The sequence below is a fragment of the Hippopotamus amphibius genome, chromosome 9, assembly GCF_030028045.1.
Source record: "Hippopotamus amphibius kiboko isolate mHipAmp2 chromosome 9, mHipAmp2.hap2, whole genome shotgun sequence".
Classification (NCBI taxonomy): Eukaryota; Metazoa; Chordata; class Mammalia; order Artiodactyla; family Hippopotamidae; genus Hippopotamus; species Hippopotamus amphibius.
The window spans coordinates 78,459,729-78,748,086 of record NC_080194.1 but is presented as its reverse complement, the minus strand read 5'-3'; the positions used below and the strand labels follow the sequence as shown (position 1 = coordinate 78,748,086).

General features: G+C 43.7%; 2 protein-coding genes and 1 long non-coding RNA gene across 20 annotated transcripts; 2 read left to right on the top strand and 1 right to left on the bottom strand.

Annotated features, from left to right (window-relative positions):
- The first annotated feature begins 54,261 nt into the window (after positions 1 to 54,261).
- Positions 54,262 to 55,343, top strand: LOC130829335 (calmodulin-1). The gene has a single exon (XM_057695731.1). It carries the CDS (start codon positions 54,278 to 54,280, stop codon positions 54,725 to 54,727), a length of 450 nt encoding a protein of 149 aa, XP_057551714.1. The 5' UTR covers positions 54,262 to 54,277; the 3' UTR covers positions 54,728 to 55,343.
- A 79,359-nt stretch (positions 55,344 to 134,702) lies between these two features.
- Positions 134,703 to 213,053, top strand: LOC130860643 (uncharacterized). 11 transcript variants are annotated; one of them, XR_009055494.1, is made up of 8 exons: positions 134,703 to 134,942; positions 152,275 to 152,338; positions 152,714 to 152,996; positions 153,189 to 153,389; positions 153,844 to 153,964; positions 158,694 to 159,438; positions 166,542 to 166,708; positions 211,218 to 213,053. It is a non-coding gene; the product is annotated as an uncharacterized LOC130860643 (long non-coding RNA). The 11 variants fall into 11 exon arrangements; XR_009055489.1 differs by having other exon boundaries at positions 149,503 to 152,338; XR_009055488.1 differs by adding an exon at positions 191,236 to 191,300 and having other exon boundaries at positions 149,503 to 152,996.
- An 8,563-nt stretch (positions 213,054 to 221,616) lies between these two features.
- SNX19 (sorting nexin 19) lies at positions 221,617 to 267,855 on the bottom strand. 8 transcript variants are annotated; one of them, XM_057748268.1, is made up of 12 exons: positions 265,687 to 267,855; positions 263,754 to 263,892; positions 262,541 to 262,641; positions 262,317 to 262,436; positions 260,276 to 260,406; positions 258,970 to 259,066; positions 258,306 to 258,486; positions 255,757 to 255,886; positions 232,704 to 232,888; positions 231,824 to 231,911; positions 230,800 to 230,961; positions 221,617 to 221,795 (listed from the first exon to the last, which is right to left on the bottom strand). In XM_057748268.1, exons 1-11 carry the CDS (start codon positions 267,367 to 267,369, stop codon positions 230,829 to 230,831), a joined length of 2,988 nt encoding a protein of 995 aa, XP_057604251.1. In that variant the 5' UTR covers positions 267,370 to 267,855; the 3' UTR covers positions 221,617 to 221,795; positions 230,800 to 230,828. The 8 variants fall into 8 exon arrangements, 6 of the variants coding, with proteins under 6 accessions (XP_057604251.1, XP_057604252.1, XP_057604250.1 ...); XM_057748269.1 differs by lacking the exon at positions 221,617 to 221,795 and adding an exon at positions 224,125 to 228,948; XM_057748267.1 differs by lacking the exon at positions 221,617 to 221,795 and having other exon boundaries at positions 224,125 to 230,961.
- Positions 267,856 to 288,358: the final 20,503 nt, after the last annotated feature.

Genomic DNA, 288,358 nt, shown 5'->3' with positions numbered 1-288,358 from the left:
CCAAGCTCTGCATCTGTGCTATCAGATGGGAACCTGGGAAAATCACTGGGCAGGTAAGGAAGATCACAACAGAAGACGGAAGGAATATAAAGCCCCCATAGTCAGGAACTGTTAGAATTCCTAGGAAGAATTCAAATTCTTTTCACTTGGGCTGCTCTGAATACACAATGGGAGAATCAGAGCCAGTCAAGTAATGATGCTGCCTCTGGCTCACTGCAGTTCATTTTTAATAAATGTTACAGCTGGATACAATGAGCAGATGAATTTTAAGGTCCTCCCAATGCTGAGATTCCATGGTTGGTTGAATATTACAGTTGTAATATTTTAAAATCCTGTGTTGTCTACAATCAAGGGTGCTGTAATTGTCTATTCTAATTGTGGCTAAAGGCCACCCTTTTATGCCCTAGCTACAACGACCAGCCATGTTCTAAGCTCTTGCAAAGTCGTTGGACAGGCATTGCTTTCCTCTCCTCTTGTCACTGCTGCAGGCAGAGCCAGGGAACTCTAGCACACCCAGAACTTTTAGAGAGGCCAGAGATGCTGCTTTCCAATTCCTCCCACAGTTTGGGGTGGAGATGAGATATCAGTGCTCTCATTCCAGTGTTGCTGTGGCTTCAAAACACCATGAAGCAAACCAAGAATGCCTCTAGCCAGGACTTCAGCCCCAGTCTCGGTATCCTCCCTGTCTTGCAGAAGCCTTGTTAGAACCCTCCAGCTTCTCAGCCAGAGTAGGTGGTATGGGCATGGACATTAGGGCCCCCTCAAGGAGGATCCTCTAGTCCTTGGAGGACATCCTTCCTACGACCTTCCAGCAGAATCTGAGCTGCTACTGGGTAGGGGAACGTACCTTGGCTTGACTGGCATCTGACCAGATGTGATGGGAAGTTTTATGTGTCACCTTGGCCAGCCCACAGTACCCAGGTATTTGGTCAAACACCAGCATAGTCATTGCTGTGATAATCTCGTTTTTTTAAAAGATGAGATTATCATTTAAATCAGTTGACTCTGAGTAAAGCTGATTACCCTCCATAACAGAAGTGGGCCTCATGCAATCAGTTGAAGGCTTAAGAGGAAAGAGACTGAGGTCCCCCAAGGAAGAAGGAATTCTGCCTCTAAATGGTCTTTAGACTTGAAATTGTAACATGACTTTTCTCTGGGTTTCCAGGCTGCTGATTTTGGACTTGCCAGTCTCCACAATCATGGGAGCCAATTCCTTAAAATAAATCTCTTTCTCTCTCTCTCTCTCTGTACAGTTGACCCTTGAACAACATGGGTTTGAACTATGCAGGTTCACTTACATGCAGATTTTTTTCAATAGATATTAATACATACTTCAGTACTGCAGGCTCTGCAGTTGGCTGCATCTGTGGATGTGGAACCACAGATATGGAGACTGACTATAACTGTATAGGCAGATTTCTGACTACACGGGGGGACTGGTGCCTCTAAACTTCGCGTTGCTCAAAGGTCAACTGTATGTATACAAACACATCCCACTGGCTCTGTCTCTCTGGAGAATCCTAACACACCAGGTGAAGACTAATCTGGACAGAGCAGAAGGTACCCTTTATTTCATTGGTTAAAGTATCCCTGCAAGAAGGTCCTTATCGCCACTCATCGGGTGTCCAAGATTAAATTTGAACCTGGATGAGTGACTGTGTTTGTGGCTATGAGGGGTCCCCACTTCAGGGTGACCAACCATCTTGGTTTGCCTAGGACTGAGGGGTTTCCTGGGATGTGGAATGTTTAGGGCTAAAACTGGGAAACCTAGGAATAAATTGGTCAACCCACCCGACTTTCACAATTTGGGCTGCTGATTGTTTTCTATTCAAGCATCCAAACTTTTGGAGACCTTTATAGAGGGCACCTCTGGTGGACATATTGAGGAACTGTTGTGCTTAATGTTCCCCTGGACGTTGGTGATTGATACAGCAAGCACACAGCCCTATCATAAACATGTCATTTCAAGGCCCTGGGGTTGCATCCAGGAGCCAGTCAGAGCCTTACATAAACATGCTCTCCTAATGTCCTTAAAGCACTTTAATTATGAGTGTGCCTCCTGCCAGCAAGTGCATTTACACCCTGGCCGTAGAACAGTCCTGAGATTCTCAGCACTGGTTGCCACAAGTCACAGCAGCCCCTGCCCAGGTCCAGTTCTGTGGGCATGGTGCTTGGGGAAGCCACAGCTGTGTATGCGTGAGGCCAGGGCCTGAACCCTGCCTTATGGAATGCTGATGTTTTGTGACTTCCAATTTTCTGGCAAATTCCTCTGTGACTGTCTCAAGCTCTCCCAGTGCCCCTGTGCTAAGGCTTTCATGCCACAGCCCCTTCTTCTGACTGGCTCCTGAGTGGAATGTCTGCCCCCCAACAGAATCTGTACAGGATCAAGGCCCTCCCTCTGCCAAACTCCTTTCCTTTGGCATGGCTCCTTGCCCCCTGCTCCTCCAGTCTGTGATACTGGATGATGGAAAAGGTTGGGATGTGAGCAGGTTGATATCCCCTTGCCTGGTCACCCTGTTCCCCTCCTTTGGGTGCCTGAGTTACAGCCTCTCAAAGAGACTGAGGTCTGGAGTGCCCCCAAGCCTTCAGGCCCTCACAGGCCAAGCAGTTCTATGTGGCATGTGGTTCTTGATGGGAGAAGCTATCTGTTGGGGATTTATTGTGTTGTTATTTGCCAGATGCTAAACTTCAGTGCTCAGAAAAGCCAAAGCCCCAGCCACTCTACACAGTCATAGACGCTGGCCAAGAAGCGTTCACTGCCGCAGACACAGGTATCTGCAGACAGAAACCAAACCTCTCAAAGGCCTCTGTGGCAGGCACTGTGTGGGCAACCCCCTCTGTGTAGTGGATGTTACAGATGAGGAAATGCTCTCCTAAAGATTAAATGCTGTGTCTGGTGTTGTACCGTAAATGAGCAATGAAGCTAAGCTTTGATTTTATGTTTTCTGAGTCACTCCAGATACCCGTTTCCTTCCTCTGATGCCTCACAGCTTAACAAATCACACATACATGATATACTCCAATCTTGGGTTCATCCTCTGTGAACTCTTTGACATTAGGATGGATGATGGCATAGACGGTAAAAAACGGCCACAATCACGCCTCTCTGTGCACGATAGCTCGTGCACTGTGACTTTGCTCCTCCTCCCATCAGGAAGTGGAAGCTTACTTTTCCCTCCTGGAACCTGGGCTTGGTCAGCCAGCTTGCTCTGGCTGGTGTGCATTAACAAATGTGATGCGAGATGAGGCTGGAAAAGTGCTTGTGCATCGGCACTTGCCTTCCCTGCCCGCTGGAAACCTCCTTCCGCTCTGCTGTGTGCTGAGACATGAGGTGAGCCACCAGGAGGGCCGTGATGCTGTCTCAGACCCTCCAGCTCCCAGCTGACCCCCCCACTGACCGTAGTTGCATGACTTCAGGAGAGACTGCTCAGCCGAAACCTACTTAATTACGTGTAGATTTGTGAGCTAATAAATAATTTGAATGGGTTGTTATACAGCAACAGATAACTGATATGGAAGGCAAAGGAGACACAAATGCACACGCACACACCCTCACACCCACACCCACGTGCACACGGCAGATAATGCCATGCTGAACTGGCTCTGGTGTTACTTTGCGCCACCCCAAGGGGAGGAGGCTCCCTGCTAAGCCCTCAGACAGAGCCCACCTGGATGGCTGGGTCTGCATTCCTCTGTCTCCCTCTTCCTACTACTTTCTAGTATCTTCTTATTTCAGATTCTGTGTTGGGTGGGGTTGGCGGTGGGGGTGGAGCCCTTCCCTGGGACTCTCTCTCCTCTACAGGATAATGAAGTACTAGTTCTTGGGTTCATTCTTCTGCTTTACAAATTCTAACACTGCAGATGTTTCAAGAGTGCACAGTTATTCCTCCTTTCCTTCTTTCTGTGGAGCTCAGAGTTCAGTGTCTCCTGCTTTTGCTGGGGGTGTGTGTGTGTGTGTGTGTGTGTTGGGGGGAGAATGAGAATGGGAGAAAGTGTGCTCTGATCCCTTTATGACTAGAGAGTGGAGTTGATGAGAAAATGTTGAGAAGTTTCCACTCCAGGTTATGGTTGGTTTGTATACGAGCATAAGGATTAATTTCCTTCCAAATACTAATTCTGCCTTCCTCTCATCCAGTGTACATGAGAAATTACAAGAGAAATTTGTATCTCTCTTTGGAACATAACATAGGCCTTATTTCTTATGACCTAAAAACCCTATTTAAACTTTCCATTCAGTGAAAAACAATACCATTTATATGAAGTATAAATGTCCTTTCCCTCCCCAGATTAAGTTTCTCATCGTTATTGTATTATGTTTATCACGGAGTGCATTATAATTTAAAATTAAAGCATAAATGTATCTCAGATTGTCAATCAGTTTTTCATACTTTGTCTTAAAAAAGAAAAGAATGTCAGCAAGATTTGGTTTGATATTTTGGTTGAAACCATCCGGCAACAATCTAGAGCAGGAGATGGCAAACTTTCTGTAAAGGGAAAGGTAGAAAATATTTCAGGCTTCGCTTTCATGTAGTTTTGGTCAGAGCTCCTCGACTCTGCTGTTGTAGCACTGAGGCAACTCTGAGGTGCCGAGACCAGCTCGGCGACTCGAGGTGAGTGACGGGTGCCACAAGCTTGAAGAAAACACAGACACAGAGTGAAGAGAAAGATGGGACCAGGGGACTCAAGACCTCTAGGATCAAGAGCCTTGCTGATTGATTCCACATTGCTTTTATAGAGTTCTCAGCATAGCCTAAGGGTCTAACACTCCCATGTTAATCCCATAAACAATCATAGGCTTCACATGACTGGGGCAATGATCTTTGTTTGCCTCCTGGGTCGGATTTGAGCAGGTGTGGATCTGAGCAGGGTGCGGATTTGAGCTGGGCGTGGAGAGCAAAGCAGCCCTGGGGGCAGGAGACCTCTCTCAGTAGGATTAAGGGTCTGTGCCCCACCCCTGTTGGCCCCTCTGCGGCTGTGCCTGTCTTAGGTTGTTCCTCCCCTGAGGAATCTTACCCGTCTCTGGCTAACCAGCCATCCTCCAGGGCCAACCAGGGTGATGTGAGGCATGCAGTGAGAGAGGGGCTGCAGCCCCAGAGAGGGTTAATTTTCTGCCTATGCCCCCATAGTCTCCACGCCCCGCACCCTCAGCTCCTCCACTGCTCAAGCAGGACATTCTGCTCGGCCTACATACTTTAACATTTTCAAGGTTTCGGAAAGACTCCTGAATGTCTTCCCACACTGAGGCAGCGGTAAATGAATATTCATGGCTGTGTGCCAGTAAAGCTCTGTTTTAAAATGCTGGTGCAGGCTAGGTTTGGCCCAGCTGGTTGTAGTTTGCCAATCTCTGATCTAGGACATGGGCTTTGTGAACTGTAGGCACACAGTCCTTGGGGTTAGACATCAACCCTCCCAAAAGGACTTTGCCCATACACAATGGGATGCTGGTGTTGCAAAGGATCTTTGGTAGCATCTAGTCTCATCCTTTTATTTTACAGGTGAAGCAATAGGGGCTAAAACTGTGAAGCAAGATCACCCAGAATTAGGAAACAGAACCCATACCCCCGACTCTTAGCCAAGAGCACACCAGTTGCTAGGTTTCCTTCTTTGAAAACTTACAGCAAGTTTCCAAGAGCCTTTAACAGTAAGAACAGCTAACATCTGTATGTCATTTTATGATTTACTGTGGTAGGACATAGTATCCTATCTTGTATGTGAACAGATTGATCTCATTGACTTAAGTGACTTGCTCATGATTGCAGGGTCAGTAAGTGATAGATCCAGACACAAGCTCATGCCTTTGGACCCTAAGACTGGTGCTCCTTTTAGCTACATCAAGTATGATTGCCCCATAGACTCAGTTCTGCAGACAATGCTCTTGTATCTATCTGGCAAGATGCAGAACTGGTGAAACAGGGAGAAGGCGGTACCTTCCCATTTAATTGATAGCTTTGGTCCTGAATGTGCTCTTGGATAGAGCAATGGAGGGGATTCTTCTTAGCTTTGGAGATTTGATCCCAGAAGTCTGTGCCTGGCTGGTGTGAGAACTTACAGCGATCTCAACACTTGAAGTTTAGGATCTCCAGAGTTTCCTGGCACTGCCCCATGACATGCAAGAATCTGGAATCCACATCAACTTTTGTTGCATAGATTCTCAGAGATTAGAGAATGCAAGGCACTTGCTGAATAGTGGTCATTAAATACAGAATGGTTTGGGCAGACAAGCTTAGCCCTAGAAATGCTTTCTGCACCCTGTCTTTTTTTTTTTTTTCTTGGGGGGAGGAAGTGGTGAGTTTGTGCATCCTGGCGGCCAGGTACACCTAGGGCAGTACAGGGTGCCCAGAGACAAGGCACTACCTGGTATCCATCAGTCCCTTCTAGCCTCTCTGTGACAACCTGCCAGGGCTGTGGTGCCTGGCAGCCTCCTCCCCTCACATTCCTGAGCACTGCTGAACCCAGCCCACCTAAGCCCAGCCTGTCAAGCAACCCGGCACACAGAGCACGGTGAACTGCTTGGAAAAATGCAGGGGCCAAGGCCAAGGCCTGTTTGGGTTTATTATCATTTATTGTGGTGTATTTATTTAATTATATTTGCAATTTCATCTTTATTTTCCTTCCTTGCTCTTGGATGGCGTATGACCAGACTTTCTGGCATCACATCTAATTATACTATTTTAAAATTCTCCCTTCACTTTCAATCTACTGGCAAATATTTTTCAACATACTTAATGGGATTAAAACTAAATTGGCCAGATGGCTTCTTTGCACCTAATTTTGCACAGTCCAGTGGTGGCAGATTTCCAGGGCACAGGGACCCGTTACCCCCTCACTCACTTCCTTGAGCTGCTCGACTGTGTTCTGCCTTTTCTATTTATCAGATCTGGAAATGGATTTAAGGAAATGCACAGATGTTCCTGAGCTAAGAGGAGCCCTGAGGCTTTAGGGTTTGGCAGAGAAATGCAGCAACGTGCCGGGAGGGGCCCTAAGTGGCATGAAGGGTCATCCTTTCATTGTCCAGTTCTGCTTCCAAGACCCCAGCTAATAAGGAGGGTAAATGCGCTAGAACTGTAAGGCTGGTCCTGGGTTTCATGTTCTGTCCCTGTTATGTTCATTGTCTAAGTTGGTTAGAGGGTATGAGAACTTTCTGGTTAACGCTTAGATTTGTCCATCTATCCAATATTTCCTAAGTTCCTCTCACATGCCAGACACTGATCTAGAAGCTGGGATATCATTGTCAGTATGACAGTTTTGCTCTATCCGAACCTGTAGTTTACTTAGGGGAAAGATATTAAATAAAGGTGGTCCAGGTGTTTGTAGAACCCCTCCTTTTTTTCTTGAAAGGGGAATCTTTCTTAACCCACAAGGAAATTAGGAGTTTGGGACTTATCCGTGTTTCTCCTCCATAGGTGCTAGGTTCTTCCTTGAATCTTCAATCTCAAATAGCATTCACTGGCTGAACACAGGGGTTCACTGACTCTTCATTTCTTAGGCTTCATCCCATAAATGAGATGCAAGTAGATCCAATATTGACCAGCGAAATTTGCTTATCTGCCCGTTCCCTCTTTAACTGTATGTTAGGTAAAGATATTACTCTAAGATGAACATAAGCTTTGAACATCAAGCAGCAAGAGACAGTGATTGTGAAGAAGTAGGAAGCATATGAGGGGAGCCCTACCATTGCCCTAGCTTACTATCTGGAAAATGTTTTCAGGTCATGATACAGATGAGAGGAACCCAGGCAGGGCGGTTTCTTTCCTAAGTTGAGAAGATAGAGCTGGGAGTGCAGGAAAGCCAAGATAGCTAGAATTATCAGGGAAGATCACCAGAGAGGAGAGACCTGCACAGAGAGGGCGTCCCCTTCAAGTGTTTAGCTGAGTACCGATCAGGCCATGCACTTGAGAAAATGATCCAAAGTTGGAGGAAGAATCACCTTTAAAAGATTAGGGAGAGAGAAAAAGATGGCGATGAAGTGGAGGGATGTGGAATGCATCCCTCTCCACAGATGCATTGGGAATGCATCGAAGGACGCAATAATTCCCACAGAGAACCAGCTGAACACCAGCAGACGACCTTGGACACAAGAAAGGACCGCAAGGATCCCAACATAACTGTTAGGGAGGCATCTACGACGGCTCAAAGAGGGTGAAGCGGCGGAGCTGTGGCAGACTGGAGGGAGTGAGAAACACATGGAGGGTCTGCACATCAGCTCAGCGTTCCCGGACGGAGACGTCGATTCACAGCTGAACAGAGGATCCAGGAGGGGGAGCATGGGAACCGGAGAGCTGGTTCAGGGTGAGGAATATTGTTGCCAGTAAGGTGACAGACTGAGAGGACAGGAGGGAAGAGGTCTGCGGCGAGGAGGGCCTGCCCCTGAGAGCTGCCGGGCCATGATGGCGGCTGGATGCTGCAGGCTCACGGGTGGGGGGGGGGGGGAGGAGCCGCGGGCAGAGCCTCTCTCTCTCTTTCAGCACCTCTGCAACAGGCAGTGGAGAGACGCCCTGTGGGCCACCTAAGGCGCTCAGGGATAGCAAGTACCCTCAGGCACTCAGGTGGGGCTGGATTAAAGCCCCTTGGAACACCGGCAGCAGGGAGGCTGCGGGGGGTGGGAACCTGAGAGAGGCCCAACTCTGAGACTTTCTGTTTACACCAGAGCCACCGGCGTCCCTCTGCAACAGGCACCTCCAAGCCCAACTGAAACAACAGTGTACCACTGCTCACTCACTCCCAGGGGAAGGAGCCACTATTGTACCCTCTCCCTCCCCACACACCTTCGCTTACAGACGAACAATAAAGGAAGCTCTGCTGGCCACAGAATAATGCAAAAAAACCCAAGGCGAGTAGAAGGACATGTACAGCTGAGACTCTAAGGAAACAGAAATATTAGTACCAATCCTATTGAACTGGTCCATTCTGGGATCAGTTCTGGATTTTTTTTTTTCCTTTATTAATTACAATCTTAGTCCTAAGGGATCTACAACTTTTATAACATAATTTTTTTAATGCTATTTTTTATTCAATTTTTATTTTTTTGCCTTTTTGTATACTTCTATTTCTAGCTAAGTTTTTGGTAGTATGGACAATATATCTCTCATACTTTCCTTTCATCCCTATCTTTTATACATTTCTATTCCTTTCTTTTTATTTGCATATTTCCAACCACACTATGCTCTTCTGTTCCCCTTTCTTCTATCCATTTTTAGTTTATTTTATCTTAACATACTTATAAGCAACACTATCGATCTGCTCAGACTCCTTGCTCTATTCTCCAGATGACGCACCACCTTGGTATTTAATATTAGGTTTTTGTCTTTATCTCAGTTCTTAGTACAATTGCCTAATTTCATTCTGAGAATCTCCATTCCGTCTGGTGGTTCTCTAGCTCTTTTCTATATTTGATCCTAGCTTACAAAATCTCCCTGGATTAGTGTTTGTATGTGTAAAGTGTTATTTGCTTGTTTGGTTGCTTTTGCTTTTGTCTCTGATTTGTTCTGTTTCAGTTGTCAATTTCTGTTGGGTTTCTCTTTGAATATCTGATAGCATACTGGGGTTCTGTCAGGTCTTTCCAGAGCCTTATGTCCTAAAGGATTCAGTAACTGTGTGTCTTATACATGTATGTGTTTCCTAGACTTAGTATTTGTTTAATCCAACACTTGGACATTAGTCTGAGGCTTGGACAGTTTTCTATAAACACCCCTATTGCCAGGACAAGCAACCCCAAAAGTCTGGACAACCATGAGGAAACAAAGAAACACCATGCAGGCAAAGGAGCAGGAAAAAAACCCACAAGACCAAATAAATGAGGAGGAAATAGGAAAAATGCCTGAAAAAGAATTTAGAGTAATGATAGTAAAAATGATACAAAATCTCGATAACAAAATAGAGAAAGTAAAAGAAACAGTTCATAAGAACTCAGAAAAACAAACAGCAATGGATAACAAAATAACTGAAATTAAAAATACTCTAGATGCTATAGCCAGCAGAATGACTGAGGCAGAAGAATGAATAAGTGAGTTGGAAGATAGAATGGGGGAAATAAATGCTACAGAGCAGGAAAAAGAAAAAAGAATAAAAAGAATAGAAGACAGTCTCAGAGACATCAGTGATAACCTTAAATGTACCAACATTCGAATTATAGGCATCCCAGAAGAAGAAGAAAACAAGAAAGGGTCTGAGAAAATATTTGAAGCGGTTATAGTGTAAAACTTCCCCAACATGGGAAAGGAAATAAATAACCAAGTCCAAGAAGCACAGAGAGTCCCATACAGAATAAACCCAAGGAGAAATACACCAAGACACATATTAATCAAACTAACGACAATTCAACACAAAGAAAAAATATTAAAAGCAGCAAGAGAAAAGCAACAAACAACATATAAGGGAAAACCCATCAGGATAACAGCTGACCTTTCTACAGAAACTCTGCAGGCCAGAAGGGAATGGCAGGATATACTGAAAGTCCTGAAAGAGAGAAACCTACAGCCAAGAATACTCTACCCAGCAAGAATCTCATTCAGATTTGAGGGAGAAATCAAAAGCTTTGCAGACAAGCAAAAGTTAAGAGAATTCAGCACCACCAAACCAGCCTTATAACAAGTGCTAAAGGAACTTCTCTAAGTAGGAAACACAAGAAAAGGCAAACACCTACAAATACAAACCCAAAACAATGAAGAAAATGGTCATTGGAACACACATGTCAATAATCACCTTAAATGTAAATGGACTAAATGCTCCAACCAAAAGACACAGACTGGCTGAATGGATACAAAACCAAGACCCTTCTATATGCTGCCTACAAGAAACCCACTTCAGACCAAGGGATACATATAGACTGAAAGTAAAGGGATGGAAAAAGATATTGCATGCAAATGGAAGTCAAAAGAAAGCTGGAGTAGCAATACTCATATCAGACAAATTAGACTTGAAAGTAAAGACTATTAAAAGAGACAAGGAAGGACACTACCTAATGATCAAGGGATCCATTCAAGAAGAACATATCACACTGGTAAATATGTATGCCCCCAACATAGCAGCACCTCAATACATAAGGCAAATGCTAACAGCTATAAAAGGGGACATCAACAGTAACACAATAATAGTGGGAGACTTGAACACCCCACTTACATCAATGGACAGATCACCCAAACAGAAAATAAATAAAGACACACAAGCTTTAAATGACACATTAGACCATCTCGACTTCATTGATATTTATAGGACATTCCATCCAAAAATGACAGAATACACTTTCTTCTCAAGTGCACACGGAACATTTTCCAGGATAGATCACATCTTGGGTCACAAATCAAACCTTGGCAAATTCAAGAAAATTGAAATCATATCAAGCATCTTCTCAGACCACAACACCATGAGACTAGATATCAATTACAGGAAAAAAACTGCAAAAAATACAAACACATGGAGGCTAAACAATTCACTCTTAAACAACCAAGAAATCACTAAAGAAATCAAAGAGGAAATCAAAAAATATCTGAAACAAACGACAATGAAAACACAGCAATCTAAAATCTATGGGATGCAGCAAAAGCAGTTCTAAGAGGGAAGTTTATAGCAATACAGTCCTACCTTAAGAAACAAGAAAATTATCGAATAAACAACCTAACCTTACACCTAAAACAATTAGAAAAAGAAGAACAAAGAAACCCCAAAGTGAGCAGAAGGAAAGAAATCATAAAGATCAGAGCAGAAATAAATGAAAAAGAAAGGAAGGAAGCAATAGCAAAAATTAATAAAACTAAAAGCTGGTTCTTTGAGAAGATTAACAAAATTGATAAACCATTAGCCAGACTCATCAAGAAAAAAAGGCAGAAGATGCAAATCAACCGAATTAGAAATGAAAAAGAAGTAACAATGGATACCTCAGAAATACAAAAGATCATGAGAGACTATTACAAGCAACTATATGCCAATAAATTGGATAACCTGGAAGAAACGGATACATTCTTAGAAAAATACAATCTTCCAAGACTGAACCAGGAAGAAATAGGAACTATGAACTGGCAAATCACAAGTACGGAAATTGAGGCAGTGATTAAAAATCTCCCAACACACAAAAGCCCAGGACTAGATGGATTCACAGGTGAATTCTATCAAACATTTAGAGAAAAGCTAACACCTCTCCTTCTCAAACTCTTCCAAAATATTGCAGAAGGCGGAAGACTCCCAAACTCATTCTACGAGGCCACCTTCACCCTGATACCAAAACCAGGTAAAGATGTCACGAAAAAAGAAAATTACAGACCAATATCACTGATGAATATAGATGCAAAAATCCTCAACAAAATACTAGCTAACAGACTGCAACAGCACATTAAAAAAATCATACACCATGATCAAGTGGGGTTTATCCCTGGGATGCAAGGATTCTTCAATATACGCAAATCAATCAATGTGATACATCATATCAACAAATTGAAGGATAAAAACCATATGATCATCTCAATAGATGCAGAAAAAGCTTTTGACAAAGTTCAACACCCATTTATGATAAAAGCTCTCCAGAAAATGGGCATAGAAGGAAATTACCTCAACATAATAAAAGCCATATATGAAAAACCAAAAGCCAACATCGTTCTCAATGGGGAAAAACTGAAGGAATTCCCTCTAAGAACAGGAACAAGACAAGGGTGTCCACTCTCACCATTATTATTCAACATAATTTTGGAAGTTTTAGCCACAGCAATCAGAGAAGAAAAAGAAATAAAAAGACTCCAAATTGGAAAAGAAGAAGTAAAATTGTCACTCTTTGCAGATGACATGATATTATATATAGAAAACCCTAAAGACTCTACCAGAAAACTGCTAGCACTCATTGATGAGTTTAGTAAAGTAGCAGGATACAAAATTAATGCACAGAAATCTCTTGCATTCCTATACACTAACAACGGAAGAGCAGAAAGAGAAATTAAGGAAACTCTCCCATTCACCATTGCAACAAAAAGAATAAAATACCTAGGAATAAACCTGCCTAAGGAGGCAAAAGATCTGTATGCAGAAAACTTTAAGACATTGATGAAAGAAATCAAAGACGACACAAACAGATGGAGGGACATACCATGTTCCTGGATTGGAAGAATCAACATAGTGAAAATGTCTGTACTACCCAAAGCAATTTACAGATTCAATGCAATCCCGATCAAATTACCAATGGCATTTTTCACAGAACTAAAACAAATCTTACGATTTGTATGGAAACACAAAAGACCCCGAATAGCCAAAGCAATCTTGAGAAGGAAAATTGGAGTTGGTGGAATCAGGCTTCCTGACTTCAAACTATACTACAAGGCCATAGTGATGAAGACAGTATGGTACTGGCACAAAAATAGAAAGGAAGATCAATGGAATAGAATAGAGAACTCAGAAGTAAGCCCAAACACATATGGGCACCTTATCTTTGACAAAGGAGGCACGAATATACAATGGAAAAAAGACAGCCTCTTCAATAAGTGGTGCTGGGAAAATTGGACAGCAACATGTAAAAGAATGAAATTAGAACACTTCCTAACACCATACACAAAAATAAACTCCAAATGGATTCAAGACCTACATGTAAGGCCAGACGCTATAAAACTCCTAGAGGAAAACATAGGCAGAACACTCTATGACATCCATCAAAGCAAGATCCTTTTTGACCCACCTCCTAGAATCATGGAAATAAAATCAAGAATAAACAAATGGGACCTCATGAAACTTACAAGCTTTTGCACAGTGAAAGAAACCATAAACAAGACTAAAAGGCAACCCTCAGAATGGGAAAAAATACTTGCCTGTGAAACAACAGACAAAGGATTAACCTTCCAAATATATAAGCAGCTCATGCAGCTTAATACCAAAAAAGCAAATAACCCAAACCACAAATGGCTAGAAGACCTAAATAGACATTTCTCCAAAGAAGACATACAGATGGCCAACAAACACATGAAAAGATGCTCAACACCACTAATCATCAGAGAAATGCAAGTCAAAGCCACAATGAGGTATCACCTCACACCAATCAGAATGGCCATCATCACAAAATCTGGAAACCACAAATGTTGGAGAGGGTGTGGAGAAAAGGGAACTCTCCTGCACTGTTGGTGGGAATGTAAGTTGGTAGAGCCACTATGGAAAACAGTTTGGAGGTTCCTTAAAAAACTACAAATAGAACTACCATATGATCCAGTAATCCCACTCCTGGGCATATACCCAAAGAAAACCATAATCCCAAAAGAAACATGTACCATAATGTTTATTGCAGCACTATTTACAATAGCCAGGACATGGAAGCAACTGAAATGCCCATCAACAAATGAATGGATACAGAAGATGTGGCATATATATACAATGGGATATTACTCAGCTATAAAAAGGGATGAGATGGAGCTATATGTCATGAGGTGGATAGACCTAGAGTCTGTCATACAGAGTGAAGTAAGTCAGAAAGAGAAGGACAAATATTGTATGCTAACTCACATATACGGAATCTAAAAATGGTACTGATGAACTCAGTGACAAGAACAAGGACGCAGATGCAGAGAATGGACTGGAGGACTCGAAGTTTGGGGGAGGCGTGGGGAGAAGGGGAAGCTGAGACGAAGCGAGAGAGTAGCACAGACATATATATACTACCAAGTGTAAAATAGATAGCCAGTGGGAAGTTGTTGTATAACAAAGGGAGTTCAACTCGAGGATGTAAGATGCCTTAGAGGACTGGGATGGGGAGGATGGGGGGGACTCGAGGGAGGGTGGGGGGGGAGTCAAGGGAGGGAGGGAATACGGGGATATGTGTATAAAAACAGATGATTGAACTTGGTGTACCCCCCAGAAAATAATAAATAAGCAAATTAAAAAAAAAAAGATTAGGGAAAAACTGTAACTGAAGGTCACGTAGGGTTAGAATATTGCCTGTTTCCCAAATCCACAGTAGAAAATCTCATAATTTAAGGGACATTGGGTAGAGTTTTAAGAAGAGTCTTCCTCACTAGTGGGGAAGATTACTCCTAGACTTAAATGCAGCTCTGGTTTCTACCTAAGAAAGTTTGAAGCAAGTTCTTAAAAGGGGCAAATGTTTTCAAGTAACTTAGCCATATTCTAGAATTCAACTTTGGAATATTTTATAAGGATGCAAAAATATCTAGCATATGACAAGGTAAAAGTCACAATGTCCAGCATCCATTAAAAAGTTGTTAAATGTGCAAAGAAACAGGAAAATGAAACCCATGATGAGGAGAAAAAAATTAATCAAAAGTGACACAGGAATGACACAGATGATAGAATTAATAGGATAGGACATCAGAACAGTAATTGTGACTGTATTTTGCATACTCAGAAAGATGGAGAAAAGATAGAGCACATTAAGTAGAGACAGAAAAAATCTAAAAAGACACAAAATCTTCTAGAAGAGAAGTTTGCAGTGTCTGAGATTTAAAAATATACTAGGAGGGATTAATGACAGATTAAATATCACAGAAGAAAAGATTAGAAACTTAAGGACACAATAATAGAAACTATGTGAAATGAAACACAAAAAAATGCTGAAGAAAAAATAGACCATCAATGAGCTGTGGAGCAACTCAAGTGGCCAAATAGCTGCATAATGGAGTCCTTCAAAAAGAGGGCACATGGTAAAAAAAATGGAATAAATAACAGCAAAATTTTGCTCAAATTTATGGAAATTAATAAATCCACAGGTCCAAGAAGTTAAAGTATAATATGAAGAAAACTACATGAAAACCCATAATCAATTTGCTTAAAACCAGTTATAAAAATAAAACCTTAAAGAAACAAGAGGAAAAAGACACGCGATATATAATGTGGAACAAATGGAGAACAAATAAATTTAAATTCAACCATATAAATGTCAATGGTCCAAACACTTTAATTTAAAAGGCAGAGAATATCAGCTTGCATAAAAAAAAAAATGACATAGCTTTATGCTTCCTAGAAGAAAGCCAAGTTAAGTGTAAGAACACAAACACGTTGCAAGTGAAGCCTGGAAAAAGATATACCATGATAACACAAATCAAAAGAAAGCTGGATTGCTGTATTATTATCAGATTAACGAGGATTTCAGAATAAAGAATATTACTAGGGATACAGTGAGTCATTTCATAATAATAATAAGGTCAGTTCAAGAGGACATGATAAATCTAAATGTTTACACACCTAGTAAGAGAGCTTCAAAATACATGAAGTAAACACTGATAGGTGGGACTGCTAGAAGAAATACACAAATCTAACATTATAATCAGAAATTTCAACATCCTCTGTCAATAACTGACAGAACAAGCAGACAGAATTACTACTTATGAAGAAGACTTGGACAACACTCTCAACCTACTTAACCTTAAAATTTACATTTGTAGAACACTCCATCTAACAAAGCAGAATACATTTCTCTTCAAATGCACATAGAATATTGACCAAGATATACCATGTTCTGGGCCATAAAACAATCTCAATATATTTTAAAGTATTCAATTCATACAAAGTAGTTCTCTGACTCTGAATTAAACTGGAAATCAGTAACAGAAAAATTTCTGGGAAATCCCTAAATACTTGGAGACAAAATAACATACACCTAAGTAAGCAATGGGTCAAAAAGGAAATAAAAATGAAAACTAAAAATTAACTTAAACTGAAAAACCCCCACAAAACATTGAAAATTGTGGGGTGCAGCTAAGGCAATACACTGAGGGGTGTTTATAAAGTGATAAACACCTATATTGGAAAAGAAGAAAGATTTTGAATCATGGGTATTAACTTTCACCCTGAGAAACTAGAAAAAGAAGAACAAATTAAACCCCCGCCCCCAAAAAGTAATAATAAAGATGAGAGTGGAAACGAATGAAATACAAATCAGAAAACTGTAGAAAAAAAAATCCCCAAAGTTCTTTCTTTGAAATGATCAGTAAAATTGATGAAACTCTAGCCAGACTTAATAGTAAATAAAAAAAGAAAGAATATGAAAATGAGAGAGCTGATAGCATGCCACATCCTAAAGTAGTTAGAAGAACAGGGCAATAGTATGAGAAGCTTTATGTCAACAGATTGGACAACTCAGATGAAATGGACAAATTCCTTGAAAAATATAAATTACCAAAACTCATTCAAGAAAAATAACTTGAATTGCCCTATATCTATTTTGAAATTGGATTTGTAATTACAAACCTTCCACAAAGTACACTACAGGTCCAGAAGAATTCTTGGGTGACTTCTACCAAACATTTAAAGAAAAATACCAATTATAGATAAACTACTTTAGAAAATTGAAGTGGAAGGGATACTTCATAACTACTATTATGAGGTCAGTGTTAGTCTCATATCAAAACTGTGTAAAAACATTGCAAGAAAAAATTATGGACCAACATACCTCATGAACTTAGAGGCAAAAATGCTTAATGAAATGTTAGCAAATTCAATCTAACAATATATTAAAAAGAATAGTACCTCGTGACCAAGTTGATTTTTTCCTAGTAATGAAAGGTTGATTTAACATTAGAAAATCCATGTTATTAACCTATTAAAAAAAGGAAAAATATATGTTTTTCCATAAATGCAGAAAAAATTTGACAAAACAACATTCATGATAAAAGCTCTCAACAAAGTGGGATTAGAAGAGAACTTTCTCAATCTGATAAAGGCAATCTACAGAAACCTCTTCCATTAACATTATTCTTAATGTTGAAAGACTCAGTGTTTTTCCCCCAAGATCAGGAAGAAGACAGGATGTCCATTTCAACCACTTCTATTCAACATTATATTACAGGTTCTAGCCAGTACAGTTAGGCAAGAAAAAAAAAAAAGAGAAAGTAACCCAGATTGGAAAGAAAGAAGTAAATTGTCTTTACTTATAGAAGACATGCTTGTCTATGTAGAAAATCCCATGCAATCTACAAAAAAGCTACTAGAACTAATAAGGGAATTTTGTAAGGTTGCAGGGTATAAGATCAGTGTTTAAAAATCAATTATATTTCTCTATGCTAGCAACAAGAAAACACCATTTACAATCAAATCACAAAATAGAAATGCCTCGGAATAAATCTAACAAAAGATGTGCAAGGTATTTACACTGAAATTACAAAGCAAAGCTGAGACAGAATTAAAGAGAAATTACAAAGCAAAGCTGAGACAGAATTAAAGAGGAATTAAAGCTATATTTTGTTTATGGATTGGAAGATCAAGCATTGTTAAAATGTCAATTCTCCCCAAACTGATCGATGAATTCAATGCAATTCCAATCAAAATCCCAGAGGGCTTTTTGTGTAGGAAGTTTCAAATTGCTTTAAAAATTCACTTGGAAAAGATAAGTTTAATTAGGTCCCATTTGAAAAAAAAACACTTGAAGATATAAAGGACCTAGAATAGTAAAAATAAATTTGAAAAAGAATAAATTTGAAATAATCCTTGAACACACTGGGAGGTTTATTATAAAGTTACAATGTAACATTGAACTCAAGGCATGCAAATAGATCATGGAGTGTAATAGAGTCCAGAAATAGATCCACACATATATGACATATTGTCAATTGATTTAAAAATTTATTAACAGACTATTTTTAGAGAAGTTTTAGGTTGATAGAAAGATTAAGCAGAGAATTCTTATATAACTTCATACTACCTGCCCACCCCAGTTTCCCCTATTATTAACATTTTGCATCAGTGTGGTTAATATGTTATAAACGATTATAACACTACTGATTATAATAAATTGATACATTATTATTAACCAAAGTTCATAGTTTACATTAGGGTTTATTCTTTGTGTTGCACATTCTATGGGTTTTGACAAATGCAAAATGTCACATATCCACAGTTACAGTATCATACAGAGAAGTTTAACTGCTCTAAACATCCCTCATGCTCCACCTCTTCATCCCTCCCCATTGGCCTTTTTACCGTATCCATAGTTTTACCTTTTCCAGAATGTCTTATAATTTGAATCGCACAGTATATAGCCTTGCTAAATTGGCTTCTTTCATTTAGAAATTTGCATTTAAGTTCCTCCAGGTCTTTTCCTGGCTTGATAGCTCATTTCTTTTTAGTGCTACTTAATATTGAATTGTGTGACATTCCACGGTTTGTTTATCTATTCACTTGCTGAAGGACACCTGGGTTGCTTCCAGTTTTTGGAAATTATGAATAAAGCTGCTATAAACATTTGTGTGAAGATTTTTGTGGCAATCTATTTCCAGCTCCTTTGGGCAAATACCAAGGAGTGCGCCTGTTGGATTGCATGGTAAGCATGTGTTTAACTTTGTAAGAAATTGCCAAACTAGCTTCCAAAGTGACTACCATTACTGGCATCCCCACCAGCAATGAATGAGAGTTCCTGTTGCTCCAGATCCCTTGCCAGTGTTTGGTGTTGTCAGTGTTTTGGATTTTTGCCATTGTAATAGGTTGTGGTGGTATTTCATTGCTGTTTTAATTTGCATTTCCCTAAGGACACAGGTTGTGGGGTGTCTTTTCATATGCTTATTTGCCATCTGTATATTTTCTTTGGTGAGGTGTCTGTTCAGGTTTTTTGCTCGTTTTTAATTTGATTTATTTTCTTATTGTTGAGTTTTGAAAGTTGAGTTTTAAGAGTTCTTTGTATGTTTTGAATACTAGTCAATTAGCGGTTATGTGTTTTGCAAACCTTTTCTCCCAGTCGGTCTTGTCTTTTCATTTTCTTCAGTCTTTTGCAGAGCCAAGTTTTAAATTTTAATGAAGTCCACAGTGCTTTCAACTGCAGTCCCATTATTATACAGGAGCCTTAATGATATGGTGGTAATGGGTGGGTGAAGGGGGGGAGGGGAAGCATTCCGTAATCCCTGACTATGTCTCAGTCATAATCATGGGACCGTGAGCCCGTACCTCTGGGCAGTGACCTTCACAACGGCTTCTCAGCTTCCCCTGCTCCATCTTAGATGAGACAGGAAGGCTAGAGGAGGCTGGAGTTTGGTTTTCCTGTCACCCACATTGACAGGCAGAGGGGCTGGTGTTGGGTATACTGCTTCCCCCAGGTCAGTGAGGCTTGGGTGGAATAGTTTCCCTTGAGGGAAGGCCTTTATTAAGGAGAGAGAGAGCTCTGGGTGTATTTGAAAACAATTACTCCTCTATTCCTGTTGGAAATTGAGGAGATTTTTCTCTTGTCTTTGCCCTGAGAACTTTGTGGGGCTCCTGGAGGTAAACTCATGAAAGTGTGGGGGCTCCCTTAAGACTGGGCTCCCAGGAGCTTTCAATCTCTCAAGTTAGTCCACAGCTCAGTCTCCAGAAATTAGTTAATTATCCCTGAAGTGTTCCTACTGGGCTCCAGCTGAGGTTTCTGCTCCTGTAAGTTCTGCTTCTCTGTCTCCACCTGTCACTGCGATTTGCCCTTTGACCTCAGTTCTCTGACTGACCTAAGAGGAGCGGTTGGTTTTTAGTTTGTTAGCTTTTTTTTCTTGTTCTGAGAATGGGGTTGAGGACTTCCAAGCCCGTTAACATGTGTGACTGGAAACCAGAAGCTGTCCATTGATTTTTTAAAATTTATTTATTTATTTATTGGTTGTGTTGGGTCTTCGTTGCTGCACACGGGCTTTCTCTAGTTGCTGTGAGCGGGGGCTACTCTTCCTTGTGGTGCACAGGCTTCCTGTTGGGGGCTTCTCTTGTTGCAGAGAACAGGCTCTACACATGCGGACTTCAGTAGTTGCGGCTCGTGGGCTCTAGAGAGCAGGCTCACTAGCTGTGGCGCACAGGCTTAGTTGCTTTGCAACATGTGGGATCTTCCTGGACCAGGGATCAAACCCATGTCTCCTGCATTGGCAGGCGGATTCTTAACCACTGCACCACCAGGGAGGTCCCTGTCCATTGACTTTTGACAACGGTGATATTAACAAATAATAATGGAATAATAGAATATCCATATTTAAAAGAACTCTGATGCATTCTTTGCACTGTATGCAAAAATAACTCAAAATGAATCATAGAACTTGAATGTAAAACTTAAAACTATGAAACATGCAGGTAAAAACTAAGGAGAAAGATCTCCTTAAACTTGGGGGAGGCAAAGATTTCTTAGATACAACACCAAAAGCGTGATCCATGAAAGGAAAACTGTTAAAATAGACTTCACCAAAATTAAGTATTTCTGATTTTCTAAAGGCACCACTAAGACAGGCAAGCCACAAGGGAAAAGTATTTGCAAATCACACGTCTATTAAAGGACTTGTACTCAGAATACAGACAATCTCTTTATTAAGAAAATAAACAATCTAACTTAAAAAATGGGCAAAAGATTTGAACATGTACTTCACCAAAGAAGATATACAGCTGGCAAAAAAGCATGTGAAAAGATGTTCAGAGTTCTTTGTTATTAGCACAATGAAAATACAATTTAAAACAGCAATAAAATACAGCTACAGCCCTATTAGAATGTCTGAAATTTAAGAACTTGACCATATCAAGTGCAGGCAAGGACATGGAGGACGTGTATCTTTCATACACTGCTGGTGGGGATGTAAAACACACATTCCCTATGGGACGTTTGACAGTTTCTTAAAAAGTGACACACACAGGTACCATAGGACCCAGTCACTTTCATCCTAGCATTCAGTTAAGAGAATCAAAAGCATGTGTCTATACCAAGGCTTTTACGGAATGTTCATAGCAACTTTGCTTGTAATAGCCTAAGACTGGGGACAACTCAAATGGCCATTAATGGGTGAATGGATAAATTGTGCTATATTCATACAATGGACTATAGTCATCAATAAGGAGGTAAGGAAGTATTGATACACATGCAACAACATGCCAGAATCCCAAAATAGTTATCCTGAGTGGAAGAAGTCAGACATAAAAGAGTACATAGTGTAGGTTTCCATTTATGTAAAAAAGTCTGGAAAATATAAACTAATTTATAGTGACAGAATGCGGATCAGTGGTGGTCTGAGGAGGGAATGCCATGGTGGGGCTGAGGAAACATTTGGAGTGATTGTATATCCATGTATATTCATAGAATATATAAGCATATGTCCATATAATATATGTTACACATATTTATACACACACACATATATATCATTAACTTGATTATGGTTTGGTTTCATGGGTGTATAAATATGTAGAAATTATCAAATTTTTACATTTTAAATCATGTACTTTATTATGTGTCAATTAGACCCGAATAAAGATTTCAAAAAAAAAAAAAAAGTAACTAAGTGTTGGTGGCAAACTCTTCCCAGATTAGGGAACAGTATTGTGAAGTCCCTGGTGTAGGAAACAAAGAAGACCACTGACTCTTCTAGTGAAAGGGACCAGTGAGGTCATCTCATCCATCCTCCATCTCCGTGAAGATAACAGGGAAAGCTTTCCAAAGAAAGGATTTTGTACTACTTTTAAGATATTTTATTTTAAAAATTACTGCATTTTGGTCATGTTTTTGTCATGCCACATGGTATTCAATTGTATAGAAAAATCCTTCTCCAAAAGAGCTGCCTTTGCAAGGGGACAGACAAGATGATGGAGTTATAAGCAGTATGGGATACAGGATGGCACAGATGGGTGCTGTGAAGCAGAGAGAAGTGGGGGCTAGCCGTCTGCAGAAGGCCTCTCAGGAAAACAGCAAATGCTGTGCAAATTTGTTTCCCATCCCTGGAGGGAGATTGCAGAGCCTCTGGTCACTAGCGTCACCTTCTAAAAACTTTCTGATTGGGAGAAATTCCCCTGTCTAACACGAACCCCTTCATTATAATTAACATTATTTCTTGTTTTCTCCCAGAAGAGACAGACTAGCATATCAGTACGTTATGAAATATCATCTTGCTTATATTGGAGGCATGAAAAATTCATTTGTACATTTAAATTTTTATATACTCTTTGCCCTCAAGTTGAGATAATTGTAGATTCATATGCAGTTTTGAAAAGCGATACAGAAAGATCCCGAGTGCTCTTTGTCTGGTTTCCCCAAAGGTAACATTTTGTAAGGCTAAAGTACGGTATCACGATCAGGATATTGACATTGGTAAAATCCACCAATCTTGTTTAGATTGCCCCAGTTTTACATGTATGTGTGTGTGTGTGTGTGTGTGTGTGTGTGTGTTTCATTCTATGCAATCTTATCACGCATGTCAGTTCTTGTGTCCACCCTCACAGTCCAGATCCATGACATCTCCTCATCACAAGGTTTCTTCGTTTCCCCCTTTAGAGGGAAACACCACTTTCCTCTCACTGCCCCACCCCTGCTGTCTCTAACATATAGTAATCACTAATCTCTTCTCCATCCCTGTAATGTTGTCATTTCAAGAAGGTTCTATGAGTGGAATCATAGCATACGTCATTTGGGGGGATTGGCTTTTTTTAGCTCAACATAATTCTCTTGAGATTCATCCGTGTTTTACTGTATAAAAATAGCTCACTCCTTTTTATTGCTGAGTAGTATTCCTCAGTGTGCACGTACCATCATTTGTTTAACCTTTCAGCCACTGAAGGACTTCTGGACTGTTTCTAGTTGTGGGCTATTACAAGTAAAGCAGCCTTGATCATTCATGTGTAGGTTTTTGTGTTTACATAAGTTTTCATTTTTCTGAGATAAATGCCCAAAGGTACAACTGCTGGCTTGTATGGTATTGCATGTTTAGTTTTATAAGGACCTGCTGAGCTGTCTTCCTGAGTGCCTGAGGCATTTTACATTTCCACCAGCAATGGACAGATAGGTAATTCTGTTTCTCTTCCTCTTCACAAGGATTTGATATTGTCACTGGTTTTTGTTTTGGCCATTCTGATAGGTTCTAGTGATATCTCATTGTGGTTTTAATTTATATTAGTGTGTGATTGTGAAAAAAATTTAACTACAGAAAGGAAAAAAGAGAGGGGTAACAGGTGTCCAATAAGAAATCTTTTGGTAACTCTCTTCACCCAAGTTGAGGAAGGACCTCACAAAGTCCCCCAGGGATAGATTGAAAGAACGTTCTATGGGGTACAGCATAAAGAATGCTGCCTGTCTGGTAGGGTTTAACAGTACACTTGCAATATATACAGAAAGCTTAAAGAGTAAAACCTGCTTTTGAAGGTCTTGAGAATGTATCCAAATCAGCACATTTATGCATTATAATCACTTTCTAAAATAAAGACGACCTGAATCTCCCAACTTGCAGTCTCAGTTCAAAGATAAGCTTCGGACAGCACTGTCCAAAATATATTCTCCGGAAGCCTTCTTCTCACAGATGCTTATAGATGTTATGGGAAATAGGTGAAACCTGGTAAAACTGGTTTTATGAGAAGTTAGAATATGAGTAATCATGTGAAACTCTTGTAGGACCATCTACTATGCAAAGGAATATGTATATTCAAGCCATGAAATCCCTCTCTTTTGAGGAATACACTTTGGTGATGCTGACCTAGAGAAAAGCTTATGCTCTGCAAATGTAATATAAAACCGAGACTGGAAGTCAGTTGGCTGTCAGGGAGCAGTTAAGCAGGGTTCTCTGCTCAGGATAATAACAGTAAAAATGCATACCTTTGTATATTATTTCTCAACTTTATTAAACAGTTCCAAGATCAGGGGTCTGGGCTGTGGTGTGCCAGCAGCCAGGGTTGGACCTGGGAACCCCTCCCTGTGATCTGAGAGGGGGTGTCTTGGGGAGAAGCCAAGTGAGAAAGCGGGGCGGGCTGCTCAGGAGAAGGCTCCGGGCAGAGAGGAAGAAACTGGGTGAGCGCCAGTGGGAGGAAGCTGCATTTTTCAATAACATTTTTTACAGATGCTATCACCTCTCTACTGTTTGACTTCAAAACTACAATTGTTCTGCATTGGTAAGAGCAAAGATGGGAGGGAGAGCCTGGAGGAAATCCCTTAGCCAATGAGTGGGGGGGTCACAACTCTTTATAAGGGTGAGAGCCAGCGACCTAGGCGGGGACAGAGCCATTAAAGGTGGCCCTCTATAAACACATCTCCTGCTCACCTTGGACCTGTTTTCCTGGGTGGAAGAGACTGTGTGTGCTCCTGGGTTGACCCAGACCTAAGGCCCTGATTGTCTCATTTCTCAAGTGGGAAGGAGTCTCAGGACCATTTCTTTGACTTCTACCCTCTTGGTAGACCAGGCGTTATGGAGTGATTGGATGTTGCAGGGATCTGACATTTCTTTCACTGCAGACTCTAATACCCCATCCCGTCATGTCTAGGCGGTCAGATAGATGTGCTGGGGCCCAAGAACTGTACCTCGTGGCTTTTGAGCAGGCAGATTTGGTCCAGAGGGCATGCTGCCATTGCTGCTGCTGCTGCTGCTACTGGTAAGTCCTTCTCAAAGCAGATTTTTTTCCTCTGGTATCCCATGGGGGTTTCAGGATGAGGGCTCTTCAAGCTGCATGCAGTAAGTGTTAGAAGATAGTTGAGGTGTTACACGACCAGATGACTTTCTTGTGTGTTCAAAAATGAGTTGGGCACCTTTAGCAAGCCATTCTCTACTTGCCATTTTTCTAGAGACAAAGTAGTAAGTGCCTCCGAGCACGGACTTCGTAAAGATTCATCCTGCACAGAACTGGTTCCAGAGCTAAGGGATCATAGGGAGAAGAGGTGGTAAGGAATGAGGACTATACTGAGATCTAAATAAGCCTGGAGGAAACAAACTTCTCTCCCACTGTCTTCATTACAAAGAGCATTGGGACTTCTGCGGGGAGGAGGAAGGGCTGATGAAGCCCTATCCCAGTGTGATTTTGATGTATCGGCATAAGCACAGGTCCTGCAGAATAGAGGGATTTCGCAGCCACACCCCCCCATGTGAGGATGTATAGTCCCTCCTCCTCTTCCCCTCCTCCTCTCCCCCTCCCCTTCCGTCTCCTCCCCAACCGCCTCTTATTCTTCATGTAAAAATGTTTTTATAGGCAATATGGTGGCAGACCTCTTATGGGAAAGCAGTGGATGAGGGTTACCATGGAGATGTGAGGTCAAAGCCATCTATGGACCAAGGGGAAGCATAGGTGGCAGGAGCCTCTCCTGGCCCTTCCCTTCAGCTTGAAGCAGACTGTTGCCCCCACACTGGGATTCCAATACCTAGTTTATTTTCTGGAGCTTCCTGGGGCTGGTTGGGTTGTCAGTACTGCTGACTCAGGCCTTGGTCTGTGGCTTCTGTAGTTTTATTATGTTAATATAGAGTCAGAAACCAATGATCCTGACCCCCTCTGGGATGCAGGACATTCTTACAACACAGGCAGGACCCAGCAGTTTCCTGGCAGTTGGATGTAACATCTTTGGAAGAGTGGCCTGCCCTGCTGTGGAACAGGCACAAATACCCAGCCTAGAACCCTTTACTTCTCCAGGCACCAGTGGGTATTGGTGAGGTTGCTACCATGCGAGGTCCCTTTCCTCCCTGGCCTGGAGGTCTGAGGGCCATGCAAATGGTGAGCAGAAGGCTGATGGAGCACATGGTCCAGGGGCTTGGGCCAGCTCATGGTGCAGGGCCTCTGAGAGCCTTCTCAGAGCACTGCATCTGATTTTACCCAAGATCCTGGCTGAGAAGCCAGAGCTGTGGGGCTTAGTGGGCCACCAGCCTGTTCTCTGACACGGCCTATGAGTGGCTTTTCTGGCTACCTTCTTCCTGGCTGCTAGGAGCTCTGGGAGACTTTTTGCAGCAGCCTGCCATTCAGAGGAAAGGAACTGCCCACTTTTCTGCATTCTCCGCCACAAATAGGGAAAAATATGACAGAATTTGAGTTGCTTTTCTCCCCTGTGGGATAGAGTATTTTAGGTCTGATTATTTTCACGCTGCTTCATTCTGCAAAGCACATGAGGTGGCTTACACAAATGCATGTAATATAAAGGAATGAAAATTAATAATCAAATGAGTCGGAGTGATGGGAAAATATAAAGTGAAACCATGCCTATTTTGTCACCCCAAAATGCACACCCATGATCCTGTATGTATCCTACAGTTGGGTCACAAGTTTGTACTTATGGTGAAGGAAGCTAAAGTCCTAAAACACAATTCACTAAAAGCAATTTTAACCAGGGAATAAACCATGCAGTCTTTGAGTCCGGAACAGGACATAGATTGTATATCTAAGAGCAACTGTTTCATTTTTCTTTATTAGTTTTAGTATTTAATTAGTTTCGATTCATACAACAGGATATTCATAACCCCTATGTAAGTGATACATTCCGGTGATATAATGAGTGACCATGAACCTGAACGATACATTCCCTAACTTCTATCTACCCACGCGTTCCCTCCTCCTCCGTTTGTCCTGCTTCTTCTCTCCCTCCAGAGAGAATCACTATCCCAAATTTTCTTTACCATTCTTCAGATTTTTCATTTTGTTTTATCCCCAGTGCATAAATACAGAAATATGTTGTTCAGTTTTGCTCTTTTTAAGTTTTGTTAAAATAATATACCGATTGAAGTCTTCTGGGATTCTTTCTTTCCTTTTTAGTGTTGTTTCCAAAATTTCCTCATTGTGCTGCATGTATGTGCCGTTCATGCTTTTTTACTGCTTTGTAACCATCCTTTTTGTGAATGTGCCACCCTTTATCCTTTCCCTGTTGTCGACCCTATTGGTAGCTTCTCCTATTGTGCTATTATGAACATTTGTGCTAAATCTTTTTGGCAGACATCTCCTGGTGTATGTATTCCAGGCCATGTCTAGGGTCATATGTATGAATAGAATTATTGGGTAGACTTTGTAAGATAATGCCGAAATATTTCCTTAAGCTGTTGTACCGACATATAATCCTGCCGGTAGAGTATGACCTTCCTTGAATCCTTACCCTTTCCAATATTTGACATGGTCAGACTTATTAATTTTTATCAGTATAGTGGCATGATAATAATCTCATGTGGCATTAATTGCATTTTCTTGATTGGTGAGACAGTTGAATTTCATGTATTGTTTTGTTTTATGTTTTCCCTCTTCTGTGAAGTATTTTCTCTTATGCATTTTGCATATTCCTTTATTGGCTCTTTTTCTTGTTGATTCATAAGAATATTTTATGTATCTTCTCTTAAGCCAACTTTTCATTTCCTAACTGGGCGATTTAATCTACTCTTATGACTTCAATTTTTTTTTCTATATGCTGATTACTCACAAGTCTAAGTATTCACCCTGAGACTTTTTTTTGAACGCCACACCCATGAGTCCAACTCAACATCTTTACTTGGATTCCAAGGTTCAACGTGTCCAAAATTGAGCTCAACATCTTCCCACCCTGGCCGAATTCTTTTATTTTGTTTTCTCTCTCAGTGACTCAGGTGTCCAAGCCCCAAACTTAAGTGTGGTTTTTGACACTAGCCTCCCTCCTATGCTATGTTCAATCCATCAGTTAGGATACTAATTTCTAAGCAGCCTTTGAATCCCTTTCTGTCTCTGAAAACTCAACGCTACTCCTTTATGCAGGGATCACAGGAAACCCTAATCCCTTCAGAGCCCTCCTAACCAGACTGTTGGCCTGTCGTTTTGCTTCCCTCCAATCCACGCTCTGCACTGGAGCCAGGTGATACCTTTCCAAAGCGCATTATGTGGTCAGGTAACTCCCTGGTTAAACAGTTTTCATGGCTTTTATTTCTTACAAAGATCCAAACACATTGTAGCCCAAGAGACTCCTCATCAGGCCCCAGTTTACTTCTCATTCATTTGTTGTCATGTCCTCTGCTTGCTCTGTGCTCAGTTGTCTTGTACCCAGATATGGTGGAAGATGTGTTATCTGATAAAATTAACAAAAAATATTGGGTAAAACAGAGAATCATAAAAAACGAGGTATACACGAGTTGCATGTTTTATTTCAAAACACATAAATGTATATTTATTCAGCAATATTTTGAAATAGGGCTCTGACCTCTGCTTGGAGTATGAGTAAGTTGATGGGTGTTGAGAGTCATCTTTCTTGCATAAACCACACCAGTAATGGATTATTTATGATTTCCAGTTACAGTCTTTCAAAAAGTGGATCAGAGACTTGACACTTGTGAAGCAATGTGAATGCATAATTCTTCTACATTTTAAAGTCTTTTTTCCCTCCTCAAGCCATTAAAGTTGTTTTCCCATATCTAATTTGATAGTGTTTTCTTTTTAGGATTCACCTTCATGAAATCTTTTTGAAGCATTCTACTTAGAATAAAAATAGCAACTTCCTTTTTGCAACCATACTTCATGAGTTTACACGATACTTAAGTTGTATAATTAAAATAACATTAAAACTGGCATAAACAGTTTTGGGAATGAACACAACTGACCCTACACAGGCATTTAACTCATCTTGGGGAGCAGAAGTGCACACGCTCGCAACCACGCATGCTCAGTGTGCTGTGGGCGGCAGTCAGTTTGTTTTACAAAAGTGTTGATATGAGGGAAAGATGCTTAAGAGAACATCTACTCTATCTGCAGTTCTTTAAATGCTCATCTCCAGGCTTTTGACTAAGCAGTTTCTTCTGCTTGGGATCCTGCTTTCTGTTTAAGTTCACTCCTAATTCGTTTTCATGTGTCAGTGTACTTGTCACTCATCTGATAAGCTTTCCCTGACTCCCCAGGACTTGGATAGAAACCTCACTATGTGCTACCATACATTTCCATCTCCCTCTCTGAGGTTCCTTGACCTTCGGGGCCAGATTATTCTGTTGGGTTGGGGTCTGTTCTGTGCACTGTAAGATGTTTAGCTTCACACCTGGCCTCTCCGAGATGCCAATGGCACCCTCCTCCAATCTGTGACAATCAAAGATGTCTTCAGATGCTACCCATGTGCCCTGGGGGACAGAATTGCCCTGGTAGAGAATCACTTCTCTAGATTACATGTTTGTTGAATGACTGAATGACTTTATTGCTTGGCCTGATACAAACTCAAATGGCAACAAAGCAGCATGTAAACTCAGGAAAGTACCCAGGTGCTCTTTCAGACAAGATCTCCATCCTGCAAAATATATTTCCGTGCACTTTTTGTTTGGAGCTTTGCTGCCAGCCTAGGAATCTGTTTTCACTGCCTGCAGGAAAATGCGATGATGTTTTGTATATTTTACGTTATTTTTAGCCTGCTAGGAGTCTGTCTCTCCTTCATCCCACTTTGCCATCTGCCCAAGTCTTAGGCCTTCATAGTGGGAGAGACATTCTACCGGCCAGCTGAGATCTACCCGGACATTTCCAGGTAAATTTTGATCTCCATGCTCCTGAAGTGTGTGGAGGAATGAATATATGTAAGGAAGGAGGGGTGGGCTCGTCAGCTTAGCTCCCCACCCTGTTCAACAGTCTCTCTGTACCCCATGCAGACCAGCTCACCAGACCTCTAGGTGCACATCATTTCCGTATTTCCTCGACACAGTCCCGTCTATCTACAGGAACTTTACTCATTTGTTTGACAAATATTTTTGAGCACCTAATATTTTGAGCCAGACACTGGATTAAATGCGGACCATCATACGCATTTATCTAAAAATACGTTTAGGCTACAGGGACGTGAGTCCATCATTGGATTAAATGCTGGTCAGAATCCTCAGTGTTATCTAGTTTATGATGATCTCAATTTAAGGGAATGTTGGGACGTGATTAAGACAAAGAAATGGTTAAAAGGCTGACTGTCTTGCTTGAGGAATTGCTGTGAACACTGAGGTTCTCTTCTGTGGGAGCTTCAGCACTGAGGTGACATGTCTCATCTAGAAAAGGGTCCCTCACAGACACATGGGTCCAGGCAGCATGGACATCATGGATGCCTTCCTGACCTGTGTGCTATTGGCCCCTCCGGTGACAGTGGTTCCATCCACTGTCCTTGAGACCCTCCCCTCTGCCCCGCCGTGTTTGTGCTGTACCTGGGCCTTCAGGACCAACCTGTGGGACTCTCACTAGGAAATCCCTACCTGCCAAACTCTGCTTGGGGAAGATGGGTCTACCTGAACACTCCCAGGTATAACTGTTGTGCTCTGTGACTTTTTCCCTCCTTGAACTATTGGAAATGGCAGGTTAGATGACAAAACTCAGAAGGGCATATTAGTTTTCTGTTAGCTGATCGTCTGCAGAGGATTAGAGGGAAATTCCTGCAGGGCTCCCTGCTCTGGTCCACCCTGGCTTCATTTTCCATCTCTGATGCTTCCAGCCGTGCAAACATACACAGCGTCACCATGGTGACTCCAGGACAGATACATACATGTGAGAAGCACATGAAGCAAATCTCTCCTCTGATGCTTTGTTAGGAGGGGAGGAAGCCTTTAAATACTCTCAAAGCCACCCTGTTTCACCCCCTGCTTTTCACACAAGGGCAGCTACCTCACTTGTCAGCATAATATCCTCTCCCTTGTATTTTGCTTTGCTTGTGGAAGTGAGCTCAAGCTTGGGGAGATGTCACTCCAGGATGAACAGAGCCTCTGACCCCTAGACCCACCTTATGTGGTTTGTCAGCTGTTGGGTGGGGCCATGGCCTCCACACTGGATTTAAAGCTCCCTGTTCTCTGCCAAGACCTCTCACCTCCGTGAGTGTCTGACGTTGACCCTCCCGTCTCTATTCCCACCCTGCCCAGGCTGCCACCTTCTCACATCAAGGTCATTGCTCCCATTGTGTCTGATGCCTCTGTTTGCCTTCTCCCCAGCCCCCTGCTGTCCTGTGTACTGAAGTTGGATAATCTTCCCAGGGCCGTTCCTAAGGGACCTGGTTATGGCCATGTCACACTGGGTTCTGGTTCATGTCTGACACTTTTTCCAGGTGAAATCAGGCTTAAGTGAATACTAAGCAGTGACAGAGAAAAAAACTGCGGCCTGAAGAATATGCAGCAGCAGAGAAATGGGGGCAAAAATGGAGGGGGGGGCGCTCAGCAGGAGGCACCGGAAGCAGAGGCGGGGTGGGGGAGAAAAGGACAGGGCTTATCTGTTAGCCCCACTGCACGGGGTGTGTCCACAAGGCCAACTCTGATCACTTGCTAATACGTTTTGGATGCTGTGCTGCAGAGGAACGCTGCCCTCTGCTCCTGCACTAAAGGGTGATTGATGGTGGTCACTGGCCGATGCTTGTGGTTGGTACAGCTGGAGAGGTTTTCTTCTGCTGTAATAAATGAGTGTATCTTCCCTAACGGTGGGAATGAAGAACATCAATGACCAGGGGTGTCTTTGGAAAAGGAACAGCAGATCAGAATAGATCAACTTTCATCGTCACCCCTCGGTTTTAGAAGGAGAGTCTACCCACGTTGTCATCAACCCCCAGGTTTTCTGTCTGGCTTCCAGGATTTGCCTCCACCTGGCTCAGACCAACTTTAACTCCACTTCTCAGCACACCCGACCTGCTGCACCTTTTTAATCCTCGAAAGCAGCATCCTATTGCCTGCTGCCATGCCTGGTCCTTCCTCTGCTTCCTGAAATTACTTGCGGTGAAGGCCGAGTTCAGGACCACTGCCTCCTCCAGTGTGCGGACAGCTCTACCCCTGGGCGGGCAGTGGGAGGAGTGGGGTGGGGTGTCTTTCTACTGCCCTGTGCAGCCCTGGCCCCTGCAGTCTGCACCCAACTCTTCCCCCACAGCTTCCTGTGTGTAAGGCCTGTCCTGTGGTAGACAGAACTCCAGGCTGGAGAAGGTGTTCTGCCTATTAAGCTCCAGGGAAGGGTCAGACTTGTGGGGAGTGCTTTGTTACCACCTGCCAAGATTCCTTCCGTTGTCTTCAGGAGTTTGCATTGGTGATATGGCATGATCTTGGTTGCCTCCCCGATGTGCATTTCTTTCTTCTGCCTTGGTCACAAAACCCCGTGTTGTTCCAGTAGCCTTATGTCCAGCTGAAAGGCGACCTTTCCCAGGCTACTACCCAGCTAAGGATTAAAACGGAAAGCAAGCAAACATTCTGGGGCAGGACTTCCAGGCAAGTTTCTTAAGAAGAGGACAGAGTTAAGTGTTCTGCAAATATTTTTTTTCCAGTTTACAGCTTGTCTTTTTATTTTCTTAACAATATCTTCCAAAGAGTAAAATCTTTTAGTTTTGGTGAAGTCCAGGTGGTCACTTTTTTCTTCTTATGCTTCATGCTTTTTGGGTCATAGCTAAGAAGTCTGCCTCACCTCTGGCCACAGAGATTTTCTCCTGTATTTTCTTCTAGTACAGTTCTAGTTTGAACACTTACTTTTAAGCCTCAGGTCTACTTGAGTTAATATTTATACAAGGTATGAGGTGAGGGTCAAGGTTAATTTTTCCCTTTTTCCATAGGGATGCCCCATTGTTCTGAGTGCCATTGGTTGAAATGAGCCAGGTTTTAATCTGGCATTAGGGGCCTCTGCGGCTGGGCTTCAGGGGGCCCTAGAACCATTTGCACTTGCATGGGACGTGTTGTAAGTATGTGCACATATGATTTAGGAATGGGAGAATGGAAGTGAAGCTTTCACCATGTTTTGGAAGGGACCCGTGACCCCTCAAAGGGTGCAGGTCCCCACTCTCACGTAACCCAGTTTTCTTCACCTCACTGAACAAGGGCAGCCACAGAACAGAAGAAAGGGGTGTCAGAGACTGCATGTGAGCCACTTTGGACTTTCTGGGAAGAAAACAATAGGATCTGTTGGGAGAAAGCCTGTACAAACATACACAAATTGCTCCTAATAACAGTATGAAAGCCGAGGCAGTAGAACCTTATAAAGTTGGATGCTAGGCATCTTTAACATAACACATAACTCACAGCGGCTGCGTGGTTGTTTCAAAGTTCACTCTTCTGGGCCACTGTGTTTTACATGGAGGAACGTCACTGAGCAAGCATTTAAAATGAAACTGTAATTAGGGTTTTTTTTTTTGTGAATGTGCCTGAAATTAATATTGAGAATTCAGAGTCTTGTAATCCCTAAACATCAACCAGCTCTCATCACTGGAAATCATCGCTCTTAGGATGACCGTGAGTCTGTGAAATAGGAATGGTCGTGAGGCTTTGATAACAGTGGGTGCTGAACCTCCAGAGCTGCAGGACATCAGCTGCCCTGGGTCTGAGCACCAGCGGCCGCTCCCCTGAGGGTGAGGATGGGACACACCTATGTGATGGGAAAGAGAGCTGGACGCCCATAGGCCTTGCATTCCCTGAGGCAGCTTCTTGCCCACATTTTCCAGGATTTTGGTCAGGCCACCCATCAGATGACCTTTCCAGGTCTCTGTTTCCTGGGGAGTGTACACTGTGACTCAGACCACATCCCCGGGGCCCCCCTGAGCTGCGGCAGCCACAGCCCCTAGTGCTGGAGGGAATCTTGGCTGTTGGTTGCTCTGGCCCTATAATTTGCTGGAGAATATTGGAGCCCAGCAAAGTGAGGTTGCTTGCCTAAGGTCACACCCGTAGAGGTAGAACTGGAAGTAGAAGCTGGTGTCCTGATGGCCAGGCCAGCATGCTTTCCACTCTACATGGAGGAGAAAAATGGAAAAGCAAACAGGCCACGGAGTCAGCCGGAGCTGGGTTTGGGTTCTGACTTTTTCCTGGTAACTATGTAACTTTGAGAAGTCACTTAACCTTTCTAGTTTGCAGTGTCCTCATTTGAAAACAGAGATAAATATTCAGCAAATATTGATTAAGCACCTTTTCTGGACCGGAGCATACTGCTTTTGGTTCTGGGTACACAGAGAGGGAGACAGGCCAAGTCCCGTGGCCCAAGACATGGTGCTTGCATCCTAGAGGGCATGAAGGATAGAACAGGGCCTCTCTGAGAAGGTTATTGTGAACATAAAATGGGGGGGAGGGGGGAGGAACTGGGAGATTGGGAGCGACATATATACACTACTATGTATAAAATAGATAACTAATGAGAACCTACTATATAACACAGGGAACTCTACTTAGTGCTCTGTGGTGACCTAAATGAGAAAGAAATCCAAAAAAGAGGGATATATATATATACACACACACATATAGCTGATTCACTTTGCTGTGCAGCAGAAAGTAACACACCATTGTAAAGCAATTATACTACAATAAAAATTAATAAAAATAAAAATTCACTTATAAAAAAATAAATGAGATGGTAAATGTGAGTCTCTTAACACAGCTCTTGGCCAAATAGATATTTAATAAGTGGTAGCTATAATTATTACTATATATTCCAAATATACATATGTATGTATTCACAGTTTCCCCCAAAAATGCCGACTGCTGGGGTGGCAGGGCCCTAACTCAGTTTCCTGTCCAGGACCCGTGTCCAGGCTCACTAGGCAACCCCTGACTGTCTGTTCAGGGACCAGAGTGCTGCCCTAACCTACCTTCAGATTCTCAAGTATGGTCCTCACTTCTCTGACAGCCTAGTGATTAATTCAAATGCCACCCTTATTTCTCAGCAGGGACCTATCCTGAAGGCCTGCAGGGCTGGTGACCCTCTGCCAGCCCCCTGTGGCCTGCAGCTGGCATCTTCTCCATGGCCCACTCAGCTCCTTTACGCTCCTCTGGCCCTGCTTTGGTGCTGGTCTGACCTGCCATCTGGCTCCCCGATGCCTCATGTGGGACAGGTTTGCTCTCTCCTACCCGTCCCTATTGTCCTCCCAGGCCTCTTGCAAGCTGCTGCTGATGCGATTCCTGCCAGCACTCCAGCACCAGCCCTTAGAGCACCACGTACACTCCCAGCCTCCATCTCATCCCATCTCCAGGCCCACAGTCTATTCTGCAGTAATGGGGCCTATGGGTGGGGGAGAAAAGCCCTTGGCTTTAGAAGCTTGTAAACTCTACATCCACCCACCTCACATATGGGGCAAGGTGAGCTGTGACTTTGGTTGGTGGGTACAGAGACAGCCATTCAGAAAGGAGAGAATACAGGAAGTAGAATGACCCACGAACACTTAGCAGGGGGATGCTGAAATCACGTCTCTCCTTCCACTGTCAAATCTCCATGGTGTTATTGTGAATGCTCCTTGATATATTGAGTCTATTATACCAGTTCAACCCAAACTAGACAAGGTTAGTGTTGGTGTAAAATGAGCAATATAAATTTAAGAGAGTGTGTTTCTGGATAACAAGCCAATTTTTGAACAGTTCATGTCTCTTTATCTTCTCTTTAGTGAGGACAATTGAGAATTAGGTAATAATAATAGCTAACAATTATGGTGTACTCAGACATACTGTTCTAAGTACTTCAGATATATCAACTTATTTAAGCCTCAAGACAACCCTGTGTGGTAGGCACTATTGTAAGTCACTTTACTGTAGATGAAGAAACTGAGGCATCAGGAGGTTAAGTAATTGGTCCAAGAACATGCAGTGAGGTCTAACCCCTGGCAATTTAGCTCCCAAACCATCTTGTACCACCGCCTATGATCCAATACCTCACACACGAGAAATGCTTTTTATCTTATTCCAGGCAGGAGCAGTAATTTCATACAAGTGTGCATTCCGTCCACATTCTGTTGTCAGGAACTTACTAGGGCAGCATGAAAGGGGAGGAGCAGGGGCACATGCCAGGTGTGGTTTTTCTTCCTGTTGCTTAAGGGCAAGAAGGGCATCTCCATCCTTTCTTCCCTTGGAAAGTTGGGTCACAGCCTTTCATCTTTCCGTAGTGGCAGCCTCTGATCCTTCCACCTGGGAAGGCCCCCTCCTTGTCCAGACTGTTTCTGTTCAAAAGAATTCATTCAAAAATCCCAGAAGATTTGGTGTACTTGAATGAGAAGTGATTGTTCTGATTGGCAAACTGGGGGTCAGGAGCTGGGCATGGATAATGCAGCCCTTTTTCTCTCCATTCTTCCTGCATTTGCTGATGCTCTCCCTTATCCTCTCTTTCTACAGCCGAGACTTGAGAGGGTGGGCCCTACTCCTGCAGGTGAGGCATACCTAGTCTAGGACTGCCATGGCTGGGTGGTTAAGATGGGTGAAATTCAGAGTTCAGTGTTAGGGAGCCCATGTTGCTGCACAGCTAAGTCATGTTTCTCAATAGTTATTTTAGTAGGAACATTGGTATTGTTATCTTCCCTTTTCATTTGGTTCCAAACATACACAGGGAAAAGGGGAGCTAACCATTTCCTTTCCTATCACTAGAGTTGGCCAAATCAATCATGAGGTATGGTTAAATATATACATAGGTACATATACACAAATACACACATGTAAAGAGCTGTGAATCAAGAATCACAACTGTTTCAAAGAAGGATGCATGTGGTGGTTTTACTTTCTTCCCCTAGGCTGAATCTACTGTGCTTGGGAGCTGGACTCTTAGGAGGTGGAGAAAGTCCTAAAGTAAATTATCTATTGTCCATGGAGCTGAGGTTTCCCTAATCTGATTTTCCAGGTAGACAGGATGAAATGCAGAAGTAGGCTCAGGGCAGGGGCAACTCGAAGACATAAGTGGTAGTGCCAAAGTAATACCGGGCTGGACTTAAAAACAGATGTATGAATTTTGGTTAGCCTGGGTTTGGTGATCTCAAACCTTGACACACAGGAAACAGTTAACTAGAAAGATGAACAGGTATGTATCATTTAGATAAGAATTTGTTCACTGCCTCAGGTTGCATGCAATAAATGTCATTTCCTGAGTGCCCATTATGTACCAGGCATTTCCAAATCCACTCTTTCAGTTATTATCCTGACCAACTTTTTGAGGAAGCTGGAAAGAAGAGAGGTTGAGGTTAAGGGAATTGTACAGAATTATAGAGCAGGAGATAAGATTTGAACTCAGGTTTCAACAGGGCACATCTTTTTTCCAACATATGATCTAAGGACACAGAATTCCATTAAGTATGTAAAAGTGACATAGTCACTGCTTTTAAGGAGTGTAAAAGTGAACTGAAGACAAAGATACACCCATGATAAAAAGATTAACTGTCAAACATACTTGAAGAGCTAAAGAGCTAAAACATGAACAAAAACTAAAGGAAATCAGGAAAACATGAAAACAAAATGAGAAAAAAAAAAAAAGAAAGAAAAAGAAAAGAGAGAAAAAATTATATAAAGGAAACAAACAGAAGTTCTGGAGCTGAAATGTATCATATCTTAAATAAAAATTTCACTGGGGAGATTAAGAAAAAGCATATGGAAGATGGTGGAGTAAAAAGACCCTGAGCTCACCTCATCCTACAAATACACTAACACTACAACCTCATATAAAAAAACTCTCTCTGAGAACAATCTTAAGACTAGCAGAACAGCTCTTCTACAGTCAAGGATATAAAGAAAAAAACACACTGTGACCGGCAGAAGGGGAAGAGGAATGATCTAGTTGGGACCCACACCCCTAGTGGGCAAGCAGAAGAGGAGGTGGCTATAACAAGCTCAGGGGTCCTCCCTGAGGAGTAGGGTTTCAAGCCCATGTTGGGTACCACAGCCCCAGGATCTGGCACTAGGAAGACAAGCCCCCTTGGCTGGTTTTGAAAAACAGTGGCACTTCCTGGAAGGCTGTAGAAATCAAGACTTCACCCTTAAAGTCTCACACACAGACTTTTTCCCTCCCAGGGAAATGCAAATCAAAACAAAATGAGATATAATCTCACACCTGTCAGGATGGCTGTTGTTAAAAAGACCAAAAAGATTGGGTTATTTGCTTTTTTGGTATTAAGCTTCATGAGCTGCTTGTATATTTTGGAGGTTAATCCTTTGTCCGTTGTTTCACAGGCAAGTATTTTTTCCCATTCTGAGGGTTGCCTTTTAGTCTTGTTTATGGTTTCTTTTGCTGTGCAAAAGCTTTTAAGTTTCATGAGGTCCCATTCGTTTATTCTTGATTTTATTTCCCTGATTCTAGGAGGTGGGTCAAAAAGGATGTTGCTTTGATGTATGTCATATAGTGTTCTGCCTATGTTTTCCTCTAGGAGTTTTATAGTGTCTGGCCTTACATGTAGGTCTTTAATCCATTTGGAGTTTATTTTTGTGTATGGTGTTAGGAAGTGTTCTAATTTCATTCTTTTACATGTTGCTGTCCAATTTTCCCAGCACCACTTATTGAAGAGGCTGTCTTTTTTCCATTGTATACTTGTGCCTCCTTTGTCAAAGATAAGGTGCCCATATGTGTTTGGGCTTACTTCTGAGTTCTCTATTCTATTCCATTGATCGTCCTTTCTATTTTTGTGCCAGTACCATACTGTCTTCATCACTATGGCCTTGTAGTATAGTTTGAAGTCAGGAAGGCTGATTCCACCAACTCCATTTTTGCTTCTCAAGATTGCTTTGGCTATTCGGGGTCTTTTGCGTTTCCATACAAATTGTAAGACTTCTTGCTCTAGTTCTGTGAAAAATGCCATTGGTAATTTGATCGGGATTGCATTGAATCTGTAAATTGCTTTGGGTAGTACAGACATTTTCACAATGTTGATTCTTCCAATCCAGGAACATTGTATGTCCCTCCATCTGTTTGTGTCATCTTTGATTTCTTTCATCAATGTCTTAAAGTTTTCTGCATACAGATCTTTTGCCTCCTTAGGCAGGTTTATTCCTAGGTATTTTATTCTTTTTGTTGCAATGGTGAATGGGAGAGTTTCCTTAATTTCTCTTTCTGCTCTTCCGTTGTTAGTGTATAGGAATGCAAGAGATTTCTGTGCATTAATTTTGTATCCTGCTACTTTACTAAACTCATCAATTAGTGCTAGCAGTTTTCTGGTAGAGTCTTTAGGGTTTTCTATATATAATATCATGTCATCTGCAAAGAGTGACAATTTGACTTCTTCTTTTCCAATTTGGATTCCTTTTATTTGTTTTTCTTCTCTGATGGCTGTGGCTAACACTTCCAAAACTATGTTGAATAATAATGGTGAGAGTGGACACCCTTGTCTTGTTCCTGTTCTTAGAGGGAATTCTTCCAGTTTTTCTCCATTGAGAACGATGTTGGCTTTTGGTTTTTCATATATGGCTTTTATTATGTTGAGGTAATTTCCTTCTATGCCCATTTTCTGGAGAGCTTTTTATCATAAATGGATGTTGAACTTTGTCAAAAGCTTTTTCTGCATCTATTGAAATGATCATATGGTTTTCATCCTTCAAGTTGTTGATATGATGTATCACGTTGATTGATTTGCATATATTGAAGAATCCTTGCGTCCCAGGGATAAACCCCACTTGATCATGGTGTATGATTTTTTTAATGTGCTGTTGCAGTCTGTTAGCTAGTATTTTGTTGAGGATTTTTGCATCTATATTCATCGGTGATATTGGTCTGTAGTTTTCTTTTTTTGTGACATCTTTGCCTGGTTTTGGTATCAGGGTGATGGTGGCCTCGTAGAATGAGTTTGGGAGTGCTCTGCCTTCTGCAATATTTTGGAAGAATTTGAGAAGGATAGGTGTTAGCTCTTCTCTAAATGTTTGATGGAATTCGCCCGTGAACCCATCTGGTCCTGGGCTTTTGTGTGTTGGGAGATTTTTAATCACTGCCTCAATTTCTGTACTTGTGATTGGTCTGTTCATGGTTTCTATTTCTTCCTGGTTCAGTCTTGGAAGATTGTATTTTTCTAAGAATGTATCCATTTCTTCCAGGTTATCCAATTTATTGGCATACAGTTGCTGGTAGTAGTCTCTCATGATCTTTTGTATTTCTGAGGTGTCTGTTGTTACTTCTCCTTTTTCATTTCTAATTCTGTTGATTTGCATCTTCTGCCTTTTTTTCTTGATGAGTCTGGCTAATGGTTTATCAATTTTGTTAATCTTCTCAAAGAACCAGCTTTGAGTTTTATTTATTTTTCTTATGGTTTCTTTCCTTTCTTTTTCATTTATTTCTGCTCTGATCTTTATGATTTCTTTCCTTCTGCTCACTTTGGGGTTTCTTTGTTCTTCTTTCTCTAGTTGTTTTAGGTGTAAGGTTAGGTTGTTTATTTGATCATTTTCTTGTTTCTTAAGGTAGGACTGTATTGCTATAAACTTCCCTCTTAGAACTGCTTTTGCTGCATCCCATAGGTTTTGGGTTGTTGTGTTTTCATTGTCATTTGTTTCTAGATATTTTTTGATTTCCTCTTTGATTTCTGTAGTGATTCCTTGGTTGTTTAAGAGTGAATTGTTTAGCCTCCATGTGTTTGTATTTTTTGCAGTTTTTTTCCTGTAATTGATATCTAGTCTCATGGCATTGTGGTCTGAGAAGATGCTTGATATGATTTCAATTTTCTTGAATTTGCTGAGGTTTGATTTGTGACCCAAGATGTGATCTATCCTGGAAAATGTTCCATGTGCACTTGAGAAGAAAGTGTAGTCTGTCGTTTTTGGATGGAATGTCCTATAAATATCAATTAAGTCGAGATGGTCTAATGTGTCCAATCCACAAATGGGCAGAAGACCTAAATAGACATTTCTCCAAAGAAGACATACAGATGGCCAACAAACACATGAAAAGATGCTCCACATCACTAATCATCAGAGAAATGCAAGTCAAAGCCACAATGAGGTATCACCTCACACCAATCAGAATGGCCATCATCACAAAGTCTGGAAACAACAAATGTTGGAGAGGGTGTGGAGAAAAGGGAACTCTCCTGCACTGTTGGTGGGAATGTAAGTTGGTACAGCCACTATGGAAAACAATTTGGAGGTTCCTTAAAAAACTACAAATAGAACTACCATATGATCCAGTAATCCCACTCCTGGGCATATACCCAAAGAAAACCATAATCCCAAAAGAAACTTGTACCATAATGTTTATTGCAGCACTCTTTACAATAGCTAGGACATGGAAGCAACCTAAATGCCCATCAACAAATGAATGGATACAGAAGATGTGGCATATATATACAATGGATTATTACTCAGCTATAAAAAGGGATGAGATGGAGCTATATGTAATGAGGTGGATAGAAGTACAATCTGTCATACATAGTGAAGTAAGTCAGAAAGAGAAGGACAAATATTGTATGCTAACTCACATATACGGAATCTAAAAATGGTACTGATGAACTCAGTGACAAGAATAAGGATGCAGATACAGAGAATGGACTGGAGAACTTGAGGTATGGGAGGGGGCAGGGGGTGAAGGGGAAACTGAGATGAAGCGAGAGAGTAGCACAGACATATATATACTACCAACTGTAAAATAGTCAGTGGGAAGTTGTTGTATAACAAAGGGAGTCCAACTCGAGGATGGAAGATGCCTTAGAGGACTGGGGCAGGGAGGGTGGGGGGGACTCGGGGGGGGGAGTCAAGGAAGGGAGGGAATATGGGGATATGTGTATAAAAACAGATGATTGAACCTGGTGTACCCCCCAAAAAATTAAAAAAAAATTAAAATAAAAAAAAAAAAGAGCAAAAAAAAAAAAAAAGACCAAAAAGAACAAGTGTTGTTGAGGATGTGGAGAAACGGGAGCCCTCCTACACTGTTGGTGGGAATGTAAATTGGTAGAGCCATGACAGAAAACAGTATAGAGGTTCCTCAAAATATTAAATATAGAACTATTACATGATCCAGCAATTCCATTCCTGGGTAATTATCTGAAGAAAACAAAAACACTAATTCAAAAAGATGTATGCACCAGAATTTCATAGCAGCATTGTTTATAATAGCAAAAATATTGAAGCAATGAAAGTGCCCATTGACAGATAAATGAATAAAGAAATGTGATCAGCCACAAAAAGGAAAGATAGACCAGCCAAGAAAAAGAATGAAATCTTGTTCTTTGTGAAAATGTGAATAGACCTATAGGGTATTATGCTAAGTGAAATAAGTCAGACAGAGAAAGAAATATACTATATGATTTCACTTGTATGTGGAATCTGAAAAACAAAACAAAACAATGAACAAATAAAACAGAAACAGACTCACAGACACAGAGAACAAACTAGTGGTTACCACATGGGAGAGAGGTGTGGGAAGCAGCAAAATAGGTGAAGAGGATTAAGAGGTACAAAATACCAGTTATAAAATAAATAAGTCACAGGAATGTAATGTGTAGCACGGGGAATATAATCAATATTTTATAATAATTTTGTATGGTGTGTAACCTGTAAAAAAAATAGAATCACTGTTTTGTACACCTGAAATTAATATAACATTGTAAGTCAACCATACTTTAATAAACTAAAAAAGAAAAGGTGAAAAATTCATGAGGGGGATTCAACAGCAGGTTTGAGGATGCAGAAGAACCAGTGCAGAAGGTAGGATGATTAAAATGATCAAATATGAGGAGTAGAAAGAAAAAAGGAACAAAGAAAAGTGAGCAAAGCATAAAGGATTGTGGAACTATCAAGCAGGTCAGCATAACATTATGGGAGTCCCAGAAGGTGAAGAGAAAGGTGCAGAAAGATTATTTGAAGAAACAATGGCTGAAAAGGCTCAAATTTGATGAAAGACATAAACTTACAAGTGCAAGAAGCTCAACTAACTCCCGGTCGGATAAACTAAATCAGCAACACACTCTGAGACACATTATAATCAAATTGCTGAAATTTCAGAAGAAACTTGAAAGCAGCAAGAGATAAACAACTCATCATGTAAAAGGGATTCTTAATAGGTTATTAACCAATTTCTCATTAGAAACTTTGGAGGCAGGATATAGTGGGATGATATATTTAAAGTGCTGGCAGAAAACATATTGCAATTAAGAATTCTGTACGTAGCAAAAATGTCCTCCAAAAATGAGATATAAATTAAGATGTTTCTAGATAAGCAAAAGCTAAGGGGTTTTATTATAACCAGACCTGCTAAAGGGAGTTCTTCAGGTTGAAATGAAAGGACACTAGACAGCAATTTGAAGCTATATAAAGAAATAACAGTCTCCTATAAAGTTAAATACATGGATAAACATAAAGGCCAATATTATTGCAATTTTGGTTTTTAACTCCACTTTTTATTTTCTACAACATTTTTAAAGCAAATATATAAATAAGGATTATAAAATTGTTATTGGGTAATGTATAAAGATGTGATTTGTGGTATTACTAACATAAAGTAGGGGGTAGAGCTGTATAGGATTAGAATTTTAGTATGCAACTGAAGTTAAGCTGGTACCAATTCAAATTAGATTATTACAATTTTAGGATATTATAAGTAATCCCCATAGTAACCACGATGAAAATATCTATAGAATATACACAAAAAGAAATGAGAAAGGAATCAAAATGTGTCACTACAAAAAATTAACTAAACACAACTTAAAACAATAATGGAGCAAATGAGGGACAGAAAACAAATGGCAAAATGTCAGAAGTAAGTCACTCCTTATCAGTAATTACCTTAAATGTAAATGGATTAAACTTCTCAATCAAAAAGGCACAGATTGGAAGAATGGATTAAAACATATGATCTAACTATAGGCCATCTATAAGAGACTCACTTTACATCTAAAGACACAAAGATATTGAAAATGAAAGAATGGGAAAAAAAGACATTCCATGTAAGGAATCACCAGCAGAGAGCTGGAGTGCCTACATAAATATCAGAAAGAATATACTTTAAATCAAAAACTGTTACAAGAGACAAAGAAGGACGTTGTATGGTAATAAAAGCATCAATTTATGAAGAAAATCTAACAATTACAAACATACATGCACCAAACATCAGATTCCCCTAAATATATGAAGCAAACATTGACAGACTTGAAGAGAGAAATGAACAGCTCTATAATAATAGAGACTTTAATACCCCACTTTCAATAATAGATAAAACAACTAGACAGAAGATCAATAAGGAAATAGAGGATGAACAACACTATAAGCCAATTAGACCTAACAAACATAAATAGCACACATCCCCCAATAGTAGCAGAATACACATTTTCTCAAGTATACATGGGACATTCTTCATGATAGATCATATGTTAGGTTACAAAACAAGTCTTAATAAAGTGAAAAACTTAAATCATACAAAGTATCTTTTCTGATCATGATGGACTACAGCTATTAATAAGCAACAGGAGGAAAGTTGGAAAATTCACAAATGTAGAAATTAAACAACATACCCTTAAACTATCAATGGATCAAAGAAGAAATCACAGGGAAGTTAGAAAAAAGCCTTGAAACAAATGAAATGAAAACACAACATACCAAAACTTCTGGAATACATCAAAGAGAATGCTATGAGGGAAATTATAGCTGTAAATGCATCCATTGAAGAAGAAATATGATCCCAAATCAATAACTTAATGTAATGACTTAAAAAAGAAAACGAGCAATCTAAACCTAAAGTGAGCAGAAGGAAGCAACTGATAAAAATTGGAATGGAAGTAAATAAAGTAAAGCCTAGAAAAAACACCAGAGAAATTTAATTAAACCAAGAGTTGCTTCTTTGAAAAGATCAACAAAATAGACAAACCTTTAGCTAGACTGATTAAGAGCAAAAGCAAGAAGACTTAAATCACTAAAATCAAGAATGAAAGTGAGGCTGTTACTACTATTTTTACAGAATTAAAAAAGATTTTAAGAGAATACTATGAACATTTGTACACCAACAAGTTGGATAATCTAGCTGAAATGAACAAATCCTGAGAAATACAATCTACAAACACTGATTCATGAAGAAATACAAAATATGGCTACTAAGAAGATTGAATTAGTAATCAAAAGCTCCTGAACAAAGAAAAGCCCCCCAAATGGCTTCATTGGTAAATTCTACCACACATGTAAAGAATGACCACCAATCCTTCTCAAATGCTTCCAAAAAACTGAAGAGGAGGGAACATTTTTTAACTCATTCTATGAGGCTAGTATTACCACGATACCAGAGCCAGACAAAGACAATACAATGAAAGAAAACTACAGACCAATATCCCTCATGAATATTGCTGAAAAAATCCTCAAGAAAATACTAGCAAACCAGATTCAGCAGCATATTAAAAGGATTATACAATACGACCAAGTGAGTTTTATTTATGGAATGCAAAGCTGTTTCAACATGACAATCAATGTAATATATCACATTAATAGAATAAAGAAGTAAAACACATAATCACCTCAATTGATGCAGAAAACCATTTGACAATATTCAATACCCTTTCATGTTAAAAAAAGAAACTCGATAAACTAGGAATGGAAGGAAACTTCCTCAAGCTGATAAAGGCCATCTATGAAAAACCAACAGCTAACATACTCGATAGTGAAAGACTGATAGTTTTGTTTTTGTTTTAAAGAAATTATCAGGAACAAGACATGAGTGCCTTCTTTCATCACCTCTATTCAATATAGTATTGGAAGTTATAGTTAGAGCAATTAGGCAAGAAAAAGAAACAAAAGGCATCTGAATTAGAAAGGAAGACATAGAAGTATTTCTGTTTGTAAGTGATATGATTTTATATATAGAAAGCCATAAGATTCCACACACAAAAAACTGTTAGAGCTAATAAACACATTCAACAAACCATGGGATACAAAATCAAGAGACAAAAATCAGTTGCCTTTTTATACACTAGCAATGAACAATTTGAAAAGGAAATTAAGAAAAGAATTCCATTTACAATAGCATCTAAAGCATATAAAATACATAGGAATAAATTTAATCAAGGAAGCAAAATACTTGTAAACTTGAAAATTAAAAACACATTGCTGAAAACAATGAAAGACAACATAAATAGGTAAAGAGACTGCTTGTATTTGTGAATTGGAAGATATAATATTATTCAGATGACAAGACTACCCAAAGTGACCTTCAGATTTATGGCAATCCCTGTCAAAATCCCAACAATGTGTTCTGCAGAAATAAAAAAATCCATCTTAAAATTCATATAGAATCTCAAGGGACCCCAAATAGCCAAAACAATCTTGAAAAAGAAGAACAAATTTGGAGGAACATTTAATGGGAAAAGGGCAGTCTTTTCAACAACATGTACTGAGAGAATTGGATATGTACCGGCAAAAGAATGAAGTTGGACCCATCCCTAACACCACATACAGACATTAACTCAAAATGGAATAAAGACCTAAACATAAGAACTGAAACTATGATGCTATAAAATATAGGGAAAAAATTTATGACATTGAATTTGACAATGATTTTTTGGATATGATAGCAAAAGCATAGATAAAAGAAAAAGAGATAAGTTAGATTTCATAAAAACTAACTTTGGGGCATCAAGGGACACTATAAAAAGAGTGCAAAAGCAGACCACAGGATGGAAGAAAACATTTGGAAATTGTATATTTGGTAAGAGATAATATCTAGAATATATAAAGAGCTTCTACAACTCAATAATAATGCAAAACACCCAATTCAAAAGACTTGAATAGATATTTCTCCAAAGAAAACATACAAAAGGTCAGTGAGTACATGAAAAGATGCTTCACACCACTAGGCATTAAGAAAATGCAAACCAAAACTACAATTAGATTCTATTTCATATTCCTTAGGATGACTATTCTAAAAGGGCAAAAAGGAAAATAACAAGTGTTGTTGAGGAAGTGGAAAAATTTGAACTCTTGTGCATTGTTGGAGGGAATGTAAAATATTGCAGCTGCTGTGGAAAACTTTTGTGGTTTCTCAAAAAGTTAAACATAGAATTACCATATGATTCAGCAATTCCACGTCTAAGTACCCCAAATTATTGAAAGCAGGGACCCAAACAGATATTTTCAATAAAATTTTATCACAGTAGTCAAAAGGTAGCAACAATACAAATGTTTATTACCAACGAATGTCATACAAACACACAATGGAATATTCAGCCTTAAAATGGAATGAAATTTTGATACATGCTACAACATGGTTGAACCTTTAAAACATGCTAAGTGAAATAAGCTAGACACAGAGGACAAATATCGTGTGATTCCACTTATATGATTATTTAGAATAGGAAATTCATAGAGACAGAAAGTAGAGTAGTAGTAGTTTCTGTTTGAGATGATGAAAGAGTTTTGGAAGTGAATAGTGGTGATGGTTGCACAATATCGTGAATATATTTAATCCCTTGAATTGTACATTTAAAAATGATTAAAATGGTAAATTTTATGTTAGGTTTATTTTACTACCAAAAATGTCAAAATAAAAAACCATTTGCTACCACTTAAAAGATAGCGATACTGTTACATGATGAGTAGGTACATTTTAACTTGTATTTTCCCAGAAACAATGGATCATACTAAATCATCCATATTCTTTTGCTTGCTTCTTCTTTATAACCAATGATATCCCAGGTCTTTGCAAGATGGCTAGCTGAGCTTTGTAGTCCATATGTGAGAGCGTTCTCTTATCCCCTCCATCCCTCACTTGTCATATATACAAATTCAGCATATTAATATTCACTTTAAAAAACTTGAGATATAATTGACATATAATATGATATTGGTTTCAGATGTGCAACATACTGATTCAATATATGTATATATTGTGAAATGATCACTGCCATAAATCTAGTTAATAGCCATCACCACACATAGTTACAATTTTTTTTCTTGTGTTGAGAAAAAAATTCAAGATCTACTCTCTTAGCAACTTTGAAATATACAATACACTGTTATTAATTACAATCACTTAAAAACATATGTGTATATTTAGCTTTTAGAAATTAGGTGTAGCCAAAGTGCATATATTTATTGTGGTCGTGATTTTTAAATTTCCCTCTCTGAAAAGCGACTTACATTGATGATTTATTTGATAATCAATGGCGTATGTAAATAGGAGAAATACAGTGGTAACCCTAAACTTTAAATGGTGTGTGAAAGTCATAAGGAAGTAATCAGTCAAGAGGGAATTAAGTAAGAAAACTTAAGTGCGGGAGACTTCTTGGTGCTCACTTCCGGGGCTGGCTGGAAAGCGGCAACACAAAATAAAGAAGGCAGGAAGGTTTACATTTTAAGAGAACAAACTGAATAGAGAGGTATTAAGAAATAAATACGTCAGTCTCCATCCTAAGATCTTTATGTATATATGTTCACATAAACCTCATGACAAGCCTAAGAGGTGGATTTTACTATTAACCACACCTTACAGATGAAGAAATTGAGACACAGAATAAGTAATCCCTGCAAGGTCACATCGCTAGTAACTGACAGCTTTGATTTGAACCCTCCCACCACCACTAGCTCCACTTGCTCTTGCTCTTGGTAAGAGAGGCCTTAAAAAAAAAAAAGGAAAAAGAAAGAAAAAAGAAATAAGTATTTACTGAACATTTAAAACTATCAGCAAGCGAATTTATAATGGTTGAACACCACCATACAGTTGAATATTAGCCAAGGAGCACATGAGAAAGGACCTCCCGCTAACCAGTGAGTAGGGTAATTCTTGAGGGTGTATTTTGATTTCTGTATGGTGGAAGCATGGTGGACTTAGACCTGTAGTGGGTGCAGGTACCTCCCTGTGTGTGGGAAAGTGTCTCTCCAGGTGGAGTGAGTCACAGTATGTTTTGAGTGTGGGGATATGAGAATGGCTTGGATAGGCAGTGGTTACTAGGTAGTCATAGCTAAATGATTAGGTGCCTGCTTTCATGCCTTCCATTTTCAAAAAAGAAAATTGAGCCTTAGAAAAACAGAGTAACTCTCCCACAGCTGGGACCCCAAAACAGGCCTATCTGATTTGACCCCCTGAGCTCTGAACTAAAGAGTTAGGGAAGCCTGCGTCCTCAGCCAGACACATTTCTGGAACTTTTCTCTAAAAAGCTTGGCAAGTTTTGTGTTGTGTTTTTGTAAGGGAGGCAATCTCTTGTTCTTTTATGTGCTGATTAATACTTCAGAGCCATTCCAAAGGGAGGTCTCCAGAGGTACAGGACTTCCTGTGTTACCCATGAGCTTGATATGTATATCTTTTATGTCTTCATATAATTGGCTGATAAAAATGTTGAATAAGAGATGACCAGAACTGGGCGGCTTTTCAGAATAATCTCAAAAGACTGACCTTATGGGCCAAAATCAGTTAGATGAAATTCAACCGGGTAAAATGTCAAGTCCTCACTTGAGGTTAAAAATAAATTATATAAATTCAAGGTGGTACAGAACTGGTTTGAAAAGGCTTGCAATTTGGTTGATTGCTCTTAAGATAAGACCACATTGTGATATAATGAATCAAAGAGGGTGCATTCTTAGGTGGCATTAAAAGCAGGATTTGTACCCAGAGCTGGGGAGATGGTACACCATTGTCCATGGTGCTGGTCACTTGATTTAGGTCCACCTGAAAAATCAGATTAATTCTGCATGAAGAGGGACCCTGACAACCAGAGGACTGCAGTCAAAGGGAATGGGATGGTTAAGTGTTGAGAAAACCGTGACGAATAAGAAATAATTCAGGACACTTGAGTCAGGGCCTCGATAAGAGAAGACTTTGAGGGCAGCTAAGTTACACATTCCCCACTGGAACCTCACCAGCAGACACAGATGTGGAGAATCCTGGGGTAAGGAAGGGATGGAGGGTGTATATTTGACTGCAGTTGCTCTTACGTGGTCACTGCTCACCTACTAACTTGCAGCTCTTTTCAGGACTCTTTCAGTGCTAATTTACTGGAACTCTGCTGCATCTGCTAACCCATCACTCTTTCCTTTTCAAAATCCCTCTTCCCTTGGCTTTCACTCCATGTGTCCAAACACACCTTCTCTCTCCCTCACAGAGCTCCTTTTCTTCTGCCTACCCTAGGTCCTCATGCTTGATGAGCTTTTCTTCTTATGCTAATGCTCTCGCTTGGTGATTTTATCCACCTACAAGCTTTTCATCCTCACTCGCATGTGGATGACTCCCAAGTCTAAATTTCCAGCCCAGACTTCTCTTCTAAGTACGATTCAACATGTCCAAAGTGGATTTCTTCTTCCTCCTCTGAAATACACCTGGCATTTTCTATCTCACTTGGTGGCACAACCATAAAGTTACTCAAAATAGAAATCTAAGGTTACCTTTGACTCTTTCTCCCTCCAACTCAGTTATCAATTTCAGTGTTTTCTCAGTAGTTCTTGAACAATTCCTTCTAGTTCATCCGTGCAGCCATAGCTTTATTTCAGACCCTCATCTCTTCTGTTCAGATGGCAGAAACATCCTCAACACTGACCCTGCTGTTTCCAGACCTCTCCCTCACCAGTTCACACTCCACAGAGCCATGAGATGGATCTCTTTAAATCAAAACCAGGCACATCACCAACCCCAGCGACTTCTTTGACCACAGGCTCCAACCTGACCTAGTGTCTCTCAATCATCTCCCTCTCCACCTCATCTCCCACCACTTCTGACCTGATTCCTTCCCCCACCAGCAGCAAGAGCGGCAGTGCATGTTGTCCTCTCCAGGAAGCTCGCCCATTCTGCCCTCCACTCCCCAGATCCCTCCACCCTGGTCTTCTCTGCCTTTCTCAGCTCTGATCAAAAGTTTGCTCCTTTCTCCTTCCAATCCCTTCACTACTAGCTACTCCCAATTCTCAGTCCCTCCTGATCACCTGTGTCCAATGAAGCAGGTATCCCCAAGGACTCAAAGAATTTCATCTATAGAGAGATGTCACTCATCACACTGATTTGCAGACCCTGTTTTCTACAACAATAATTATTTTAAAAAGGCCTGAAGTACCATAAGTATGCAATTCAGAAGGCTTGGAAGAAAACATCATTTACAGTCCCTCTAGTCCTAGAAACTCCAATATCAAAATAGTGATAGTGGACGGCGGTTAGGACTCCGTGCTTTCACTGCTGAGGGCGAGGTTCGATCCCTGGTCAGGGAACTAAGATCCTACAAGCTGCAGGGTGCAGCCAAAAAATTTTAAAAAGTAAAAAAATATATATATAAAAAATAAGCAGAGGGTCTAAGCCTCTGCCAAAACAAACAAACCAACAAACAACATAGTGATGGTGGAGATACTACTCCAGTCCCCTTTCTATGTGTGTATGTGCACATGGACTTTTATGGTCGTGGTATCATGCATCATTCTTTCAAAATATATTGAGCACGTTAACATGAGCTGGGTACAGGCCCTACCCTCATTCAGCTATAGTCTAATTGGAGTCAGACATTAATCAGAGTCACACAAATGAACACAAAGTCCAGCTCTGTTTATATAGTTGAAGAGGATGAAGGAGAGGCACATGGAGCCTTGAGGGCATAAGACAAGAGAGACTGACTACTCAGGAGATCAAGATGAATGAGTTAAGATCTAAGAGAAGCTACGAGTTAACCAGCTCAGAAGGATTGCGTATTGTCCAGTGGTCTGCTGTGAGTGCTTCTTTTTCTTTCTTTTTTGCACTTCTTAATAAACTGCAAGCATTTTTGTGGTTAAAATTCACCTATGACACTGAAGAACTGTGGTCATAGTATTCAATCATATGGATATATTGCAGTTTAATAAATTTCCTAACATTAGATATTTGTTTCCTACTTTTTATTATGAATTATGCTGCAAGGAATGTTTTTGCACATATATCTCTGTGTATGTCTCTGATAATTTCCTAAGGATATTATTTCTACAAGTGGGAGTGCTCTGTCCCAGGGTGTGCTTATTAAAGTTTCTGCAATTGACTGCCAAATTGCGCTCTGGAAATGCTCTCTTGATCTACTTTCCTTCCACCAGCCGTGCGGGGATGCTGACTCTGCGTGTTCACCAGCTCTGGGACTCTTCCTTCTTTTCAATCTTGACAGATTTTAATTATTTAAAAAAAATGGCATCTCACTGAAGTTTTAATTTTAATGTCTTTGCTTGCCATTGACGCTGAACTTTAAATAGATTTCTGTTTGTGCAGATTTCTTCTGCCAACTGTCTATTTGTGTCACTATATCGTTTTCAAATTGTCTCAGCATTTTTTTCTCATTAGCTCATTGAGGGCAGAGGCAATTTTGGCCCAATCTGTTCCCTGACACATACTTGGTGCAAATAGGAGGATGCTTTTAAGTGACTGGTTTCTAGGGCTTCGCCAACTACCTGGCCTGAGTGAGAGTAACAGCAGACAAGGCAGTAGACCTTATCTGCTATCTTAGATAATCACTCCGATTAGAGAACCGATCCTCCTTCTGAATCACACGATTTGGTGACACATAAAGATTCACCTTTGCTACACAGCAATACCTAATCTTAAAGATCCTTTAAATATAAGGAAGAACTGAGCTCAGTGGTCTAACATGTCTCTTCAATATTATCTTCTCCTTTAAACCTCCAGCTCCAAGAGGTCATAATGAAGCCTCCAGCTCAGGACCTCCCTGGGGAGCCAAGGAGAAGGGCAGTGGGCAAACACTGGCTAGCTGTGATGGTTCCAAGCTAAGGATGCTGACATCTCTAGGGCCTATGAATAATCAGTCTTCAGTGTCTGAAAGGGAAAAATGAGGATAGCGGAAAAGATATAAAAGCATACAATGTATGGAATGATTTAAAGATATGTGGGTGTATCCAATAAAAGAAATGATTTCAGGAGTGAGAAAATGTAAAATCTGTCCTCAATTGCACTTTAAGTATAAAAGCTATAAAAACACAAATTTTTATAGCTCAAATTGGATATGATATAATGGATTAATTAAGGAACGTGATTTACTTTGCACCAGCTACTATTGCTTATAAGTTTATTCATTCATTCGTTCTTCGTTCATTTAACAAATATCTTTTAAGTTCCTAACAGGAGCCAGACACTGTGGTAAGTGCTGAAAATTCAAAGGAGAACAAGACAGCCATTATCTGTCTGGAGATGAGAGAATTGGGAATATCAGTGAGTCAGGATTAGGAATTAGCTCTGCTCTGGGGGACTGTCAGCTCTAGTGTGTAACATGCTGACTTCGCTTGAGTGGCTTCGTTTATCGTAACAGTTGGAGATAAGGGGTTAGAAGAATTTGTAGGAAACACTGTTAATGCCAGTGCTGGTGGTCATTCAGTAGTCATAGGAAGAGCAGGCAAAATCTTTTGGGTAAAAAGAAAGTATAACCAGACACTGGATTTGCTCAGTGATGTTTCAAGTCTTAAAACTATCCACTTAAAGCTGTAAAGAACTTTTATTGTCAAAATATCTTCATGAAACAAATTAAAAAAAAAAAACACTTTGTTATCTTGAGTTTAACGCTCTCTTGCTTTAATTTCCCTTTCTTATTGAGTGATTCCTATTATACTGCCTTATTATAGAAGGCAAGTTTTCCTGGGATGCTGCTTCGAATGATGGGACAGCCTGCATTTGAGGTCTATCTCTTGCTCTACATGACCAACTGTCAAGGAAAGCCAGTGACCAGAAGCTGCAGGGAAGCAAATTTTGGTTCAACATAAGGAAGAAGAATTTTGTTAAGGAAGAAAACCAGAAAGGATTATCATGACTTTCAGAATGGTAATGAGCTGTCTCTATACTAACAGCAGTGACGATAAAGATGAGGATGATAGCTTGGGATCAGCAGATACAAACTATTATACAGAGAATGGATAAACAACAAGGTCCTACTGTATAGCACAGGGAACTATATTTATCCTGTGATAAATCATAATGGGAAAGAATATTAAAAAAAGAATGTATATATATTGTATATGTAAAACTATATAATATATATAATTATATATATAATTGAATCGCTTTGCTGTACAGCAGGAATTAACACAACATGGTAAATCAACTATACTTCCAAAACACTGCAAATAAAAAAACCAAAACTATACATTTAAAAAAAAAAAAGATGAGGGAGACCGGTAGCGCTTGCAGCATGGCTGACCAACTCACTGAAGAGCAGATTGCAGAATTCAAAGAAGCTTTTTCACTATTTGACAAGGATGGTGATGGAACTATAACAACTAAGGAATTGGGAACTGTAATGAGGTCTCTTGGGCAGAATCCCACAGAAGCAGAGTTACAGGACATGATTAATGAAGTAGATGCTGATGGTAATGGCACAATTGACTTCCCTGAATTTCTGACAATGATGGCGAGAAAAATGAAAGACACAGACAGTGAAGAAGAAATTAGAGAAGCATTCCGTGTGTTTGATAAGGATGGTAATGGCTATATTAGTGCAGCAGAGCTCCGCCATGTGATGACAAACCTTGGAGAGAAGTTAACAGATGAAGAGGTTGATGAAATGATTAGGGAAGCAGATATTGATGGTGATGGTCAAGTAAACTATGAAGAGTTTGTACAAATGATGACAGCAAAGTGAAGACATTGTACAGAATGTGTTAAATTTCTTGTACAAAATTGTTTATTTGCCTTTTCTTTGTTTGTAACTTATCTGTAAAAGGTTTCCCCCTACTGTCAAAAAAAATATGCATGTATAGTAATTAGGACTTCATTCCTCCATGTTTTCTTCCCTTATCTTACTGTCATTGTCCTGGAACCTTATTTTAGAAAATTGATCAAGTAACATGTTGCATGTGGCTTACTCTGGATATATCTAAGCCCTTCTGCACATCTAAACTTAGATGGAGTTGGTCAAATGAGGGAACATCTGGGTTATGCCTTTTTTTTAAAGTAGTTTTCTTTAGGAACTGTCAGCATGTTGTTGTTGAAGTGTGGAGTTGTAACTCTGCGTGGACTATGGACAGTCAACAATATGTACTTAAAAGTTGCACTATTGCAAAACGGGTGTTTTATCCAGGTACTCGTACACTATTTTTTTGTACTGCTGGTCCTGTACCAGAAACATTTTCTTTTATTGTTACTTGCTTTTTAAACTTTGTTTTAGCCACTTAAAGAAAATCTGCTTATGGCACAATTTGCCTCAGATCCATTCCAAGTTGTATATTTGTTTTCCAATAAAAAAATTACAATTTAAAAAAAAAAAAAAGATGAGAATGATAGCAATAGCAATGATGTTTCCTGTCCACGTGTTATGTTCCCACGTGCTGTGCTTCAAGTTTCGCATACATTGTTCCATTTAATCTCAAAAATACCTAAGACGTATTATGGTCCGTATACATATATAGATGATAAAAGTGAAGATGAACTAGGCTGAACTACTCACCCACATTTATACAGTTAGGAAGGGGCACACCAGGCTCTGAATACCTGCTTCAGGGCTCCAGCTCCAAAGCTTCTGTTCTCAATTATTAGGCTATTCGGTCAGGTTTTCATCACTGGAGGTGTTCAAGCATAAATTGGATTATTGCATGAACGAAACTATAAGGAAAGGATTCAGACTTCAGATGAGAATGGGGATTGCTGGGCTGGTTGACAGCAAAGTCAGTAATTTCTAAACACTTTTGGTAGTGGATCATGTTGAGAATTTGACAGCAGTCTGTGGGCTTTCTCCCTAGAAAAATCCATGTGTCCACACAGAGGAAGAGCATCACAGCGCAACATTTTGGGGAGCAAGGATGTTCAGGTATCCCTCGGCACCATCTGTGGGCCCTGGGTAGAAAGTCCTTGCTCAAAAGATACTTTTGCTCCAGGACATGCTTTTGGGGGTGAATTTCCCTCCACGTTCTGACTACGGGCGTGGAGATGGTGCCACCACCATATGGCACTAATAGGAAAAAGCAAAACAAAACACTGAAGTAAAAAGGAGAAGCCCTGTTTACACATTTCTCAAAGCAGGCTTTCCGTACCTTTGGAAAGCTCTCCCTTGGCTGTTACCACTTCAGGTGCATTCTGAATGACTCAGAAATAGAGATACAAACCATATGCACAGCCTCTCATATTGTTATTTATGGGGCACAAGGGTCTGTCCCTCCCCAGCAAGCCCCATTGCCAGTAAAGAAGGGAAGTAAAGCCTGGGGAGGAGGGGTGAGACCGTGGAGGGAAGAGTGTCTTGGAAGGAAATATTTTTATGTGTTGTTGATTTCTGGTTCCTGCCTGGCCTTGTAGTGCATGTGTTTCCAATCTGGAGTGAACTGCTGAGCTCCGTATCTAGAGAGAGGCCAGCAGGCCCGGCCCCTCCTCTGCTGCTCCACCTCCCGCTCCCCGCCTGCGCTCCCGCGGATGGGAGCTCTGCTTCTCTGGGTCTGGAAGGCATTCCTCAGCTGGCCGGGGCTCTCTGAGTCTGGCACCCACCTCAAAAACATATACGCATGTGTGTGAGCGCGTGTGCATTCTACGGGGTTTCATCCTCATATAAACCTTCTCGTTTGGACGTTTGGGTTGCAGAAGATTCCGGGGGCTTATGGATGCATGTTAGGGCCTTCTGGGTCCCCTGGGGAAGGTTACAGTATCTTTCCTCTCCTCCTAGCAGCCCTGCTATTTTAATGCATTGTTACATGCTGACCTGCTTTGCTGAACTGCTTTGGCGCTGTCCTCGGAGCAGGCCTCTCTGCACAGGTTCCTGACGATTTCTCGGGAAGGCTCTGCGGGGAGGCAGGTTTGCAGAGCAGGAGACAGAGGCCAAAGGATGTGCGGGAAACATGTTTTTGTGGTTCCAGCCCTTGTTTCTGCTCTGCTTTGACTCGGGCCCTCTAACTGTCTCTGAGCCGTGGGTGAAAGCCTCCACTTTTGTTCTCGTTCAATTCATCCACCCTGCTGGCTGCCCAGCAACCTTTGTCAATCGCAAAAAATGTCATTATGTAGCTTAAAAGCCTCCAGCGCCTCCCTGATATCTTGTTATAAATAACAATCACGGTAACTTCTACCAGTTGTGGGGCTCTTACTCTGTGCCAGGCACCTAGCCAAGCGTTTTTCCTGCAGTACGCGTGATAATCTTCCTAACAGCCTAGCCAGGTGGGGCTTACTGTTCTCACTTCACTGATGAGAAGCTTGAGAGTCGGTACGTAAGGTCACACAGCTGGCAAGCACTGATGTTGCGCGAAGCTGTGTAGTTCGTACCTGTGCAGGCACACCAAGTGATGGGTCAACCTAGCCAGGCCTTTGCCTGCCAAGCCCTTTGCCTCCACAAGAAGCCCCTTTTCTGATTCGCTCTGTATGCAGGCAGCAAGTTTCATTCTTCAGGTCTTAACCAACTGCCTCCTGTGATTGCTGTCTTCTGGGCTAGTCCATTTGGTGCTGGTCCTGGTAGGGATTGGGAGATAATCAAATAAGGCTCCCAAGCTCAGAAATTCATGGTTCCGTCCGGGAGATGGTACAATGGAGGAGGCAGATGGCCAGTGGATAATTTTACTCCCATGGGCTAAGAGTAAAGGTAGGACTATATACAACGCACTCTGGAAACACAGAGGAAAAGCATCTTATCCACCTTGGAGGGGCACCAGAACACAAAGAAGAAGTCCAGGAAGGCTTCCTGGAGGAAAGCAATGTCTGAGAAGTCATAACAGTGAGGCCCAGTTGGCTAGATGGTGGAGGAAGCAGAGGAGAAGGAATTCCAGCGGTAAGAATAAGAGCACAGCACGAAAGTGTGAACAACACGTTTTGGAAAACCCCCTTGTGAGTAAATTTGCAGTGGGGAAACTTTAAATCTTAAGAGAAGATTCAGTTGGAGACTTCAGTCAGAGTAAACCTATGGAAGCTCTTTACAAAAAATTTCCCATTCACGAAAATAAGAGCAGATCTTCCATACGACTTGAATTATCCTGATAGCGCCTGCTTTCTCCGGCCAGGTCACAGGGATGTGGGGAGGCTAGGGTGTTTGGCGGGGAAAGAGCTTTGAGTCACCTGTATTGAGCTGCACATCATTTTGAGGCAGGTTTTCTTACACATCCTCCCAAGTGTCCGGGACTTTTTTTTGTCCTCACTCTGCTCACTATTTGCTTGGTGCCGAAGCCCATCCTGTCACCTGTCCATCACACCCACCTCTGCTCCATTTTCCCTGCAAGCTCCACTGGCTAAGGAATTCTAATGCTTCCTGCACTTCCTTATCCCCAAGGCTTCAGTGTATGAAACCTACTCTCATTATACATTGTTTCCCTTCTGCTCTTGCACTATTTAAAAATATATCCAAAGTGATACCTGCTTTGTGTCAAATAGTGTGAGGGAGCTAATAAAGAGTTCCAAGCCCCACCTTCCCTCATTTATATATAAGTTGTGTCACTTGCAACTCTTGGCTTTTTCGTTAGGTATTTACTGTCATGTTTCCAAGTAGTTTGCTTATTATTTATTGTTGTTTTTTCATTTAATACATCATATACATTAATATATGATATTTGTTTTTCTCTTTCTGGCTTATTTCACTCTGTATGACAGACTCTAAGCCCATCCACATCTCTACAAATGACCCATTTTCATTCCTTTTTTTATGGCTGAGTAATATTCCATTGTATCTATGTGCCACATCTTTATCCATTCATCTGTTGTTGGACATTTATGTTGTTTCTATGTCCTGGCTATTGTAAACAGTGCTGCAATGAACACTGGAGTTCATGTGTCCTTTTGAATTATGGTTTTCTCCAGGTATGTGTCTAGTAGTGGGATTGCTGGGTCATATGGTAGTTCTATTTTTAGTTTTTCAAGGAACCTCCATGCTGTTCTTCACAGTGGCTGTATCCATTTACATTCCCACCAACAGTGCAAGAGGGTTCCCTTTTCTCCACACCCTCTCCAGCATTCATTGTTTGTAGACTTTTTGGTGATGGCCATTCCGACTGGTGTGAGGTGATACCCCATTGTAGTTTTGATTTGCATTTCTCTAATGATTAGTGATATTGAGCATGATTTCACGTGCCCCTTGGCCATCTGTAAGTCCTCCTTGGAGAGATGTCTATTCAGGTCTTCCACTCATTTTTTGATTGGGTTGTTTGTTTTTTTGATATTGAGCTCCATGAGCTGTTTGTGTATTTTGGAGATTAATTCTTTTCTGCTTTGTTTGCAAATATTTTCTCCCATTCTGAGGATTGTCTTTTCATCTTGTTTATGGTTTTCTTTACAGTGCAAAACTCATATAGCATTGTAAAGCAATTATACTCAATTAAAAAAAAGAAGACATCATGTGTTGGCCTCCTACCTTAGGACATGAGAATTTTAGCTTTCTTACAATCTACCCCTACAATACACATATTTTTCCTCCCTACATTCCATAATCATTTCACAATTTTGGTTAAACCAGTACTACACTTTTACAGGATTATGGTTATATAAATAGTAATAATTGAGCCACAAACTGTAATAATTACATTCCTTTCTTTCATAAAAGTTTTTTTTTTTTTTCTGGAGTCATTTTTCTTCATTAAATTTTCTATGAATCTATAAAAAAGCTGCCTCAAACTCTTAGAGAATTGTAAAAGCCCTCTCAACAGAGTCAGAAGCCCCAAGCAGATCATTGGGTACCCCCCCGCCACCCCATCCTCTTGTTTCTGGCCCCTCCCTGTGCCTGCCCCTCCTCCTCCTACTGGGAGCTGCACTGGCTCCTCTGCAGGCCTGCTGCCTGGCAGTCCCTGGGACCTCCTTCCTCCATCCCCACTGTCCTGCTCTCTTCTGGTTTAGACCCCCTATTTCCTGAATACTGCATCTTCTTTCTTGCTTTATTTTCTCCTTCCTCCACTCTTTTTTTGGTGGAGCAGTAGCTTCTTGAGAAGGGTAAGTGGGAAATAAAGGGTACGTGGGAGGTAAATTTTTGAAAACATCTTTATTCTACTCTCACACTTGACTGAGTTTGACTGACTTTAGAATTCTGGGTTGGGAAAGATTTCTGCACATACTTTGGAAGGCATTGTTTCATTGTATTTTAGCTTCTATTGTTGCTCTTGGAAAGTCCAATGTGATTCTAATTCCTGATTCTTTATATGTTAATTTTTTCTCTCTAGAATATGTGTTAATTTTTTCTCTCTCTAGAGGTTTTTAGGATCTTCTCATTATCTGGCCCTTTCTGAAATATCACAATGATATGTCTTATATGGATTTTTTTTTTTTTTCATACTTGGTGGACTTCTTCAGTCTCAAAACTCACTTTAGTTTTGGGAAAATTTCTTTTATTATTTCTTTAATTACTTCCTTCCTTAGATTTTATGTTCCCTATGACTGGAAATTGGGTATAGGACCATCTGGATTTGTCCTTTAACTTCTCACTTTTCCTCTCCTAGCTTCTATTCTTTAACTTTTGGTTCTGGGTAATTTCCTGAACCTTGACTTCTCTCCATCCAGTTGCTTTTTTGTATTTTTAATTTTCATTAGCACTTTGAGTCCCCAAGAGCTCTTTCTGCTTCTCTGAATGTGACTTTCTTCCAATAGCATCCTGTTCTTGAATGTATCGTCTCATCTGTCTGAGAGTGTTAATAGCTTGTCTTGTTTAAAAAAATGTTGTCTGCTCCCTCCATTGTCTATCTGTCTGTCTTTCTCTCTCTCTCTCTTTGTGAATACAATTTTTCTGTTTAAGTCCTGTCCTCGTGTTAGAGGCTTTCATAAAATGTTCGTGACCTCAACTGTCTATGCTTATTTAAGAGTGAGGCTCCAAAAAGCTCTTTGGAAGTTCTAGAGTGAGGCCTCAGCTTGATGACAGGGGAGTTTCACTGTAAGATTATTTGCTGGGGAAGGAGGAGGGACCCACAGTTGTCAGTACTGTAGGCCTTTTCTTTTTTTCAGAGAGGACTCCTCCAGTCTCCTGACTATAAAGGCACAGGCCGGTCTTGCAAGGTTCTGGGTGTTTCAAGGACCAAGAGAGTAAGGGGACTCCCTGTTCAGTTTATAGACTTTCACATCATCCCTCTATTTCTGCAGAGCTTGTACACTCTGCTCTCTACCACGTGTTGTGTTCCCCAAGTCCAGAACCTCCCTATTGCAACCCTTCCTGCTGGTGGTGGGGAGAGGCAGTCATCTGGAGCTATAGGGTTGGAAAAGGGCTGGGGGAGGGTCTAACTCCTCCTAATATAAACTTGCTTTTTTTCTTGACCTTCAAATTACCTCGTCCACCAACTTCTGAGCCTTCCTGAGGTTCTGTGATTCGACTCTCCCTCTGTAGTCACTCACTTTTTTATTTTCGCCCCTCTGGTAGGTTTGTTCCTGTTCATCCATCCACTTCCTGTATCCCAGCATTTTATTGATGTCTGTTTCTTCTTTGTCTCTTTATGATTTCATAATTTTACCTTCAATTTAATAGCATTTTAGAAGAGAATATAGGCTGTGATTTTGTTCATGTTGCCATATCAAAGTAGAGGTTATTTTACTTGCTTTTTCCTTTCCTGATCTTTAATCTCTCTTTTTAAGGTTATTTACAATAGTAGAGCATGCAATTTGAATATGTTGGTACTGAAAAGCTTGTGTTTATTGAAGAGTCTGAAAATAGAAAGTTCACATGTTTTAGAATTGTGAGTAAAGGAATGTTGCCAATGAGTTTTGGTGTCTAAAATAAGTTCAAGGCAATAAGAATTCTCAGTTCCCAAAGGAGGCAGTGTGGTCCCTTGAGGCACAACACTGGATAGTGGTCAGGAGACTTGAGTTCTTCTTCCAGTTTCCATTCTCCTGCTAGGTAGCTGTGCAATCTTGGGTGGATTATTTCTCCTCTCTGGGACTCAGTTTCCCCCAGAAGAAGATTCCTCTTGTTCTTTATCACTGTTCCTGTGTTTTTAAGTCCCTGAGACTGAGCACTCACCTAAGGAAGAGCATGCATGAATGATCTTCCTTAGGCAAGGAATCATGAATGAAGGCAAAGGAATCATGCATGAAGGCAAACACCCATAAAAGGGTCCATGTTCCAATGCAGTCCTTATTTTATTAATTTTTCTCTATGTATTCTCAAAGAATCTTCTTAATTTAGGGGAAAATGAGATACTCTCTCCTTTCCCTGAAGCTTTGGTGCCAGCTGACTTCCAGGCAAAAGAATCTGCCTTTTATCCAAATAAGAAGACATTCCTAAAAATGGAATAAGTTCTTTTTCTTGGAAAAATTTCAGTGAAGAATGCTTCCAAACCCCCATTTAGTGATATATTTGTTTGTGCACTTGGATGTTTAATGCCTGCTTTCTCTGCTAGATCTTAAGTTCTATGAGGGCAGGGGCCTGGTATGTCTTGTTTCTTGCTTTATCTGTTGTTCCTTGCCCAGGGCCTGACATACACGATGGGTAATTTAATGAATAAATTGGATAATAACAATTCAGAGATTCTAAAATCACCCATTCCCCAGAGGAATGGACTCCTGACACAGCAGGAAATTTAATTGTAGAAGTGCTCTTATCTTCAGGTGAGGGAATGTGGGGAAGAACAACTTTTTATGGTGGATGAAGAGGAGTGGGGGTTTTATTTGAAGCCAATGAGGAGTGCTCTGGAAATTTTGAAGGAAGTTGGGGTTAATTCATTCTGTTTGCTTTTGGCCCAGAATATAACCCTTGTATGATTTGGAAGTGGAGTAAAAAGAATAGAAAGTTACTGTATCTTTAGTATATTACATGTATGGTTTTAGTTAATTCTCTCAACAACACAGTAATGTAGGTATTTTTATGCTGATTTTACAGATAAGAAAACTGAAGCACAGAAAACTTATATAAATTGCTCACAAATACAGGTGGTAATGATAGAGGTAGGTTTTAAACTCAGAGAGTCTAACTTCTTAGCATCTCAAAAAGATTGAAGATAAGGAAGAATTCTTATATTTTATTATTTCCAACATGCTTCATTTGTTTGTGTAGATCCAAATTTCCATTTGGTGTCATTCTCTTCCTACCTGAAGCAATTCCTATCACATTTCTTTTAGTGTAGGACTGGTGGCAATTAAATCTCTCAGCTTTTTTTGTGTGTCCGAAAACATATTTTTTTTTTTTTTTTTTTTTTTTTGGCACATGGGCTTAGTTGCTCCGTGGCATGTGGGATCTTCCTGGAGCAGGGATCAAACCTGTGTCCCCTGCATTGGCAGGCGGATTCTTAATCACTGCGCCACCTAGGAAGCCCCGAAAACATATTTTTAAAAATTTATTTTTGAAAGGTATTTTCACTGAGTATAGAAATCTGGACTGATGTTTTTTCTTTTAGTACTTTAAAGATGTCTTTCTATTGTCTTGGAGTCTGCATGGTTCCTGACTAGAAGTCTGTGACAATTCTTATCTTTATTCCTTTACATGTAATGTATTTTTTTTTTCTCTGTCTTCAAAATTTTCTCTTTATCTTTGGTTTAAAGCAGATTAACTATGATATGCCTGTTTGTGAGTGTGTGTGTGTATGTGTTTAAATCCTGTTTGTGACTCTCTGAGCTTCTTGGATCTGTGGTTTGTTATCTTTCATTAATTTTGGAAAATTCTTAGCCATTGGTTCTTCAAATATTTCTTCTGTGCTGTTCTCTCCCTTTCACTTCTGGAACTCCAATTACACATATGTTAGATCATTTGCTATTATCTCACAGCTCCTAGATGCTCTGTTTTGTTGTTTTCTGCTCTTTTTGGGGTCTCCATTTCAATCACTTGGGAAGGGAATTGCATATTCCTTTGAAGTTCCCCCAAGACCCTCTTCTCTTCTTTCCAAATCAATTTCTTATCTACCAGAAAGTGTATTATCAAACATTACCTCTTCATTTGCTGACAACTAAATTATTGCTTTCTGTGTTGGCAATAACAGGCAATTACATGGATATAGACAGAAACTTTGATTTATCCATGTAGGTTGGTCTACACAACAAGCTGAGAAGCAGGCATAGAGAATCTAGGTAATATAGCCAAGGTCACATAGATGGTAATTGGTGGAGTCAGGCTGACTGGGTCCAGAGACCTATGTGTGTACCCACTGGCTTATGGTGCTTCCCCAATGTCACTTGGCTAGAATTGTGAGAAACAGACCCAAGTGTGTACCTTCCATTTCTATATACCAACTGCTTTCCACTACATTAGACTGGAACATCAGCTTGGATGAGGGAGTTGACCTGAAGGAACTATTGTGCTTTTGGTGTTGGGGGTGGGTGTGTAGAAGGATAATGAGACCTGACCTGCCTCTTTGGCCAAATTAGACTCTACTCAGTGGTAGCTAATGGCCCAGGAATCTTATCTTTCTTTTCTTACAGAGATGTCTTTCCAGGACAAAATATGTTCCCAGCTATTGTCTCAGCCCCAGAACTGAGATGAAGGGACCATTGCTGGTGGAAAGTCCCTCTCTGACTTTAGTAACCCATTTCTGAGAAAAGGCACAAGGCCACACTGTATGTGCAGGGCACCATGATTGTTATCAGCTCTAGAAATTGCCCAACTCTAAGAGTGCTGACAAGGGCAGATGGTTCTGAAAGATGGTGCTTTTTAACATCAGATGTGGCTAGGGAGAAAAGCAGCCTAAGGAAGCAGCTGTGATGTCTCAGGGGCTCCAATCACTCCAAGGCATCTCTAAGAACAGAAAGCCCAGATCCTCTGGGTGCTGCTGGTCTTTGCAAACATTGGTAAGGAGTGTCCATGGATTTCTCAACTCCTCAAAGCCCAGGGCATAAATGCCAGAAAAAGCCATGAAAGTATAGGCAGTGTATGCTATAGAAGATCAAGCTGGTAAGGGTATGTAGGGAAGCTGCTAGGGTGGAGGTGGACTCCAGTGATTTGGCTTGGCTCTCTAGTCGCTTACATCAATGCTCTACTGGCAATATGTGAAGATAAGTTAGATATAAAAATGGATATTTATTTATTTTTTATTTTATTTATTTATTTATTTATTTATTTATTTATTTATTTTTTATACATATTTATTGGACTATAATTGCTTTACAATGTTGTGTTAGTTTCTGCTGTACAACAGAGTGAATTGGCTATATTTATATGTATATCCCCATCTCACCCCTCTAGCTCATCACAAAGCACCGAGCTGATCTCCCTGTGTTCTGCAGCAGCTTCCCACTAGCCATCTATTTTACATTTGATAGCATATCTATGTCAATGCTACTCTCTCACTATGTTCCAGCCTCCCCTTTCCCCTCTGTGTCCTCAAGTCTGTTCTCTACGCCTGTGTCTTTATTCCTGACCTGTCATTAGGTTCACCAGTACCATTTTTTTAGATTCCATGGATATGAGTTAGCGTACAGTATTTGTTTCTCTCTTTCTGACTTACTTCACTCTGTATGACGGACTCTAGGTCCATCCACCTCACTACAGATAACTCAGTTTTGTTCCTTTTCATGGCAGAGTAATATTCCAGTGTACACACGTGCCACCTCTTCTTTACAACATGGATATTTACGATGAAGAATGTAACGTAATACACATTAAAGTGATCACAGAAAGAATTATCAAGTGTTTACCGTAGAAAAGATATAATTCCAACCATTTTGTAGACTTTTCAGATATTATCTCTGCCTCCTAGAAATGTGACCCTAACTGGAGAGAGACGATGTACACATTAAAAGCAAATCCTATAGGACAGCATTTGGGAAAGGCAGTATAAGATAGTTATCCTAATATGGGCACGCTTGGTTTCAAATCTTTTACTAGTCCTGCGGTTTCAGCTAACTACCTGAGCCATGTTTTCCTTACTTTTGGAGTGGGAATACTGCTATTACCTCATACAGCTACTAAGTATTCAATGAGGAAGAACATGTAAAACAGCTAGGTTGGTCTTACGCACATATTCCGACCTTAATTGTTGTTGGGTCTAAATGTAATGAAATAAGTGGTTGCACTAGTTTGCTAGGGCTGCTGTAACAAGGTGCACAGACTGGGAGCCTTAAACAACAGAAATGTATCTTCTCACAGCTCTGGAGGCCAGAAGTCCAAGGTCAAGGTTTGGCAGCATTGGTTCCTTCTAAGGGCTGTGAGGAAGACTGCTCCATGCTTCTCTCCCAGCCTCCTGCAGTTTTTTGGCAATCTTTGATGTTCCTTGGCTTGTAGACATGTCACCCAAAACCTCTGTCTTCATGTTCACGTGGTGTTCTCCCTGTGTGCATGTCTGCCTGTACCATTTCACAAGGATACGAATTATATTGGATTAGGGGCCCACCCTACTCCAAATATGGCCTCATCTTAACTAACCACATTTGCAACAACCCTCTTTCCAAATGAGGTCACGTTCTGTGTTATGTAGGACTTCAGCATATGAATTTGGTGGTGAGGGTGGCTGTGTACAATCTAACCCATAACAGTGGCAAGGGAAGAAAATTCTAGAGAAGGTAGAGGAGATGGAGCTAGCTCACTAGTGTCCAGGGTGATCAGTCAAACCTTCTTAGATCACGTGGGACTTGACCGAGGACTTGGCAGTTGGCAGGGACTTGGTGGTGGTGAGGCACGGGGGGGAAGATGCTGGGGGAAAATGTGGTGAGCCAAGATGTAAAGGCAGAAGTGTGGAGGTGTGATTGGCTGGACTGGAGAGCATGGGCCAGGAAGTACTTTGGAGGCCCTTGACTGCTAAAGTAAGGTGTTTGCACTTCATACGCTCAGCAGTCCAAAGAAGACATGAAGTATGTAAATATTTGCCCTAGTTATTGAAAATGACACTAGAGACCCATAGTACTAGTGTACTCACTGTGAGTTATTTCGCAGTAGTGAATCGGATTGCATGAACTCCTCCTGTGTCCACTCTGGAGCTCTTTGCATATATGCAGCCCCTTGGCTGGTTGGACTTAGGGGGTATGGTCTGTAATCAGATGAGAGCTCATCTGTGGGCCATGTGACCTGGTTTATGTGGGGATTGGACCAGATGAATAGAATACATAGTGTTCTCAGGGCTGAAGGGAGGATACACACTGGAGCTCTGGCAGACTGTGTTAATCGGGAAACGCTGGTGAGGAAGGGGGAGCTCCGAGGAAGGGACAGTTGGCTCACTGAGTGGAGAGACGGCAGAAAACACAAAGAGCAGTTTTAAGAAGCTCAGGTGTCGCAGGCTGCCACAGCTCACTGCCCAGGCTCTTCATCCTCGCTCCATTAGAATCTCAACACCTAGGTCATCCAAGAACCAAAACCTCATGGAAAAGTGAAAAATGTACTCAATCCATCAATCGTTTGGTCTATAGGATGCCAGCTGATTTCAAGGGAAACTACTGTTTAATCTCAGTTGTCGGTTGCCTTGGCAGCAAACCAGCACCATCCTAGTGTCTGATACATCTGACCCGTCACTCAGCACAACAGCCACATCTGGCACCACGCAATTCTTGTGGGCAACCTCACAGTCACCACAGACTGTATAGGCTCGGTAATTAACTTGTCAACACTCTCCACTGGTGGCCAGAAATTTCCACTGGTCCTGGAGGGCTTAGCTCAGGGTGTGAGCCATGGTGTGGGAAGGTTTTCTTGCCCTGACTCTTGGAACCAAGCCTGGCACTCTGGTGGGCGAGTTTGCTGCTTGTCTGTGTACTTTCAGTTTTTCAGAGTTCTGTTTAGAAGGACTTCGTTGTTGGTATTTTAGCGGGCAGCACTACGTTCCTATTACAGAGAAAACCCAAACTCAAAGCAAATGTAAGCTGACCAGACCCTTCTAATGTGTAAGTACTTAGATTTTATGTATAACTAGCATGTGACTCACAGCATGTTAAACTGCCTTGAGTTCTCTGCACCTGGGTTTCTTTCCGTAAGGTCTCCACTCACTTGAGAATTGAATACTAAACCTATTTCCTTTCTCTAGTGACCCTTCACTCTGATTATCTGCTGACATGAGATAACATGTAAAACACATTTATTGTTTGGCATTTGACATATTGCAACCTCTGAATAGATGTTGAATAAAAACAATACCTACAATCACTCCCAAAACATGCCAGTTGTAGCATCAACAGAGGCTTCCCAAGTCTAGAAATCAACTTTTATTTTGTGTTTCTTATGAACAGTCATATCCAAATGGTAACACTGATGGCAGTTATCAGGGAAGGAAGAGGGTGTGGCCAGCAGTCAGGGTATCAGTTTTAAGTGGTGACCCAGGAAGGGGATGTGTGGTTTCCAGATGTGATAGGAATTGGTGGCCCACCTTGTTTCCTCTGTCAGCTCTAAGTCATTCAGTAGAAAAATCCAAAGCTAGAAGAAATTTGGGGGAAAGAGTTGATTGTTCCTAGTTTTACCCATTAAAAATTTTCAAGTTAGAGAAATAATCATTCATCTTTTTGTCTATGGCTTCAGTATTGTTCTGGACACAATGAGATGCAGAAAAGACAGCAAACATAGTTCCTGTCATCAGAAATCTATCATTTAATTAGCTAAAGAAGACATTCATACATGAAAACAATAAAGAACCTCAGGGAAAGATTTTTTAAAACTTTCCAGGTACTACCCAATGCAATCTATAGGTTCAGTGCAATTCCTATCATAATATTGGATTGGCCAAAAAGTTCGGTCAAGTTTTCCATAACATCTTATGGAAAAACCCAAACGAACTTTTTGGCCAACCCAGTACCTTGCATAAATAGAAAAATTTATCCCCAAATTCAAATGAAATCTCAAGGGACTGCAAATAGTCAACAAAATCTTGAAAAAGTTACAAGTCTCACCCTTCCTGATTTCAAAACTTAGTGTAAAGCTACAGTAATCAACACAACATGGTACTGGCATAAAGACAGATGTATAGACCAATAGAATACAGAACCCAGAAGTAACCCCTGCATATATAGTCAAATGATTTTAAACGGAAGTTCTAAGACCATTCAAAGAGGAAAGGACAGTGTTTTTTTTTCCCAACAAGTGGGGCTGGGAAAACTGGATATTCACCACAAAAGAGTAAAATTAGACACTTATACCATACACACAAATTAACTCAAATGGATAACAGAATCTAAATGTAAGGGCTAACACTATAAAACTTTTAGAAGAAAATACAGAAGGAGGGACTTCCCTGGTGGTGCAGTGGTTAAGAATCCACCTGCCAATGCAGAGGACACGGATTTGATCCCTGGTCCAGGAAGATCCCACATGGCGTGGAGCAACTAAGCCTGTGTGCCATAATTACTGAGTCCACACACCACAACTGCTGAAGCCTGCACACCTAGAGCCTGTGCTCCGCAACAAGAGAAACCACTGCAATGAGAAGCCTGAACACTGCAACTAGAGAAAGCCCACATGCAGCAACAAAGACCCAACATAGCCAATAAGTAAAATAAATAAATTAATTAATTAAAAGAAAGAAAACACAGAGGGAAAGCTCATGACATTGGATTTGGCAATAATTTTTGTGGATATGACACCAAAAGCACAAGCAACAAAAGAAAAAAATAGATAAATTAGACTTCATCAGAATTTAAAATTGTGTGCATGAGAGGACATAATCAATAGTGTGAAAAGGCAAGCCACAGAATGGGGAAAATATTTGCAAATCATATATCTGATACGGGATTAATATCTAGAATATATAAAGAATTTCTACAACTCAACAACAACAACAACTCAATTAAAAACGGTCAAAGGACTTGAAAGACATTTCTCCAAAGAAGATGTACAGATAGCCAATAAACACATGAACACGCTCAACATCAGTAGCCACCAGGGAAAAGAGAATTAAAACCACAATGACGTACTTCTTCTCACCCATTAGAACAGCTGTTACAAAAACAAAACAAAACCAGAAAATAACAAGCATAGCAAGGTAGTGGAGAAATTAGAACCCTTTTGCACTTCTGGTGAGAATATAAAATGGGGCAGCCACTGTGGAAAACTGTATAGTAGTTCCCCAAAAAACTAAACATTGAATTATTAGTAATTCCACTCCTGGGTATTACCCAAAATAATTGAAAGCAGGAATTCAAACAGATACATGTACACCAATGTTCACAGCATCATTATTCACAATAGCCAAAGGTGGAAACAACCCAAATGTCCCTTGACAGATTAAGAAATGAACAAAATACAATGGATGATTATTCAGCCCTAGAAAGGAAAGATAATTCTGAAAGATGATTCAACGCGAATGAACCTTAAAGATATTACGCTAAAGAAATAAGCCAGACACAAAAGGACAGATGGTGTATGATTCCACCTACATGAAGTAACCAGAGTAGTCAAATTTGTAGAGACAGAAACGGTGGTGCCAGGGGCTGGGTGGGGGGAAGGGGAAGTTATTGTCTAATGGGTGTGGAGTTACAGTGTTAGGAAGGTGAGAGGGTTTTGGAGATGGATGGTGGTGATAGTTGCACAACAAGGTGAATGTATTAACATTGAATCCCATTGAACTGTACACTTAAAATGGTTAAAATGATTTTATATTATATTTTCCCACAACTTTAAAAAGTCCCCAGGGAATCCAGATGAGAAAAAATGATCAGTCTGGAAGAGAATGGAGAAGGATGGCTTCTTGGAGGGGCAGGGTCTTCACAGAAGTAGTGACTGCAGATTGGCAGAGGAAGACTGAAGGCTCAGAGTTAGGTCTGGTTATGGGAAAAAAATTTGCAAACCATATGTCCAATAAGGAGTTAATATCCAAAATATACAGGGAACTCAAACAACTCAACAGCAAAAACCCAAATAACCCAATTAAAAAATGGGCAAATAATCTGATTAAACACTTTTCCAAATAAGATATACCAATGGACAAAAGATACTGTGCACGAAAAGATGTTCGACATCACTAACGATTAGGGAAATTCAAGTCAAAACCACAATGAGATATCGTCTTGCACTTGTCAGAATGGCTATCATCAAAAAGACAAAGATAACAAATGCCGATGTGGGGAAAAGGGAACCATTGTTCACTGTTGGTGAGAATGTAAATTGGTCCAGCCACTATGGAAAACAGTATGGAGGTTCCTCAAAAAATTAAAAATAATAAAACTACCATATGATCCATCAATTCCACTTCTGGGAATATATCTGAAGCAAAGAAAACACTATGTCAAAGAGATATCTGCACCCCCCGTTCATAGCAGTATTATTTATAATAGCCAAGACATCAACAGACCAGTGGATAAAGAAGTTGTGAGATATGTGTATATATATATATATATATATATATATATATATATTTGTGACAACATGGATGGACCTTGAGAGCATTATGCTAAGTGAAATAAGTCAGAGAGAGAGACAAATACTTATCATCTCACTTATATGTGGAATCTAAAACAACAAAAACAACCCAACTCATAGGAGAAGAGATCACGACGTTTGCAGTTCACTGGAGTAGGGGGTGGGGGGAGGGGGAATTGATGAAGGTGGCCGGGAGGCACAAACTTCCTGTTATAAGATAAATAAGTGCTGGGTATGTCATGCACAACGTGATGAACATAGTTAACACTGCTGTATGAGATACAGGAACGTTGTTAAGAGATTAGATCCTGAGTTCTCATCCAAGGAAAAAAATATTTTTTGTATCTGCATGAGATGATGGGTGTTCAGTAAACTCATTGTGGTCATCATTGCATGACACATGTAAGTCAAATCATTATTCTGTACAACTGAAACGCATACAGTGCTGTATGTCAATGGAAAAACCCCAGTAGAATCTGGTTAAGATACGTGTGAAGGGTGCAGAGAGGCCTGGTCTGGCAGGAGCAGCAGCAGGATTGTGGCTCGGTGGGAGGTGAGGCTGAATAAATGTGGGGCAGTGGGGGTGAGTGAGCAGGAGGGCTGCTTGATGGTGGGTGGGAGAGACCGGGCAGGCACATGCCAGGAAGAGGAAGCATTGCCCTTATGTTATCAGAGTGGTCTGGGAGAGAAACAGCAGGAAAAAGGAGGCAGGGAGAATGGCCAGGACCCTGCTGAAGCCACCAGGCCCAAGCTGTCAGGGCGTGGGCTAGGAGATTGGCGGGTGTGGGAATGAGGGCCTCTGGTGAATCTTTGCAGCTGGGCATGATCCCACCTTCTCCGCTTGGTTGCCAGTAATCCTCTGGGTCCTCTGCAGTGAAGAGCAGAGGGTCAGACCTTCCAAAATGTGAGTCAGATGTGTGTGAGGGATAGAGAGTGTGGATCTGGGGGAATTCCTCCAGATTATGGTCTCGTACAGCAGATGAGAGAGTTGGATTAGATGATAACTAGGGCTTGAGTATTAATTTCTCAGTTCATACCTTAGCTGGGCACTCCAGAAGGTAAACACAACAGTGACCAAGATGATAGGCATCTGCTCTCACGTGGCTGCCTGCCCTCCATTCGTGTCATCCCTTCAATGAGCTCACCTGTGCCAAAGTGCCTGGCTTAATACTTGGTGTAGGGTAGAGGCTTAAAACGACACCTATTGTTTTCGCTCCTCCTCATGGTTTTAGGTGTCCCATCAAGTCATCCTTCATTACTTTGTCACTGCGCGAGTGTGCTGTTTGCACACACACCTCGTACCGCCCCCGCCCCTTTCTGGCGGCTGTAAAGCTAATCCCGGATCAGCCACAGGCATGAGCTCACCAGGCGTGAAGCAGGATTGACATCGCCTAGCAACTGGGAAAATAGCTCCCGCGGGCCTCACAGGGGCTCCAGAACCTCATCCCCAGGGCACATGGGAACGGAAGAGCTTCAGTTGAAATAAAGATACAAACAAACCAAACTGGTCCCCCAACATCACACTTCATGTGCCTGACTCTCAGGGGAATGATCTTATTTGCATCCTGCTTAACCACCCTCTCAAGCTCCAACACGTCCCCAAAAGGGTCAGAGAGGAGGGATGAGCAATCAGGGTTGGAAAATCTGTAAACCCTGTACATAGAGATTCACACACGCACACACACACACACACACACAAAATGATGTAGAAATACACACGCACGCGCGGTTGGCGCTGACTTCCTGTTCTGTCCCTCAGCGCTGAGTCAGGGGAGCCGGTTGCACGTCAAAGGCCATTAAGCATCCTGTGTGTCTGGATCAGTGAATGAGGACAAAAGATGCTCAGGTCAGAGATGTTATGCAATCCTGAGTGATGGATGCCGCTCCCCTTCCTGGTCCTTCTCTGTCACACACACTGCACTAGGTGGGAAAGGTCAGCACCTGAAGGACAAAAGGCTGCTGTCAGCCCTACCTCTTGGGGAGGTGGTGGGTGATCAGGAACTAATTTATGTCCACAGCCACAGGTAGTCGTGGTTTGCTTGTGGAGGTGCTTCAGGGGCTCTGTTCCTGTGGAGGGATGATTATAGGGTAATGAGAGATGTTTCAGCAGGACAGCTATGCTGAAGAATTTCCTGCCAGATTGCTAGGTCAGAGGCCGGAGTGGGGCAGAATGAGTGATGCAGTGACCCTTTGAGGATTGCATTGCCCCCCTACCTCCATCTGTGGAAGGTGGCATGATTAAAAGCCTAGAATACAAGGCCTGGAGAGATGACGTCTCCACCTGTAGGTGATACGTCATCCCACCAGGAGGAGAGTGAGGTTAGCGGGGCTTTCATACTGCAGGTTAGCATATCGGGCTCTGGATCAGACTGGCAGGGGCTGAGTCCTGGGCCTGCCCCTCACTGGCTGTGTGGCCCAAGTCCTCTTAAGGACAGTGGGACGCGTGATCCCTCACAGGGTGACTGTGGGAGATATTGAGGCTGTGCATGTGATTAAAAGCCCAGACCCCAGAGACCCAGTAACTTCTCCCACTCTGAAGACCTAGCGTTCGTGTGAGCTTTCATACTTCTGGATTCTACAGCCAGTTCACCTCAGCGCCTTTATCTGAGGATGCGAATATCATCAGCTATCCCATCCCTCAGTCTCTGGCCTCGACTGTTTGACTCTCACTTGATCACTTCCTGTCTTTTGGCAGGTCCTTTATGTCACCATGCCCCCCACCTCCCATCGTCACAGCTCATTGCTCAGTTCTCTCTCAGCATCAAATAACATCTATTGTTCTGACCCTGTGACCAACTCCTAGCTTGTTAGAAAATTATCATGCCCCAAGCCTACATATAACATTTATAAGATAACTTAATATGGCAAGGTTTTAAAAATTATTAACCCAATTCATATATGCTTAGACGCAGTGCTTTTACTTCTTCAGTCATAACCTGAGTCTTGGGACTGGGCTAGAGCCAGGGTTTCTGGATCTGATCTTGTAATATTTTCCTCCTGTGGACCTGAGGTTGGAATTAGGGCAACCCTGAGTGGGTTGTGAGCCATAGCCAATCCAGGATGAATCTGAAATGAAAAGGGGTCTGTAGAAATGATCATCTCCCCATTCTTACCTCCAATTCACTCTGGATTTCATTCCAATTTGGCTTCACCCTCACCACTTTATTGAAATGGCTTTTGCTAAAGTCAGTAATATGTGCTCTATCTAATGGGCATCATTAAATTTTTTGGACTGTTGTATATTTTAATACAACCTTGTATCTGTTCAAAGTATAAGGTATATCTAATTATTCAAGGTGCCAGCAGCTGAGACTATCACAAGCATTAGAAAGAGAACGCATACTTTGTAACAAACAGGAGTTTAGGCACAGTTTTACATAGGTTATTTTGCCTTCAGGAAACCCAGAATCTCTAGAAATTCTTAAAATTATAAAGAGGTTGATTTTTATGTTTCCCTTCAACTTTGGCTAACGTACCCACATTAAAATACTGATGTTGTTTTTGATCCTGAAGCAGAACTGGATAGTGTATAGACTTGCTTTAATCCTCACTCAAGAATGATACTTATGCAAAGCTCTCAGTGAGATATACACTAATATATGTCAGGAAGATAGCATTCTGAATTTTCACATTCCCAGGTAATGTTAACCAGACTGAAAAATAAGGAGTACCAGTGCTATTATATATGCCCTTTTGCTGGGAAATTTCTCAAGTAATGGGGATCACATTCAGGAACTAATCCTCAAAAATATAAATTCTTATACAACCCTTCTCTAAGTAAGCCCCTTCCAAAATCTTCAGTTGACAACAATACTTAAAAAATCTTTCACTGTAAACTCTTAGCTTACAATGTTTTGATTTTTTCCTGAATCTTGAACTTTTCTAAGTGCCGTTAAATATATTATCTTCTGTTTCTTCTTAAAGAACTAATGTTCACAAAAGGATCCCTATTATTGTCCTCATCTAATTCAGAATTGACCCCTTTAGCCGTTTGGTTCTGGGGCATGTTACCCGGATGATGAGCTCAACCACCTTTGTAGGAAAAATATCTTCTCCCACATCTGATCCTCCTCCTTGGTCACCTCCGAGTAACATTCCGGGAGGGCGGCTGTGCACTAGACTTGAAGGCTTCTGTTATAGACCTGTTGCTAGATGATGCTGAGCTTCCACTTTGAGTAGACGTGTCTAGATCAGTGCCGGGTGTACCAGTTTATGATGAAGGATACAGATCAGGAACTGCCGAATGAAATGGAAGAGATGTGCAGGGCACGGGTCGGGGAGGAGCTTCCGTGCCCCCCAGCACCCACTTCCACATTCCCCAACCCAGAGGCTCCACACTCCTCCTTTCCGCTTCCTTGTCCGCATGGGGTTTCACTCCACTGCCTGCTGCCTCCTGGGGCACTTGGATGCGCCTGCGACACCACAGGTTCCTCTTGGCTTCCTGCTTCTCTGTCCACTTTGATGGCTCTTCTCCTTCTGCCCAACCTTCAATTTTAGAAGTTCTTAGGTCTCCATCCTAGACCATCTTTCCTTCTCACTTTACTTTCCTCTGGGAGAGCTGACCCATGTCCAAGGATTCAAATACCATCCATAGGAAGACACCCCTCAAACTTAGGGCAGACTGTTCCACTGAGCTCTGCACTCACACAGGCAGCTCTGGTCCCTTCTACCTTCTCCCCAATTCCACGCATGTCTCTCTTTCTCCTGCCCCCTCCTGTGTCCATACTCACTGTCCTCACGTGGGCAACTGTGACCGCTCTGAGAGGCTGCTCCACCTCCACTCTGATGTCCACTGCACTCAGCCGCTAAGTGATTATTTATAAATGCAAACCAGACTGTCATTCGCCTATGGGACACTCTTCAGTGGCTCGTCATTATTCCTAGAATATTCCAATATTCTTTTTCTAATTTTTTTAATTTTTTAAAATTTTTGGCTGTGCTGCACAGCTTCTGGCATCAACCCCCAACCAGGGATTGAACCCTCACCCTCGGCAGTGAAAGCATGGAATCCTAACCACTGGACCGCCAGGGAATTCCTGAGTATTCCAGTAGTCTTAACATGGCCTCTTAGGTCTGAAATGATCCGACTCCTGGTCATGTCTTTGGCACTATGGCTTTCTTTCTGGTTCTTGAATTTATCACGTTTCTATCCGTCTCAGAGCCTTCTCACATCTCCTCCCTTGCCAGGTGTGCTCCTTTTACATATTTGTTTGGTGACATGGACTTTTCCTTTGTGGCTCTTATCACAGTTGGCACTAAATATTTGTGAAATTATTTCCTGGTTGTCTATTCCTTCCACTGAAATGCCCCTTAAAGCCAGGCACGTGTCTCTTTTGTTCAACTATTTATCCCTAATGCTGGGCACAGTTTTTTGACTCAGTAAATACTTTCTGAAGGACCGAATAAACCAGTGAGGGCGTGAAGGGATGGGGAGACCCTGGCATCCGGCTTTTGCCTGAACCTCAAAGTGGTTGTTCAGGGTGGTGACTCTGGATAGAAGTGAAGCCCGTCTTTCTTCTAGATGTGGGTTGTGGGCTCCACAAAGGGGACTGTCTGTATCTAGGTCTTTGGGCATCCCCGAGGACAGCACTGTGTGTGCATAAACTTGGTGGCAACTCTGCGAGCCTACAGGGTGTCCAGCTTGTGAGGAGAGAGATGGTATCCTTGTTCCACTTTGACAAGTAATGAGTTGGTAGCATGATGCTGTGAAAAGAGCAGGGTTCAGGCTCATGCTCAACTCAACTTGGGTTTTTTTAATTAAAAAAATTTTTTTTCTGGTCTAATCCAGTGTTTTATATTCCATCCTCTTTATTTTTTTAAGCTCTTTATTGGAATATAATTTCTTTACACTGTTGTGCCAGTTTTTGCTGTACACCAAAGTGAATCAGCTCTACTTATACATATATGCCCATATGCCCTCCCTCCTGCAACTCCCTCCCACCCTCCCTATCCCACCCCTCTAAGTCGTCACCCATCATCGAGTTGATTTCCCTATGTTATGCGGCAACTTCCCACTAGCTATCTATTTTACATTTGGTAGTGTATGTATGTCAATGCTACTCTCTCCTAGAGACTGTCATACAGAGCGAAGTAAGCCAGAAAGAGAAAAACAAATACCATATGCTAACTCATACATATGGAATCTAAAAAAAATGGTACTGATGAACCCAGTGACAGGGCAAGAATAAAGATGCAGATGCAGAGAACGGACTTGAGGACACGGGGTGGGGGTGGGGGGTGGGGGCAAAAGGGAAGCTGGGACGAAGTAAACTTGGGTCTGAATCCCAGCTCACCAGCCGATTATCTTGTAAAATCAGACAAGTGATTTAACTTCTCCAAGCTTCCGGGTTGAGTACCTATGTCGCTGGGTTGTTGTGAGAATTAAATGATATAATCCACACGTAGTGCTCAGCTCAGGGTTTGGCACATAGAGCTGGTTGAAGGTTGCTGTTGCTGTGCTTATTGCTATCGGTGGTCCCAGTTCTCTAATAGCAAACAATTTGACCTTGGCCAGGTTGTTTCCTCCAGCTATAAGATCATCATCTTTGTTTTGGACAAGACGACCTCTGTAGTTTCTCCAGCTTTAAGATGCAATGATTCAGGGAACTTTGAGGACTCATCCATTCTGGAACTCTTTGAAACACTTCCATGGGAGGGGTAGGGATCTTTGCAGCTCTGCTCAGTTGGCTTGTCCTGGAAGATAAGCAGGAATGACACACAGGAAAGCACAGGCCAGTCTGGCTTGGTCCTGCCAGGAACCTGGTACTTGTGGGTGGGACTAGAGACAGATGCTGCATGACAGCCCTGTCATGAACATCGTACTGGGGATGATGGCAGGAGAGGGACCAGAGAAGCCGGATGACCTGAATTTATTTTCTTGGAAAGAAGATTTTGCTGGCAAGACTCCTGCTTTGCCTCATACATGGACAGAGAGGCTGACTGAGCAGGAAGAATGGGGTTTGAACCACTCCCTTGCTGCTGGCTAAGCCCAAGAACATCGCCTCTAAGAGCATGGTCCTTGGCTCCAACTCACACTTGCCTTCTCCAGAGGTCCCGGCTGTCCTTCTGCTCCTTTGGTGATCTGCCATTAATCTGATACATGTGGAATCTGAATCCATTTGGATGAAATATGTGGGAGGAAAAGAAGAGAATACAGAGAAGGACAGACTTTAAGTGGGAAGAGATGGGAGTGAAGAATGGAGGCATCCCTATGTAAAAGGATTCTATCCGGTGAAGTGACAGAAAACCACCAATTAACAGTAGTTTAAGCAAGATGAAGGTTTATTTGTCCTATGTACTAGTGTTGGGAGGCAGATCGGAGTGTATTGTGGCTCCACAATACTTAGGACCAGACTCCTTCTACGCCCCTCTTCTGCAACCTCCAGCATGCACTTTCCAACTTGTGGTCCAGGCTGTGTGCACCTCTGCATTCCAGGTGGCTGGGAAAGGAAAGAGGGAAGAGGGAGGGGAAGGACACACACCTTCTCTTTAAGGACACCTCCAAGACATTGAACACATTGCTTCAGCTTATATCCTGTTGGCCAATACTTAGTCACATGGCCTTGTGTAGTTGCTGAAAGGCTGGGAGATGTGGCTTTATTTCACATGGCCATATGCCTGCCTAACTTTTGTGGGGCTCTATTATTGAAGAAGGTAAGAACAGTTATAGGAGGACACACTCTGAAAACAAGAATGGACCCTGTAGAGTGATGTTCTAAGAAGAGTCACAGTCAGCCTTGGGCATCGGCTCTGGAGACAGGCAGCCAGACCTACCTGGAGTCTTAATTCTACAGGTGCTAGCTGTGCAATGCTGGACACGTTTCTGAATCTCTCTGCACGTCAGTCTTCTCTTCTGTAAGTCACACTAATAATAACTACTTCAGAGAATTATTACCAGAATTAATCGTGGTGATGTTTGTAAATTGCCTGGTGTCCTTCCTGGCAAACAGTTGGAGCTTACACTCAATGTTAATGATGACCATGTTTGTTTTGGATGGGAAGACTCCCCAAGAGTGTCCTTTTCCTTTGGCCCAACTGGAAGTGAGATTTCTAGCTGGCTGTCATCCTTCTTGTGACCGTGACCCACACCCTTCAGAAAGGTCATCATTTTCTCTTTAGTTAGATCAATCTCTTGCTTAGATTTTGAGTTCCTCTGGAAGCCAAGCTCTCCTGGACAGAATGGAGTCCTGACGTTTTAAAAGTCATAGCTTACAAGAAGAAAACATCAGTGAATTCCCTCTTCAAGAGTGCTTCATTCCCTCAAACATGCATTTAATTTAGCCTTAATAAAGCAGATATTTAATAAGTGCTTATTAAAAACATATTTGTGGCTTGTGGTGTGGTCACAGAATAGCCAGAGCAATTCACCCTTCACTTCTACCTTCTCCTCCACTTACTACTCAATGGTCACTGTTTGTGCTTCTTTAAGAGGATTTTATTAATTGCTGTTCATTGCAGGAAAAGAACACGCCAAGGGCTACTCCTACCATCTCTGTCCCAATGATGAACATACCCCAGCCTGTGCCTCTAAAATACAAGGCCCATGGTGAACTTGGATATCTGCTGGATGGCTCTCTCCTGCGAGCTGTGTATCTATCCCAGGTGCTGTACCTGCTGCTGGACTGAGGCAGGGCTGGACTCTGTTCATTTCCTTTGCATAGGACCAGCAATGTCAGGCATGATTTCTGATCAAATTGAAGGATAATTGAATGATACTTGACACTTATGCAGAATTTTGCATTTCATAGAACATTTTTGTATATCAATATAAATAACAAGGACAATGCCAACCATTTATTGAATATGTATGCTAAGTATTTCATATACCTTATCTTTAAATTTTACCATTCAGCGTGATGGGCTTTATTTTATACCGGTTTTACAGATTAGTAAGCTGAGGCTCAGAGAGTAGAGATGACTTATGAAGGATGCAAGCTCAAAGGTGGCAATTCTCAAAAGAGGCAAACTTGAGGCTCATGATTTTCGTGATTCCACAATAAGTTCTTTCCTCTTAAGGGAGCAAAGTAGAAGAGAGAAGAGGACAGACTGGGGCCATACAAGTGCTTCCTGGAAGGAAACCTTTTAGAACCACAGCCAAAGGGTCCCTGTAGGAAGATTCTACAGGTTCTAAACAGCCCAGGAGCCACTCATTCTTTTGCTGTCTCCCGGGCTCCTTTCTAGCTGGGGTGAGGAGGGCAGCTGTCTCTGAGGGTTACTAGCTAGGAAGGCTGGAGGGAGAGATGCCGTCTTCAGACGGGACAGCCCACGCTCAGCACCGCTGGCAGGTGGTCACATCAGGGACACCTGATTATTATTAACAATGATGCCATTTTTTTCCTGTTTCATGTTACAGTTTCCTTGGTCTTCTTTCATTCTCCAGTTGTATCTCTTATAGTGAGATTCATATTTTTAAACATCAGTACATATGCTTTTCCCTATAATTTTTATAAAATAGTTTCAAATTGCATTATCAGTATTACTAGTAACATAAAAACGACCGAGTAGCATTTAATATTTCTGTTATCATTTAGATGTGCTGTACAGTTGGGTTATTTTGTGTTTTTTAGGTTCAATTTCATGGTTTGTTTTCTTTTCCTATTTGCTTTAATTATATTGTTTTTATACCTAAAACACTTTTTTAAATTTAATTTTTATTTTATATTGGAGTATAGTTGATTTACAATGTTGTGTTAGTTTTAGGTGTACAACTAAGTGATTCAGTTATACATAAACATATATCCAACATTTACTTATTTGAAGTGTAAAATATTGAAAAACATACGCTCATAAGATTTCACTCTCAACCATAATTTCTGCACTCTGTTTTCTTCAAGGAACCATTTTCACTCATGTCTGGACTCTTCTTCAAATTATTTTTGCAAATATGTGTGTGTATGTACATAAGTGTGTTTTTCACAGATACATATTGAAAAGAAGAAATTGTTTTCCTTATTAAGATAACACAGAATGTTTAATTGTTAAGTCAGACTTAACATGGGTCTAGGTCTTACCCCATTCCAATTTATATATGATGCAAAGACAGGCAAGAGCCTCATTCCAGCCAAGCAGTCTTCCTTGGAAGAAGTGCTGGACCATCCATTGCTCTCCAGTGCCCTTTCTCTCTTGTAGGAGGAGATGTTCTGCTTCATGTTTAATGGGCAAATATTCAGCAATGAACATGGACTATTGCTGCTTTGGCAGAGAACTGCGCAGGGTTCCCGGATGAAGGGTAGCTGATTTCCAACATCGAGGGTGGAGAGGGTGTTTCTGGAAACTCAGTGATGCCACGTGATCACTGTTTGATCAAGCCCATTTGGAGCACTAGGTAATTGTCACTGGGTTAAGAGCTTTACAAACACTGTCTCATTAAATTGTCACAGCATTCTTGTGAAGTTGATGTTATGATCTGCTTTACAAATGAGGAAATGAGGCTTTGAGGTTAATGCCTGAGGATGCACAGCTGATTATCGATGGACCCAGGATTTGCCTCTAGTTAGATTCCACTGAGCATGTAACTACTATGTTAAATGCAAATAAAGTACTTATCAGAGTGAAATACTTAGTAAAGAGCTGAGGGCTTGGAACATAGTAAGTATCGGTTACTGGTAATTATTGTCTAAGCAACAGAATTTTGAGCTTGCTGGGGGCAGGGATTGACAATTGAATATATATATATATATATATATATATATATATATATATATGTATTTTTTCATCTCCAAGTGTACGGTGCAGGACCAGACCGTAAATGCTTAATGCTCGCTGACCGACAGTGACTTCAGAAGTAGGACTATCAGTGGAGAAGGAACAATGTCACTTAAGTTCAACGCTAGCTCGAGGCATGCAATGTGGACATGTTTGGTGACAGTCAATGCTTGTCTTTCCCAGAGGAGCCCGGCTGGCTGTCTGGGTTAGAATCTCAGGCTCTCCTGGGGGCGAAAGAGCCTGGGAAAAGCCCTGAGGAGGAACAAAAAGGTTATTGCCAGCAGTAAAAGTTCTAGGACTTGGTTTCCAAATAAAGGGGAGAGAAAATGGGTTAACTGAGTTTTTAGACCTCAGTACAACCAAAGGGACTTTCCTAATTCTTGTAACCAGCCACTAACTGGTGAGTCAAGAAAGCGGTCAGGAAATGCGGCCAATGTTTAACACCCTTTGTGAGGGGAGTGTCCAAAAATCATTCTAGCATAATCTTACTCTCAATCTTTGCAGGAAAAACTATAGGGACTCAAAGGAACAAACATTGCATGTTCAGACCAGCATCTTCTAGCCTGGGTGGGAGCTGCCCCCAGTCACAATTTCTATCCTCTCCCTATGGTCCCTCCCTCATCCCAGGATGTACGGGTCCAGGTCCACCCCCAGCCATCCGGTCCATCAGCCCGTATTGTGTTTGGTCCACTCTTCAGCTGAGGGGGCCCCTCAGGAGCCATGATTAATTCCCCACTAGGGCAAACTCCATTTTTGTCCAGTATGTAGACAGTGGGTCAAGCCAGAAAACTTGGGTAACCTTGAAGAATCCTCAAGGGCGGCATCCTAGCCCAGCTCTGGGACCCCTGCGAGGTCCCCCTGGAAAGGACTGATGGGGCTTTGTGAACAGGGCTCCCCATCTTCAAATGCTGACAGCTAGAGGGAGTTAAAAGCATTTCTGGAAGGTTTACTTTGGGGTGAGTTTGAAAGCTCCCCTCTCTTGCTCTGTTTTTCTTTTTAGACAGCTTTGCACAAGGGGCAAGTCTCCTGCCAGAAGGCCTCATAATGCCCCTCTTTGGGGACTGAATTTATCCGCTCAGCTGTCCCTTGTAAACTTATTCCTGTGTGAGATTTTTCCCAAACCATTCATTCCTCCGCTTAGCTCAGGCAGCTGGAATGCAGAAAAAAAAATACATTTTTCTTTTTCTTTTCTTTTTTTTCTCCCCCAAGAATGTGCCTTTTGTGTGCTGGGAGGGGCTGGGCTGAAGAGAAAACAAAACAAACGTGTGCCCCGATGCCCATATACACATGGGTGTGGACAGCCCAAGGAGGCACGGGGGCTGCTCTAGGTTGGTGAGGGTGGCACAGGGCCCTGGAGGCATCTGCAATGTGGGCCTCAGGTCTCCAGCCTGGGCCGGCCAGCCAGGGAAACACCTCACTGGGTGTTTCCATGGCAACATCACAGTTTAACTGGAATGGAAAGCCTCGTGCTTTAGAGCCAGGAGCGGCTCTCCAGCTGCACGTGTGCACCAGGCAGGCCCACGGGGAGGGTGTTGGGAACTTTTACTTTATTTTTCCTTGAGTGATTATGGTCTCTGAGGCAGGTGAAGGCTGTGGAAGGGCTGGAGGTGACATATGTGCTTAAAGAATTTGAGTTGCCTTGGGGACGGTGAGAATTTCCTGCAAGCCATGATCTCTGGGGAAACCCTGCGTCTGGAGCAAACAGAGAGAAAGGCGCGCTGGCGTGAGCAGGGTGTGAGCGGCTGGCCCGCTAGCTTCTGCACCCCCAGGATGTTTCTCCTCCCAGGAGATCCTAACCCCTGGGGGTTCTTGAAAATTTAGCTGCAATGGCAGAAGAGTCAGGACAGGAGTTTGCCCCACTTTCTGGAAAGGACTCCAGTGCCTTGGAGCAAAGAGGGTCTGCAGTGAGCATTAAGCACAGGAGGTTAGCGGTCCAGGCTGCGTGCAGAGCCCCAGCTCTGGGTTCCTGTCCATGCCCATAGCATTTTGCGAGGGTTTCTGCCGAGAACAGCTGCACGGGACCACAGAAGTCCCTACCCTGCACAGAATCTCATAAGTGTTCCCTTATGGGCTGGCAGACAAGTTTTAGAATCAATGAGCATACTCCACCTTTTTCTGCCTATATGTGCCTTTAGGGTGCAGGTGCCACTTACATCCCTACAGCACCAGGGAAAGACTGGGGGGCTTGCAGTGCTGTGTTGATTTTTCTTGCATTCTCAAGGGCCTGCCACCAGTCTGGGAGGCTGAGCTGATTTGCATGGTTATGGTGTTAGGGAGGGATCCCTTCTTCCGCTGTGTGCTTGGGGACCCCCCTCCCTTTTATCTGCAGCTGGGTTGATGGGGCTCAAATGCATACCATGCCCAGAAAGAGGCAAGAGAAATGGAAGAGGAAGCCTCTGTCTTTAGGGAGATGGTGGTCTGTTGGGGCGTATGGGAGGACCTGGAGGATCACACCAGACTGGAGGACAAATCAGAGAGAGGCAAGGTACAGGCTTCTCAAGCTTCAAGGTGTATAAGAAGCAGCTGGTCCTCTTAAGGGACCCATTCTGTCAATGTGGGTGTGCTGAGGTTCTGCCTTTCTGACAAACTCCAAGGTGATGCCAATGCTGTCGGTCCACTGGCTGCCCTTTGGGTAGCAGAGGCTAGAATACTCATCCCATGGGGCCAGGAAGGGATTTTTGCACAACGGAGAAGAACATTCTCAATACAACTTTCCCGCCATTGTCTTCTGGCAGGGTGGTAGCTTTTCTTTTGCAAGCCTATTGTTCCTGTTCTTGCCCTCCCATAAACACTAAGCAAACACCCACAATTCAAATACCAGTTGTCATTTTCTGTGTGCCACTCCTTGGAATGAACGAGTTTAAGGGCAACTGTGGTTGTTTCTGGAATTGCAATACCGCTTAATGGCTAAGGGTTCAGCCCTTGACGTCAGGCAGACCTGGATTTGAATCCTGGCCTCCCCACTTCTACAGCTATGCAAACTTGGAGAAGCTACGTGTTCTCTATAAACTTCATTTCCTCGACTGTGAGGACTAAATGTAATAATGTGTGTGAAGCACCCAATTTATATTAGCTATTACCATGATTGGTTACTCAATCACTGATACATATCAGAAGTTAGGAGCTGGAGGCCCACTGGCTGAATCTGCCCTTCCCCGAGGCCCAGATGGGTTTTGTTTGGCCCATGTAGTATTTTAAATAACATGGACTTAGTTGCCAACATCTTAAAATTGGGAAATTTCACATAAAAATCGGAATTTGAGGCTTATGTTGAAAAATCATTAGCTCTGACAAACCTGGCATCAATTTCTTGCATGGGAACAGTCGCTTAGCGGCGGGGCTGAGCGGGGGCTGACGACTTTCCACGGGGTCCACGCCTCCAGATCACCGTCAGCCCCGTCCTCTCGTTTGCATTCTCTCTTCCCAGTGGGCACATGTCCTTGGGTCTCCACCCCTGTAGGGTCCCCTCTGACTCTACAGTTCTAGTTATTTTGGCTCACTGATGTGTAATAGGGGCCTCTGGAACTCAAAGTTAAGGACTACTTTGCCAATGACACACTTACGGCTTAAACGAAAGAACTCTGGGGGCCTCTTCTTTGCCATCCACCAGAGCAGCTGCCTTTAATGCTCTCAGGAATACATCAGGGTCAGAACTGCTGGCTCCAGAAATCCTCCCTTGCCCATCACTGACCACTGGTCATCTCATCACTGGTTGCATGTCTTTCTCCTCTCTCCCCAGAGTTGAAAGTGCTCTGACCTTGGCCTTGCAGTGTGGTGCTGGGTGATATATGAGCATCATTACCCTCTTTTGGACTCTTGCTTTTTTTGCATCTCCAGAGCTGCCTGGACCTAGAGCCCACGAATTTTACTCCTGGAGTTAATGGCAGGGCTAGACTCTGCTCCTGACTGTGGCCCAGAAGTACTCCTGGTGCTCATGTGGGAAGGGCTGTGATGGGAAGGAGGCTTCTGGTTTGCTCTTTCTCTGTTTCCCAGCTTTTAATGTTTCATGGGCTGGAGGTGAAACCACATGGCCGAGCAGAGGGGAAGGCACAGAATGAAGATAAAAGCTTCCAGCCCTTGATTCTTTTCTTCACGGGCTTTTTTGGTGGACCCACAAGTTCATGGAAGTTCTGTGAGTGCTGAGGCCTTGGCAAGTCCCATAAGGTGCGTGAGCCCTGGGGAGGCGCTGGCCTGTGTGCGGGGACTTCCAGGGGCTGAGGTCTGACAGGGACTACCTACCCGTTTCTGTGGGTGGATGGGCTTCTCTGATTCTTCGTGAATAACCCTGCCTGAGTTCTGGCCTCTTCTCCAAAACTTCCCACCCTCGGAGTCGGGGATTTCAGGAGTACCGTGGCTATCGGCTCTGTGAACAGTGAGAAGGATGTGCCGCTGCCCTGGGGAAGCGTGGCTCTGAGGACTCTACCAAATTCTCTAACTCTGGGGGCAAATGCTCCATGAACTATAGCGTCTTAGGTTTGTGTGTGGCCGTAGATAAGGGAACTGGTAAAAGAGCTTCGACATTGCTGCCATCGGCTCTAGAAAGTGGGAGCAGAGCAACGGAGCATTTTCAGAAGAGCCGAGGAAACTACTCGCGCGTGCAGAATCAAGCTTGCTATTCAAGTCCCTTCAACCAATTTACCAGGGAAGAAAGAGAGAGCCAAAAAAAAAAATCACTTTTGTTTTCTAGAATTTTGAGTGCCTTTAGAGAATCCACTCACGTTCAGTGATCTAAAGACATCTCCCCTGGAGCAGAGGCTGCGGGGACATCCTCTGCATGTCTGGGCACGCGTGGCCTTGTCCTCTCCAAGTGTCCAGCTGTCCAGCCTTGTGCAGACAGGCCACCAGGTGGCTGATGGGATTTGAACCTGGTGGCCTGAGGCTGACCCGGGAAGAGGCTCGGTCTCCCTGCATCTCTCACGGCCCCACCTGCCTGAGCCTGTTCCCCACAGGCGCCAGGTTTCTTCACAGCAGGTCACCTGGGGCTGCAACCTTTTGCACCAGAAATCTGCAGCAGCATCACCCAGGTGCTCTGCACATGCACATCCACCGAGTCAGAGCCTGGAAAGGGCCGGGTCGGCACCTTTAACAAGCTCCCCAATGACTCTGAGCTTCAGAACCTCCAGACTCACACATGGACTTTAAAAACTCGTGTGGAGAATGTTTCTCATTCCTCTATTTAAAACAGTTTTTCATAGTACCTTTGCTTAGAGTGGAGAAGCTCCAGGAACTTCTGTGCCAAGCCCCGGAGGGGACAGGATGTGGGCTCCCTGAGCATCCTGTGCAGCCTCAGGTCCGGAATCCAGGGCCTCGTGACGTGGGATGCCTGCTGCGAGGGAGCGTCTGTAACCAGCTCTAGATGTCCTTCCTCTTAGGCACCTATTGCTTTCCTTAAAGGCTTGAACTGAACACCCCCTGGTTCCAGGTGGAATGTATTTTCACTTAAAACCATCAAATGTTGGCTCTGAAGGGAATGTAGAGATCTCTTTCAGAGCCCCCATTTTTATAAATGAGAAATTATAGGTTAGAAACAGAAAATGCGATGATGATAAATCCCTGAATCCCCATTCAAGGAGTTTCATGGAGAGAGGGACTTAGGAGAAGAGCAATTAACTAGGAACAAAATCATTCTCCTCAAATCCAGCTGATGCCTGAGGAGAGATGACCTCTAGTTTCCTAAGAATCCGTTTGAGGGGGGCGGGGGTGGGGGGGGCGGGGATGCCTGCCAGGCAGGGATTCGAAAACCCTGTCCTCCCCAGGCTTTCCGGTCGGTTCAGAGGACAGCTCGCCTGGCCCCACCCTCCCTGAGCAGGCTCTTCACTCAGATGTGACAGCCCCTAACTTGCATGCAGTAAGGTTTATTCTGTAAACAGTAAGTGCCAGTTATGTGCTGAGCTCTACTCTAGGCCCTGGGATATACCATCAACAGGAAAGATGGGAGCTACTTTCACAGAGCTTACACTCTAATTCTAAACTTACTTAGCTCTGTTTCTGTATTTTTAACTGTCTAGTTTTTGCCTTGGGAGAACATTTTGATGCTTGGAATTGTGCTAAAGAGCAGTTCACTCATCTTCTCATCCTGGGGGTACTCACAGGCAGAACTGCAGTGTCAGACATTCAGTGCACCGTGTGGGCTAAGTGCTACTTCAGGTGCTGGGGTTTCAGGCATGAAGGAGGCAGATGCGGTCCCTCTCCAAAGAAACCTGAAGTCAGGTGTAGAGAGATGGGAAATCAGTAGATAAAGAGCAGGGTAATTACAGTGGTGAGTGCTCGGGTGATAGGACAGAGAGTGACTGGGAGAAGGGGGTGAGAAAAGGGGTTACATTTGAATGGAAATTTGAATGAGAAGAGGAGCCTGTGGAGAAGTAGGACAGAGAACAGTGCATGCAAAGGCCAGGAGGGAGTAGGTGCTGTTGCTGGAGCAGAGAGAAGGGGAGGCAGGGGCTGGTCCACGGGGGACCTTGTGATGGAGGTTGGGGTTTAACCTACAGGGACCTGATCTGATTCACATTGTTAAGTGATGCCCTGGTTGTATTGAAGAAAATGGAGGTGGTGAGGTGTGAAGGAAGGTGTGGAGGCACTGCAGTCACGTGGGCAGGAGATGACGGGGACAGGGGTGGAGGTGGAGAGCTGGCGTCAGGCAGGATGTGTTTTGGGGGAACAGCTGGAAAGATTTGAGACTCGAGGACTTCTTGCATGAAAACCCTTTGAAAAGCATGAAATATGTAAGGAAAGACTAGAATTTTCTAGAATCACTTTGTGAGCTTCAGAAGGGGGGGTATTGTGTCTATTGTATGCACCACCCGTGTACAGTACAGGCTCACAAGTAGATGCATGACAAACACTTGCTGAAAGAGGAAGTGAGAGAAATGATGATCAATGTGGATGTTTTCTTTTTAAAAGTGAGATTAAATTAACCCAGAATAATTAGCATAAAATGAAATACATGTATCTTAACGTGTTCTCCTTGATGAGTTTCACTGTGGTTTTCTGTGGCCATTTTACCAAGTTCTGGCTTGCGTTTCAAGCTGTTTCTCTTCTCTGCCCATGACCAGAAGAAAACGTCTTGTTGGATAGGGCTCCTGGGGTGGAGCCGTTGGAGCCCTCCAGCCACTGATCATTAACAGGGCATCGTGACCACAGCTGGTGACACAGCATCTCCACACTCCGGCCCAGGGCATCCCGTGAATGAAGACAGGAAGGAGTTGCTGAGTCAGCTGTTAATCCAGTTTGGAGTGGAGGTTTCTAGAAGAGCAAAGGGCTGAAGAGGGTCTCCAACAATCTGGCTAGAGCAGATCTGGGCTGGAAAGAGGGGCCAGAGAGGACTTGAACCAAGGGTAGCTTGGAAAATACTGGAGAAAAATGACTCAAAACTTGGCAGTGGGCAAAAGAGAAGCTAGGTGCTCCCCCAGCGCTGTGCTCAGTGCACTCCCTGGACCGGCGCTCCACCGACTTGGCTATTACTCAGCTCTGATGGGGCTGGGCTTAGCTGATAGATTTTTGTTTGGTAGAGATGCAAATAATTTCTGTGCTGTTGGAGGGAAAAATAATCACAAAGGTTATTATGGTTTGTGACCACGTGAGACATTAGCCAGTTTAGGTTTTAACCTAGTGATCTTGTCCTAATTTTTCTTTATTCAACTGCCTATTAAAAAAAGTCAGACTTTTCAGATTGTCCTTTGCAGCAGTTTGAATGTCTTACTGCTCCCCTCATGGCTTAAGGAGTTGGATAAACTCTGTGCTACGTCTTCATTTTACATTTGCACGAGAGTCATGATGTCACCTCCTCGAAAATGGCCTTCGCGTCATCTCTTCTTCTGAAGCTGTATCATTTCCTGCCCTCACCCGGTACCCCCTCCCCTCCCTGCCCCTTCCTGGGCAAGCTGGTGGGTGGGACAGTGTGCCTGTCTGTTCACCGTGTGTGGAGGGAGGTGGTGTTTAGAACAGGGCACTGAGGAGACAAACACACATGGTGAACAATCCCTTTAGGTTTCCATTTGCCAAGTTGTTCCAAGGTCCGGGGTTGCCAACTTGTAAGCCAGTGACTCATTCTGGATGGAAACCCTGTGCAGCAAAGTGCAGCTCCGTCCTACCCCCGACTGCGCTGCAGTATCCCCACCTACCTGGCACTTTCTTCCCCCTTTTCATGTGTCCATGGGAACCTGGACTTTACCTCCGTAGGGGTTTCCTGATCAGACCTCGCAAAGTTGCCAGGTGGGATGGAAGGAAAACAAAGGTGGCTCTTGAAGCCCCAGGAGCTGGCCTTAAATCCTGACACTCCTGGGGTGTGAAACGGGCTGAGGGGCAGGTTGAGGGGGAGCAGGAACAGTCTGCGGCTTGTCAGGAAAGGAGCAAGAGAGCAATTCCATGTTAGCACTGACCGACCTTGGGCAGCCTGTGACTGCATAATTGCCTTGTAAAATGGCGTAGAAAAGCGGTGTCTGTGGAAGCAGCAGATGGCTGGGGACCAGGAGTCATCCCACATCTGGCAAAGCCACGAGCAGCGCAGTGTGGAGGGTGCGGGAGCCGTGGGGCGGGGTGGGGGGGGGGGTGAGAGTGGGGGAAGGGAGGGGGACGAGAGCAGGCGGGGCATAACCCAGTCACCAGCGTCTGTGTCCCATCTGGTGCATTTTGCCTCGGCTTCCGTTTGCTCTGTCAGGATGACAATGACAGCTCATTCTTTGTTCCAGGTAAAGTATGAAGTTCTTCATATACGTCATTTAATCTGCACAGACACCTAATGCAATAGATGTTGTTATTATTATCACAGAAGAGATGGCTGAGCTCAGAGAGGTTGAGGAATTTGCCCACAGTCACACAGCTGGCAAAGGGCAGAGATGGGACTGGAACCCTGGTCTGTTTGGCTCCCAAGCACTTTATCACCATCAAACAATTGCCCCTCCAGGTTAGATTGTGAACCAGGTTGTGAAAAAAGATTAATAAAGGGATGGAGGAACTGCTGTGTTCTTCCCTCTGACAGGATTGAATTTTCGGTGCAACCGTGAGCTTAATGAGAGCAAAAACTCAGGTCTTACCCTGCTTTATGTGCCCTCAGACCCCAGAAGTGCTAGGCATGCAGGGAGAGGACAAAAGCGATATTACTGCTGTGAACTTTCATTAGGATGGAGAGAGTTCTGTTATGGGTTTGGAAAAAATCCATCCTCTCAAGAGGCTATATAATGCTCAAAACAGCTTTAGAAATTCTCTTTGGAAATTGCTTTCTGAGCCTCAGGCACATAAATATATTTTTATACACATCCTTAACCATGGCAAACCTTCATCCTTGGAGGCTAGCTTTAAATGTTCTAGAATCCAAAGACTGTTCTGGGCCAAATTTGGTGATGGAGGTGAAGGGCCAATGTCAAATTTTAAGTTTTGTTTCCAAACAAGCTGGTGTTGGGATAAAGCAGCTAGACTGATGGCCTCTAAAGATGCGTCTATGTGAGAGGAATCTTAACGAGGTTTGAGCTGAAGCCTGCGTGTTTTGATCCTGGCCTGCTCACCAGCCTCATGTGATACTGCCTCCCGCTCATCCTCTGTTCCTGTTTCCTGGTTTCCTTTCAGTTCCTCGGGGCCGACACGTGTCACCTGCCTGAGACCTTCGCCCACCTGGTCATCTTAGCCTCTTTTTTCCAGGCTCGTGTGTCCAGCCTGAGCTTCAGTGTCATTTCCACGGCATGACCTCATCTGTCATTCCCTCCGTGATGCCTCATCTTTTCTTTTGCATGTATGATGACCGATTCCAGTATGTCTTTACGTGTAAAGCGCCTTGGCTGTGACACCACCCAGGAGCCCCATGGTGGTAGACACTCTTCTGTTTTGCTAACCACTGTGCCCTTGGTGTTCAGTACAAGGCATATTTTTGATGGTCAACAAAAGAATAAATAAACAGGAGCCTCAAAGTCATCATAAGTTACCAAGCTGCTGCTGCATCCACCTCTGAAGGGCCCCTCTCCATCCAGGCCCACGGGGCTCCTTTCTCTTCGTGCCTCTTGGCAGACACTCCTCAGGTTCTGTTTTTACTTGTATTTTCTGTTCATGCTAAATTTCATCTTCCGCACCCATCTCTGAAGAGCTCCACCCAAAGTTTCCAAGGGTCCCTTGCTCATTTCTACATACCTGTTCTCTGGGCACCGGGAACCCATCTCATGGACCAGAGCCATTTTTTCTCTCCTGCTCCTCTTCCTGTGCTGTTCCTCTGGAATATTTTAAATTCTGTCCAGTCTGCTGAAAAGAACCTGTAAAGAGGTCTTCACCATCTCCTTCTCTTTTTCTATGCTCAACTTGTCACCAAGAGAACTGAACTCTGCTTTTGGAATGTCACTTGCATCTTGAATTTCCTATCCATTCTGATGAGAAAATTCCAGCGTCGGCTCTCATTATTTTTCTTTCTTTCTTTTAAAAACAGATTTAGTTATTTATTTATTTATGGCTGCATTGGGTCTTAGTTGAGGCCTGAGGGATCTTTCTTTGCGGTGTGTAGGCTTCTCTCTAGTTGTGGCTCTCAGGCTCCAGAGCATGCGGGCTCAGTAGTTGTGGTGCACGGGCTTAGTTGCCCTGCGGCGTGTGGGATCTTAGTCCCCCGACCAGGGATCAGACCTGCATCCACTGCATTGGGAGGCAGATTCTTAACCACTGAACCACCAGGGAAGTCCCAGCCCTGATTATTTTTCATTCGGACAATTGGAACAGCCTCAGAACTTGCCCCCTAGGCAGCTGTGAAACTTTCCCTCAATCTGATAGTTTGCTTTTGAAACAGCCATCTAAGTGCTGTGATGACTCTCCATCGTCTAAAGAGTAAAGCCCACTCTCTGACTTTACCCACCACTGTTTTCAGTCCGGTTATGCTCCAAGTGTGGCCCCTGGGTCAGCAGTATCACATCACCTAGGAGCTTGAGAGAAATGCAAATCCTTGGGCCCCACCCCAGAGCGGCTGAACCAGAAGTGGGGGGAGCAAGCCGTGTTTTAACCAGCCCTCTGGGTGATCTTCACGCTCGCTGGAGTTTGAGGACCACTGCTCTAGCTGCGTCTGGTTTGTCACTTATCTCTGAGAATTACCATCATTTTTGGGCCTCTGTGCCCTTGCTTGTGCTTTTTCATCTGAGTGGAAGGATTTGCCTTCTTCACACCATCCCACACTCTATGCTTCTTCCACCTGTCAAGTTCCTGTTTGTGATTCCAGGTCCTGCCAGAACATCATTCCTCCATGAAGTGTTCCCTGTTTCTCAGTCAGAATGAATGGCCCTCACCTTCGAGTTTTCACTGGCTCTGCCCCTGGAGTCTTGAGAAGCGTTTGCGTCTGCTTTGCTAATTGTTTGTTTGCCTCGTTGGACTGTGAGCTCCCAGAGATTGGTGTCGGTGATGTTTTTGTTCCAGTATCCACAGCCTCCCATGTAATAAGCATTTTCTGAATTGACTTGGGTCAGTGCTCTATTTCATATACATTGTCAGGAAAGGGTGAGGTTTGTCTTGGCTAGTGAACCAGGCCAGAGATCAATAGCATCCCATGCCTCCAGGAACCTGATGTCCCAAGTTAGCTGCTCTGTAGCTCCTCTCATGCAATTGGGTCACCCAAAGTTGGGTAGCTTAATTTTGGAGACACATCTGCAATGGCTGGAAGCCTCTTTCTGGGGTGAACAGAACAGAGGGCAGATGATCAGATGGTCAGAAATGTGGTGATAGGAAAGACTCAGGACTCCAAGCTCACATACCTAAGCTAACAAAACAAGTGGAAACTGTCATACCCCACCACCATCCCTCAGTAAAGAAACAAAGGCTTTTTTGATCTGCTGGGTTGGCCAATTGTTACTGGTGTGGACATGGCAAAGCACTTTTAATTATGAGGCCGTTAACTAACATTTGCTCTTTTTTTTTTCACCTCTGTTTGTAATCAGCTGAAATGTGTCTCCGAAAAATCCACGTGTTGAAACCCTAATCTCCAAAGTGACTGTATTTGGACTTGGGGCTTTTAAAAAAGGTAATTAAGGTTAAATGAAATCATAAGGGTGTGGCCCTAATCCCCATAGGACTGGTGTCTTTATTAGAAGAGGAAGAGACACCAAGGATGCCACTTAACAGAGAGAAGGACAAACAGATGAGAAGACAGAGCAAAAAGATGGCCATCTGCAAGCCAAGGAGAGAGGCCTTAGGAGAAACCAGCCTGGCCAACACCTGGATCTTGGACTTCCAGCCTCCAAAATGGTGAGAAATTGATGTTCATTGTTTAACCCTCCCAGTCTGTGATGTTTTGTTATGGCAGCCCTAGTTGATTAGTACACTACTGCTTTCATTTTTTTCTCCATCTTTTTCTTTTCCTGATTCTTGTATTTCTACCTGCTCAATCTCCATCTTTTATTATTTTATTTTCTTTATTTCTTCATAAAAACAATAACAAACATGACAAAAGAGCATAAACTAGTTCAGAGACTATGGTTTATAATTTTATTGGGTAGCTCAGAATCAGCAAACTGGAAGTTTTGGTTTCCCTGGTAACAAATCTTTCATCTGAAATCATGTTTTCCAGGCTTGTGTTCCATTAGAGCTTTAATATTATGCATATAAATGCCTATAAATGTATACATATGCTCACAATTACATGTCATTTTGCTGAGTCTTATGGGTCCACCCTTCCTGATATGATTCTGGGCTTTCACTCAGTTCTTATGTGACTAAATCTAAATGATTAAAGAATTTAAGTGAATTCAACCCTCTCTAACTTAAGTTAGGGGCATGTTTCCCAATTCTGTCTCCTCTATCCTCCCTCCACCCAAGATCTTCAAGTCCCAGAAAACAGTCTCAGAAGGGAAATCCTTTGCAGTGCCTTCAGCATGACTATTTCAGTAATCTATGAAATAGATACTGCTTGTTACACAAGTGGGAAAAATACGAGGATACACGCAACAAAGATGGAATTATTTTAGAATGAAGAGGAGATACAGTGAGCTGATTGCTAATTTTTTGCTGGTGTATGCTGGGGCTAGAGATTACATACTGGCCTGCTAGAATAACTGAGCAAAGATACAGTAATGATGAGGTCAATGACAATTAAAAGTTTTTTCACTTTATCTTGTATAGTTTTATCATTTAAAGATGATACTATGAAAGAGGAATTACTATTACTGATTTAATGTTACAGATGAGGAAAAATCAAGGTCAGAGGAGCTATGGAATTTGCCCAATGTAGCACATAATCAGTAAATGTAACGACAAGGACATGAACCTCCAAGTTTGATACATCTTGCATTGGTATCTGTAAAGGTTTTGACTTTAAATATTCCTTCTTCCTCATTCTTTACCTCCTTGCCTTCTGGGATGCCAATTGCATGTATGTTAGGCTCTTTGCCTGTAGTTTGCATACCTCATATTTTGGTCTGACCTTCAGTATTTTTTTTTCTATTTACATGTCTTCAGTTTCACCAGCTTGACTTCTGCTATTAAAACATCCAATGAGTTCTTACTTTCAAGTATTGCTGTTTAGAATGTCCACTTGCTTCTTTTTCCAATAGATTCCAGTTCTCAGTTGAAATTCTTCATCTTTTCAGCCATCATTTTGCACACCATTTTCTTTTAAATATTTATAGTAGTTATTTTCAAGGTCTTTTTTCTGCCAAGTCTAACCTTTGGCTCTTTTGTGGATCTGCTTTATTGTGTATTCTCTTGTATTGGTCACATTTTCCTATCTCCTCTCATATCTCATTCCTATGGTTGCTTGTCAGACATTTTGTATAAAAAACCACTGAGACTGAAGTTAAGGTTACTTCCCCCCAGGAAGGCTTTACCATTTCCCCAGCGGCAGGAAGCAGTGTAAGGGGCTCATGACCTCAATGCCATGAGAATGTAGACTGGGTTGTGGCTGGGTTGCAGTTAGACTCTCTCTGTCTTCAAATGTCTCAAGGTGAGACCTGGTGTGTGTTTGTCCCAGTCCCCTTCTTCTAGTGGGACTTCGTCTTCTAAGAAATGTGAGACTGAGGGAAGTCTGACTCCCAGTCCAGCTGCTATCTGAGCAAAGTTCTCTTGGGCTTTGGATTGAGATCTTGCTGTGTCTCTGTCACCTCTGACCTAAAAGTTTAGCCTCCACATCCTGCAGATTCAAAATCTGCTAGAGTTCTGATGGGGAGCCCCATTGGGTATGGTTACAAGCCCCTCCCACTGGTGTGACTGTGTCCCAGGAGCTTTGAGGCTTTGGGTGATTTCACTCTTCCTTGCTGGACAGCCCCCTGTCTCCTGTCTACCCCCAATGCAGTAACTGTGGGGAAGACAGCCATATGTCTGGGACTCCTCTGGACCCATTCTCTGGCACCAGGCTGCAGGGCTCAGACAAGCCCCTATGATTTCTCTTTTCTCTGCAAATGATAAGCCCTGTCCTCAGGCTGGGCCTCAGCAAATGCCCCATCCGCTTGGGGAAGAAAACTGTCAACACCCTCCATTCACTTTGCACATGCTCTTTCCCTCTGGGCTTGTCATTCTTCTAGTCCTCTTTACCTCTGTGGTTCTCCACACTGTTTTTAAAAACAATGATTTTGTGATGTGTCTTTATTTCCCTGAGCTGTTGCAGTAGGGGAAATGCCTGGCCTCTACCTACTGAATCCTACTCTGAAGCAGAAGTCTAAAAACTGACTATTTTTTACAACTATTTTTTTTTTTTTGTCAGTGAGAACACAGTGAGTCATACTGTTTTGCCAATATTTTATTATGAACATTTTCAAACATACAGCAAAGCTGGAAGAAGTTTACAGTGGACAACCCACGTACCTAGTGGTGTGTTGGTAATCTGGCTCTCTGCATGAAAAATGTAAAAAGCTCTGATTTGTATGGTTTGTTGATTTCTAGGGTGTAGACATTCCCACCATGGCCAATTTCAAGCTACCCATGTAAGTTGGGGAAGATTTGGGCAAAATCTAGTCTTGTGAGCTAGCACAAGGACACCACTGTGTAGAATCATCACCTAGATTCTAATGCTAACATTTTAGTACCTTGTTTTATCACATGTGTATCCAGCCCTGTTTCCAACATCACTCCATCTTATTATTTGTGAATATCAGATAGAATTCTCTCTAAATACTTCAGCCTGAATATTAACCAGAGTTTAATATTTGTTCACAGTGTTTCTTTTGATGAAAAAGGAATTCCCAGTCATTACACATTGTACATTGGTTGAGTTTTGACAAAGTCTTACCCCTGTGTAATCCAGACACTATCAATATATAAAAGATATAAAAAGTACATTTATCCAAAAAGTTTCCCTCAAAGGTTGGTCAGCTAAAACTTTCAGCTTTTCCAGACATGAACTCTTACTCACCCACGAATCCTTCATTATACTTGATCATTTCATCCTAAATGTACATCTTTGTATTGGTTCCATTTGACACTTACCAGGAGGAACAATCAGAAATTTGCAGACATATAACTTTGATAGTAGATGCCTTTTAAGAGCCTGAGAGCTTTGGTACCCATAGTGTGTACCTCAGTGAGTCATGCCAAAAAAGCATCACAGAAATCAAACACAGATCAAGTCCCCAGTCCCCGGCACAGACAAGCAGCCTCACACCCCATCCCTTCAGATTCCTTTTAGCTCCAGCTCCCACACTAAATGTCTGTGAATAATTCATAATAGTCCCAGGGTATCACTGTCCTCCCAAGGAGGAAGCCTTTCCTACCTCACTTCACTTGGCAATGTGTGCTTTTGGCTTTCACCTGTTATATCTCAAGGAAAAGTGTCAGTCAACAGCAGAAAACACAATCCAGGAAAACACTCAGCAAGAAAAGGGAGAAAACAGTCATTTGCGTTCAGTTATGAGGAAGGAGATTTTAACTTCAAGTAGTGTGAAATACGGATAGCGTCTTGAGTTCTAAACCACAAATCCATGTTGCAGATGAGGAAGGCAGGTTTGGAGAAGAGCATGTAGAAATGTCTCGCCTGAAGTGCCAAAATAGAAAATATTTTCAAAAATAACTTCACATATTAATGACAGTAATCAGTACGTGATGGTTGCCTTTTATTACTGGAGAACTATTAAGATCATAATATCTTACACATGTGTGATGGTTTATATAGGTTTTGTTCTGGTCACCTCACTTGCCAGACCTGCTATGAATGGATGGAAATTATAAGAAGGTAGATTTCTTTAACCGTTAGAGCTGTGTAACAATTACATGAGTTTTTGGTAGAAGCTTCCAGATTTCATGACCACATGACTACATGACTCTCCAGTGGCTATATTTTCCAAACTGAATTTGGGTCACTTTTTTTTGCCAAGTAAAAATATGATACCCGGAGATAATAGAACATTCAGGAGACTGTTGTTATTCAATTTACTCATCAAACATATTTATATAGTTTTTCTAGTCTCTTTTTTCATATGTACATTGTTATGCTTTGTAGGATAATAGTTCATGAGTTCATTTAACCATTTTCCTACTATTGCACATTTTGGTGTTTCTAATTTTTCCATGTGACATATATTGTCACAATGAATATCATAGCATAGAAAGCTTTCTCTGTGTGTTGCGTTATTACTTAAACATAGACTGAGGGACCTAATCCTTGTTAATACCCTTGAGCATCACAATAAAATCCTCTTCCAAAAAGTTTTCATCAATTTACAAACCTATATAAAATGTATCAGAGTGCCCATTTCACCGCACCCTTACCAACACTGAGTGACAGTAATATATTGGACACTGAAAATTTGGGCAGTTCATGAGGATCCAGGCTGGATGTTACCTCCTCAACTTTGGGCAATGTTATAAAACAGACTCTGATTGGTAGGTTTACCTGAATAAACTTGAAGGTCCTATCTAAGCTTCTGGGATTATATTAACAGTTTGATTTTAATTGTACTCGTAACATAGCTAGTTCTAACATGATTGGTTTTACACACTAAAGCAGTTATTTTCCTCAAAACACTACTAAAAATATACAGGAAAAACCTAAATGGCACAGCTAGTCCCTATGTCAGATGTTGGTGTAATCCGTTTCTCAGGATTTTTGTAGAATAAAGTGGGCATATTCGCAAATTAATTCCCTTAAGATGCAAATTTATTGTTTAGTTTATGTATATGGTGTACGTGTATATTAGCTCAGTTCGGGCTGCCATAACAAAGTATCTTAGACAGGGTGGTTTAAGTAACAGACATTTATTTCTCACAGTACTGGGTGCTAGAAGTCTGAGATCAGGGTGGCAACACACAGTAGGGTTTTGTTGAGGGCTTTCCTCCTGACTTGCAGATGGCTGCCTTCTCTGTGTGTCTTCACATGTCAGAGAAGGTAGGGGAGGGGGTAGAGAGAGAGAGAGAAAGAGAGAGAGGAGGGAGAAAGAGAGAGAGAGAAAGAGAGAGAGGAGGGAGAAAGAGAGAGAGAGAGAAGGAGAGAGAGGAGGGAGAATCAAAGAGAGAGAGAGAGAGGAGGAAGGGAGACAGAGAGAGAGAGGAGGGAGGGAGACGGAGAGATTTTCTTAGAAGGCCATAGCCCTGTTGGATGATGAACTTACTTATGGTCTTGTTTAACCTTAATTACCTCCTAGAGACCCAGTCTCCAGATACCATCACACTGGGGGTTTGATCTTCAAGGTATAGATTTGTAGGGACCACAGTTCAGTCCATAGTAATATGTACCTTTAATAAAAGTGTACTTGGGGGATAATATTTTAGCAATAGTAATATATAATTTTTTTAAGTACAAGCCATCAAATCAGTTTTGTTTTCAATCTGAAGCTTTGGTCTCAAGCATCATTCCGTGACCCTTTGTGAAGTCGCTCTGTATTTCCTGGGTGAGATGGGACACTCACTCTCCGAATAAACAGAGATAAACAGCATCAGCGTTCTTTGAGGTGTTGACTTCAGACCTTGTTCCCTTTAGACTAAGGATCAGCATTAAGCCCCTGTTATGGTTATCTACTGCTACATAACACATCATCCCTAAATTTACTGGCTGTAAACAATAATAATTTTATTATTGGTCATGGTTTCCATGGGCCAGGAATTTGGGAATGTGTGTGTGTGTGTGATTCTGGCCTGGGGTCTCTCATGTGCTTGTCAACAGATGGTCGTTGAAACTGGAACAGTGGAGGAGACACTGGAGCAGCTGGAGTCTGGCCAGGACACTCTCCCTCTCTCTGCACGTAGTCTCAGGGCCTCTGCGTGTGGCTTTTCTGCCTGTGCTACTTTGTGCTTCCTCGCAGCATTGTGGACTCAGGGCAGTCAGGCCACTCACATGGTTGCCCAGTGCTTCTAGTATGGAGTTCCACCTCACAAGGTGACTCAGCCTCTGAAGCCAGGCAGTGTCATGTCCTTGACATACTGTTGGTTATAAATGAGGCACAAGCCCACCCAGATTCAAGGGAAGGAGAATTAGATGCCATCATTTAATGGGAGGAGGGCAAGGTTGTAGAAGAGCAAATGGGAAGAGTTATCATTGCATCACATCGATCTTTGGGGAATACAGTCTGCCACAGCCCTTCCATGGAGAATCCAGACTGAGAAATGGACGTTTCTCACTAGGTCCCTATGGACGGGCCCAATCCTGCCACGTGGCATCCTGTTCTGGGCACCTGCTTTAACTGAGGTGCATGGGAGGATGTGAAAGCCCACCCTATGAGACATGATCTTAGGAACTAGCTTCATTTTCCCTGGGTAAGAGATGTATGGGGACCACACTGATGTGGCACATTTGAAGGACGCTTGTGTAGGAAAGGGAGCAGGTCTGCTCTGAGCTCTGGAAGGGTGGATGATAACAAAGTTTTTCAAGGACCCCCCAGTCAAACTCAGAGTCTTCCTTGGCCAATCACCACTATGTGTTATATATTCTGCACACACATTTCTTTTTAGAAAGTGACTGTTGGGACTTACCTGGTGGCGCAGTGGTTGAGAAGCCACCTGCCAATGCAGGGGACATGGGTTCGATCCCTGCTCCAGGAAGATACCACATACCTCGGAGCAACTTAGCCTGTGTGCCACAACTACTGAAGCCCATGCACCTAGAGCCCATGTTCCGCAACAAGAGAATCTACCGCAACGAGAAGCCCGCACATCACAACAAAGAGTAGCCCCCGCTTGCCGCAACCAGAGAAAGCCCGCGTGCAGCAGTGGAGACCCAACGCAGCCAATAAATAAAATTAAATAAGTTAAAAAAAAGTGACTGTTGATTAAAAATAAGAAGCTTTTAAACCACTGGACTTGATCAAATAAGTGAGTGCTACAGTCGCAAAACCAGGTGTAGTAAAGGTTTGCCTAATGCAGAAATAAACCAGGCCTCTACCCCTCACAATGGAAGTGCCCACATCCCAGGGGTCCAGACAGTGTACTGGTGGACACTGGAAGCCAAGGGTAAATACAGTGCAATATTCACGCATATTTTAAATGAAAAGCTCTAAGAGAACTTCCTGTCACAGGTAGCTCATCGGGGCGATCCCCCCTGTACTCCCCAGGGATACTGTGTGGAAAAGTTTGTTGACATAGTTAAGGGCACAGACTAAAGAGCAAGGCTGCCTGGGTTCAAATCCTGGCTCCGTCACTTACTCTTTAGTTATGTAGCCTTGGGCAACTTAACCTCTCTGCATCTTAGCCTCCTCATCTGTGAAACAGGGATAATGCCCACCTGATGGGGTGATGGTAAGGAAGAAATGAGTTCATTTAGGTATAGGGCTTAGAGTAGTGCCTGGCATATATTCAATAGTAAGTAGCACCTAAGTGTTTATTAAATAAATAAAACTTGAGAAGCAGGAAGGCGTTCCATGGGAAGGTAATAAATAGGCACTTGGTCAGGAGCAGAGGCTGGAAATCGTACATTTGGTTAAAGGCATTGGTCCATAATCCACTCTTATACATGCTTAAGGTCTGCTGACTCTAGTCTACATCAGGCCGGGCCTGAGCAAGTGAGCTGAAAATGCACTATTTTTTAAATAGGGGTGAAGAGCTCCAAGAAGCTGGAGAGGGGGCAATGGGAACTTTGCCCCTGTGGTGCCCCTGCCTTTCCTGGGATGAACTCACTCTGACTTTGAACGGGTCCTCTGTGTGTGGCTGGGACATCGGGAGTCATGTGTGCTCAGGCAAAGGGGGGACCATATTAGGAACGAGAGTGCACAAGTCGTGCATTCTCCTCACTGTGTGTTTCATTATTGGACTGCAAGTTCTTTGGAAAGAGAGCTGAGGCTTTTATTCTCCTTCAGACCAGCTTGAAACACCAGAACAATGCTGTCCATTCTGTGGATGGTCAGCGAGCCCTTGCTGACTGTCTTTATTTCTTCACCTGCAATGAGAACTCCCCAGGCCCATATGGAAACCTAAAAGTTCACGAGGGAATAATTCAGTGCGACTCTTCCAAGGGAAGTTCAGTCCCTGTGGGAAGTGATTACACACTGATGGAATTTTTGCGCACTGCAGGGAAAGATGATCTTTGCCTTTTGGCTGTGTCACAGTAGTAAGTGGGAGACGTTATTTCGGAGAGTGCAACTCTTCCCGGCACTGATAAGAATGGAATGCAGGCTACCATGGAGATTCAGGTCACTAATTAGTCCCAGAAGCCTCCCTGCCTTGAATCACTGTTACATTAATTATGCATCAAATTAGAATGTTTGCAAAGGCCCATGGCCAAGTGTGCTGTGGAGCCCGGTGACAGCATGGAGAGATCAAGGGGCGTCCCGCCCAGCACACCGCGGGGACCAGCGGCCAAACCCAAGGCCCGAGCACACAGTGACCCTGCCTGATCTCTGACCCAGCTGCTTGCATGCTTCCAGCCTCCTGCCTGCGAGCTTGTTGTGGGCACAGAGAGGACAAAGGCGGGGGGTGGGGGAGGCATGATGGCCATCCCTCGCTTGGGTCCGCCCTCTGAGCTCTGCTGCAGTTGTGCTCAGCCAAGAAGACACACCAGACAGCCATTTGGACATTTTATTTCCACAGTAACACATAGAAGAGGCTTCCAGGTGTCTGTTAACGTGGAGATAACATGTCTGGACTGTTGTCTGCCTTTAGGTTTTTATCTGCAGGTTTTAGAGTTGGGTGGACATGGCTGTAGCTTGGGTTCAACTCTTTCATCTCCTCCTCCTCTTCTTCCACCTCCTCCTCACTGCTTGTCTTCTCCAGGAGCATAAAACCAAAATACACTGGTTGTAAAATAAACAGATGATAAATAGCAGTCTCTGTGCCTGTTGGGTTATAATTCCATCGAGGGCCTGGGTTGAAGTCATAAACCACGAGATGTGAAGCGTGACCCACAAATAGGCTTCAAGATGGAATTACAGCTCCATAATTCAACATGGAACTTTGAAAAAATAATTCTCAAACCCTAGTTTTAATTCGGGGAAAGATCCCCAGTTGTAGTGACATCCTCAGATCAGTTCATCAGCAAACAAATAATTCCTCTGTGTAAATCCGTGACGTTTGTTAATATTGGGGTGAGCACCCTACCTGGTCTCTAGGAGGTTACTAATGAAACCAGAACCAAAGAAAGGGAAGTTGCTGTCCCGTAGTGAGAAAGTTCACCACACATGCATGTAAGTGAGCACGAGGTGAGGAGACACCTTGGGACTGATAGGAAGAATTGTGGGTTCCTGACAGTGGGGGGCTGTCACCTCTCAGTTCTGTGTTTCACACCTTCATCTTCCCTCTTCTTACTGTCGTGATATCATGTAGGGACTGAGTCTGAAGAATACTCAGATTGACATAAATTACATCCCTGCTCTGTGTCTTACCTCTTCTCTAAATATGCTGTTTATTTTCCAGACTGATTCTGCTTGATCTCATAATTCATTAAAGCAAGTTGATTCCATACAACTCAAGAGTTATGAGGGGCTTTTTCAAGATGGTTTCTTGTGTGATGAAAACAAATATTCACACATACCAGAGAAAATAAACCAAATCCAACAATGCTGCAGGAGGTATATGTTTAAATGGCAGCTTTTGGCGATCATAAATTAAGCCATTAAAATCCCCTAGGGATCCATTGTAGCCTGGGTATTAAATGGAACAACATATGTGCAAGGGCTGGCAGATGGTAAGGGCTTAATATATGGTCAGTTATTGACACAATTTGTACCATGAAATTCAGAAATTCTTTATGTATGCCCTTGTATACAGTTATATGCTTTCTTCAACAAGGCTGTTATTTATAACAGAGATCTATAGCTATGAAAAAAAGAAAAGTAACAGAAAAGAACAATTTAAGATAAACTATCAGGCCAAAATGGACAAAGAATAAGAAACTTTATCAGCGTTATTGAGGTGTAAATTTCATATGGGCTTTGTATTTAATTTGCTCTTTCTTTTGTAGTTTCTTAAGGTGGAAACTTAGAAAACTAATTTGAGATCTTCTTTTTCAAATACAAGCATTTAAAGTTATAAATTTCCCTCTAAGTACTGCTTTGGCTGCATCCCACACATTTTGACATGTTATATATTCATTTTTGTTTCGGTTCAATGTATTTTCTAATTTCTCTTATGATTGTTTTGACTCATGTTATTTATTTTCTAAAGGTCTGGGGATTTTCCAGAAGTCTTTCTGGTGTTGATTTCTATTTTTAATTCTGTTATGATCAGAGAACATACTTCGCATGATTTAAATTCCCTTAAATTTACTGATACTTGTTTTATGATCCAGAATACAGTTTTTCTTTGTGAATGTTGTGTGTACATTTGAAAAGATTTTGTATTCTGCTGTTGCTGAATGAAGAATTCTTTTACTATTATTATTATAATAAAAGTGTCACATGTACAGCATTTATAGTTCAACATCTGTATACACTACAGAGTGATTACCACCAAAGTGTGCTTTGTCTGATATTAATTATCGTCACTCCAGATTTCCCTTTACTAGTCTTTGTATGATACTCTTTCTCATCCTCTTAGTTTTAAAATTTCTATATCTTCATACATAAAAATGTCTTGTAGGCAGAATATAGATGTCTTGCTTTAAAATTCAATCTGACAATCTCTGATTTTTAATTAGAGTATGAAAAGTTTTTAAAAAAAATCTTTTGTGCAGGTCTGCTGTTAATAGACCCTTTCAGTTATTATTTGTGTGAAATATTTTTTTTCCATCCCTAACATTCTCTATTTTTTCATTTTTGAAAGATAATTTCCCTGGGAATACAATTTTATGATAATAGTTTCTTTCAGCATTTTAAGGCATTGCTCCATTTTCTTTTGGTTTGCACATTTTATCATAAGAAGTCTGTTATGCTTGTCTTTATTACTCTGTATGCAATATACCTTTTATCTCTGGCTGCTTTAAAGATTTTCTTTTTGCCTCTCTTTCTCTCTCTCTCTTTTTTAGCAATTTGATTATCATCTACTTTGGCATGGTTTTCTCTATATTTATTCTGCTTGGGTTCCACTGACTTTTTTTGGACATGTGGGTTTATAGTCTCCACTAAATTTGGATAAACTTTTAGCTGTTATTTCTTCATATATCTCTCCTCTTCCTCTCTGGGACTCTAATTATACATGTTAGAGTTCTTCAATATTGTTCCATAAGTGCTATACATTATTTTAATTTTTTGTTAATCTTTTTTTTCTGTACTTAATTTTGGACATTTTCTATAACTATGCCTTCAGATGAGTTTACTGATCTGTTATTCTATAGCATCTAATCAGCTCTTAATCTATCCAGTATATTTTTGTTTCAGATGATTTAAGTTTTATCTCTAGAAATTCCATTTCAGGCTCTCTCTCTCTTTTTTTTTTTTTTTTTTTGATAAATTTATTTATTTACTTATTTGCTGCATTGGGTCTTCATTGTTGTACATGGGCTTTCTCTAGTTGCAGTGAGTGGGGGCTACTCTTCATTGTGGTGCACAGGCTCGTCACTGCAGTGGCTTCTCTTGTTGCAGAGCACGGGCTCTAGGTGGGTGGGCTTCAGTAGTTGTGGCACACGGGCTCAATAGTTGTGGCTCATGGGCTCTAGATTACAAGCTCAATTGTTGTGGCACATGCACTTAGTGGCTCTGCAGCATGTGAGATCTTCGTGGATCAGGGATCAAACCTGTGTCCCCTGCATTGTGCCACCTAGGAAGTCTTCAGGCTCTCTTTTAAAAACGTTTCTTTTGGCTCCTCATCACGTTCATGTTTCCCACTCCTTCTTGAGCATATTAAGTGTATTTATGATAGCTGTTTTAAAGTCTTTGTTTTCCAATTTCTAAATTTCTGTCATTTCTGATTCTGGTTCTATTTATTGACCATTTCCTGGTTATGGGCCATATATTTCTTTGTTTTTGTGCACCTGATAATTTTCATTTGATGCCACACACTGTGAAATTTTACATTGTTGAGTCCTGGAATTTTAAATAGTTCATCTTTAACAGTTTATTTTGGTTACATGCGTGTGTATTTGTCACAAAATTCACCAAAATATACACTTATGACTTGTGCATTTTACTTTAAGTAAATTACACTCAATAAAAAATATTTTATGTTATACATGTTCATTTTAAAATTGTGAAATAACCAAATATATAAAGAGTGAAAACAAAGTTCTGTTTCACTTCTCCTCAATTATCTCTTAATTATTGCCTCTTCCCCAGAATCTCACCACTTATAAAACAAGTTAAATAATTATGTCCTTCAAAATCTTTATCTATGGATTTACAGCTATAGCATCATGGTTAAGACCATAGGCTCTAGAAACCAGACTGTCTCAGACAGAACCATGATTTTAAACTACATACTAAATTAGTTTCACCCAGCCTTCAATGTCGTATAAATGGACTTAGAAAGTAAGCATTGTTATGTGTTTGATCTCCTTCCCTCACTGTCATGTTTTTTAGGTTCATTGATGTTATTGCTCGTATCAATAGTTTATTCCTTTTTATTGTATTCAGTTGTATTTGCCATTCTATAATAATTCCCCAATTTGTGTATTCATTCTCCAGTTGATAGACATTTGGGCTGTATCCAGTTGGGCTGTCATGATAAAAGTTTCTGGGAACATTCTTGTATACATTTTTGGCGGACATATGTTTTCATTTCTCTTGGGTAAATATTTAGGGGTGAACTTGCTGATTTAAGTTCGTCTTTAAAAAACTGTCTGTTTTTGGAAGTGGTTGTACCATTTGCCTTCAGCAAAGTGTGAGCATTTCAGTTCCTCTGTATCCTTACCAGCACATGGTATGGGTCAGTTTGTTTTTGTTTCTTTTTCATTTTAGCGATCCTAATGGATGTGTAGTGATATCTTTTGTGGTTTTAATGTTTATTTCCCTCATGACTAATGATGTTAGTCTTTTCTTGTGCTTGTTGGCCCTTCATGTATCTTCCTTTGTGAAGTATCTGTTCCAAGCTCTTTGCCCATTGTTCCTTTATCTATTGTAGTGTAATACAAATACTCCCATAACTTAGTGGTGTAAACAGCAGTGTTGAATCTTGTTTATGAATCTTCAGTTTGGGCAGAGCTCATTTAAACACCTGATTTCTGCTCCACATGCATAAACTGGGGCTGGAATGGTCCCTCCAGGATGGCTCAGCCACATGCCTGGTGAGTTGGTGCTGCTCGCTGGGAACTCAGTTGAGACTCTCACTCAGGAGCCTGGGTTCCTTTTCCTTTTATTTCTTTTTTTAAAATTAATTAATTTATTTATTGGCTGCATTGGGTCTTTGTTGCTGTGCGTGGTCTTTCTCTAGTTGCGGAGGGGGGGCTACTATTCATTGCAGTGCACGGGTGTCTCACTGTGGTGGCTTCTTTTGTTGCCGAGCACAGGCTCTAGGTGCGTGGGCTTCAGTAGTTATGGTGCACAGACTCAGTGCTCTTCAGCATGTAGAATCTTCCTGGACCAGGGATCAAACCCCGTGTCTCCTACATTGGCAGGCGGATTCTTAACAACTGTGACACCAGGGAAGTCCCTCCTTTAATTTCTTTAATGAGAAACCAGAATGTATAAAAAAGAAATTCTCTCAAACATTAAAATTATATTTTCAGATGGAGATTACAGTTTCTTATTTTCTCAAGCCCGAGAAGTACCTGAATGTGACTAGGAAAGAGTCACAGAGTAAACACAGCTCTTCTCAGGGCACTAATTTTACCTATGCAATTTTGGGTAAAATCACATTCATCTTAAACAGAGAGATTATGGTAAAGGATACAAATAGTATATGAATATTTAAAATGAAAAGTGGTGATTAAAAAAATTCATCTTGGAGAGAAACCTTAGAGCAACGATCTCAGATGCTGGGAGATGGAGGCTTTCTCTCCTCTGGGACTGTGACAGAAAAATGAGAAGTTCTGCAGATTCCCGGGGCAAGGTGTCTGAAGTCTTGCTCTTTATTTAAGATCTGCAGCCGTGATTGGATCTAGGCCATAAATGTGCTGCATTTTCCCAGAAATTTACTCTGTTTATTTAGTTTTAGTCACAGAATGAGCAGTTTTTACCCCGTGTGAGGTGCTATTCTCAAAACTGTTCATCTGTTCCTCAGTATGTTATTGGCTGATTGAGTCTGAATGAAATTTCTGTTTCTCTGACCCTCCATTGAGTTAAGACATAGTCAGCAGCCTGCCATTCCTTCCCGCTGCAGATAGCACTGAGGTTACTGCAAACCATCCCTTCTCACTGAGGGGTACACAAGGAATAGTTTTTCATTGCGTTTAGGGGTCCCAAGTATTCTGCCTTCCACATGAGCCATCATGACACCTAAAGCACCAGACCTCGGAGGTACAACAGTAGTGACCTTGACAGGCCAATACTATGAAAGATGAGAGGGAATTCCCATCTTAAGCCATTTATTGTTCATAAACACCTTGATTCAGGCCATGATGTTACAACATGTTCTTAAATCCTAAATACTATTGCCATCAAAAGGTGGAACCTAATGCTCCTTCCCTTGAACATAGGCCAGCCTTAGTGACTTGCTCTAATGGACATAATTAGGTAGAACTGACACTGTGTGACTTCCCAAACTGGGGTAGGGGAGGCAACACAGCTTCTTCCCAGGGTGTGAGCCTTCTCTTTCTCTGTCTCTGTCTCTCTCTCACTCAATATGCATATTTGGGGCCCTGAGCCAACATGTAAGAAATCTAGCTACTTGGAAGCTACCAGGCTGAAAAGTCCACGTGGAGAGAACACATGGACATAAAGAGAGGTGCTCAGGGGTTCCCGCTTCTGCAGCCTCCAGGGTCTGAGATCTCCCAGGCCAGGCACGAGGCACGTGAGTGAGGAGCTTTCAGAGGATTCCTATCCTCAAGCTGCCCCAGCTGCTGCCAAGTGGAGCAGAGATGAGCTGTCCTGCTGCCCAAATTGCAGAGTCACGAGCAAAGTAAATGTTATGTTGTTGCTTTAAGCTACTAAGTTTGGAGGACGTGTGTTTGATAGTAACAGGAGATCGATGGATTCTTTCCTATTGCTTAGCAACACTAAGGCAATGGGACATAAGTAAATAAAATTTTGATTGTAGAGGAAAGGAGTATGGCAGAGAGAATCCAGGATCACAGTGCATTAAAAGAGAGAACGGGATTAAAAATGTGGAAGTTAAATTACTTTCACAGATATTATTTGCAATAAATATGTCTGATCATACAACCTTGGACGTTTTAATTTGGAAAGGATCTTAGGGCTCTTAAAACTCAAACCATTTCTTTTCAAGTGAGGCTCAAAGAGTTAACTGACTTGGGCAGGATTCCAGAGCCAGACTAGGGCCCAAACCTCCAAACTTCCACTGACTGCAGTATCTCTTTTCTCAGACATATGCAGTAGACCTCACCAATTTAGCAAAAAAAAAACAAGGACAAAGTTAAATAAACCAATGCAGCAGCAGCAACAACAAAAACATCCCGCAGCCTGCATGGCTATTGCTAAAAGTGATTGTCCTTGCTAAGCCTCTACCTGCCTGGTGTGTCCCTACACTCAGATCCTTGATGTATAAAGGGACCGGGAAGCGGCTGAATTTGCAGTTGCAGCTCTTCAGGCCAAGGAGAGAATGAGTCTCCCCACCCTGTGGTTAGTCCATCACAGTGCTTACCCTGTGCTCCCAAAGATGCTAAGTACTTTGTGCGCATCAAGTTTACTGTGGTGTAATTTACATATACTACAAAGCAACAATATTAAAGGGGCAGTTAGCTCAATGAGTTTGACAAATGTATGACCTGTGTGGCCACTGCCATAATCAAGTATAGAACATTTTTATCCCCTTACCTCTAAAAACTTCCTTTATGCTCCTTTGCAGATAATCCCCCTGTGCCCAGGCACCCCAAAATCCTTTCCATCAATAGACTTTTTTTTTTTTGCCTGCTCTAGAATTTCATAGAAATAGACTCACACAGTGTATAGTCTTCTGTGTCTGGCTTCTTTCACTCAACGTGTTTTCCAGATTCCTCCAGATAATTGTGTGTAGAATAGTTTGTGGCTTTTTACTGTTACTGTTAACTAGTACTCCATTGTACAGCTATACTGTAATCTGCTTATCTACTCTATGATTGATGGATTTTGGGGTTGTTTCCAGTTTGAGGCAATTATGAATAAAACTGCTGTAAACATTCTTGTCAAAGTCTTTTTGTGGATGTATGCTTTTATTTCTCTCAGGCAAACACCTAAGGATAGTTTATATGAAAATAATACTTTTTACTTTATAAGAAACTGTCAAAATGTTTTCCAAAGTAGCCCTAAGAGATATGTGTGAGAGATCCAGTTGCTCCAACAGATTTGTACTCTAGTGGGTGTGCAGTGGTACCTCATTGTGATGTAATTTATATTTCCCTGGCAATGAATGGTGTGAAAATTTTCATATCTCTATTTGCTACTTATATAACTTTTTTGGTAGAGTTTCTTTTCTAAAAAAGTGAAATTTATTTCAGTATACACAGGAATTTAATTAATGAAATATTTTATAATATTGAAGAAATCTCATGCCAAAGTGTGCAACTGAAATTTGGCATATAATTATTATTTATATTCATGAATGTTTTGAGACAGAAGAAGTAGTGAAACAACATATGGTCAACACTCTGAGTTCTAGACATCATAGCACCAAAGTAGATTTTGTGTAAATATCAAAATATAAGAAAAACCTCAAAAGGAGACAAAAGAAATATTAGAATGCCTTCATAATCATCTTAAGAAGTCTTTTTTGTCATTAGAATAAAGATGCCATGAGAAAGAAAAATAAGCCTAAGAAAGTTTTTTGGCAGAAAATTGTATAAAAATTGTTGAGAAGTACAAAAACAGGGTAAATGGGAAAAAAAACCCCACCATGATAAACATGTTGAAGCAATTAATTTGTAGCTTTTATTTAGAGACGGGACTCTGTTAAAGCAAAGCAAGGAGCTTATCAAATCTTTCCCCCCCCAAAACAAGTAGAACTGGAAAAACAATCAAAAACAACTATTTCAGGGCTCTGAAAATCAACCAGGGACAAACAAGAAATTGAGAAGTGTTTGTCCATGAAAATCTGCTAGAACTTTGGATGACAAAAGTGGAAGTCTACAGAGAGTCTACAGCACTCTTACCTGAAACTGTTTCTCCCCCAAACGCCCTCCAAAAGCTTGGTCAGCAAAGCAGTCTTACAAGGGCAGGCCCGCCCATGAAAACCAGCAGGTTCACTGCTAGAGGTGACTTGATTTGAATAGAGGGCCAAAACGCATTCCTGGAAGCATTGTCAGTAAAAGTAGCAAACATGATAGAAGTGAATGGAAAGTCCCATAGCTTTGCTAACCTGAGTTTGCCGTCCCAGTTGTGGCAAGGGACAGACCAGTCAAAAACTTAACAAGGAGATGTCGGAAATAAAAGAGTCATAGAAGGGCTAGATAAGCTCACTATATCTCCTTGGATAAAAGGGAAATGATGCTCATCTTTATAGGGCACCCACGAAGGTCCAGAGGAAAGCAAAGCCCAAGCAGACTGGAAAGCTGCCTGAACTTTGAATGCTTCTCTTAATATATACACAAATCTATCAGCAGAGGGTGGAGGCCTTATAGGCTCAAGGTTCTTGAGCACAATTTCTTATGAATCATTGACTTACCAGTAAGCTATGCAGACACAGGACCACCCCTAGGAAGCTAGGCAGAAAAAAACAAAACAAGAATTTAAAAACAGCTGAGCAGAGACATCAGTGGTTACATATCTCAGGGAGATAGATTCTGCAGATTAAGTTCAAGTAAGTTGCTAACAACAACCACCACCTCATGGAAAAAAATATAATCCAGAAATGTTACAATATATGGTCTAAAGTGTCTGTTTTCAAGAAAACATCATGAGATATTCAAAATAACAGGAAAATGTGATCCAACCTCAGGAAAAAAAATCCGTAGAAACTGAGTGGACCCAGATGTTATATTTAGCACACAAAGGCTTCAAAGCAGCTCTTAGAATATATTTTAAAAATTAAATAAAAGTATAATGACAATGATCCTCAAATAGGAATTCTCAATAGAGAAACAGAAACAATAAAAAGGAAGCAGTGGAAATTCTAGAATTTTAAAGCACAATAACTGAAATAAAAAATTAATTAAATGGGTGAATTTGAGATGGCAGAAGGAAGAAACAGTGAACTTTAAGGTAAATCAATAGAAACTATTCAATCTCTAGAATAGAGAGGAGAATAGACAGAAAAAAAATGAACAGAGCTTCAGAGACCTATAACACAACATTAAACATGCTAACATGTAATGAGAATCTCAGTAGGAGAAGAAAGAAATGGGAGAAAAAATATTTGAGGAAATAATGGCTGAAAATTTCCCAAATTTGCTGTAAAATATTGATCTACACGTCCACAAAGCTCAACAAACCTTGAGTAAAATAGACATAAAAATCTCCAGCACATACATCATAGTTAAATTATTGGAAACAAAACACAAACAGAAATTCTTAAAAACAGCAAGAAAAACTCATCCCAGACTGGGGAACAGCAATGCAATTAATGGCCCAATTCTTATCTGGAACAGTGGAGGCCAGAAGGCAGTGGACTGAAATAGTCACAGTGATGAAAGAAAGTAGTCAACCATGAATTTTATATCTAACAATTAAGATGAAATAAAGATGTTCTCAGATAAAGACTGAGAGAATTTATTGTTAGCAGAACAGCCTTATAAGAAATTCTATAGAAAATGAAAGGAAATGAAACAATTAGGTGAGTCCACAGGAAGAAATGAAGAACACTGGAAATGGCCATTGTGTGGATAAATATAAAAGAAGGTATAAATATATGTTATCTTAATTTAAAAAAACACTGTATTATTGGTTTTATAGCATTAATGTAGATTTAATATATATGACAATAATAGCACAAAGGAGAGGGGAGGAAATGAAGCTGTATAGGAATAAAGGTGCTATATCTTACTGAAATTGTCAATATTAACATGAATTATGTTGATAAATTAAGATGTATATTTTAATCCCTGAAGCAAACACTAAGAATATAACTAAAAACAAAACAAAATCTAAAAACTCCCAAATCAACAGAAGAATTAAAATGACATACCAAAAATGTTTGTGCAACCCAAAAGCTAGAAGTAAAGGAAGAACAGAGAAAGAAAAAAGACAAGAGCCGTATTGAAAACAAATAGCAAAATGACAGATGTAAATCCAATCATATCAAAAATCACATTAAATAGTCCATTAAATAGACTTAACATTTCAATGAAAATAGTGATATTATCAGATTAGATACGAAAGAAAGTTTCCACTATGTGATGACTACAAGAGACACACTTCAAATTCAAACATATAGCTGGATTGAAAGTTAAAGAATGGAAAAGACATATTATACAAACAGTAAACAAAAGAAAGCTAGAGTGGCCATATCAATTCATATCAAACAAAATAGACTCTTAGAAAATACATACTACTAGAGACAAACAGGGACATTTCATAATAGTAAAAAGGTCACTACATCACAAAGATACAATTATTTTAAATGTATATGCACCTAACAAGACCTTAAAATACAAAAAGCAAAAACTGAGAGAACTGAAAGGAGGTAGAGACTATTCAATGTTTATGGTTCAAAACTTCAAGATGCTTGATATTGATAGGGCAAGTAGATGGAAAATTAATAAAGGTATAGAAGATTTGAAATGCAGTTAACTAACATGATCTAACAGACATTTATAGAACACATTACCCAACAGAAGCAAAATACATTCTTTCAAGGGCATGTGGGACATTCTCCAGGAGAGACCATATGCTAGGCCTTAAAACAAGTTTCCATGATTGTAGAAGGATTGAAGTTACTCAAAGCATATTTTCCAACTGCAATAAAATTAAATTAGAAAGCAACAACAGAAATCTGAGAACTTCCCAAATATCTGAAAATTAAACAACACATTTCTAAATAACCCAGATCAAAGAAGAAATCACAAGGGGAATTAGAAACTATTTTGAACAGGATGAAGGCAGCAAATATAAAACTTTATGGGATACAGCTAAAGAAGTGCTTAAAGGGAAAGTTACAGCTTTAAACATGACTATTAAATGTATCCACTGTCAAGGAAGGCCATTGTTAAAAATTAGAAAAAGAGTCTTGTATGAACAGATCATAGACTTCAGTGGTTCAGTGTTGGTATCTCTTTATCAAAGGTTTTTAAGACTTTAAATGTATGTATATCATTTCATTTTGTATATATACTGATACATATTAACATAAGATAAAATGCTTTGTAGAGGAAAGGTCTTCTAGATAATCACCACAGACACAAAATTCTTTCTAGGACCTGACAAAGCCTTTGGTCACTGTTAATGAGGAAACAATACTATGACTATATTGGGATTTTCTGTCTGGGGCTTCCTCTGTCTTGTTCCTGAGGACAAGGCGTTGGTGAGGCTGCACCCAAGGCCGGGTTCCTTGTTGAGACTCAGTGGGGCTCCCATCTTCCCTGCCTCCTGGGCTGGATGACCTGAAACAAAGACCTCTGAATAGCTCTTCTCTCCAGTCCCCCAGGCCCCTGGTTTTCCTTTGTAATTTCTTTGTAAAATGCCCACTTTTCTAAGGGTAACTCTTCCTGAAACAGACACCCACAAGAGGGCAGTGGGACAAGGTATCACATCCCCAGTTGCTATCTTGGTTCCCTGGATTGCTCCATATTGTTCTTTCTTCCCACTTGGCTGGCATCCTGGCTACTCCCAAGGCTTGACTGGTTTGCATTTATATGGCTTATCTGCACCTGAGTCTATTCATGTCCCCCCTTCCTCATCTTTGGGCTTCATTCTCTGCATTCCCTGATCATCTTTCTTTGACACCACTGACCTCCAAAGGTCTCTCAGGGGATTCTAGAACTGAGCCAAAGTGCAAGGGGAGACGTGAGGTTGTCAGAGATCCCAGATCATGGTGGGGAGGAGAGAAGAGGAAGCTGTCCTCTCAGATGTTCAGTTATCAAGCCCAGTTTACAGTCCTGGACAATGGACCAGTTTCCTCAGCCTGAAGTGCAGGGGGCTGGCTGAAAACCTAACACTCTGCCCATTCCCACTTAAATGTCCTGGTTGGTTCTGTCTGGGTCACCCAGGGGAGAAGAAAGGTTATTACTTTCAGAAAGAGAACCAGGTAACTGGTTTTAGGAAACACAGTTGAATTGTGAAGAATGTTAATCAAAGAAGATGTGAAAAAACAAGAGTTGCTGATGTGAATGAGGCCAGGTCGTCTTGGGTGTGGGTGGAGGGATGGACGCCAACGTCAGGGATGGCACAGGTTAGGGAACAGCATGGTCGATGGGTGTCAAAGGCGGGGCCAGTGAGACTTCAGTCCTAGGCTCAGAACCAGGTGCATGAATCACAGTCATGGGCGAGGGTGCCTCTGTCACATGGTGCCTGGTGAGTGCAACAGGGACAGAGCATGTGGCTGAAGGAACAGAGTGGATGTTCCTCTGCCTCATCCCAACCTGAGTCCGTCCTGTCTAGGTGTTGGGAGAAAGGCAGATACCTGTGGTCCAAGGGTCTGGGCTGGGGGTTAGAGCATGACCTTGCCCTTTGTTGGCAAGCTCTTTGTTGGCAAGCTCTGCCTCCATTTGGCTGCAGACAGACCGAACCTGAGACACTGGAGGAAGTCAGAAGACTGAAGGTGAGTGGTCAGTATCACTGTCCACAGTTTCATCATTTAAAGGGTTCGGTCTTGTTCTCTATGTTCAGTTAAGCATGTCTTTTTATAATCCCATCTTTTAGGAAACTTTCAGGCTTTAGAACAGCTCTCTCATCAGAATCAGTAGGGACAGCACATTGATGTCATTCAACATGTATTGAGCGCCTACTGTGTGTATGCTGTGCAAAGAGTCAGCCTCCTTGGGATGGAGAAGTGACAGTGGGAGATTTGAAGTTCCTCTCTCCCATTAGATGGGATCTGGTCTTGATCTTGTTTCCCTCACAGGTACTTGGTGGCCAGTGTGTGCTCAGCAGACCTTTGCTGAGCTGGGTTGTCATTTGAAGACACTGACGCCTTCTGCTAGTGCAGTGGAATTGGTCTGTTTTCTGAGGAGCCTGAAAATAATTGTGGTTAGTTGTGAATATATCAGCATTTGTATCTAAGTGAAAGTAGGGTGACAGAGTGGAGAGGAGCAGAAGGGGCAAGATAGAAGGAGAAATGTTTTCCAAGAAACAGGGGTAATGGAGAGGTGTTCTGGAGATAAAAGGGAGAGCTGGTTAAAGGGACAATGAGAGCAGCGATCAGTCGACATCAGTTCCCGAGTGGGGGCGTGAAGGGGAGCTGTGTTCTCAGGGGACAGATCGCGGTCTCTGTGCTGTGCGTTCACAGACTAAATGTATGGAAGACATCCACCAAATGCCAACTGTCTGTGTATGTTTGTGGTGTGGGAGGACTCCGCGCTATCTCAGGAAGAGCCACCGGGGGCTTTAGAAGAGACACAAAGACAAGTATAATTTTTTCCTTGCAAAAAAGGTCACCAAAAATATTCTAAGCCTGTAGTGCTTCTCACCAAGCCATCTGGCCATCCGGAGTGACCTGACTGCCAGGTTGGACTGTGCGTAGTGTAACAGAGCAGGGACTTGGGCTCTGCTTGGCCTCATCAGGGTGCACCCTCCAAAACCTTTCTTGGGATTTGGGAGCGATGTGACTTTGTAGAGTCACAGGGGCAGGCCGTGAAGGGGAGGTCAGGCAGAAGCAAGGGGAAGAGGGAACCCCATCTGCCCCCACCCTCCCCACTGCACCCTCCCCCTCAAATACTGCCTGTCCTCCTAGAGCCCAAGCTGATGAAGAATTGGGATAAGAGCAGAGAGGGTGTGAAGATGTTCCTTTTTTAACAGGTGTTGGGAGATGTATCTCCCTCCTCCCTCACCACCCCCACAAACAGGAGTGGAGCCTTGCTCTGCCGAAGGCGTCTATGTCCCAAACCACGAAGGGACCAACAAAGCACCAGCAATGTGGTGGGCGAGGTGGGGGGTGGGGGCGGAGCCCATGTGAGGCTCCCCTGTTCCGGGTCCTGTGTCTCCTCATCCATAAATGGCGTGCGTACGTCCCACCTGTGTCACAGACAAGGTGGTGAGAGGGAAAGCTGTCTACAAAGCGTGCAGCGTGCGTGCCTGGCACCCGGAGGTCCCCGGGAGGGGCTGGGACCTGGGCAAGCTGTGCAGCCGGTTCTTTGCCCCGTTTATGCCAGCACTGCAGCCACTGACACTCGCCCCTGCCCTGGGACCACCTGGCTTTGCGGAAACGAGCCTCTCTGAGGCGCTCGTACAGCTTTCTATTTTTACTCCTCTCCAGATGCTGCTTCTCCGGGGCAACCACACACACGATGCCATTTTGCAATTTATTTTCATTTTGCAGAGAAGAGCCTACCCTCCTCTTCCTGGCTTGGCATCCGCGGCCCTGCCGTGTTAGTCTTGGATGGCCCTGGGCTGCCTTGGCCTCGGAGCTGGCATGGCCATGTTACGCCAGCTGGAGAGGGACAACACACCGGTGGGAGCTTGAGGCTAGGCTGGGAGATGGCCGGGCAGGGGTCCTAATGACTCGAGGTGACACAGGCTTGCCAGCATGACCTCACCCCTTCATCTCCCCAGGCAGGCTCTCCGGGCTCTGCGGAGGAGCTGGGGTGTTTGTGCAGCTGCCCCGGCCCCTGGGGCAAAGCTCCGTCTCACCTGAGGTCACCCTTTCTGGCCTCCTGGTGGAGTCTGTGCTCAAGTGCAGGCCCCTCTCAGGTCTCTGGTTTACAGAGTATCCACTCTGCTGTCTTTTCTTCTCACTTCATGTTTGGACAAGGTATAGTTTTAAACAAGAAAACTGAAAAACAGATGGGCTGTGGTTTCCAGACTTCACGTCTCCAACAACATGATAGAAACCAGGAGTCAACCCGTCTGACGCTCCGGGACCTGATTCTGCATTTCTGACGCTGGCAAAGTCCTCCCGGAAGAGGCAGTGCCGGAGCTGCCACCTGGGGAGGAGGCTGTGGGCCACCCCCCAGCGCCGCTGTCCCTTCAGCCAGAGGACTCGGAACGGGGCCTGACTAAGCCTCACGTGCTGTCACCCGCATGGAAGATACGGACCACCATCTGGAATAGGCACTTGGAGTTTTTTTTTCAGGGGTGCGGACAGGAGGTGCTGAGTCACCAGTGGTCTCTTCCCTAGTCTCCCCTGGAGCCCAGGGTCTTCTTTAGAATTGGAGGGGTTCAGCAGTGTGGGACCTAGACTGTGTTTTTCTCTGTGCAAAATGCCCTTTGAAGAATCAAGTCTGCATTCCACACCCCATTGTCCCCTCAGAGGAGAAGAATGAGTTGTCCCCAGCGGGCTGCTCAGCTAAATGTGACATGAAGTAACAAGAGACATGGGACTGCAGATGGACCCCAGCGACCAAGCTCGGCTTCCTTACCACCCAAACAAGGGATCTGAGCAGAAAGGAAGTCTCGTGAACACAAGAAAAATTATTTGGAGAAAACATCATGAATGTTAGCGGTGGACAGGCTTGTAATAAGGAAAACTTCGCATAGTTGCTCATGGTTGCCAGGGGCCAGCTCAGCAGGGGTCACTGTGAAGGCCTCTCTCCTCAAGGAGGCATAGAGTCTGCAGGAGAGCATGTTATGGGAGGTGGGCCCCTAACACAGTGTTCCCCCAAATGTGCTCCCTGGAGGACTTGTCCTTGGAAGTCGTTTTTATTAGGAAAGTGTTCCCTGGTCAAATAAGATTGAAAGATGCTGCAATCTCTGCTTGGAGATTCACAGTGTACATCAGTGGCTCAAAACACATGCTTAAGAAATCTTTTAACTCAGTTTAACCCTATGTTTCCCAAATTTGTTTGATGGTAGTATGGTAATATTGCAAAATATCTGTGGAACACATTTTGGAGAAAGCTGCTTTAATGGATGATGTTACATGATGCCTGCAATTGGCAGTATCTCCTCTTCAAGCCGGGAAGTTAATATTCCTCCGGGATCATGGTCCATTTGAATGGATGAGTGGTCCGTGCTGGCCCAGGTCTGAGTCTGCAGCCCTCTCCTGCAGACTAGAAATTTCATGTGACAGCCTTCAGAAGGATGGGGCTCGGGGAACTATTGCCTTTAAAAATTAACTTTTTCCACATCGATGATAAAAACTTTAGGGTTACAAAAATAATGTAATCATGCTCTGAGACTAAAAGGTTAATCTGATTCACCAGTTTTCCATCAGGATCTGTGGTTCTGGAATGGCCACTTAGGAAGTCTGAATGGAGATATGATTTCAAAAGTCTGAAAGACAGAGACCTTGTCTTCCATCTTTTCCCTCATAATTCAGGCTCGTGCCTGTACCGGGCACTCCATTCTGGATTTACTGAATGGAATTTACAGAGCATAGCTTTATATATGGTCTGGGAACCAGGCGAGTGTGTAGTCCTTAGCGTGGGTCATTCCTGACTTATTTTCATGTCTTGGGTTTTCGATGGACAAGAATTTATGACCTGAGGTTTGGAAACGCTTAGTCAGAGCCCCAAACCTTCCACAGAATTCCTCCAGGCACTTTAGTTCTGGACTTGCTTATAAAGTTTTCCTATTCAGGCTCCACACATTTTCTTGGGAGCCTTGCTCCTGCTGGCACACAGCTCTGTATTCTTGCCTCACCTGCTACACTTTTGATAATTCATCCTGTGACCACTGTGGTTTTCTCCTGGCTGCACTTTGCTGTGTTCTATTCACCCTTAGCCCCACCTGGACCTCTAACCTAGCTTCAAAGCTCTGATGGAACATTCTGTCACCTTATAGTTATGCTTCGTCTCAGCTAAGATGCCCTGAAAGCCTGTTCCAAGGGGTGACACACAGGCTTACCCATGTTCTTTCTCCCCCAGACCACTAACCGATTTCATGTCTGCTACAGATTTACCTTCAAAGGGGAACCAGGTGAAAGGGGGATGCAGAAGACCGCACTGAGTTCTGGGGCTGCTTTGGTTTCCCAGTCTTGATAAATTTACCGGCTAAGAAAACATTCCCCCGGAGCCATCTCTGCTGACCCCTCTGTGACTCTTCTGGGGCCTGACAGCAATCAATGACTTGTGATGTCAGAGGAGTTCTGGCTTCAAAGGAAGGATGCTGGGCGTGGGTGCCTTTGCTGGCCAGTGTCCCTTCTCTCCTTACTTTTGACTGATTCTCGTACACGGCAGGAGACAGAAAGAGCCCACTAGTCACCCCCCAAGTCACCCCCAACACACGCTTTTAATTACAGCACTATCGCTTGCTGTCTGTGTGGTGCATGTGTGCTTGACCTGACTCATGACGCCTTCCTTTGGACCCCTTCCTTGAGGGCAGGTCCTGCAGAAGGGCACCGCGCTATGTGCATTGAAGTGACTTAATAAGAGCCTTTTGGACTTCCCAGGTGGCACAGTGGTTAAGAATCCCCCTGCCAATGCAGGGGACACGGGTTCAGTCTCTGGTCCGGGAAGATCCCACATGCTGTGGAGCAACGAAGCCCGTGAGCCACATCTACTGAGCCTGCGCTCTAGAGCCCGTGCTCTGCAACAAGATAAGACACTGCACTGAGAAGCTCACGCACCACAACAAAGAGTAGCCCCTGCTCTCTGCAACTAGAGAAAGCCCGCACTCAGCAATGAAGACCCAATGCAGCCAAAGATAAAGATAAATAAATAAATTTATTTAAAAAAAGAGCCTTTTGACTAAATCTGTGTTTACGTGATGTTTAAAAGAGAAACATTAACCCTGCTCTTTTGTCTACATAATGTCACTTATTCGACTGATTATTTCCCCCGAAACTGCCAGCTGATGCATGTAGCAGCAGAGCCAATGTGCAGGGATGTGTCTGGGTGTGAGAAGTGTCCCAGCTTTCATTTCTTGGGTGGATGGAACTTGTACAAAGTGGTGCTCATCCAGCATGCAGAAACGGCTCTGCATATCACTTCCCAGGAGCTGAGCTGGGATGGACTTAGGTGGTCCTTAAAAGCCATCATCCAAAAGGAAAACTCTGCAGAAACCACAGAATAGGTTGCAAGGTGCATAGAAAAACAGTTGCTTCAGATGCACCCTCAGTACTTACCTGCATTTGCATGGGGAGTTTTGCTTCTTCCACGATGAACTCTACAGGTCCCTGCCTGGCTTTCTTTTTGCCCAGGACAGTTCTTTTCCCTGGACCCAGCCTCTCTTCCTTTGTTTGCCCTGCTTTCCTCTGAAGGCCTCCCTTGTATGCTATCTCGATGTCACCCAGAGAAATAAACACAGAAACCCACCCAGAAATAACGTGGGAAATTCTGGAGCAAGGGGAATTGAGCTGCATGCAACGGTGCCAGGGACGTCCAGGGGGATTTCTCAATTTCTGAAAGCCTGGGTTGGATGCATGGTTAGAAAATTCCTAAATAAGAAACAAACAGGAAATGTCACCATGAGGTTCACACCTTCTCGTTAAAATCTTCTGTCCTCTTGCCTGATACCCCCAGCTTCGACATTGCCGTGGGCAAGGAGGGTGGGAGCCAGAATTCAAAATAATTGTGTAATCAACCACCTGGCTTTCATAACAATATCTGGCCCTGGACTTTGTGTAAGACCTTAGGCAACTTTTTAAACCTGGGAGGTATTTACTCAGAAGGCAGTTAATATAGGTGTTAGCTGGAGCCACCTGGAAATGAGTTCTGATCACCACTGGCGGGTGGCAATCAAAAAGATATTTTGCAATGCTGCTTCATCAGATCTGAGAGCTCATTGTGGGGCCTGGTGCTGAGGAAGAGATTCTGGTTACATAAATATCTGGTTGTTATACAGCATTGTAATAACAATGACCCTTTAGAAGTTTTAATGCTTATTATGTGCCAGCCATAGAGTTGGATGTCATGCTATAAAAAATGAAGCTCTCGTGGAAGGTGATCTACTGTCCTCCCCATTTAGCTGTGAGGAGACTGAGGCTTGGGGAGCGGAAGTAGCCTGTCCAAGGTCATGCTGCTGCAAAGTTGCAGGGTTGCCCCTTGATGCCTGGCCAAGTCTGACCCAAAGGCACTTCTGCCTTCAGCTCCACTGCCTCCCGGATGGTAACAGAAGGCAGGATGGGGAGGGGGGCCATCCTAGCTTCCTTGCTCTGAATTGCGATGGAAAAAACCACAGCGTCAGGCACCGCATTATTGGGTTTGGGCCCCAGCTCCAGGCGTTAACGGGAAGGCTGGGTGACTGACCGTGGTTGATACTGGCAGTGATTCTGATGGGGTCTACACAGTTCTCTGAGAGCAATGCCTGCCTCGTAGGGTCTTATGGTTGAACGAGAAAATGTTTACAAAGTGCCTGACAAATACTAAGTGCCCATAAAATAATGGTTAGTATGCATATTTTTTCCACTTATGAAAGTAGGCGTTGGAAATTTTCAAGCCATTTCACAATGACAATTTCAACCATTTTTATTATCTTTCATTCTTTCCCAGATCATTTCTGTTCAAGATGGAAATTTGCCTTTCACGTTATTTAAGGCTCGGTTTCCTGAGTTCTTTTTTCCCTGGGAGAGTCACATTCTTTACACTGAACACAGTAACTTCTACAAGGGCAATTCCCTTCTGAGTATTTGTGGGAGTAAAAATGATGACTATTCATGGGGCAATAATAATTATGATTAGAATAATGATTCCTGCTTATTCAGTATTTAGTGCTAATGTGTTAAGCCCTTCTGCATGCATTTTCAATTAACTCTAAAATAATCCTCTGAGATAAGTGTTATTCTACACGTTTTACAGGTTAGCAGTGTCACCCACTTTCTCCAGGCATCAGCATCTGGTTTTGCCTGGTCACGGGTTGCTGGTAGGCACCAGATTTGTGGGCATCCTGGCACCTCCCCCATCTCTTCTGTAAGGAACGGTCCATTTGCCGGCAGCCGTTCCCAAGCACAGCGTCTGCCAATGCAGGGGGCTTCCCACCTTCTCGGTATCATATGTGGTGCAGCCTTGCATCAGGGTGTCCTCAGAGCCCCACCTGTGTTCTCCATAAACAGTTCCTGGCATGTTCTTCCCTCCATCTCCCATCCACTGGGACTGCTCGTCCACGAACTCACACTCATAAGCATGTCCTCAAATAGGATGCATTAAACGTCACAGGACGCCATGGCAGACATCCTCAGAGGGCCAGGTGGACTCTAACCAGTTAAGTAATTTCAACCAGTCACACACCATTTAAAGCATGTTTATAGCAAAACCATCTACAGAGTAGAATGCAACATTTACATACATTTAAAAATAATGCAATCTTGGAGGAGAACGCGTCCCCAGACACCAACAATCAATGTGCTCACGTGCCTCCAGCAGGTCCCTCAGTGGGAGAGGCTGAGAAGCTCCTGTCCACAATAATTATGGACATGTTTACAGTAGCTACATGGGCTCAGGGTAAACAAGGAGAGTCTCTGAGCCCCGCCTGATGGGAGCTGCCAGTGTGGCAGATGGCATGAGTATGTTGAAAACTCAAACCAAGGCTGTCCTTGGGGATCTGAACTAGTTTCCCCAGGCGGCCATACCCAAATCCCACGGACTGGGTGGCTTAAACAACAGGAATTTATTCTCCCAGGTCTGGAAGCTGGAAGTCCAGATGTCGGCAGGTTTGCTTTCTCATGAGGCTTCCCTCCTTGGCATGCAGAGGGCCTCCTCCTCTTGTGGGCATCCCTCTGTGTGTGCAAATTTCCTCTTCTTGTAAGGACATCAGTCTGATTGGATCAGGACCCACCTTAGGGACCCTGTTTTAACTTAGTCACCTTTTTTAAAGGCCCTGTTTCCAAATACGGTCACATTCTGAGGTGCTGGGGGTTAGGACTTCAATATATGAATTTGGGGGCATGCAATTCAGCCCCTGACAGCAGTGTCACAAATAAGGTGACAGCTTAAGTGGGCTCTGAAGGAGTAAGAGGCTCACTGGCCACAGTAGCAGATGAGGGTGAAGCCGGGCAGGGAAGGAGCCACTCCAGACAGCGCCCTGCGTGTGGGGAAGCTCAGGAAGCCACATGCTCTGGAGCCCGGGGTGAGGGAGGGAGTGGACGTGGAGCCGTGATGGGGACCACACCAGGCAGGGTGCTGAGTGAGCGGCCTTGAGGGGCACGGTGACAGGGCCAGATCTGCACTGAGGAAGCTGGTCCTGGAGGCGGTGGAGCGTGTGAGGTGGAGAGAGACACTCGAGGAGGGGGACTGTTAGCAGATCAATCAGAGCCCAGGTGGGACTGGGCTCAGCAGGTTGAAACCAAAGTATCTTTTTCAGACCTAACTTGGTTCCCTTCTGTGGGACTCGATGCCCGCGTCCCTCATTTGCAATGAGAAAATTACTCACTAACATCCTGCAGAGTAAGGGTGCGGCAGGCAGTGGTCTAAGCCCTTTACCAATATGAGCTCATATATTCTTCTCAATGATTATTCCCCTACTTTACAGAAAAGAAAACTGAGGCCCATTGAGATCACGTGGCCTCCCTAAGGCCAGAGGACTGATGGGGAAGAGCCAGAATGCAAGCTCAGGCAGGTTGGCTCAGAAGCTCTTGCACTTAAAAATTTATTTATTTATTTATTTATTTTGGCTGCACTGCATGCCGTATCTAGTTCCCCGACCAGAAATCGAACCCAGGCCCCCGCATTGAGATTGTGGAGTCTTAACTACTGGACCAGCAGGGAAGTTCCCAGAAGCCCTTGCTCTTAACCTCTAGCCTGCCTCATCTCTGCTGGGCAGCCACCTGCCTGTTGAATCCCTACGGGCTGTGGTGTGCTTTCTGTCCTGCCAGCTGCCAGGACATGGAGTCTGTTCCTCAGAACTCCTGAGGTTTTGTAATAAACGTCATTAGATTGACTAAACATAAGTAAATCCTTTCCCAGGCGAGTTGATTTGCTCTATATTATGTTCATAATCAGCTGTTGCTGGTTGAATGTGTTCAGTGGGCTGAAGCTGAAGGTGGGATAAATAAGAGGTGGGCTCTGTCCTAAGGAGCTCACAGTCTAGACTCCAGAGAGGATGTGAAGAGGCCAGATACTACAGTGGAGGAAATGAGAAACAACTCTGGAACTCTCCCTAACAGAAAGCTGCATTCAAAGAGATGGTATTGGGGGTGAGAAAGGGAAGGTCCTTTCTTTTCAGGAGGGGTTCCCATCACATGCTCCAAGACGTATCACAGGGAGATGGTGGCAGAGGGAGGGAGGCCCTTATTTATGGAATTTATCACTGGGGAGTCATGGCTGTGGGTACAGATAAGACATCTGTACACGTCTCAGCAATGGACCCACAAGCGCTGGGGAGGGCAGATAGATCCATTCATCTGTTCATTCATTCATTCCACACATTTATTGATGACCCACTGTGTGCCAGGCGGTCTACTAAGTGGTGAGTGAGTATCAGATTAAATCATCTTTTAGTAATTCACTGCCATGGTCTCACCCTGCTGTGGGGATACATCCTCTCATTAAGCATCAGAAAACCCTTCCTCTGTTTCTAGTCCTCAGCACCCCCTTGGCAGATGGAGGCCTTTTAGCAGGATTGGGTCTCAGTTTCCTCCCTACTCAGCCAGTGAGCCTTCTTCATGTTACACTGGGCATAAAATACCCTAGGGAAAAGCTCTCCTGCTGTCCACACTGACGCATCACCTTGGTACTCGGGTCTGAACGAACATCTTGAGAAAAAGTGCACAGAGCACATCCATCAGTGACCCCCTCACCTGAAACAAAATCACCTGGATGTGTATAGAAACCGTAAGAGCACATTGTCACAAACTTCCAGCGTTCCCACCACCATCAAAAGGCCCTGACGGAGGGCTCTAGTTCCGGGAATCTTATACTCACCATTGCTCAGAGAAAGTCTCCCTCTTCTGTGTGTTTACAATGAGAGGGAGACAAACTGAGGCTGCTGGGCGCCAAGAGGAAACAGACACAGCTAAACAGCAAACAGTGGACAAACACAAATAGTTAGGAACAAATATTGGCTTTGTACGAAAGCCAAGAGTGCAGGGGCCCCGTCACATTTACAGAAGGGAGCCTTGTTCCCACTCACAGGGGCCATCGCCGTGTCCCAGCCTCCCCGGACTCGGCAGGGACCGAAAGTTCCCGAGGAAGCTGGGTACGACCTGCAGTGCACCATTTTGGAAAGGATAGAAGGCGTGAGGGGCTTCCAGACCTTCGTGGAGAAATCCGGAGGGGCTGGAGTTGTCACTTGCAAAGTCCCTCTGTCCCCCGGTCCTCTGAATGGGCTTTCAACTGTTTGTCTTCTGTAGTGGAGACCGAGTCAGTTGCCCTCACTTTTCCCACTGCTCCGCCTCGGTGGGGAGGGAGGACCAGGAGTAACTGACTCACACATCCCCAGAGAGAGGGAGCTGCAGAGAAAAACTTGCCTCGGCCAAACAGTCTGATGTCCACCAAACACGTGGACATTGGGAAATATCTAAAGGATCAGTGGACATTCTCCAGTTTTAATTCTCATGCAACAAGTGTCTTTTGTGAGGAGTTTATGGTGCTTATATTTAGCATCAGGGAGACTTGACTAGAAACATCTGCGCACGTGTCTGTGTGTGTGCACATGCATGTGTGTACATGCGGCTGTCCGGGTGTGACCATATGTGTGATGTGAGTATGTGTGAAAGTGTGTGTGGGAAGGTGTGTGTGTATATATGAGTTTTATGTGTGAGTGTACATGAGTGTATGTGAACATGCCGGTTTGTGAATGAGCGTAAGCATGTGTGAGACCTTGAGAGAGTGTGTGTGTATATGCACGTGTGTGCGTGTATGCCCAGGAACACAGGCCCATGTGTCTGAGGGCTCTTGGGAAACAGGACCCTGGATTCCAGCTGGTAACACGGGCAGTATTTCCTGAAATTGCTCCTGACTCACAAGCGCTCTAAGACCAGCTAAAATAATACAAAACAATTCAAATATGCAGAGACTTGGGTTTGCTTTCTTTTGGTTAGTTTACATAAGGGAAGCTGTTATTGAAAAAGGAATTTATCCGAAGGTTTCCTGAGCATAGCCCTGTCCTGCCTCGGGGTGGCCTTTGCTTGCCTGTGCTGCTGGCCTGTGTCGGGCTGTGTGTGTCAGCTGCAATTGTAACCAATTTTGCTCAGAGCTCAAGGTTACAGAGCATCTGCCTGACCTCATCGTGGTTTTTATGCCTTGGCATGAGCGTCTAATGGGAATCACAGCAAGCTGGAATCAGGAGTCCATGTGACCCGGGGAAGGTCAGCGAAGCTCTCGGAGCCCAGCCCAGTCCCTGGCCAACCTGGGATCTACACCATCTGCCTTTCCTCCCTCGGAAATGCATGAAGAAAGATGAGAAGGACATTGAAAAAGGCACCAACCTTATTACTTGGTTGATCACATTTTGATACAGAGCAGTAAAGTCAAGAGACTCTGAAAGTTGGCCCCTGAGGTCTCTGATGACCAGTCCGATATTCCTTAGTTTTCCGCAGCTCCTTGCACTGTGACCACCTACAAAGGGAGAGAGAAAAGGAATGTTCTCTTCTGTATTGACTGTCCCAATTCATCCATTTAGAATAAGCCTTTACGTTCCACTATCTCTAAATAAAATTTTATTTGAAAAATGCCCGAACCTCCCTCTCTGCACATTTGCTCCTGTCCTGGCCTCTGTCCCTCCCTCAGGGAACAGCCTGTCCCCCACACGTCAGAGGCCACCTCCACCTCTTCTCTCCAGGGAAGCCGCAGTGCCTCCCACCGGGGTGGGAGGCACATATCACACAGTCCAGACCCCGGCTAGAGTCACAGCCCGACGCCACCCCCACAGTCTCTGCAGCTCACTCCTTGGAAGGGAGAGTGAGGCCCGGGTCCCAGGCAGATCTGGGCAGAGAGGAATTCCACTGTGGACGCCAGCTTAGATTTCCTCTCTTCAAAGGGTACACAGGGCGGGCACAGATCATCTCTTTGGAAGTTCAGATCAAAGAAATAAGAGTCAAAGATGAAAGCCGTTCTCTCGTGCCTGTGATGAGAGGTAGCAGAATCCCATGTACTGTACTAATTTTTTCTTGCGTCTCAGCTGTGTCCCTCCCTGACTTTGGAACCCTTCTCTCTATTGAATGAATGTTCACAGGGCCCACCTCTGTGTGAGGTAGGGGCTTAGAGGAGAGGCTGCAAACAAGACACACAGGCCCTGCCCTCATGGGGCTGCAGACAAACAAGAAAGGAAGACAGGAAACACGAAGTAGGGTGAAATATCACATGTTACGAACGGGGTGTGCAGGAGGCCATGAGTACAGCGCTCAGGGATTTAACCTTCTCTGGGGGTCAGGGTCGCCATCCTTGGGGAGACAACTTTAGGTGAAACTTGGGGGACCTGCAGTGTAAGCTCCTGAGGACTGTCCCCAGAAGGTGCTGACATAGGCAATGCTCCCTAAATACTTGTTGAAGGGATAACAGAGGAGTTAACAAAAGGAGATAGTTCTGTGGAGCAGATGACAGGCTAAGGGAATTTTGCATCTGACGGCTCCGTGCTCAGCCCAGCGGAAGAGGTCCTCACGGCTGCGCTAGAGAGAGCAGAAGGGGTCCCCGGGAGCCGAAGCTGGACCGGGAGGCAGAGACAAGCTGGCTGTAGCCCTCCAACCTTGTTAAGGAGTTTGGGCTTATTCTGGGGTCGCTGGGAGCCAATACAAGCTTTGAGGTGCCATGATGCTCAGACAGGTGCTGCCCACGTTGAAGTGGTCCTTGTCAAACTCTAATGGGCCACAAACCTACCTGGGCATCTTGTTAAAACACAGACTGTTCAATAATTGGAGTCTGGGATTCTGCACCAGCTCTGAGGGCTGATGTTGCTGGGTCTAGGCACTACACTTTGAGAAGCAAAGGCACAAGATGCTGCAGAAATTGGCTTCCTGGCCATGTGAGGACCTTCATGATGGAGGACATGTGTGAAGTTCTGTGGTTTATTTTGGCACATGGGATAATTACTTCTCAGAAGTGGCATGGATCTTAATTCTGAGGCACCTAATCTCAATAACTCCCATTTCTAGGAGGGAAAGGAGCCTGTCATTAGGGACTTCATCTGCTGATGGTGAGCAACTTTCATAGCAACAGTGGTAGGTCTCCTTGAGTATCAGCTAAACATTCTTCCTCTTTTACTAAACTATCTCCCTTTTCCACATGGCCTTTCGCCTACTGTGTCCCACCAGGATATGGGTGGAGGCCGGCTGTGCCTAGAACAGGCCATCAGCTCATACCGGAGAGGATTCTGGCCACCGCCCGAGTCCTGGAGGATTAACTGCAGTGCTCTGTGGCCTTGGAGGCAGGCCAGCCCAGAAAGTTTCCCAAGCCCGGATTAGCCACAGGCTGAGATGTGCTCACAGAAACACTGTCATGGTCTTTCTCTTTTGTGAATTTTAGTGAGATCAGCAGCCTGCCCATCAGGAAATGCCCTGGTGCCTGAGTGAATGACCAATGCTCCAGCCACCAGGATGGATCCTAGGAAGACCTATGGTGGCGGGAGGCCACCTGTGGTGCTATACTGGGGGCGGTGGGCTGTAGAATATTCCTCCAGCTGAAAATGTCCCACACTTGCTTGTCCTTGTTGACTCCAATTCCACCACTAGTTATTCATTCTTTGGGTTAAGCACTGCCTCACTGTCCATTGCTTTTTTAAAAACTTGAGGTTACCTATTAAGTCACTAACATTTCAGTAAGAATTAGGTCATTAGCTCCTCCCCAGACACTAGAGAAGGCCCCTGCAGTGGGAACAAGGAGCAGGACAAAGCAGAGAAAGGAGAGGCAGGAGACATGAGATGAAAGCTGCTAACTGCACCATCTCATCCAGGGCCAATTCTGATTTTGACCTCCAGATGCTTCCTATTTTTTATGGCTCCTAATCAAAGTTGGTGGTGATGTAAGGAACTGGAGTGAAACCAGGCTTTCAGATCCCGGGTGGAGTTTACAGTAAAGATATGAGTAATACCTGACACTTGCATATGCCACTCTGTCCCACAGACAGTGTGAATCCCCAGGAAACCACACGTGCCACCTCCAGGGTGGGACAGAGGTGAGCCCAAGGTCAAGAATAGAAGGTATAGGCCTCTGAACAGAAATGAAAATGCACTTTGGTTCCATAATACCTCCCACAGTCCCTTGAAATGACGCTGTGCCACCTTCAGTGCGCTGCCACGTGTCTTATCTTTTTTTTTTTAAGATTGTTTTTTGGTGTGGACCATTTTTAAAGTCTTTATTGAGTTTGTTACCATGTTCATCAGGGATTGAACTCGCATCCCCTGCTTTGGGAGGCGAAGTCTTAACCACTGGACCACCTGGGACGTCCCACATGTCTTATCTTTATCTCAACAGTTACGCTGTCAGGAAAGAAGGCAAATATTCTACCAGGGCATAAAGGCCACCGAGGGATGTGTGACTCTCTGAATGCATGTTTCTCAGTGCCACACTGGACATTCTCATCCGGTGGATTCGGGGTGTGGCTCTGGAAGCCGAATCTTAACAGTCTGTAGGGGTGGGTGGACTTGCCTTTGAGAAATGCAGAAGACTTCATAATCGAGTTGGTGGGTTACACAGAGGGCTGAATTTGATCTTTTAGAGGGTGGGAACTCTGTCCCGCTCATATGGTGTCCTTCTTGGTGCCTGGCACAGTGCCTTGCACATATTATGTTCTTAACAAATGTTGGCAGAAGTTTAGTGGTGGGGGAAATAGTCATAGAAGTGGCATCTGAGCAGGGCCTCTTTAAGTGAACAAGGTTTTAGGGGACAGGGTCTGGAGTGGAAGGTATCCCAGAAGGAAGAGCTATGAAATGCAAAGGCATGGAGGGGGGTTTCCAGGGATTGGAGAGGAGTTCTCCTGTTTGCTTGGAGCATATAAGGTGTATCAGGAAGAACTGGGGGACAGGATTACAAAAATGAGGTCGGATCGTATTGTGGAGGACGTTGAATTTAGGGATTTATATAGTTCAGAAGCAATGGGGAAATGTGGAACCCATGTCTACATGTATTTGTGGTACAAGGTAGGCTAACAAAATGTCAGATGGGATTTATTTTCATACTAGTACTCAACCTTCTTTTTTTTTTGCATGCCTAAATCTTTTTTTATTTTTTATTTTTATTTTTAATTTTTTGATTCCAATTCATCTTTCTCTCTTTTTTTAAAAATTTTGTTGAAGTATAGTTGATTTACAATATCGTGTTTAGTTTCAGGTGTAAAACAAAGTCATTCAGTTATATATATATAATTATATAATATATATATATTCTTTTTCAGATTCTTTTCCCATACAGATTATTACAAAATATTGAGTACAGTGCCCTGTGCTATACGGTATATCCTTGTTGTTTATTTTATATACGGTAGTGTGTATATGTTAACCCCAACCTCCTCATTTATCCCTCTCCTCCCCTTTCCCCTGTGGTAACCTTAAGTTTGTTTTCTATGTCTGTGTAAGCCACCTTCTCAATGCCAGAACCAAGCAATTGGGGAGGGTTTGTGTAAACTCCAAGCAATCCCCAAAGCCTTGACATTGCCAAAACTGTAGTCTGTAGCCGTCCCCTTGGGAAACCACTAATCCCCACATCAATGCCCACCTGAGTGGTACTGGGCCCTAATTCTTTATCTCCAGCCCATCCTCTCTGGAGCTGATGATTCCAGGAGCTACCGGAGCATCTCCACCCAGATGTCCAGTAAGTACCATGCCTCCAACATCTGCTGCTGTAGACCCAGTATTTCCCCCGATTCTCTTCTCATAGCTCCTGTCCTGGCTCGGGGTATTCACTTGATCACCTAAGTCAGAAACTTGGGGTTACTTTCACCCTCATGCATCTAAACAAGAGCCTCAGGAGCCCATGTATCAGAAATGGCCCCTTTCCTACCCCAGGAAAGTTTGCAACAGAAATAATAGTTTTGCCTTTTCTTTTTCACATTTTCATATGAGTGGGATTTCTCCCAATTCAGCCAGCGATGACCTTCTACCTCTAAAGTGGTAGTGGGGAGGGACATTCTATTATAACAAGAAAATGGAAAAAAAAAAGGGGTCATTGTTTGGTATTTGATTACCACTTAGGACTTCTGAGTTCCTAATATGGTTAGCCTTCAAAACACAATTCGTTAAGAGAAAAATCTTTTTTCTACATTCCTTAAAATACCAATACATAAACTTATCTTCTTATGTTGTAATATCTAAAGGGCAAAGATTACAAGATATATATATATTCACACTACTAAAATAGAACTTTACACATTATAGGTACTCAATAAACGTTAGTTCAAGGGTTTAGTTTGTCTTAACTTTAAATGTCTTTGGGATTCCTACATTCTGTGAAGAGTTTCTTTACTATATTTTCTATTAAATGTTTGCTGTCACCAAAAAAAAAAAAAAAAAAAATACCAATAACATATCAAGAGCCAGGTTTTGGGGGCTAAATCTTGAACTTGCCCTAAGTCTAAGCTCGAGAAATCTCAGGATCCTAAAGGAAGTCCCCTCCTTAAACGAGAGGAGAGAAAGCCTAAGCCTCGTGTGCAGTGGGGAGTGGGAAGGGGGAGATGGCTGAGGTCAGTCAGACCCATGTGTCCTGACCTTTCCCCAACAAGCTGAAGCCCCAGAGGGTGGGGTCTGGAGAGGACTGGAGGGAAAGACGTGAAACGCCGAGGGCTATGCCCACCCCTCCCTTGGAGCCCTGCATGGCTCTGCACTGGCAGGGAAGCCACAGCAGAATAACAACAGCCCTGTAATGCAGCGGGCAGTGAGTGTGCCTGGGGTATTGCTCCTGGGCATCCCCCTCCTCTGTGACAGGGAGGGATGCAGAAACCCCCGTGTGCCATGCAGGATGCGGGTCCTCAGGGGAAAGGTGGAAGATGTGGCTGAGACTCAAAGTGGGAGCTGTGGCTGAGGCAATAGGGGCTGGTCAGTCAGGGACATCTCCAGGCCCATCTGAGTCAAGTGAGCAGAACAGACACAGGTGGGGCAGCGAGCAGCAGAGGCATCCGGGTGCCCAGTGCTCAAGGAGGAGAGGGACGTCGCTGGGCACCCAGAGATCCTGGAGCCGAGCGAGACCTGCAGGCTCCCATTTGCAGGCATCACGAGGTCACTGCCTTCCTGGACACCCAGACCTCTTTTCAGGAGGCCAAGCCATGGAGCAGACGCCTGCAGGACTGAACTTTACCTGAGAGGTTGAGTGACCCCAGTGAGACTGTTGGAACCAGAGCAAACCAGAATACTCTCACTTACAAGGGAATCTTATCTGGCAACAAAGAGCAGTGAAGAGCTGACACCCTATAGCAGAGACAACCTTGAAACCATCACGTTTGGTGGAAGAAGCCAGTCATTAAAGAGCATGCCTTTGGTTGGAGACTAAAGGAAACACCCCTTGTCAATCCCTCTGTCTGCAATGAGGATACTGTTACCTACACTGTACAAATCCTCTTCGTGAGGACTCAGGGGAAAAGTGCTTTGGATTTAGATTCAGGAGTTGTTCTCTAAAACAACTGGCTTACTTTTCTCTTACAAGCATTGCAATGGGTGTAAGTGATTCTTCCCTGCTGGTGTTGATGGCGAAGTAGCTGAAAGCCCGATTCATCATCCACCCCTTGTCACTCCCTTCTCCTTATTTAAGCACACTCACACACACATGCACACAATGTGCTCATCTCATACCTGCCTCCATTTTTGGTCCCTCCCCTACCCTCTTTTTCTCTTTGTTGTCTGCTTCTGTTTTTTAATATCTTTCAGTGTCCTATGAATATGTATGGAAACATTCTGTTTTGGAACAGTAGGATAGAAATCAGACCTCCAGAACATCCCCTGAATCTGCCCCTTCGGCTCAAGCCTTCCTGTGTCCCTGGGGATTGTTGTCAATAGGCTCCTAAGTGGCCTCCAGACTCACGTCTCATTTCTGTGCATTCATGCTCCACACTGCTGCGGAAAAGATCTTTCCAAAATCGCCTCTGTTCATAAATCTTCCACGCACCCGCTTGGTTTTAAAATGGGGCCACGTCTCCCAGGTGGGCAGGACCCATGTGTCAGCACTGACCCGGCCTCCCTCCTCCATCAGGGCCAGGCCCTCTGACCCCTGCCAGCCCTTCCTGTTGCTGTGTTTTGCATACTTTCCCCCTGTTTTTGGCCTCTGCGTGTCTCCCCACCCTCTGGATACCTGGGTTTCCCGATCTCTCTGAGGAAATCTCGCTCATTTGATGCCGCCACGTCTGCAACCCCAGAATCCCGCCAAGTCGCTTCTGCTTCACCAAACACCCTGGTGGTCGATGGGCTGCTTAGCGCAGGGACGCTCCTCTCTTCATCTTTGTGTCATTTGTCCTTAGCGATGGGTTTGGTTTATGGTGATGATTGTTGAATTAATTTGAGTATGTAGAAGTTGATGGCTTACAAATAACATCACCTTTTCCTTCTTTTCCACTAAATGTGGAACACTGGAGACTGATGCTGAAATCAAACAGAGAAAGAGACCAAAATACCAGATTTACTGCTGGTAAAGTTAGAGCCTGCAGCATAGAAACCGGTCAAACCAGGTTTCCTAGGGCTGTGCTCTGAGACCATTGTTGGGATGAGTCAGCTGGGGACAGTTGGGTTTTACAGAGCAGATCTGTTTACCGAGATTCACTTCCTCACTCCTCAAGGGAGAGACAAACCCTCAGACTCACCCCACAAGGTGGGCCTGGACCGGGGGCCACATTTGCCGAGGCTGTGGACGCCATGCTGAGTGGACGCAGCTGCTCTGGGGACAGACAGATCCCAGAGAGACGCCCGGAGGAGCCCAGCCTCTCACTCAGTTCCTCATTCCCAGTCCAGCCATCAGGTAAGCCACTCTTCCACCAAGAGAGGGGACACGGAGAAGAGGAACGTATTACTTCAATGCCTTCCCAGGGTGACATTTCTGTCTGTGAGTCAAGTGACAGAACCCAGAGAGAGAGGGTCTTATAATTAACACAAAACATTTCTTGCTGATCTGAGAAGAAATGACAATTGGGATATACTGAGCATTGCTATGAGTCTTGCTGGGTGGGAAAATGACATTTTGGTTATCTTAGGAAAAAAAATGGTCTTTTATTTAAAAAAATTTTTTTTGGAGTATAGTTGATTTACAATGTTGTATTAGTTTCAGGTGTACAGTGAAGTGAGTCAGTTATATATATATATATATGTATGTGTGTGTGTATATATATATATCTCTCCACTTTTATTTTAGATTCTTTTTCCATATAGGCCATTACAAAATATTGAGTAGAGTTCCCTGTGCTGTACAGCAGGTTCTTACTAGTTATCTGTTTTATATATAGTACTGTGTGTATGTCAGTCCCAGTCTCCCAATTTATCCTTCCTTCCATCCCCTGGTAACCATAAGTTTGTGTTCTACATCTGTGACTCTACTTCTGTTTTGTAAATAAGTTTGTTTGTACCCCTTTTTTAAGATTCCCCATATAAGTGATATCATATGATATTTGTCTTTCTGTGTCTGACTTACCTCCTTGAGTATGACAATCTCTAGATCCATCCATGTTGCTGCAAATGGCATTATTTTGTTCTTTTTAATGGCTGAGTAATATTCCATTGTATTATATGTGCCACATCTTCTTTATCCATTCCTCTGTTGATGGACATTTAGGTTGCTTCCATGTCCTGGCTATTGTAAATATGATGCAATGAACATTGGGGTGCATGTATCTTTTTGAATGATGGTGTTCTCTGGGTATATGCCCAGGAGTGGGATTGCTGGGTCATATGGTAGTTCTATTTTTGGTTTCCTAAGGACCCTCTGCACTGTTCTCCACAGTGGCTGTACATGTTTACATTCCCATCAGCAGTGCAAGAGGCTTCCGTTTTCTCCACACGCTCTCTTTTTATGAGTTAGAAATACACATTGAGATATGTATGGGTAGAATAATACAGTATCTTGGATTTATTTTAAAATACTTCAGCCAAAACTGAAAGCAAAATAAGAGGTGAGGGGAGGAGCAGAAATGGGTGAAATAATTGGCCAAACATTGGTAATTGATGAACTGGGTGATAGGTACACAAGGGTCCATTCCCTTTGATTTTGTGAGTGCTTGAAATGCTCCATGACAAAGTTTTATATGAAAGGATATTGGGGAGCTTGGGGAACCTCTGAGTTGTCTACCAAATCAGGATGGGAGATAAGGCATCCAGGAGTGATGACTCAAGCCGTCCACAGGAGGGCGACCAATGGAAGCCACCTCTGGGTCCCCCACCACTGCTGTGTTCAGGAACCAGATGTAGCTGTCACCTCTGTCCTCCTGCAGCCAGAACAGGGCTTCTTCAAATGACTGGCTTCTAGAGCGAAGTCCGGAGCAGCAGCAGGATTGGCCGAGCCTGGGTCACCAGGCCCCAGTGCCCTGCCCTGATCAGGGCAGCGAGCCTCGGGCAGCTGCACTTCGCTGGTAGAAGGCGGACTCTGCCTCATCCAGTGCAGGAAGGGGATTTGGACCGCCTTTGAAAAGAAGGATTAATCTCCATGGCGAAGAGGAAATGGTTCTCCTTCCCTTTTGAATGGCCTTTACGTTTCTGTTAGGTTTTTACTGTACCTCTACAGCATTAGTTCTTGTGCCATTCTTTTCATTTCACAAATATTTTCATATCCATTTCCCTATAATTCTAGTAATATTATGCTTGTCGCTTACAAGGTGTCCTCACACTCATTCTCCACCACAACCGTGTGAGTCAGAGTCATCCCCTGTTACAGATGAGACGCACCCAAGTTCCCAGGGCTTTGAGGAGGTGACCTCAGACCTCAAACCTGGAGACTCCCACCCTGAGACCAGCCTGTGTCATTTCCACTGCGATGCAACCAAACTTATGGCTATGACTGCTGTCCAGATTTTAAGCACGTAGTCTTTATCTCAATCTAATCAACATACAAAAATTCATAGATTTTTGTCCTCCTTCGGTAACTTTTCCGGATAGCTGTTCTCAATCCTTTGACGGTTGTCACGAGCAAACACAAGAATACCAAAAAATCTACAAGCAGTTAGAGTTTCAGACAGAGTTGTAAACTTGCTATCACTTCTAGGCAACAGCGAATACCCGGTTCGAGTTCATTGTCAATCAGTTGGCGGCTCCCATAGAAGCCCAATGAGTTAATTGTCAAAGAATCTGAAGTATGAAATAGATTTAAAGGCGATTTCACCTGGAAAGTAGATTGGTGAAGCAGGACACTGTTGGACCCCAGATACCCCAAATCAACTGACGTGGTTGCCTGTGATTCCTTGCAGCCTCCCCGAGGAGTGTTTACACAGGGCACCTGGAAAGGAACCGAGCTCTGCAAAGTGTCAGGGAGGGGCTGGTGCTCTGGATGCAAAGAACTGGCCTCAGCACATTCCAAGGGAAAAAGTGGAGAAAAAGTATGACGCGATGTCAAAAGAAGGCACGGGCCCAGCAAGCTCTCCCCTGCTGCTTAATACAGGAAATATTTCCCAAACATCTCGGCTAATCCTGCACCAATACAATGAGAAATGAGCCCGTCTGGCAGCCAAGCAGTTATTAGACAAGGACAAGAAAATATTCCCGCCCATAGCAACGGAGCCAAAGATAACAGCGGGGAATAGGGAAGCTGCAGAGAAAAGGCAGATGCAAAACTTTCAATCCTGGGAGGCCCCCAAGGCGACTGATGTGTGAGAAAAATAAAGGGCCTCTTTTTACCCAAGAAGCTAAGCAACATGTTGTAAACCCCAGGACTTCGTGTATGGCTGGGATCCACGTGAACTTGACTTCATGAAAGAGAGAAATAGGTGGTAGAAATGACAGGCAGGACTGAACCGGGGCCACACCTTGGGGCTTTCAGAGCTGGTAACCGGTCTGCTGATGCAGCAGATGTGGGAGGCTGGACGATGCAGGCTGCGTCCCTGTTGGCAGAAACACAGGGTCCACAAACACTGTGCGTGGTGAAGACGTCATGTAACAGAGGGATACTTGCTTTCCAATAAATGTTCCTCCTCAGTGCCCCTTTCTTATCAAAGTGCTCACTTTCCCTATGTTCTTTCAAGCTCTCTATTCAAGCTGGAAGGAAACTCCTCCTAGATAGATAATCTCTCACCAACACCTTGTGGCTACGTCCAAGGGGAGCCGTTCTGTGTGTTTTTAATGAAGAGGTTGGGTTCCTGCTTCAGGCTTTGGCAGTAGCAGCAGCAGCAGTTAGTGGGACATGGAGCCGGAGGCAGAGGCAGGATGAACTCGAAAAGTCATTTTCTATAACTTTTTACCACTTTAAATGTACTTATTTTGTCACTGCAACGGACATGTTGCAGAATCTTGGGATTTTACGCCTGAAAGGGTTTTTAGAAATAATCCAACAGGCTTGTTTCACAGAAGGGAAACTGAGGCTGAGAGTTTAAAATCGTTTGTTCAGGATGAGCCTGGACCTGTCCTCCTGGCTCTGGGTCAGTGCTCCTTTCATGACGTCATCTTACCTAGTCCCCTCCTTCAAATGGGAAATACATAAACTAGACTCTTATTATTTTAGAATTCTTTTAGGAAGAGAATGAAAAATCTTCCCTGTCTTGGCAACCTGCCCCCAAATTGCTAGCTTCTCCGCTCCACAGCAAAATTATCCAAGTTCCTTTAACTCACCCTTGCAATATTTTTAAATTTTAAGAAATTAAGCCACTGTAATTCTATATGGAGGTGGACTGTCTATAGGCAACACCAGTTCCAAATCCACCCACTTTCTTCCCCTGTGAGCACGCTCCCCTCCCAGTACCTCTGTCTCCTACAGAGAAATGGTCCATATGATGACAAAACCACAGGCTGCAAAGTATGAAGTTAGAGCAACATAGCAACCGTTGGTTGTTCGCTCTAGACCACGGGTTACTGCCCTCGCACACCTTGATGGCCCCCTGCTCTCCAGAGACTGAACTGACCTACTTGGGCACCACGTGAAGATCACACCTGGGTCTCAACACACATGGTGAGGAATGCAGCCTCAGGAGTCAGAAGGCTCTCAACTATGCAAATGACACAGTCCTTTGGGCCTCAGTTTCCTCATCCGTAAAACAGGGGTCAAGATAGTAGTTCCCTCAAGGGTGATGTAGGGCAAGTGAAGATGTAATGAGTCAATCCATTTAAAGGGTTTCAGAAGAGGGCCTGTCACAGAAAAAACTCTAACTAGCATTATTTCAGTGACTATTGAACTCAAAAGAGATAAGGAAAAAAATGGGAATATTAGATTTCTGCCAAGAGCCGGGTCCGTTTATCTTTAAGAGCCTTGGCTTATCTCTGGATTTCAAGTTGTTGGGGACAATTTTACAAACTTCTAAACAGTTGCTCTCCCTATAACTCCAGTTTCAACCTTGTGTGCATGGAAAGGGGTGGGGCAGGTATGCTGAGACCATGGCTCTCCCCTACCTAAGGGTTACGGGCACCCAGATATCTCCTCTCATCAGTATTGATGCGTACAATCTCTTGACCCTTCTTAAACGTAAGTTTAGCTAAGACATCCATTAACATTTTCAAACAGAAAACCACACACACACACACACACACACACACACACAAATATAGAAACAATTGAGCAAAAGTAATTTAGATTTCTTAGAGTATAGTCACCAATTATTGGCTGTCAGAGCTTAAAAAGTACCCCATCCTTACCTTGTTGTCCTTGATATGACCTGGATAAATGACAGTCGACGACTCCAAACTCATGGCAGGTTTGGGTTGGCCCAGCTGCCAAGTTGGGCAAGAATTCAATCCCTCCCGGAACTTTCTCCACAGCCCTTTTTCCAGCTGAGGACTGGTGTCCATCTCCTCTGGACCTTTCCTCTTGGGCCCTCCATGTTCCGGTCCCTTCAGTGAGTGGGACCCTTTTTGTCTGTCTCTGGGCTTTGAGCCAACCTTCCCTCTACCTCCCTCCTGGAGTTTTCTGTGGTTCCAGATTCCACCTTTGCTTTTGATCCTTTCCTCTCTGCCTGTTCTATTTTTGTGCAGTTTTTGGCTGAAGCACGTCTAAATGAATGCGTTTCAGCACCCGTCAGAAACGAACACTTGTTGTCCCCTTGTCTAAGGCTTCTGGTCTTCATCCATCATTGAATGTGGCAGTGGGGTCTGGCCTCTGTGACAGCCACATCTTTCTCTAGGGTCAGCCTGCCTTACATCTCCTCCTTTCAAACCTTGACTTCCCTTTTAGGACACCCATTGGGTTCTCCTTCCCTGTGATCTAATTTGTTGTGAGCAAACATGCTGGGACCTGATTTGCTGAACAGAAATGATGGACAGCTCCTTTGTTCAATGATTGATCAAATCCTTCCTGCTTCGTTTTTTCCGCACTACCCCCTTCCTCAAATTCCCTTTGTTGACTCATTCCTCTGGAGGCTTTAAGAATCTTCTGAAATTCTGACATAAGTTGATAGAATCAAACATATTATGCACATACTGTATTTTCCACATATAGCAGATGGAAAAAGACATCATTTCCACCTAAAGAATATGAGGCTTATTCGTAGTCACTTGGTTAAACACAGATTTATTTACTCCTTGGATGGTTGCTGGGGCGATGGATGGCAAGTGTTGCTGCCTTAGGTAATCCCAACCGATTACTTGCTGCCAGTTGTAGCCAGTTTGGTCAAAGAGCAGTAAGCAAAGCCCTGGTACCGTTCAGGTCACGGCGTACATAGAAAGTAGTAATTGCATTATGGCCAAAGAGATCCAGACACTTTAGCCCCCAGGGGTTCTGCCTTCTCTAGGCCTCACACAGTTGCCCTGAGAGCTGAGGAAATCATCTTACCTTAGCTCATCCTAACATGTGTTGCTCAGGCCCAGGCGTGGGGAAGTTCGGCTCGAGGTTTCCAATGGGAGTAACTTAATGTGTATTTACAGCACTGCCCATCAGACCTTCTCCATCCAACCTCCCTGCTCCAAGTCCGAAGGAAGTCATGGCAGATCCCTTTGCTCTCCCAGGCACTTTCAGGCTTAGCCTCATTTTCCATCTAATTAAAAAATATAGGACTTCCTGGTGATCCAGTGGTTAAGACTCCATGTTTCCACTGCAGGGGGGTGCAGGTTCGATCCCTGGTTGGGGAAATAAGATCCCACACGCTGTGGAGTGTGGCCAAAAAAAAGGTAAAATAAAAAAATAAATCAAAATAGAATCTCTTACCTATTTCGACGCTTCTCTCCTTGCCCACAGCAGGCTCAGAAGCTGTGGCAGGCAGCTGGGCTGTCTGTGTCCTCTGCTCCACCTTCCTTCTGATGACCCCTCCTGCGTTTGGGTGGAGGGGAAGGGAGAGATGAGGGTGGCCTTGGCTGGTGCCGTTGATATCGGGGTTGGTCCCTGCTGTGTGGCAGACACCCCAAAGCTGACTTTCTGCTGGGGCACCAGTGCACCGCACACACACCCTTTCCACGGGGTTGCCTCATCCTGGAAGGCAACGGCTCTTTATCTGATGTCTCAGTGCTGACCCCTCAGCCAAAGGGAAAGCTCAGCCAGGCTGCCTCACCATTGGTGGACACACGGCTTCTTCCTCCGCAATTCCATGCCTGTGTCTTTGCATCACAAGAGGCACCAGCCCACCTCCCATCTTTGGGCTTTCCTCATGACGGGGAGACACCCGTCTCTGGATCCAGGAACAGAGGACAGGTTCTTCCAAAATCACTCCAGGCATCGCTCCAGCCCCTGGTAGCCCTGGGGCTGTGTGTTTCCCATTCAAAACTCCTCAGCTGACCAGCAGCCCACCCCACCCACGTGTTAGGAGAAAGAGGAGAAAATAAACATGGAGGAAGTTGCTGATAAGACTAGGCTCCAGTTTTTTGTTTCTTTCAGTTTTAAGAAATAAACGAAGCTTTCATTTTTGTGAACTATCGGCAACATTTACTGCAGGTTGAATTGAATATTCATTAATGTCTATCATTGAAGAAACACTATTGGTGCCCAAGTCTGTTTTGAATCCAGTGCAGCTCTCTTTGTGATGTTTCTGCAGCACCAAAGTCCTCATGTAAAATTTTCTGAGTCCAGGTTAGGCTTTTTACTACACTTGTGCCCTGGATGCTGTAACCTGTCTTTTCACACATCATCAGAGACCCTCGAGATTCTCAAATGATTACATTTCAAATGTGAGAATTGTAATGCCTTCCAGGAAAATGTAGATGTTTTTCTTAGACATACTTAGCAAATCCCATGCAATATATGGAATGATCTGCATGAAAAGATTTGGGCAGTGCGTTTCCTCAGAGGGCAGGCTGCCACATTCCTTATCGATGAGTAATGCTTTCTAGGTGGCACAGAGAGGTAATGCCCAGCCTGACATCTCCCGAGGCCAACTCTTCTCCAGCTGATGTTCCCCTCACGGTTGCTAGTACCCTGTGGATTGAGCACCACTATTACCACAGCAGAACCGGGGCCAGGATCCAGGGCAATAGAGGAGTGGCACTTTCACACTCTCCTTGGAGCTCCTGCAGTGGGATTATTTTGTAAATGTTACAGAACCAGTCATTCAGAATATACAGAGATGGGAAAAAAACATAAAGCAGGAAATGAAAACAAACAGAACAACAACAAAAAGGAAAAATAACAGAGAAAAAAAACCCAACCTCCCCACTTCAGCACCCAGGACTGGAGGCAAATCTTTTCAGCAAATATTGTACTGTTGGTGATGTCAGAGAGGAATGTCCTACCAGAGGCTGTTAAAAGCATTTAGAAGGTCATATAAATGGAATCATACAGTGTATAACCTTTTATTTTTTTAATGGCCACACTGCGCAGCTTGTGGGATTTTAGTTCCCCGACCAGAGATGGAACCCAGGCCCTCGGCAGTGAATGTGTGGAGACCTAACCCCTGGGCTGCCAGGGAATTTCCAGTATGGAACCCTGTGACGTTGGCTTCTTTTGCTCAGCACGGTGTCTTTGAGATTCATTTGCATTGTTGCCTGTATCAGTGTAGTTTATTCCCTCTTATCTCTGAGAATAGCAATGTAGTTAACCATATCAACAAGCAGAAAAATATACCTTTTTTTTAATCATCTCTCAACAATATACAGAAAATCGTATGAAAAATTCAACCTTCATTCCTGATTGTTTTTTTTAAAAAATCCCAGAAATAGAAATAATAAACTAGAAATAAAAGGGAACTTCTTCAATCTGAAAAAGAATATCTACAGAGAGCCTGCAACTGACATAATTCTTATTGCTGAAAACCTCTATGCTTTCCCCCTAGTATCAGCAATAAGGAAAGAATGTTACTATTCAGTATCATGCCAGAAGTTCTAACCAAGGCAATAACACAAGAAAAAAAGGGAATTCAGGTTGGAAAGGACAGAAGAAGTCAACATATCTTTAATCATAGATGACATGATCATGGACATAGAAAGTCCTAAAGAATTTAGAAAGTGCTACTAGAACTTTATTTTATTTATTTATTTATTTTAATTTTATTGGCTGCGTTGGGTCTTCATTGCTGCACATGGGTTTTTCTGTAGTTGTGGAAAGCGGAAGGTACCCTTCATTGCAATGCACAGGCTTCTTATTGCAGTGGCTTCTCTTGCTGCAGAGCATGGGCTCTAGGCATGGGGCTTCAGTAGTTGCAGCATGTGGGCTCAGTAGTTGTGGCTCATGGGCTCCAGAGCACAGGCTCAGTAGTTGTGGCGCATGGGCTTAGTTGTTCCGTGGCATGTGGGATCTTCCCGGACCAGGGCTCAAACCCATGTCCCCTGCATTGGCAGGTGGATTCTTAACCACTGAGCCACCAGGGAAGCCCGCTACTAGAACTTTATGAGTTAACTCACAATATGTGAATTAAGCAACGTTGAACACCAGGCTAATATGCAAAAAATCAATTATATATCCATATTCTAGCAACAATCAGACATTAATATGAAAGGAACGATAGTGTAACAATAACATCAAAAATATGAAATAAATCAAGATAATAAAAGATATACAAGCCCTGTGCACTGAAACTACAGAAACACTGCTGTGGGAAATTAAAGAACTAAAAAAATGAAGAGATATACCATGTTTATGGCTCAAAAACTCAAGGTTTTAAAGATGTCAGTTCTTCCTACTTTGACCTATAGATTCAATGTAACCCATTGAAAATCAGTTTGCCTTGTTTAGAAACTGACAAGCTGATTCTAAAATTTATGGAAATGCCAAAGACCTAAAATAGCCTTTGAAAAAGAAAAATCAAAGTTTAGGACTTACACTGCATAAAATCAAGACTCATTATAAAGCCACAGTAATCAATATAGTGTTGAGTTGGTATGTAGATAGAAAATTAGGTTAATGGAACAGAAATAAGTGTTTAGAAATGGCCCCATGCATATACTGCTTATTGATATTTGACAAAGGGTCCAGGGTAATTCAATGGTGAAAGGTTAATCTTTTCAATACATGGTGCTGGAATAGTCATCTGTGGTAGACAGATTCTAAAGGTGTCTCCCCCAGATTCTGTAAAGGTACTTTGTAGGTGTAATTAAAGTTATAGACCCTTAGATAAGGAGATTATTTAGGATTATCCACATGGGCACAGTATAATCACTTGAGTCCTTAAAAAACAGAAAATTCTCTGGCTGGAATCAGAGCTGTTGGATCATGTGACAACTCTATTTTTGGTTTTTAAGGAAACTTCTTACTGTTCTCCACAGTGGCTGCACCAATTTACATTCCCACCAACAGTGTAAGGGGGTTCATTTTTCTCCACACCCTCTCCAACATTTATTATCTGTAAACTTTTTGATGATGGCTATTCTGACTGGTGTGAGGTGGCACCTCCTTGTAGTTTTGACTTGCATTTCTCTAATGATTAGTGATGCTGAGCATCTTTTCATGTGCTTGTTGGCCATTTGTATGTCCTCTTTGGAGAAATGTCTATTTAGGTCTTCTGTTCATTTTTTGATTGGGTTGTTCGTTTTTTTTTTTTTTTTTTTTTTTTTGGTTTTTGTTGTTGTTGTTGTTGTTGTTGTTGTTGTTGAGTTCCATGAGCTGTTTGTATATTTTGGAAATTAAGCCCTTGCTGTTTGCACTGCTTGCAATGCAAATATTTTCTTGCATTCAATAGATTGGCTTTTCATTTTGTTTATGGTTTCCTTTGCTGTGCAAAAGCTTATAAGTCTGATTAGTCTCATTTGCTTATTTTTGCTTTTATTTCTATTGCCTTGAAAGACTGATCAAGGTAACTACTGTTAAAGTGAAAGAAATTATTGGGACAGAATGGGACCCTGTGAGCTGGAATGGGGATGTGTGGGAAGATCCCAATGAAGCTGAGGACACTGAGCCCCTGAATTCTGTTGAGTCTTCTTTTCTGGCAGAAGAAGTCACCCCAATCTCAGTGTAAGTGGCTTCACACCTCCACTGGAAGTGGCCCCCCTCCCCCAGCCTCTATACCTCCATCTGAGGGGAGTCACCCCACACCGCCTGAGGAGACTGTGATGGCCTCCCCTGAGGCGGTCCTCATGGAAGACACCACTGATTCTCCTCAGAGCCCTCTCCCACCACCTCTCTTTGTTTCTAGACTCAAGTTCCAGCTAAAGGTGAGGCACAAAGTGTGACCCATGAGGAGGTGAGCTACACTCCTAAAGAGCTACTTGAGTCTTTTAATTCATCCAGATTGTAATCCGTGGAACATGTGTGGGAATGTAAGTTAGGGAAGTGGGGTCATGGTGGAAGTTGGATCCGTTATTCCCATTGGGTCAGGCTTATAAAGCTGTGGGTCTGCACTTTATGTTGCAGCTTAAGGAATTAGGAAGAGATCTTACAGTCTGATTGATTGGATGAAACATGAACCAAAAGGTGGCCCATGTGGAGCAAACTGGAAATACCAGGCTTGCCTTGATTTAATGTGGAAGAAGGGATCCAGTGGCTTGGGGAGATAGAAATGCTAGAGTAGACTTGTCATTTAAGACCCACTCACCCACCCTGGGAAGGTCCAGAAGACACGTCTTTCACCACTACTGTGAGGGATACGTTTGTGAGCGGAATCCTGGCATCCTTGGAGAGCTCTGTGATCGCTTTTCCCTGCAGGGCTGACCTCAGAATAGAAACTGCAGCCACTGAGTTGTCCTTATTTTATAATGAATACTTGTGCTTGTGAGTGTGTGTGTGTGTGAGTGTGTATGTGTATGGAAGATGTATTGACTTTATATGATTGTGTTTATGTATTGTTAATGTTACATCATAGTATTTAGGATGTCAGGGAGAAGAGTAAACATTACCCAAAGACCTTGCATCCTCTTCAGGGGAAAGAGTTAGTGCATTTTCAGTTGTATGTGGGATAGTTGTATCATGTTAGATGGAAGGATGATCTTGTTACTGTCTTCACTTGGAGCTTAATTGTGGCTTAAAGAGATGTATGTGAGTGTCAGGTTGACAACGGGTGGTCTTGTGATGGTTAATATTACGTGTTAACTTGGCTGGGCCACGAGGCCCAAATATCCAGTCAAACCCTATGCTGGATGTTTCTGTGAGTGTGTTTTTGGAAAGAGTAACATTTAAATGAGTGGACTTTGAGTAAAACAGATTGTCCTTCATAATATGTGTGGACCTCATCCCATGAGGTGAAGGCCTGGTGTTTTGGACTGAGTGTTTGTGCCCTCCCCAGAGTATATGTGTTGAGGCCCTAGCTTCCCATGTGATGGCCTTAAGAGGTGGGGCCTTTGGTAGGTAATTACATTTAGAAAATCCCATGATGAGATTTGTAAGAAGGGAAAGAGACACTGGGGCTTTCTTTCTTCCACAAATGAGGACACAGCAAGTACACAGTCATCTGTAAGCCAGGAAGAGGGCTCTCACCCTCATGCTAGCACCCTGATCCCGGACTTCCTAACCTCCCAAACTGTGAGAAATAAAAGCTTGTTTTTTAAGCCACCCCATGTATGGTATTTTGTTGTAGCAGCAGAGCAGACACCTGACTAGAACAAAAGACTCACCTCCCCGAGGAAGAAGGAATTCTGCCAGTGAATGGCCTTTGGACTTGAATGACAGCACCGGCTCTCTTGCGAGTCTCCAGTTCCCAGATGACTCCGAAGATACTGGACATGCCAGCCTCCATAATCAAGTGCGCCAACTCAAAATAATTCTCTCTGTGAATACACATCCTATTGGCTCCATTTCTCTGGAGAACTCTGACTAATGCAGTCACTTTGGAAAACAGTTTGGTGGTTTCTTCAAAAGTTAAACATCCACCTTTCACATGACTTAGTCATTCCATATACCTAAGAGAAATAAGCACATGCACATACAAGGACTGGTACATGGATGCTTACAGCATCTTTATTTCTAATAGCTCCAAAACAGAAAGACCTCAAAATGTTCATTAATAGGTGAATTGATAAACTGTGGTATATCCATAAAATGGAGTCATACTTAGAAATAGGAAGGAAGAAATACTGATACACACAACATGATAAATCTCAAACAATTGTGCTGCATGATTTCTTTTACATAAAATTCTAGAAAATGCAAACCTGTCTATAGGGTCTGAAAGCAGTTCAGTGGTTGCCTGGAGATGGGAGTGAGGATGGAAGTTCTAAAGGAGCATGAGGAGACTTTCGGAAGCAATGGATGTGTTCATTATTGTGATTGCGACAGTGGTTTCACACATGTCACAAATCATCAGATTGGGGACTTCCTTGGTGGTGCAGTGGATAAGAATCCTCCTGCCAATGCAGGGGACATGGGTTCAATCCCTGGTACAGGAAGATCCCCCATGCCCTGGAGCAATTAAGCCTGAGTGCCACAACTACTGAGCCTGAGCTCTAGAGCCCATGAGCCACAACTTCTGAGCCCACATGCCACAGCTACTGAAGCCTGTGCACCTAGAGACCTGCTCCACAACAAGAGAAGCCACTGCACTGAGAAGCCTGCACACTGAAACAAAGAGTGGCCCCAGCTCGCTGCAACTAGAGAAAGCCCATGTGCAGCGATGAAGACCCAACGCAGCCAAAAAAAAAGAAAATCATCAAATCATACACTTTAAATATGTGCAGTTTATTGCATGTTAATTATACCCCAGTAAAGCCATAAGTACCCCCCGCCCGCAAACAACAACAACAAAGCAGATGCAGACCATACCTACCTGGTGCTCACTGTTAGTGGGATAATAATTGTTGATATTTACAGAGCTCTTCGTATGTGCCAGGCAGTACCCTGAGACTGTATGTCATTTCTTTCAACACATGCGTATATTATTATCTCCTTTTAATAGAGGAGAAAAGTGAGCTTAGAGAGGTTAAATGACTTGCCTCACTTCTCTAACTTATCTCTACCCAGAAATGTGAGTCCAGAGCCATTGACTATGGACTCCGACTCCATAGCCACTTTCACGTGGGGCTTCGTACAGGGGAGAGCAAAGAGAGGGGATGGGGCAAAAATGAGCCTGGGGACAGAAGCACAGCCTGGCATGCCAAGATCAGGAGCCAAACTTTCATCACTCAAGTCCATGCACCAAGTCAAGTGTTGCTGTCCATCAGCCACATAAGATGATAATCAGCAAAAATGGATCGAAATGAAAGGAAGGATGAAAGAATGGGGATAAGAAAGGGATGGAGAGATGGAAGGAAGGAAGGAAGGGAGGGAGGGAGGGACAGGGCAGCTCATACCCTCAAGGATTTTAAATGATAATTTGAATGTAAAAAAGCACACTTCTTGTAGAGCTGGGGGGAGGTGGTAGAGATGTACAGTCTGGAGGCTAGAGGCCTGGATGGATACAGTGGACGAGGGTGGGTGGTTGTGAAGCTCTACTGCTCACACCCCTACCTAGTAACTCATCTTCTTCAGTACCCTATCTGAAGGGCAGTTGGGGAAATTTGTCCTAGTTATACATGGAGTTGGGAATGACCCTAACACTGGAAGATGATGGGTTATGTGGAAGGATGGAAGGGGAATTTAGTCAATGTTTTTTGGAATTTCCTTGGAAATGCTGAATGATGATACCTTAGGAGGAAAACTTTGTAGACCTTGAGATCTTAGCATAATTACCACTCAGAGTGCAGATGCTTGCCCACAATGGGTAATTCCAATGACCCAGGGAGAAATTACTCACATTGGGACAACATTGAGAGACTCTCTCAATTACAGCATTTTATGACTATTATCAGTTATAAATGTATTTAACTTATTGGAAATGTAATAGTATGGCTCCCCAAAAGGTAATCCTTTACGTTCAAAAACATGAATATGCTTTTTTCTCTAAAGACATCAAGAGATAAATTCTGAGCCATGGACTTAAGACAGTCTGTTATGGAATGAATTTCCGCCTCCCCCCCACCCCCAATTCACGTACTGAGGCCTTAACTCCCAATGTGATGGTATTTAAAGGTGGGGCCTTTGGGAGGTAATTAGGTCATGAGGATGGGGCTCTCATATAGGGTTAGTGCCCTTATAAGGAGAGACCCTAGAGCTTCCTCTCTCTCTCCACCAGGTGAGGACATACTGAGAATGCAGCCATCTGCAGGCCAGGAAGATAGCTTTCACCAGGAACCGAATCAGTTGGCTCCTTGATCTGGGACCTCCAGCCTCCAGAACTGTGAGAAAATAAATGTTCCCCAGTCGTGGTAGTTTGTTGTGGCAGCCCCAGTAGATGAAGACACAGGATTACTGCAATTCATTAATAAAGCAAATGGAATGTCTTCAAATATCAGGTAGCTCAACCTACCTGCATAGGAGACAAAGTGACAGGATGACTCTCCAACTAACATACCTGTGACTTTAGGTGAAGCTTCACATTTGTGACTCTTAGTGGACTCAGCTATGAAATGAGAGGTTGAATTTACATGCCTTGAGCCCCTCTGATTACTGGGGAATTGGTCAGACTGCCCTTCTTTTTACTGTTGGTTGAGTTTGTGATGAGCTCCGTTTCTTCTCAGCCTAAAGGGGTGACAAAGAGATAGGATGATTTCAGTTCTTTGTTTCTGGAGGGCTCTCATCTACCTGCATGTTTTATGTGATTTCTTATCTTTAAGAACAATATTTCCTGGGAATTCCCTGGCAGTCCAGTGGTTAAGACTCTGTGCTTCCACTGCAGGGGATGTGGGTTCGATCCCTGGTCTGAGAACTAAGATCTTGCATGCCACACGGTGCAGCCAAAAAAAAAGGAACAAATTTTCCTAAGGTTGAGGCTGATGGAAATAGGTTCTTGGGGCTTTGGAGCAATCATGAGTGGTTAATGTGTGAAGTGCCTTAGGGCAAGTTTAGCTGCCAGACAACTAGTTCTAAGTTCTTGCAGAGCTAAAACACTAGGGCTAATTCAGGGACACCTGCTGTCTCTGCTGTGATTTAGAGCTGTCTGTGGTGAGGTGTGCCAGCAGCAGGTGTGGAGGCCTCACCTGTCATCATAGGTAGATGGGCAAGACCAATTAGGCTGTGTTGGTCAGACACTCAGGCATTCTTATAACCAATCATTCGTGTATGTGGTTGTTCCAGCTCTTCTTTAAACGGCTGTCCAGGGAAGGGTGAGATGGACACTGGAAGGGTCTGGCTGTCTGGGTGGGTGGAGGAAGGTGGGGTGTTTCATGGAATTTCACAGTCCCCTTGGCAGGCATAACCTGAGCCGTTAGACTGATCTCATCCATCTTGATATTATTTCTCTCAACAAGCAATAACCTCAGCTTTCCATGGCTTGCGGTTTCTGTAAGCTGGAAATGAATTCCTTGACTCTGAGTGAAGGTGTCCAATTGGAAACAGTAAAAAAAAATTTAGTCCATAAAGGCATTTTGTCATCAGGGAGTGCCCCAAATTTGGAAGAGTCCAATGGATAAAGGTCACTTTGGAAATCCACATGGAGCCAGAGGAGTGATTCGTTAGACACTCAGGCATTCTTATAACCAACATTTATTAAGCATTTGCTGTGTACTTAGGCCCTTTGCTAGAAATGTCAGATATCAGAGATGTACAAATATGGGTCTTGTTTTCAAGGAACTCACATATTAGCAAGAAAGATGAAAGCATGAATTGTTAGATTTTTTAAATTAATTTTTATTGGAGTATAGTTGCTTTATAATGTGCTAGTTTCTGCTGTACAGCAATGTGAATCAGCTATACACGTGCATATATCCCCTCTTTTTCTGAATTTCCTTCCCATTTATGTCACCACAGAGCACTAAGTAGAGTTCCCTATGCTATACAGTAGGTTCTCATTAGTTATCTATTTTATACCTAGTGGTGTATATATGTCAATCCCAATCTCCCAATTCAACCCACTCCCCTTTTCCCCCCTTGGTATCCATATGTTTGTTCTCTACGTCTATGTCTCTGTTTCTGCTTTGTAAATAAGATCATCTATACCATTTTTCTAGATTCCACATATATACATTAATAGATGATATTTGTTTTTCTCTTTCTGACTTACTTCACTCTGTATGACAGTCTCTAGGCCCATCCACATCTCTGCAAATGACCCAATTTTATTCCTTTTTGTGGCTGAATAATATTCATTGTATATATGTACCACATCTTCTTTATCCATTCCTCTGTTGATGGACATTTAGGTTGCTTCCATGACCTGGCTATTGTCAATAGTGCTGCAATGAATATTGGGATGCATGTATCTTTTCAAATTAAGGTTTTCTCTGGGTATATGCCCAGTAGTGGGATTGCTGGGTCATATGGTAGTTCTATTCTTAGTTTTTTTAAGGAACCTCCATACTGCTTTCCATAGTGGCTACACCAATTTACATTCCCACCAACAGTGCAAGAGCGTTCCCTTTTCTCCACACCCTCTCTAGAACTTATTGTTTGTAGATTTTTTATGAACTGTTAGATTTAATCACATGAAATTGAAGACATTCAACCATTTGGTCTGTTAAAATACCAACAATTTCACACGGTTCAAGCAGATGCTATTGTGTCTTACGTATAAAAGACTACGGGAACAGAGAGGAATGAGTGATTAACTTACATATTGGATCGTTGTCAAAAGGCCTTACTGAGGAGATAACATTTAACTTTGGCTTAAAAGGGGGAATACAATTTTGAAAATATTGCAAAAGATAAGGTGAAAGGAAGTAAGTTGCGTTTATGCCGTAAATACTTATTGAGCATCTACTACATGCAGGATGGTTTATCACACGTTTGTGATACAGTGTTCAGCCTGTAAAGTTGAAAGTCTCTGTCTTCTTGGAATTTATGGTCCAAAAAGGGATCCTGAGAATAAGCACCCAATTAGTTACTTAATTACAGTTCTGATTGGTGCCAGGAAGAAGCAAGTCTGCTAGGAGAGCAAGTAACGGGAGCCTGACCTGGCCTGTGGAGTCTTTAAGGTAAGATGGAATTAGCCAGAAGGAGATATGGGTGGAAGACAGGATTTCAGACAGAGGAATCTCATGTGCAAAGGTCCTGCAGCAGCCAGGGGAGCAGTGTTTCACCTCTCAGATTTTAATGATCCTAAGAGTAGGCGTCTCTCCAATAGGATCCCATTCCCAGGGGCTCTGACTTGGTAATTACCCAGGAGAAGACCTGCGTTCTAAGGTGTAGCCAAATCACTAACTAGGGGAAGATTTTTAAGCCAGGAGCTATCTGTTTGGAAGGAAAATTAATTCATAAAATAAAAATTGAATGAAAATGAAAGCAAAGCAAGTAATTAAGGATATTGATTTTTTTTTCCCAATTGTTTGAGTTTTCAACCTCCTTTTCAGATCCCTGCTGATTCTCCTTAGGCCTGAAGCCCAGAAAGCCTTAGAAGAAATAGGCTTACAACTTGTTGGGAGGTTTAACCTGAAAGCATGTCAGAGTCACCCACCTGGGTGGGGCACAGGCTGATTTCAGTGTCCCCCTCCCCCATCTGGACACGTGTGGACCACTTCTGGAAGGCTCAGCGCTCTGCCACAGGCTTTACCAATGGCCTCCACATGGAGGGAGGGCCCTTGGGGTCTGACCAGCTGAGGATACAGCTGAGACGGGCCTGGGCTGCTGGCAGAGGTGAGGAAAATAGGATGGGGAAGCTGGGGGGCTGATGCCACCTGACAGTCCCTGTGCGTCTTTCATGGCTTTTCCTCATGTTTGGCATTGTTATTAACTTAAATACGTCTTTGCAAATACAGTATTTTTAAATGAAGACTATTTTTTTTATCACGTCTTTAATATATGTTTGTGAAAATTTTTCATCTGCAGATTTAGCTCCTTGTGGACAACATCCAGCACAGAGCCTAGAGGCAGAGCCTCCTCAGACCAATTTGCCAAATCAGCTGATCCCTGACTTCATTGTGAACTTGAATAAGTTTCCTTGCATTCCTGTAACAATCACCTCACTTCTGAATCCCGATTCTTACAGAGCATCGTAAGACCTTCATGTGACCTTGTCACCTAGGTGAAGTAAGGGTCCTCCACCTCTGGTATTTTTCTAAGGACATTTCCCTCTGTCCCTGTCAGGGGCTCTCCGGAAGGAGAGGTGTGTTCTAGAACCGTCTCTGTGTATGGTGCCCTGGAGGCTTTCATCCTCTTGAGCTTCAGGATAGGTAAGGGCGGGAGGAAGTGCAGTTTTTTTATAAAGTGGGAGAAGGATGGCTGAGGTGAAAAAGAGTTGAGAAATGTGAATATATACAGGTATATTCTTAGGCAGAAAAAATACAAATTTAAGTTGAGCATCTGAAAATTAATTTCCTTAAAACTGGCAATGCCTGAATAACCCCTGGGAAAAGTTTTCCTGCACCCCTTTTGCAGAATACTGATTTAAAAACAACTCTTGTCAGCCAACTTGGTCCCTGAGCCCTCAGTTCATTAATTTATCTCTTCCCCCATGTTTATTGAATCCACTTCTCTCCTTCAGAAGAGTATGTAGTTGGAGGACAAACCATCCCAGGTGAAGCTGCCCTGATGCCCATGGGCTGCGGGCTCCTGTCCCACATGGGTTCCCTGTGCTGAACTTCTGAAGATGGGACCAGCCTCGGGTAAGTCCTATGGGAGAGCTGGTGGGGTTGATTGAGCTCCAGTCTGTCTCCATGACAACAAAACAAATGGTGCATTTTATAGAGTTGGTTTTGCTACAGCTGAAAGAATCTCAACCTGTCCAGCACTGATTTTATAGGTCTAGAAACCACAGCCAGAGAGATGGGGGGTTGGTGTTCCCCAAATCTCATTGTTAGAAAGTGGCAGAACTGGACTGGAGGTTGATTCCCCCAAACCAGGGCTACCCCGGGTACATGAAGCACTGGTTGGCGTCACAAAGATAAGACAAATGGGTTCACTGACCAGACCTTTCACGTTTTCGTCGCTGCCCTGGTGTCTTTTAGACACAGTTGTGATCTCTTCATCTTGGAAGCCAGGTGGTCATGGACCTCCCCTGATTTTAGGAGGAATCACATCTAGAGATGCCTGGAAGGTTTTTTTTGGCTATGACTTTCCCAAGAATAGATGTTTTAGCATCTCTATCACCTCCCAAGTGGCCGCACAGACCCCAGGATTCCTCCTGGACTTGGACTGGAGAGGAGCCTGAAATTGAAGTCCTTCAAATTATTCCAAATTGCAGGTGCTTCAAAATAAGTGTCTTTTAAAACTTGAGCAATGTTAGCCTCATCTCTGGGGCTTCTCTCATTTACTTCAGACTTGAGAGCTTATTCCCTACTTTGCACCTGCTGAAAAATCCAGAGGATCAGCAGTCCAGCCATGATCAGCCCCTGGTTAAAGACCCCAGTCAGCTACACTTTGACATGAGACATCCTTCCACGATTCTGGGAGAGGCCTACATAAATGCCTGTGCTGACTTCCCACTCAGCACTGGAGATGGGGAGAAGCCCAGCACTGCCGCATCCCTCTGTCTGAAATGATCCTGAGCTGTATGTGCAGAGGTCAGCATAATGATACATCTGAAGCTTAGTCTGTGAAGAGTGCAGATGAATCAAGTCTCTCAAGCTGGAGAAAAGCAGAGAAATGAGTTGTTGGTGAATTTCGGAAGAATAGAGGGTTCATCAGTGTAATCAGAAACTGTTTTAGCATCCAAATTAGCGATCTCATTTCCTGAGTCCATTGAGTAATTACTTCTCTTAATTTTAGAAGTGCCTATAATAAACCCTTTAAAATTAAATTCAAGTAACTTTGCAGAAAAATAAGAATTCAAATGGATATAAAACTTTATCTAGAATCTAAAAATATTGAAATGAGATTAGAATGAGTAGGGATGTTAGAAATGCTCTATATTCAACTATACTTCAATAATTTTTTTTTTTTTTTTTTTGGCCATGCAGCATGTGGGACCTTAGTTCCCTGACCAGGGATTGAACCCAAGCCCCTTGCAGTGGAAGTGCAGAGTCTTAACCACTGGACCACCAAGGAAGTCCCTCAATAAAATTTAAAAAACAAAACAAAAAACCCAAAAGAAATGCTCTGTAAAGTGGAGATAATATACACACCACGTAGGATTGTGCCGCAGATGAACTGTTACAATGACCGTGAAGCAATGGCCAGAGCCTTGTTTATACAACTCTGATTTCATTTTATAGATGGGGACCTGAGGCCTGGGGAAACTGCCGTGTCTATGGTCAGAAAGCGGCTGTGAGCCTACCGGGTCCTGGGCTGACACCCAATATAGAATCCTTTCTACTTTACATGCTTCCAACGCCCAGCAAGTGTAAATCAGCACATTTTGGCTCAACCTCTTAAACTCTAGAAAGCACTGAGGGAAATGAGATTTCTCAAAGACTTCTGGTATGTCTGTCACAACAGTTGCTTAAGGCTGCTAGACAACTCACACAGAAGCTTTGGTTTCCTCCCGAACCTTCTGCCTTCGTGTTGCTTACAAGCTGCTTTCACATCAGCCTGAGGAACCTGATATTTCAGGTGCTGGTTTAGATGTATGAAACATGCTTGAACGACATATCAGGGTCCTTCTGGAAGGAGAACTGGGAAGAAGGTGGTAAAGGTTTATAAGACGGGTGATGCTTTAAAAAAGGAAGTTATGGAGCCTTCTCTCTTTTACCCCAAATTTCCAAAAATCTCACCTACAATGGATATTTATTTTGGCCTTACTCAGAATCATCAAAGTCCATTTTATATCAGAATTTAGAGGATCTGGCTAAGGGGAGAATATTAATTGTGAAAGCATGGAGATGACTGGCCGGGTCCATCCTGCTGGAATTTCCACCAGGGGCTCAGTAACTGATAAGCAGAGATCTATCACTCAATTCGCATGCTGCTACAATTTTGCGTAATAACACATAAATCCTATAACTTTCCTTTACCTTAAAGCCATTAAATACACTGATGACATAAATGAATTTTTTCCTAAATATAATTAGAATACTTTATTACTAATATATTCTCTCAAATTCACTCCCTTAAAAGTGGTTTATCTTTCTCCCTGTTAATTGGATTTGAAAATTTTCACGGCTTTAGATCCTTTCTACTCTAGTTTATGTAGCTGCTATTTTAAAAACTCCTTTATGTTAGTTATTTCTTCTTTCCTTTCTTTTCTCCAATACTGTTCCAGATTTAAAAACATAGATTTTGGGGGGATTGGAGAAGGAAGGCTGAAAAGTATGCTCGTTCAGTCAGACTTATCTAACCATGGGCATTTATTCTTCACAACATTCCATCCTGTCTTCTGAGATATGTGTGTGTGTGTGTGTGTGTGTATATGTGTATATATATACATATACATATATATGGTCTATATCTGTATAGGAAAGCTGTGATAGATCAGCTTTTTTAAAAAGATGGATAAATTGTGTGTATTTGTAATTTTGCATTCTGCTTTTGGTTTTCTAATGTCAGCCAAGGCTTCCTTGCCTCTTTTGAGATTGGGTACAATAGCAGGAACTTTCCAACCCCATTACCTATGGATTTCTGAAGTTCTCCCCAACATCTCTCTGAATTTCTAGGGATCAAGCAGAGTGGAGTTTGTGCTCTTAAGGCCACTTCTGCTTCTGGGCTACTCCTTTCCTTCCTGTAACTTTGTCTCCATTTTTGGCCAAAAAACTCTGTTCTGTAACCAAATAGACCAAAACTCTCCAGTTATAAAAAATAAAGATAAACAGGGAAGACCATCTAAGAAAGCATCCATGTTGAAAGGAGTCCCTGACAGCAATCAGAGCTTCCTAGCACCATACTATTGGTACTGAGTCATGTGGGTGGGAAAAAAATGTTCCTACCATTTATTGAAACTGTGTGTACTTATTGAGCTCCTGCCAGACACTCTAGCTAGGTATCACAGAAAACCCCAGAGACCCCCTTGTGAAGGGGATTGTGAGCAAAAATGTTTTGAGGCAAAATATTGAACTAAAACAAAGGGTGGGCAGACCATCAAGATGGGAAACAGAGCCCCTGTGGTTTCCTCTCTCTCCTGCCCTAAAACTGACAGGAAAGGTGCAATATCACCAGCTATAAAAATTCCTAACAGGACTGCAAATTAGAGATGACTTCAGTTAACCAGAAATTATTAGAAATTTCTAAAAGACATTTGATAGAGAGGAGCAAAGTCAAATGAGAAGCCAGAGACCCCAACATCCCGAGGAGTGGTCTCCAACCAAGTAAAATGGTGCCAGCAGTAGAAGTGGCAGCCCCCACCTGCACTGCACATGTTACATCCATGGATGTGTGTATAAATGTGTCAGGAGGGCCTGGAATTGGGCGGGCTTGTCAAGGGGAAGTTAAGCTATAACTTCCTTTTAAAAAATGTTTATTTTGCATGGAAAATTTAAACATATAGTTGCTCATTTTAAGGGGGAAATTTTCTCTGGGTTTTTAAAAAAGAAGCAACAGCATCCGTTGAAGGGATTGGGGACAAGCTTCACACTGGAGGCTGGATTCTCACTAGGACCTGAAGCAGAGAGGGGACCAGGGAGAGTGCGCATGAGTGGGTGGAGATGGGGAGTGAGGAGCTTTATAGGATGTGGTGAGCCAGCCGGGAGCTAGATGTGTGAGGGAGCAGGGCTGCAATGTAGGCTGAGGAGGACTTGGGGGCCAGATTCAGTCGTGTTTATCGTATTCTGTGAGCAAAACAGAGTGGGAGAGTTTTGAGCAGGTCAGTTACAATGTGTGACTTCTACTCTGGCACAGGTGTCCCTGGTGGTGCAAACAGAAGCAAAACTCTAACTGGGAGCCAGTAAAAGGCTAATGCAGACATCTGGCTCAGATTCCCTAATGCCTTGCCCCCCACAGTGCTTTAGTCCTGTTGGACTAAGGAAGGAGGAGAGACATTTGCAATAGCCTCTGAGAGTGTTTGGCCTGGGATGGAAGAAGAGAGTGACAGAATGGAGAAAGGAAGGATGGAGATACACAGTGTAGTCCAAACCTGCACTTGCATCTGGGAAGTGAAGGCAGAGCTGTCCCTCAATTTAATTACTGGACCGTGGGAGGTGACCTTTAACAGAGCAATTCCAGCTGGTAGTGGGGGTCAGGGTGCAGAACTAGGGGAGGAGTGGGAGCTGTGAGGGCTCCTTGGGGTGGCTGCACTGCTTAGGACCTTTGTACTAACAAGAAGGAGAGAGAGGCCACTACAGGGAAAAGCTATTTTAGGAATAATCTCCTTTCTGAAAGACCCTTGACTTCTGTGCCAATCCACTCTCCTAGCTTTCTTCTTACATCACTGTCAACTCCACTGTTTTCAGAAAAAAATTGCAGGCTGAGAGAGGCAGTTGGAGGGTTGGAGTGACATTATATGTTTTCCCAAATCTGACTCCCTAGGTTATAATCTGCTCCTTGAACAATTCCCAGCCACAACCGGACCAAAGATGCCGAAAGACCTAGAAGATGGGGTGGACGGACAACATTCCACATTCTCAGACTTCCTCCTCCCTCCTCCCTCCTCCCCAGGACCCCTGCTCTGAAAAATTATCCATAGCATGACACACAGTGAGTCAGCTGTTTAGAGTACAAACCTACTTCAGAGCTTGAAAGGCAAATAAAACCAAGTAAAATAAAATAAAACGTTGGATTGAGTGTTTAGGGTGGGAGGATTAGGACTTGAGATTTCTATCTCCAATTTCTTACCACATTTCTTACAACATCCAGAGTCCAGGCGCCAGGAGCTAATCACCGAAATGAGAGACACTCAATTGTTTTTTTTTTTTTTTGTGAATAGCGTTTAACAGGGCAGCAACTTTGCAAAGCATCACTTTTTTCTTTATGGAGTGATAAAATGACCCCCTTGGTTTGAGTGGATTGACAAGTACAAACTAGCTGGTAGAATTGTAAAAGCAGGACACATTTTAAACTAGTATGACTGTTCTACACACAGGCCTAGCGACATCATGAGAAGAAGTAGAGGAATCTAAATGTTAGATTTTCTAAAGCGGAAGGCAGCAGCTCGCTCACGGCGTTTGATTTGGAACTGAAGTGCCCATATAATTTGGCCTTGATGGGAGGTGGAGTTGAAGGTTGATTTCACTACCTGCAGGAAGTGCCCATCAAAAACCCCCAAAGAAAGGAGGTGAGTGTGTTTGGGGATGATGTGAGGACAGAGACAATGCTCTCTCTAGAGGTCTCTCCATCCCTCCTATAAGATTTGGGTCATAAAAGCCTGAGTTCTCTGTACAGTGGATTTGTTTGTTTTGTTTTGCTTCCCTGCCAGCAATAAGAAATACTGACACACAAATTGTATGAGGCAGAGAAGTGGGGAGGAGATTCCCCACTTTCCTCCTCTCCCTCTGCCTTCCTATCTCTGGCTGGCACCCCAATGACTGAACCCAGCAGAACTCAGCTGTTACAGGAGTTTGAGAAACATAGCCCGCAGGGTGGGCCCCTGAGAGATGGAGCACATAGGGTGTGAGGAGGAATGCGTGAGCCACCAAGCAGGCCCAGGACCAGCCCAAAGATGCATCATGCAGTTATTTAAGCTTATTTAGCACCGTTTAGCTAATTTGAGTTTTCAACAGGTTCTCACCCTGCCTTTCATTTCCTCCCCCCAGGGCTCTTCCCTCCTTTGCTGTGTTCTCCTTCTACTTCTGATCCTTTCAAGATTTCTTGGTTATGAAGAAGCAAAACCATTGTCTTCTGGGACACAGGATCATTTCTCAATTTCAGGGAAAGCACTTTGTAGGAAACTAAAGAATGGATAGATGATGGTTGTGAGGCAGACAGGGTGAAAGAGCCCATGTGGCCATCCGCTCAGGTCGGGCTGATGCAGGGTATGGACCAGGAGACGCCTGGGGAGGGGAGGGTTAGTACAGGAAACTTAATCAAAGCTGTGAAGGAAATGAGCCTTTTCTCCCATCAGCCTTTCCTTTTTAGGAACCAGAGCTTCTCTGTTCTTCTGTTGTCCCACTGCCCTCAACCCTCTTAAACAGAGGCCCAGAGCTAAACCCAAGCAGGCTTGCAAACAAACACAAACAAACCTCTGCTTTGAGCTGAGACGAGACCACTGGTGCCTCATCATGAATTTGGTTTGTGTTCCTCTCCCCAGGGAACTCGCATTGATGGTTTCATCTCAAATTATGAAATGAAATGCCTTGTACGCTGTTAAAGAAGCATTAGGTGTGGGGAGTCTGTTTCGCCCCTCAAAGCACATCAGATGCTTGTGCACAGGGCAGGTTCTGGTCGGGGAGGTGGGCAGCTGAGAAGGGCAGGCAGCGAGAGGAAGACAATGCTCACCACCCTGGGAGCAGGAGTTGGGCTGTGCTGTGGACCAAGCATCCTGCTCTCTGGCCTCTTGGGTGGTAAGTCAGAAGTCTGAGATCTGAAAAACCAGGTGGAGTAGGATTTCTGCATCAGATAAGAAAATGAATTCAGTAAAGCCTCAGTGGGACTTAGATGAGGTTGGAGTGGAGCTAGAAACTGTGCCACTCAGAGTGCCCAGTGGGTTGAGTTTATCCTGCAGACCAGAATGGGCGTGGGAGCCAAGGAGGGTGCAGGGGAAAAATAAAGGAGCTGAGTGATAAGGTTATATAAAGAAAAACAGAAGAGAAAAACATGGCCTAATCCAAAAAGAACACACTTACATTTTGATTTCATGTAATATGCTTCCTGCTCCACAAGGAGCAAGCCCATCCTCCCCCGTGCTATGTGATACCAGGCAGGGAGAAATCCCTGAGCCCTGGTCGGAACAGCTCTCAGAAAAACATCTGCGTGGATTTGCTGGCTTTCCTTAAACAAGGGCCAGCTCAGCTCCTCCAGGGCCGTGTGCAGCAAAGCTGTTGACAGGCTCTGTAAGGAAAATGCAAGAAATTCTCCCTCTGCTACAAAGGGCTCTATTCCTCTAAACCAGAGCATCCTCTGCGGGTAACAGCAGTTCAGGTGAGGAGTGAGGGCCGTGAGTGGTGAAGACCTTCAACCAGACCCTGGTTTAAGCACCAAGGGCCTGCCCCCTCCCCCACCCCAGACGACAGGGGCTCAGGAGGTTATAGCTACAAGAAGTGGCTAAGGGATGGGGGCGGCGGGTGTGTCAAGTGAGACCAACCCTGCTGCTTGGGTCATAGTTGGTGCAAGAAACAAATTCTGCTCAAGCTATAAAATAAACCCATCAATTCCTGTCTTGGAAGTGAGAACACGTGGTGCCCCCAGCGAAGGTGGGCCTGTCAGGCGCAGACTCTGCCCTGAGCATCAGTGGGCAATGCTCCCATGAAGCCTCTCACCATCTCAGGTGTGGCTGTGCTGAGTCCTGGAGCTTGTACGGAGTGTAGGCCTTGCTGTGCTACATCCACGCAATAAACCCTCAGCCCCAGAGGGAATCTAAGCATGAATTTAAAGTCCACTAATACGATCTTTAAAAAAAAATTTCCACTGTGAGATGAGGCTCAACTGCTGTAACTTCTTGAGATTATCTTCTTCTGTGTATCTACGTAACTCGTTCATGTATCTATATCAGCTTCTAAAATGCTTTCTTTGCTTTAGCACCTTGAACATTTTCTTAAATGTGATGTCTGAGTAGCTGGGGCAGAAGCACTATGAAACATTCTAGATCATCCTCTCCAATCAGTGGTGCTTCCCAGAGGACCGCCGTCTTGGTGGCCTGGAGCCCTAAACCTTGGCCCAGTCCACTCTGTCTTGAGAGCCCACGGAGCAAGCTTCTTCCCTTGGCCTGACATCATCCTCCCTATGGAGGTGAGCAAGCGGGGATGGCATTCAGAGGGCCTAGATATTTGTAATCTTGACCTAAGTTTGCCTTGATATGACTTAGCCACTCATGCTTTGGAATGAAAGTGGTCCTGGTGAGAAAGCCAGTGGTGGAAACTGGAGCAATTTATTCTGAGAACTTGTCTGGTTCCATCCCTGTTGCTGGCTTAGATGCTGGTGGATCCCAGGAATTAAACTCCTCTCATGCTTCCTCCTATTCCCATTTCTGAGGAACACAAAAAAATGTTGGCCGTATTATTCAGCATACAAATCACATCTTAGGTAATAATTCTAGGACATATGACTAGCAAAACTACTGATAGCAAAGAAATGCCAATTAAACATGAACAGTAGATTTTAGACATGGCCATGAGATGGGCTTCTGAAGACTACTTCATCTGTTGCCCTGTTTCCAGAAGTCCTAAGATTTCCAGAGAGAGAGAGAGAATGACTGGAAGTAAACATACGGCTCTTAAGTGAAGGATCTACTTTTCTCTGAGTCTAATTGGTTAGACCTTAAAGGAAGGATTTATGTTCATGTGAATCATGCAGAGAGGAATTTTAACAAATAGAGAGGCAGTGGGAAACAACATAGACTGAGATCATAATTCAGAGAAGAGGCTTTCCAGGAAGGACTCACATACACTGCAAACTCTCCAGTCACAAGGAAGTCCTTCTGTGTACTGGAAGGCCCGAGTGGATGCGTGTGGAGGCATCTATTCATACAGTGAATAAATGGTCCACGGCTTGTCCTCCCATTGTTAATAACAGAGACCTGAACTGCCCTGAAGCCACACCTTGCTGGATTTCCAGGGTTTCTCAGCCTCAGCACTAGTGACATTGGGGGCTGGATCATTTATTGTTGGGGGAAGGGCTGTCCTGTTTAGCAGCATCCCTGCCTCTATCCACTAGGTACCTCTGGCACCCCTCTTCCAGTCATGCAGCCAGAAAGTTATCCATTGTTCCCAGGGGGCGAAATCCCTCCTCTTCCCAGGTTGAGAACCAGTGATGTAGAGGAATGACATCTTTTTATTCCAACGTTTCCCAAGAATTAAGTTAGCTCTTTGGGGAGCCCAGAGGGACAGAAGACATCATTCCCAATACTGCTGATCCCCTGCAGGCTGACGGAGTGAAGGAGTGCCGACCACGTGTGTGCCCTGAATTAACGATTTCAGTCTGAGGACAGCAGTCACTCCCACCCCCATCCCAAGCACCTGGGTTTCCCATGAGCAAACCCCATCGAGTGCTGAGTGGGCCAGATCCTGCGGAGGCTGTGAGAAAGTAGGAATTCTGGATTCAAAACATTAAAACAACTCTGTTGGCAACAGGCAGTGACTAGAGCAGAGATGAATAATGACACGTCTCCCTAGAAGAATTCCTCTTATTTTTGTAGGAAAGATATCTTTGTGTGCTGAGGCAGAGGCACGGGGGGAAATGCTGTCTATATACAAAATGCTCCCCAAACATATGATGTTATCCCAAAAACTCTGAAGAGGAGGATATAACACCAAAAACAAACCAAAGGAAAAAAAAAGCAAAACCCTCTTGGCTCTGTAGACAGAGCTGATGCTCCCTCTACATTGAAAAAAAAATGCTTCTGTGGTCAGTCACATCTAAATGCTGTTGGGTGAGGTAACCCTGTGGTTGCCATGGAGACATGTTTTGCCATGGTGCCTGCATCAGGAAACTTCACCAAGTCGCTTCTCATCTGCAGCTGAGCGCCTGGATGCTGAGGGAAGAAAGTCATGCCCCCAAATGAGACACCCCCCCCCCCCGAAGGGAACAAAGCCATGGCACCAGGGAGACTTTCCAAACCCTTTCCGGCTGCAGGACCTCAGAGTCCCATTTGTGCATAAGGAGACTGATCTGGGGACAGCAGTGGTTTCTGAGCTTGCAGTGAAGGTAAGACAGAGATGGGGTAGAATGTAATGTGCTTGAAGACCAGGCATATGAGACTGACTCCTCCCACTGGTGCTCAAGTCCAAAGAGGCTCTGCTTTGAACTTTTCCTTTGAAGTGGGAGCTGGCCCTTGCTGCCAGCATTCTGGGTTCTCAAAAGAGGAGACATTTCTGTTGCCACAAATAGAGTAGAAAAGGCTTTTGACAGTAACATTTGGCTGGATTCGAGGACTCTGAATTCTCCTGGAATAAGACTCATGAGCAGTTGGGCCATGATTCTAACCCATGAATGTCACGCACTTTATGGCAGGACTCAGCACGGCTGTTTTTCACAAGGAGCAATATTTACGGTGACCTGGGACAGGTGCCTACACAGCTTGAGATGCAACTCAGGCTCCCGTTCCTAATGGCTTTCTCCCTAAGGACCGACTCGTGTCCAGAAGAGGCTGGATCCGTCTCTGACGAGTAACGTCTCAGGGTTGATGTATCTGTTTCCAATAAGCCAAGTTTTATAGTCTGTCAGTGGACTGACTGCAGAGTTATAAAAGTTGAGCTCATAAAAGAGAAAGATGAGTAGTTGACACATCACATTGTATCTGTGTCATTCTGTGCTCTGGCAGTTGGGCTGGCCCTCATTTACAGCAAAGGAGGGGACATAAAAAGAGAATAATCGGGTTTCAACTATAATGGGGATTTCTCTACCCCATGGGGCTCTGGAGGGTGAGGACTATTGTGTGATTTCTGGTTTCCAGGGAAATGTATTTTCTGTGCCACTGCTGGGATGCACTTAGTAACTTACAAGAGGAATAAGGCAGAGTGAAATGGCTTTTGGCTTCTTTAACACCTAGAGTGAGAACTGATAAATTTTTTGTAAGAAATAAAAACTAAAGAAATAAAGACTGCAAAGTAACATTCTTGAAGCCTTCAAGACTTTACCTATCAAAGAATGTTTCTGAAAATATGATGGCTTCGATTTTCACTTTATGGTACATCTAGCTGCTAGGAGAGGTAGAGATAGAGTACCTCCTTTTAAGAACAACCTCAGTCCTGCTTTGCAACCTGACCAAGACATACTTCTATCCCTGGTTGCCCTGCCTCTTTTCAAAATTTTATTCCAACCAATGTTCTAACCAGGGACACAAGGGGAGGACCACTCATCATGTGATACAGGACAGACCACACATCACCTGACGCAGGAACAGAATCATGACGCAGAGAAAGAGAATGACTTGTAAACCTATACATGAATGGGAAGGTCATCAAGACCTGAGGCTGCTCCAGGGACCAGTCATCCCTCATTATGTCAGTTTTTATCTTCACAAAACTCTGTCTCCTGTCTCTACCAGCTGGCTTCCTCACCCTCAGCTCCCACACAGCCAATTTGAGCCGGGCTTAGGATACCCCAGCTTTGACTTAACCTCAATGTGTGCCCTTCATCTGATCTCTGCCACTGATGCCTCAGTCCCCCCAGCTCACCTTTGCTGGCCACCGTAGAGCGTTGGCAGCCTTTAGACAGTCTACCCCAGGTCCTTTGCTCGCTCTTTGGACTTCAGGAACAAGAAAATTGTGCTGTCATGGCCACCAGGTGTGTGATGGGGCACATTCTCTGAAAGGGGTTGTGCCCTGCAAGTAGAGATCAACCTCTTAATACGCTGTTGGCCGCCATCCCAGATCTGAAAAGCATCACTCCATCCCTCCATGATTCAGCTCCAGCTTTCTTTTCCAACCTTCCTTCTAGCTCAGATGAAGCCCTTGCTGGTCCTTATGAACCTGTTACTGACCAGGATTCTTGACCTCCTTAACCAATAGAAATCCATCAGAGGCCACAGAAGAAATTCAGGCAAGGCTTTATTGGGGGCTCCTGCTGCAGCAGGTGAAGGGGCAAGAACACGTAACAGGTTCCCATGTAGGGGGAAGAGCTGGTTCCTTATATGGGGTGAGGGTAGGGGTGTGTCCAGGGGTCAGGCCGGAGTGGTGGCTAAGGTGGTTTGCCCACCCCTTTGGTGGTGTGGGGTGCAGGGGGCATGCGCAGCACCCTGCTTTTGCTCCCAGATCTTCAGAAGTGGCTGTTGGGGTTTTGGTCTTTTTATATCTTATTGTTTATAATTTGCCCCAACTGCTCATGCACCCAGTTATCTTTAGTCCCTGATAGTTTCTTTGTATCTATTGCTCAAGGAGACATTTGTTCAGATGCAAGCACTGCAGCAAAGGGTCCCAGGTCCCAGCCTGTCTCAGACCCTCAGCTCTCTAGCTTCTGTGGATTTTTTCCACATATGGGAAATCTGCCACATTCCACAGCCCGAGCTGTTTTTCAAAGCCCATTCTTTCTGTAAAGCTTTCCCTGATCCTGACTGATTGTAATAAAAAAGACCACACACCTCTCCAATCCCACTAAGCATGTCTTGTTGCAATGTGCTGTTGCCGCATCCTAGCAGAAGGGGGGCGGAACTCTCCACGCCTTGAATCTTGGGCTTGTTTTGGTCAGTGGAATTATTAGCCAATGTGACACATAAAGGGGCTGGAAAAGTGCTTGTGCATCAGGGCTTTCCCTCTCTCTTGTTGATCAGGACCTTTATTCCACCAGGAGAGTGAGGCTGGACCACATCTGGAGGACAAGAGGTCCCCTCCATCCAAGTCACCCCAGGTGGGAGAGCGAGGCCCGTCTAGATCCCCCAACACTTCTGAGCCAACCCCAAACAGAAGAACTGCCTGGCCCATCCCAGCCCATTGCAGAATCATGAGAGACAACAGGTAGGTGTCTTCTGAGCCACTGACTTTCGGAGCAGTTTGTTATGCAGCAAAACCAAACTGATATCCCATCCCCTTGCACGCCCACATTGGAATCGCTCTCTTTTTTGAAGCCCCATAGTATTTTGTCAATATCTTTTATTAGCCATTTGTCACTTTCTGCATTTTCTCCTCATCATTTATGGAAACACTTAACATCAGTGGGAGAATAAATTACTTGAGGGCTGAATTCATGCTTGATTCATTTTTGTATTTCACCCAGCCTCCCTCCCCACAGCAGCTAACTAAACCCCGACACCAAGCAAATGACCAGCAGTGTCTGCAGGCTGAAGGAGGGGCAGTGTGGAGCCATGAGCGAGAACAGAGATTTTAGAATTCCTGGGTGAAAACCCCAGTTCTGCAACTTCCTGTGTCTCCCTGGGAAAGTTATTAAGTCATTTTATTTAACCTAGGTTTCTTTATCTATAAAAGGGGGAAATAGCAGAACCTACACTGTGAAGTTGTTATAAGGATTAAATGAGTAGACATAAGTTATTTGTTAAAGAAATAAACGAGAGGTGCTCAGTGCTGCCTCTGGTCCACCCAGCCAAGGCCACACTAACTGTCATCTTCATTCTCCTCTTCCACCAAAGGGCCTCTTTTTTAAAAAAAATTAATCAGTCAATCAAGTAATTGATTTTTAAAACTTGAGATATAATTGGCATATAATGTTATGTAAGTTTAAGGTGTATAACATGTTTGTTTGATGTATTTATATGTTGTGACATGATTATCACCATAGTGTGATATGTTTCATGTTCGCATTTTAAAATTAGGTAAATGACCTCATCTTTCAAGCTGGAATTCACTTGTAATTTTAATTTGATTTTGTACAATGTGTAGACAGTTCCCTGTTCTCTGAATTTAGAAGTATAAACAATATGAATCTGCCAACTGTTAAATAGATAGCTAGTGGGAAGTTGCTGTATAACAAAGGGAGATCAATTAGATGATGGGTGATGCCTTAGAGGGAGGGATATGGGGATATATGTATAAATACAGCTGATTCACTTTGGTGTACCTCAAAAGCTGGTACAAGAGGGTAAAGCAATTATATTCCAATAAAGAGCTTAAAAAAAAAACCAATATGAATCTGTTAATTCTGTAATTTTTGTAATTATGATGTAATGCCATCCTATCCTTAAAACATTTATAACAAACCCTTACGTGAAAAAAAAAAAAAAAAGTCTTGAGCCTCATCTACCAAGTAACAGAATCTAACAGAACCTAACTGACAGTCAACTGCTCCAATGAGCCAGCGTAAATAGAGACAGCTGGACTCTGCCAGGGCTCCTCCCCTGCTTTGGCGCAAAGGGAAATTTAAAAGGTGGTAGTTGTTAAAATCATGGCCTTTGGAGCCATTTGGACCACGATGTGGGTCCTGGCTTTATCACACACTGCTCAGGTGACCCTGGGAAGATGGCCCATCTCTCTGAGTCTCCATTTCTTCATCTTCATCGGATGATCAGCTATCACTCCCCCTCCATGTCCTCCTGTTGTTACTGCTGCTTCTCTCTCTGCTACGGTGGCTGTGCCATCTTGCCGGAAGTAGATGCTCATTCCAGGAATATCTACCAAAGGCCCCATTTAAAAGCCAACCAATTAAGGACTGCCTGGAAATACCGTCTTCATCTCCTGTAACCTTCGTTTTGCAATGGCTGCTGAGTTTTGCCTTTATATATGGTGGCCATTTGCACAGCTGTGAAACACCTCCTCCATCCTGGACTTAACACAAGCTGTGAGCCTGGATGGGTCTCACCAAATGTCAAAGGGAATAGAAGAGAGAGTGGTGTTGGAGGATGTGACTGCATCAGACTCTTGATTTCACCTTCCAAATATGTTTTCAATGTGTCTATTCCCGTAGCTAGTCCACCCTAGTCCAAGCTCCTATCCTGTCTTACCTGGACAGCTGCAAGTGCCCCCATCTTACTTGGGATACACCGAGAAAGCTGTGCCTACAGAGACTTCCATGCAGATTGCTTATTTAGGAGTAATCCCAGGACTCAGAAGTGAGGGACAGGGGACTCCTCTGGTGATGCAGGGGTTAAGAATTTGCCTGCCAATGCAGGGGACACAGGTTTGATCCCTGGTCCGGAAAGATCCCACTAAGCCCGTGTGCCACAACTACTGAAGCCCGTGTGCCGCAACTACTGAAACCCATGTGTGTAGAGCCTGTGCTCCACAACAAGGGAAACCACCCCACTGAGAAGCCTGGAAACCACAATGAAAAGTAGCCCTTGCTTGCCACAGCTAGAGAAGCCCATGCACAGCAATGAGTAATAAATAGCAAAAAATAATAAATAAAAGCTCTCTTTAAAAAAACTAAACAAAAAAAAGAAGTGAGGGACAGGCAGACTGGGAGAAGAAGGAACGTCCATACAAGAGTATATGAGTGAAGTTGCCGCCATGGGACCTAGACCCCACCCAGGACCTGAAGAGCGGGTCCTGATTGCCCAGGAGGAGTGTTTCTCCACCAGCTCCCATTCTCCACTGGCTGAGGGTTGCTCCTGGATGCACGAACTCTCTGGCATGTTCAGATCATTCCTACACGTGCACCAACAGCTTCCCCAACATCAGTGTCCCTGGAGAGGCCCCAGGGAAAGATGCACTTGAGGTGAAGCCCATCTGGGAGTGTCCACCATGGCTGTGGCCGTGGCTGAACTAAAAGGCGATGCTGAACAGGCATGGGGCAGGGCAGCTAAGACTTCCTGTGCAATATCCTAACTACACAGTCTCCTCCTGTACAGTTTGTACCCTCGTCAGTGCTCGCTCCTCTCTGCACAGGAGTTACAGTGAGTATGATTTCAAAACGTTAAATGGATCTGTCACTTATACCCTCAGAACCCTCAGGGATTAAACCAGTCCTATGGCTAAAGAGCACCATCGTAAGATGGCCTAGGAAGCCCTGCCATCCCTGCCCACTGCTCCTGCCCACCCCCACCTCACTCTCTGAGAATGGGCCACCCTACCTGCTTGCCATCTCATTCAAAGTGCTGTGCCCACACTGACCACAGGGCCTTTGCACATGCAGTTCCTTCTTTCACCAGCACACCCCCGTTTTTCCTTCACCTCTCAACTCAAGTGTCACTTTCACAGAGGAGCCTTTCAAGCCCCATCTCTGGGATCAGCCAGTGGTCCTTATCAAGCCTGTTAGAGAATCTGACAGTCTCCCTTTAGAGGATCTGGTGGCAACATTTCCCTGGGTGGGTGCAAGGGGACTGTAGCTGGAGGGCACGTCTGGGAGAAGGACTGACTTCTCCCTGCATTGCCTTGGGGGCATTTGGAAATTTATACCCTGTTCTCATGTTGCCAACTAAACTATTAGGTAATTAAAAATAAATCAGAGCAATAAGACAACTGCAAAAATCCTAATTGGCAAACTGATCATTCTGGTTATTGTGTCTGCAAGGCTGCTTCTTTGGAATGCTGCCTGTCTCAGGGCCCCCTCTTCTCCTGAGCTCACTCACTGCCAAGTTGTATCTGACTGCATCTTCCATGGGTCAGGAGAATGTATCTTCCTGGTCCTTTGAGTGTATGTTTTGCCTTTTATTCAAGATTTGTGCTCCCCCCACTTCCTGAAGGGTTTACGCTGGCTGAGAGCCTGGGTTGCTGTGTGGGGAGAGACGTCTGAGCATCACACTTCCAGGACTCTTTCAGAGAAACAGATGGAGATGTTTCAGTCACCTGATTTGAACAGATCACAAAACTTAGGCAATAAGTTTGACTTTTAAACTCTGTCAACTGAGGCAGAAAAAGGCGTGGCAAAGTTCTTGAATTTGGAAAATTTTCATCCAGGAATGTGTCTGAGTTTAAGACGTTTAGGAAGAGCTGCCAATTTTTAACCTTTCTCTCCCAAAGACTGAGCGTGCCTTCCCTGATCACAGTCCCTTCCTCCTTCTTTTTAAGGGCTTGATTGAGGTATAGATGATATCCCGTAAACTGCACGTGTTGAATAGATACAATTTGATGAGTTTGGACACACGTGCATACCTGCGACACCATCAACCCGTTTTCAGAGTAACTGAATTACCATCACCTCTGCAGGTGTCCTTGTGTCCCTCTTTTTGTTTGATGGTTTTGTATGTATAGTGACAACACAACATGAGACCTAGTCTCTTAAATTTTAAGTGTACAACACAGTATTGTTGACTATAAGCCCTACACGGTACAGCAGATCTCCAGAACTAATTGATCTTGCATAACTGAAACTTTATACCCACTGAACAGCCACTCTCCACTTCCCCCCCCTCCCCAGGGACTACAGTTACAGCCTCTGTTTTGATGACTCTTTGAGATTCCTCATATAAGGGGCATCGTGCGTTATTTGCCCCTCTGTGTCTGGCTTATTTCACCGAGCACAGTGTCCTTCAGTTTCATCCATGTTGTCACAAGTGGCACTCAACGTCCATCAACAGATATTGATGGGGGGCTAAAGAAAACATGAAATGTACATACAGGGGAATATTAGCCTTTAAAAAGGAGGGAAGTAGGACTTCCCTGGTGGTCTAGTGGTCAGGACTCTGTGCTTCCACTGCAAGGGGTGCGGGTTCAATTCCTGGTCTGGGAACTAAGATCCCACATGCCACAAGGTGTGGCCAAAAAAGAAAAAAAAGAAAGAAAAAAGAAAACAAAAGAAGGGAAGCGATCCTCTCTTCTTCACTCATCCTCTTTTTAAAATTTAATTTAATTTTTATTTTATATTGTAGTATAGTTGATCTTCTTCATTCATCTGTAGTTTTAAGCTCTCACCCCTCAGAACATTCAATTATTTATATTCTGCCTCCCCTTACTCTCCTTTGCCTTGGTCCTCTCCCTCTCTCCCTCTCTCTCTCTCTCCCTCTCTCTCTCTCTCCCTCTCTCTCTCTACCCTGCCTTGTCCTCTCCCTCCTCCTGCTCCTCAATCTTGTCTTCTCTCCCTAACTCTGTCACCCAACCCTTTCACACACCCATCCACAGGCTTCCTGTTCCTTTTCTTTCCACCATCTGAAGTGCTTCCTGCAACATGAAAGACTTGAAAGGGAACAGAGCAGAACTCAGCTGTCACTGAATACTCCTTCCTTTCCCAGACCTTTCCCCAAGGGCTTCAGAATATTTCAGGGCCCATTCACGTCTCTCCCTCTATAGACAAGTCTCTGCCATCCCTCCTAAGAGCCAGGGAGCAACTTCCTCTTGGGATGCTTGGGGAAGGGGAGGCGTCTACCCCATCTGCCTACCCCTCCCCACTGTGCTGTCAGGCACCTGAGGCCCAAAGCCAACACTAAGTTCCCTGCTGTACAAGTGAAGTGTCACCTCCCCCTCTCCTGCACCCCAGCCTCAGACAGCTTCTCCCCACAAGAAGCACATGATTGATAGAGCTTCTCCAGAGAAATCCGCCTGGGCCAGCATTGTAGGCAGAGCCGCTAATGATGGCAGTCTAAATGGCTTTGGCAACAGCAGAGCACAAAGGTCTTTAAAAGAAAGTCATCCCTTATCTGTCAGAAGAGCAGAGCCAGTTGTTAATACCTTATTACAGTTTATCTCCAGAGGTGGGTGTGGAGAAGGGAGGCCTGGAGAGTTATTTCCATGTGTAGATAGAGACAAGCCTGACGTTTGCAGAGTCCATATGTCACCCGTGGCCAGAATCCTTTTTTCTTTTTACTCCAGAGAGGAAAAAATAAAAAATGAATCTGCCCAGTTAACAGCTCACAGCACCTCGTGCTGTTCAATAGCAGATGGCACTGGGATGCCTTGGAGATATCCTTGTTACCAGGGATCTCTGTGCAATGGGCACAGCCCTGGCAGCCTTTCTGTCCCCATGCGGCCAGGCCCATGAGCACTCCTTTGAGATCCTTCCCAAATTGGTCCAGGGCCAAAGGATAACAGCTGGTGCCCCCAAATCAAAACACTGTCTTCCACCATTTTTCTTCTTCTTGTTTGACTGTCTTTGGAATTTGTGTCTGAGAGGAATGTCCTGGGATGTTTGTAGATGAGGCTGTGGATTGTGAGCTTGAGGAGGGATGGGAAAAGGGGGAGGAAGGAATGAGGAGAGGTTGGAATGGTGTGAGGAGGAGCTGATGGTGGTTTAATGGGGTGATGAAGGATGCAAGGGGGGTGTGTATCGCTGTGGGCTGAATGCAGCCTTGGAGCCGGGGGGCTGGATTGGACAGGCTCCGGGATTGGAGCAGGAGATTCAGGACGTTAGGGGTAAAGGTTTTCAACCCAGGAAGGCCTTTCTCTGTCTCTGCATCTCATCTCTGCTTGCTCCCTTCGTTCCTTTCTGCATTCATGCATCAGAAAATAGGAGCGTTTGCCAGGTGCCAGCTTCTGGCAACACAGAGGTATAAAGACAAGCATATTTCTTCTCCTCACAGGGCTTCCATCTTCTTTGCCTCCCTGGGGAAAGGCCCTCAGAGGTGAGTCACTCTCCTCCGGGAAGCTAACTCCACCCCCTGCGGTCTGATGGAGGGGTGCTTATCCATCCACGACTACCGCGGGGCACAGCGGAAGGTGGGGGATGCTGCTGGAGAGGGCAGAGTGGCGGCCCTGCCAACAATCGCCCTTACATGGAAGCGCTCCAGGCAGCTCACGGCTTATTAAGTGAGGCTGTCTGACAAGCCAGGGGATCTAGCCTGAAGAAGAGGAGGCAGGGTGGGCAGGGCACACTAGGATCTTCCAGATCTGAAGGATGTCACAGAAGGAATAGGGTAGAGGTATTTATAGTGACACCAGAGAACACAGTTTACAATGCTGGCTGGAAGTTACAGGAAAATTAATGTCAGCTTAATGTAAGGAAAATTTATCTAAAACATAGAACTGACCGGAAACATGTATGCTGCCCCTTGATGGGAGGAGTCTCCCTCCCTGGAGGTGACAGGCAGCATCTGTACCTCTTGCCAGTCATGGTGCAGGAGAGACACGTCCACGGGATGGACAGTGTGTCTGCATGATTTCCAGTGTCTTGGCTAATTTTATCATTTTGAGATGGTATGAAACCTTGAGCAACTTTATTTTAAAAACCACAACCACTTATTTTTAACTTGGGGGATGCTTTCATAAACAACTTTCTGTGGAGTGGGGAAAAAAGTTTCCAAGGCCTTGGCCTTCTTTGCGGCCTCTGGAAAACCATCAGAGGCAACTTCTCTCTTGAGTGTTTCATCTCGTAAATGCTGGGCGAACAGGGCCTTATAAACACAGAGAGGTGACACACGCTTCTGTGACCCTGCAAAACACACGCTGTCCTTGTCCTGGTTTACGGTTCGTTTTCAGGTGGTGCCCTGAGGTCTTCGTTCATTCTTATTCCCTTTTCTCGGGTTGAAGAGGCAGGAATTAAATGCCGGTGGGTGAGCTGCCACCAGAATCGTGTAAGCTGACCTCTGGGAAAGGATCATTGCTTTGAGGGCAAGCTGAAATGCCTGGGGAATTTGGGGCCCGGCCTGGGCAGTGCCAGCAGAAGGCACCTGCCATGCATGGTGGGTGTACTATCTCTCTGGGGTTCACCGTGGCCGTGAGTCTGACCTTTGACTCTCCTGGGCCGCTTGCAGAGAGTACCTGTCCCCAGGCCTCAGTGCTGGGCTGGATCACAGATGTGGCTGCCACCACCTGGAACTTGCCCAAGCAGCTGCCCAGGTTCTGGGCCTTTCCTTGTGAGGCAGGGTTGACACTGCAGGGAAGGGTGTCGGGGGAGAGTAACTGTGTTGGTGATCTTGACCCTGGAGCCTGGTGCTGGAGGCCGTTTTAGCTCTGGGTGCCAGTGGGGATGGGGGAGGGGGGGTCTTGCCAGGGCAGCATTGCTTTGGTAAAGGCTGCCTTCCTGCCTGGAAGAGACTTGACCTGCTTGGAGGTTTTCGAAACCAGCCAGATTGCAGGAAAGGAAAAGGGTGTCCTTCCTGTCACCTTTGATTTATCACGTTCTTCCTTCTCACGCACATCATGCCCATGTGTGCTAAATGGTAAAACCACTGCATTTTTTCCAGGCAGCATTTCCTTGGTCAAGAGCCGAGGTGCTGTTACAAGCTGCTCCTAAGGCCCCTGTACTCATTCCACACCCTGGTATCCCCATGACATGGTCACCCCCCACGGGAAAGGAGAGACATGGGCCCTTTGGAAAGATATTCAGTGACTCCAGAGCCAGAAGTGAACAGCAAGGCTGACAGAACCTCTGCCCACCCCCGCCTCCAAATGCAGCTGTTTTTCAATGGTCCCCCAGGAAGGGAGATCTGGCTCTCGCTTCAGTGTCCTGCGTCGGCTTCCAACAGCCCCAGGAGTGGGCTGAAGGCTCTAGAAGGAATCCTGTTCCCCATGGGCCCTCTTTGTGTGTCTCCGTCACCGGGCATCAGGCTCCCCCTGGCCCTGCTTGACTCAACCTCGACTGCAGCCTTAATACTCAAGTTCTTGAGGAAATCTTCCCTTTGACTTTTGCTAACTTATAACACACCTTCATAGCCCCTGGGGTCCCAGGGGCACTGGATTCTGGACCAAACACCAGGCACCAGCCCCCAATCCTGCAGGAAAGTGTAGTCAAGGAGTCTCTAAAATGCCAAGTGGCCAATTTGCAAGTGGACAGCCAAGGGTGACCTTGCTGACAGAGCAGGGCCCGGCAGGCTCTGGTGCAAGGCGTCCCGTTGCTCTGGGGCTCAACCTGGTTCACAGTTGGCTGAGGCTAGACCCCAGGCGGCAGGCCCGGCTCAGCTGTGTCCTCTGGCCTCACACAGCATCTTTGTCATGAAGCTTGGCAAGGAGTGCTGAGTTCTTTCTGTTACTCCAGAATCGTGCTCGTGGAGGGGAGGCCCTCCGGCTGGCCTGTCTGGAAGAATAGGTTGAGTCTTGTAAGGTGGGATTTCAGTCATCATGAGAGTTTGACGCGCAGGGAAAGGAGAGGGGCTGCTGAGGGTCTCGCCGAAGTGCAGAGACCCAGAGCCCTTCATGGAGCCCGGCCCAGGCAGCAGAGTCATCTGGCTGGTCTGGGAAGGCTGCTCAAGTCTTGGCAATGGCCAAGCCCCCGAGGGCCATGACCACACTGCACATTTATTTGAATTTGCTCACATAACCCAGCACAGAGCTTTGACCAAGTGGACAGACTCGCTCAGGGGTGCAGGGGGTACAGCCTGGAGCCCGGCCGTCTGGGTTCAGATCCCTGCTCTGTCATTCAGCCTCAGGACGCAGTGAGCTAACTGTCTTCTCTGGGCCTCAGTGTGCTCGTCTGTCAAATGGAGGCAGTGAAGGTCCCTCCCTCTGAGGCTGTTATGAGTGTTGAGAACAGCATTTGGCTGACCTGCTACCACTGTGCGGCACATGACAGGCGTAGGTAGCAGAGAGTGGGATCCATGTGGCACCACACTGTCATGCTCAAGGTCTTAGTCTTGGGTGCCTTGTCCCTGGTGCTTACCTCTTACCTTGGTATTTGTCAGCTGCTTTACATGTTGGGGACTTTTGGAATTACTTAAATCTTGTAGCCAAGACAGCTTAGAAGAAGCTGGTATGTGGACTAAAACTCCACCACGAGGCCATCAGCAAGGACCAGCTGCATCCTTTCTACAATCTGCGACTGGGCTCAAATGTGTGGCTCTGGGGTGCTGGCTGCAGGTGCCGGGCGGCTCTGGGTTATACCACTCGGCTCCTCTTGTGTCCAGAGGTTTGTCAGGGTTGGAGCAGCCCCCGGTGCCCCGGCCCAGAATGCAGCGCAGATAAGCTTCTGAGGGAGTTTGTACTTAGCCCCTGGCCTTGCTGGCCCAAGGCTCTGGCCACCTGAGAAAGTGGCCAGAGATGACAGAAAATCACAGGCTAAGTCACAGGCCAGGTGTCCAGGAAGGGCCTGCAAGTGACCATCCCGGGCATCCTGTTGCGGGGGGAGGTTGCCCTGGCAGAGAGCACACGCTCAGCTCGGGCTCCCAACCCCTCCCTCCCGAAAGCCCACACCAGCAGAAATCATTCCCAAGGGTGGACACCTAGCCTCTCTCACCCCTTCCCTTGAGCTGAGCTCACTGTGGGGCAGACATTGCATCTGCCAGGCCCCTGGGCTCAGCAGGGCCCCGAGCTACCCGGGGAACACGAGCGGGATGACCACCCGCCCAGCTGTTAGGAATCATTTTAAGGATGAAGACAGTTAAGCTGAGCAAGAAGCCCACCACCAAATCCCATCCCTTCTGTTGCACCCCCAGTCCCTGTTCTCTCTTCCTCTCCTTGTCACCTTTCTATCCATCTATAGGCGGCTGAGAACATCAGCCAACGTAGCTCCAGTTCCAGAGGCACCGGCTCAGTCCTGTGGATTCGGAGACTCTGGGGTGCTGGGGGAAGGGGTAACTGGATGCCTGAAGCCTCTCCCCCCTGGGAGGCGGGGCCAGATTCAGCCAAGGCCCTGGCACCTGTGCAAGGAGTAACACTGCCGAACCGCGTGCATTCCCGGAACTGCCCTCTGCTCTGTGCATCAGTCGCTTGGCTGTGGTGGCAGATGTGGAAACTGAGGCAGGGCTGAGGGACACTGTGGGCAGCCCAGCATCCACCCCAGGCCCCCCTCAGGCTCTGCGCTTCAGCGAGCTCAGCGCTGCATCTGAAGAAAGTCCTCAGATAGCTGAGGTTCTCCCTGAAAATGTAAGACCAGCTGAAGAAAGGTCTGGCGCTGGAGGGGCCCTGGGGCAGCCAGGGAGGGCATGACAGGGACAGCTTTGGTCCCTTTAGGTTCCCAGGCTTCACGCTGCTCCTGAATTCCTCTGAGCAGTGTCAGGGCCTCTGCAGCCCCTCTTTTCCCATTTCTGTGCCCCAGGGTCTAGAGCTGTGCCTGGCATGCGGTGGCCTCTTGGCAAATACGCCTTGATTGGGGACAGACATCATGGGGAGGGGTAGTGGGGGCTCTCAGTGCTCCAGGGCCCTTTCTGTTTCAGTCCCAGAATGGCCTGGGGGTGGAGGTGGGGGACTGGGGAAGTGAGTGCAGTGTGTCTCCAAGGTTCTCAGCCTCATTCCTGCCATCCCCACCTGCCTTTACCCCACAGTGCCATCCCACCGCCCTGCCACCCCGTTCCCACGGTTTCCCTCCCCTCCTCCATCCTTTGATGTTAAGATGTTCATATACAGTCTCACCTTGGTTGTCTTAAGTATCAAAGTCTTAAGCTAAAGAAATAAATCTCTAAGATGACTGACCTCAGGCATGAACAGGAGAGAGGAAGGCCTGTCTTGGGGAGGGGGTGACAATGAGGACTTCTAAGGGCACAGAAAAGTCCCATGAGACCCAGAGCATCCAGTATTGTCTTGATGGCACCGGGGGGAGTGACTCAGAGACTTGACGAGGCCCATCTGAGTTTGGAAGCTGATGACCAGGGTGCAAGGGCTAAGCAGAAGCAGCCCAGGGGTGCCCCTCACTGCAGCCAGTCCAGGTGTCAGCTGTCAGGGAGGGCAACCACCCGGCCCACCTTTCCAGATGCCTGGGTGTGGCCTGGGGACAGGGAGGCTGGGCTTCCAGAATAGACAATTTCAATTTAAGGCATCATTTGGGGAGAATACTGTTCCACTTGCTCATTTTTCTTAGTCCTCCCCCCAAAAACTTGATTCAATCAGCAGTGGATGAGAAAGGCCTGTTTCTATACAATGCCACTGTGAGAAAGAAAAATCAGCAACACAGAGCAGGCTGAGTTCTCATCTGGAAGTGGGTACTGGGGGTGGAGGTGGGGGTGCTATAGAAACAGAGGCCACGCAAACACTGGGTGGCCCTGAGCCCACCACGCTCCCTGGTGGTTGACCTTTTGTCCCACGTGGGATCCCAGAAAAGGCACAAGAACACAGGGAGCCCCAAAGATGATTACACCCAGGGACACACACCTGCTCATTGCCTGGTTTCCATTAAACCAGCCTGATCTCTTTAGGCTTGTGTTTATTTTCATGGCTGATGTAACACAACCAGATTGAATCTGGATCTTTCTTTTTCTTATGTTGTTTCCTGTTTAGTTGAATATGTTCAATATTTCTGTGCATATTCATTTCTCATCTGATGCTGCCAAAGAGAACCATGGCCCTTATTTCCTCTTCCAAGGCCATGGCCTGGACATGGTTCATCGTCAAAGGCAGAGAATCTCTGGGAAAGATGAAGAGTTTCAGTTCAGCCTCTACACCCTTTTGGAGTTGGACAAGCTGAGTTTCTAAAACAAAATTGTTGGCTGGACTTGGTGTCCCAGTCCTGGGCCAGAATGAGATGTTCAGGAAAGGTGTTTCTAGGAGGCATGCTGCTTTGAAAATTTCCAAGTCTGGGCTTGAGGATTTGGGATAAAGTGACCCTCCTACCTTTCTGAGGTTCTCTTTCTGCTGGTTTCTTCGGAGATCCATCTACCAGCCTAGCTCTTGGCCTGGCCAGAGCTAATGGCCCTGGGTTTGGAAATATCCCCAAATATAATCTCCTCCAAGGGTTTTATCCTTCACTCGGAACTCCACTGGGCCTTTTAAAGTAGATTGAATCCATATGTTTCTGATTCATTTACACTTAACTCATCAGAATGTTCCCTTTTTTATGAGTGATTTGTCGTCTTAAGATGCCTTTGCAGTCTTGTTTATAAGCATTTCTTTTCCCCTTAGAAAGAAGATACCATGTCTTGTTAAAGCATGGGGGTAGGGGCAGCGGTGGTAAAAATGTAACTTCAGGTCTGAGTTTTGTTTTGGTTCACAAGAGGAAATGCAATCTTTTAGCAGAGCTGTTTGGTTTAAGTGTCAAAGATTCTCTTTTTGCTCAGAGCATGAGATTGGGAGTGGATATCCACACCCCTCTTCCAAGGTTGGAAACTCAGTGAGTGCTGCTCTGAGTAACCCTAGGCAAATTACTTAATCTCTTTTCTCCTCAAATCCCTCATCTGTAAAATGGGGATGATAATACTCCCTGCCTCACAGGGCTGTTGTAGTAATCATGTGTTGAGGCTGTTATGAAAGCATGAGTCATACAGAATTAGCTAGAGTTCCTTTAAACAGAGCCAAGCCCATGCATTGCTCTATCCTTTCCTTCATATACCACCTTTCTGGTCCACTTCACTCCAATTAATCCTCCAGGACTCAGTTTAAACATCACCTATTCTAAGACCTTCCCTGTTCACCAGCCTTAACTGTCAGTTTCTCCTCTGTGTCCCTGCAACATCTTACACACATCTCTGTTGTCAGTCTCATCGCTTGTTGGCTTTTTGTTTATATAACCTGACTTCCCCATTAGGAAACTGACATCTCCTTGAGAGCAGTAAAGTGATATTCATCTTGGTTTTCCAAAGCCCAGGACAGAGTCTGACCCATAAGAGTTGTTCAACAATAGATTGAAATTAAGGAGATAAAAACAGAAACAGGGACACAATGCTGCCCATTCTTTTTGTACTCAGGATGAATCTGGTTAACACTACCTGGCTTTATAAGAAAGGAGACTGATGGAGTGATGCAGTGGAGACAATGTCCCCAGTGCAAGGGAGAGGAAGGAACCAGAGAAGACTTAGGATTTGAACCACAGAGGCAAAGCAAGCTTCATGGAGAAGGTGAAGAGTTCATTTTGGAATGTGTGGAACATAACACTCACATAAATATCTTGCAAAACGTGGAAGTGTGGGCTGGAGAAAGTTTGGAGCTACAGATGTTGAAACACTGAGGGAACTTTTGAGGTCAAGGTGGGTCATACCATTGGAGAAGCATGGTCTCTTTGAGGCCTTGGAACATAAACTATCATTTTTTATTTTCCCAGATATTTAGAGTATGAAGTTAGGTTGTTCGTTAGAGATCTTTCTATAGCATTTACAGCTATAAATTTCCCTCTTAGCGCTGCTTTCACTGCATCCCATAAGTTCTGATATGTTGTGTTTTCATTTTCACTTGTCTCAAGGTATTTTCCAATTTCCCTTGTGATTTCTTCTTTGACTCATTGGTTGTTGAAGAGTGTGTTGTTTAATTTCCACATATTTGTGGATTTTCCAGTTTTCCTTCTGTTATTGATTTTGAGTTTCATTCCATTGTGGTTGGAAAAGATACTTCGTATGCTTTCAATCTTTTTAAGTCTGTTAAGACTTGTTTGGTGGCATAACATATGGTCTATCCTGGACAATGTTCCATGTGATGTTGAGAGAAATGTGTACTGAGCTGTTGTTGGGTGGAGTGTTCTGTATATGTCTGTTAGGTCCAGCTGGTTTCTAGGTTTGTTCAAGTCTTCCATTTCCTTATTGATCTTCTGTCTGGTTGTTTTATAAGTTCCTGAAAGTGGGGTATTGCAGTCTCTTACTATTATTATAGAGCTGTCTTTTCTGTCTTCAATTCTATCAGTGTTTGCTTCATATATTTGGAACTCTGATTCCTGTTGCATATATGTTTATACTTGTTATAGCTTCTTGGTGAATTGACCCTTTTATCAATATATAATGTCCTTCTTTATCTCTTTTAAGAGTTTTTGACTTAAAGTATATTTTGTCTGGTATTTGTATAGCCACCTCAGCTCTCCTTTTGTTACTATTTGCATGGGATATCTTTTTCCATCGTTCATTTTCAACCTATATGTGTCCTTAGATCTAAATTAAATTTCTTATAGGCAGCATAAAGGTAGAACATGCTTTTCTATCCTTTCTGCCAATGTATGCCTTTTGATTGGGAAATTTATACTATCTACATTTAAAGTAATTAGTAATAGGGAAAGACTTATGCCATTTTGTTAGTTTTCTATATGTCCTATAGCCTTTTGTCCCTCACATCCTCATTACTGCCTTCTTTTGTGATTAGTTGTTGTTTTCATTTTGTTTTGATTCCCTTCCCATTACCTTTTTTTTAAAAGACCATTGAAATTTTTTTAATTAATTAATTTATTTAATTTTATTTTATTGGCTGTGTTGGGTCTTTTTTGCTGTGTGTGGGGTTTCTTTAGTTGCAGTGATTGGGGGTTACTCTTTGTTGTGGTGCACTGGCTCCTCATTGCCATGGCTTCTCTTGTGGCAGAGCACAGGCTCTAGGCACTTGGGCTTCAGTAGTTGCAGCACATGGGCTCAATAGTTGTGGTTCATGGGCTCTAGAGTGCAGGCTCAATAGTTGTGGCACACAGCCCTAGTTGCTCCACGGCATGTGGGATCTTCCTGGAGCAGGGATCAAACCCGTGTCCCCTGCATTGGCAGGTGGATTCTTAAGCACTGCGCCACCTAGGAAGCCCCCTTCCCATTACCTTTTGTGTATATTCTATATGTGTTTTCTTTGTAGTTATCATGGGGATTATATATAAACATCCTAAAGTTATAACAATCTATTTTGAATTGATACCATCTTAACTTCATTTACATACAAAAACTCTACTCCTTTACAATTCCATTTGCCCCCAACTTTATATTATTGATGCCACAAATTACATCTTTATATCTTGCATATCATTTAACATAGATTTATAATTATTTTTATGTATTTGCCTTTTAAATTTTTTTGAAAATAAAAAGTGAAATTATAAAGCAAAATTAGAATTAGTGCTCACTTTTATATTTTTCCATGTATTTACCTTTACCAGAGATCTATATCTTCCTAGGACTGTTAGTAGCTTTACAGCATCCTTGCATTTCAACCTGAAGGAGTCCCTGAAGCATTTCTTGTAGGGCATAACCAGTGGTAATGAATTCTCTGTTTTTGTTTACCTGGGAATATCTTAATTTCTCCCTCATTTTTGAAAGACAGTGTTGCTGAATATAGAATTCTCACCTGACATATTTTTCTTTCAGCACTTTAAATATATCATCCCATTGCCTTCTGGCCTTCAAGTTTTCCAGTAAGAAATTAGGCTGATAATTTTACAAAGCATGCTTTGTACATAATGAGTAACTTTCCTCTTGCTGCTTCAAGATTTTTCTCTTTGTCTCTCAACAGATTAATTATAATGTATCTCAGTGTGGGTCTTTTTGATTTTATCCTACTTGGAACTCATTGAGTTTTTTGAATTCATAGATTCATGTCTTTCCTTAAACTTGAGAAGCTGTATTTCATCAAGTAAGTTCTCTGATCCTTTTTCTCTTCCATTTCTGGGACTTCCATAATGCATATATTGGTCTGCTTGATGAAGTTCTGTAAGTCTCTTAGACTTTGTTCACTTTATTTTTTTCTTTCTGCTGCTCAGACTTAATATTTGCAAATGTCCTGTCTTTGGGTTCATTGAGTCTTTCTTTTTGCTGTTCAAGTCTGTTGTTGAACCCCTCTAGTTAATTTTTCAGTTTAGTTACAGGTATCCCACACTTTTTGAAAGTTTGCTTTATGCCACTTCACTTTCACAAAAGACCTATATTAGTAACTGTTTTTACTAACTAAAAGAAATTAGAAGAGGATTTTCACTTTTACAGAAAAAAGCTGAAAAGTGAAAATAGCATTCAGCATCTGTTTTGCAGGGAGCCACTTTAGAGATAGTACTTCCCCAGGAACTAGACTCAGCATCTCAGTATCAAGCCACCATAGTTGTTTTTTTAAAAAAATTAATTAATTAATTTCTGGCTGTGTTGGGTCTTCATTGCTGCTCGCAGGCTTTCTCTAGTTGCAGAGAGAGGGGGCTACTCTTTGTTGTGGTGCATGGGCTTCTCAGTGTAGTGGCTTCTCTTGTTGTCCGCAGGCTCCAGGCATGCAGGCTTCAGTAGTTGTGGCTCACAGGCTCTAGAGCATAGGCTCAGTAGTTGTGGCACACGGGCTTAGTTGCTCCATGGCATGTGGGATCTTCCCAGACCAGGGCTCTAAACCATGTCCCCTGCATTGGCAGGCAGATTCTTAACCACTGCACCACCAGGGAAGCCCAAGCCACCACAGTTTTGAACTGTGTCTGTGAGCATCTGTGCTTTATCCTGATTTATTTTGTGCATCCATTAACAAGATGTATCCTAAGGTAATTGCTTGACCTTGTTGTACTTTTCAGTTTCAGAATTTCTGTTTGGTCCCTTTACATAATTTCTCTATTCTCATTTTGTTCATATATTGTTTCCTGATTCCTTTTAGTTCTTTGCCTATGTTTTCCTTTAGCTCTTTAAGAATATTTTAGATGACTGTTTTCTCATAGATACAAAGAACAGATTGATGGTTGTCAGGGGCAATGGAGAAATGGGTAAATGTGGTCAAATATACTTCTAGTTATAAAATAAGTACATCCTGATGATGTAATGTACAGCATAATGACTATAATTAATAATACTGTCTAGTATATTTGAAAGTTAAAATCTTAAAATTCTCATCTCAAGAAAAAAAATTTAACTCTGCCTGGTGATGGATATTAACTAGAGTTATTTTGGTGATGGTTTTGTAATATATACATATATCAAATCATTATGTTGTACACCTGAAACTAACACATTGTTATATGTCAATTATGTCTCAATATCAAGTCAAATCAAACCTTTGGTATATACATTGAATTTCCTTACTAAAATTTGAGAAATTCTGAGTTCCAAAATACAATTATTTCCAAGAATCAGATAAAGGATGTGGACCTGTGTTAAAAGCAGTAGGCTCTGAGTACTGGGATCATATACTTTGTTTCTTTATACTTTTTTGTATTTTCAATACTTTCTATACAGTATATATATATATATATATATATATATATATATATTATTTTTAAAATTATAAAAATATGTTAACAAACTACATATTCATTGCAGATATTACAGGAGATCTGTTACCCATATTCTTTTAACAGTTAATCCAGTTAGTTTCTTTAATCCTGAAAGAAATAAAATACAGTTCTCCAAAAATTACAGAATAATTAGACTTTTCACCAACAGAAATTTTCTTCCACTTTAATTATTCCAAATAAGGATAGGGTATTGCCTCTGGATTTTTCTCCCTCAGCCATTTATTTCCTTTAAGGAATAACTAGAAGCCAGCAGGCTATTTTAGAAGGAATTCACATGTCAGGTGACAATTCTCTTCACACTTTTCTGCCAAACAGAATAGAATGAACAGGTATTCCCAGGGTTTAAAAGCCCAAACCCTGTCTGCTCCTTTCTCCATTTTAACCTAGTTGTTACAGAACCTGGCAGGAGTGAGTAAATGAGTGAAAAAATCAATAAGCTAACAATTAATTTTCTCTATGGAGCATTGTCAAAAAGTAACTCTACTTGCAATACTTTAACGATCAAAGAAACTCCTCATAGAAACACATACCTTATTTACATGGCTCTGGAAGTTAATCAGTAACTCCTAGAACGAGTAATTTTCTCAGTGGTCAACCTAGTTTGTTGTTGCTGTTGTTGTTGTTGTTTTTTAAAATGGCAATTGTTTGAAGTCTTTGTCTTGTACGCATTACTTGTATTTCTTCAGCGATGGTTTCTGCCATTTGACTCTTTTTCCTTTGAATAGGCCATGTTTAACTGTTTCTCTGTATACTTGTGATTTTCTTTTGTTGAAAACTGAGCATTTGAAAAAACAAGCACCTCTCTCAGTGCAGACTGGCTCTGTGCTGGGGAAATCCTTAAGTAATTAGCCAGGCACACTCCAAGCCTCTGGATCAGCCGGCGGAGAAAGCTTAGGGTCTTCTCAGATCTTTTCTGAGCATGTGTCTTGCCTGGGCCTGCGTGTGGCTTTTCAATTATTCCATTTACACAGTTGCTTATAAATGTCTTAACTGCACAGTCTCAGCTCAGTTTCTCCTTTGGGCCTTAGATGGTTTATTGTGTGTCTCCACCTGTCATCCTTGGTCCCAGACACCTGCAGGTCTGTAGTTTCCCTGCAGGTTTCCTGAGCAGTGCCAGCTGCTTCTCTCTGCCTCAGATCCGACTTAGGTGAAACAGAGACCAAGATAAGTTATAACATTGCGTATCTGCTCTGCTCCCTCCTGTTCAAGGGAGGGGACTGGGAACTGCTGTGTCCTCCAGACCAAGACCACACACACCAGGGAGAGGGTGGGGAAAGGGTAAGCAAAAAAACCACAGAATTTCCTACTGTTTTGAGTGTGGCATTTTCTTGATTGGGTGTTTGCTTGGTTGCTGTAGATCTCAGATTGTTTTTCCATAACTCATGCAAGGTTATTTTATCCAATTTTGGGGTTTCTTTTTTTCTTTTTTTTTATGTCTCCATGAGGAAATAAGGGAGTTTCCTAGTCTGCCATTTATTTTGCTGGTGTTTTTCTCCATTATCATTTTTATGACTCCTTTTCACCCTCTGGCTGATAGATATCCTTGACAGGCCAAAAGGAAGGCAGATGAGGGTCACATGTGTGATAACAGATGATTTTCTGCCATGGACAGCGTCTCTGCTACTTAGGAGCAACAAGCTAGGAGAAACAGAGGCCTTGGGAAGGCCAACTTTTCCCATCCCAATCACTATTCCCAAACTCTATCCTGGTATAACTGGACCAGGCAGTGATTTTTCCATGGTTGGTCCAATGGGTGTCTCATTTTGGACAAGCAGCTCTGAAAAGACTCAGTTTCCCTAAAAACAAAGCCAGACACAGGGGCACCTATGTAGGTAGTTTATTTGGGAGATGATTCCAAGTCGCAGAAATGAGGAAGGGAAGAGAGTGATAAACAGAAGAAGAAAAAGCCAATACGAGAAAGTTCTGTGGCCACTGGGGGCTCAATTCTGTTGGACTTCCCAAGAAGCAGACAGAACCATCCATCCCTAGGAATTGCCCACAGGAAGGCTAGGGAGCTGAAGTACTTATTAATTGTATCGAGTTGTCCTTGGGGGCACTAAATCTTTCCTCCACCATTCCTCTGAGTTGTGTATCCTGAATTTCCTGGGCTCCCATCTATTTCTGAGGTATTATCCAGCATGTAAGGCAGCAGTGGACTCTGCTGTTGGTCAGCGGTGTGTGTGAGCTGGCTAAAGCGGTACTCTGCGAAGATTGAGGATGCTGATGGGTGTTGGGCAGGGTTAAAAGTGTCTGCAACATGGCAGTCATGCTACAGCCTCATAAGTATGTATGTGTGTTGTTCTATCAAGCCGAACTCAACAGTGTAAATGCAGCATCTCATTTCTCCTCTTCCTCCTCTCTCTTTCCCGTCTCTTCTCTATCCCTGTCAAATTCCACCCATTAAACAAGGTGTCAGTACCATAATAATACAGAAGTGAATCCTATGCTTTTCCAAGCCACTGGTAATTTACAAGTTTTTCCCTTATGCTCATAGTTTCTTAGTGGCTGGTAATCAGAGACATACACCTCAGTCCCAGAGGAAAGTCCTTGGCGTATTCTTGGACTTTCCAAGGTGACTTTCTGGGTGTTGAGGAAGAAGGGGATCAGGGTTCCCCTGCAGCTGTGGGTCTGACTAGTGACCCTACACTGGTCTGCACTGGCTTCTATGTGGGAAAGGCAGCACAAAGCAGGTGCCAACAACTCTGCGTGTGATCTGCAGCCATTCATCCTCTTCTCCCTTAGGAGTTCTTCTGGCTGAACAGCAAGCTCTCTGGCCTCTGAGACTAGAGAACATCACTAACATAACATAAACCCTGGGCAGCTGCTGGGAGCTGGAGATGGTTCATGATGAACAGCTGTGTGAGGTTTGACCTTTGGGGAGAAGCAACACCAGATCCCACCGCCACAGGCTGCTTTCCATTTGGATTTAGTGCAAATGAGGCATAATGAAAATTAAACAGATGTATTTGGAGGGGAAGGAAATTAAGAAGGCATTTCTTTTGGAGTAAGGAGAGGGGGTAAAGAGAGAAGAAGTTCTATGAATGACAACAGAGAGAACCTTTTCTAGAACTGCCAGAGGTATAAACTATTAGGAGTCTTTAGCTTTATGACAGTAGGGACTTTCACTTTTACTGAACATGATTCTGTACTAAGTAACCCATGACTAGAACACAAAACACCCTGTGCTTGCACAAGTGTGGCTGTGTAAAAGGAGAGGGTTAGGAGAAAAGGCTCTGTTCTTGAGACAACTGGGGACACTGGGTCAGAGAGTCTGGGATGCTTGCTGGAGTTGGGTATTTAGTTGTAAACATCTAGGCTAAGATGTTCTGGGAAAGGTTGTCAAGACTTGGGGCTTTAAATCTTGGGAGAAAATTTTTTTTTGTAAGATCACTTGCAATTCCCTACCAACTGCTTATTTCACGATAATAAAAGGAACAAAAATAATCCATGTGAAAACATTAATCATAGGAGGTTGGAAAGGCAAACACACTGTGGCTATAGACAACTGCAAATAAATTCTGGTTGCCTTCCTTAAGCAATGCCAGCTGTGGTTTTGCTTTCTCAAACCAAGATGGACTCTAAGAGAACAAAGGGGAGGAAGGGTTTCCCCATCAAAGACTCTAAGTGTGTCTGGGGTAAGACAACTATATTCTATTACTAATTTTAGGCTTACAATAGTGGTGTAATGAATGTTTGTCCAACTAAATATCCCAATAGCCCAAAGTCTACCTGGATTAAGCAAATTAAAATGACTGAAGTTGAATTCTGTGACTTTACCAAGCTTTCCCACCCATTGTGTTCAGAGACAATTTTTAAGAGAGTTGATCAAAAAGCTTCCAAAGGTGAGCATGTATGTTCTATGGCACAGCTTAGCGATGGACAGCAGGAGCTTTGGTGTCAGATCTGAGTTTCTGGTTCTACCATTTATTAGCTGCTGGACTGTGGGAAAAATTGTTCAGCCTCTTAAAAACTTAGTTTCAACAATTGTAAAATGGATACAATAACTGAATGTACCCCACGGAATTACAGAGATTAAATGAGATAATTCTTATAGAATACTTAGCACAGTATCTTGCACAGAGAGAGCACTCAATGTTCCTTGTAGCTGGTCATCAATATCCTCCTCTTCCTTTTCACCTAGAATAAGGATGGGTAAACTATGACCTACAGCCAGTTTTTGTAAATAAAGTTTTATTGGAACCCAGCCACGTCCATTTGTTTACATCATTTCCTAGGGCAGCTTTCACCCTACAGTGCAGAGTTGAGTAATTGTGACAGAGACTGTATGGCTGGGAAAGTCTAAAATATTTACTCTCTGACCCTTTGCAGAAAAAGTTTGCCGACCCCTGCTCTAGAAGCAAGCAAATCTGGGGAAATGTTCATGCTGTTCTTGATCTTAATTTACCAGGAAAACTTTGATTGGGAGAAACTAGATGAATGAGCCCATAGAGCAACAGAATATTATGTTTTCCTTGTAGATTTCCAAAATATACTAAGGGGCAGAGATGAAGAACTGCTAAGAGAGAAAGGTGGAACCTTTCACTGGAACCCTTTACCCAAACAGGAGAAAAAGAGGTAGAAGCTTTCGGTTTAAAAGAAAAGCCACAGAAGCAAGCAGAGAAATCCTACTGTCTTAGAAGATAATTGTTTCCATGGGAATTGAGCATATCTTAAGTTATGTTATTGAGATAGAAATTCCTGTTTCTGAGTCCATAGATGGAATGTGGAGAAAGTCATAGAGCATGTATAGCAGGAAGTATTTGCACACAATAACAGATATGGTATTTGTACCCAGTAATCCTTTTTTTTTTTCCCTTTAAATCTGAGAGTCAAATACAGAGTACAATGGAATTCCTGGACTTCTAAAATTCTCTCTTTAGACTCGTAGGTGAGAAAATCATCTTAAAACTCACTTGGAAGAAAGGAGTGACTAAAGTTGGAAACTTAGCAACTGATTGGAAAGAGGATAAAGAGGGATCAAAAGCAATACCTGAAAGAGTAAATAAAAACTGCTCTAGGAAGATCAGCTGAAAGAGGGAGAGAAACAGAAGGAGCTTTCCCAGAGAACAGGGTATCTCTAAAGAAGTGACCCAGGCCAGGGGGGGACCACAGGGCGGCGTTAGGGTTAAGATCAAGGAACTGGCTATCCTCCGCCTGCCCGCAACACTCTCGCTGGTACCAGAGCCACACAAGAGTTGAGCCAGGATCCCTTTTGATGGAAGCGCCTGTCTTCTGCCTGTGTTAGATCATCTTCTTGTTTCCCGTTGATCACCCAGAAGGAATGATGGGTGACCACTGGTGCCCTGAAAGTTTTCTCATCTCTTTTCAAACCACCCTACATAATCCTAGGACTGCACTGGGACATACCCTGTGGCACATGGTGACCGTTAGAAAGTCATTAAGAAATTGGTGTCCAGAAGTCCCCGAGTATTTCTTTTTGTCTCTTAGATTGTTCTAAAGTGTGTCATTGTGATCACAGAAAGCACTGAGAACAGTGCCTGCAGAGCAGGGGCTTAATGCATGACAGCTATTGTTATTTGCATTGTTGAAACCCAACTAGAAACTTTGGTTTGTGCTGTTTAATAAAGAAATTCTATTTGTTTCTTTACAGCAAACAACCAAAAAGCACTTTGTCTGAAAAGTCAGTGTAGCTTTCAGATTCTCACCCTTAAAAATTCCTAATCGTAAGAGGCTCGTTTTCCTCAATCTGTGATAAACTCCTCATGTGGTGATTTGCAGAAGGCGCCACTGCCTGGGACCATTCATGAGCTACACATGTACAACCCCAATCTGCTTTTTGTTTCTAGTTCTTGAATGAATGTCCTAAAATTCCTGACTTGATAAAATCCCTCCACCAACTCTCTTTCCCAGGAACACGATGATTGCTCTTTTGTAGATTTGCAGGATAAAAGAAATTTCAACATTTAAATAACAATGTATTTTAAAAGGCATGATGGGGTTAGTTTAGGGAAAACAACCCATCTCACATCATCTGCAGAAGACATCTAATATGTTTTGGAGTTCATTGGGGAACCAGAGAATATTTGATTTTATGAGAGTATTAAGTTTTTATTGAATTATGTCTTTATTCAGAGCAATTGGGTTCATCTACTGAAACAGGAAGTTTAACTCAGTGATCTTTGGGCTAGTAAAAGTTAAACCATGATGAGAATCTTTTGATGAATCGGTTCTTCTAACAAAGACTCTGTTGGGCCAGATTTTGAATGTTCCCTGGGGATGAGGTTGGTGGTGGCTATTGACTGCCCCTACAAATAGCCAAAGTTCAGCACCCTTAAGTGGCCCAAGCACATTGGAATGACTAGTGGAAGAGAACTCAGGAACACCAGGTCCTACTTATGGTTTTGCCCCTAATGGTTGAAGCTCCCAAACTTGTCTGGACTTCAATTTTGTCATCTACTAAAATAACGATATAAAACTATTGGTAATTTCAAAATGCTGATCTGATGTCAAGCTAGTTACTTAAAACTCTCCAAGGGAGATTTTAAAAATAGATATCTCAGCATAAATCTGGAAACAACTCAAAGGTCCATCAGTAGGGGGCTGGTTACGTAAGCTGTAGTAGATCCAACCATAAGTGCCTTTTGAAAAGCATGAAGTAGACCTGCATGTGCTGGTGCAGAAAGATCCCTCAGTAATGTTATCAAGTGAAAAAAGCAAAGTGAAGAGCAACGTGTATGGCAGAATTCCTTTTGTGTAGGTGAGAATTCACAGATGGGGCATAGACTTGTTTTCTGTGTTTGTTTATTGAAGGATGTACAAGAAACTGTAAATAGTGTTTATCTTTGTAAACTAACTGCTCTGCACATTTCAGGTATTATTACTAATAACAATGATCATGTTATCAGTTAAAGGTCTGTTCTGATGCCTCGTTTCCTTTGTGCCCTTTGACCCGTCTCTATTACTATGTGATCACAAGCAGCTAACTTGGTGCTTTGGGAAGAACACTGCATGAACCACATGGATCTGCGTGGAAATCATCTACTAGTGAGTGATCTTGTGCAACTAACTTCCTGTCTCTGGAGCTCAATGTTCTCATCCTTTAAATGGGGTGGCAGGAAGAGCAATAACATGTGGGGGTTCTATTTTACCTTGCAAGTGGCGTTTATCATCTCTCCAGGGAGACACAGACACACAGAAACACACTCCAACAGAAAAACCAGAGGAGATCATGAATGAACTCTCAGCAAATACTTGTGAGCACTTTCTTTGCTAGCACTTTTCTGTGGGGAATTAGAGAAGAAATGACCGTCCTGGAGAAACTCTATGATTTCGTGTGAGAGAGAAAACATACGTGCATGAAGTAAACAGCGAATAACATGGGGCCCCATAGGAACAATTCTGGATTTGTTTCTCTCATTGTAGAACTCACTTTAAAATGTTACTCACCTGAAACTCAAGAAAACCAGGCTCAGCAATGAAAGTCAAACCCAAGTCCCTTGGCCACACTTGCACTGGTTTGTAAGATAAAGGGTGAGACGGATGATTGTTGAGTTCCTTGGCAGTGATGACATCTATGACTCCACTGTCTCTGAGAGCAGGTCCAAACTGAAGAATTGTTTTTCCCTGACACCAGATTCCTGCCTGTTCAGTAGAGTCTCCATTTCCAATTTAGGGCTTTGACAACCCCGTATAACTCCTGTGCGCAAAATTCCCCAAAGATAAAGCCAAAGAGCAGGCCCTCGCTGAGTCAGTCCCATTGTTTCCCTTGGCTCTGCCCTGTCTGCAGTGCATTGGAGCAGGCTGAGCTGGGGCACCCAGGTGGCTGTCCGCAAGCCCAGTCACAAAGACCCCAGTGAGCAGGGGGACCAGCAAGGACAGGGGCTCTGGGCGGGTCAGACTTGACGCCTATCTTGACCCCATTGGCAGCTGGAGTTTGATAAAGACATGATTGAGCTGGGGGTTTCTTCCTGACAGCTTAATGGATGGCTGTAATTAGGGGGCCTGCACAGAGGGTGTGGAGACACACAGACTCCATTGTCGGGAGGCTAAGCGCTAGAAAGGTCAAGGACAAAATATGGCATGAAAGAAGCTAAAAGTTTTCCAATATGGGTTTACTGGGCATGACCAAGTACACCGTTTCCTGTGGGTTCCTGTCCCCAGGACTGTCCTCGATGGTGAGTCTCTGTACTGGGACGTCGACCCTTCAAGTTGTGGCCTCAGAGACCAGCACATCAAGGTGGAGTCTGAGAGGTTATCCGTGGAAGATCTCAGAAAACACCGGACTGTCTTTCCTTCTCTGAGAACCACCTCCCCCACGAAGAATCATGACAGTGACAGCAAGAACCAAAACACACGCGTAGATGTTTAATCTTACGTGTAATCAATATTTGTTAGGTCTGTTTATGCTCTGTTGTCAAAATGATGATTAATGAAAGTGGCTTTAAGCCCAAGACACTTTCTGAGACTTTTTAGGCCTTTTTCTTAGAAGCTGGAAGTCACAGCATGCCAGCCACAACAAGATCCCACTTACAATGATCAAAAATACAGGGAGTAATGGCAATAATGTCCTCATAAAGGAAAACAACAGCTCACGATTTGGACAGAAACCCAGGGAGTCAGTGAAACTCCCAACCTTGGAGGGGTTATAGGCTGGACTTAGAAATCCCCTTACCTGTCTCAGCACCAGTGAATTCATTTCCTGGTGAAGCTGGTAAAGTAGACATCTCGAAGGAGATTCATTAATCAAAGACTTAGATAATCCCAGGGTTGGAAGGGATTTGGGAGGCCACAGAGTTGAAAGCTTGAAATTGTCTCTAACAGTCCTTCCAAGTAGCTGACCCTCCTCTGCTGCGAGGATTCTGGTGTATGGAAGCTCTACCTATTTACACAGCCTATTCCAATTTGGGCGGCTGCGAGTTCTGAAAACTTTTCCTAATATTGGGCTAAAAATTGTTTCTTTCTACCTCACACTGATCGGATCTGCTGTACCCCTTGGGGTTACACAGAACATGGCTAAGTCCCTGTTGTGTATATAACCAAGACCACCTACATGATTTTCAGGGTTCAGTGCAAAATGAAAACTCACTCCTTCCCCCACCTGTTAAAAATTATTAAGAATTTCAAGGTGGTGCCAGAAGAGCATTGAACCCTGTGTGACTGGACAGGTGAGTACCTCTGTGCATAACTGTCTTTTTTCACTTCTGAATGACTGGACCTGGTAGAGTGCAAATAGGAGGGAACTTTTTCCCTCGACTTTGTGTTAAATTCCTTCTCAATTCCTTCTTCCTTCCTGGAGATCCCATAGAATATTCAGGTCATTTTCAGGGATTAAAAAGTCCGGTGCAGTCTTTTATCAAACTCTAAACTCTCCTCTGACAGCTCTCTTTGCCTCCCCACGAGGCCTGGGGGCTGGGAAACCTGCAGAGACCTAAGCCCCTCTCACCAGTCTTCCTGTCCTTCCCAGGCTTCTTGTCACACCAGCTCCTTCGGGGAGCAAGTGGCGGAAGAGGTCTTCCCTATGTGACGGGGACAGGTGCGCCGGGGCAGAAGCACCTTCTGTGCTGAGAACCTGAGGTTGCCTATGCCGCTCACAGGGCTTTTCTAGGTTCTTTGAGCCCCTCCCACTGAGCACATCCAACTGCCATTTTTTGGTGTGGGTGTCACCTGCCTTGGCCGGCTGCTCATGACATCCTCCCAGCCCATGGCTGGTGGTTCAGCTTGGTCCTCTTCCACTGAGGTCGCCCACCCTGCACTCCTACTTCAGTGGCCTCCATTGGATAGGGAGGTTTTCAAGCTGCTTCAAGGCTGGGCCCTCTCTTCGGGTCCATATTTGGACCTTGGGAAACTCATCTTCTTGTCCTGCCCTTGGTACATCTCACTTCAATGCGGCTTTCTCTTTGTTCTGCCAACATGGCCCTCCCCCACCCCCAAGTCAGGGATGGCCTCTTTCCTTCACACTTCCTTCCACACTCTTCCCTAATCCAAGGGACGTGTGTCAAAGCACTGGGAGCTTCTTTAAAGCTCATCTCAGCTGGCCTGAGCAGTGGAGAGTTAGGAGGGCATATTGGCACAAAACTTTTTTCTAGAGACACCTCACCTTTGTTGCTCCCTCCTAATGGATTCTTTCTTTTTTCTTTTTTTTTTTTAAGAACTTTTATTGAGATACAGTTCACATACAATAAACTGTATATATTTAGAGTGCACAATTTGGTATCCCAAACTCCCAATTCATTCCCCCCGCCAACCCACCCCACTTTCCCCACTTGGTGTCCATATGTTTGTTCTCTTCATCTGTGTCTCTATTTCTGCCTTGCAAACCGGTTGATTTGTACCATTCTTCTATAGTCCACATATATGTGTTAATATACGATATTTGTTTTTCTCTTTCTGACTCACTTCACTCTGTATGACAGTCTCTAGGTCCATCCACGTCTCTAAAAATGTCCCAGTTTCATTCCTTCTTACAGCTGAGTAATATTGCATTGTATATATGTACCACATCTTTTTTATCCATTCATCTGGTGATGGACATTTAGGTTGCTTCCATGTCTTGACTATTGTAAATAGTGCTGCAGTGAACACTGGAGTGCATGTGTCTTTTTGCATTATGGTGTTCCCTGGGTATATGCCCAGCAGTGGGATTGCTGGGTCATATGGTAACTCTATTTTTAGTTTTGCATGGAACTTCCATACTTTTCTCCATAGTGGCTGTATCAATTTACATTCCCACCAACAGTGCAAGAGCGTTCCCTGTTCTCCACATCCTCTCCAGCATTTACTGTTTGTAGATTTTCTGATGATGCCCATTCTAACCAGTGTGAGGTGATACCTCATTGTAGTTTTGATTTGCATTTCTCTAATAATTAGTGATGTTGAGCAGCTATTCATGTGCCTCTTGGCCATCCGTATGTCTTCTTTGGAGAAATGCCTATTTAGGTCTTCTGCCCATTTTTTGATTGGGTTGTTTGTTATTTTGATATTGAGCTGGATGAGCTGTTTATATATTTTGGAGATTAATCCTTTGTCTGTTGATTTCTTTGCAAATATTTTCTCCCATTCTGAGGACTGTCTTTTCGTCTTGCTTATAGTTTCCTTTGCTGTGCAGAAAATTTGAAGTTTCATTAGGTCCCACTTATTTATTTTTGTTTTTATTTCCATTACTCTAGGGGGTGGATCAAAAAAGATCTTGCTGTTATTTATGCTGAAGAGTAATCTTCCTATGTTTTCCTCTAGGAGTTTTATAGTGTCTGGCCTTACATTTAGGTCTTTTATCCATTTGGAGTTTATTTTTGTGTATGGTGTTAGGAAGTGTTCTAATTTCATTCTTTTACATGTAGCTGTCCAGTTTTCCCAGCACCATTTATTGAAGAGGCTGTCTTTTTTCCATTGTATATTCGTGCCTCCTTTGTCAAAGATAAGGTGCCCATATGTGCTTGGGTTTACCTCTGAGTTCTCTATTCTGTTCCATTGATCTTCCTTTCTGTTTTTGTGCCAGTACCATACTGTCTTGATCACTGTGGCCTTGTAGTAAAGTTTGAAGTCAGGGAGTCTAATTCCACCAACTCCATTTTTCCTTCTCAGGATTTCTTTGGCTATTCAGGGTCTTTTGCATTTCCATACAAATCATAAGATTTCTTGTTTTAGTTCTGTGAAAAATGCCGTTGGTAATGTGATAGGGATTGTGTTGAATCTGTAAATTGCTTTGGGTAGTACAGTCATTATCACAATGTTGATTCTTCCTATCCAAGAACATGATATGTCCCTCCATCTGTTTGTATTGTCTTTAATTTCTTTCATCAGTGTCTTAAAGTTTTCTGCATATAGGTTTTTTGCCTCCTTAGGCAGGTATATTCCTAGGTAGTTTATTCTTTTTGTTGCAATGGTAAATGGGAGAGTTTCCTTAATTTCTCTTTCTGCTTTTTCATTGTTAGTGTATAGGAATGCAAGAGATTTTTGTGCATTAATTTTGTATCCTGCCACTTTACTAAATTCATCAATTAGTGCCAGCAGTTTTCTGGTAGAGTCTTTAGGGTTTTCTATGTATAATATCATATCATCTGCAAAGAGTGACAGTTTTACTTCTTTTCCAATTTGGATTCCTTTTGTTTCAGTTTCTTCTCTGATTGCTGTGGCTAAAACTTCCAAAACTATGTTGAATAATAATGGTGAGAGTGGGCACCCTTGTCTTGTGGCTGTTCTTAGAGGTAATTCTTTCAGTTTTTCCCCATTTAGAACGATGTTGGCTTTTGGTTTCTCATACATGGCTTTTATTATGTTGAGGTAATTTCCTCCCATGCCCATTTTCTGGAGAGTTTTTATCATAAATGGATGTTGAATTTTGTCAAAAGCTTTTTCCACATCTATTGAGATTATCATATGGTTTTTATCCTTCAGTTTGTTGATATGATGTATCATGTTGATTGATTTGCGTATATTGAAGAATCCTTGCAACCCAGGGATAAACCCCACTTGATCATGGTGTGTGATCTTTTTAATGTGCTGTTGGAGTCCGTTAGCTAGTATTTTGTTGAGGATTTTTGCATCTATATTCATCAGTGATATTGGCCTGTAATTTTCTTTTTTCGTGACCTCTTTGCCTGGTTTTGGTATCAGGGTGATGGTGGCCTCGTAGAATGAGTTTGGGAGTGTTCCTCCTTCTGCTCTATTTTGGAAGAGTTTGAGAAGGATAGGTGTTAGCTCTTCTCTAAATGTTTGATAGAATTCACCTGTGAACCCATCTGGCCCTGAGTTTTTGTTTGTTGGGAGATTTTTAATCACAGTCTCAATTTCTGTACTTGTGATTGGTCTGTTCATATTTTCTATTTCTTCCTGGTTCAGTCTTGGAAGATTGTATTTTTCTTAGAATTTATCCATTTCTTCCAGGTTATCCAATTTATTGGCATATAGTTGATTGTAGTCTCTCATGATCTTTTGTATTTCTGTGGTGTCAGTTGTTACTTCTCCTTTTTCATTTCTAATTCTGTTGATTTGCATCTTCTCCCTTTTTTTCCTGATGAGTCTGGCTCATGGTTTATCAATTTTATTTATCTTCTCAAAGAACCAGCTTTTAGTTTCATTGATCTTTGCTATTGTTTCCTTCCTTTCTTTTTCATTTATTTCTGATCTGATCTTCATGATTTCTTTCCTTCTGCTCACTTTGGGGTTTCTTTGTTCTTCTTTCTCTAATTGTTTTAGGTGTAAGGTTAGGTTGTTTATTTTATATTTTTCTTGTTTCTTGAGGTAGGACTGTATTGCTATCAACTTCCCTCTTAGAACTGCTTTTGCTGCATCCCATAGGTTTTGGGTTGTTGTGTTTTCATTGTCATTTGTTTCTAGATATTTTTTAATTTCCTTTTGATTTCTCTAGTGATTTCTTGGTTGTTCAATAGCATATTGTTTAGCCTCCATGTGTTTGTATTTTTAACAGTTTTTTTCCTGTAATTGATATCTACTCTCATGGTGTTGTGGTCAGAGGAGAAGATGCTTGATATGATTTCAATTTTCTTGAATTTACTGAGGCTTAATTTGTGACCCAAGATGTGAAATATCCTGGAGAATGTTCCATGTGCACTTGAGAAGAAAGTGTATTCTGTCATTTTTGGGTGGAATGTCCTATAAATATCAATTAAGTCAAGATGGTCTAATGTGTCATTTAAAGCTTGTGTGTCCTTATTTATTTTCTGTTTGGGTGATCTGTCCATTGATGTAAGTGGGGTGTTAAAGTCTCCTACTATTATTGTGTTACTGTCGATTTCCTCTTTTATGGCTGTTAGCACTTGCCTTATGTATTGAGGTGCTCTTATGTTGGGTGCATAGATATTTATAATTGTTATATGTCCTTCTTGGATGGATCCCTTGATCATTATGTAGTGTACTTCCTTGTCTCTTGTAGTAGTCTTTACTTTCAAGTCTAATTTGTCTGATATGATTATTGCTACTCCAGCTTTCTTTTGACTTCCATTTGCATGGAATATCTTTTTCCATCCCTTTACTTTCAGTCTATATGTATCCCTTGGTCTGAAGTGGGTTTCTTGTAGGCAGCATATAGAAGGGTCTTGTTTTTGTATCCATTCAGCCAGTCTGTGTCTTTTGGTTGGAGCATTTAATCCATTTACATGTAAGGTGATTATTGACATGTGTGTTCCAATGACCATTTTCTTCATTGTTTTGGGTTTGTATTTGTAGGTGTTTTCCTTTTCTTGTGTTTCCTACTTAGAGAAGTTCCTTTAGCACTTGTTGTAAGGCTGGTTTGGTGGTGCTGAATTCTCTTCACTTTTGCTTGTCTGGAAAGCTTTTGATTTCTCCCTCAAATCTGAATGAGATTCTTGCTGGGTAGAGTATTCTTGGCTGTAGGTTTCTCTCTTTCAGGACTTTCAGTATATCCTGCCATTCCCTTCTGGCCTGCAGAGTTTCTGTAGAAAGGTCAGCTGTTATCCTTATGGGTTTTCCCTTATATGCTATTTGTTGCTTTTCTCTTGCTGCTTTTAATATTTTTTCTTTGTGTTTAATTTTCATTAGTTTGATTAATATGAGCCTTGGTGTATTTCTCCTTGGGTTTATTCTGTATGGGACTCTCTGTGCTCCTTGGACTTGATTAATTATTTCCTTTCCCATGTTGGGGAAGTTTTGCACTATAACCTCTTCAAATATTTTCTTAGACCTTTTCTTTTTTTCTTCTTCTTCTGGGATGCCTATGATTCAAATGTTGGTGTGCTGAATGTTGTCACCAAGGTCACTGAGACTGTCTTCCATTCTTTTTATTCTTTTTTCTCTTTCCTGCTCTGTGGCAGTTATTTCCCCCATTCTATCTTCCAGCTCATTTATTCATTCTTCTGCCTCAGTTATTCTTCTGTTTATACCATGGAGAGTATTTTTAATTTTGGTTATTTTGTTGTCCATTACTGTTTGTTTGCTCTTTAGTTCTTCTGAGTCGTTATTAACTGTTTCCTGTATTGTCTGTATTTTTTTATCGAGATTTTGGATCATCTTTACTATCATTACTCTGAATTCTTTTTCAGGAAATTTTCCTATTTCCTCTTCATTTATTTGGTCTTGTGGGTTTTTTTCCTGCTCCTTTGCCTGCTTGGTGTTTCTTTGTGTTCTCATTTTGTCTAATTTGTAGGATTTGTTGTCTCCTTTCCCTATGCTGCCTAGTAGTAATTCCTCTTGTTTCTGCCCTCTGCCCCTGTGGTGAGGTTTGTCCAGTGTCTTGAGTAGGTTTCCTTCTGGTGGTGGTGGTGGGGGGGGGGGGGGGGGGTCTGGTGTCTGCTTTCCAGTGTGTGGCTCTGTGTCTTTTCTCTGATGAGCAGGGCCATGTCAGGAGGTGTGTTTTAGGTATCTGTGAGGTTAATATGGCTTTAGGTAGTCTGTGTGCTGATGGGTGGGTTTGTGTTCCTGTCTTGTTTGTAGTTTGGTGTGAAGTGCCCAGCACTGACAGTTGCAGGCAGTCAGACGAAGCTGAGTCTTAGACTCTGATACAGGGCTCTGTGAGAGTTCTCTGCAGTTAATCTTCCCTGTGTCTGAGGACTCCCTAGTAGTCTAGCATCCTGGATTCAGTGCTCCCTCCCCAGAGCCTCTGACTGGACTTCTGATGGAGTAGTCCAGACTTCAGAGGTTGCTTGTCCTGGCAATAAAGGGGTTTAAAGAAGACTGTCCAAGCCCCAGACTAATGGCAGAGTTTTGAGTCAAACAAATACATGTCAAGGAAACACTTACATGTATAAGACACACAAATACTGAATCCAGTAGAACATAAGGCACTAGAAAGACCTGACAGAAGTACCCCAGTATGCCATCAGACAATCAAAGAGAAAACCAACAGAAATTCAAAACCAAAAAAAGAAAAAAAAAAAACCACACATACAAACACAAATCCAGGGAGATTTTGAAATCTAGGATCAAATATAATAAAGAGCAAGAGTACCACCAGACAGACTGAAGATTCTCGGAACAAAATCAGACAATTACACTTAGAACTAAGATACAGACAAAACCTAATAATACAAACCAAAGCAGTGTGTCACCTGGAGAATAAAGCAAGAAAACAGAGCAGAGTGATAATATTGATTATAAGTATGTTAAGATAAAATAAACTAAAAAAGGATAGAAGACAGGGCAACAGAAGAGCATAGTGTGACTGGAAATATGAAAAGAAATAGAAATGTATTAAAGATAGAGATGAAAAGAAGGTAGGAGAGATACAGTCAGCACTACCAAAAAACTTAGCTAGAAATAGAAATATATGAAAAGGCTAAAAATAAAAATAGAATAAAAAATAGAATAGAAAAAAATGTTATAAAACGTGTAGATCCCTTAGGACTAAGATTGTAATTTAAAACAAACAAACAAACAAAAAAAACAAATAGAACTGACCCCAGAATGGACCAGATCAATAGAATTAATAATAATATTTCTGTTTCCTTGGGGTCTCAGCTGTAACTGTCTTTCTACCCACCTTGGGCTTTTCGTATTACTCTGTGACCAGCAGAGCTTCCTTTATTGTTCATCTGTAAGTGCTGGTGTGTGGGGAGAGAGAGGGTACAATAGTGGCTCCTTCCCCTGGGAGTGAGTGAGCAGTGGTGCCCTGCCTGGGTCACAGCGGCTTGGGTGGCCGTGGTGGTGCCTGTTGCAGAGGGATGCCTGTGGCTCAGGTGTAAACAGAATGTCTCCAGAGCTGGGCCACTCTGCGGACTTATGGCTCTCAGCTGCAGGCACTCTAGGCCAGCCCCACCCATGGGCCTTTGTTATCCCTGAGTGTGTTAGCCAGGCCCAGAGAGGTACTTCATTTGTCCATCGCAGGTGCCAAGAGAGAGGCTACACCCACAGCTCCTCCTCCCTGCTTGTGAGTCAGCAGTATTGAGTCACTGCCATGGCCGCCCAGCTTTCTGTGGTAGGCACTCTCCGCTGAGGATTTCTTCCCTCCTGTCCTCTCAGTCCATCTCCCCACTGCCAAAAATGTTTCTCACCCTGAACCAGTTCTCTGGTTCCCACGTTCCAGCTCCCAGACCACCTGTTCAGCTGTGAAACTATGTCTCAGTTGGGACATGCTGAGCCATGGTGCGGACCCTCCATGTGTGTTTCTCACTCTTTCCCATCTGCCACAGCTCAACTGCTTCATCCTCTTTGAACAGTCACAAATGCCTCCCTTCTGACCCAGGGAAATTCCCCATTGGAGAAGGGGTTTCCCCAAATTCAGCAATCTCCCCTCTGTTTCAGATCCCCCTGCCCCAGAGTGTGGGACCAATCCCTTTCCTTTCTTCTCCTCCTCTTTCTCCTTTTTTTCCCCCTTTGTCCTACCCAGTTATGTTGGGATCTTTGCAGTACTTTCTGGTGTCTGAGGTCATTTGCTGGTGTTCAGCTGGTTCTCTGAGGGAATTATTGCATCTTTTGGTGTATTCCTGATGCATCTGTGGAGAGGGATGCATTCCACATCCTTCTACTTTGCTGCCATCTTTCCATATATATTTATAATTGTTATTTCTTCTTCTTGGGTCGATCCTTTGATCTTTATGTAGTGTCCTTTCTTGTCTCTTGTAACATTTTTTTATTTTAAAGTCTATTTTATCTGACATGAGTATCGCTACTCCAGCTTTCTTTTGATTTCCACTTGCATGGAATAGCTTTTTCCATCCCCTCACTTTCAGTGTGTCTGTGTTCCTAGGTCTGAAGTGGGTCTCTTGGAGACAGCATATATATGGGTCTTGTTTTTGTATCCATTCAGCCAGTCTGTGTCTTTTGGTTGGTGCATTTAGTCCATTTACATTCAAGGTAATTATTGATACATATGTTCCTTTTACAATTTTCTTAATTGTTTTGTTTTTGTTTTTGTAGGTCCTTTTCTTCTCTTATGTTTCCACTTAGAGAAGTTCCTTTAGCATTTGTTGTAGGGCTGGCTTGGTGGTGCTGATTTCTCTTAGCTCTTGCTTGTCTGTAAAGCTTTCAATTTCTCTGTTGAATATGAATGAGATCCTTGCTGGGTAGAGTATTCTTGGTTGTAGGTTCTTCCCATTTATCACTTTAAATATATCATGCCACTCCCTTCTGGCTTGCAGAGTTTCTGCTGAGAAATCAGCTGTTAACCTTATGGGAGTTCCCTTGTAATTTATTTGTCGTTTTTCCCTTGTTGCTTTTAATAACTTTTCTCTGTCTTTAATTTTTGTCAATTTGACTACTATGTGTCTTGGCGTGTTTCTCCTTGTGTTTATCCTGTCTGGGACTCTCTGCGCTTCCTGGACTTGGATGGCTATTTCCTTTCCCATGTTAGGGAAGTTTTCAACTATAATCTCTTCCAATATTTTCTCAGGTCCTCTCTCTCTCTTCTCCTTCTGGGACCCCTATAATACAAATGTTGGTGCATTTCATGTTGTCCCAGAGGTCTCTTAGGCTGTCTTCAGTTCTTTTCATTCTTTTTTCTTTATTCTTTTCCACATCAGTGATTTTCACCATTGTGTCTTCCAGCTCACTTATTCGCCCTTTTGCCTCAGTTAATCTGCTATTGGTTCCTTCCAGTGTATTTTTCATTTCAGTTATTGTGTTGCATATCTCTGTTTGTTCTTTAATCCTCCTAGGTCTGTGGTAAACTTTTCATGCAACTTTTCAATCTTTGCATCCAGTCTTTCTTCAAAGTCCTAGATCATCTTCGCCATCATTATTCTGAATTCTTTTTCTGGAAAAGTGCCTATCTCCTCTTCATTTAGTTGTTTTTCTGGGGTTTTATCCTGTCCCTTCATCTGGTACAGTCTTCTGCCTTTTCATTTCCTCTGTCTTTCTGTGGCTGTGGTATTCAGTTCCACAAGACAAAATACTGCTGATACTGCTTGACACTGCTGTCTGCCCTTTTATGAGGAAGCTATCTAGGAGGCTAGTAGATGCTTCCTGATGGGAGGGACTGATGGTGGGTTGGGCTGGGTGGGCAGAGCTCAGTAAAACTTTAATCTGCTTGTCTGACAAGGGGTGGGGCTGTGTTCCCACCTTGTTGGTTGTTTGGCCTGAGGCAACCCAGCACTGGAGCTTACAGGCTCTTTGGTGGGGCCAATGGCAGACTCTGGGAGGACTCACGCCAATGAGCCCTTCCAAGAACCCCTGCCGCCAGTGTCCCTGTGAGCCACAGCTGCCCCCCACCTCTGCAGGCAACCCTCCAACACCAGCAGGTAGGTCTGGTTCAGTCTCATATGGGGTCACTGCTCCTTCCCCTTGGGTCCTGGTGAGCACACTATTTTTTGTGTGCCCTCCAAGAGTGGAGTCTCTGTTTCCCCCAGTCCTGTGGAGGTCCTACAATCAAATCCCACTGGTTTTCAAAGTCTGATTCTCTGGGGATTCCTCCTCCTGTTGCCGGACCCCCAGGTTGGGAAGCCTGATATGGGGCTCAGAACCCTCACTTTAGTGGGTGGACTTCTGTGGTATAGCTGTTCTCCAGTGTGTGAGTCACCCACCCAGCATTTATGAGATTTGATTTTAATGCTATTGTGCCCCTCCTACCATCTCATTGTGGCTTCTCCTTTGTCTCTGGATGTGGGGTGTCTTTTTGGTGAGGTGCAGTATCTTTCTGTTGATGATTGTTCAGCAGTTAGTTGTAATTCCAGTGCTTTTGCAAGAAGGAGTGAGTGCACTTCCTTCTACTCTGCCATCTTCAAAGCAGTTCTCCCTCCTAATGGATTCTTAATTTTCACCATCATCTGGATGTGGGTGACAGGCTGATGCAGGCAGGAAAAAGTCTTGGCCTCATACCTTGCTTTAAATTTGGGGTGTGGACATCCACTGGACAAAGTGTGGGTCTTCGACAGAAACTGAGACCATAAGAGATGCCCCACTTTGACTCCTGTTGCACAAGTAATGCCCTGTGAAGCCCTGGGCTGCTATGGACTGAGGGTGTTCCCTCAGATTCACATGTTGAAGCCCCATCACCCAGTCTACCTGTATGGAGGTAGGTTTTTTATAGAAGTAATTAAGGTCAAATGAGTTTATAAGGGTGGGGACCTGATTTGATAGGATTAGTGTCCTTATAAGAAGAGACCAGAGCTCTTTTCTCTGTCTCTGCCATGTGAGGACACAACTGGAAGGTGACCATCTGCAGACTAGAAAGACAGCCTTCACCAGGAATCAAGTTAGTCACCTCGATATTGGACATTCAGCCTCTAGATGTGTGAGAAATCATTGTCTATTGTTGAGACTGCCCAGCCCATGGTGTTCTGTTACAGCAGCCCAAGCTGTGGACAAGGACTCTGTACTTTCCTGAGGGTAGCCTTTTTATTTTTTATTTTGTATTTTAATTAATTTATTTATTTTTATTTATTGGCTGTGTTGGGTCTTCATTGCTGTGCATGGGCTTTCTCCAGTTGTGGCCAGCAGGGGCTACTCTTCATTGAGGTGTGTGGGCTTCTCACTGTGGTGGCTTCTCTTGTTGTGGAGCATAGACTTTTTGGCATGCAGCCTTCAGTAGTTGTGGTGTGTGGACTCAGTAGTTGTGGCACATGGGCTTAGCTCCATGGCATGTGGGATCTTCCCCGACCAGGGATGGAACTGGTGTCCCCTGCATTGACAGGTAGATTCTTAACCACTGTGCTACCAGGAAAATCCAGAGTAGCCTTTTTAAACATGGGCATCTTCCATTCTCTTAGCCTTTCCCAGAAGACCAGAATTTGTTTGCTCCCCTCTCTGGATGGAGAGTTTGTTTGTTTTCATAGTGGAGTCACATCTTCCACAGGGACTGTGCTCCAGCAGAAGGTGAAAATCAGTTGTATCACCTCCCTCTTGAAAAGCACTTCAATTGTTCATAAAATAGAAACATGTGATATGAGGTAGAGAAGGGATGGTGGAGGTGAGCTGGGTGCAGAGACATAACCAGGCTGCTCTCTTCTCAGCATTATTCAGGCGGTGGCTTTTCACTTGTTCTTATTTTCTCTGTTTTATCCTCTATGCTGTGTTTTCTGAATGCAGGCGAAGAACTTATATTTACAACTCTTTTAATTGTCTTTCCTTCAGATCCAGCCCTTCGTTCCAAATTCATTGATTTTTTTCAAAACTACTTATTGATCTTAAAGTATCTCCTCACACAATATTTACTAATGAAAAGGGGAAAATAGTAACATTACAGCGGAGAGACCCAGCAGACACCACTGCGTCGAGTGGCCACAGTTCACATCACAGTTATAAGTTATGTGAATATCCCATAGTGCCCAAGAGGACAGGCTAAGAAGGACACAGCCTCACTGTCGTGTTCTTGCCCCAAATGCACAACCTCCATCTAACTGGAGAAAACACTGGGCAGGGCAGACCCAGACTGAGGAACATTCTATAAAATAACTAACCTGAATTCTTCAAAGGTGTCAAAGACAGACTGAGGAGGCATCTCACAGGTTGTTGGAGACTAAGGAGGTGTTACCGTCACATGCGAGGCGAGACCCTGGATGGGGTCCTGGGTGAGAAAAAGGACACTACTGGGTCTGATTCTGACACCAATTCCAATGTGTGTGTTTTTTCATACCACTAAACAATTACTTTATTTCTGACCCTGTCTACCTGGAGACAGCATCAGATCCCACAGGTTAAGGGTTCAGTCCTACAAGTGCCCCCAACCCCCTTCAGATGCCAACCGCAAGTTAGAACTCCTCCTTAGGTTCCATTAATTTGCTCAAGTCGCCCGCAGACCTTAGAGAAACATTTACTTATGTTTACTAGGTTATCACAGAAGGACACACCTCAGGAGCAGCCAGATGGAGAAGGTGCACCAGGCAGGATGCAGGGAGAGTGTGAGCAGCCCTCTGAGGTTCCTCTCTCCCCAAACCTCTCCTAACCCTGTCCTTTTGGGTTTTTATGGGGGCTGCATTATACAGGCGTGATGGATTAGACCACTGGCCATTGGTGATTAAATTCAATCTCCAGGCCCCCTCCCTTCCCTGGAGTTAGGGGTGGGTGTGGGGCTGAAAGTGACAAACCTCTCCTCACTAGGTTGGTCCCCCTGGCAACGAGCCCCCATCCTGAAGTGACCCGGGGCTTTCCAAAGTCACCTCATTAACATAACAAAAGACACCTTGCTTGTTTCATAACAGAACATTCCAAGGGCTTTAGGAGATCTGAGCTAGGAATGGGGACCAAGACCAACTATAGAATATTTCATATTATAAATCACAATATTACAGTGGAAAAATGGGTGAAATAAGGTCTGTGGATTAGTTAAGAGTGTTGGATGAATGATAATATCCTCCTTTCAATCATTTTGCTATGATTTTATAGGATTTTAACATAAAGGGAGGCTGTGTGAAAGATGTAGGGGAATCTTGCATTATTTTTGCAACTTTTCTTTGTCTGTCATTATTTCAAACAAGAAGCTTTAAAAAATAGATTCACTGAGAACCTATTCCGGGCCATTCTCTGGGCCAGGGAGACCATAGTGAACAGGACAGATGCTGCTCTCAGAGGCTCAGAGCTTGGTCTGCAGAAGGACAACTGAGCAGGTATTTTTAGTAGAGACAGTAAGTTAGGACAGGCGTGTGGACACCATACAATGGAGAGCACATAGGAGGGTGAGAGCAAGCTAGAAGTGACATCTAAGCTGAACCCTGAAGACTGGGGAGTCGTCCAAGTAAAAGATGGGCCTGTGGGAGTCAGTTCTGGGGAGCGGTCCAGGCAGAGGGACAAAGTGCACAGGCGTATCCTTTGCACTGTTTGAGGAGAGTAGGTCCTGTGTGTGCTGAAGGGCAGGAAGAGGGGTGTGTGTAGCCTCAGGGAGTGAAGGCAACGTGTTTATGGAAGAGAACATTGAGGGGAGCGGGGCCAGTTCATATAAGGTTCACCCATGCTGTGGAGGATGTAGGCGCAGGAAGGCATTGAAGGGTTCTCAACAGGGCTTTGAAATGAGGTTTGAAAGCTGGTAAAAGTACTTGGGCTGCCACAGGGCTGGCTGATGAGCGGGGGTGAGACCAGAGTTGGAGGAGCCCAGAGAGGCTGAGATGTCACATCAGTGAAGGGGCCCAGAAGTCAGCAGGTGACCAGTGTCTCTGAGTCCACTGCCGTCCCCTCAGGAGGAGAGGGACAGATGTAGTGCCTCCTGTCAGTCGAGTTCCCTCCTGTACACCGGACACCAACCCTTCACTCTGAGCCGCAGGTCACCCCTGTGTCACCTGCAGGTGACAGAGGCTCTGGGAGGCTCTGCAGTCAACCCCCCCGTCCCAGGGGAGTAAGCGCCCAGATCTGTGTGACCTGAGATCTCATTCTTCCTTTACGGAAAAACATCAGTGCCACCCAGCGTCCCTACAGGCACGGGGTGTGGGTCAGCCTCCCGAATAACACCCAAAGCGTGGAGGTCGTGCTCTCCGGGGAGCCTCCCTTTACCTGGTGCCGTGCAGGGCCTACAGGGTGCAAAGTCTCTTCTGCCCTTTCACACACTGTTCCAGTCAGGGGTTTATGGAATGATTTAAAATGATGTCCTGTTCAGATGTGTGTACAGTTACTCTTTTCCACACTCAGCTGTGTTTCATGTTCAACTTAAATCCGGATTCAAAGTGTTTCACAAGATGTTCTTGGATTGTAAACTAAAGAGACCCAAAAGGCTGAGCATTCAAAACGAATTAGCTCTCAAATTATGCAATTTCACGTCAGGGTTACGTCTATAAATACATTCTTTTGTGTTGCTCAGGGTCATCCTAGCATCTCCTTGGTTTTTAAGTGAGGTTTTGGATATTTATCCTCAAACCCTTGAGCTCCGATGCCTTCCCTCCTCAACGACACAAAGGAACCCCTCTTTCCTTCTGTCACTTAAACGTCTCCTCCCAGGCTGCATCGTTTTCCAGAACTTTCCATTACTCATCCTTCTGCAGGCCCTTGGCCATCTCTCTCCATAAACGTGCCCACTGTGGCTCTCAGCTCTCTGCTCCACTGAGCCTCAGGAAGGAACACACTACCCGCAGAACTACCTACATCCAAGCTTAGGGGAACCATTGATCTCCCAGAGCCCATGACAGACGCTGTTGCAGGTAATTTACATTCTGCCCAGGACAGCAACAATTCTTACAACTTAGTTTTCATGAGAAGATGGGACCTTGGCCTTCCCAACCCCAAACACAAACAATAACAACGATCCCTCTATTCAAGTTCCTTTGGGTCCTTTGGGACTGAGCCACTTAAGAAGAGAATGCCTTGGAGAACATTTTAATTCTTGTAACTGAGATATTTATTGTCGAGAAGCGTTGCCATGCTGTGTCGCCAGGCTCTTCGGGTTATTTTCGCTGGACCTCAGTGCTAGGGTGAGGCTAGGAGTTCTCAGGCCATTCATTTGGAAACAGGACAAAATAAGACTTTACATGATAGTCTGGGCAGGTCCCAGGCAGGAGGAGAACTCCATCTTAGTCCAAAGAAATAGACTTTTTAATAGTGAAAACTTAAGGTACCTTGTTAGCAGAGGGTGAAAAACTGTGCAGGAGCTTCCTGTTTTGTCCTCATGATGCAGAGCTTCAGAAGTTTCTATCACCTCCGTGTAGTTTGGCACAAGTGGGGATATTTCAAGGAAATTTTGATATTTAGTAGTGAATAAAATACGGTTTTCTCAAGGCATACATGTGTTTACTTGGATACCAAATATTCAAATGTATGTAAGATAGAGACCTGCCTTTGAAGTAGTTTAAACTCAACAGAGGGAAACACATTTTACGGTAAACAAAGGACCACCGTACAGCCTGTTAACCAAGGTTGTCACGTTATGTGAACTCACCTTAATGACACAGAAGAAAGAGCGTGTCTGGTGCCGGGTCATAGGCGGCGTCCTGGAGATTTTTAAAAAGTAGTTTGAAAAAAAAAACAAAGTAGTTTGACATCTTTGCCAACGGTAAGGTGAGAGGTGAGGCGGGGGAGGGGGCATTTCATGCAGGGGCGGGTGACCAGCCGTCCTGGGAGAGGGGGCTGAGGAGTTCTGCCATGCAGGACCTTCTGCAGCCAGGACGGTGCCAGGTCCCAAGCAGGCCCAGTGCCCATCCGCCGGGGAGGAATGCAAGCAGGGGATTCCTTGGCCCCTCCCATCTTTATAATAACCGGCTGTTCTACGCATCAGTGTCCTTTTCCTTTTCCTTACGCTTCCTTTTTTCCCCTGGGCTAGCAAGATTTTTGCTTGTTATAAGCTGTTTACAGTGTGAGCTTCAAAATCCATTTTCAGAACAAATTACACCTCATTTGCTTTTCTAAACAAATGTGATGCTTCAGCAAAGGCCTTCATCGGAAGAGAGAATTGAGATGCTGTTACCATTCGTTCTTCTCTCTTTCTCTCCTTCCATCCACTCTTCCTCCTCCTGGTCTCTGCCTCCTCCTTGGGCCCCAGTACTTTCATTGCAATGCGTCTTCTGAAGTAGCAGAGGAGCCCATCTGATCCAGAGAACTTTGTTCCTGGTTCTGGAAGCAGCAATGCAAGAACCGGCCAAATGGGCATAGAGCAAGTCCACTGAGAATCTCAAAAGGGAGGTATCTAAGATAATGATACTAAGAATGACAGTATTTTGCTTTCTTCAGAAGCACTCCAAGCGCTTCACCCATATTAGCTAATCTCTTGTGGTAAGGAGGCATGATTACACCCAGCCTGGGGTTATTTTCAAACCCATCAGGCCACAAGAATCCCGTTGGTCACAGTATTTATAGTGGCTCCTTTTCAGTGTCTGATTCCCCACCCCTTCCTCTTAAAGAGCCTCAGTGTTGGTGGAAATACATTTATATCCTCTCTCTTTAAAAACTAAACATGAGGGCCGAAGCAGAGGGTCTCTTTTTTCCCAATTCACAATTTCGCATTTACAAAAACGTCTGTCTCCATTGTATTTTCAGATGCTTTTCCCGTCTCTTCACCAGTCACACCACAAGATTAAGTAGAGCTTTGGGCAGATGAGGAATGGAACCATGTGGAAGTTTCACAAGTTGTGCTCAAGAGTATGTGGAGGAGCTGAGATTTGATCCTTAAGAACTCTCAGAGCAAATGATTGATCAGTTGTCCTCTGCTTCTGTTTGAAAAATGGAAGGAGTGGGATCCACTGGATGGCCTGTAGGTCCCTGAAAGCGGGGGCTGCAGAGCTGGTCCCATCAGGACGCCTTCAACACAGTATCTGGCGCCATTAGACCTCCCTGTATATTCGTTTACCTCCTCACTAATGAGTCTACAGAGGGAAAGAATCAGACTAAAGACCAAGGATTCTAACTCTTCAACACGTGAAAATATAAACAGGGACAACATGGTCAACAGGGCGTCCCCTTTACATCCCTTCTCTATCACGGGATTCCCAGGACCTCATTGCCCTCTCGACTCCCCAAAACTGCGGTGCCCTGACAGAGCTTCCATTTTCCAGGAAACAGCTGGGATTCCTATTTTTCTATTCCTTCCTTATTTAACAAAGATTTGGAAGAGAGAGTAAAAGAAGGTGAAAGTTATGTGGAACACACCTGAGCTCCATTCACGGCTCTGTCACTTATTAGCTATGTCATCTCGGGAAAATAATTTAATAACTCAGAGGCTGTTCTTTATCTGCAAAACAACGACAGCACAGGCCACCTCAAAAGGGTGCTGTGCAGAGACTGGGGATGTGGGGGTCCCCCGCTCATCACAGTCACTCAGGGACTCAGGCTGAGGTTGCTGGGTAGCTAAGCCGAAAGGGAAAGAGAACTCCCAAGGGTCTCTCGTTAGCACTTTAAACGAGTAACAGGCTCACTTACATCTGATGGGCTAGGACCAGTCACGTGGTGCTACCCACCCACCACAAAGGGTCTGGAAAGTACAATCCCCATGGGTGCCAGCAAAGCAGAGCGCTGGAAACATTTGGCAATTAGTGCAACGTGTAGAGTAGCTGGCGCTACGAAAGGCATGCTCTAAGGGCTGCATGTAGGCTAGCTGTATTTTAGTTTAGATCTGTTATATATAAAATGTATGTGCATTATTTTAGTATTTTCAGGAGTGTTAATGGCTGATAATTCATTGACATATTATGTTCTTCCTTTCAGAAGTATCCACAGTTGAAGAGAAGATTCCTGGCGATGTGACATTAAACCTCAAGGAATGAATCTCACCAATAACTCGGAGGCAGGATTCAGAAGGTGTCCAGAGGAGGCAGGATCTGGCCTGGTTTGGGCATGTGGGTAGCATCTCAGCAACGAGCAGCCAAGGGCGACCTCAGCACGGGGCACGGAGCACCCGGGTTCTTTGCTTCGGGCCTGGGAATTTATCTACCATTTGCTCATTTGTTTATTTATTGACTGTACTGGATGCTCATATGTGCTGGGCACCGGGGCTGTGGCTCTGAGGACAACAGACACTGCCTTCAGATGTTGTATTTCAGAGGAGAAGACGTGAATGCCAAGTAGGTGGTGGTAACTGTTATCTGTGAATAAAGCAGAGTAAGGGGCGTGGGACATGCCAGGGCGCATAGGTGGGGAGGGTATAGCTGCTTTATCTGTCTGAGGTGGCCAGAGAAAGAATTGAGGGAGCAGGCCCTCGTGGATCTGGGAGAAGGGCATCTCTGACAGAGGGGCTGCAGGATTGGGAAGAGTGCCATGGTGGAAAGAACAGAAACTAGGAGTGAAGTATTGGAGCTTCATTGGTTCTGCTACTGATTTGCGCTGCTTCTTGGACCCAATGACAAAGCAATGTGAGGATAGGCTAGGAGCTGGACTGCTTGGATTTGAATCCCAGCTCTGCCCCTTATAACTAGATGAGCTGGCAAGTTACTTAACATTTCCAAGCTTCCATTTCACCATCTGTAAATATGGGGGAAACCCTCGTCCCCTATGTTCTCTTTGGGAGGATTAAATGAGTTGATTCACATGGTGCGCTGAAACCAGGGCCTGATCTGCTATAAGCCCAAGCTGACGGTAGCTATTTCTATGAGTAAGTTGTTCCCCTGTATGGGGTGCAGTACCGTCATCCCAGAATGTGAGCTCTGGAGAGACGGTCTCTTTAGGTGCTCAACTTCAGTGATTGTTGGAAATCTGAGGTTAACTTACACATTTTATGGGCCATTTGCATGTCATTTGTTAATTTGTTAGCTGTTTTTGTTGTTGTTGTTTACGGTCTGCCCCCATCACAGTCCTCTTGCAGGATTTAGCTTCTTTCCAGTGTCTTTGCTAGAATTCCACTTCTCTCCACCTCCCTGGTGGGCTTTATTCCTTCTGGGATCTTTACACCCAACTTCAGTACATTCACATGATTAAAAACATTCTCCCCATTAATTTCAATACACTGGCAAGGGATCTCTGTAGCAGAAACGTTAAAAAATGAAATTTCAGGCTGTTTTCTGTTTGGAGACCAAGTGTGGGAACGATACCATCTTAGCTAAGGGTTCACCAAATCACAGACACCCATGGACGGCCCTTCCTGCAACAGTGTCCCAGATGCCAACAAAGCTCTGTACAGCCCACCCGACTACTGCCCTGGCCACGGTGCCCCATACAGTGGGACACTGGAAAATCCCTCCAGTCTCTCCAGAACTTGGTGCACTGCGATCATCAATGCTGGGGACCAGCTGGTGCTCATATTAAGACAGACAGGGGTTTTAGAATGAAAACTGAAAACAGGGATCTGGAGTCTCTGAGTACCGGTGACCCAGACTTCACTTCCCCAGCTTGGTGGGCAGTTCCCTAAGGACCCTGGTGAGGCGGGATCAGAAAGCCCGGACGGTAGTACCAGCGCCACCTTTTCCGTACTCTGCGACCTGAATCTCACGTGTCTTATCTATAAAATGTGGACCTGCACCTTTGTTTTGATGACTAAATGACAACATGTGGCTTTATAAATTCTTTACTTATTATCCTGCATAAATAATGTACATGCATATTTATGTTGCTGAATAAATGTAGGGCTGCTCTTCAGGTTTAGATCCTGACAAGTCCACATCCTACTGAGTCTATTGTACTTCTTGGGCAGGGAAGAAGCAGAGAGAACAGTGCCTGAAGAGGGCTCTGGGTCCCGGTAAACCCAGCAGAGGGTGGACCTTGTGAGGGTGTCTCCCCCTTCTCCCTCACCCTGGGGATTACTTATGTCTCTCCTAACGAGTGCAGATTCATACACCTGTGAATAAATCATGCTTTCCAGCGAGTCTCCTCTTCCCAGAGCATGTGGACCCAACACCAAGGAGGGACTTCTGGGCCCGGCCGGACGCCCCCACTCGGGCCCGCGTCCCGCCGCGGCTCTTTTCCTGCCATCTGTCACACGCGCCTGCTCAGCCTGCAGGCTGCCTCGGCGGCTTCTGCTCTGGCAGCCCCCTGCCCGCATCAGCCTGCAGCCCTTCTAGAATCTCCCCACGTCCCTCCCCACCCTGCCCACCGCGACGTTGTCCAGCACAGGGCTTATCCTTTTCTGTCCCGAGTCGTGAGCCCACCTGGTCCCACGGTATGGCCTTAATGTATGTTGGGTGAACACACGGAAGGCTGAGGAAGCTGAGGGCAGAAAGAATGAATGACTTCCTTCCGGGCCTCCCGGCAAAGCAGCTGCGAAACCAGAACCTGAACCCGAGAATCCGGTTCCTTATCGAATCAGGCTGGCTGGGGCCTGGCTGTGCTTCTGCGGCGGGGAAGCCGCGTCTGGCGAGGCCGCGGCGGCCTCTCCTCGGCGATCGCCCTCCACACGCAGGGGCGCCGCCTGCCTGCCGCGGGGACGCCGCCCAGGCTCCACTTCCTGCTCATGGCTGAAGCAACAGCGCCACCTGCTGGCTTTGAGGCCCCGGCTGCGGCCTGACTCCGGAGGTCTCGGGCGCCCTCTGGTGGACATTCAGAAGATGTAACAAAAGCGGCCCGGTTACCACCCCCCGGGGCACGGAGAAGGATGATGTCTCTGGGGTCTTTTCCACCTTCGATGTTTGAGCCATGCTCTGGGCCTGCACTGGAACCAAGCCTAGAAAGCAAGGCTTTATGGCAACTTAGGATGCAGACGATCAGAAGCATATGATGGAACGAGTCCAGGCACAGATGACATGGCATGCTCCCTGGTGACGGAAGGTCTACAAAGGTCTCCCGAGTGGCACATACAGCTGTGGAAATGGCGATGGTAATGGGGAAAGAATTGTGGAGAATGATGGATAGGAACTGGGAAGTGGAAAGAAGTTGAGGGAAAGGAAGGGGTGCTGTTCTGACCCCCACACCCTTCCTCTGGGACTGAAGTCACTGACGAGGCCATTTGGGAAGAGCAGGCCGCAGTGTAGACAGCCTCTCCCCAGGAGAAGGTCTTCAGCATTTCCAGTTACCCTTATCTGAGCCCTTCAGGACCACGCCCGGCCCTGAGTCTCCCCTTGTTGCTGTCGTGTTATTGACGATGGTCGATGGCTCTTTTGGAGCTCGGCCCCCCTCGGCTCCTGTGTCAGCCATATAAGTATCTCAGAGGCTTGGGAACACCAGCCCAGCTTGAAATACACTTCCCTGAAGGGCTTATTTTGTTTTGGGGCAAGTCTCATGCCAATCTGTCCTGCCAAGAAATGATTGCTGTTGAACTATTGGTTTTCACTGCTGTCGAACACAATCTTATACGGAGAGCAAGGGGGCAGTCACCTTGGAGGCCAGCTGGGAGAGAAGGCTTTTGACTGGCTGGGACTTTCTTAGAAGCCTCTGGAGAATTTTTTTTAAAAAGGAACATCTAGAATGGCTGACATCTGATAAGCAGCACTGAGTGGGTCTCATCCATCTACAGTGGCCACGGTCAGATTCCACAGGTGTCCGGGGTGAAGGGCAAACGAAGGCCCAGAGCCCCAGCTTAGCTTTGGGCATATGCTTGGATTTCCTCTCCTCCAAATGCAGACAGTCCTGCAGGGTCCTGTATGGGAAGAATGTAGAAACAATGTCCCCATATTTGTGCAGGTCTAGGCTACTGAAGGGACTCTGGACAAAATCAGTAGAGAGGCCTGCCTTCCAGTCATGCGTCTCAAGACACCTGGAGGCGTGAGGAGGTGAAATTTGATGCTGCTGGTCTTGTTCTCTTGTTTGTTTTGTTTTTCATTATAATAAAACTTATTTGAATGCAAAAACCAGTAGAAAATTGATAGCTCAGAATCTGTTCAGATGAATTGTCACGAGACCCTGTTTTAGGAAGAGCTATTAGAAGTCAAAGACATTGACTTTGCCAGCGTTCACTACGTTCATTCTCCCTTCCTGGGACTCAGTTTCCTACTCTGTACAGTTGGGAGTTGACTGACTTTCAGGGGCCTTTACAGTTCTGACGCGCTTTGGCTCTTTAAAAGGAAGCCTTATATCATCCTGTGGTTGACTACCCACCACATTATCATGCATAATCGTCCTTACTTTACAAAGAAATGTTCATCTGCTAGTGCATTTTCCCACCCATTCATTCAGGAAACAGTGAGTGCCTACAACATTCTGGAATGGCTGTGGGCATGAACGAAAAGCTAGGCGTAAAGTGAGCCCTATCCCTCCTGGAGCTTGCTGTCTTATGGGAGTCAGTCACACACAACAAAAAATCTAAAAATGTGTAGCGTCTTGTGCTATTCTATAGTGTGAGATAACGTAATGACAGTCAGCTGGTAGTGAGTGCTAAGAAGACAAATAAAGCAGGACAGGGGTTATGGGATGAGGAAAGCTATTTTTTAGACAGTGTGGTCAGGAAAGTCCTCTCTGAGAAGGTGGCATTTGGCAAGAGATGATGGACAAGGGTGTGAGCACGGGCCATCCGGGCAGACACGGGCAGGAGAGCTGCACAGAGGCCTGATGCGAGCGTGCTGGGCCTGGAGGAGGAAGGTAAGGAGGCTGCGGGTGGGAAACGAGGCTGCATCCCTGGATCCCATCTCGGGTTTGGATGCCAAGTGTGACGGGACGCCATCAGAGCTGGTATGTCCTTAAGAGTCACTGTTGTGAGCACGTTGCCCAGCACTGGGGGTGCTGAGAAATGGACTACAGTCTCCGAGCGGAAGGGCCTCGAAGGCGCCTTGGTGCCCCCGTGTGGCGGTAAAGGATGGTGGCAGGAGCTGTGTGCGCTCCAAGAGCAGCGCAGGCACCTGCCCTGGAGGAGCTCTATCTGGGACCTGGAGGCTGGGCGCTCCGACGCCTCCCCCAGCGGGATGCACGGCTCCTGGATGACTGAGAAGAGGCTTGAGCAGGGGCAGAAGCACGAGCGGGAGGGACTGATTTGGGCAATGGCTGGGCTGCCACAGCAGTTCTCACAGTAGAGCCCTGGGGAGTAAGTGTGTGAGCAGGCTGGCCAAGGAGGAATGGGCCTACATGCCCTCCTCCCTGGGCTGCATGGGAAGGGCCTGCCCCTCAACCCACAAGGTCATCACGACCTAGAGGCCAGGCCCTGCTGCCCTCTCTGCCCTGCTGCACGAGAGGCGGATGGTCCCCCTTGAGGCCTCGTCCTCTCCAAGTGCTGAAAGGTATGGTTCCTCACAGGCCACCAAGGGCCCACCTGCCCTGCTGGTGAAGCCGTTGCCTCCAGGGGCCCTGCTAAGGAAGGAGGGCAGCTCAGCATGCTGTAAGCCCATGCCTTTCGTCGTGTGACTGGCTGCTCTCTGTGTTCTGACGGAGCCCTCCAGTTGCTCAAGGGCCTCCTGACCAGGGACTGCCTTTCTGCAAACCAACATGATTGTCCAAAAGTGAGCCTATCTCCGCCTTGGCCTGTCTTTCCCGGTGTCTGCTCCTGGGTGGGAAGATTTGCAGGACCCCAGCTTACTGGGCACAGATTGGAGCCCAGGGCCTCCGGCCATCTGTCCACTGAGAGCTGGGATGTGCAACACTCCTGGGTCCGGCTGCCTTGATCCAGGCCTGCCAGCAGCACGCCGGTGCCTGCCCGCTGCCACCGGCCATGAGATAATGTCTCTCCATTTCGGGACTGTGACATAGTTACATCAGACCTCGATGGCCAGTGCGCACATTCCAGGCCTGAGAGCAGGGTGGCAGCAGAGAAACCTGAGCTGTGGGGAGACATTCTCAGGCTCAAAAATCACAAACCCGAGAGGGAAAGGCATTTGATCAGAAAACAACACCATTTAGGTTATTTTAATGCCCTGGATTTGTGCTGCCCTTTAAGTGGAGCCCCTTCTGTCGCGGGACTTTGGTGCCAAGTGACCCTTGGGCAGATGACTTTCACTTGTTTTTAACTGAAGAACAAGGTCGTGTCTGGCTGGGTGCGTTCCCCGAGCTGTGGTTCCATCTGTGTTTTCCGTGCACACCCCATGCACTCGGACAAAGACACAGACCAGGTTCTGGGGCTCGGCCGCAGCCAGCTTGGTGTGAGCACATAGAGAACTCTCTTCCCTCCCCCAAGACAACTCCTGAAGCGTCTCGCTTTTTCAGGCACCGTGATGTTGAACGCCATCTGGGCAAGTTCTCCGACCGCCTGAACTTGCAACCAAGGGGTAGGGACGATTGTCACCTACTAGGAGAGCCCACCACCGGTGCCTCAGACAGTCAGTCCATTCATGAATTAAGCACTGTTTATGTTCCTGCTGAGTCCTGAGCATTTGGTATGTGCAATGGAGAGTACAAAGCCACACACAACATAGTCTGTACTCGCAAGAAGTACATAATTAGAGTGCGAAAGACAAGACTTGTGCTCAGAGAGCCAGAAACGAATGGTCCAGACTCGACTGGTCTGGCACCGATGAACGTGGCAAGAAGAAGGAAGACAAGAGAGACTGTTCCAGTGGACACTCGGCCTGAGCGAAGGCCTGGGGTAGGAAGGAGCTTCACCACAGCAATGAGTCACCTGAGCCTTCCTATCTCTTAAGATTGAGGGTAGAAGACCTTTCCCCAGGAGAGTGGGAGAGTCTGCCTTCAGGCTGTCGCTACTACTGGATGAGAGAGCTTGGTTTATAAGTGGTTGACACCCTGCCCAGAGTAACCAAGAGCAGCTTTGTTTAATGGAGTTCCAGGAGATGTTAGCTTGGAACCCAAGGAATGGAGACTTGGGATGATCTTTTCACTGAAACGTGGATGGCCATAGGTTTGGTCTGTACATTGAGGATGACACTTGGCAGGGGCAGCGGAAATGTCCCTGAGCTGGAAGCTGGAGGACCTGGGTTCTAGGCTTTGCCAATGAAAATGACAAACATTTATTATGCACTGTGTGCTAGAGCTTGTTCTAAGGACCCTAAATATGGTAACTTGTTTAGCCGCCCCCCCACCCCGCCCCATCCCCTCTGAGGACAGTTCCGTGTTATTCCCATATAATGAATGAAAAAACTAAGGCACTGAGATTTTAAATCACCTACTGAAGAACACAGAGCTAATCAATGGTAGAGCTGGGATTCACACCTGGTTGTCTGTTGCCAAAACTTTTTTTCTTAATCCCTGTGCTGCTGCCTCTTGAAAAAATGGGCGACTGATCTTGGGCAAAAGACAAACTCTCCGTGTTTGTTTATTTTTCAGTGAAATGAAGACACTAATAACTCCCCCAAAATACCTTAAAAAGTGATTGTTAAGATCTAAATAAAATATTGGATATGAGGACTTCCCTGGTGGCGCAGTGGTTCAGAATCTGCCTGCCAATGCAGGAGACACAGGTTCAAACCCTGGTCCAGGAAGATCCCACATACCACGGAGCAACTAAGCCTGTGTGCCACAACTACTGAGCCTGAGCTCTAGAGCCCGTGAGCCACAACTACTGAGCCCATGAGCTGCGACTACTGAAGCCCGTGTGCCTAGAGCCTGGGCTCCACAGCAAGAGAAGCCACCACAATGAGAAGCTCATGCACTGCAACAAAGAGTAGCCCCCACTCACTGCAACTAAAGAAAGTCTGTGTGCAGCAACAAAGACCCAACACAGCCAAATAAATTTAAATTTAAAAAAATATTGGATATGAAATACTTCATAACTTAGAAAGTCCCATACATGTGTAAAATATTACATTCCTCAGAGGAATGGTGAAAAGATAAAATGGGAGGATGGGTGATGGAAAAGACTCTAGAAAATGAAGAACAAAAGTGTGCACTTTGATTATCGACCCAGGAGAGGCTCATTGGGGATGAATAGGTCCTTGGATCCTCATGTAAATCTGGAGGTGTGGCTTATTCCTCAAAGCTGTGTGGTAGCCTTAATCCATGTGATTTTGGCAGCCTTAAAGAAGGGAAATGGAGGGTGGGGACTTTTTATTCCAAGAGCCCAGAGAAAGTCAAGACAGTCCTCTCAGAGTGTCGCAAAGCTACTTTCTTTCCTCCCTCACTTTCATCATGCTTCCTTCCTTCCTTCCTTCCTTCCTTCCTTCCTTCCTTCCTTCCTTCCTTCCTTCCTTCCTTCAACTGAGACCCAAACGAGGTGGAAGAAAACCTCTACCGAGATGAGTCAAGATGAAATATAATCATTAATTTGTTTTAATGACAAACAGAGAGTACCATCACTGTTCCAGAAACCGGCCAGGAGCTGGAAGTTACCGTCTTTGCTCTCTAACTGATGTGACAGAGCTGGACAGGGTCTCGTCCAATATCCAGCCCACCCTCTGTATGGAAAGAAAAGAAAAGAAAAGAAAAGAAAAGAAAAGAAGAAAAGAACAGAAAAGAACAGAAAAGAGAAGAGAAGAGAAAAGAAAAGGAAGAAAAGTCCAGGAAAGTGAAGAGGTCTATCCAAGGTCACTGTGCCCAGGCGAATGTGTGTTCCTCCCCACTTCACTCATTCCCTTCTGGGTGGATCTGGGGTGAGAGGGAATTTGTTCAAGGTCCATCCTTGTGACAATTCCAAAGAATGTCAGGTGATTTTTTTAAAGCTCATCTTTGAAATGGTTCTTTCTCTGCCTGTCTACAACTGAGGAGTTAAATAGGCACAATCTACCTGGGTCTCATGGACTATTGATCACCTGCTCTCCCGTGTCAAGGAGTACTTCCCTGTAGACTGAGGTCAGAACCCCCCTGTGGAGTTGTGTTCCTGTGAGGTGAACGTTAGTTACGGCCACTGAACACCCCCAGTGCCCATGGAGCTGACTTTCCACTCCCCTCCCGTCCTGCCTTCCCTTTTCACGTGCTGGTGGCCAAGTCGCCCCCACTGACCCCAAGATAATTCACATCCTCTGCTGCTATTGCTCCCTCCCACTTCAGCTCAGCATTATAAACAACACAAAATGTAATAAAAACATAAAAAAGAAAAACAAAAACATCTTTCACCAGGGAACAGGTTGAGGACTAGAGAGTATGTCTGTCGGGGTGGGGGGAACAACACCCCTTTTTTAGCCCAGAATTCATCAGATTCTTCCTATGGTGATAGAGAGGCCCTTTCACCCCAGCAACCAGGACGCTCCAGCTGGACATGTGCTTCTGAGATGGGTCCTACTTAAGGGCCGCCAGTCTGGGGCCTGCTGCTGGAGACATGAGCACCTCCGATGAGATGGTCAGCCTGAGAGGCATGGGAAGCAAGATCTGCTGTTACTGTGGCAACAGCTGGGCAGAGCCTCACTGTTCTAGAGGAAGGCTGCTGCAGCTATGAAACTCGTTCAGACACTCTCCTCCCATATCAAACTGAGAAGCTGGTTTATTTTTACAGCAAGGGTGCTGGTTTAGGGGAGATAGATGCCTAAGGCTTCACCTCTGCTCTGTGGAAGTTTCCTGCTGTCATCTGGTTTAGTCAAGGTGGGGTTTGAGGGGTGTGGGCTCTGTCGTGGGTAGGGAGATGGAGAAAACGGCCCAATGGCGATGAGGATTCTAAGTCTACCAGAAGGGAAAGAAAGGCGTCACTGACACAGGAAGGCTGCTCACTCCACTTACAGATCGAGCCTCAAGCCTGTGTGCAGGCAAAGTCTGTCTTGAGCCAGTGTGAGAGGCTGAAGGAACCAGCCACGGCTTCTGAGATCCTGTGAGACGACAGAATATTTAAGGGGAAACTAGGGAGGTGCCATGGTGTAGTAGTTAATGCTGGAGAAACCACAGTGCACAGGACAACCTTCCCCCAAGGCTCTACAGCCACTGAAGAGGACAGACAGGGGCAGGTCAGGACAGACCTACTCCAGGTGCAGCTCAATGAGCACAGCTGGGTACCATTCAAGCGAGGTGTGCTGAGTCCAGCCAATTCAAGGGAAACTTCTGTTTCATTACGTTTCATTTCTTAAAAGGAACTTCTTCATTACACACTGCTTCTCGGGACAGCAGGTGAAAGGCACCCAGAACTATGAACAGAGACAGTCAGCAACCACTTCTGCTTTTACTTGGAATCTTTCCTGCTTGAGCATTAATCATTTGGCATTTTCTCACCAGTTTTCAGAAAGCTTCTCTAGGAGGTTGAACTTGCAGAGTTGATTTGAGGGAGAGGAAAGCTTTAGCAATGTCTGCAGAGACTGCTTTGCATTTTGTAGTGTCTGAATTTTTTACAACAGGTTTTCCATGGAAAGCTCAACAAGTCACTAAACTCTGAGTCTCAGAACCTGGACTTAAAGTCAGGGGTAGAGATTCCCGTGGCTAACCTATCTAGTCGTGTGTCCTGTCAGCTTGGGCTGCCATAACAAAATACTGCAGTTGGGGTGACTTAAGCAGAAATTTATTTCTTACAGTTCTGGAGGCTGAGAAGTCCAAGATCAAGATGCTGGCAAGGTAGGTTTCATCCTGAGGCCTCTTCTCTTGGTTTGCAGCGGGCCACCTTCTCACTAGGTGTCCACATGACCTCTTCATCTGCGTGAGGAGAGGAAGCTCTAGTGTCTCTTCATACGAGGGCACAAATTCCATCACAGGCTCCACCCTTATGACCTCATTTAAACCTAACTACTTCCCACAGGCTTACCTCCTGATGCCATCACACTGGGGGCTAGGGCTTCAACATAAAAATTCTGGGGTTGGGGGACACAAACATTTTGTCCACAACTTCGTGTGAATAGTTTGGAACACGTAAAGAATTCACCAAAATGTTTAATCACAGGGTTGGTAGTTATTCTAATTTCACAGAAGGGAGTCTTGGGCAATCTTTCTCATAGAATATCAAATAAGGCATCAAGTATAAGAAATATCATATATTTAAGGTTTACATGTAATCTTAAGTGGATGTCCATATTAATTTATCAAAGAGACAATTAGACTAGTGGGACAGCCAAGTCAACCCGCAAAGACTGGCAAGCTGACATAGGAGAAAAATTTAGGGAGTAAAGAGAAAGCAATTTTTGAGTTGTATAAGAAAGGAAAAATGACAGAGATATGAAGTCTTTTTTAAAGGTTTTTTTGTTATTGTTATTTACTTAGTTTTGTTTTTAAGAAAAGCGTTTCAGAAAGAAACGTAGGGAAGGAACTGGGTAAGGCAAACTATCAGTCCAAGGCTGCCTGCTGTGAACAAGATTAGATGAGGAAAATTTCTGTCACTTGGGAAACATCCACAGAAACTCTAATCTTATAAAGATCTCAGGTCACTCCACCCCAGTAGTGGGCATTCTTCCACATCTCAAACCTCAGTACACTCAGCTTGCTGAAACACAAGCTCTCACCTCGCTCCTCTCCAGACTGCTGGAAGGAGGTGCACAGCACTGCTCCTCAAGCACTGAGACCGTAGGCCTTACTGTTGTTTCCACACATGCATACTTATTTCCCCTCTTAACTGTCCAGATGAGCTCTTGCCTTGAAACTAAATGCTGTATGCCACTCACAAGCTCACATCTGTGTGAGGCACACACCTGTACATGGGGACAACTTCTGTTTCAAACATCACAACAGCTGCTTCTATCTTATCCAAACAGATCGTTGAAAAGGAAACTTGCTGGGTCCTCACCTGTATGCAGGATGTACAAAGCTGTCTGGAACAGATCTGGTATTAATTACCCAGTGCTCTACACTGGAATAAGTGGTTAATCGCAAGGAGGTTTACACTGGAGACTGACCAATCTGCCCCGGGGTGGATACACAACCAGTCCTGGCTCCAGAGGCTATTCCACATCGGGTGTTGTGCAAACGTGCACTGGCACAGGAATGGACTTCATTCCACAGCACATGGGAATGTTCCTTGGGCCTTTTCTCAGATAATATATGACCCAAGCACTACATTGTCGAGAGTTTCCTACTTTTCACGAAATGCATCGTTTTAATTCTCAGACTGAACTTCTTCCGTTGCTCCTTTACCTGCTCTTGCCCTCTTTCAAGTCATGGCCTGGAGGCTCCTTCTGGGGCCCAGAAACAGCAGGCGACTTGATCCCCATAGGCCGGCACGTTGACCTGCAGCTAAGCTGCATGTCTTAGATTCCTAGGTTTTCATTCTGACAGCAGCTGCAGTTTTGATCTGTGTTTGGGCAAATAGCTGCAGCAGCAAACACCTGAGTGAGTGAAGAGGCACATATGCTGGCCTTCCTTTTCTTCAGGTTTATTACTGTCTTTAAAGAGTTTTCCTTTCGGTATCTTAGACATGACTTCAACTATTAGAGAAGGTGTGAAAGAGAGAATTTTAGATCTGGGACCAAAGGATTTCCAGAAAGCAAATGGAAGTCATCTTTCTTCTCATGGTAACTGCATACCTTACAAATTTGTGTCTGGGGCAGGAAGAAGTTGAGAATATTTCTTGCAGGCAATTTTTGTTTGTCTTCTGATTCCAGTGAGGTAAAGAGTAGGTGAAGGTGGAGGACTTGGAAAGTAGACAGGGCATGCTGGGTGTTTTTGTGCCTGGATCATTTTAAAAACCATTTTCAAATCAGGACCAATTTTCTTTAAAAAGCATTTAGTTTTAGAACCTTACAGCCTACATAGTTAGATTGCAAACAGCACTGTTATAAAACTGTGTGGGTTTTGGCACAGGAAATATAAAAATGAACTTCTTCCATTTGATATTTACTTTAGAATAAAGATATAAGGTCCTAAAAAATGAAAATCTGCCTCCCTCTCATCCTTTTCTCCATCTTTTGTCCCCAGCAAATTTTTTTCATTCAACTTAGTCACGTATTTCACCTCCTAAAAGTTGATAAACATAATCTTCTTTAATTAAATGAGCTTCAGTATTTATTTTGCATCAGGTAGATAAGAGGGTTGAGGAGGCAGCAGGATATAATGGGAGTAGAATAGATACAACGTTCCTTGCCCTTGGAATTATCATCTCTTGCTGAAGACCCCACATTTATGCACACTGACCTGAGAGGCAGTGTAGATAACTCTGAGTGACACAATCAGATAAAGCTTCAGGAGAAGGTGGAACCTGAATCAGCTCTGACTGACAGAGGGTGCCCACCCACACGGCTGGAAGAAGGAAGGGAATCTACCTGGAGAAAGAGCGTGTGCCAAAGGACAGAAGCAGGAGAGCGCAGAACACAAGCCCTTAGACTTCTGTGAAACCTTCTCCATAACACATTTTGTCCCCAAGTGAAAGTCCTACTGCCAACCAAGCCCACATGATTCTCCTAGAGACATATGAAGCCTTAATGAAAGGTGCCCTCACTGTTCTTGAAAGAATCTGGCTTCCCATCACTTTGTTGAATGTGGACTCCATGTATTTGTAAAGGATATAAACTCTAAAGAAAGGATTGTTTTTTTCTCAATAAGGTCTGTCCTCCCTAATGGCAAGGTATGAAATGAAATGCAGACCTTTTGCTAAATCATGGTTCATCTTTTTGACAGCTACAGGGGCACAGGCAAAAGGGCTGATGCCGCAAGCTTACAGATCAGCACACAAGGCTACCCAGCACAGAAAAGTCGCAGGTTCTGTGGTCATGTTAGTGCTTTTATCTGCAGTCTCAGACTTCTGTGTTTATCTATCTTGCTCTTTATCCCCATTGATTAATCCAAGTGTCTGGAAGTAAGTATGGCCCACTCTCCACTAGTCATAGTAATATAGTGCAACAGTGACAGGGAACATATGGGGAAGAAGAAAAAGTCAAAGTGTACACACAACCATATATAAAATAAACAAGGATTTACTGTAGAGCATAGGGAACTATATTAAATACCTTGCAATAAACTATAATGAAAAGAAACGAAAAATAATATATACATATATATGTATAACCAAATCACTTTGCTGTACACTTGAAACTAACGCAATATTGTAAATCAACTATACTTCAATTAAGAAAAAGTCAAAGTGTGGATTATTTATATATAAGCCACAGATATACCTTCTTAATCTTTACAACACTTTAATATTAAAATTAGCCTGCATTTCCTAAACAAGCACTGACTGGTGACAAAGAGGCCTATATGAGATTAAAATGAATAGATAACGTCCCTTAAGAAATGGTTTCTAAGTTTGGATCTTGATTCTATTACTTTTCTTTCATTTTCCCCTCCCGACCTTCCACATCCCAGAAACAGTGTGTTAGTGACTTATACAGAAGCGCCTGTAGGTAAGGTCTGAAGGATTAAGATACATGGAGAAACCAGATTTTGTAATGTTGGTGAAGACATCAAAGCCAGGAGTAGTTCTCTGTATCTGTCACATGCTTGTTTTCGCTTCCAGAAAAGCTGAGTTCACAGGTACTTTCAGATCAGAGACAGGTGAGAGGTGAAAGGGAGGCAGCAGGAGGGCTCCGCGAATCTGAGAATAGCATAGAGCACCTGGCAAGGTGACTGTGAGCACCCCAATTTCCTCCACCGCTTCCTGCTGCCTCTGCTTCAAACCCTGCTGCTACTGGGTCACAGCAGGAAAAAGGTGCTGATGATCGTCACTTGTTTCTTGCTTGACACATTCTTCTGGGTTTATGTTTCTCCATTTCATTTTTTCTTAAACCAGACAGTGCATCTTTGTGTACTAAGAAATGTCAGACAAGCGTTAGGGTGTGGAAGCAATGTCTGGGGTAGCCTCCCCTCACTGGCGGGCTCCTGAGAAAAAATGTTCTGTGTGCCGCAGCATCCTCATCCTTTAATGCGCAGAGCAGTGATGGAGGGTGCTGGCTGAGATTCACCCTTCAGTGGTTTTGCTCTCTGGTCCACAAAGGCAGTGTAAGCAAGCGTGGTCCTGTGATATCTGGCTCCCCCAGTGGAAAGGAAACTGAGGGGCCAAGTCATGGCGGAGCCTGCCCAGCATCATGGAGCACAGCATCATGGTTTCCCTTCCTCCCCAATTACCACTCCTTCCCAATTCCCACTCCCATTTGTAGCCAGCAGGGCTGGCTAACCTTCCTCTCCTCACCCTAAGAAAACACATCTTGCTCCAGGGCACAGGAGGCCAAGGAGAAACAGCAGGTTCCCAGGGGGCTGGGGAAGCTGAGGCTTGCCAGAGCACGGCCGGTCCGAGGAGATTCCTGAAGCCGGGCTTCTCCATGGCTCCTTCCAGCAGCAGAGCAGCGGGGATTAATGCCACTGACACGTCACAGCAGGGCACTCGTGCTTTACAAAGCCTGCTCTTACACATGATCTCATTCAGTTCTCAAAAGGGCTGTAAGTCTTTGTCCCTTTCTCTATGAGAAACCTGAGTCCCAATGTAGGTGAGTTACCTGACCACATCAGCATCCTCATAGCTGACTAAGTGGCAGAGGAGGGATTCCAACACCTCATATGTAAGCAGCAGTGGGAACAGGCTGAGGAATGAAAGGAGTCAGAAGAGCCGAGTCCCAGGGGCAGGACCAAGCAGGGCTGTTCATGTGCGTGAGATCAAGCCCCCTGTTCCCATAAGCAGGACTGTTGATGAAAAACACTCTCAGAAGACTCTTCCATGATCTCCTCCACTGTGCAGAGGGAACCCACCCCAGGTTCCTCATACGCCACGCCCAACAGGCCCTCTCCACCCACGGGACTCCAGCCTCAGCTCTCGCCACTCCCTCCCTGCACACTGGGCTCGCCCTGTGCTGCGCCACATGCAGCTCTGTCTTTAAATTTTTTTTTTTAATTTCTCAATTGCAATAGAATACACATAAAATTTACCATCTTAACCACTTTTAAGTGTACAGTTCAGCAGCATCACAAATACACTGCTGTAAAACAAGTCTCCAGAACTCCTTCCTATCCTGAAGCTGAATTTTTGCACCCACTACACAGCCACCCGCTGCCCCTTTTGCCCCAAGACCACCATTCTACTCTGTCCTGTGGGCCTGGCCACTCCAGGCACCTCAGATTAGTGGAGTCACACAGGATGTGTCTTTACTCACGCGGGTCATTGTTCCCTCCATCTGGGCAGCTTGCCATGCCTTCACTGGCTAATTCTCACTAATCCTTTAGGAGTCAACTCAGATATTATCACCTGAGTCTCTCCCTGGTTCCCCAATCTCAATTAAATGCCCTTCCTATATATTTAGTGATGCATTAACTGCACCCAGTTGGAGTTGTCCGGGTTCTAATCCCCGATACTCGAGGTGTGGCTAAAGGCCTGCATTCTCACTGGCTACATCTGGGAGCTTGTTAGAATGCAGTCACTAGGTCTTTACCAGGGCCCCAGGTAAATCACGCACACACTCAAGTTCAGTAAGCACTGTTCTAACTCACTAGACAAGGGGTCTGCAAACTACTCCTGGGCTAAACCCAGCCAGCTGCCGTTCTGTGTGAACAAAGCTTTATGGGAACACAGCCTGTCGTCTGAATACGTGTTGTCTGTGGCTGCTTTCATGCCACAGTGGAAGAGCTGAGCAGCTGCAGCAGAGACCACCATGTGGCCACACAGCCTAAAATATGTATTACCTTTACCAAAAAAGCCTACTAGACCACAGGCTCCTTAAAAGTGAGACGGAGCAAATCTGCCTTTGCTTTCTAAGAATGGTTATGCGTGTGGGCTTGAGGGCAGGCTGACAAAATTTGTATCGCAGCTTTGCCATTTGCCTTAAGTGACTGGCAGGTCACCATCTCTCTGTGCCTCGTGTTCCCCTATAAAATGGGGACAAAGAGCACAACTACCTTATGGGGCTGACGTGTGGCTACGTAAGCTAATGTATGTGAAGTGCTTCGAATGGCACCTCCGGCAAACGTTACTCTTAGCTGGTTTGTTATTTTTGGAGCACCAGGGGGCTTTGGTGACGCTGGCAGAATGGCCCCTGCAACTGACACTGTTTATCCACACCCATTCTCGTCCTCTTCCTTGCTGACACCTAACTATTTTTTCAGGTATCTAACCTTCCTGGACAGTGACCTCCCTGGGCGGTAAACACTATCATGAGCCAATCACGGTCATGCATCCTCAATGTCAGTGGACTGGCTTAGGAGTGGGCGCTTCTGGCCAATGGGTCATGAGAAGAGAAGTCTTGAAGGGCTTCTGGGACAACGGTTTTCTCATCCTTTAAAAGAAAACATGGGAGCGATGCCCCCAATCTTTCCTGGATATTGTTACATATGAATATGATGCCCTGAACTGCAGCAACCACAAAGGTAGGCAGTCTGGGGACCAGCTAACATGTTTACAAAGGCCAAGTAAAAAGACGGGAAGAATTGGGGCCCTCCATGAGGTCAGAGTTGCTGGATCCATCAACCCCTGGGCCTCACTTACTCAAGTACTGATCTGATAGAAAAAAATAAATGTTCTTAGTAATTTAACTTCAGTCTAAAGCAAACTAACTCATATAGCCAGGGACCAGGTTGACACATATTTTTACTCCGCCTAGGACCTAACAACTGTTGTTGGGTGCCATGAGCAAAGGAAGAGTGGAAGCTGGAAATAAATGGGCAGGGTAGGACAGAAGGAGAATCACGAATGTTCCAGGTTAGTGTAGGTCCAATTCTTCATTCAGCACTCGCTCTCTCAGCTGGAGTCTCTCTTCCTGAGACCTGTGGCTCTCTCCCAAACGCTCACCTCCCTTGTTGCCTGAACCTGCTACCTAACGATGGCAGGTCGTTTCAAAGCCAGTTGGGTTCTGATTATTTCCTTGGTGATATCTATTATTTCCCTTCGGGGTAGAAGAAGGGTCTGCAAGACAGCTGAGGCAGAGCGTGGAGGTGGGGTCTCCTATAGAACATGAAATACAAGGAAGTTTTCTTTGGGCTGGAAGTGTCAAAAGACTGTTGAAAATTTCCAGTCACAGGGGTTTTACAGTGTGTCAGCTTGTGTACTGGTTTTGTGCCACACTGAACCAGAACCAGTAACAGGGATTCAAAACAATATAGGTGGCAAGTACACACCAGAGCAAAGCATGAGGAGAGAAGCGCAGCTGAGCACCGGGCTGCCCCCCGCCTCTCCTGGAGAGCACCTGGGCCCTGGTGGTGGGAGGCGGAGGAGCAGTGCAGTGGCGGGCAGGACCCCCTGCAGGCCCGCACCCTGCCCACATTTACCACAGCGGGAATGCCGACGTGCTTCTCCTGTACGTGCCTAGGGTGCGAGACGCTCGGAGAACTTTGGAGCCATAAAGTCATTGTAGCAACCAGCTTTTAAGGCAGAAGCTACCAAGTGACACGACCTCATTCATCCCCTTGCCTTTGGGCATTCATCATACCCCTAAAGCCTCCCAGTTACCTCAGAACATGTTTGATGGTTAAAAGCCTTCCAGGGGTTGCAGGACAAGCAGCAAGATTTCACAGTTTTGTCCCAAGAACCGTTTTAATTCCGTGTGCATCGCCTACCTCAGAGGCTAGAGAACCTTGAGGCTTGTTCTCGACCCACCCTGTTCTCGCCAGTCTAACCCCAAGACCCTCCTCCACGTGGAGGGTCACAGCGCAGTGGCAGCAGGCGCTCTCCAGCACATGCAAGCTCCCCCTCCCCACAGCGGGACCGCAGTGCAGCCCCTGCCTCCTGGCTCTCTGTCCCTCCTTTCCTTTCACCAATTCCTCCGAGTTGTCTGTCTTTCTAAAGGACGCCGCAGCTTCGCTTTCACCACTGGTGTTCTTCAAGACTAATGAGATCCTAAAGGAACAGGAAGTAAAAAGCTTTTTCTGGGCAAGTTTCCTAATGTTATCAGTTCAGAGTAAGAGATCCCTGCCAGAGACTTGTGAAGCGAGAACGCCCACCACTCTGGGCATTCTCAGCCATGCAGCAAGTGCTTCCCTTCCCTTTGGCAGCTCTGGGTTGAATATGCAACTTGCCATGAGATTTGGTTGGTGGAAGACAGGGAAGGCTACAAAGGCCAAAACTCAACTGCTCTTGGGGAGGAGGTTAGAAGGAAAGCTAATAAAGAAAATCTGCGGTGCAACTCTCTCAGGAAAGGGTGCGGAGGGTGGGGTGGATCTACCAGACGCACTGGCAGTCCGCTTTGAAGGCTTTGGGACAGGAAGAGTGTGGCCACCCAGGGAGGCAGCCTGCAGTTGACACCCTCTACAGGGCTGATGTCTTGGAAAACAGCCAATGAGCAAGAAGTGCCTTGAGAAAGGTTTCCCTCCCTCTTGTGGGGCTGTTGGGAAGCTAGGTAGCACCAGGGGTCTGGCTTTCAAGAGTGGTCCTGAATGAATCTGTAGTTTCTTGGTGGGAACAGAGAACTCAGAAGATTGTCTTCTCCTCTAAGAACATCTGGCTGCAGTTTTTCTCCTGGTCTTCCTAGAGCCTGCACTGGTGGCTGAGGCACATGTGTGAAAACAACCTTAGGGAAGAGGGCAAAAGGGGCTCATTCCTCTACCTCACATCTCCCTTCTCCAAAGGAAGCAGGATCCATCCAGCAGCAACAATCCAAACACCACCAAAGAGGCATGGAAAGGGGTATGCATGCGGTTGGTACATATAGCCCCCCATCACCTGCTACAAATGGAGCATAAGTGGAGGGGGGGGGACTGTGCCACTGAGACCCCAGGCCTTCTGAGCCACAGCCCAGTTCCAGAGGGCACAGGCCTCCCGACTGGTCTCTGGGTGGCAGAGTTACACTCCCTTCCTAACCTTTGAAGGAACGGGTGGATAACCTCTGGCTAAGGGGAGACGCCCATCTTCTTGGGGTTGCCCAGGGTGTCTGCAGCAGAGCTGGTTATGGTAGACTCCTCGGCAGAGGCACTGAGATCCAAGAATTCCAGGATGATGTCCCAAAGGCAGTAAATCAAATGTCTGAAACAAATGAACAAAACAACTTGGAGGAGGGTCTGGCTCTGTCTAGCGACACCAGATCCTGTTTACAACATTTATCTTCCCTCCCCCGCTCCCCACCACTGATATCCTTGGTGGACTCCAACCATCAACAGCCAGACAGAGCCTCTACCACGAAATAAAAGTTTGTTGAACTAATACAGGCTCTGACCCCAACAAAGGTGGAGATAGTACTTGAGCCTAGATTTTAGGAAATTCTGTATTTCTTTATATCTAGCCACATTAGCACATCGGCACTGCTCTGAACAACTCTGAGGGAGGGGAAATCCCAGCGATAACAACTTACTAGGAATTTTCAGGTCACCTGTGATGAGGTAAAACCAGGACCCTTGAGGCGTGAGAGTTAACAGACACGGTGTGCTTCAGGACCAGGTGAGAAGGGAGGGGACGAGCACTCAACACCTGCAGAAGAGTCCAGCCCAAGGCACCAGCTAGGGGCACACTGACCTCTCCTGTACTATTTGAGGAGGGTACACCAGCATTTCTGGTCCCCTTACCAGAGGCCAGCTCATCGTCTTGGCTACCTCACATCAGGCAAAGACCCACGCTAAAGGTAGTGCCCAGGCCAGGGGCTGTTCTCGTGGTGCTCACAAGGGGCAGGAAGGTGCCAGGAAGAACAGGCCTGGGGGCTGACAGGGTCTTTTCAGGAGCTCACAGAGGGGCCTGCATCACCTGACATCTGCTCTGAAGCCAGCAGAATGTGTTTTACCCAGTATGCGTGGACCTGGTCCCTGAACTCTGCAGCCCCATTCTTCTCAGTGCGGCTGCTCACTCAGAAACCCAGGATGCCTCCAAGGCCAGAGCCGGCTCCAGCCGTGCCTACCTGTTGATGAGGGGCTGCTGCAGCGACTCCAAGACGAGGCTCCAGCTCAGCTGGCATTTGTTCACACCAAGGATTTCTACGACGATATCTGAAGAGGAAAAACAGATGTGGTTTTAGTGTCACCACTGAAGCCTTAGCTTCTAAGGGGATCATTTCCTCAGGATACCTGCCGTCTTTATTCATACTGGGTACTTCCAGCACACCTCTGAACCACACAGCCAAGCTAAAATCCTCAGAAAACAAGGAAAAGCTAAGAATGTTTCTTAAGTTTAGATATCTAAATAAGAATGGGTCTCAAGAAACAATTTTGTAACCTGTCACTAAAGTGCAGGTACTTCTGATCCAACAGTTTAGGTTGGAGAACAGAGGTTAACAAGAGTAAATAACATTGTCCAGGGCTAAGAGCTCACCACCATACCCTGCTTCCCCCGGCATGGCCACAGGCAACAAACTGCCTTCCCCACCCTCCAAAAATAACCATATAAAGCGCAGGAAAAAAACCCTCTTCAGAGTTTGTTTGTATCTACTGCTAAGGACTGTGCACTTTACTCACTGGCCCCAAGTTGCCAAGCTCAGCTTCTGCAGGACATATCATTTTCTTCCCTGGTCCAAAATGCCATAAATTGGCAGAGAACCACAAGTCTTCACCTGGTGGGAAGATGAAGAGGCCTGCCCCAAAGTGATCCTTCCCATTCCCTCAGCATCACTAGCAGTCCTGATCATTTTCCTATCAGGCTCAGAAACGGTAGGTCAATAGATTTTTGAGTCTAGCCACTCAAGGCCCTTTTAAAAATGGGGAAGGGTGTGGGGGTACTGGTGGCAAAGCAGGATGGGAAGGAACAGTTATCGATCGGTATAATCAGTCCCACTGTCCAATCACCTGGCAGGACTCCCATCAGGCTCTGCAAAGCCTGTTTCTCCGCAGCCACCTTCTGCTCCTGGGTCCTTACAGGTCGAGGATACTTAGGCAAAACCCCGCCGGGCCAGATGGACTCCTGAAGAAGCCGGAGGTACTGTACCCAGCGCTGTGGACATGTCAGATTAGCTACTTGCACCTCTAGCCACCTGTGGTAGAAGAGAGAAGGGTCAGAGAAACCTGGAGGAAACTCACGCAGCAAGGCGTGAGTCATGTGAACAATCAGAATAGAGCAAAGCGAAGTTAGCACCGACTCTCACAGGTGAAACCAAGCCAGTTAACAACTTGGGATCACAGAATTTGAAGATGAATAGCAATACTATCATAATCATTCACTGAGTGTCTGCTATGAGGCACAGACAGTATTAGGGGCTTTAGAACAGAGCACTAAAAGGACCTCTGGCTCTGGGGAAGGTTGCACCTTTCCAACTGTTCTCCAGTGGAAAGCACCGGAACTTCTCAGTAATGTGTACACACAGCCTATAGTGTAGGGTTTGGTGATTTTATACAAATCCCTCTCCCTGGCCACCCCATCCATATCTAGTTGCTCTTCCAGCCCCCATGACCTGTCCTGAGGACTCATTACATCTACCCTTTGCTCCCAACAGACCAGGCCTTTTCCCTTCCAGTAGCAGAAGCCTGTCCTTCTGGTAAAACTTGTTCAAAGCCCACCTCCTCCATGAAATCCTTCCTGAGCATTTCAGCCAGAAATGCTCTCTCTCCTCAGGCCTCCTTTAGCTCTCAGTTCTATAACACAGATTTAGCACTAGTATTTCACTTTGGAATATAAATTATTTTCTCATGTATTTACAGCTTGACTTTTCCAACTAAATTATAAGCACCACAAGAGTTCCCCACGACAAAAATTTCCCACAGTAAAATGTTTGTTGGTTGACTAGCAATCGTTCTTATTACAATGAAAATTTACTGCTTTCTCATACTTTCAAAAATGAGTCCATAACTCTGAGGGGGCAGATACGCCAAATCTGTAGTTGCTGCAAGGCGTTTCAACTTTAATTCTCGGTCTCTGCCTTTGTTTCAGGGTGATAGTCACTAGCTGAGGTTCAAGATGGCAGAGGCCTCCTTAGTAGGCAGGTCCCATGTTGAGACTGCATGGTGAGGCTTGGATGAATGGACCATCAGCCACGCTGCTCACGCACTGAAGACTCTATTTGGTACCACACAACACGCAGCTCATGCCACCACTCTCAACCCGAGCTACTTGTCGCCCATCCAAGAGCGGAGGGGGCTGCCAAGGCAAACTTTATTTAACCTCCACTCTGCCAGACAGTCTGCATTCCACTCAAGCTAGGCATTCCAGTTTGGGGGCTGCGATCCCCCAAGCCCAGGGCTCACAAATGATTCTAAGAATAAGAAGCCTGAAAGGTAATGGCAGGGCAGGAATGGCAGACGTCGACGGAGATCAAGAGCGGCACGAAGCTGCTCTTGCTCGAAATAGCCATCACGATTGTATTGTTATTATTAGGTCTGCATCTCCTTTTTACAGGGCTTTTCATTCAGCGAGCCTAGGACGCCTGATGAAAGGGATCCAGTAGCAAGAATTTCTGTTCCTGTTTATAGAAGAGGGTCACCACAGGGAGGTGGATGTGATGACCTGATTAGGTTCTCTGCAAGGAGTCAAGTGACCCAACTCTTCCTCACCTCATGCCACACACACTTGTGTGACTTCTGCTAAGATGAAGGGTGTGCACCAGGGTCTCACCTAAGTGATGTGAGGGAGAGAGGCAGGGATGTGAGAGCCAAAAAACTGAAGTCCTCCAAAGGAGTCAGGAGAATCCTTAACAAGAGGGTTTCAGGCAGTATTAGATCCTAGCTCAGCTTCTCACTCACAGATGCATGCAACGGGCTGGCTTGCCCTGCTGTCTACCCTTCTCTCTGTCATCAGGAGCCAGTAGTACCTGCGACTCAACTCTTCAGAGATCTTATCATCCACTCAACCCTTCCTTGACTAAGCATAATGTACAACAGCAAACCTGGGCACCTTGGTCACCTTCCGGGTGTGTTATACAACGTATGAGTCTGACGGTTTTGAATTAATGGTCATTCACTTGATGGGAACAGGACCTCGAGCTGCATTTGGTGACTGAGTGTCTCATGCACACATGCTGGATGCAAAACAAATGTTCGCACGTGGCAAAATATAAATTTATACAAATCTTCCAGACTGTAACTCATCAAACTCTAAATGGAGATGCTGGGAAGAAGAATCAAAGTGTGAAAAAGTCAGAATAAGCCCCGATGATGAGGATGAGTCAGTAAGTCAAATAAAATTGTCGGAGCTAAACAGAACTAATTGACTGAAATCTCCAAGCAAAATGTCAGCTGCTGCTATAGCAAAGGCACCCTTAAGCACTATAAGCCCTGAGGCACAGAACTAATCAACAGAAGGCCCTAGAAGAGTTTAGTCCCAGGAATGTAAGAAGCAGGACTTGTGTCAACTGGCAGAAATGAAACAAACTTCATATCTAAAGAGAGGAGTCCAGTTCAGAAGGTGGGGTGCTGCAGAGTTTTGGTTTTCCTGGTTCTTCCTCACACCCCAAAGGTCACGGACAAGCCACAGGCACACCACACAGGCTCTTCCCTCTCTTTTCAGGGTTCTCCTCCGGCCCACATTCTTCCTTCGTCTCCTCCTCTAAGAAAACAGAGGCTTCCTCCCAGACACTCGGGATGAGCCTGCTTTCATTTCCTGGCCCCAGGCAGCCTGTGGGGAACACCAAAGGCAGCTAATCTTCTGTTCACAGAACTCCTGAGGTACGGCATCTCATCATGAATGCTGAGCATCCCTGTCTGGAAGGGAGAAATGATAAAGCCCAAAGCAGTAACATCACCACCACCGCTAATGCCCCCACCAAAAACTGCCCTGCCCTCACACAATACAGAACCACCCATGGGCTGCAGACCAATTTCGAAGGTGGGCTTAATTACTACACATGACGCCTTTCATAAGTCATAAATGGCCAGATTCTGGGGGCCTGTACAATTTGCCTTGCCCAACACCTTGCAGAGAAACAACGCTTGGTAACAGCGAAGACGGTAGGGATTTCTTCATCCAACTATCTCTTCTCTCCTTCATCCCCATTTCCCCTTCTTTATATTCTAGAGTGAAGCTCCACACACGTCGCCATTCTTTACCTAACGTTGTGGACTCCCTCAGTCCTGAGCCTGGGCTAGAGCAGAGGAAGCCAGCAGATGAGGCCCTGGAGTGAATATTAAAGGAGAGACTGACCCCTTGACCTCCCTCCTTAGCACCCTGCAGCCCTCCATTCCACACGTCATCTTTCTGTTCTTAACCTAGTAGTGGGAAGGTTAAAAAGAAATCTGTGTCTCGAAGCAAAAGGAATGGAACTTACGTGTCTGCAGTCCAGAGTATCATAACAGCTTTTCCAGCATCAGTTTCTGGAATCTGCTGCTACCACTATTAAGCTAACAGGTCAAGTTTCAAGGGGGATGTACACACACATATCCCTTGGACTATTTACTATTTACAAATTATTTGTAAGAAATCATTTACTAAATACAAATGTTATTGTTTATGTAATACAAGATGCATGAAGTAAATACGCTAAAATAAATATGGTAGAGAATAGCCTCAAATAGCACTGGTTTTATTTCCTACTACTATTCCAGTTCTGATATGTGGTTTAGATATCTTCTTCCACCACCTTACTTTTTTCCCAAAGAAAAAGAAGAAAAAAAGACAAAACAACGTCTGTTCTGTCAGGCCATCTCTGAATGATTCAGAGCACATAGAAGCCTTATCAGGGGGCCCAGAATAGGCAATAAAATGAGAAAAAAACAGCAACAGATGGACACTGAGACATGTAAGAGCTCTCTGATGCCAGACATGGAAAGAGGGAGGATGCAGAGACTAGGGCATCCACTACACTGGGAGCACAGGTCCAGTCCACGCTCAAAGGAACCTGGTCCGAAATAGCTACACAGAGAGGGATGAAGCAGTGGCTAAAAAGGAGATGTTTAATACTAGGGCTTAAGATGGCACTTCAAGGTTAGCAGAAGGTCATTTTCCATCAAAACAGCAGAGTCAAATCTCAAGAGTGAGGGGAGAAAGCGTCAAGGGACCACATCTAATGGCTGAGTGAGGAAGGCCCTGAATAAGTATGGCTTAATGAGGAGGGAGGAGGAGAAGGACAGTGAAATTATAACAAAAAATATTCATAAGTGCAATAACAATATTCTAACAAAAATGCCTGGTGCAGTCTAAATGAAAGACAGTAACAGACTCATTCCTGGATCTTCTTCAACCCACCGGGCTGTACGCTGTACTTAACACAAGGGCTGTTATGCCCCAACCACATACAACCAAGCGAGAGTACCAAATACAGTTCAAAGAGAGAGAGAGAAAAGAAAGATGAGGTTAAAGCTTCTATCACTGTAAACAGATCTACAGATTACAAGGGTCAACTCATCCTGTCACCTGTAGAGCAGGGTTCACAGTCATTTAAAAGGGTGGTCATTGCACAGAATATTTTTCAAATTATGGACTGAAGAGCATTAGAGACCAAGTCATCTGCTCTGTGGTTTGTGACAATGGTTAAAAAACATCTAAATATAAATAGATAAGAACAGAAAACATAAAAGTGCACCTCAAGTTTTGGGACCCTTTTATTTATGTATGTATGTATGGATATAGCAGATGTGTATTTATGAGTGTGAGTGTGCGTGTGTGTTTCATAGTAGGTCATGATGTAAAATGCATATTTTACTGTGAGTTGAAGTTTAAAAAAGTTTGAAAAACACTGATATTGTATAAGGAATTAAGAGTTCCAAGAGAAGGAGGAAAAAGCTCACGCCACATTTTTAGCCTCCTGGAAACAGTCCCCACCTCCACCCACCCCCAAGCACCCTGTAAAATGTTTACAGTGGCATAACCCCGAACACTGTGTTCTGTACCCACAGTCCCAGCACACTGCTGAGAGCACTTGCTCAGGAAATCAATAACCCCAATCTATAGGGTGGAGACAAAGGAGATCTGGAAGGTGATGGTGTGCACCCAGGGCATTTCCAGTAAACAAGGTGTTTTTGCCAACTTCACACCTGATAAATGTAACAGTTCTCTTCCCTCTGATTCCTTTCCCAGGCCTCTGTCTTCCTGCTAGGGCCCCTTCTGTGTTTACAGACAGTTCCTCTCTGTCCAAGCTCAGCTCTAGGCCTCCCAGTTCTCAACGGCCAGACCCAGGTTACTCAGCCGTTTCTGAGAAAGTCCAGCACTGCTGCCCTCTCACTGTGTATCTAGGTCACCATCCTTTCCTGCCCTGTGTTGGGAGAAGAATGAGGAGGAAATGAACTTCAAGGGCAAGAAACTCCTGTTTCTTTCTCCCAATGACTAAATGAAATCTAAAGTGGCTTGCAGAGCCTCACACAATTTCTTCCTTGATTTTTGCTTTCATGTTTTAAATCACGGATCTACATCTTTAAAACATGTGCTTCAAAGGAAGACTAAATACTGACTAAACATCACGATCTAAGAATCTGAGTTCTATAGTTTTATATCTAGCCACAAACAGTTTTTGTTTTTGATTAGTAACGTATAAGTTGCAGGTACAAAATTAATATGCTTTAAGAACTGAAGTATTTTTTAATCAAGGAAGTTAAAGAAATCCTCTGTTGAACCTTAGAGGTTATCTTTTCCAATCTCACCAATTCACAAATGAAAACACAGAAAAAAAAATCCAAGAATTTGATAGCAAGAGGCTTATAGAAACATACAACTTTAGAGCTGGAAGGAAAGAGGCTACCCTATCTAACCTCCTCCCAAAGTAGAAATCCCCTGTGTGATAGCACGGCAGAGCCAAGGGTTCTGGCCTCTGACTCCAGAAAGTTGGGCTTCTATCTTAGCTCTGCCACCAATCAGGAATGTGACTTTGGGGGGAGTTGTTTAATTCCTGAATAGGATAATTTCAGTTCATCAGGGATGCTTCTTAAATATTGGCACCAAAATCTGCCTCCTTGTAACTTCCAGTCATTGCTCCTATTTCTACCCTCAGAAGTTTAACAGGAGGTATTAAAGTTACTCGGTCAAATCTTTCAAAAGACAACACTCTGCGTTTTTAAATTCAGCTATTATGCTCAGTATCCTCCACAAGCTACACATCTTGGATTCTGCCAAGGTCAAAGCTGAGCACAAAGAAGACACTCAACATCAGACGAATGAAGGAGAGAAATGAACCATTCCTTATCCTGGTTCCAAACTCTTGGTATGTGCTGCTTTGTTACTCTCTCTTAAAGTGGAGTGCCCAGAACCAAACACAACCTCCAGATGTGCCCTGACCAGCAAAGAATGCAGAGGATTAGTGCCTTCCTTGATCCAGACACCATACTTCTATTAATACAGTCAGAGACTGTGTTGGCTTTTTGGGCACACACATCAAAGCACTGACTCATACTGAGTTTGCAGTGAACTAGAACCCTAAGTTCACGTATGTACTTCAACAAAAAATCACTTGCCCCCATTAAGCCTAGGCTTATCCTTCTGTACTTGTGTGATTTTTAAAAAATCTAAATTCTGATTTATAATATTTATTTCTATTAAATTCCATCTTGTTTGCTTTAGACTACCATTCTAACTCTTCTAAATCCTTTTGTATCTTGACTTCTGTCACCCAGGGTATTAATTATACCTCTAAGATTGGAGTTAGAGTTGCAAATTTACTGATGAACAGGATAAGTTTAATGCTCTATAACTAAAAAGTGCCCTCCAGGCTATCCATCTACCAGCTACTTGGGCTAAAGGTACTCAGCTAGTTATGGACCACTTAAAAGTACCACAGTCCAGACCACGTATGTCCATATGGTTGTTAGGAATATATGGCACAAGCTTGTTGAAATTCACAGACAATACAACCACCAATGCAGTTCTTTCATTTGATGGTCTGACAGTCCTGCTAAGAAAGAAAGAAACCTTGCTAATCAGGAAGGGTGCATTCCCACTGAACAAACACTGGGTTCCAGGGCTCAATGTTTCTCCTCCTGAGTGTTCACAAAACATCTATTTAATAATCTTCTTCAGAAATTTCCAGAGATAAATGCAAGGGTCAGGAGCCTGTATCCATTTTTTAAAAGGCCAGATATTTGTCCATCTGCAACCCAACACATCTCTCTACGGAAATTTTCTTAATGACCTTCGGTCTTCAATGATAAGTACAAATTTTTTCAGTTCCATGGAACAGAATTCATCTGGGTCAGGTACATGAGTCTTAAAGTAGACTGAATTCTCTCTTACTATTTTCATTCCTATTTTAGTCTTCAATTCTAGTTTAATCATGTTTGCTCTATTCTTCTTGTTAGACTCCTTTCCTTTACAGAAAAAAACAGAAATTAAGTATCCTAGGCAAAGAGTACCCCAATTCGTTGTTGAATAAATGAATAAATGATTTCTCAATGTAACCAGTTAATACTACAGCGTCTATTCCAAACAATTTACCTGTATTTTCTTTGTTCTTCTTGTTTTTAACATGTGTTTTTGTTTTTATACAAATCTTTCCCCTAACATTTATCCACAACATCAGCTCCTTCTGAGCTTAAGCTTATCGGACAACATCCTTATCAGTTCTAATTTCTATTGTCTGCATTACTCAGTATGTGGCCCCTTTCTCCACTTTTTTATATATGTTCATCTATAGTCTGATCTCAGTTAAATACTCTGGTTTCATTTGATTCTGATTCTTTTCCTTTCTCACTGGAGTCATGTGTTTAATTTGCTTATCCCATTACTCATACTGGTTGAGCTTCTTAAAAGTGCCAAAAGGATAAGACTATGAAGTTTTGAGGGCAAGGATCTCAATTCATTTTGCCATATTCCTCAGCATTTACTGTGATGGTGCCATTCACATAATAGGGCATCAAATACATACTGAATGAATCTACCTTATTCCAAAGCTCTCGGTGGTAACTTCCAGTGTTAAAACTTTAAGTTCACTTGTTATCACAGCACATAAGACAGGATTCTCTATTATGTTCTTCTGTGAATTCTAGTACCTCTCACCTATCTCTACTTTTCTTTCTCTATCAGCTGTTTTCCATTATATCCAGTTTTAGCTTTATTTTAGTCTTTCTTGCAGTTTCTTCCTCTTCGCTGAGTTGATGGGTCTACTCTTCCTACTATCCTTGAGTTATGTTCTAACTGTAGTCAGCAGTCCACCATGTGAGCATCACATGCCAGAGTAAGAAAATTTAAAAACCTTTCTTTCCTCTGTACCAGCTATTATCAGTGTGGTGGGAACTCCAGGAGCTTTAGGACTCAGAGGCCACAACTCAACTGGAGAGAAATGTAGCCGGGCCCAGTTGTTATCTATATATGCCTGCTTACTCCAGGGCCCAGCTGTTATCTACATGTGCCTGCTTACTCTGCAACTCCTCTTGTATGTTTCCTGCCTACCTCTGTTACTATGCAGCCCTTGTAAGTCTAAAAAAACAGCCCAGAGGCCATGAAAGAAGAGCTTCCAATCAAATCACATGCTACCTTCCTTGTTACCTTATTTGGGGGACAAAGAAAGCCTAATGTACAGGAGCTTAACCAAACTATGGGAGCTTAATCAAATGTATAAAAGAAACTGCCCCACTGTGTTCCGGGCTCAGCCTTTGGATATGAATCCACTGAGCCTGTGTTGGCACAAATAAATGCTGCTTCCTGCATATAGCCTTGGTGTCTTGCTTCACTCTGTAAAATCCCACAACATCAGAGCTTACAGATAAAAGAAAGGATGAAAATCTAGGCCTCCAGGTCCTTACGTTTTCTACTAAAAATCCCAAAATTATTAGAGATATAGTCCAGGCTTCCTCATGTCATCATTTATTTTTATACAAAGGTAGGTAACAATCTATTGATTTAATGAGAATCACAACTCAGACATACTGCTGAGAAGGATACATTGCCATTCTGTTGGTTAGGCTTCTCACTCCACAAGGTAGGAAACAGAGTGCCTCTTGATTTCTCCTCTTCTCTGTCCCTAACCCACAGGCCCCTGGCAACACCACATGATTATTGAAACAATTACTAAATCTAGTTGAGCTGACTTCCTCAACACTCCATTTCTCATGAATTCATCACCCCTTTACCATCTCTGTAGCAAAGATCTTACTTTTGGTCCCTATCACTTTTCATTTCTGTCAGTGTAACTCTTTCCTAATTTGTCTCCCCTGCTCTAAGGTTGCTTCCTTCCATTAATCCTCAACAGCACTATTTAAGTGATTTTTCTAAGTTACAAAGTTGATCATGTCGTCATCTATTTAAATTCTGCACATGGTTTCCTAGTAAATGGGGGTCGAATCCTATGTTCTTTGAATAGCACACCGGGTTCTGTGTGGGGTTGGTGCCTACGGAACTCTTAGGTGTAATCTCTGGCCACTCTGGTTGCACGTTGTGTTTCCCATCATACCCGACTTCTTTGAGTACCACAAATACACCATACTGCTTCACTACTCTGCCTTCAATGCTCTATTCTCCAATGTCAGCTCTCCATTTCCCTTCATCCTTTAAATCCTATCTCAGATGTCATCCTCTCTATAAACCTTCCCCGGGCTTCTCATAATCTACTTAGTCCCTTCTCTTAATTGTGTATAGAGTTCTTTTTAGAGTCCTAACTTTAAACAAAAGCTCTTTATTTATAAGACTGCATTGCCAACTGGATATTAAACTTCTAGGGTAGAAATCTGGGGTCTTTGTATTTTGATCACTTAACATAGTGTCTGGCACATACTAGGTAATCAATAAATGTTAATTACTAAGTGAATTACTGCTGTAAATGGGACAAACACTGGTCTTAAAGCATAGCACGCAGCTTAAACGAAGCTGTGCAGAAGGCAAATATCCCAATAGTCAAAGCAGCAAAAGAATAGTGAGCTCTTAACTATTTATGCTTATGGAGGAGGACAATAATTTAAAAAAAGTAGACAATCTAGAAATCCTTTGTATTTGGCATTTTATAAGTATTTATATAAACATTTGGCAGATTTATTTTCCTAAGAACTTTTGTTTAGGTTAATATTAAAATTAAACTGTGTGCCAATACACTGGCCGTAGGGTGGATGTTGTAAGAAGTGTCCTGGGTAATGTCAGCTGAGCTGGAATTAAGAATTCATCGTGAATGATCCATGAATGCACACCTGGTTCTGTGCTCCCCGGGAGGGGAAGAGAGGTGGAAGGCAAGGGAGTGGGCCAGACGTGCTCTGCGCCTGGCACTCTCCATAATCCTAGAGAGGAGAGGCGCCTGCCAGCAGTCTATGTTTTTGTCAGTTTTCCTGGCAAATAGGCCCAGAGGACAGAAGAGACTGAAAGTCAAACAAAAGCAAAGGGGTTCTGAGGACTCTGAGTCACACTTGTATTTTGGGAAGTGCCCTTGACGCATGGAGCAGCATTGAGCTGATTGCAACCCATTCCTTGAAGCTAGTAAGAAGAAAATAAGGTAGCAGAGTGTTTGGGTACAAATGGCCAAAAGCAAAGGCCAGACTACCTTTCTAACAAATACAGAATGAGAGGGAGCCACTTGCGGGTTTTGTGTTCATGGGATATGAGGTTGATCGCAAGTAGAGATCTTTAGAAATCTCTTCTAGACTTGAGCAGTGTGATACTCATAGGATTCCAATTTTAAAGATGATTACACAAATCTATGTCCCTCTGAAGGCCTCAGGACAACTTTTCTCAGCCCTTCACTATGTGGCCATCAATGTACCATAAACCAGCTCTGAAATATTGGGCCTGATAGACCCCAAAGCAAGACAAAATCAGTCACACGTTTTGGATATCTGCCCGTTTTTCATTTGACCCAAGTAAAAGCAGCAGGACAATGTTCTCATAATCAGTAACTCCTTCTGAGTCCCTGAACCACCATGTCTCTGCTCCAGGAATCTCTGAGAGATTCCTGTTCGGAAGAGAGAAGAGGCCATCACAGCTATCACCACAATACTGCACACAAAACTGGTCCATACCCTTCTGGGGAAAAAAGCTCGGCAGCCAGAAGAGCCACAAAGGCCTCACATAGTCTGTTGCAAAGAGTGAAAACAGCACTGAAAAGCCACACATAGCTTTGAGCCTGACCTGCCCACTTAGAAGTTGAAAGAACTCTCTGAGTTCTGGATCCCTTCTTAATGGACTGATTCTTGCCTTGCCTTCTTCACAAAGTTATCGAGATCAAAGGAGAAAAATGAAAGCATTTTTGAAAGCGCTTGTATGTTTGTGCATGTGTCAGAGAAAGACTCCTTTGGATCCTCTTGAAAAATTCTACCAGATCCAAGGAACTAAATGATGGCAGGATGCTGAGTGAGCTTTGCATTTCATGCTTTAGTTTTCCCTTTTGTAACAGTTACTCTCCTCCTGGCAGGTTCAGGGATATAAATATTAGAACAGCGAACCATCTATGTACTGAGTGTTTACAAAGGTTGGGGAGGGGTCCCCTGGGGTGATGGGCAATTTGAAGACAATATTTCAGAATTCTTCCTAAAAGGAGACCTATCTATGCTAAATTATGAAACAATCACTGCAGGGGTTGCAGGATCCAAAATGCCTCGCTTTCCTTCTTTCCTTGGTCCCGTGTGAACAGCAAGCCTGGCTTGTTCTCAGTCACCAGGTAGTTACCCTGACCCTTTCCTTCCTTAGCACCTAGGGCAGGGGGGTGCGTGGGGAAAGGGAAGCTGATTAAAATGGCCACGCATTCAGAAGAATATTGTGTCTGGTGGAGGGTAAAGGTCAGGGAGAGGGAGAGAAACACTTAGAGCTGGAGCACTGGGAAGAAGGGCAAGACACAAAGGAGGGCAGCAGTGGTAATTTAGTGGTTGTCTTGACAACCAGACCCCTGTTGCTCCTGGTGACTCTCCCTAACAGGGAGGTCTCTGCTCTGGGCAAAGACCATCACTACAGGAGAGGAGAAAGGAGGGGGGACTTCTGGAGGAGGGAGAGGAGGGAAGAAAGTATGTGTTCCACTTGATGGGCCAGCTCCCAATGTCTACAAATGTTAGAGATCACAGATTTAGAGTACACTCAGCCACGATTTGGAAGAGAAGAATTAGGGGTATATTTAAACAAGCAGACATGGTCAAGTTTCAAATTTTGCTGTGAAAATGGTGAGAATCAGCTGGAAAAGACTAGCCTTGAAGAGAACAAAGGATGACCGTGAGAAGCAGATGTCAAAGTTAAGAAAGCAGGACGCTGGGAGAAGACAGGGAGAAGCAAGTGAGAATAATGAACAGAATAGCCGTGGGGAGAAAAACCACCTGAAGGTGTCTGTTGTAGTTAACTGTCTACAGGTGGAATTTAAACCCTTTCCAAACAGAAGGCTATCCATCCTGACACCTAGGATACAGGACACAGCAGTGACGACTCCAGAATCTCCACACAGCAGAGATTTTGGAGGCCCTACTTGTGGTTGGAAAACAAAAAAGGGAGAGAGGAGGAGGTGATAAAGGGAGCGTCCTGAAGCTGCATTTACACAGCAAGCACACTGTGTTTACACAGATTCTATATTTAACAGGGTTAAATCACCCCAAGAAAACCTGTGAGGCTATAATTACATCAGTGTTAGATAAAAGTATATTTCCCACCAGTTCACCTCTACTCCCTCCCTGCTCCAGTAACAGACAGGTTGCGGGGCACTTGGTGAAGTCTCTGTCTCTAAGATAGAGGTAAAGGTCAAAACTGAGGCATTAACATGTGGCTGCGTCTCCAAACCAAAGTTGATAGGAAACAGCCAAACAATCTCTACCCGTGGCTGAAAGCAACAGGCTAGACGATCTCTACCTCAGTGACATGTATATCTAAGACTTTGGTATCCAGAAAGGCCTTGAGTATAGGACCAACTAGCTTACGGAGAGCACTGACACATTTTTTCAACTCCAGGTGTCCAGCTGATTTTATCAACTGTAGACCCTGGTGCACTCTGGGTTCCTGAGTCAAAACTGTTTTCAACCAATCAGCTCTAGCACTGATTCCTCAAGAGGCTGCTCCAAGGGGCATCTCCTGGCAGCACACACTGCTCAGAGATGCAAGTGCAGGATGAAGGACAATCACATCAGAGGGGAGAGGGTGAAGGATAAAAGAAACTGGGCTGCTCTCAAAGTCAGGGGCATGAAGGAGAGGGCAGATAAGTTGTCTCTGAATCAGGGAGCAGGAGAGCAGATGGCTTCATTACTATCACCCCCAGGACAAGGACCTATAACTGCCAAGAAAACACAGCACCCTCAAAGAAGGTAAATAGGTATTGTTTAACCTGCAGCGCCACCTGGTGCCCAGAGGAAGAATTTCCACCCTAACTCCCTCAAGCAGCAATAGCCCTGCGGGCTTTCCATAATGTATTTAAGAAAACAAAAGGGTCCCTCTCTGCATACATGCACACTCAGAAAGGGGCTGGCTGAAAATATTCAAAATATGTTTAAAAGTTACTTTTAATTTTAAAAGTAGAAATAATCCCTAAAATCTTTCAGTGCCTAGAACATTCTTTACCCTAAACCAGTCTAAATGATTCCTATCTTGCAAGGTGTAGCTTTAAACACTAAAGCCTATCTAACATTTACCCCCAAGAATCCTTATGATTTTATTTTTACTGTGTTTATGGTCTATGTTGTGTCATTTGACCTCATACTGTTCAGTATTTCTAACTGACTCTTACAGGTTCTCTCTCCTCTTAGGCTGAAAGGACCTTGATGTAGAAATGGTGCCACAGTAGGCCTGAAGAGCTAGCTCCCAACAAGAACTTAAGTAGATGCAAGCATCAAATCTTACACAGACGTTTCCAAAATTATTTGTAAAGAGGTCACCATAATAAGAACTAGATAAATTAGCTTACTAGAAAGTAAAGGCAGAGGGTTGGGAGTCCCTGGGTTAAGGGGCAGTTCCCTGGTTCTGAAACTCTGAGTTTCTGTTCTGGGTATGACCTGGGGAGATGTTAAGTAAGCATGTGTGGAGGACAGGATGGAGTTCAGAGACAGCTAACATGGAGGAAGAGACCCTGATCTGAAGGAGGCAGAAAAGGCCACCTGTCTTGCGGGGTCTTTGCTACTAACAGATCACAAAGCAAGCTCACTCTAAAGACCTCTCCAAAACCTACTGCAATGTAAACATATTCTCTACCCTACATCAGACGTGTGACTGCCCTGGCAAATAACAGTCCCCAAGAAAGTGGAACATGGAGCTTGTGAAGATGGATGAGAACTCACATTTTATTGAGTGCCACAATGTGGAAGGCGTGAACCAAGAGGCTTCAGTCACTTCATGAGCGAGCACTGTTACTCCCACTTGCAGAGTAACTGAGGCAAAGGGAGGTTAAGTGACTTGTTCTAAGTCACACAGGGAGCAAGCCTCAAAGCAAGACTGGAATTCAGATCTGTCTCACTTCAAAGCCCATATCCTTACTTCCCCATGTGGAAGGAAAGAGGCTGAGAAGGCAAAGTAGCAGGAGATGCTTCCAGAGGGGGCAAGCTTAGATGGGGCCTCACAGTGGTAGGCCCCCAACGGCAGAGGGCACTGTATTCTTCTGGAAAGGAGAATGCCCCTGGAATGGGAGATGGCCTGAGGACCAACCACGGCTCTGGGAATGGGAGTGCCCAACTAAAGAGCTGTGCAGGAGGCATGGAAGGGGGTTTCTGTTTACTTGTGTGTTTCTCATCCCCAGCAGTGGTAAGGAACCCCTAAGATTCTCACTAGTGACGAGGAGAGTGACCAATTCAACTGGAAGGGCATGTGTTCATTCATTTGACAAAAACTAAGTGCTTTCCATGTACACAGCTAAGTGCCTACAACAAAATGGTGAATAAGACATAGTCCCTGCCCACAAGATGCTTACAGTCTGAAACTGTCCTCAAAGCCTGTCTTAGGTTCCTCTTTGTAGATACAGATAAGCAAGAGATACCAATAACTTGACTTGAAAAAAGGTTTTGAAGCTTAAATACGTCATGATATTCTGTTTTTTTCTTAACTGCTACCAATTCTGTACCTTTGTTTATGTATATGAGAATGTAACAGCATGCACCACACACAGAAGTGCAAATGCACACCTTCCTGTTACAACCTTAAAGATGTATTTAAGTAGAAACTGTCAGTACATGATAGGAAAGGCATGGTGCCTTTATCCGATGATGGGAGTAGAATAAGACACCTAAGAAATATGACACAGAGGCCACTCATATAGTTGGAGACTGGTGGGGCCTATCCTGACCCAGCCTATGGAAGTTAAGAGCTCCCCTTTTTCAAGGTCTAGTGGAAGAGACATGGGACAGGTAGTGTTCCTCTTTGCCAAAGAAGCAAAACATGACCGGAGCAAAGCCACTGCTGCAGTACAGATTTCAGCCCCTTAAAACCAGCCTGGGGCTAGAACTAGAGGGCCAGGAGATAACTGGACAGGAAAACTGGAAGACTTAGTTTGAGATAATTTTGTATCTGGGGCTCTTGCAAAAGCAGGCATTTTTCTACAGAAGCTATACATAGAAAGAGATCAGGTGTAAGACACCACAAGGCACCAGAGCTGAACTGAAAGAGAATCTTACAGAGCAAAGGAAAAAACCATAATCTATGTTTCCTGAGAAACTCTGAACTGTAACTCTGATAATCTGTTTCTGATTGGGAATAGGATGTAGAATAGAGATTCCAAAGGGAGACTATATAATTTCTGATCCAGGAGTCCTTTAAGAATTAAAAAAAAAAAGATGGAAATGAATTTATATGCTACCATCAAATACATGTGTCTCTGAGGTCAGTCAGATGGAAAGTAAGAGATTAGATGGAAGTAGGGCACAGGGACTTTCAGGTGAGGCTAATTCTAGTGGCCACTGCTTCGTGAGAAAGCTTGCTCAATGGGAGGCCGTATGCAGTGGTAGGAAGGGCATGGGCTTGCAGGCCAGGATAACTTAAGTGGAATATCTTGGGTGTGGCCCTTAGTAGCTCTATGATTCTGGGAAGGTTATTTAATCTGAATATCATTTTCCTCACTTATAAAATACATGTGTACCTCAGAGAATTGAATTGCACCTTAGTATATAAATTACATAGCTGCTTACCTGATATAGTTAGTATTTAATAAATGTCAGTTCCTTTTCTGTTGCAACTGCTTATGCCCTTTCAGTGGTGGGCCTGGAGCTTCCCGTAAGATATAACCACCATCAGAAAGACCATTTATCTATCTGCTACTTAGACATGCCCCCCGAGAAAGAGGCCCTTGAATGGATTCCACTCATAGAACACCTAAGATTCTGGAGTGACTGAAGAGAACGGCAGAGGCAGAAGGGCTCACGGTCATCCAGTCATAATGGCCCTTAAGGAAGAGGAACACTCCCACCTGCTAGCACAGCCCTCTCCAGTGGTCCCAAACACTGTCCATAAACCTTCTCCTGACCTTTCCTGTGAGATGGTTTGTAGAGATCTCTTTTCTAAGAAAAGGATTCCATGGCCTGGTGTGAGGTCCAGAGCTTGGGCCCCACTGCTTGCTTAACAACTTAACCTGACATATTCTTTTTTTTCTTCCTATCTACTTGCTGACTTCATGTACTCTTCTACTCTCCTATGCCCATAGATCACAAAACTTTCTCTTTTTTCTCAACTATTCTGCCACGCTATTGCATTCCCACGTGCCCTCAACGCACACACACACACGCACATACATGCACTCACTCACACTCGCTCTTTAAGAAATCCTGACGCAGATGCCAGGAATGCGTCTGCTGCCCTTTTGACACAGAGTCTGATGCCATCGTCGGGGCCACGGGGAGGGCAGAGCCACAGGACGTGGCATTCGTGTACTCTACTGCTAGCCTGGCTCGTATTTTTATCATGGCTTTGCTCTGGGCATCCAGGCAGGGAACCAGGCCAGCTTCTTCTCATTCCTTCACTCTACATCAGGACTCCATAATAATCTCACCCCTCACCTTGGCTGGATCTTTCTGCCCCAGACCTCCTACCATCAATGGAGCACAGTACATCTCTCCTCTTTCCCAGTCAATGTCTCAGTACTTGTCCAGATCCCTAAACCTGATCCTCACGCATGCAGGGATACTGTCAGTTTCTCCTGTTTTCGGACATGAGCGGTCTGCATAAGCTGGATTCACTCCTTGGCTTAGACTGCTACCCCCACTCCTCTCCCCTCCCTCTGACTCTAACTCCAAATAAGGAGTGCTCCTTCTTACATAATTGGATGTTCCCAGCACAGAAGCTGACATACGAGGTCAGGCGCGCACGCGTGCAAGACTTCCCTTTGACTTAACAATGCCTTTTTTGGGCATCTAACTTCTCCTCAGCTCCCTTCCCCCACTCTCTCCACACCATCAACAATCAAGGGAGATTTATGTAGCCTGGCTCAAATCAGAACTCTTCCAACCTTGGCTTGGAAGGAGGGGTCATGAGGTTGAATTTACTCTCTTTCTTTTTTTCCCCTTGCAGGCCAGAGATAGAGAGTGAGGGGGGGAAGGGGAGAGGGAGAAAGGGGGATTGAGCATGTGCAGGAGAGGGAAAAAGCGAGCAAGTGCATGCTTCTGAGCTGGCAGCAGTCCCTGGCGTCCCCGGCAGTTATGTACATAGGTCTTTTAAGGGAGCAAGGAGAATAAAGAAAGCTGGAAGCAGGAGAAAGTAACTTACCTTCTTGGAGATGACAATGCTGGAGGTTGGAAAAGGATGACATTTTTAGGAGGAGATGCATCTAAATCTAGATGCCATCAGGGATGGCAGTGTGTTTGGAGTAACCAGAGAAGTGGCGGTGGCTACCTGTGGCATCAACACTGAGACGCTCCTTTTCTTTAGAACTTAAAGAAAGAGAACCCAAGTACTCTGCAAAAGGATACAGCTCAGACACATGTGGTTTCAGAGACAAAACAAACATGCTGCCTCCTGGGCAGCAGTCACGGGGACAGTCTCAGAGAGGTCAACGCTGAACCAGCTGGGACCAAGCACACCTCTTTGGGGGTCGTAAGGACAGGTGGAAGGGGAGGTGCTGCAGCTTTGGGGAGGTATCACATTCCAGCTCATTTGCTTACCAAAGCAAATAAAGCCCAAGAATGTAGCACTGCATGAACCTCTTTTTAAAAATAAAAATGCAAGCTGTCCAGGGGACACGTAACATGGGCTGACTTTAGGGTGCTGCAGAGTACCTTGTGTTATATGTGAGTGGCGTATGTGGAAATGCAGTTTTCATCTTACAAACTGACTGGCAATCTCCTCTTGGGGAATGCATACTGCTTTAAGCCAAAGATTTTTGGGCTGGCTTTTATCCTCTCAAATCATAGGGCAAACGTCTGATCCTGAGAGACAGTCCCTACAGCTGAACAGCAGACAAACCTGGGTTCAAACTATACCCAGGTATACTTACCAGCTCTGTGATCTTGACTGAATAATCACAATGCATTGTAAGCCTTAAGTTTCCTCATCTTTGAAATGGGGATCATAACCGCTCTTTCATAGGGCTTTCGAGGGCATCAGTGATATGCCTGTAGTGTTCAGCACAGTGTCAGCACAAAGTAAACTCTCAACAAACGTTTGCTGGACAGTAAATCCTGAAGCTGCTAAGACTATCGATGTCTACATTCTGAACCCTGAAATAAGCCCTACCTTTTCCATGTGTACCATGCACATGGAACTTGCTGGTACAGACTACAGGCCACAGGTATCAGATCCTCTGAGTTTCTGGAGCGGGCACCGGGATTCCTTCTCCCATGCCCATGACTTCCCGACTACTATCTTAAGGAAGCTTCAAAAACAATGTGAACCCAGCACAAGATACTTGAGAAGAGGGCCAAGTATATCATTGAAAAGCTGGTAATAATGATTTATACAGAAAGATAAAGGCCTTGAACAGTGAAGGGTGAGACTCTTCTTTTAATTCTAGTTCAGGGCGAGGAGGACGTCAACAACTATGTTCTGATTTCTGCTGCAGCTCATACAAAACAAAATGGACTTAAGAATAAAGTTTTATTAGATATAAGAACTTTCTGACAAGAAGGGATATGAGGCAACTCAGCAGTACAAAATATCATTACCTGGAAACATCTAGGATGAACAAAGGTGAAAAGACCACAGTTACAGAGAGTTTTCTGAAAGTAACTAGCCACAAAATTCTGTTCTTGCACAATATTCATTTTGGCTTCATTCAAATTCACTACACAGAATTTTCTCCCTTTAACAAAAAATGATGTCACTTAATTAAAAAAAAAAAAGTGAAAGAGAAGAAAGTCAAGGGAAATTCAGCGGTAAGCCCTCTCTCTGCCTGATTTTGTTTAGGGCATGAGCTACACTCACCAGGCAGCTATCTACCCAGCTAACCAGAGGTGTGGTTCCAGTGGAACTGTCAGGGTACGGGGATGCAAAGGGGAGGAACTTAGTCTGACTCCAAGTTCTTCTTGTGGGGAAAGGCACCACTTGATTCCAGCAGCTCTCTCCACCCATGCAACCAAGAGCACCAGTAAACCTGGAGAACACTGCTACACCCTGTACAGAACCTGTGCTTGTCTGTATTGCAGGGAGACCAGGTGGTTTGCTTCCTGCTGTCAGACACAGGGATGCTCTGGCTGTTGCCTAAGCAAATGAGTCCACTGGCATAAAGTCACCTCAAAAGGCCTCACAAGCCCTACGTTTAGAAGAGCAGGGGTTGTGTGTAACTTGCAGAGACAGGCACAGTAGGAGCAGTGGAAGCTGCAGGAGGAGACTGATCCGGGTGGGGCATCCTGAACAGGGGAGGGAATCTGGGGCCACTAGCTGGAGGAATTAGAAACAGAATATACTTTTTTTCCTTCTTTCCTTTTCCTGAGGCACAAATATGACACTGACTGGACATGTTCTATGCACCTAGATACAGACAGATATCACTATTATTCCAAAGCTCAGAGAGATTAAAGACAGCATAGTAGTAGTATATAGTAGTGGATAAGAACTTGGGCTTTGGAATACTTGGGTTTGATTTCTACCTCCACCAAGCATTCACTTTGTGATCATGGATAAGGTCCTCAATTCTCGCCCCCACTAAACCATAAAACATGTATTAGTAGGGACCGTGTCCTGTTCACTAGTGACCAGCTCTTAATATTTTTTCAGTGAATAAAGGAATAAGACCAAGACAATTACCCAGTTGGAGAGAGAGAGACAAGAGTATTTTAAGGTAAAGTGGGATAAATGCCACAAGAGAGCAGTCAGGTCAAGAAATAGCTTATACTAGACAGCATAATCTAGTCACTTCCTCACATCCCATCTTCTCCACTTTACTGTCTCCTCCCTATCATGAGAGAATTTATAATCATCACCCACCAAAGTAATGTAACCTGGCCTAGAATTCTCACAGCCTGCAATTTCCCTGGATTTAATTTTCCTGTTTTTAAGCTCCCAGAACCTTGGTTTCATAAAATACCACTTCTTCAATTATCTTCTTGTAATTCCCAAAATACACTTCTTTTTCCTTTCTGGCCTAAGCTCTTTAATATTCTGAGTTACTCAAACTTCAGGTAACCTTCCTACCTTTTTAATATATGAATCTCAATCCGTTCTGAATTTCTGTACTTTTCTGTTAATACTGAACAGTTTCTTCTGTTCTGAAACCAATTTATCATGTAAATAACTTCAGGAGTGAGATAATCAACTATGACACACTAGGTAATTTAGCGTCTTCCCATTTTGGGGGAAGGTGAGAAAGGGAAGCCGAACAGAGGAACAGAAATGAAGGCTCAATCAGCAATATTCACACGTGACTGAAAACAACATACGAAGGCTCTACTTTCCAGCATAAAGGAATTGAGAAGGGAAATGTTTATTCTTTCATCCAATATTTAATAGCATCATCTATGTCCCAGGCCCTGTGGAAGTTGCTGGCCACATAGGCCAGTTCTGGCCCTTAAAGAACTGCTGGTCTAGGGCAAGTTTTTCAGCCTCTGCACTACGGATATCGGGGTAGGACAATCACTGTTGTCTGTAGCAGGGAGGGTGCTGTCCTGTGTGCGAGATGTTTAGCAGCATCTCTGGCCTCTAGCCACTTCCTGCCTCCCTTCCCAGTTGTGACAACCAAAAACATCTCCAGATATCACCAAATACCCTGGGGGAAAACTGATACCCTGGGTGAATCACTAGTTTTGGGAAAGCAGACCATTTCCCTAATATACTGTGATAAGTATTATTATTAAAACTTTGAGATTAGAGAAGAAGACTCCTTAGTTCCCGGGGAAAATGGGAGAGGATATCATAAAAGTTTCCACAGAATAAATGACACTGAATATTCATTTTTGAAAAATATTTAGCAGCAGGCCAAGCAGATAAGAGGGAAAGCTTGGGACATGTGGAGAGAGAAGAACGAGTAGAGAAGACAAAGAGGCAGAGACAAGAGGATGAAGAAAGGCCTGAAGGAAGAGCGTCCAGAGGCCATGGTGGGTGGTGTGCAAGGGGAGAGCTGGAAACAAGCCTGGGACCAGATCTCTCCATGTAAGAAGGGAGCTAGAATTTTAATATAATAAATGAAAATATATTTTAAACACAGTGGAGCCCTTTTCAAACAGCGCTATACCTAGACCCCTAGTCTACTAAATTCATCAAAATGGTCCACTCAGTTTTTCCCCTGGCTTCTAAGTTGGCTTCTGAAGTGCCTCTGTGGAACCCTAAAACTCTGGAAAGCATGTTGGAAAAACCATTTTTGTAGGCAATAGAGCACCCTGAAGGATATTAAGTGCAGGATACATGTTCATATTTGCTTTTCAGAAAAAGCAGCCTTGAGGCAGAGCTGAGTACGGAGGAGGGACAAGGGTGAAAGCCTAGAGGCACAGAGACCAGTCAGCATTTTACATGTGGGCTTCACTCGGAGACCAGTCTTCAGGCTGAGATATGTAGGAAGAAGCACACTGGCTTTGGAGTTGTGCATGTCCAGCTTCAAATTCCACTCTGTCATTAACTATGACCTTGGGCATGTTAGCAGACCCTGCCAAGCTTTACTTTCTAATTCTGTGAGATGGGGCTACCTACCTCACTCGGCTGCTGTAAGAAACTGTGTGTCATCAGAGGTCAGGTGCTGGAATTGATAAGCACTCAGCAAATATAAACATGCATCCTTTTCTCTCATGTAGTTCTTAATGAGGAAAGCTCATGAAGCCTCCCTGATCCTATGTAACTTTATGTGTGGAAGGGGAGATGTAATTGCATGCTCTTAATGGATTTCCTACTTGTTGTAGAACAGATACATAATTCTTTTTTTAAACTGAGTTTTTATTTTTTATTTTATGTTTATTTTAATAGTGGCCTCTTAGCATGAGCTGCATGCTAACACATGAGTTCGAGATTTGGCTGCTTCTTTCTCTGGGATCTGCCAGGATATCTCATACGAGAGAGGGCAAAGCAAGCGTGGCCACAGCTCAAGCACTACACGTCTGTCTGGTTCAGAGACAGTGTCCCTGGCCTTCTTCAGTTCAGCAAAGTTTGCAACAGTTTCATGGTTAGGAAGTCAGCAGCTAAAAACTCCATCTATGTACAACTGTCAGGAGACTCAAGTGATGTTGGGATTGCAAAGCCTGAATTATAAAATTTGAGTTTTAAATCTAAATTACTTGCCATCCTGTGTCAGTAAGTGGTTCTTCAGTTGTGAATATGTATACCCCTTCCAGAGAAAATAATCTTTACTGATCAGTTTTCTCCTTGTCTTTCTTGTTGCTTATTGTCACAGTGACTATATACTGTTAGTTAAGAGACATGTCCACTGTAACAATGTGAAAGGTATAGGGCTTGCGTGTAAAACTGGGTGGAGAATTGAGCTAGAGGAGGAAGAGTTCAGCTGAAGTATTCTGAGATCACAGGCAGTGCCTGCAATTCAGTGGATGATGCCAGAATTGCTGCAGAAGCAGACCCATGCACATTCTAGACAACAAGGTGATACTCTCCAGGCACTCTTCATCCCTGTACCCTTAGAACAGAGATTTTATCTTCTCTTATGGCCACAGGTTTCCTGGACTCAATCTACACTTTTCCTTTCTAGTGGACAACTGGGCATCACATCCAACCCCTGTCCGACCTGAGACTCTAATGTGAAGGTGAAGTCAGCAGTCCTACCTCTGAATTAGGGTCCCAAAGATGAGATGAACAACTTTCTGCACGTTCTCTGTACACAGCCATCGCCACTGTTCCATCAGCAGCAAGAGAAGCAGATCCAGGGCTGTGTCAGCCAACTCTGTCTCTGTTCCTGGGGAATGAAAAGGTGTCAAGAGTAGCTCAGAAGAGACCCAGAACTTGAGGAACACATTGCAATGCACTGGGTCTTCTCCATCTTCATATCGATCATCTTATATTTTTATAATCTATCTGTATTCAAGTCAAGAGATGTTTACTTCATTTCTGCAAAGTTCAGCGGTAGGCTCTGTATTTCTCTACAATTCTTTTATGTTCCTTAGTCACTTAGTAAATGTTGTTTATCTTTAAAAAGATTTTGCATATAATTATTTTGCCTACCTAGCTTCTGTTTCTTCTGCATTTCCTCCAGGAAGCCGAATACACTTTGTTCCAAGTAAGTGCTCACAACTGGTGACTAACTGGAACTGGCAAGGCCCAGCCCCTTCCATCCTTATATTCCACTCGCCTCCACAAAGCAGCAAGGAAATGTTGTGGGCAGCAGATTTGGGATTCATTTTTCCATAAAGAAAGCTTCTCTGAAAGCATCTCCATTACACAGAGCTGATGGGTCAGGGTCCAGGAGACTTCAGTGTGATTTTGAGATAACATGTGGTTCTAGGAAGAACACTACACCTTTGGTAAAATGCCATGACAACTACTCATTTCTTTCCTGTTTCAAAGACTGGAAGGGCCACACATTTGCTCATACCCACACTGAGCTGAACTTTAAAAAATTTTTTTAAACAGGTGTATTTTATGATTGGAAGCATCTGTTCTCTAACCCTGTTCATGGGGTCCCATGTCACTTCTGCCCCAGAAATACATACTGTTTCTGAATAAATCTCAGCTATAACCACCTCTACAGCTGTAATTAGTTATAATTAATCATCAACAATTTTATTAGTCTAGGACCAATGGGTGTTCTCTGCACCAGCTTGCACAAACACTCCTCACTTAAGGGTTCTTTAGAACATGAATGATTTCAAATCTGGATAAATCTGCTAGAATTGAATCTTATTTTCTTCTTAATCCCATCCAATATATATTTTATTTTTTCTGCACTGTATTTCAAGGCGGCATGGGAGCTGATGTGTCTGCTTTCTAGTCATTTGCTCAAAATAGGATATTTAGTTCCTTGGAAAAGAGCATTCCTTAGTCACCCTCTTCAATCCTATTATTTTCTCAGGTTTAGCATTTACCGAGAGCTGCCACCATGTGGTAACAATTAGTCATAGCAGTAAAAACTAAGCGAAAGCAAACAAGGCACCAGGTCCAGGTGATGAAAGTGGTAAATTACCTACCATAAGACCATGCTGGGTCTCTCAGGGCTGGAAGAAGGGCTCAGGCATAAATTATACACCTACAGATATAATGTTCAAAACTTAATACCCATCCCATCCTATTTATGATTTCTTATAGTTCTCTGATGATTTTGCTGTCATAACACTTCATTTACTTAACCAGTGGGATGTGTGTAAAGAGCTGGGGTTGTAAACTCCATTTTTCACTGAGTTAAGCTGAGGTCCATAGAGCAGAGACCTGGGAAACTGAGACCTGTGGGCACCTGAGACACAATGGTGAAATCAGCCCTTTTTCCTCTTTTGAACCTAAGATTTTGTGATATTTTATTTTCAGTGGAGCCTTAGTCTAGGGGATTTGAAAAACTTTCTTCTTATAAAAAGTTCTAGCTCAGCAAACCTACTAATATCTAGGTTTCCCAATAGTTCCTCTGGAGAAAACATCTGCACTTTCAGGAAGTAAACCTGCCCTGCCTCAAATGCTTACAAGGAGAGAGTGGTGTCCTCACCTCTTCTGCCTTTCTGCTCTACCTTAGGTAACCAGGTGGTGTCATTCGCCACTGCAGTAAATAAACCAGAAGGAACAGATCCAGGGGAAAAAATAAATTCCATTTTGTGCATGCTGTCCTATAGTACATCTAAGTGGGGATTTCCAGCAGGCAACTGGAAATACACATCCAGTATTGAGGCATCACCACCGCATGTATTATTAGGGTTGAAGCCAATCAACAGATGAGATCACCCAGGAGGAGCGTGCAGAGTAAGAACAGAGAGCCAAAAATAAAGCTCTGGAAGGCTGAGGAGCCAACAAAGGGGACTGAGGAGGGACCACAAGAGAAGCAGAAAGAAAACAAGGAAAGTGGTACACAAACACCAAGAGAATAAAGTTTCTAAATAACATCCAAAGATATGCCAAAGCACACTGAAAACAACTTAAATAATTATGATATTATAAGCATGGATCTTATCTTGCTGGACTGGAACTCCCCATGTACATGCCACATTCTTCTGCTCGACTCAGCCCTGGGACTGTGTTGTATTTCTCTCTGTATCCCAGCACTTAGCAGAGGACCTCAAACATTAGTGACTGACACGTGGCTTGCTTAGCTGAACAGATGAGAAACTGAAGTGACGAATCCCAATGGTTACAAGTCCCAGGTGGACTGTACCCTGACTCCCTTCTCTGTCACTCACCTGGATCACTGCTGCTGAGGTCATGGGCTGGCACGGCTGCATCTGACATGTAACCATCCACACATCCCTTGGAGATCTGTTCAGAATCTTTTCCTGGGGCCTCTGCTGGCTGCGTTTCTAGTAACTTTGTCTGTTTTTCAATAAAGGATTCCATCCCAGACATGGAGAGGATCTCTGACTCCTGAAGAAAGAGTCAGTGGCATGTCACATAAAGAGTGCAGAAAGCAGCAGGGTAACTGCAGCGCTTGTGGTTCCTCTGTTCCTTTGCTGCAAGTGTCATGAGTAGAGGACCCAACTGACTCTGTGACCACCTAAGGAAAGTTTTTTGTTTGTTTGTTTTACCTAAACAACAAGGAAAACAATGCCTTTGTAGTCTCCCTTCCACAAAACCTTTGGGTTTTCTTCCAGGAACTGGCTTTCTCATTCTGTCATCCATTATCCCAAGCCCATGACCCTTGATAAGCCAAGCTGCCAACCCAGAACTAGCAGGAATTCCAAACCACTCTGAGAAAATACTCCTAGAATAAAAATCAGAGATCCAGACGTTGGTTAAGTCCTTTAGGAAGGCACCTAGGTCCTGATTTTAGAGAATGTTTCAACTGCCTATAACTGCAGGATCAACATCCCAGTTCTTAATTCCATGAATTCTCGAGAGACTACTTACCACACTGCCTTCCTGGAGACAATAGAGAACCTTCTCATGTGTCTCAGTTATATTCAGTGCTGGAGCAATTTTACTGGATGAGAACCTCAGTCTGGACCTGGTACAGAAATGAAGAGCAGAAACAGTATGTAATTCATGGTCTTGATTCCCATACAAAGGGCTGACAAGTATTAATACCTCAAAACAAGAACACCCATACTTATACTTGGGAACTTACTGTGGTCAGAGTTGCCAGGAGACACCTGGCCCTGAAATCCCCCAAATAATATAAATTCTTGCAATTCTTAATATACAGTGCGACTCTTGTACTAAGTTATGCCCACAGTGCATTTGTGAAAGGGCTTTTGCTAATATAAAATCAGAACCAGTCTGCATGGTTGTACTCCCATAGCAGAGTGGCTAGCACACACTATACACTCATTAAAAATTTGTTGACAATTAAATAGACAAGTGGCACAGACCAAGGCTGTCCTTGTTGTTCACACCTTTTCACACATCCACTATTTCCCTTGTGTTCCAAATAAAACCAGGGAAGGAACCACAAATGCTAACCTCAATGTCTCAAGGAATAGGGTTCTTATAAGCACAGGCACCCTTCAGTATATAGTCCCATTAAAAAAAAAAAAAAAGGCTAAGAACTGTGAGTGTTATTACTCGCCCACAAACCATGAAAACAAAGACAGTCACACAGATAGACAGACAGACACATGCACATTCTCCATCCTCCCCACCCCCCATCCTCTCTCTCTCTCTCTCTCTCTTCATAATGGCCCAGATATAGATATGAAGTGTCCAGGAAGGCAAGTGTGGTACTCTTCCTTTCCACACACTGGCTCTGAGAGCTTCCAGAGAGAATCTGGGACCTAGTGCAGGAGAGCGGAGCACCAAGACCCAGTGACTACAATCGACCCTGAAGGCGTCCACTCCGGCCCACTCCTGTTCACTGTTAGTACACTCAACTTCTGAGCCAAGATTTCCAGAAATGACGGCAGACATCAGTCATAAGCCTTAATTCTTGAAAGAAACATGTCAATTTTCCAGGGAAATATAAAAGAATATCCGTATTCTAGAGTTTTCCTTCTAGTCAAAATCCCCTGGTCAGTTTGGGCCCTGGGTTCCCATGGCAAGACAAACATTCAGCAAGGCTGCCTGTGTAGCAGCTCAGGCTCCTCTGGGCAGTCTGTGGTCTGGCTTTGCATAAAAGCTGGTACACATGACCCATCTCCTTTCTCTTAGGGCTCAGGAGTGGGGATGGACTTTGGCTGAAAATTGGGGATCAACCTGAGGACTGGGAAGGGTTTCTCACTTGGTAGCCTTCTTGCCTTCTGTCTGGGGCTTGCTTTCTGTCTCGGCCTCACTCAGCTCCTCTGTGGGGCTCTGGGGCTCAGAGCGAGGAAATGCTGTCTTCAAGGTGTCCACAATAGCGCTCACCACCATCTGCAGGGGTCAGAGATGCAGGGTCAGACGGAAACCACCGAAAGCAGTTGTCTCAAGAAGGTGCTTTCTGCACCCAGGACGAGTAGACGGCTGGCCTATTTAGCAGAGCCTCATCTATCTGCATAGTCAGACACCAGCTAATGACTTAGTGGCAACTCTCTCCCCTTTTCTCTATGGCCATAAAAATCTTCTTCCTCACAGAGTTAAGACAAACAATGTCATGGGAAGAGAAGCCAAAACAATGGGATAAAAAAAAATCTAGGAGTTCTGCAGGCTAGTGAAATTCTTTTCATTTTTGATTTCTTTCTTTTCATACAAAAGAATGACTTTTAGTTTCCAAACTGATAATACTTTCACCAAGATGTCACTAAATGGAAGTAATACAGGTAGAATTGTAAGAAGAAAAGGAAGAGTGAAAAGGATTATCAAAATAAGAAATATAGTCTAGAAACATATATGATATAAAAATGCTCATAGCAATTCACACAGAGTTAAAAAAAAACTGGTTTTCTAGCTAATTCTAACAATTTCTCTTCTTTAACTACAGAAAGAATAACAAATACCACTCAGGTTAAAGTTAAGGAATCTGGAATTGATATAAACTTCTCTACTCATAAGAACAAAATAAAACAGTCCTCGCTGAAGAGTAAGAACTACCTCTATTTCTCAGAATAGGAAAATGACATACAGAGATTTGCTAAAGAGAAAAATGAACAAACAAATGAAACCCTAAAATATCAAAACAGAAGGAAGCACTTTTCCTTTGGAACCTCTTGCTAATGATCTAACACTGCTGGCTCAGAGCCGCACAACGCTTGCTTCACCTGATTCTGTGTTAGTCCCCATGAGGAGCACAGCCAGCACAGCCAAGACAGGGCGGAAACGGTGGAGTAAGACCACAATAAAGACTAGGGGACAGCAACCTAGGGAAGCAACACAGAGAACCACACGAGCGTGGATAATGTAGCTAAGAAAATACAGCTCGCTCTCTAGGCTCACAGAATGGTAGTCTGTGGGGAGGGTCCATATCTGTCCTGTTCACTCTTGTATCATGAGCAACTTGCACAGTACATGGCTTTAAACAGGCATGCAGGGAGCAGATGCTGAAAAAATCAATAAAGGAACACATCAACATGGATGGACACACCTGCATGGAACTCTGAGGATTTTACCTCATTTATCCCTTTCTAGTTTGCAGCTTTTTCCCCGTCTCCTAACTCCTACCACATGAAATTCCACTTTATCATTTTATCCCCTGAAGTCTAGATGAGAAGAGGGAGACGCTTCTTCTGTCAAAGAGTCAGTGTTTTCTAACCTCTTAAAACATATGCATCTTTGATAAGCATAAACCTCCGACTTCTGCCCTTGGAGAAGCTAAAATCAGTTGGTAACCACTGCTCACAGGCTCCAGTGTGGTGCTCAAATGTCCTTCTCCTACCATCTCCAAAGGTTCTGAGATACCATCTTGAAGAAGGTACAGTTCTCTCACACTCTGTTCTCCAGCAGAGAATCACTACACAAATCTAAATCCAGCTCTGTGTCCCTTAGGGCTCTTTCCTGAGTGACCGACACTGGAAATGACCTTCGGCTCCAGAAGAGAGCTTCCTATCCTACCTATCTGCGGTGATGCAGATCCACCCTCACACCCCTCCCCTGGAATCACAACGTCATGGTATCCCCGGGAGACGTGTGTACACTTACTGTGTCAGGGGTACTGTGTCTTCATAGTTGCTCACTGTCATTTGATAAATTGATGACCTAAATAATACTGGCAACAGGTCTTGAAAATTCCAGTCCATGCTCCACCTACTCCTCTGTGCTGCTTCTCCCACCCCCCACCTTCCTTATTTTTCAAGCACACCTCCACAGTGGTGAGAAACTAAGGCTGAGCACGGTGGCCCCACTCGTACCTTGTCTATTCTGGAGACCATGAACGGTTTCTTGACAAAGGCAATGCGAGCATCTGTGTTCAGAGCAAGGAACTCCTGCATCTCCTCGCTGTTAGCTATCTCAGGAATGGCACAAAGTTGCTGCAAAAGACACAAGAAAGACTTCAAAGAGAAACTCCAGTCCCCAGATCTCTCCTCCTTGGCTTGGGTGTCTGGTGGTTAGAATGAAAGCAGAGGGTGCTGACCTTTAGGAATGATTCCAAGAGGCTCTTGCGGGCTTCCACTCTGTCACTATCCATGTTTCCAAATGGAAGATCTGGAAAGAGCTTTTTAGGACCCTTCACATCTTTAAAAGAAAAAAAGTTAATTCATTAACATTCACTAAGAGCTATTCCATATAAAACGAATCATGTATGTAAAGGTAACAGAACTGCTGAATGTACTTCCCAGGGACTTTTTTCCCTCTCACCCATGGGCTGGAGCTGAAAGGCAGCCTGAGGCTGGTGAGGTGGCTGGGTCCCAAGGCCTGGGCCTCATGCCTTCAGAGTCCCTCCCCTGGGGCCTCCCCTCCCTGGGATTTTTTTTATTTCAGGTCTCCAACCTACCTTCATTATTAATGATAACATTAAGGTATAAGAGGCCAAACACTATAGTGGTTATGAATAAGGGCCCTGAAGTCCAAATGCCCAAGTTTAAATTTTGGCTCCAATCCCTGCTGTAGTAGTGATCTGAAGCAACTTGCTTAATCTTTCTTTGTTTCTTTCTGTAAAATGGGGATAATGATAATATGTATCTTGTAGACTGTTATGAGAACTAAATGAGCTAATATGTGTAAAGTGCTTAGTAGAGAACTAGACATATATTTTCAGTATCAACTATTGTTATTAAAAAAGAAAATGTGTAACTGAAATCCACAATTTATGTCAAAAATTATTTAAATGTTTATTTAGGTGATCACTGGCATTTAAAAAAAAAACAAAGTAGCTGCTTACTAGCTTATATTTTGAATTAAATTTTATATTTTCTAATTGTTCCTGTGACTTACGAGTACCAGCACACCAAAGACCCTGTTGTTAAAGGAAAGGTGGCGAGGGTTTCTAGATAATATTTTAATATTTTATAGCAATCAATCTATGAATCTGGAAAAGTTAATTTAACTCCTCACATTACCTCATAGGCACAGGTGGAAATATAAAAGTTTCTCTCCTAAGCTTAAACTAGATGGGGCCCCAGAACAAAGCATTCTGTGGCAAAGAAGTACCTCAGAAAGAATGACATCAGCACGGTCCAGCACTAAAACCCCAAATACCCGAAAGCAAACTGGGGGAGCACAGCACCCTTGAGGGTACATTCTCCCCCTCCACCCTCCCCACAAACCAACAGGCCTCCAGCCTCTCAGATCAGGGTGGTTAGATGTAAAAAGCAAGTAGGGATTTTGGGACTAGGGAAACTCCTGACTTTTGATGAACTTTCGTAGATCTGATTTCTCCTCCAGACGGGTCTGCAGATTCAGGAACTCGCGGTAGCGGCGGTTCACAGTGTGGTAGGCCAGCTGCTGGAGGCCGCCGCTGTTCTCGCCATCAAGGGCCGTCTCATACTGTTGGGTGAACAAATTTGTTTACAGCATCAGCTTACTGGCCACACAGTGAGAGTAGAGTAGGGGTGAAAGGAGCAAGATGTTCCTACTCTGTTCCAGAACGTGTTAGGTCTGACTGCTGCTCTCAGTTGTAATGAACAACTAAAACTCCAAGGGGGGCTGAATTATGGAATGAGATGCATTTCCCAACAGACATGGCCCAGGAAGTGAGAAATGAGTTTTACTGCCCTCCACTCCTTCCATCTCAAAGCTCGCCCTGCAAACACTCTCTTTACTTATAACTATTTTCAGATCCCAAAGACAGAGAATAAAACAGAAAGTACAACACTGATAAAAATGATACCGCCTCTTTCATCCCTAAATTATGGGACTGGCTGTAATAAGGGGATAACCACCTTATGATTACACTCAACCAGTGATTATCTATGTTAGTTGGGGGAAGAACAGATAATCCAAAACAGATAATGAACAAAAATCATTTGTTTGCCTGGAATGCATTAAAGGAACATGTGTTTTTGTTTTGCTTTGGGCAGATTATCATTCTTGGAGCGACACTAAATTTTTCTTCCCAAGTACAGATCACTATATGATGAGAAGTCATGTGAAGACTGGAGATATTTCAAGGGGTCAAAGTCTACTGTCTTTATGTGCTTGGAGGGCCAGTATGTGGGAAAAGACAACAGCGCTGTGTGTTCCTCCAGAGTGAACACCCTGAAGAGCGTGAAGGCTGCAACTTCATACCTACAAGGGGAGACTTTTTGACAAAGTAGTTAAGGTATTTATAGTAAATGCTGTGGAAGAACAATATATGTTCTTGTTCTCATTAGCAGTAGGTTACTGTTACTGTTTGGTGGGCAAGTGACAAAAGAAACAATCTCCTTGTTGGTAGGACTTGAGGCTGGTGTTTAAAACTTTCCTAGAAGCGGAGAGAGGTATTCATTATGAGTTAAAATGAGCAAAGTAGTCCCTCAGACCAGTACTGAGAAGGAAAGGACTAGATAAGAGATGCTGGTGGAATTCAGGTTTCAAACCTGGAGCACCTGGGAGTTATAATGCTCTCCATGGAATATTCTGCTCCTTGAAGGACACTACTCAATACTGATAAGGTCCCAAACTTGGCTGCACCTCAAAATCGCTTGGGCTGCAGAATCTGTTATCAGAATATAGATTCTGATAAGTGGTGACAGATTCTGAATGAGAATTTCCCAAGAATGGGTTCCAAGATTCCATAATTTTAAAAAATGCAACTCTCCAGTTGACTTGGAGGCAGCCTATTCCAAAACCAGCTTCAGGGAGCTGCTGCTCTAGTTGAAACAGCCACCTGATCCATGAACCCCCTTCACACCATTTCTGCCAAGCAGTTCCTACTACTGCATTTACACATCTCTAGGAATGAGGAACTTACTACCTTTTGAGGTATATATAGGTAAACAACCGTCCTTCCTAAAACAAAGTATGAAAGATACTAGTCCTTAAAAAAAGAAAGAAATTAGCAGGGAAGAACTTTGGAAAGAATTTCTGTACAAGACTGTATCCATTGGGAACCACTAAAAAATAGGACTCTCAGTATAGCAACAGCCCTGAGATTCTAGGATTATTTGTGAGGGTATCAGATAAAAGCCTACTCTGATTCACAAATGAGCTTCAGACCATTCACATATAGATGCTGGTTGAATTAACCATAGAAAACTAAGAATGAGTAGCCTTTCCTCTTCAAAACACTACTTTCACTGACTCTGCTTTCCAAATTCATTCTCAGACCAGAGTGGGTGACCACAGTTCTAACCCTGTTACCTTCACCGTGTAGAGCGTGTATGGGTGGAATCCGGTGCCGCTGTGCTCTCGAGCAGTAATGGTGCCGGTGATACGAAGGTTCTGGATGACAACTGGGCCATCTGGACTGCTCAGGGGCTCAAAGCTGAAGGTGGCTGAGCTGAGGGGACCAGGTGGAGAGGAGGAGAGCAGAACCTGTGGCAGACTAGGATCTAGGGAGCTCACACCATTGCTGAGATCCTTCTCTAAGCAAGAGGGTCGTGGGGGGCACATCCTTTCAGGACTGGCCAGCAAAGTTGTAAGAGAGGTGACATCTCCCTGCTTTACCTCCTTGTCTGCTGTGTCAATCTGGATCTCTGGGCAGGAATTCAGCATGGAGACAAGCAAGCCAGTTTCTGTTTCTGTTCCTGGACCCTCCTCAGCTTCTGCTCCTTCAATTCCTTCAGATCCCTCACCATCCTTAGACTCCAGAGACTGGGAACCTCCCAGGGCACACAGGGCATCCTGAATCCTGGCAGAGAGGAAGTTGCCTGGGGTCATGAGCATGATGGTTTCTTTGCCTAGTTCAGACAATGGAGATTCCAGCTCTGTGTCTTCAGATAAGAACAGAGGCTGCAGGAAATGAGAAGAACTGTTTCCTACTTTTCTCTCTTCTAGCATGCCCCCCAAATCTCCCTCCAGTGCTTCACGACCTTCTTCAACTTCTGGAGAGGGTTGTGAAGACCCCTCTGGCTCACTACAGTTTAGGAGCACTGGGGCTGCTGCTGGAGAATGGGCTTTTGCATCTGCTAGACTCTGGACCTCCACAATAAGTGGCAGAGATGTGGGCACCGAGGGCTGTTCCAGGGTACTGGCTGGGCAGAGTGGTTTACTCACTCCTGTTGGGTTAGTTCTGGCCTTGGAAAAGATGCTCACTAGTACCAGGTGGATCCAGTCTGGATCTGAGAGCTTACTGATCAGTGGCAACATGACATTGCAAGTAATGAGTTCCACCACTACATGGCGGCCGGTCCGGGTCTCCAAGTGGGGCTTTGGCACTAGTTCTTGAAGCAACACGTTCACGACGCCACGTGTGTAGCTGACCTCGGCACTGGGACTTTGTACTGCAGGATGTGGGGCGGTGGCCCTGCAGTAAGCCTCCCAGAGCTGGGAGGACTCAACTGTGCCACTCTGCTTCCTGGCCGTGGCCTCCTTTGCCTGAATATAGCTCTGCAGATGACAACCGCAGAGAGTCAGAACCCTCTGGGCAAGAGCATGGCTGTCCACGCTGGCCATCCTCCTCCGGAGCTCCTGGACCAACCCTCGCATGGCCGCCTCCATTTCCTCCTCAAAGGCTGGCTCCTGGCTCACTGTGCGGTACCAGGACGAAACGAAATCCCGCATGATCATCCGGATGGTGCGGTCGATCTCCTGCTCCAGCTGCTTCTCGGCCTCGGGGTTTGGGGAGAAAATTACCATCGGGATGAAGCGCTCCAGGTGCAGCCGCCCTGAAGCCCCCACGATGGTGTCGGAGCCCAGCCATCCTCCCAGCACCAGCAGCAACGCAAACAGAAGGCACAGCAGCCACACGTTGACTAGCAGGTGGATGACCAGGAGCCAGCCAAGCACGGCCCCCAGGGCCACCAGCTTCCGGCTACTCAGCAGGTGACTGAGGCTGGGCCCGGCCGGGGGCTCCCGCGCAGGGGTCGCGGTCTCTGCCTTCATGGCGGGCGGGAGGGGGACCAGGACCAGCGCCCCCTTCTCCGCGTCAGATCGGGGATGAGGAGCCGACTGCGGCGCGGACACGAGAGCCGGGCGCTGGTCAAGGCCCGGGCCTGGCGGCGGGCCGCGACGTCCTACAGGTAGGGCCCGGCGACAGGGGCGGCTCGGCGGCTCGGCCTCGCTGCAGCTGCTGTGGGCTGGGGCGCTGCCCCCGTGGGACACCGTGCTGCCTTCATGGAGTCGGGGGCGCGGCCCGCGACCTCAGAGGGAGGGCAGGGCCGCGGGCCCAGCGAACACTTACTGAGCCGAGGACCGGAGCGCCCACGACCGGCTTGCGCACCACCCGGCTGAACCCCGGCTGCAGCGAACGCGGCGGCGGTCTCCTCCGCGGACGCGGAGGAACTCTCGCCAGGCTGGGGCCGCCGGGCGCCTGCGCTACGCGGGCAGGCTCCTGTCAAAGCTGCCGGCCGGCCGGGCGCCGGCGACCACTTCCGGGTCGACGTCTGAGGGGGCAGGGCATGCTGGGAGGGCGCGCGCGCCCTGCGGCCCAGCGCTGTCCGGCGCGGCCCGACGCCCCCTGGTGGTGAGGAGCCGTCGTGACCGCACAGCTCAAAGGAGTCTGGGCTCCCGACAGCTTTTTTGCGGAGCCTGAGCCGCCCAAGCGTGCGCCCAGTTCCCAGAGGCTTGCAGGTAATGCCCCTCCAAGACTCACGAGCTCCAGTGATTAAATGAAGTCTGCAAACACCTTCCATCGTTTAGGTAAACTCAGTAATCCAGTTATTTTAATCTCATATGGGCAATTTTTGGTTGTCCTGATACATTTTAACATTTACCCCCCATCCACACCCTCCAGCGCCCCTCTCCCATCCCCGGTACTCAGCTCACCGAACTTGTGCTCAGGAATTGCAGAATATAAGGCATAAAACCTTAATACAGAGATATATTTATTCCTAAAATTTCATAATACCGTATAACAAAATCATCTTTGTGACTTGGGGTTATTTGCTGGTGGCATTACCCGAGCAGTCAGATCTTTTGAGCCTCTGGTATGTTCAGTCCCTGTGATAGGTAGTGTGAAGGAGTAGGAGAGGTCCTTGTCTTCTAGGACCTTGCAGATAATTGGGCAGACGAGATTCACTCATTTGGGGTCATGAGTGAGTATTTAATAATGTAAGTCAATATGAGATGTGGTAGAATGCAAATTATTATACGTATGAGGGGAAGGAAAGGTCACCGTGGGTTGCAGTGGTTAAGGGGGATCTCATAGAGAAGGGAGCCTTTCTGCTAGCTTTCTCTTCCCCTCCATCTCTTCTTGCCTTTTCCTCCCCAAATATATAGGAAAAGAAAGCGAGGTAGAGATGTATGTTCAGACAATCTTCTGATAGATTTGCTTGGGAACGTGCTCTGTTTGATTGGTTCTGGTTTTAGCAAATTTGCCTTCAGTTGTCCACACAGACAGAATTACCTGTAGGAAAATTAAGTTATATGACAGTAGCACTGGCCAGGTATAAGCGTGTTTGTGCCAGTTTCACATGAAGCCAGCTTCCTTCCCCATCTTGGTCCCTGGGAGCTCCGTGTGCACGTGGCTCTCCTTTTATTTTGGCACAGGACGTGTAGCATTTGTACAGGGCTGTTCATGGTCGGCTTCACCATTTTCTGTGCTGTTAGCAGCCTTTCATCATTATAGCCTTAGTCCCCACATATTTAGAGGAATCTTCAGACGAATGCCAACCCAAAATTGTGCCAACAGGAAGCATATCGTGGCTTCTTCTCTCCTTTTCTGCTGTTGGGGTAAAGTTCTCTTTTGAATGCAAAGGGAACCATCTCTTAAATGTGGGGCATAGTTTGTGACCATCACTTCTAAAGCAAAAGTTGGATCTAGGATCAAAGTGTCCACAAAGTGAACCGGGCACAACCCTGAGGTCCTGGAACACTGGCCACTTGGCTGCTGCTCCGCTTCCCACAGAAAAGGAGCATCAGAAGTGGGCGCTGCCGTCTTTGTCCTCCCAGACCATTCTGTTGTCCTCAGGGACAGTTACATCACAGGATGCTCTGGGAAAGTGTCCCTGCCACCGAGCCGAGAACTAAAATGAGAAGTGGATGGGAGGGACTGAGGGTGATTCTGAAGACTTCCCCATGATGGTTCAGAGAGAAAGCTTACTCTGCAGCAGAATCTGGAGTGTTCAGGGCAGGAAGAAACTGATCTTGTAAGTGGGCGCTGTGCCACCTGACCAGATGATCTGGAGCACTGAGGCAGCTGAGAATGCCTTCCTGATTCTGAGGGGGATGTGATGGGGCAGCACCCTCAGATGCACATGCCAGCGCACTTGTCATTTTGACTGGTGTGAACTGCTGCCTGGGGGTCGGGGCGAGGGGCCTCAGTCTCCAGACAGATTAATCACTGGGAGGAGGTGGGAGCAGGCCTGGTGTCTGGTGGTGGTGATGCTGTGTGTATGTGGCGGGGAGGCTGGCTGTTTGGCTTCTGTTACTCAGCATAGTTATTTTGAGGTTCCTCTGAATTGTCATGTGTATCAATTGTTTTTTTTTTTTTCCTTTTTATAGCTGAGTAGTGTGTTCCATTGTAGGGATATATGATAGTGTGTTTATTCATTCACCTATTGGTAGATGTTGGATTGTTTGAAGTTTATGACTATTATAAATAAAGCTGGTGTGAACCTTTATGTGCAAGGAAAAGTGGCTGTGGGGGCTGCCGAAGGCTGCCAACAGCATCCTTTTCAGGCACTGACGTTCAAGTATCACAGAGCTGCTGGATCTTGTGGGCCAAGTGGCAGAGCTGTGCGCATGTCAGTCTGGACCTGTTGTAGAACCTTCTCTTGTTCTGGGCCCCACTCAAAACTAGCAGCTTATCATGTCACTTGGAAATAGGCCAGAGTAACCTCCCAAATGAGGGATAGATTACCTCCAAAATCCAAAGTGGGCCACTAGGCATTGTGCCTGGGATATACAGGAATATCTCAACATGCGCCACAGCATTGGATGTCTAGAAATTTCATGGAGGTGGAAGACATATGAGTTTTTCTTGTATTTATTTCCCACTCTCTGATGTGCAAGTATCTTACCAATAAGTCTAGAATAGTTGCCAGCTCTAGCCTGCTAGCTCATCATTGCCATTAATATCATCAGTGGAATGGAACAGTGTGTTGTTCTGTGGAAGGGAAAGGCAGTTAAGTCTGGGACATAAGGCCGGAGCATGGATGTACCCCCAAGTTAGGAGAGTGAAAGCGTGCCGTGAGCTGAAAGTAGACTGCTTAACTTCTTCTGGTGGTCTTTACTAATAGCCATCAAGAAAAAAGCCTTTCCCAGATGAACAGCTGCGTGACAGGTAGGAGGGATGTGTTAATATGTTCAAGCAGTGAAATCACATCTGGAATAGCAGATGTAACTGGAGTCCCCACCTGACTGAGTTTGCGATAATCCACTGCCAGTCTCCAGGATCCATCTGTTTTCCGCACAGGCCAAATAAGAGAGTTGAATGGGGATGCGGTGGGGATCCCTGGCCCCGCATCCTTCAAGTCCTTGATGGTGGCACCAATCTCTGATCCAACCAGGAACATGGCGCTGCTTTTGGTTTACTGTTTTCCTAGGAAGAGGCAGTTTTAGTGGCTTCCACTTGGCCTTTTTTATGACAATAGCTCTCAATCTACAGTCTAGGGAGGCAGTGTAGGGATTCTGCCAGTTGCTCGCTATGTCTGGTCCAATTTCTCATTCTGGAACTGTGGAAATAGTCGCAGGATGGGCTCATGGACCCACTGGACCCACTGTGAGACGGACTTGAACTAAAACCCCATTGATCATCTCACCTCCGCAAGCCCCAGCTCTGACTGATGGGCCACAATGACATTTTAGGTCTCTTGGAATTAATGACAATTCAGAACCTATAAGTCTGATTATTTTCCTTTTCCCTGATGAACAGTCACCTGTAAAACATGTTTCAGGCTGAGAATTGATTGAAGAGGCATGATTTTCTGTTTTGTTGATTCAAGTTAAACTTCTATACACTTGACCTAGAGCTCTTCCACTTAATTTAGATTGCCCATCTATTTCTCCTCTAGGGACAATGATCAACTAGCCAATGCCATAGGTCCCTGTGAGTCAGATTATTCTGATTACTGCTTTGACCCGAGTATCCTATGGTAACCACACCTACCTTGTCTTTGATGGTTATGTGCCCCCACTGGATCCCCTCCTACCATGGGATCCGATTATCTCTATTGCATTTAACTATCCTATTCAGAGGCAGTAGATCCCACTGTAATTTCTGGGCTGCAGAGAAGAGTGACCACAGTCAAGGTTGCCAGGGCTTCCCCCACCATTTATTTCCCCTAGTTGTGGCAAAAGACATGTCACTTGGACCCTCTCATATGGGGTGAGCAGGTTTTACATGATAAATTCATTGTAACATTCTAATCTCCCTAAGCCTTTGGATACTTTACAGTATACCAAGGCAGTTCTGGTATTTCAGTTTCACGTGGTGTTGGTCAACTTTTTGTCCATGTTTCAGCTAATTAACCAAACAAATAGGGAACTTTCTAACCCCTGAAATTATAACACTGAATCCAGAATCTCTGCTTAGGGGGCCCATACCAATAAATTTGACCTCATCCAATGTTATGTTCCTTCTGCCATTTTTCCCACACCCTTAATGTCTATTCCCACACGTATTATCCAGATTTCTATCTATATAAATTGGAAAAATCATGCAGTTCTTTTCAAGTGTAGTATACCTCCTAATAGGTCACACTTTGTGTCTCACCATCGAGGGCCTGCTGGGAATTGAATTCTGCTATAGGTGTAGAAGCAAAGACGGATTATCCTGGGGGTGGGCCCTAGGAGAACCAGCAGCATCTTACAAGGCAGCTACTCAGAATAGGTCACTACAATTTCCTCAGGCAAATCTGGGCTAACCTCTTAAGACAGGGTGAGAAGGGCTGCTTCTACTGACGAAGAAGACTCAGCAGCATTTAAGGGTTCAGTATCCCAAGCTTCATCAGGATCTGCCCATATATCCCCATTCCAGTTTTCAGGATCCTATTCCTTCCCAGACAGTGTTCTCTATTTAACAGAATATACCTTGTAGAGTTGAGAATTCAGTTTGTTTTGTAATTCAGCTACTTGGAGGATGAGACTATGAGTTAGCTTTTCAGAAATCTGAGCTCTGCAGCTGTAGGAGATGCAGTTTTCTTTTAGGGATGACACACTTTCAGTTAACTGATGCTGAGTCTGAGCTGGGAACCTGAGGCCCTGAGCTCCTCCTTTTCTTTTCTGACTTTCTCCAGTGCATTTAGGAGCAACCAGCCAATCTCATTATCCTGTTGTTTTAACTAAACTAGGTATCAAATACATGGTCCCCCATAACCTTGCTTTTTGAAAGTATTTGATTAGAGTATCCAATGATGATATTTTGTATCTCTTTTGCTGCATCACATCACAGACTATCAGTGCTTCTTTACCACTGGAAATAGCGTCATTAATGCCTTTAAATATAGTATGATTAGAGAACCAATTCCAGAGATCCCAAACCAATTCAAAAAACTTATACTTATGAGGGTGAGTCAGAAATTATCTGCACTCTGGATGTAGAATTTATTTTAATTAACTTTTAGAAAAGACAAACACATCATTTTTGACATAATCTCCTTGCTTTCAATACACTTTGTCCATCTGTCAACAAGCTTTCATATTCCCTCATTAAAAAGTGTTTTAGGCTGAACTGTGAGCCACGAATGCACAGCTGTCTTCACTTCTTTATCAGAAGTGAATCTTCGTCCTCATAGGGCTGCTTTCAGGGGACCAAACAGGAGAAAGTCTGATGGAACAAGATCAGGACTATAGGGAGGATGCGTTAGCACCTCAAAATGAAGTTTTCACAGAGGGTCAACACTGTGGGCAGGAGTGTGTGGACGTGTATTGTCATGCAGGATCACAACACCCTTGGATGGCAGTCCTCTGTGTTTAATCCGTGGGCGAGGATGGGCATGCGGCTCCTTCTTGATGGCTAACACTTGTGTGACCTTCTTTGAACTTCTCTATCCATTCATACACACCTCTTCGAGACAAAACACTTTCTCCACACTGCGCACAAAGTCTTTGATAAGTAACAGCACCAGGTACACCCTCAGACCACAAAAAATGAATCACTGCATGCTGCTCTTCTTTCATGCAAATCACAAGTGGGGCATCCATTTTTGCCTGCACCACAGTTACAAATGAACTGATGTAACACATTCACACCCGCACAGTGGTGACTGGGGAGACAGTAGCCTTGAATGGAAAGTGCTGATAAGACAGTGCAGCCAACAGAAGTTTTAATATAACTGGAGTGCGGATACTTTTTGACTCACCCTCGTACGATTCTGTTTCTCTCTTTATATATATCCTATGTATATAATTTAAATAACAAATATACATTTATATATTATTATAAATAATATATATTTATGAATATATTAACTACATAATAAATGTATATTTAAATGTGTAAATTCGTCTATCTACCTATCTATAGATTTAGTTCAAGGAATTGCCTCATGCAGTTGTAGGCGCTGGCATATCCAAAATCTGTAGGGCAAATTGCAGGCAAAAATTGATGCTGCAGTGTTGAGGCAGAATTTCTCATCTGGAAAATCTCAGTTTTTGGTCTGAAGGCCTTAAGGCCTTTCAAGTGTTGGAATGAGGCCCAGCCACATTATCAAGGACAATCTCCTTTACTTAAAGTCTCTTGATTATAGGGCTTCCCTGGTGGCACAGTGGTTAAGAATCCGCCTGCCAACGCAGGGGACACGGGTTCGAGCCCTGGTCCGGGAAGATCTCACATGCGGCAGAGCAGCTAAGCCCATGCACCACAACTGCTGAGCTCATGTGCCAAAACTACTGAAGTCTATGTGCCTAGAGCCTGTTCTCTAGAAGAGAAGCCACCACAATGAGAAGCCTGCCCACTGCAACAAACTAGAGAAAGCTACCACAAGTAGAGAAAGCCCTCACATAGCAAAGAAGACCCAATGCAGCCAAAAATAAAATAAAAAATAAATTTGTATAAAAAAAGTCTTTTGATTGTAGATATTAACCACGCCTACAAAATACTTTCACAGCTGCACCTAGATTAGTGTTGATTAAATAACTTGGTGCTATGCCTAGCCAAGTAGATGCATTAAAAGTAACATTCACATCATCTAATAATTTTTCTATGTCTATTGAAATAATCATGTGGTTTGTTAATATGGTAAGTTTCATTTACTAATGTTCTAATGCTAACCCAACGCTGGATTCTTGGGACAAGTCCCTTTTGATCATAATATATTATTCTTTTTAAAAATATTATTAGATATGATTGGCTAAAATTTTAAGACTTTTTGCATCTATATTTATGAGGACTATGTAGTTCTCTTTTCTTATAATGTCTTAGGTTTGGATATCAGAGGAATGGTGGCCTTAAAGAATGAGTTGGGAAGAAGTCCCTTATTTTTCATTTCTCTGCCATTCTTTTTTATGCTCTACTACAAATTTGGCTAACAAGATCCCTTTCAAGCTGTGTTCTAGTTTTCTTTGGTTAGTATTAGAACGATTGTGTGGTTTTTGTGCATTTATTTCTAACTCATTTGTGTTATGTTTAAACTGGGTTTCTTATAGGCATATAGTTCTTGCTTTTTTATCTTTGTGGATGTTTAGACCATCTGTATTTAATGTGCCAATTTATATGGCTGAGTTTCAATCTACCATCTTGCTATTTGTTTTTTATTTGTACCATCTATTCTCTGTTTCTATTTTCTGTTTTTCTTCTCTCTTTTGGATTAAATGAACATTTTAGGGATACTATATTTTCTTCTTTATTGCCTCATTTGCTACAATTTTTAAGTGTTTCATTTAAGGTTTATAAGATACATTGTTAATGTAATACAGTCTACTTTCAGGTAATATACCAATTTATGTATAATTTAAGAGTATTACAACAGTCTACTTCCATTTTTCTGTTTCTGACTGTGGTGGTATTGCTGTCATACATTTAACTTCAGCTTATTTTGTAAGTCCCAAAATGCATTTTATCATTTTTGCTTTAAAGAGTGAACTGCGTTTTAAAGAAACTTAAGTAATAAAAATATATTTTATATTTACCAATGTAGTTGCCATCTCTGGTGCTCTTCATTTCTTTGGTAGAGATGATATTTCCTTCTGGAATCATTTTCTTTCTGCCTGAGGATTCCTTAACATTCTTTGTGGTGCCATTCTGCTGGCAGTAAAAATTTCCACATTTTTTTTTAATGCCTGAAAATATCTTTATTTCACCTTTGAAAGATGTATTTTCTGGGAATGGAATTCAAGGTTGTTGAGAGTTTCTTTGTTTCCTCATTTGTTTAAGGATATCGCTTCACTTTCTTCTGGCTTTCACTGTTTCTGATGAGAAATCCGCTATCATTCTAATCTTTGTTCCTCTGTATGAAGCGTACCTTTTATCTCTGGCTGCCTTGAACTTTTCTCTTAAGCTCTGATTTTTAGTAATTTGATTGTAATGTTCTTTCTTGTATTTTTCTTCATGTTTCTTGTGCTTGAGGTTTATTGAGGTTCTTGGATCTGTGGATGTATAGTGTTCATCAGTTTTGGGAAATTTTTGGCTATTACTTTTCACTTGTATTTCTGCCCTGTAGCCTCTTTTTCCAGACTCCAAAAATACTATATTAGGTCTCTTGAAATTGCCAAACAGGTCACTGAGGCTCTGCTCATTTTTTTTTTTTTTTGTCTTTTTCCTCTCCATGTTTTGTGTTGGATAGTTTCTATTGCTATGTCTTCAAATTCACTAATATTTTCTTTTGCAGAATCTAATATACTGTTAACCCACCCATTGTATTTTCCGTCTCAGAAATTGTAGTTATCATCTCTTGAAGTCCAGTTGGGAAATTTAAAAAAATTTTTACCCATCTCTAACATCTTAACTATTTCCTCTAATTTCTGGAACATATGGAATACAGTTGTATCTTTGTCTACTATTCCTATCATCTGTATCATTTCTGGATGGTTTTCATTGAGATTCATTTTTTCTTTATAATGTTTAGCATATTTCTCTGCTTCTTTGCATGCCTGGGAATTTTTTACTGGATGTCATAAATTGGAAACTTTATCTTGTTGTATGCTAGGTATTTTCTATTCCTATAAATATTCTTGAGCTTTGTTCTAAGACACAGTTATTTGAAAACAGTTGAACCTTTACGTCTTGATGGGTCAGCGTTGTTTGGTGGGACCAGAGCAATATTTGGTTTGGGGCTAATTTTGCCCTACTACATAAGCTAAACCCCTCTGGATATCATACCTGATGTTTTTTGAATGTTTAGATTTTCTAGTCTGGCTGACAGCAAACAGTACTGCTCTCATCCTGTGTTAGTGCTGGATACCATTTCCTCTGATCCTTTCGAGTGTGTTTCCCCCGCTGCTTTTCTGTAGTATCCTCCCTTGCAAGTGCCAGTCAGTACTCAGTTGAAGATATTCGAGCAATCCTCTGAAGATATTCAGTGTTCTCTCTTTGTCCAAATTTCTCCCCTCCAGTACTCTGTCCTGCAAGCTCTAGCCATCTTGGCCTTAAGACTTCCAGTTAGATCCTCTCAATTCAGACCACCTGTTCTTGTCTGCAGTGTGGCCTGGAAACCCTCTTCAGGTCATTTATTAGTAGAGCGATTATAAATAGATGTCACCTTGTTTGTTCTTGTTTCTCAGGGATCATTTTGTTTTGTTTTCTAATGTTCAGTGTCATGGAAGGCATTGTTTCATATATTTTCTCTGGTTTTACAATTATTTCAGGAGGGGGGGTAGATATGACCTGTCTTACTCCATATTTTTCAGTCATGGAAGTCCCACTTGCTTCCCACTCTTCTTTCATAAGTCACTCTACCTTTCTTTTCAGACCTCAGATGCAGAGGGTGGTTCATCATTCTTTGCAATTCATGGCAGGTAACATTGTGTACATAAGGATCTCCTATTTTAAATTTCCATGTTTTTCTTTTGACTCCTACTCTCATTATTTCCCCTACCATGAGTAATTATTTCAGTGAGTTAATTTGTATATTTTTGTTGGAGTTCATGCAAATATGTATGTTGGACTTTTTGTGTATTTTACATTTATGCAAATGATATTAAGGCATAAATCAGTTTCTTTTAGCTCAGCACTGTGTCTTTAAGGTTCATTTATATTACCATGTGTATATCTAATATATTACTGCTCTCTGCTATATAGTAAACCATTGTATGTGTCTAACACATTCGTGTATTTACTCTCCAAGAGATAAACAGATTTCCTTCCACATCCTATCACCAAATAGTGCTATGATGAATATCCTTGTACATTTTCCCTCTTAGACACGAGTGAGAAAACTGCCACGGTCCTCCACACATAGAGCAGAACTCTTCTCTAATAACCCAAAGTCCCATTCAGGTAATGCACCTTGTTCAAAATCCAGGTATCTGAATGATGCTTATTTCTCTCCATCAGGTCTTATTTTAGTTTCTGTGGTTTACTGATGAGAAAATAAAAGGCAAAGTACCTTCATCCCAGTACTTCACACTCAATATAAAATAATGGGTTAATGTGATTGCTAATTGTCTCCAGGAATTTGTTCTCCCTTTCCTCCTTCTAGTAGTAGAGGTTTAGATGGGCACACGGCTGCTCTGCTGCAGACCACATTTTCTAAACTCTCCTGCAGCGAGGTTTGGACATATGACAAAAGTGGAGTCAATGCAGTATACATAAAAGTGATGTGTGTACCTTATGTGTTACCTCCTTAAAGACAGGATACTCACTCTGGACTTCTAGGTAGCAAGGAATTGACAATTTCCTTGTAGACTCAGAAGAAGAGGCCACAGTCGTATTAAGGATGACAGCTCTACCCTGCCAGCCTAAGAGCGTGGGTTGTCTCTAAGAGTCCACTTTCTTTAGAATATTAGCCCAGAAAAAAATAAACTTCTATTTTGGTGTCTTTTTTTCTAGAACAGCTTAGCCTTTATCTTTACTAATACAAACAAGAAAAGATAATTAGGGACTTCCCTGGTGCCACTGTGGTTAAGAATCTGCCTGCCAATGCAGGGGACATGGGTTCGAGCCCTGGTCTGGGGAGATCCCACATGCCACAGGGCAACTAAGCCTGTGCTCCACAACTACTGAGCCTGTGCTCTAGAGGCTGCAAGTCACAACTACTGAGCCCACAAGCTGCAACTAGTGAAACCTGTGCTCCTACAGCTCGTGCTCTGCAACAAGAGAAGCTACTGCAATGAGAAGCCCACGCACCACAATAAAGAGTAGCCCCTACTCGCCACAACTAGAGAAAGCCCACACACAGCAATGAAGACCCAACACAGACAATAAATAAATAAATAAATAAATAAATTAATATTAAAAAAGAAGAGATAATTAGAATGAATCTTCTATTTGGAAAGCCAAACATGAGAAACAACAAAGGTCATCAGATCTTGCTGGGCATGAATTGTGATGACTCCCCACCCTGGCAGATTAGGGCTGGTCCTTGCCCAGCCCAGCTGCTGCCCTTGGATCTGCTCCCTGGAAGTAAGTCCAGTGTCCATTATTCCTTGTCTTTGTCCTCTGTTTTTATTTTTGCTCTTCTTTTTCCTTTCCCACTGTTCTCCATAGATGTATCTAGAAAAGGTATTGGAAAATGTGCCTTTTTGGAACTGCACTATCTTTACAGCCCAGTTCCTGCTAGTACAGTTTTGGGGCCCAACTATAGCTTTAAGGATTGAATGTTCTTACACTTCTAAAGGTGAGGGTTTGATTTTTACATTAATGTAATGCCTCACGAACTAAATATCTTTCAATCTTTGAGTTTCTGATCAGTTCCATGTAAAAGTAAACACAGTCAACAATTGCTTCAGACTGTAGTTTTTATATCCTTCAAATCTTTTAGTTACTAGCTTTTGTTCTCAGCTTATAACTCTCTCGGTCAATTTAATGGTAGCTATATTAAAGCCATTTGCAAAGATGGTCTGGTGTGGAAAGGCATCATCCTTAGTCTGAGTCTTGCCACTAGATTATTTTCCATTCTCTGGTTGATGAGAACAGTTAGTGGGAGATTCTTGAGAAAGGATTTGGGTAGCAATCTCATTGCTGTTGTTTGGGGATACAGAGTCAGTTGACTTTTCTATGACAGCCAAACCCCAAATCCTAGTTTCAGTCACCCAGATTGCAACCCATCTTTAAGGTTCTGATGTGGAAGTTTCATATATTATTTCTGCCCATAACCTATTGCCTTGAACTTGGTCATTTGGTCACACCTAGCTGCAAGGTAGCAATGATCCCAGATAAAATTCATATTACTAAAAAGAGAATAGATATAGATATAGATATAGATATATAGATATAGTATAGTTAGCCATCTCTACCACACATGTAGATTGGAAATAAGAAACAGAACTCTTAACTTTTCAGATGTAATGTGTGTCAATATAGAAACCTCAAAAATTTCTTGACAAATTATTAGAAGTAATGAGAGCATTTATCTAAGTGACTGTCTAAAGATCAATATCTAGAAATTATTTACAGTTCTACATATTATCAATAAAACATTAGAAAACCATATTAAAATATAAAATTTACAATAATAAAAATTTTTTTAAAAAGATACTTAGGTATATATCTAACCAAACATGTGTAAGAACTTTGTGGAGAAGATTATAAAATTTGAAACACATTAACGGTCAGTGTCCATGGAAAGAAATTCTCAATACTATAAAGATATTAATTCTCTTCCAACTGATTTATAATGCAATCCCAATAAAAATCCCAACAATGTTTTGAGTGAAACATGACAGATTGACTTTATAATTTATATGGAAATTAAAAGGGTCAAGAATAGTCAGAATACTAAAGGAGAAGAATAAGGTAGAAGAACTTGCCCTACCAGATGTCAAGTTTATTATAAAACTATGGTGATTAAGATTCTATGCTCTTGATGTGAGGATTGGTACATTGTCCAATGAAACAAGAGAATCCTGAAACAGATTGATGAATGTATGTGATCCAAGAAGCTTCTAGATTAACTGGAGGAAAGAAGAAAGAAGGGACTATTCAAGGAAAGTTCTGGGACAGTTGATTTTTCCACACCAAAAAAATGATATAAGATCTTGACTGTAAAAGGAGCACAAAAATCAATTCCAGATGAATTAAGGACTTAATATGAAAGCAAAACTTTAAAACTGTTGGAAAAAAATGTGGGAAAAAATATTTCAGATCTGAGGGTAGAGGAGTATCTTTTAAAAAGACAAAAAATCAGTAACCAAGATAGAAGGATTGATGAATTTTATTAGAGCAGAACTTAGAATTTCTGTTCACCAAAGTCATGATGAAGAAAGCGGAAAGACAAGCTATATACTAGTGGAGTTATTTGCAACACGTACTTGAAAGTGCATTTGTATCTATAAACAAAAAAAAAACTACAAACCACCAAGAAGAAAACCCAAATGACCCAATACACAAACTAGCAAAGTAAATGAATAGGCATTCCATAGAAGAGAAAATGTGAATGGTGAAAGCATTTACAATTATTTTTAAACTCATTAGTAAATCAGAAAAATATAAATCAGGACTACAATAAGAGCATCCATTAGATAGACAAAAATCAAAGAGTCTAACAATTCAATATTAGAGAAGGTGTAAATTAATAGGCGCTCTTACACACTCTGGTGGGTATGTGAATCTTAAAGAATGTTGGAAAACAATTTGGCCCAGTGAAATGGAACATTTATGTAGTTTATTTCCCATCAACCCCCCTCTGAGGTGTATATCCTATAAAAACTCTTCACATACACACTAGGAGACAGATAAGATTGTTCATAGCAGTAGTTTTCATAATATAAAAAAATTGGACACAGCTTAAGTACTCATTCCCAGAACTACACCTACATGTAACAGCTTGGATAAATCTCAGTGACAAAACAAGTCTTTAGAACGCTGCTTCTCAAACTTTATCATGCAGGCATCCTGTTAAAATGAAGATTCTCATTTAGTGGATCTGGGCTAGTGCCCCAGATTCTGCATTTCTAACAAGCTTGTGGATGATGCTCTTGTTGCTGGTCCACAGATCATGTTTTTGATTAGCAAGGTCCTAAGACTATATATGGTAAATACCTTCATTATGGAGCACAAAACAAAGGTACACCAAGCAGGGTGTTACTTAGGTAAGTCATGCATATACGAGGGTGAGTCAAAAATTATCCGCACTCTGGCTATAGAATGTACAGAAGCTTTAATATAGCTGGAGTGTGGATAATTTTTGACTCACCCTCATATATGGGATAAACAAAAAAGGCAGTGATAAAATTCAGCATAGTGGTTACTATTTGGGGGACTGGGACAAGGAGGAGTGAATTAGATAGGTGCAAGGTATTGGTAATGTTATAGTTCTTAAGTTGTATACTTGATCATGGATTTGTTGTATTGACTTGCTCTGTAATGTTGACCTCAACCTTTGGACATGGATTCACAATCGGTAGAAAGGCAGGATTAGGTTAGCAGGCATTTTCAATCTGCACTATGCACCAGAATCGCTTAGGGAGAATTAAAAAACACCAATACCTACTCCCAGCCTCCTGATGTTCTGATTTAATTTGTCTGGGTTGAAATTTGGGTATGGTGTTTACTAAAAGATTGCCACGCAGTGCTTACATGTGACTAGGTCTGAGAACCACAGTAACAGACCACCTCTAATGTCCCTCTTACTTATCTGTGATTTGAACGTACAAAATTTTTTCCTTGTTAACTCGACTTCTTGGAAAGGCTTTCCTGGTTCAGCTTAAATATCACGTTCTTCAGTAAATAAAATAGGGGCTTTGAAACTAATCTCTGACCGGCAAGGGCTATGTCATCTGGCTCACCTACTGCTCCCCTGTTCCCCTGTAGGATGCCCAGCAGAGTTGTCACCAAATGTCCTGTGAATGATGGGCCACTGAGTATTAACAGAAGTTTCCTCCAGGCCAATTTTTATCTTTCCTCTGGGTTCCCACAGCAATTTACTTTGGCTGCATTAAGGCAGTACTACTACTCAGTACAGTTGTTGGCAGGTCTGTCTCTCCCACTTTACTGTGAGCTCCTCAAGGCCAGGCTCAGGGTTGTATTATTTTTAGACCCTCAGAGCTTAGTCCAGTGCTTTAATAACTGGTTGGTGAAGGAGCAGATAAATGATTTTTGAAAGATTTTCTACAATGTGCTATGACCCTTTGCTACTTCAGTTGGTCATAATTTAATCATCCAGGAATCAGGACTTCAGAAGCATCAGTCTGCAGAGAGGGTCTCGCTATTCACGCTGCAGAAAATCGACTGAATATTTTACAGCAGTTTGAAGGTCACAGAAAAACTGAGCAGAAAGTATAGAGTGTTCCCATGCTCTCTGCCCACACATGTGCACAGCCCTCCGTGCTGTCGACATCCTGACCTCCTGCACCTAAGAGGTACATCTGTTATAATCAATGAACCTACTGACATTATTATCACCCAAAGGCTGTAGTTTCCATTAGGGTTCACTCTTTGTGGTGTACTTTCTATGAGTTTTGACAAATGTGACAAGTATCCACGATTATGGGATCATCTAGAATAGTTTCACGGCCCTAAAAATCCTCTATGCTGCACTCATTCAGCCCCACTGGCAACCACTGATCTTTTTATTGTCTTCATAGTTTTGCCTTTTCCAGAGTGTTACATCGTTGGAATCACATAATATGTAGACTTTTCAGATTGGTTTCTTTCACTTGGTAACATACAGTTGTTTCCTCTATGTCCGTTCATGGCTTGACAGTTTGTTTCTTTGTAATATTGAATAATATTCTATTTTCTGGATGCATCATAGTTTATCTATTCACCTATTGAAGGACATCTTGGTTGCTTTCAAATTTTGCCAGTTATGAGTAAAGCTGTGATAAACATCTGTGTGCAGGTTTTTGTGTGAACATAAGTTTTCAACTCCTTTGGGTAAATGTGATTGCTGGATCATATGCTTAGAGTATATTTATTTTTGTAAGAAAGTGCTAAACTGTATTCCAGAGTGTCTGTACCATTTTGCATTCCCATTAGTAATGAATGAGCATTCCTGTGGCTTCACATCCGTGTCAGCATTTGTTGTTGCCAGTGTTCTGGATTTTAGCCTTTCTAATAGATGTGTAGTGGTATCTCATTGTTGTTGTAATTTGCAATGCCCTAAAGACATATGATGTTAAGCATCGTTTCACATTCTTATTTTCTATCTGTGTATCTTCTCTGGTGAGGTGTCTGTTCAGGTCTTTTGCTTATTTTTCAGTTGGGTTGTTCATTTTCTTATCATTGAATTTTAGGAGTTCTTTGTATATTTTGAATAGTAATCCTTGTCAGATATATCTTTTGAAATATTTTCTCCCAGTCTGTGGCTTGTCTTCTCAATCTCTTGACATAGATTTATTTTTATGTCTCTGATATCAATCTGAAATCTGATTATTTGCCTTTTTATGCTAAAAGTGGAGAAAAGAAAAAAATCTAGTTAATTGAGGATTTAGGCTAATGTCCTGGTTGATCAGGGCTTTATTATCTCTGGCTGTGGCAGCAATGACGTACCCATGATTTCCCCGTCCCTTAAGTGTGGGTGAGACAAAGACCGCCATGCCCTCACACTCACCCCATCTTTGTGCCTGCTCCCACTCTGTCTCCCCTTACCTGGCCAAACTATTGATGGCCAGAAACCTGGATGAATAAGAGTGACAATGAGGCCCCTTTCTTCCCTCTGCTACATACTCTAGACTTTCATGGCAGCTGATCACCACTGAGAAGGGATTAAATTCACAGAAGTAGGAGATCGACCAGTTGCACTGTGTATTCCTCACTAACTGTCTGTGAGCTAATCACTCAGTAGATAAAAGACTTTGGAACCTGAAGTTAGAGATTTGAGAATGTGCCCAGCATTTACACTTGGGGCTCCTTGGGAGGTGAGAATGGACCCGCAGAAGTCAATTCCTTGTAAAGGACAGGAGTCTTTGATGATGGACAGGCAAGAGGCTGTGGCCGTTGGCTCTGCTTTGGGTCTGTTTGCTGGTGCTGGCTGAGCCTAGGCAAATGGCCGTGGGAAATTTCCTTAATGAGCAGCCTGGGCTTGCAAGCAGAGGCCTCTCACATCTTCTGGGCTTCTCTGGGAAGCAGAAACAATGACGAGGTCCCTGAGAGGAAAGTGAAAGGGCCTTGGGAGGACAGTTTCAGAGTGTCGGGAGTGTGGGTGTGATCCCTGCCCATTCCTCCTGCCTGCCCCACTGGGCCCACAAACAAACCTTGCCTAAGTCTTTCCTCTTATGTTCAGGGCCCCATGTGTCTTGTTCCAGTTCATCTTTCCACCCAACTGCGCCTCATTATGCTTCCCTGCGTGAATCCTGCCCTGCAGAGGCTTCCTCGTCATCTTCCTAACATGCACGATGTCTCCCTTTCAGGTTCCTTTCTCTTCTCTTGGCCTTTAACCTTCTCCCCTGGTCCCTCTCATGCCTCCCCTAGTCTTACCCAAAGGGAATTAAAGAACCCAAGCATACTAGAAAGAGAGGAACTGGTCTTTTGTTCTTTGGTAGTACACTTGAGTCTTGAACGACGTGGGTTTGAAGTTTGCAGTCCACTTACGCACACATTTTTTAAAAGTTTTTTTATGTCCTTATTTCTTTTTAAACTTTTATTTTATATTGGAGTAGAGTTGATTAACAATAGTGTTTTAGTTTCAGGTGTACAGCAAAGTGATTCAGTTGTATGTATACATGTATCTATTCTTTTTCAAATTATTTTCTCATTTAGGTTATTGCAGAATATTGAGCAGAATTCCCTGTGCTGTAGAGTGGGTCCTTGTTGGTTATCTACTTTATTTTTATGTTTTATTAATTTTTATTGGCATATAGTTGTTTTATAATGCTGTGTTAGTTTTTTTGCTGTACAGCAAAGTGAATCAGTCATTTGTATACGTATATCTACTCTTTTTTGGGTTTCCTTCCCATTTAGGTCACCACAGAGCATTGAGTAAAGTTGCTTGTGCTATACAGTAGGTTCTCATTAGTTATCTATTTTATACATAGTAATGTATATATGTCAGTCCCAATCTCTCAATTCATCTCACCCCCCATACACATTTTTTTCAATAGTAAATAGTACGGTACTACACCATCCAAGGTTGGTTGACTCCGTGGATGCAGAGGAACAGTGGATGTGGAGCCCAGTATAAATGGGGGACTGAGTTTAAGTGATATGCAGATTTTCCACTGTGTGTGGGGTTGGCGCCCCTAACCCCTGCATTGTTCAAGGGTTAACTGTATTTGGAAAACAGTTTTAAATATGTGTAGGTGTAGTGAAGCTGGAAGAGTGACTGGGAATTACACTTCTACCTTTAGGCAGAACCTCACTGAAACCATTGCCAGGAACGCCCAGTTCTCAGAAAATGTCCTCTGGGAATTTCAGTAATATGCAGTTTTGAGAGTGGACACTTATTGTGCTGGTTAAGAGCACAGGCTCTGGGGCAGGTACCCGAGATCCAATTTCAGTGCCACGATTTGAAAACTCTGGGCCTTTGGCCAGGTCACCAAACCTCAGTTTCCTCATATGGGGTTATTGATAACATTTACCTCCTAGGATTGTAAGGAGGACTAAGCAAGTTAATATGTGTGTGCTATAGAGTATATAAATGCTTTAGAATCTGGTACATAGTATATGCTATAGAGTATATAAATGTTTGCTATTAGTTTTAATGAGAAGTGAAAAATTTGGTTTTTGAGTAGACAATATTTTTCAGGCTCTTGACACTCTTTACATTTTCAAATGCTTCCTGTTAGGGTGGTGAGTGGGAGGGTGTGTGTGTGTGTGTGTGTGTGCGTGTGTGTGTGTGTGTGTATGTGTGGCAGGGGCAGGGAGGGGGAAGGTTCGTGAAGACTTGAAGATCCTTCCAAACATCGAGGTGTGGTGCTCAGCCCAGGACAGACGTTGAACATAGCTGCCTTGTACTTTCTATCAACAGGTTTCCCAGGAGCCTCCTCCTCACCCCGCCAGCCACACAAAGCCATTCTCCTGCTGTCACTCAGGTTTGTCTTTTGTAGCCAGCTACAATAGAGACTTGTCAGGGATGAAATGAAAAATTTTATCATTATTTCTAATTTTTCTCAGTGTCTCAGTCATTGAAGGTTTCACATTCAGGGCCATTTGGGTATCATCAACGCATCAGGTTTAAAGAGGAAAGATGATGAATCGTGAATGTTTATGAGGAAACGGCAGCAATTATCACGATGGTAATGAAGAGGGAAGTGAAGAGATTGGCCCACTGGGATGTGTCTCCCGAGCCCGGGATGTTGGAGGAACGTGCTCCAGTGGTCCTGGGGTGATACCATTGCACCAAGATGGATGGAGCATCTTACCCAGCGGCCCTTCCAGATTCATTATTTTTTTTTTAAGAAATATGCCTTGTGGAACCAGGTTTGCAAGTTTTACATTGAGTGAACAGCTATTTCTTATGTTATTTCAGCTGTAGAGTAGAGAATTGTTGAAATAAAAGGCTGGAGAATTTGAATTGCATTCATTCTTGACATTGGAGCTGACAAATAGCTTCATTCCCCCACTGAAATGGAAAGTTTATTACTCTGAGATGCAGGCGGGTTCTGGGGAGAGGGGGCGTCTGCATTGTATTTTAGTGTAGTTCTTCTAAGATGCTGTGATAGCGTGAAATAAAATGCTTTTCTGAAATCCTGTGGGGATCCATCCCTTGCCCCATTCTCCACATTCGACTGGAAATAAAACCAATTAAAACAGATGAATTTATAACCAGTATAAAACCCAATCTGACAGCTGGTTATTACTGTCTGAGCATGGAATTCTCAGGTGGAATAGAACTGGTAGGTGGTGGAGGCAGCCTGATATAACTCAGCATCCTGATGGACTGAGCTGGGTCACCTGCCAGTTGGAACCTGCCCACCAGATGCTGGGCAACTCCAAAGAGATGCCATCAAGGCTGGAGATCTGGAGGACAGACTTGCTGGAGTCCTGGAAGCTGTTCATATGAAAATTGTAGATTTCTCCTTGACATTTCCTCGGCGTTGGAGGCCTCTCACTGCCCTGCCAGCAGGAATCACTGCAAGGAGAGAGGCAATGAGTGCAGCATTCAATGAAGCCATGAACACAGTGGGGCTGTGGGGCGACGGGGCTGCGGGCTTGCTGGTGTTGCTGGGATACTCACCTGGGCACTCCTGCTGCAGCTCAACCCGTCCTCCTGATGATGTCATCAGAGGAAATGGAACACAGCTGCTCATCCTCTCCGCACCATCCTTTCCTGTCTTCAAGTCCTTGGTCACTGCATCTCCTCACCTTTTCCTCTCAGACTTGTCAGAGGCCTGCACATCTAACAGACTTCATGAATCATAGCTTACCTGGTTCCACACTGGAGAACAGCCACCCCACTCACTCTGTTGACTTAATGCTAATCATTAATTTATAAAGGGCTGATGAAAGGGCCTCGTCCATATGGAAAGCACGGATTTCTTCTTCATGTCTCCTTAGCATCCAGTGCCCGTGGAATGATTCCTGCTCCCTGGCAGGAATCTCCAGTGCAGAGTGTGGTCATCAGCACAGCCTATGTGGGACACTTGTGGGTATTTCTGGCCACTTTCAAGTTTGAGCTATGAGAGCTGGGGAGCAGGGCCAGACCCTAAGAGCCAAAATCTGTATTGGAGCTGGAATTTGACCCTGACAGTTCAAGCACAACTTAGCCTAGGATTTCTGGGGCCCCCTCTTCCATAGGGCTTGAGAAAGTCTTCTACAGTCTTAGGGATCCAAAAAGCACCTTATGAGTGGAGCGTGGGTGTGTCCAGTTCACTGAAAGAAAGTTCTTAGACGAGCTCACCTCAGTCCCTCCGTAGAACCAGTGCTCATTTCTCTGGAAGCTCTACAGTCTTAACGGTAGTGTATGATCTCTGGTAGCTTTGCAGATACAATAAAAAGAGCAGCTGTGCCTGTGCC

Bases quoted from the DNA above. Each gene is read 5' to 3' on its own strand.
- LOC130829335 (XM_057695731.1), top strand. From the start codon at position 54,278: ATGGCTGACCAACTCACTGAAGAGCAGATTGCAGAATTCAAAGAAGCT.
- SNX19 (XM_057748268.1), bottom strand. From the start codon at position 267,369: ATGAAGGCAGAGACCGCGACCCCTGCGCGGGAGCCCCCGGCCGGGCCC. The intron at 263,893-265,686 runs GTAACAGGGTTA...TTCACCCAACAG, and splicing joins ACACGCTCTACACGGTGAAG to TATGAGACGGCCCTTGATGG. The intron at 255,887-258,305 runs GTGAGTGACAGA...TTCATTCCCCAG, and splicing joins CCTCAGCAGCAGTGATCCAG to GAACAGAGACAGAGTTGGCT.